General features: G+C 37.4%; 1 protein-coding gene across 1 annotated transcript; it reads right to left on the bottom strand.

The window, feature by feature from the left end:
• Positions 1-21242: 21242 nt before the first annotated feature.
• Paip1 (Poly(A) binding protein interacting protein 1) lies at positions 21243-212702 on the bottom strand. The gene is made up of 10 exons (XM_090382432.1): positions 212358-212702; positions 180764-180945; positions 176074-176268; positions 141620-141735; positions 141421-141529; positions 126502-126624; positions 79520-79641; positions 56722-56833; positions 29149-29252; positions 21243-21634 (listed from the first exon to the last, which is right to left on the bottom strand). Exons 1-10 carry the CDS (start codon positions 212560-212562, stop codon positions 21547-21549), a joined length of 1356 nt encoding a protein of 451 aa, XP_090238558.1. The 5' UTR covers positions 212563-212702; the 3' UTR covers positions 21243-21546.
• Positions 212703-247018: the final 34316 nt, after the last annotated feature.

Here is a 247018-nt window from a genome sequence, read left to right as displayed (position 1 = left end):
ACGTACATTTGCACAGGCATTGTGTGCAGTAGACGATTAGAAAAATTTTACACTAGGAAATCTTACAATATTTACTAATCTTAAACATTAATAAATGTCTGGGCAGATATTACTAAATGTTGATTAAGTAGTGCACGGAAGAAAATATGCCCACGATGAACCAAATGAGGAGCCGAGATGCTTCATCACCAGAGAGATGGCAATGGCATTTTGTGAAATTGCATATGGCAAGGTTTGAGAAGATGGATTCTGACAGCAAATGATTCTTAAAAGTTAAGAGGGGTGAATGATATGCTTGCTTGCTACAAATCTACGATGAAAAGAAAAAAGCCACCGTCCAGTTATCCATTAACGTTCTTTCGTAAAGTTGAGTGGCCGACCCCTTCTAAATCTCCTCAACCTCCGCAGCAGCATACTTATCAGCTGAAGACATCAATTCTGGCAATGATGCTTGAGAGGTAAAACTTACTGACGGTTATGCCTGTCTCCTCTCTTTTTTTGTAATTTTGTAATTTTTCCTATGCATGAGATAAAAAATTGAATAAATACAATGAATAATTCTATTTACATGTTCGTCGAACATTTCTTTTTTGATTAGATCAATTTAAAGAGCACAATTGCAAGTGCTGCACAAGCATGGGGGAAATTCTGACTTATGTAGCATTCCGTGGAATGCAACCCTTATGTAAGTTGGGGAGTTCCTGCATATCCACTTTGTTTAACAGAAACATAGTGACACTAAGTTTCTGTTATACTGATGATAGGTATAACAGAACTGATGACTAAATCAATACTTCAAACCCACCAAATTTATTTACTATCCTCCTAGCATTAGTAAACTAGTTAATTGTTCTACACAGTTATTTGCTTATACACTAATTCTAGGAATGATAGTAGATAAATAATTGTGATTTTAGTAACACTTATAAAACCCATGTAATTGCTAGTCCCATGTGAAACCCTAGTAGGCCTTGTAATGCCCTTCCCTCATGTGCTTTTTTCAGGCTACTGTATGTCTTAATAGAGATCAATTCCGCTTCTGGTTATGGATATCACTAAACTATTAGTCTGTATATCTCCTATTCTTCCAAACTAAGTTTTCTTTAAATAACCTCTCTCAATAGTACTAGCAAATATCTTTTCACCTTTTCTATTAAAGTGTATCCCATCTCTGTAAAGTCTTTTAATAAGCACTAAATATGCTGAAAAAACATTCTCCTCCACAAGCAGTACGAAATTTCTCCAGGAGTGAAACTGATTAAGTGACATGGCTCTCATATACACTCTCTCTTATCACATCTCAGCAAAATTGGAGACACAAAGTTCAGCCATAACTTGCCTTTCTTTGATCATCTTGTACTTTTTAAGTAAAGCTTCATGTATAACATGAAGCTTTACCTAGATTTTCCAAGAATAACTATGATCCTGGTATGCAGCCTCGCATTAGTAGAGGCATATGATACAAGAAAGCAAGCTTATGCAGCATCAGCCAAAAAAAAAAAAAAAAAACCACACTTCCACTTCACCCCTCCATTGGTTCGAAATACCTGTCCAGCTAAGCCTTAAATTTATTTAGGCTGTTCCACCAACCAACTGCCCGCTGGCTAAAGGCAAATTTCCACACATCTATCTTACATCTGTCTTTTCTCAATTTGAATTTATGCCATCTCAGGTGATTATTCTGAGCAAGAGGCAGAATCCCATCAGCATTGAGCATGCTCAAACCATTCAAGGCTTTATACATCTCTATCAGATCACCTTGCCAATGCCTAGTCTCCAGACACCGTAATTTGCAAAACTTAAGCCTTTCTTCTTTGTAAGAGCAACCCTTTGTTCCATTCACTAATTTTGTTGCCCTACTCTGTACTCGTTCCAGCAGCTCTATATCCTTCTTGAAATGAGGCCTCCAGACCTGTATACAGTACTCAAGGTGTGGCCTGACCATTGCCTTATACAAGGGAATAATCACCTCAACCCTGCTAGAAAAATTCCTGTATATCATTCATAAGATACCATTAGCTACTCTTGCAGCCCATCTGCACTGCTCAGAGAACTTCATATCTGCTTGCACAATTACCCCCAGGTGCTTTTCATTCTGTACCACTGTCAGTGTAGTACCACAGAGTTGATACGTTGCTGTTTCCCATATGTAGTACTTTACATTTGTCAATGTGAAACTTCATTTGCCACCTCTCAGCCCATCTGCTCAACCTTTCCAGATCCTGTTGCAGCAGCATAGCATCAGTAGCATCCTTAACAACCCTGCCAACCTTTGTATCGTCTGCAAACTTGGACAATAAGCTTTATATACCATCATCAATATTATTTATAAATACAGAAAACAACAATGGACCCAACACTGAACCCTGAGGGACTCCACTAATAACATTAGTCCACAATGAGCAGTGTCCATTAATTACCACTCTCTGTCTTCTGCCACTCAACCATGCCTTTGTCCATAGCAACGATTTGCCACCAATGCCACACTGCTCCAATTTGTGCAGCAGTCTTCCATGTGCAACAGTATCAAAAGCCTTTCTAAGATCCAAATATATAATATCAAAGTTATTCCCTGCATCCAGTTCTTTTGTGACTGCATCAAGTATCCAATCAAATTGTCAGGCAAAACCTTCCCTTAACAAAACCATGCTGTGTCTGAGCTATAACTGAATTCTTGTCAAGATGACCCTGCAGTGCTTCTTTAACCAGTGCTTCCATTAATTTTCCTGGAACAGAAGTTAAACTCACATGTCTATAATTACTTGTGTCAGCCTTTGATCCTCCTTTGTGAATTGGGGTCACATTTGCACATCTCCAGTCTGTGGGTACCTCCCTTGAGTCCAAGGAAGCTCTCATAATTATGGTTAGTGGATTGCTTATTTCCTTTGCTGCCTCCTTTAATATAACTGGATAGATCCTATCCACCCCAGGTGCCTTTCTTGTATTTATCTTCAACAATTTCTCTTCCACTTTACTCTCAATTATTACAAGATCATCTAGCTCACTGCCAGTGTTTACTTCATCTGTGGCATTCCCCTTCCTGAATAACTGCTCATGTGTGAATGTAGATGCAAAATATTGATTTAGTTTGTTAGCTACCTGAGCAGGATCATGAACAGTTGAACCATCAATATCAAGTGGACCAATCTGATTCATCCCCTTCCTTCTAGAGTTTACATAAGTAAAGAACTCCTTGCTGTTTTTCTTTGCATCCCTTGCCAAAGGTTTCTCGTAATCTGCCTTCGCCTGCCTAACCTCCTTTGTAACTTGGTTACAGATCAACTTATATCTATCATAGGCTTCTGTGTCACATGTTAATTTATATGTATCGCATGCATTTTTCTTCTCTGCCATATGTCTCATTAGTTCATCTGACATCCATTTTGGCCTGAACCTTGAACAATATTTCTTAGTTGGTATGTAAAGCCTAGTAGTTTCCAAGATAAGTTCTTTGAATGCTTCCCATTTTGAGTTTGCTGTTGGTAACATCATCAGTTGGTCCCACTGTATAGAATTTAAATACTGTCACAGACCATCGTAGTCGCCTTTACGAAAGCAATAACCCTTCCCTTTAACCCTGTTGGTAGTTACCTCCTTGAGTAAATCCCACTTCAGCACACTGTGATTACTGCCACCTAGTGGTTCCTGTATCTGCAGATTCTTAATACATGAAGAATCGCTACTGATAATCAAATCAAGAGTATTGCTCCCTCTAGTTGCCTCCCAAACATGCTGATTTAGAAAACAATCATCCATTAAATCCACAAAAGCCTTGCTAGTGTGTGAGTGACCAACCCACAAATTCCAGTCAATATCTTGGAAATTAAAATCCCCCATTATAAGACAGTCTGATTTACTGGCCCACTATTTCCCTGTACAGTTTCTTATTATACTCATCAGAGTCATTAAGGCCTATAGCACACTCCTACTCTCAATTTTGATCTCCCAATGCTTATGTCACACCAAACTGACTTGACACTGCACTGTCCAGCAATGTCGTTTGGCTTCACTTCCTTGGATTTTATGTGTTTCTTAACTAATAGCATAACCCCTCCTCCCTTCCTATCCTTTCTGTAGACATTGTACTCCCCAAATTCGAGTTCTGCATTACTTATATCTGTGTGACACCACGTCTCTGATATCCCAACAATACCCGCCTTTGATGCTTTGAGCAATACCTCAAATTCATCAAATTTATTTACCAAACTCCTAGCATTGGTGTACACGCAAGTATACATGCACATGTTCTTTTTCTTAGTTTCCCTAACACAACCCATGTGTTTATACTTGTACCCCAATGACTCCCAGCAGTCTCTGAATTATCCTGCATCTTATTTTCCAAGCTGCTGCTCATTCCAATAGAAGCAGTGCAAGAATCACTTTCAGCTCTGCTAGTGGCTACTGTTAATCTATTAGTCCTACTGTTAATCTAATAACATTACGTGTAATTAACAATTACATACTTATCGCCAATTGTATCTATGTGCAAAGTAGAGGTGTGGCAATGGAAGCAAGCAGGTCGTGCTCCATTCCCATTTTCTACTTGCACCACTATGAAAACAAAATAAGACAGCATAATATTCTTCAGATAATATGATTAATACCAATCTTGAATTGATGTTTTTGTTATCGATTTCGAAAATTTGGTATTGGAAATATATCCCCCAGACCTGACCATCGAATGCACCAAACCGAATGGCCACTGCCAAGCCATATACTTCGATAGCAAAATCATTATTAAAGAAAATAAGGTTTGCACTCTGACAAAAGAGACCACTTCAACTTCCAAGTCACTAAACTTACAAACTGGGAGACAAATTTAGCAAAACAGATACATGGCAACATAATTAGAATTCAAACCAACAAAATAATGAGCAACTGTAACAACCAGGGAAATATGCTTGGCACATTAATAAAACTAAAAACCAATTTAATCAAGAATAAAATGCCATTTATGTTTATCAATTCCATATAAATGCAGCTATTCAAGCCAATTTAATCCTACATCACATTGACGTTAATCCTAATAGGGTCACAGAGCAACATTTTAGTCTCATTAGACCCCTGGTTTATTGTGCTCAGACAAGGCTTGTTGAGTGACTGCACTGTAACCCCAAATTCAAACTGTAAAACGAAAACAACAACAACAATAATAATAGTTCTCAGGCTGGATTAAATTGCCTACCAATTCTACTACTTCAGACACATAATAGCCTACACAGACTTGACTATTACCTAGCATATTTTGCTGGATAATTATAATTGACAGCAAACCTATATCGCATATACACATTACATTTCACCCAGCCACCAGTTTATAGTCAAAATAAATTCCAATGCCCTGTAAGTTAGCTGTAGGAAGATTATACCAGCCCTTGTCCAGTAGATAACATCAATAATATAGTATTAAAATTTAGTTTAATATATTAAATGTACAGTAAGCCCACGATTTAATGGACTAATTGGGGGAAGGGGTGTCCGCTATTGCTAAAAGTCCATTAAATCGAATGTATTTAAAAACATATACAGGTAGCCCTCGATTTACGTCTGGGTTAGGTTCCTGGGGGGACAGGCACAAATGGAACCCTTTATATAATGGAGTCAAACAGAAATCACAGGTTAGGTTCAGGGCACCAAAAATTTTACCTACCACTTTGCATCAATTGCTTTATTTTATTAGAATTCTTCAGAGTTGTAGTAATTGTCGATGGAGGCATATTCGTAGCCCTCCAATATCATCATTCTTCCCTTTCTTGGTGATTTCTTTCTACTTCTCTCTCTCTCTCTCTCTCTCTCTCTCTCTCTCTCTCTCTCTCTCTCTCTCTCTCTCAGGGTAATAGGGAAATTTTTTTTTTTTTGGCTGGTGCAACATAAGCTCCAGGCTTCCTTGCACCATATGGCTAATAATAATAATAATCATAAAATCTTGTTTTAAAATATTAAAAAATATTTTTAAAACATACAAAGGGTTATTTACTGAATATCAAAAATAAATATTTAAATATAAAATAGTATTTCACTACAGTGCATAAAAAATTCATTACTTTGGAAACTTGTTTTCTATCAGCACTAAAATTCCAAAGGAGCTGCTGTATCATGTCGTCTGGAATGAGAATTCAAAACAGGTTGATCCAAGTGATTTCTGTTTGTTTTTCTATCCTCCGAATATTGCACTAGGATTCAATTAACTACTTTTACCAGACATGGTGTCTTTATTCTAATAAATTAAAAACTTTATAACACAACTGGAAAAAACTGCACAAAACTATTATTTAATTTATTAACAGCCCAATTAATAAAGTATTAACATAAACAGAGAAAAAAACAAGGAAAGAGCTAGTGGAGGGGTAGCAATATTAATAGATTGGAAATGGAAAACCAAAATACAGAGCTACACATTTATAAATAATAGAATAATAACAGTAAGATTTAAATTAGACATGTTATTTATGTATAATTGGAATTTATGCTCCAGAAGATGGAAAAGAGGAAGAAACAGATAAATTTTATTTAGAGCTACAAAAAGAACTAGATAAGAATGTAAAAAAGGACAGGTGGTAGATGACTTTCATCAACCGGTGAAATACCACCACTTTGCTTATTGGAGGCTTGAAGTGGTGAAACCCATGTTTAGTCTCTAGAGCAAAGTTTCCGGCATCCCCCCCCCATACTTCTCCTTCAACCCATGCACGGTAACTACTAGGTTGGAAACTACTAGGTACTAAGTACTATAGGTTTTGATATCTTTCGTGTTTGGGGTTTTCATAAAAAAAAAAAAAAAAAAAAAATTATTATAATTTTGGGAGATTATAATGCTCGGGTAGGGAATAAGCCAATAAAAAATATTATGGGATGTTATTGTTATTTGGTGTTTTAGGAGCATTAGCAACAAAGGCCATATTGCTCCAGGTCATTCCCTGACCTTTCCGCATCCTCCGTATTTGGTGGTGATGGGCTCGAACTTATGGGATGTTATATGGAGAAAACAAAGTAAATGGACATAAATTAAGAGATTTTGCAACATTTAATAATTTAAAGATAACAATTACTTTTTTTAGAAAACGTGATATACATAAATATACAGCAAGAAGTACACAATCAATAATAGACTATGTAATAGTAAATCAGAAATTAGCAAAACAATGTTGAGATACTAATTCAGATCATTTTTTAGTGGTTTCAAAAATAGAGTTATGGGCTAAATGGAAGAAGAGAAAAGCTATTAAACAGGGGAAGGAGGAGTTGGGTTATAAAGTATATCTACTGCAAGAAGAAAGTATACAAAATTTATATGAAAAAAAAAAAAAAAAAAAAGGATTAAGGACTAAAAGAATGTATAAGTAAAACATCGGAGAGAGAAAACAAATAGAAGAAGAATGGAATAATATATAAAATATAATTCAAAAGACAGTGAAAGAGACACTAGGCCAATTCAGGAAAAACCATAAGAAGAGGGGGGGGGGGTAATTAAACAAAACAGGCCAAGTGAGAATGAAGAAATATATAAACCAAGAATGCAATAAAACTAAAGATATAATAAGGAAGGCTAAAGCAGAGTCATGGGATAGATTTATAAGTACAATACAACATGAGGTTCATGGAAGATAAAATTTGGCATATAAAATGATGAAACACTTGAATAGCACAGAGAAAGACACTTCAAGAATAAATATAATAAAGGAAGAACAATGGAAAAAAACATTATGAAGAATTGTAGAAAGACTCAACATATCAAATAGAAGAGATACAGTTAGACCCAGTTAGTGACAGACCCGATAATGAAGGAAGAATTGGAAAAGGCATTGAAAGCTACAAAAAATAGGAAAGCAAAAAATTGGATGGTATAAATGCAGAACTGATCAAGTAGGAAGTTTTTTAAAAGACAGGATACTAAATTTATTTAATAAATGTTGGGAACAATATGAAATACCAGAAGAATGGAACATAGCAAAAATTATTTCGATATTTAAAAAAGGAAATAGAAATGACACAAACAATTATAGAGGGATTAGCATACTAAATACAGTATATAAAATGTATAGGAAAATATTAAATAATAGAATTAAAATTCTCTGATGAAATATTAATAGAACAGGCAGGATTCAGAAAAGGAAGATCATGTACAGATAATATATTTATATTAAAACAAATAACAGAAAAATGAAGAGTTTAATTTAGAAATGCATTTATAGATTATGAAAAAGCATTTGATCAAGTAAACAGACAAAACCCTATGGGACATATTGAGTAATAAAGGATACCCAAAGAATCTTACAAAAATAATACAGAGTTTATATCAAGGAACAAAAATAGTAATAGATACAGGTAATAAATTAACAGAAGAAATAATAATAAATCAAGGAGTTAGAGAGGGATGTAGCTTGTCACAAACATTGTTTAAAATATATATCGAGGATATGATATGTAAATGGAAAGAAATACAGGTATATATTTAAAATAGTGAAGATAATTTACGAAGAGCAGTATTTAAATTAAACCAAATACCAGAAAAATATAAAGTTAAAATATCAACAATGAAAACTAGAACAATGGCTTTTAAAGGGGAAAAATACTTTTTTGTTCTCACTGTTTACTCCATTAGTTATAGACAATAAAATATTAGAATAAGTAAAATATTTTAAATATCTAGGATGTGATATAACATATGATGTCGAAGAAGATATGAACCAGAAATTGGCAAAATTTCAAAATATATGTGGAACAATAAAAAAAAAAAAACTCTGGCTTAAGTTATATATTTTTTTTATTTTTTGGTTTTTAGGAGCATTGGCAACTAAGGCCATATTGCTCCGGGAATATGCGGTGGTCATTAATTCACCTTTCCGCATCCTCCGTATTTGGTGGTGATGGGCTCGAACCCCGGTCTAATCAAGAAGCATGTGCTACGCACTGCTGCTCCTTCCCACCTGGTTACGGAGGCGCCGGGTTCTGGCTTAAGGAAAGAAACAATTGAAATTTTACAAAGTAACAGCAATACCAACACTTCTTTATGGCTCTGAAACAATTATATCACATCCTGGATACCAAAACAAAGAGACATTAATAGAATACAAGCTGCAGAAATGAAATTTTTAAGATATGTTAAAGGATGTACAAAATTAGATAAAATACCAAACGTAAATATTAGAAAGGAATTAAAGATTTACTCAATTAATGAAAAGATTATAGACTACAGACTATCTTTCTCATCTCTGATACAAATGTGCTAATTGCCTCAGATTGTCCTAAATCACATGAGCAGTGCACAACACATAGTACAGTATGATGTCGATAAATTTTGTCTGATGATTTGATGGAAAGAACATGTAGAAAGAATGGAAGATAATAGATTCCCTAAATTAGCTTACACATATATAGCAAAAGGAACAAGAGAAAGACCGAAGAAAAGATGGGCAGACCTCTTCGAGATCGGAACAGGCAGATTGCCTAATCGGTGAAGGAAGATAAGATAAATAAAAAAATGTTAATAAATTTCCTAAACGTGTAAACAACAATCAACTGAATGCTTCACTGCATGGACCTTTACTATCCGCATCCACGAATGATTACTTGGAGGGTGGGAATCTTTCTCATCTGATACAAACGTGCTAATTGCCGATTGCCTCAGATTGTCCTAAATCACATGAGCAGTGCACAACACATAGCACAGTATGATGTCGATAAATTTTGTCTGATGATTTCAAACTTTCAATTTATAAAAAAATTGCAGATAAAAAAAAAAAAATTGCAAAAATAAATAAAAATGGCATTGTGATTAGTGATCGGTACTGTTGCGAATTGGCACAAAACGAGGGCTACCTGCATTAATAACGAGCTTACAATGTACAGGATGTATTAAAATGTTATTATAATGTAACATTGAGTAATTTGTACACACCATCTGTTAAAAATATAAAAATAAATTTATCAAAAACTATACACCAATGGTATGTTTCCACCACTTTTTTAAATTTTTTTTCTTAAAACTCACACAAAGTTGTGATTCAATGTGAACATTAGTTTTTTCATTTAAATCCATTTTAGAGGGGAAAAAACACTTTAAAATTCTAACTCCCTTGAAAAAAAAACATTAAAAACAGATACTGAATATTAATATTAACTTAATTGAAAGAATCACAATTTTCAGTCATAAACAACTGTCATATGGAGGAAGAGGCCCTTGCTGGCAGAGGGTTCTGGTGAAACATGTCCTGTTGATAAAGTGGTCTTGAAGAAATTATCAAGCTTTAGTTGCCTTACACCTTGGTGCTGCTTCCTGATTACTGTAGATCGAAATTCTCTAAAATGTTCATAACAAGGGTCTGATGATGTGCTTTCGATATCATCCATATTCCTGCTGCCAGCTAACAAAGCCCACCCCCAGAGTGGGATGGGCAGCTTGACCTTCTTATCGGATTCGACACTACATGGACATGAAAACTATCACTGACCAAGACATACTGCCGACACGCCATTTGGCGATCTGAACTGGGTACTCTAACCCGGTTCCCTTTAAAACCCCATCCCAAGGCAGACGAGGGAAGAGACAGGTCCCTGTCTCCCCCCATACTTCGCCTGGTGGAGCTTGTCTCCACTGACCTCGTTGGGGATGCCTATTCTATCGTCCCTGTTCTTCCCCCCAGTCTCTCTCTCCTCTCTCATTAAACCAACCAAGCACACTCTTTAACAATGCCGCCAAATTCTAATCAACGTCTAAATTCTACTGGTTTCATGTAAATCTCTAAGACAACTAATACTTATCTTTTACCTAGCCTCACATGTCTAAATTTAATAACATCAAAATTTTGCCCAACTTATTAGGCCTTTTAACACCTCTCTAGCATTCAACTCCAACCAGCAATTTCCTAACAGCAATCCCATTAAGCATTAATGTCAAATGCATAATTTTTTTTTTTAGGTCCTAGCCACTGAAATCCCAGGAAACTAGGTGGCTGGACCTGCCAGAGCAACTTATGATACTGGACACACCTGGCTAGCCTCCACGTGGCGAGGTATGGGCAATGTTGGGCCCACAAGGGGCCTGGCAGCCAATAAGCTGGACAAATAATAAGCACAACACATCACCCTGTACAGACACGGCCCACACACGTGGAGATGGGAGAAATCCCAGGTGCTATCTGATACGAGCATACCTTACCTTATCATTCATATGTTGTCGTATAACAGACAATTTAGGATGAGGTGCAATGCTTTTTTCGTCTTTGTCATCATCATCGTCATCTTATTCTCCTGCAATCTCTCCCTCAGAAAAAATTTGATAGCCCAGATCACCATCATTTTCCAGTCACCGTTCCACATCATTCTCAGTTGCATTTTTGTTGCCTGCCCCCAGAAGAATGTCCCGAAAATTAGACACCTCAACCCCCTTAAAGTCCATTTCAGGTTCTACGTCGTACAACTTCTTCCAAGCATTGGCCAAGGTAGTAATCTTCATATCTTTCCACACAGCTGCTAAGTTTAAGATAGCAGATCTGATGTATGCATGTAAATTTTGCAGTGTCCTGGTCCCTCTTGTATCTTCTTCTGCATCTTCTATTTCTTCCAAAACAACCATCACCTCTTGGAAAAGCAGATGTGCTGTCTGATGTGTGACACTATCAGATTATTAGTAAATTAATAAGAGGAGTTTACCTCAATATAGTACGTGGAACACTTCCGTATGATACCCTCCAGAAATTAGAACGGAAAAAACGAAAAAATCGACAACTTACCGGTACATTAAAGTAAAATATAAATAATTAAAGTAAAATATAAATAATTAAATAATCAATTTAACACAATTCAAAATCAATTAAAATTCAAATTAACGCAATTAAAAGAATTAACGAAAATATCTTTTCGTTAATTCTTTTAATTGCGTTACTCAAAAGTGAAGTCACTCAAAAGTATCTTTATAGTATAGATATAAAAAAAAAAAAAAATGTTTACAGAAAAGAGTTAATTAAACAAATAATAACTGCTTGGATAAGTTACATTTAAAATATTTTAAACCAATTTAGACTAAAGAATTAAACTACAGAAACTATTTTTTTTGCACCAAGGAAAAAGTTGACATTTTATCTACATAGCTACCTGTAACACTTCCTGGGTATCCCAGTGAGTACAGCAGGTCCCTGTTATAACGCGGTTCGCTTTATGCTGTTCTTATATTATAACCTGTATCTGACTATAACGCTGTCACAGATCCGCTCGGCCATAGTAAGAAATAGGAATAAACTAGAATCGATACAAAGAACAATACTACTCACTATTACCAGAGCATGTCGCACAGTAAGCACACCTGCACTACAGTTGCTGGCTTGAACTCTCCCATGAAGTAGCCAAAAGAGGCTTATATTATAGATTTAAAAAGGGCATACCCACAGAATTTCTGGGGATAGCCCTTGACACAGCCAACACCTTCAATGATGAAAGAAAAAGAATAGCTGCAAAGCTCCACGAGCTATGGCAAACAAAGTGGGAGCAGGAAACCAGAGGTCTGGTTACCAAACGGTTTCTGCCGTGGGTGTCAATAGTTAACCCAAAGCCACCTAAGTGGTATGCCCCTGGACTTTTTACAGCATTTATATTGACAGGTCACGGCCCCCTAAAGGTGAAACTAACCTCCTTAGGCCTGACCGATGACCCAAACTGCACCTGTGGCTAAAGTGAAGACTGGGCACACATTCTATATGAATGTATAATATATGACATCCCCAGAACAGAGCTAATAGCACAGACTAGTCCCCTTCCCAGGGTAGAAGAACATCTGTTCATCATAGAAGAGCAAAACTATAAAGCTTTTACATCTTTCACACAGAAAGTATTCGAAATGCGCAGAGCAATGCAAAGAATGGCAATTCAGCCCCCCCCAGCAATTAAACAATAATCAATAGTAAAATTGCCCAAGTTTCCCACCACGCCCAGACGATGACTTAAAAACTGTCAGGATAGCAGTATTCTGCACCCTGACAGAAACCTGACATGACAAACATTCCCAGAACTACCCTGCCATGTATAGGAACCTGGGCCCCATGCCAAATAAGTAACCACGTAGGGGAGGGAGATGTACAGGCAGCCAGGGGAGCAGATTAGCTGAAAAATATCAGTAGGCTAGTAGCAAAGGGATGCAGTGTAGAATGAATGAATGAATGAGAATGAATAGGCTGGGAACTGAGTGAACTAGGAATTATGGTAAAAGGGAATAAATGGCAGTTTTAGTGAAAGAAAGAGTGACCTAGCATGACAGAAAGAGAGAGTCAATGGGAATGAGTGGAAGAGCAAATGTAATTGGCCGAAAGAATACAAAGTTAAAAATAACTTGCATTACTTTATATATATACTGTACCAACAAACATTTACTAACCACATCAACACTATCACTGCATTCTCTCCTGGCCTGCAAAAAAAAAAAAAAAAACTTGCGGCTAGGCCTGCACCACAACTGAAGAATAACAGTAAGTTGAGGTGCCCAGAGAGTGCAGTGCAGAAAGTAAGAGTCGAATAAATGAGATGAGAGCTAGAAGAATGAATAAAAGTGTAAGCGTGTGAGAAAAAGAACACAAACCATAAGTACACACTAACCCTAATTTTAATTAGTATTTAAATTTACACCACACATCATTGCATCCCCTCCTGGTGTGTGAGAAAAAGATGAGTTGAGTGAAAAAAAAAAAAAAAAAAAAAATATATATATATATATATATAAAACTTGGAAAAAAATTATAAAATAAGAAAAAAGTATTTAAAAAAAGAAATAAAAAAAAATAAAATAAAAAATAATAATAAAAAAAAAAAAGAATGCAAATAGAGTGAGAATGCAGATTATGAATGAAGTAAATGTGTTTCTCTCCCACCCCCTCGCCTGGTGGGTTCCCCACTGCCAGCTAACATATCCCACCCCCGGAGTGGGATGGGCAGCTTAACCTTCATACCGGATTCGACACTCCTTGGACATGACACCGACATTCTGCAGCTTTGCTGCCAACGCGCAATTGGCGATCTGAACTGGGTACTCTAACCTGGTTCCATTTAAAACCCCATCCCCTGGCAGGGGAGTGAGGAGACGGATCTCTGTCTCCCTGCCTACCCCCATACTTTGCCTGGTGGGGCTCGTCTCCACTGACCTCTTTAGGGATGCCTACCTATCATCCCTATTCTTCTATCTGTTTTCCCCCCAGTCTTCAGTCTCCCTCCCTCTCTCACTAAATCGACCGAGTACAACCTTAAGAATGCTGCTAAATTCTAATCAACGTCTAAATTCTACCGGTTTCCTGTAAATCTCTAAGACAACTAACACTATTAGCTTTTATCTATCGTATAGCCTCACATATCTAAATTTAATAACATCAAAATTTTGCCCGACCTATTTGGCCTTTAACACATCTCTTTAGCGTTCAAACCCAACCAGCGATTTCCTAACAGCAATCCCATTAAGTATTAGTGTCAAAGGCAAATTTTTTTTTTTTTTTTAAATAGGTCCTAGCCACTGAAATCCCAGGAAACTAGGTGGCAGGACCTGCCAGAGCAATTTGTTGTGATACTGGATACACCCGGCTAGCCTCCACGTGGCAGGGTATAAGCAACGTCGGGTCCCACTAGGGGCCTGGCGGCCAATAAGCCGAATAAACAATGGGCACAACATATCACACTGCACAGACACGGCCCACACACTTTCAAGTCTCTGGCTTGACAGTGTACTGTCCTCGATACAGCGAAACACACGCGGAAATGGGAGAAATCCCAGGTGCCGTCTGACACGAACATACCTTATACCTTGTCACAGATCACTATAACACTCTTTGACAGATTGCATTTTGGCATATTTAACGAAATCGTTTCATTTGATGGAGTCGATAGCAAAACAGCATTAAAACGTTTCCCACGCCCACTTGAGAAATTTTTCCACGCTCAGTGAAATTTTCTCGCATGCTAATTTAATGCAGTACAGTGACTTGTTACGTAGTTCCGCGATTAACATTTTAAAAAATTATCAAGTATATTGCTTGTAATATTTGCATTATATGCATTTATCCAAAGACTAATCATCACTCAGTACAGTATTAGACATCGTGCGTAACGGACAGTTTACTCAAACATTGTATCATAATTAATGCAACCAATGCAGGAAAAAAGTTAACATTTTATCTACATAGCTACCTGCAACACCTCCTGGGTATCCCAGTGAGTACAGCAGGCCCCCGTTATAACACGGTTCGCTTTACGCTGATTCGCTATAACGCTGTTCTTATATTATAACCTGTATCTGACTAAAACACTGTTACAGATCACTATAACACTCTTTTACAGATTGCATTTTTGGCATATTTAACAAAATCGTTTCATTTGATGGAGTCGATAGCTTGAAAATGAATAGCAAAACGTTTCCCACGCCCACTTGAGAAATTTTCCCACACTCAGTGAAATTTTCCCGCACGCTAATTTAATGCAGTACAGTGACTTGTTACGTAGTTCTGTGATCAACATTTTAAAAAATTATCAAGTATATTGCTTGTAATATTTGCGTTATATGCATTTATCCAAAGACTAATCATCACTCAGTACAGTATTAGACATCATGCGTAACGGGCAGTTTACTCAAACATTGTATCATAATTAATGCAACCAATGCAGTTACATTTTCGAAAAGTTAATAATGGCTGATAAGAATGAAAAAGCAACAACGTCTGGATGCAGTACAAAGACTATAAATGTAAGAAAAAGACTGAATTTGAAAATTAAATTAGACGTTTTGAAGCAAATCGATTCCGGTCAACGACAAACGGATGTGTGCCATAATTTAGGACTTGCAAGTTTAACTGTAAGAACAATTATAAAAAAATAAAGAATTAATTTTAGCAGCAGGAAAGATGGCTGTTCCACTGCAAGCAACTAGGGCTAGGCCAACTATTAGGATTGAAATGGAAAGACTTCATAACTAATTTTATTGAAGATAATATCCAATGCAGAATTCAGTTTAGTTAATATTATAAAAAGAGAGAGATTAGCCAATATGATGATCTGAAGAAAACTCACCTAAGAAAAAAAAAAAAGTGGAACCATTTAAAACTGGTAAGGGCTGGTTGAATAGATTTAAAATCTAGGGAGAAGCCTAGATTTTAAATCTAGTGCAGATCAAGGAACGGAAATCTTCAAAAAAGAACTTAAAATGATTGAAGAGGGGTATTGTGTGTTATACTTCTCAACAAGTTTATAACATAGATGAAGCAGGACTTTTGTGGAAACGAATGTCTAAAAGAAGTTTCATATTGAAAGAAGAAAAAAAAAACATGCTAGGTTTCAAAGCGGCGAAGGATCGGGTGATTTTATTGTTGGGTGGTAACGCTGCGGGGGATTTAAAATTAATACCCCTTTTAGTTTATTTAGAAGAGGGCCAACCCAAAATCGACACATTTTTCATGATTAAATTCATTGATTAAATTAAATCAATTAAAATCACTTTAGATCAATTAAATTCATGATTTTAATTGGAATTTTAAGTTTAATTTTGTTACGTAAGTAGTTACCACAATTATATACGTATGTAATGCAGAATATTTTATATGTACAAATATTTGAATATTAAATATTTTGACCCAACATCTGTGCATCTTTTCATTACTGTTTATTATTGATTAGGAAATATCCTATGGCACCGACCGCAACTTACAAATACATATGTTACCTTATAGGAATGTGGTGCTCGCTTAGCACGGATTCACTTAGCGCTCTGTTTTTCCGGAACGAATTATCAATGTTAAGCGGGGGTCACCCGTATATAGAATGTTCAGAACCTATATGAAGAGGTTTGAATTTTAGATTCTGTTGAAAACTAGAAAAATTCTTTAAGGCCTCTTCAACAAGGAATGTAGCTGGCTGAGATCAAACAGAGGGAGAATTTTCCAACCATTATTGATTCTTGGCTTTTCAGCCAGCGCAAAATGCAAATGGGTTCAAATGCACAATTATGCAGCAATGATTCAAACAATATAGATTACATGTATCCAATATACTACAAACAGAGTATCCTGATGGACCAAGGAACTGACAACCAATTAATGAACTTCTAGGTCCTGCAACTACACTATTTGGAAAATATTTTTCTTTTCTGGACAGCCAGAATGTTAGGATGTATGTAAATAATTACAAAATTCAGGAATAATGAAGACAGCCATTGTTTTCTCCCAGAAGAACTTGAAAGGCAACAACTCATTCAAATATTTAACTTTAGTTAAATAGTTTCTGTAATCTAATAACTGATTATGCAAGCAATTATAATTAATTTAATAAACTTTTTATTTCAAATGCAGTGAACAGTTTTTGAAACTATCAAGTATAAATGAACTGGTGAAAATCAATGGCGTAATGATCAATTTTTAAAAATTACTTGACTAATACCCATATACATGTTCCTCAACCATGCTTGCTTTTATTTTGCACACAAATTAAGTCATTAGTGATCACAGGGAGCAACACATCATTATCATACTAAATGAAAATTAGAAACTGTTCAGAAAGTGTGGTGTAAGTCAGTTCTAGGTTATGTTTACATCATGAGAATGGTAGTACTGACTATTTGAGGAAATTACATAACTTTTAAAAGTTTAGTAAATCACTTACTTTTTCAAATTACTCCTAGGGAATATTTTTAGATTACTTTGAGATTGGCAATTTTCATGTTATTTCAAAAGTGTAGTTTTGCTATTTTGAGCATCTATGAACAAAAAAATAGTAAAACAGAATGTGGCATCAGATTTTCACAAAAAAAATGTTTATTATCTGTAGAATGCAGTCCACAGTTTTTTTCCCCTTTCAGCATCCTTAGAAAAGAGCATTGTTGGGGAGGGAGGAGTAAAATTTGCAAATCAGCTGGTTAAAAATCAGTCAGTGACAAGACTATAAATTCTGTGCAGTGGAAGACTTGTTGTATGGTAGTTTCATCACTGTTAAAGTTGCATTGAATCTTGAATCTGGTATGGGGAAAAAAGTTGTCCTTTTGAAATTCCGTAGGAAGAGACCCTTTTTTAAGATTTTATGGATTTTCAAATTTGGAATTTAAAAGAAAATTTGTCACCTTTTACAAACAAGACAACCAGTCATGAAATTGAAGAAAAGAATATGATGGAGCTCCTGCCATTTTATTTCTCCTGTGTGCCACACCAACAAAGAGAGCAGAAGATGAGGGGGGCCTTCATACTTACATGAAGAATAAGTTTAAAAGGCACTAACAAAATTTAGCTATGCCATGTTTTCATTTCTACTTTATTTAAAAAATATTTTTCATTATTAACGTTTCAGTATTTTCTAATTTGTTTGCTAATCTTCTTATGTAATGCAAAAATTAAGATGAAGTGTCCTTTTCTTCATTAATTTTTTATTATAAACTTTAAATGATAGTGGCATATGTCATTTTTTCCCAATTTTTTAATATTATTTATCTTTCATGATATTCTAACTCTTTTGTCATAATGAATCACTAAGAGACTTCATGCTTAATTTTATATGACGCGATTGTTCTAAAAAACATTAAAATACCCACTGAATAATGCCAAAACGAATGAATGAAAAATGCCAAATGAGTATAAATTTGACTTAAACCACTGATTCTATCTGGCCCCTGTGTGAAATTATGCTCTTTGGCACCTATATCTGTTATTTTATTCTTTTAGATCCAATAATTTTTTTAAAATGAAGTATCTATTGTGGCTACAGCTTGTAAAATTGGTGTATATGAATATTGAGACTACAAAAGTGCTTCAAAAATAACTATTGTTACAATTATATTTATTTTTTTTACAGATTTTGTAGTTTTACTGACCAAGGGAAAAAGTAATAATTAAAAAAAAAAAAAAGAAGGAATATTGATAAATGCATTATAAATGCTTCTAATTTTGGGACTAAGCAGAACCTTATGTAACCGTTAATATTAACAAAAATGTGCAGTATTCCTAAGGGTTAAATAAATTCCTGAAAAATCATTTGGCATCTTTCTCCCATATGTATTTGACTGTTAAATTGATGTGAAAATCAGCCAACATAACCATTTCTGTTATATAATTTATTTTAACAACTGTTGCTATTGTGAATGTATGGTGAGTTAGTTTTAAAGTACTGATAGTATTACTTGAGAGATTCATAAATGGCCATACTATGAGCTTCTGAGCACCTATGAGATCCCTCCATCAACACTAAAATAACAAAATTCAGTGGCAACAGGCCATCAAACTATCAAATTAAGATTTGATTTGCAGATCGGTAATTTGGACATCTAAATGTTTGAATCAAGAAACAGAATCCAAATTGTGAAATTTTAGAAAAGACAACATATGCTGAAACTATCAAACTTGATGGAGTTTATTAATGCTGACAGTTACTAATATTTCATATTAAATGGTCAGTATAAGAGGTCAGAACAATTGAAAAAGGGATGGGGAAACACATTTTTATAGACACTGAAGAAAAACAGAGTTTACATTAATGTTTGAACAGCTACAATAAATATCTCCCACCGTAAAAAATTCCTTCATTTCTTCCTGTAAAAGACCATTACTGCCATATGATAATAGCATCAAAGGTATATTTTAACTTAAGAGACTGTGCCTTATATGTTTGTATATGTGTGTGTATATACACATATGTACATGCACATAAACACACACGTGTATATATACACACACATATGTACACGCACATACACATGTGTGTGTGTGTATATATATATATATATATACATACACACATGTACACGCACGCACACACACACACGTGTGTATATATATATACACACACACGTACATGCACACATACAAACATATGCATGTGCACACACTTTAGTTACACCATTCATACAAAATGCAAAGTGAATATGACAAAAATGGTTTGGAATAAATGGCAATGCACATTAATGGTTTACATTTTTTGCATATGCAAAAACTGCAAAATCATTTCTGTTTGACATATGAGACAGGAGATGACTGCTTTATAAAAATATCTGTTACGTATAAAGACAAATAAGTGAATACCAATATTGTTTAATTAACTGCTTCAGTTTAAGAAGTAACTAGCTTTATAAACGTAATAATGAAACTATACTTTGATTAGGCAAAAATGCATATACATAAAAATATTTTATGTATAAAGATAAAAGTGAATACTGATGCTGTTTAATTAAGTACGTCAGGTTACAAATATTAAACTTTATAAATCTATTCAAACTACACTTGGACACCTATTCTACACCTACTATAAAAGTCTATATAATCAATGCCTTCTTTTTAATTATTATCTTTTAAGCTATGTATGGTTTCTCCATTTCAAAAATTTTTATGAGCTTCATTAATGATGTTTCTGCGATCTAATAAAAATTTTTATAGTTGATATCTGGAAAATTTTAATTCATATTTTTCATAAAAATATTAGCTAATTTTCAACCAAAATGGTGGATACCAGAGAATTTTATAATTATACATATAATGTATAAGCTTTGGTAATTATTTAAATCAGCAATTAAGAACTCCAGAATTCTGGGATGTATAAAGTTTATTCAATATAAAAAACCTGCAAAACTAGAAATGAACTGGAGTCACCAAATAAATATTAAGAAACCTTATAAAAGTAACTTCTAGATACTAATCAGGAGAAATATAAACTTTTTAAATGTGTATGTTATTTGAAATTCATTTATATGGTGAACTTTTTACAGCCTGCTGTCAGTTGTGGCCTGGAATACTGTTTTTTTTTTAATGTAAAGTCAAATATCATCTATAATTTGGTTGTCTAATTTCATTAGTTTTCTTTGAATGCTATAACGGCAACAACTATTTCTGATTAATGATCAAAATGCATTTCATTTATAGAGAATATACCATTCCAAGTGACAACCAATAGTCTGCAATGATGTTACAAGTGGAGAGGAAAGAATAAAATAAAAAATAAAATAGCAAAATGCATTTTACAATGTAAAATCTAGTGCCACAACTTGTAAATAAAGACATACCCTACTTGTGCATTATTTCCTTCACACCATGGCAGCAAATAATACTTACATAAAATAAAAATAAAGACATTAATATGGTACAAGCAAAAAACTATTTGATAGTATACAGTCAAATATGATACCTGAACAATATGATTTTTTACATGTGGTTGCCAATCACAGGCAACTTCCAGATACAGAGAAAAAAAAAAAAAAAAAAAAAAATTTAAAAATAAAAAAAAAATCACTTCATTCTATCCATAATATAGAAATTACTTTTTAAGAATATAAAGAACATTAATTACTGCTGTGCTTAAAATACTATAACCCAAGTATAAACCACCATCTTCACTGGTACTCTTTGTTTTTATCAGTGTCAAAAAATACATATCTATACAGTAGAGTATTTTATTAAGGTTTATATCTAACACGACCAACTTATGAATCTGTCACTGGATTACTAACCAAAATAAAGTAGCTATTTTTTTTTTTTTTTTTTTTGTTTCAAGAATATGCATGAACAAAAAATATACACCAAGCTTCACCTAGCAGCATAGTGAATCACACGGATCTTAACGCCTCATTTCACTATCTTGCAAATAAAGCTCATAATATTCTTCCATTTCATCATCCATTTCATCTGGATAGAGGTCATCACCACTGAAAAATAATATATGTGATATATAAAACAAACTGAGAATTTAGTACTAAGTGCAAAAAGATATTCACATTATGTCACTCACGTTTTTCACCAAAATTCATCAAAATCTCAGAGATAACATTGTTTCATACTAGCATTTCATTTATTAAACTAACACCATCAAATATTAGCAACCAAAAGGATTGATGCTATAGTATATAAGGATTTGCCATTTCTGTATTCAATCTATATACAGCAGAACTTCAATTGTCCATCGGCCTATTTACTGTCAGTCTCTGTTAACCGTCATTTAACTCCACTACACCGTAATGCATTGTGATATTGGCACCATGTGTCACTCAGTCTTTGTTTACAACTCACTATATATGGTTGCACTTTAACCTCTTGTTTCATATTTTAATAATTTTTATTATTAAACCCATTTAAGTGACAGAGAAACGTAAGCGAGTAGTGTTGTGATTGTCACAAAAAATTGGAATAATCAATTGTCTAAGTAAATGTTCTACAAGTATAGCATCAGTTTATGGAATAGGAAGAATAACAGTAAATGATATAAAGCGTGATGCAGACAAAATTGAAAACCAAGTGTCGAAAATGGAAACCACTGATAATAATGTTAAGTCTTAAAACAATGAAGCTTGCTAAAAATGAACAATTGGATATTGCAATGTTTCAATGGTTTGTTCAAAAATATAGCCAAGGAATTCCATTGTCAGAACCTATAATAATCGAAAGAAGCCACTGAAATCAATAAAAAACTAAGCTAAGATCCTTCATTCAAGGCTTCATTCAGATAGTTGGACAAATTTAAATTTCGTTGTGGTATTTGACAGTTGTCGATCCAGAAGCTAAATGCATATTTCTGTTTATCGTGAAAAACTACAGAAGGAAATAGTTGATTGAAGTTTGGTTAGTAACCAAATATACAACTGCGATGAGAATGGCCTTAATTGGAAGGCACTACCTCAAAAGACATTGGTCTCAATGACTGAACATATGGCATTGGGATATAAGATGCAAAAAGATCGCATTACTATAATGGTATATGCTAATGCCAGCAGTAGTCATAAACTGCCTTTGGTTGTTATAGGACAGGGGTGGCGAACTATGGCATGCATGCCTGAAGGGGTACGCTTACAAATTTTTTGGGCACGCAGAATTCAGTGCATCCCAAAAAAATTGGGAACAGTTTTCTTTAAGATTTGTCAAGTTCAGAGAATTGGAAGAAACTGAAAAATCATTGAGTTTGCTGACAGTGTAAAACTAGCCGAATTGAACCTGAAAATGTTCAAGTGGATTGAACTGGATGATTTTGGAATGCAACTGATTGATTTTCAGAGCAGGTCAATTTGGAGGCAAAAATTTATCGACCTGAGAACTGATTCAGAAAATATTGAAAGGGAATATTGATTAGCGATGGGATTAGCAAAGGAAACTGCAGAAAATGAGGTATTAGTTTGAAATTCCATCCCTAAAACTTTTCTATTTAAAAAAAAAAAAAAAAAAAAACGGGTAACAGCATTACTAACAATTATCAACATATTCATGAGAGTCGTTCTCAGTGATCAAGTCTAGTCATACGAGTAGTCTTATGGATGAAACTAGTGCTGCATGCATAGCTCTAAAAGTTAAAGTATAAGCCTGATGAAAAGTATCTATCGTCAATGGTGCAGCAACAGAAGTCTCACTGATGTTTTATACAGTCGGTCCTCGTATAACACGTGTTTACATTACACGAATTCGATCATACACGATTTATAAATAGGGGAACGTTATCTTATATAACACGAACCGAATTCGCTTATGCACGATTCGCCTATGTGTTTACAAGAAATGGCAGTCGAACGCGGAATCACCCCAACCAAACGCAACATGACAGGAATGAAGAAGATTCTGAAAATGTATTTATGTGTTTTATATCAGTGAAGGGGAAACACATTTCACCATAATAACGCAAAAACCAACACAATTCCAGCTATTGATATAATCGCAAATGCAATTAGATGGAGTTTACTACCAGTTTATAACAGATTCCACTAGCAGAAACGAAATTGGAAATTGTTTTTATTGTTTTATGGTAGTAACCCCCAGAAATGTGCTTTAGTAAAATGTGGGGTGTTAATAGTGTATCTCGGCCTTTACGGTGTTGTTTATTCAGTTGCTATACGCGCGCAGCTTTGTTTATGTGTATTAAGCGTGCCTCCTCGTTTTGTAATTGCGCTTTATTCCCTAAAAATTAGTAAAATACTTAAAAAGGTGTGAAAAGGAAGCATCCTGGTGAAGACACTGCAGATTCAGAGAGAAAAAGAAAAGCAATATCGATAAACAGAGGCGGACTGAGTCAAAAATTCTTACCCGGGAAAATTTATAGTGGCCTCATACTACGGTTTATGGCCAAAATCACACCGGCCTCCGGCCCACCGGGGTTTCCCCGGTAAGACTCATGGCCAGTCCGCCTCTGTCGATAGAGAAAAAAATATGAAATTGAGAAACGCTTTGAGCGAAATGAAAGACCATGTTATATTGCACGTGCTACAGACCTAAATGAGGCAACGCCGAGAATTACAAAGAATGCGGAGAAAATAAAAACAATTTTTATAGCGGGAACAACTCAAAGCGTAATTAAAATCCATTAGATTAAGACACAAGAATTGGAAGAGATGGAATGGCTGTCATCTGTTTGGATAGAAAATCAAACAAAAAACAAGTTTGCTTACGATAGAAGCAAAAGCATTAGCAATATTTTATTACGACTATTTTATTTAATATAATAAATTTTTTACAAATAAAATATCTATTTTATTCGTAAAAAATACTTTTTTAGTATTAAAAAATACTAAAAATACTTTATAATAAATAATAAAAAATTATTTTTTATTATTTATTATATTATAACAAAAAATATATATTATATTTTTTATTACGTATTTTAATCGTTATAAAATACTTAAGTATTTTATAATGATTAAAATTACCCGATTATTTATTGTGTTTGGTAATGTTTTGGTTCCAAATGTGTGTTCAATCTTGGGTGGTTGGCACCTAACCCCATTTTTCCCATAGGGCCTGTTGTTTATATTGCACGATTTTGCATTGCACGAGGGTTTCTAGGAACACAACTATCGTGCTATACGAGGACAGACTGTATTTATAATATAAGAGAGGTTTATCATTTTATATTAAATTTATTTTGTAAGCTAAAAGTTACATATTTGTTATGAAGAGTTTTTATTTTCATACCTTTATTAAAATATCTTTGAAATAATGTCTTTTATTTCATTCCTTTTTTGGTTATACTTTTGTCAAGTAAAACGTGTATGAGAAAACAATAACAATACAGTAGAACGTTGATTATCCGAACTAAATGGGACTAAGGTTGGTTTGGTTAATCAAACATACATGAGAATACCCAGTTTATATGAAACAGTGTAATTGGGCCTACAATTAAATTACTGTACACAAGGTATTTGGAAATATGAAGTATTATAAAAAATAATTGATTTAGGAAATGGTTTATAAATAATAACCAAAACGTTTTGAAGAAATAATGTATATTATATTTATTTAAAACTTACATAATTGTTTTACATGGTTTCATCTATAAACCACTTTTTTTTTTTTTTTTACATAAACAGAAATAAACAAGCACAAGTAATTGCACACAAATAAGAGTATAATGAATCTTGGGAAGGTTATTTTTTAAAATATGTAATCTTGAATATTTCTTTGAACCATGCAAGATTGTCTTTTTTTTGTGTCAAGGTCTCTCATCCTCTTTAATAGCAGTATCTCTGTAGAACTGCATTCAGACGGTTACTCACACCGTGCCATTGCAGTTTCTGGCACAGCGAAGGCCTCTGCATGAGTGGGCTTTCAAATGCATTAAGCGGCAGAAGTACTATTCCAGCATAACAACCAGTGCACTAAAAGTAGATACAGTAATTTTTTTTAGGGGGAGATGGTGGTTCGGATAATCGAAGTTCTACTGTGCTTAGCAAGATTCTGAGCAGCACACGAGGGTAGTTTTTTTAATAGATTTGGCCAATTTTGGCACGCACCCTTAAAAAGATTCACCACCCCTGTTATAGGAAAACTAAAAAAGCATAGATCATTTAAAAATATTAATTTAAATGCTTTGCCAGTTAAATACACTGAATTATTACTGAGTGATCACTGAATTATGACCACCCCTATGACAACTGAATGCGACCAGTTGACCACATGAGGTACGAGAGTGCGGAGTTAGTCGACCTAGGTAGCATAGATAAGGTGTCAGTGGTTCAGTAGGTAGTAAAATTGAGAAGCGTGATGGGTAAAAGGAAGGATTTATCAGACTTTGATAAAGGACAGATTGTGGGAGCTCAATGAGCTGGTGCCTCAATTTCCCAAATGGCTGAACTGGTGGGATGTTCGAGAGAAGCTGTTGTTAAAGTGTACCAGGACTGGTGTCAAAATAGTCAAACAACGACCCAACGGCAAAACTTCAACGGTCAGCGAAGGGTTGATGTTAGAGGTGAGTGCTGGGTGTGACGACTTGTACAGGCAAACAGGTGCAGCACTGTTGAAGAGTTGACTACACAATACAACATGGGCCAACCCGGAACAATATCTGGCATGACCATGCGTCGCACGTATCAGCTATACCAATAGGCGATCCCTATGGCATCCTCTCCTAACCAAGGTTCATCGGCGTAAAAGACTTGCTAGTGCAAAGAGCATGCGTTGGATGTTAGAAGACTAGAAGAAGGTGTGATGGTTGGACGAGTCACATTATTTACTCCACACAGTAGATGGTCATTACAGATTTGGCATCAACAACATGAGGCATTTGATCCATCATGCATGGTATCAAAAGTGCAGGCCAGTGGAGGCGGCTGTATGGTTTGGGGCATGTTTCACTGCCAGGAACTTGGACCCCTGGTGCATGTGGAACAACGTATCACTGGTCTTCGCTATCATAAACTGATTGCTGACTGTACACACCCCACTAATGTTACACTTTTTCCCGAATGGTGATGGTATCTTCCAAGTTGACAATACGCCGAGCCATCTGGCACTTGATGTGCAGGAATGGTTTGAGGAACACAGTTCTGACTTCCAGCATATCGAGACTGCCCTCCGAACTCCACTGATATCAATATTTTATATGGAAATACACTTTCCATAAGTGTATTTCCCTCTCAATTATGGAGAGGGAAATACACTTATGGAAAGGCATATCAGGCATCTGGATACACCAATCACTTCCATATCTGCATTGCTAGCCTCATTGCGCACAGCTTGGTTGGCCATACCTCCCGAATGCTTCTGACATCTTGTTGAATCAATGCCACGTCGGATAGCTGCTGTACTGAGGGCAAAAGGAGGACCTACGAAGTATTAGGTAGGTGGTTATAATTCAGTGATCACTCAGTGTATTTCTCACAAAACAATGTGCAGATAAGCCAAGATATATTCCATGACTAGTTTCATAAAATATTTGTACCAAGTGTAAGATCACATTTGGCATCAAAAGGTTTACCGCAATGCTATTGATGGACAATGTGCATACTCATCTCATAAACATATGTGATTTAAAAAGTGATGATGGCAAAATACCATGCCATTTTCTGCCAGCAAACACAACATGTCTCATTCAACCGATGGACCATCGTTACTGCAAAATGTTCATTCAAAAACTTGTTTCGGCAGAAAATAAATTAGATGCACTAGAGTTTGGAAAAATTGCACTATAAAAGACAAATTTTCTATGATGCCTGGAATGATGTTTCAGTTCAAACAATACAAAGAAGCTGGAATAAGTTGTGGCCAGAAATATATTCAAGTGATACAGAAACCATTCCATAAATTGCCTTTGATTGTTATAGAAAAACCAAAAAAGCCTAGATCATTTAAAAATATTAATTTAAATGCTTTTCCAAAATGGACATCGGATGCGAAATTTTAGATGACGATGAAATTGTGCAAAGAGTGATGACAATTTTGGATGATTCTGAAACTGAAGAAGAAAAGGCTGCTGCTGATGGAACAACAAACAAAATTAGCCACTGTGAAGTTGAAACTGTTGTCAAAGTGCACTGAGTGGTTCGAGGTACAAGAAGAAGATGCTACCACAAGTATTACTTTTGCGTAAAATTCATAACATTGCCTCCCAAAAGGCTCGAGGGGTAATGAAACAAAAGAAATATGAAATTGACTGACTTTTTTTAGAAAAGAAATTTAATTATGTAATATTGTTTTCTTTTAAATTTCTTTAATGACATTACTAGATCAATATAGGTCAAAATATTAAAAATATGTATGTATGTAGATATCTGTACTATGATTTTATGATGACCCAGTAAAAAATAAATAATTAAAGTTTAATTAAATTTCATTAGGTTATGTATTATGTAATAAAATAATACAAGTTAGATGACTCAGTCTATTGTATGTACAATGTTTTTAATGTACATATTCTATTATCTGCCTATTCAATTATCCGTCACGGTCTTGGTCCAGTACCCTGACAGATAATTGAAGTTCTATTGTATAAATTTATAAAAATAGAACTGTGAATTATACAGGATGCACTGTACACACCATTACTAGCATTCATAAGTGGCTGCAGAATGTAGTTTCATTTCACTAATTCAGCCCTAAATGAACAGTACAAAACATCCTACTATCTCTTGACTGTATTTAATACATTGACAGTAATGCTTTTTCAAAATGCATAGCTACTGTAAACATTTTTAAAAATGCACTTTGTTGCAAATTAAGTCCTATTTTATCTGATAACTAAATTTATATTACATAATGCACTTAGTGATCACTGAATTACAAACACTCCATCCGTAATGCACCATGCCACAGCTTCCCACTAGAGTAGTAGTAATTTGAATCTAGTCATGCAGGTCAAAGTGATAAAATATCAGTTACGGAAGTAGTAAAGGTATCACAGAGTTTCAAAAAGGCATGATTAGTGGGGGTTTCCACACTGGAAACAGTATGCCTTGTCAGTTGGTCACTTTTTTTTTTAGTGTGATTTTTTTAAACACTAAAAAAAAAAGTAGTTTGAAATTTGACCACAGAAGCTAAATGATTTGGGCAATCTCTATTGAATATCGTCAAAATAATCCTAAGTGCTGATGCCATATATGATTTCATATGATTGCCAACAGGAAATAGGAAAATATACAAAATAGGAATATTATTTAATTCGTTCTACAAAACATATATATCTTAGAACTAACCAATTTTCTACAACACAGCACTCTGCATTAGTACTGTGTTGGATCCCCCCCCCACCTGATAACTATAATCATTACTACTTTCCCAATGTGACAGCTATCACTAGTATGATGTTAGACGGTAAAATAAATTATATAGAAACATTTTAATAACAATAATTTTCAAATACAGATTTTATGCTAAATAAGCATAAATTTAAATTATAATAATTTTTCATGATTTACCTTATTCTAAAAAATATAGAGCTACTTAAAAATCTTTATGGGAATAAAATACTCACTCATAATCATCACCATCTGCTATATCTGAATAATGGCTTTGCATAAACATGGCTTCTTCTGCAGTTAACGGTCTACCATCAGGACCATACAAAACAGCTTCATTCTATATTTAAAATAGGAAAGAAAGTTACTGTAAATATATATTTCATTTTAAATCACATTTTTTTTTACCAAAATAATTTAACTTTTGGTTACATTTATTCTATGAAACAAAGTTAAAGATCTCCACAGTAAAGATTGTAGAGTTATATTTAATGTGAATATAAACTCTGCAACCTTTAAAACTGTGTTGTGTGTAGGACAAAAATACCCCAGTATTGGGAGGTAAAGATAGCCACAAACTTTGTGTTTAAATGGAAGTTTTTTTCCATACACCATTCAGCTGTGCAATAAAGTATTGCATACAGTAACACATTCACAGATCAGCACATGTTCAATAATAGAGACTCTCCCATTTGGTGAGAGACAAGTAGCCTTGGAAGCAGCTATCGTAACTGTGCTTTGGACTTGAAACAAATAGAATGTACAGTATTTTGATAATGTAATTTTTTTTTAAAAATGATATTGACAATGTAGCTTGATCCATTGATAATGTGAGCAAAAACTCAAGCTTTCATGGCCAGCTTTTTGCAGCTGCTAGCAGAGAGCTGTGTTTTCAAAGATAGAAGTTGAATGCAGAGGTGAACAAAATTTAAGTTAAGCAGGCTCTTTAGCAGTTTCACAGCTTCTTAATCATGTGGAAAGAATACAAAGTGAGAACTTATCGCATATAGTAAGCTTGTGAGTAGAGGCTAACTAACAGGAAAACAGTTAACCTGTTTACTTGACAGTAAATAGGTTAACAATTTTCAGAGGTTGAGGGAATTTTTTTTTGCTTAAGATAAAGAAAGAAGCAGTTACCAAAGTGATCAAAACACCAACAAATGACCATTCGTGAAGTTGACAAGGAAAATCTCTTTCATTTGGTGCAGGCTATTCTGACTGAGGATTTGAGCATGAGGTGAGTGAGTGAGTGAGCACCAAGTTTGTTCCATGCATTCTCATTCAAGATAAAAGATGGCAATGAGTCCTCATTTCAACTGAGCTGTCTGAGCAAGCTGTGCCAGATACTGCATTTTTAGCAAAAATTATAACAGGTGATGAGTCTTGGGTGTAATTGAGAGAGAGACCAAGGTTCAACGCTTCCAGTAAAAAACAATAACATTACCAAGGTGAAAAAAGACAAGCTGTTCAAGATATATGATGGTTGTCAGTTTATCAGAACTCATTCTGCAAGGTGTAGCTGTTTAGAATGTTTGAGGATGCAATCTGCCATAGCTGAACCAAAAAATAGGGAAATGGTTGATTCTTTCACCACATCAATGCACTGTGTCACATATCACTCGCTGTCTGGCAATTTTTGAGCAACATAAAACGTTCCCATTTGACATAAACGATGTGCTGCACCCAACTTATTGTGTGATTTAGCACTATGCAACTTTTGGTTATTCCCAAAACTAAAACAGGAAAACAATGAGTCGATTCAAGAAATCCAATCAAACATGACAACCTAATCATACAAAAAAAAAAAAAAAAAAAGACTTCCAAAATATTTTGATCAGCAGCAAGCACAGTGGAATAAGTGTGTAGCTGCAAGAGATTCTAAGAATAGAGACTGGAGGGATATTAATAATGTAAACATTTATCATCGAATAAAATTAATTTTTTTGCAATATTGACTACGGTGAATTTAGGAAATCCTTATGCACCGTAATTTGAAGACTTAATTTTAAAATAGCAAAAAGCTTAATTTACAGTACTCAACCTCATATGATCTGTTTTGGTGTAATGAAAATTAAAGCATGGTTGTAATTATGATTAGAATTTAAAAGAATCAAGATATTTGCTCAAAAAAAAAAGGGGAAATGCATATCCTGTTTCTTGCTTGACACTGATAAGGTAAGTATTTGATGAAAAAAGCTAATAGTTGTAAACTGGTGACTTTCGGACTTTTCGGATTCAGTTAGCATTGCGTGGTAGAGAACGTGAAATATTTAAAGGAAGTTTATTTCCCGTGATGCAGTTCAGTACATGCAGAAATTTCACGTGTGATACGTTACAAATAGGGGGCAAATTGATGGGGAGTTTAGTGTTTAACACATTTAATGAAGTGTAATGCCAAAACCATTCGATAATGAGAGCTTCATGTTGAAAGATTTTGTAATTGGAATTCAATTTAATGACTGTAATTGCCGAAACAATTAAATTTTTTTTTTTTTTTTTTTAGGAGCATTAGCAACTAAGGCCATATTGCTCCAGGATATGCGGTGGTCATTCCTTAACCTTTCCGCATCCTCCGTATTTGGTGGCGACGGGCTTGAACCCCGGTCTAATCAAGAAGCGTGTGCTACGCACTGCTGCTCCTTCCCACCTGGCTACGGAGGCGCCGAAACAATTAATGGATCGTTGATTATAGGAATGGGCATGTGTGAGTTCCATATGTGTTTGGTTGGTTTTGAAACTGTTGAAGTGATAATATGCATGTGTATTAGATGTCTTGGAAGTGCAGAATTTTGCTGTAGTACTTCCTATGTAACACGCTGTACAGTCGGATTGGCATCTTATCAAATATATGATGCTATTCAAGTCGTGCGTTGAATACTTGTCTCTTTATATGTGTTGAACTTAGAACCCATGTTGTAATGAAAACATCAGCATTATATCTGTATTCATAAAAACTTAACGAAGTCGTTTAGTGTATTGATTATGAAAAGGAAGGACAACGTGAATTCCTAGTTTCTTATCACAGTTTAAATTATTTGGGTTGTTAATTCTATAATGAGCTTTGGAGATGGTTTCTCTAATTAATTGTGGTGGATATTTCTTGGCTATTAATCTGTCTGTGAGATATTGTAACTCAATGGATAAATATTCATGTGTGGAACTGAATTTAATGGCATTATAAATTTGATTATAGAGAACTGCTCTTTTGATGTTCAATGGATGGTGTGAATAAAAATGTAAATATTTACCTGTATGTGTACTTTTCCTATAGATTTTAGTGGCTAACCTTGTTCCTGTTTTGTATTTGTAAGGTTAAGAAAGTTGATTTTATTCTCTGTTTCCATTTTGAGGGTGTACTTAAGCCTCTCATGTATACTATTGAATGTATTAAGAAGTGTATCAATGGTTGTCTATCAGTAATATGTCATCAGCGTATCTCATGTATAACTTGATGTTTGAGGGAAACGGTTGGAGTACTTTTTGCTCAACTGAGGCTAGATAGGTCTCTGACAAAGGGGCCAAGATTCCCAGGCCCATGGGGACGCCATATATCTGTTCATAAATCTTGTTTTGAAAATGAAAATGTTTTGCATTTAATAGAATCAATGTAAGTTCTATGATACTATTTACAATCAAGTTTGTATTAAGCTTGATTAAAGTGTCATCAGTTATGAGTAACTGTCTCAAGGCTTGTTTGTTTGTTTGTTATTTGGTTTTTAGGAGCATTAGCAACTAAGGCCATATTGCTCCAGGAATATGCGGTGGTCATTCCCTTGACCTTTCCGCATCCTCCGTATTTGGTGGTGACGGGCTCGAACCCCGGTCTAATAAAGAAGCGTGTGCTACGCACTGCTGCTCCTTCCCACCTGGCTACGGAGGCGCCTCAAGGCTTGTAAGGTAGACTCAATGTGTACATTTGTGTATAAGGAGACAACATAAAATGATGCTAAAATATCATTATCTGAAATGGAGACAGAAGTTATGCATTCGTGGGACTGTTTAGCATTATATACTCTAAACTGAGAAAACCTCATGAGAGGTGATATAATTTTAACGAGGAATGTAGAGAGATTGGCAAAGGCAGAATTTTTAAAAGAAACGATTGGTCTTAACGACACAAACAAGGGTAACCTTGTTTGTGGAGTTTAGCGATTCCAAATATATGAGGTAGAATATTGCTATGAATACCTATTTGTTGAAGAGTGTGTAGGCTGATTTGTTTGTCAGCTTTAAGTCACCATAATATTTTTTTTTTTTTTTTTTGGTAGTTGTTGGCACATTGGCTTCTGTGGCCATAGTGCACCTCCCAAGGTTTTTGCAGTACTTTGATCCAAGCCCGAGGCAGGATTTGAACCCGCGACCTTTGGGTTGCCAGGCAGGCACTTTACCCACCTGGCTAGCCCGGTCGGCAACCTTAACATACCATCTAATTTCTTTTTAAGTCTCTTAATGCTGTAAGGGGGCTTAGAGGAGAACAGGCATTCTGCGTGTTATCAGTCACAGTCTAAAACACTGATGGATCCAATATCTTTCTATTTTAGAAGATTCAGGAGAAGTCCGGTTGGCCTGCCTCACTAAAATCTACTCGTGCACACCTTCTTGATGGCAAGCCTGTTATGTCACTTAGGTGGCAACAAACGTGGTTCTCTTCAAGATGCCTGATCAGCGTGAAGAGGAAAAGACCAAACACTCCAGCACATGACAGCAAGATCAAACAAATGGCCCTCAGTCCCCAGCGGCTTTCACTCCTCTTATGAGAGGGGGTTGTTGTTGTTATTTGGTTTTTCGGAGCATTAGCAACTAAGGCCATATTGCTCCGGGATATGCGGTGGTCATTCCCTGACCTTTCCGCATCCTCCATATTTGGTGGTGACGGGCTCGAACCCCGGACTAATCAAGAAGCATGTGCTATGCACTGCTGCTCCTTCCCACCTGGCTACGGAGGCGCCTATGAGAGGGGGAGTAAAAGCGAGAGGATCAGAGTGGAAGCAGAGGGTGCTAAGAATCTCTGGGTACGACTAGGCTGCCATGCATGGAAAGTGAACTTGGCCTGTTACAATGTAAGATCGCTCATCGATGAAGACAGGATATTAGAGCTGGAAAAGGAATTAGAAAATGTGAATTGGAATATCATCGGTTTGGCTGAAACAAGAAGAAGAAATGAATCACTTATAAGTTTATCAAATGGAAATCTGCTGTACACCAATGGAAACAGTGAAAGGAGAAAAGGTGGAGTTGGCTTTCTGGTCCATAAAAATATAAAAAACATTTTGGAATTCAAAAGTACATCACCAAGGGTGTCAAAACTACTACTCATGATTTCTAAGAGGTACAAGCTAAAGGTTATAATGATTTATGCACCAACATCAGCAGCCATGATGAAGAGGTTGAAGAAATGTACACCGAAATTGAGTCTTCTAGACAAGCAGAAAACCCATACACTATCATTATGGGGGACTCCAATGCTAAGGTTGGAAATAGACAGAACAGCACAAAAAGGGGAACTATAGGAAATTTTGGAATTGGTGAAAGAAATGAAAGATGTAAAAAACTTGTGGAATTTGCAGAATCTCGAGGAATGTCAGTAATGAACACTTTTTTTCAAGAAAAGGGTGAATAGAAAGTGGACATGGAAGAGTCCAAATGGATCAACAACTAATGAAATCGACTTCATCCTCACTAACAGAAGATATATTGTGAATGATGTTACCAGCTTGAACAAAGTAAATGTTGTAAGTGATCACAGAATGGTAAGATGTAGACCTGATATAGATGTAAGAAAAGAAAGGAAAAAACTGACTTGAGTAAATAATACGAAGGTCTTTGAGATAAAAGAAGAGGAGAAAAAACCGCACGTACTGGAAATTAAGAACAAGTCTGAGCTTCTGCAGACCTTCCAGAATCAAGATATCGATGAGGAATACAACTTTCTGAAAGTGATAAAGCCCAAGAAACCTATAGGTAAAAAGAAATCCAAAGAAGAAAAAATTACTCAAGAAATGTCATGATGAACCGAAGACAACAAATTTTTTTGAGCAAGATAAACACTGACAAGGAGAAAATTGAGTATGCTGAGTTATGCAAAGTCATTAGAAAGACTCAGGGAGGACGTAAGAAGATTTAACACAAGGAAAGTAGACAAGCATTAAGGGAAAACAACGGATTTAAATCAGTAGCCATGAACAGTAATACAGAAAGACAAATGACAATGAACCTGAAGAATAGCGATGGTGTACTTACAAATAGCAGAGAAGGCATAATTCAAATCACAGAAGACTACTATAGAGAATTATACAAGGCGCAAGGGAATGATGCCAGCAGTGGGGAAGATGGAATGCAAATTAGAAACACATACGACATACTTGATATCCTTCCTGATGAGGTAGAACAAGCGTTGAAGAAAATGAAGAATCAGAAAGCGCTGGGGGAAGATTAAGTTATTGTAGAGTTGTTAAAATTGGGAGGAAGAGACATGACACAAAAACTGACAAGACTCTTCACAAAATGCATTAGGAAAGGTGTGACACCTAAGTAGTAGAATAATGCAATCATAGTTTTGCTGCATAAGAAAGGAGATAAATCATAAATTGGAAATTATAGACCAATTAGCGTATTGGTCTACAAGTAGTTCACAAGGGTCATTACTAAAAGATTAGAAAGAATACTTGATAATCAACCAAAAGAGTCAAGATAACGTTGTCGTTATCCTGACGATAAATAAGCTCATAACACCAACCATTAATTGAAATAGCTCTTTACTGTTACCAGAATTTACAAATTAAAATAACATCCCAATTGAATTAGAGGAAAATCTTAATCAGTTATGCACAGTTAGTAAGGATTTTGAACTAAAGATGAATATGGCTAAAACAAAAGTAATGATGAACAAGTATGCCACAGAAAGGGATATAATGTTTGAAGGAGCAGTAATTGAAAAGGTGCAGTCATATCTGAGACAAGTCATTAGCTGTAATAATGATAAATGGCTGGAAATCAAGAGAACAATAAATTTTGGGTGGATAGCATTCAGGAAATATAGTCACATACTGAAGAGCAATATCCCAGTTTGTCTGAAATGTAAAATAATGAACCAATTTATACTACCCACCATGACTTATGGAAGCGAAACTTGGGCACTCACCAAAAGAAGCTGAAGAGAAGCTGAACACAGCGAAGAATGGGACGAATTATATTGGTAATCAGACTGTTAGATAATAAGAGAAACACACGGATTAGGCAGCAAATTCAAGTAAAGGACGTTCTTATCAAAACTAAAGAACTAAAATGGTCTTGGGCAGGACACACAGCTTGAAGACATGATGACAGATGGACTAAGAAAATAACAGAATGGTACCCAAGAGGAGTTAGAGGAAATCCTGGAAGACAACGATGGAGATGGACAGATGAAGTTCACGAATTTGTGGGTAGTAAAATGATGGGCCATTGCACAAAACAGAAGGAACTGGAAAGTTACTGGAGAGGCCTTCATCCTGCAGTGGATTGAAAATGGCTGATGACGAATACTGTAAATGTCGTCTATCCTATAAGTGGTGGTGTCTGAAAGAATGTGTAACATTTTGTCCAAATATTTTTACTCAAAGAGGTAACTACCATCAGAGGTAAAGGGAAGGCTTTTTGCTTTCGTAGAGCAACTACGATGGTCTGAGACAGTATTTAAATTCTATACAGTGGGACCAACTGATGATATTATCTACAGCAAATTCAAAATGGGAAGAATTCAAAGAACTTATCTTGGAAGCTTCTAGGCTTTACATACCAACAAAGAAATAGTGTTCAAAGTTTAGGCCTAAATGGATGTCAGATCAATTAATGAGACATATGGCAGAGATGAAAAATGCATGCAATACATATAAATGAATGGGTGACATGGAAGCCAATGATAGATATAAGCTGGTCTGTAACCAAGTCACAAAGGAGATTAGGCAGGCAAAGGCAGATTATGAGAAATCCTTGAAAAAGGATGCAAAGAAAAACAGAAAAGAGTTCTTTACCTATGTAAACTCTAGAAGGAAAGGGATGAATCAGATTGGTCTACTGGATATTGATGGCTCAACAGTTGAGGGTTCTGCTCAGGTGGCTAACAAACTAAATGAGTATTCTGCATCTACATTCATACATGAGGAGTTATTCAGGAAGGAGAATGCCAGAGGTGAAGTAAACTCTGGCAGTGAGCTAGATGATTTTGTAATAACTGAGAGGAAAGTGGCAGAGAAATTGTTGAGGATAAACATTAAAAAGGCACCCAGGGTAGATAGGATCTATCCAGATATATATTAAAGGAGGCAGCAAAGGAAGTAAACAAACCCTTAGCCATAATTATGAGAGCTTCTTTGGACTCAGGGAGGTACCCATAGACTGGAGATGTGCAAATGTGACCCCAATTCACAAAGGTGGATCAAAGGTGGACACAAGTAATTACAGACCTGTGAGTTTAACTTCTGTTCCAGGAAAATTAATGGAGGCACTGGTTAAAGAAGCGCTGCAGGATCATCTAGACAAGACTTCAGTTATAGCTCGGACACAGAATGGTTTTGTTAAGGGGAAGTCTTCCCTGACCAATTTGATTGGATACTACGATGCTTTTTTTTTTTTTTTTTTATGTAAACCCCAAACACGAGAAGTATTAGAACCTATACTTAGTACCGTGCTTGGGTTGGAGGTTGAGAAGACGAAAGAAAATTTGTGCACGTGTTCGGACCATTTTGAAAGAGAGAGCGAGAATTATAGAAGCCAATTCAGAAGAACAGCGCCCATGGAAGTATCTGTAGAAGAGGCATGCAGAAGAAACATACATCTATGAGAGAGCGAGTGGAGAAACACTGTTAGAGATGAATCATTAATTAACCTAACTGCCCTCTTCTGAATGGAATCAAGAAGCCTGAGAGAGGTTTTGGGGGCACCACCCCAGATGTGGGAACAATATTCCAAGGCAGGGTGGATTTGCGATTTATATAGAGTGAGCAGGTGTTTGGAAGAAAAGTAACGCCAAGAGTGAAAGAGAAAACCAAGTTTTTTAGATGCGGAGGAAGCAATATTTGTAATGTGCTTGTGCCAAGAGAGATTAGAAGTCAGAGTAATCCCCAAAAGAGATATATCATTTTTCCTAGAAACCGGAGTGTCACTAAAGAAAAGCAGAGGAGCAGAAGAATCCTTTTTGCGAGATATAAGACAAGACTGAGTTTTAGAAGGGTTGAAATCAACTAAGTTGTCTTTGCCCCACTGGAGAATTACCTGAAGATTGGCATTTAAGGAATTGGTAGCAGATTTTCGAGAAATTGAAGCTGATTGAGCAGGACAAGGTTTCTCAAAATGGAAAGTGGAATGCAATGTGCTATCATCGGCAAAACTATGGATAGGATTTCCAGTCAATGGAAGAAGGTCATTAATATACAAGAGGAAAAGAGTGGGGGAAAGAACTGAACCTTGGGAGACACCGGCATTAGTGGAGAAGTTAGAAGACAGAGAGCCATCTACCATCAACCTCAGTGAGCGATCAGAGAGAAAACTGGATAACCAATTACTAAAAACAGTTGGTAAACCATAAGATGGAAGCTTGTTTAGAAGACCTTTATGCCAAACACGATCGAAAGCCTTTGAGATGTCAAGAGCAACTACTTGTGTTTCCCCGAACCTTTCCATTGAATTAATCCATAAATGGGTAACATAAGCAAGAATATCACCAGTGGATCGAATCCATACTGGCGATCGTTGATCAGACGGAAGGTTTCTAGGTAGTTTAAGAGTTGGCGGTTAATTGATTTCTCCATTACTTTAGAAAGAGTAGAAGTAATTGCAATGGGACAATAATTGGATGGTAGGGATTTGTCACCCTTTTAAGGAACTGGCTGGATATGAGCAAATTTCCAAGCAGAAGGAAAAACACCTTTGGAATCCATACTGGCGTTCGTTGATCAGACGGCTGGCTGGATATGAGCAAATTTCCAAGCAGAAGGAAAAACACCTTTGGAATCCATACTGGCGATCGTTGATCAGACGGAAGGTTTCTAGGTAGTTTAAGAGTTGGCGGTTAATTGATTTCTCCATTACTTTAGAAAGAGTAGAAGTAATTGCAATGGGACAATAATTGGATGGTAGGGATTTGTCACCCTTTTAAGGAACTGGCTGGATATGAGCAAATTTCCAAGCAGAAGGAAAAACACCTTTGGAATAAGAAAGTGAAAAAAGGCGACAAAGAATAGGAGTAAGTTCAGGAGCACAGGTTTTGAGAATAAGTGGAGAAATACCATCGCGACCTGGAGCTTTCTTAGCATCAAGATTCGTCAAAATCCTTCTGACCCTTTTCACGGCAGACCACAGGAGGCATTGAATGGAGCGTGTTGGGAATGGTGGGAGGTGTTTTACCAAGATCATTAATACATGAGTTGGAAGAAAAATGGGATGCTAGTAGGTCAGCTTTATCCTTGGCTGAAGTGGCAACAGAACCATCTGGTTTGGACAGAGGTGGGAGCAGAGATGGGCAAAAGTTGCGGCCAATAGCTTTGGCAAGAGACCAGAATGCTCGGCTACCATTAGGGCAAGAAGCAAGTTTTATACTTTTAGCCTGTTCAAACTCTAGTTTGGACTGATTAATAACTGCTTTACAATTGTTGCGAGTTTTGGTGTAGGCAGAAAATGAAACTGGAGAATTAGAAACAAGCCAATTACGATATGCAGTATTCTTCTCTTGAACAGCCTTAGCACATTTATTGGAAAACCAAGGTTTAGATAAAGGACGAGATTTTAAAGTGGAGTGTGGGATAAAGGTTGAGCAGATGAGCTGAGAGGTGGCAAATGAAATTTAACATTGACAAATGTAAAGTACTACATATGAGAAACAGCAACCTCAGAGCAACATATCAACTCTGTGGTACTACACTGACAGTGGTAGAGAATGAAAAGGACCTGGGGGTAATTGTGCAGGCAGATATGAAGTTCTCTGAGTAGTGCAGACGGGCTGCAAGAGTAGCTAATGGTGTCTTGTCAATGATATATACAGGAATTTTTCTAGCAGGGATAAGGAAGTGATTATTCCCTTGTATAAGGCAATGGTCAAGCCACACCTTGAGTACTGTATACAGGTCTGGAGGCCTCATTTCAAGAAGGATGTAGAGCTGCTGGAACGAGTACAGAGAAGGGCAACAAGATTTGTGAATGGAACAAAGGGTTGCTCTTACGAAGAAAGGCTTACGTTTTGCAAATTACAATGTCTGGAGACTAGGCACCGGCGAGGTGATCTGATAGAGGTGTATAAAGCCTTGAATGGTTTGAGTATGCTCAATGCCGATGGGATTCTTCCTCTTGCTCAGAATAATCACCTGAGAGGGCATAAATTCAAATTGAGGAAAGACAGATGTGCAGAAATTTGCCTTTAGTCAGCGGGTAGTTGGTTGGTGGAACAGACTACCATTCCTTGTTGTTGAAGTTTATAGCCTAAATAAATTTAAGGCTCAGCTGGACAGGTATTTCAAATGAAAGGAAGGGTGAAATGGGACTGTTTTTTTTTTTTTTTTTTTTGGCTGAAGCTGCATAAGCTTGCTTTCTTGCATTATATGCCTCTACTAATGCTATGTAGTTTTATCCATGATTGCAACAGTGTCTCCTTTGTCTGCTTTCTGTACTATGATGTTAGGGTTGTCCATTAGCTTGTGAATATTAACTAATTGTTGGCTAATGTTGGGTTTACGATTTAATTGGGAATTGAAAATAATATTGGTTTCATGCATAATATGGTATCTATCACGATGATTGTCTAACTTGGTTTGTAATTCTATTATTGCATCTTTGATGGGATAATTATTATTACCAATGGCAAAGTTAAAGCCATATTCTAAACTACAGAGTGATTCACTACCAGTGCGACAAACTTGCAGGAGGTGTAGGGGGTACAAAGACGAATCGGAATCATAAACTTGACTATGATTGCAGGATCTGAAATGCCTTCGTCATGTGGTAGAGGACGTTGAACGGGAGTTCGCGTGAATAGCGATCCTGCTGGAAGTCAGCATTTGCGAACTGGTTCACTAGGCAGTAGGATGGACGAGTATTCAAATGTTGAACTGGCCGACATGCACCTCGTGTATGGAGCTGCAGACTGTAATGGGCGCGCCGTTCTGCGCTTGTACCAGGAACGTTTCCTGCACAGGCATGCACTCATTATACGATTTTCGCACTTGTGCACAGAAGGTTACGTGAGACTGCTTGTTTCATGAGAGGTACCACGAATCGAAAGTGAACGACGAAGACGCCAGACAATGAGGAGAATGTCCTACGTCTTGCAGAAGGCAATCCGAGTATGAGTACTCGAGCGATAGGCCAACGATTGGGTATTTCCCAATCCACTGTATGGAGGATACTGTCAAAAAACCAAATGAGTTCATACCATCTGCAACGCGTCCAATCATTGGAGCCTGCGGATTATCCACTCCGGAGGACTTTTGCTGCTTGGTTTCTTCAACAGAAACGGTTCGCAAATACTGACTTCCAGCAGGATCGCTGTTCACGCGAACTCCCGTTCAAAGTCCTCTACCACATGATGAAGGCATTTCGGACCCTGCAATGCTATGTGATTCCGATTCGTCTTTGTGCCCCCTACACCTCCTGCAAGTTTGTCGCACTGGTAGTGAATCACCCTGGAGATAGTTCTGTTGGTGAAAACGACTGAAGAAATATTTACTACAGAAGTTGTACGAGTGTTTTGTAGCTTTTTTGTAAGTATATCCCATTTTTGTGAATGTTTTTGTGTTAAATGATTATGCATTGCTTGAATAAGTATGTTGTTTAGGTCAATGAAATTAGACCAAACTGTAGATAGTAACTCCCTTTTAAGTTCAAACTTAAGGTGAAAAAAGACGGTATTTTTCGGCAAATATTTTTTGTAGTTCTGCTTTGACTATTGCCATGGATGTTCGGTGAATAATCTGTGGATACTTTTTGCAAGTGTTCTTGGTGCAAATTCAGGTGAACTTCGGGACTATATCTTGTGTGAGGCATTTCTTCAAAAATAAAATTTGCTTGTTCTTCGTGTCTGAAAGCATCCGGAAAATAAACAAAACTGAAAAGAGATAGGACGCACGGAAGAGGTGTAATATCGTGGTTAAAATATTTTTATAAACTTGACTATGGTGAATTTAGGAAATTCTGTACTGAACTGTATCACAGGAAGTAAATTTCCTTTAAATACTTCGTGTTCTCTACCACACAATGCTTACTGAAGACGAAAAGTTCGAAACTCACACATTTACGACTATTAGTTTTTTTTTCATCAACTACTTACCTTATCAGTGTTAACACACAGGTCTTATATATGACAACCAAGAAACGCAATGTGCACTTCCCTTTTTTTGAGCAAGCATCTTGAATCTTTTAAATTGTAATCATAATTATAACCACACAACAGCCATGTTCCATTCATATTATTTAAAGTTTCTAATTCACACAACCATGCTTTAATTTTCATCACACCAAAACAGATCATATGAGGTGAGTACTGTAAATTAAGCTTTTTGCTATTTTAAAATTAAGCTTTTTGCAATATATACTGAACATTTTGATCAAACCTTGTATGATATCACACAGATGGTCCAGGACAAGAAGTGTCAATTACTTTAAGTGGTCAGCTTCTGATGTGCTAAGGAGTTTACTCTTCTCAGTCTTGGATTTATCCTTTTAGTATAAGAATAGCCATTGACTGATGTCAATTTCTTCCTCAGAAAAAAGTTCCAAGACTGATTTCATCAAGTACCTCCTTAGCTTTGACATCCATTTGTTTCTGTTTATACTCCAGAATGACCACACAGTCAGAGGAGTTCACAAGATACAGAGAATAGGAGAAACAGTGCCGCATTTAGCAGTCATGGGCTTGAACCCTTGCCACTCAAAGCATGTGTACTTATGTGTGTGTGACCACTCAGCTATGGCAGCCTTTCTCATACTACTGTTGGTATCTGGGTTTTCAGTGGTTTCTCTTTACCACTGGATTTTGGTATTTGTGGAGCATTAAGAGGTATTGATACTGGAGCAACAGCTGACTGATATTTCTGTGCAAGTTTTTGAGAATTCAGTAAATTATGAACAATGAGAATGAATGATTTCTGTGGTGGAATAGTCATATTGTGTCCCAATGAAACAATTCTCTGCAACCTTTTGAGAGCATATGTTGTCTAATTACTATATATATATATATATATATTTTTTTTTTTTTTTTCCCTAATAATTTCATTGATTTACATTTAGTTTTAAAACAAATCCCTGGGTTTCTCTAGTACATCAACTATCCAAGCTGTTAATTTTAATCTAATCTAACAAAATATTTGAAACATCCAAAATTAGTTTTAGCATAAAATTGCCAACATTATTATAAAAACTAAATGAAGAAAATTTAGAAGACAAAAGAGGCTACCTATCACATTAAAAACGGTGAAGAATAAACAAGGGTCATTATTAGCAGAAATAGACATAGTAGCTGGCTTAATTTTATAATTTTTGGCATTTTTATCTGTGGCTTCTCTGTGCCCTCTGTTTTACAGCATAATTTTAAAAATTTCCAATATGCACAGTTTTGCTATGTTTGGTGTCTATTTTTGCTATTGCCACTTCTTTCTTTTCTGCCTTCCATTTTGTTCATATTTCTGCTACAATCTTGCTATACTGTTTACCAGCTTCTTTGGATTCTTGCTAAATTTTATGCTGCCTAGCTATAATACTTTTTAGACATTATAATTAGTCTCCTCAGTGGCTTTTAAATTTTATTCATTTAAGTTTTATAATATTTTTGTCAGCTTTATTATCTTTTATATACATATAAACTTTGAAATGTGGCACATTTTTACAAAAAAAAAAAAAAAAGCCACCCTACCCTTTTACAATTTGGAAATATTAGGAAACCAATGAGGCACATATATCAACAACTGCATTTGTCTTTAAGAATCCATACAAAAACGTGACACCTTTCTTCATAAGATGCTTGCAAGTGTCTTGACATTTAATCTGTTTTTTTTTTTTTTTTTTTTTTTTGCAATGTGGAGGATTTAAAATCCATAGATAATGCAATGGTCTTAATTCCCACAGCAGAACCAACTTGCCTTTGCAACAAGTTGCTCTGGTATTAAAATATCAAACAGATAATCTCTACATAAGGTTAAGTGGCCATTTTTTTTTTAAAAGAAAAGACTACTATGAAAGACTGTTTCAGGACTAACTGGTCTTTCATTAGACAGAAGTGGGTCTCTAGTGACAACACGGCCAAAACAGTTGTAAAGAAGTTGTTCAACGTGAGCTGCCATGCAGTATATGAAATCAGTTTTAGAAGTTGCAATGTAGTTAAAGCTATCTATTGTGCGCCTCCGTAGCCAGGTGGGAAGGAGCAGCAGTGCATAGCACACGCTTCTTGATTAGACCGGGGTTCGAGCCCATCACCATCAAATACGGAGGATGCGGAAAGGTCAGGGAATGACCACCGCATATTCCCGGAGCAATATGGCCTTAGTTGCTAATGCTCCTAAAAAAAAAATAAATAACAAAAAAAAATAAGCTCTCTATTGAAGGTGGTACAATGCCAGATCAACTTGTTACAAAAGCAAGTTTGTTCTGATGTGAGAATTAAGATCATTGCATTATCCATGCAGTTTAAATCCTGCTGTCCACAAAACATGAAAGGACAAGTAAGTTATTATAAATGCTTACAGATGTAAATAAGTTCAGTTCTTTTTTGCTTAATATTTATTGAAATGTGTTCCTTAAAAACTTGTTGATCACTGGGTATATCTCTCTAAAAGAGCCTTTCTCAACCCATGAGGGGTTGAGAAAAACTGTAATTCTAAATTTCATTTTTATATGATTTACTGTACTGTTCTGCTTTAATGTTATTTCTACCTTTTTCACTATTATGCCACACCTTATTCTACATCGTGTTCATGTGTTAGTGATATTTGCCTCTGCTGCTTTGTGCAAGTCAGCTTTGGCTAAGTTTGCCATATTTTAAGATTATTACTATATTTAATACCACGTGAAATTATAGTTTATTAAGCTATTCGCCTAAACTACTGTATATTAAGGTAACATTTCGGGTATCTTACCGATACCCATCATCAGGGTTGATGATGGACATTGGTAAGATACCTGAAACATTACCTTAATGTATAGTAGTTTAGGCTAATAATTTAATAAACTATATTATTAATTTCTCGTGGTATAAGAGTGGTATTAAATAGAGCAATAATTTAGCATTAGCATTAGTAGAGGCATTTGATGCAAGAAAACAAGCTTATGCAGCATCAGCCAAAAAAATAAAAAATAAATAAAAAAAAAAATAAATAAAAAATAACCACTTCACCCCTCTGTTCGTTTGAAATACCTGTCCAGCTGAGCCTTAAACTTATTTACGCTATCAACTTCCACGACAAGGGATGGAAGTCTATTCCACCAACCAACCAACCACCCGCTGGTTAAAGGCAAATTTCCTCACATCGATCCTACATCTGTCTTTTCTCAATTTGAATTTATGCTCTCTCAGGTGATTATTCTGAGCAAAAGGAAGAATCCCATCAGCATTGAGCATGCTCAAACTATTCAAGGCTTTATACACCTCTATCAGATCACCTCGCCGGTGCCTAGTCTCCAGACACTGTAATTTGCAAAACTTAAGCCTTTTTTCGTAAGAGCACCCCTTTGTTCCATTCACTAATCTTGTTGCCCTTCTCTGTACTCGTTCCAGCATCTCTACATCCTTCTTGAAATGATTGTTTGTTTCGGGATTTATTGGGCGCATCGGCAACTATGACCATAGTGCGCCATACATATGATAATTATGCATGCTATTTCTTCTCAATTACAGAAAATGGAAAAAGAAACCAGAAAATAATTTTTTTTTTTTCCCCCTAACTAAAGGAGGTGATATACTTTAATCATCTTCAGAAAGTTATATATGCTTGAGACATTTGTTTCATTGTTTAAAAGTGAGGTAATTGTAGGATCTTTTGTTGTGGCTGAAGTGCAAAGAATCTGGCGTTCTCTTGTATATTTCGTGCATTCAACCAGAATGTGTTTCACTGAGAGCAGTGTATTACAGTGATGACATTGAGGGGGTATTTCTCCTCTTAAAAGATAACCATGAGTGATATTTGTGTGCCCTATTCGCAGTCGAGCCAATATTACCTCTTGATGTCGGATTGAATTAAAGCTGGAAGGCCATCGCTCAAGGTTTGGCTTGATACTTCGAAGTTTATTATTAGGTTGATTTTCCCATGATAACTGCCATTGGCACATGCATTTTTCCTGGATTATTGGTCGATAGTCTTGATGAGGCACTTTCCACTTTTTATCGGGCGGTAGGTGAGCTGATTTGGCAGCATTGTCCGCTAGTTCGTTTCCAGGAATTCCCATATGTCCTGGGACCCAGCAGAAATGTATGTTTTTTCCAAGTTCTGATAAGCTATGTAAAGAGCTGACTATTCTTTTCACGACTGGGTGGGTGATGTTCATGGCGTTTTTTAGTGCTTGAAGTGCACTTAAAGAATCTGTGAAAATTATACTTTTGCTAATATCAGAGGACTCGATATGATTCAGTGCAACCTGAATTGCTATTAGTTCAGCGGAAAATATACCGAACTCAGGTGATAACTGATAAGCTAATGTGATGTTTGGAAAAACTGCGGCGATTCCAACGTGGACATCATTCTTTGATCCATCAGTATGTACTATGGAAAAGCTGGGAAACTGGTCCACTACTGCATGGTATAGTTGCGAGAAGTTTTCTCTATGCAAAGTAGATTTATTCCATTCATGCAGATGTAAGTCACATGAGGGTGGAATGATATTCCAAGGAGCAAGAGAGGATGGGAGGCTATGTGCCACATTGTCTAAGGTTAGATTTAGTTCTTCTAAGAGGTGTTTTATTCTCATATCCAAAGGACGATTAGCATTAGGCGGTTTTGGTATAACCTACTGTGCTGTGCTGTGATGTGAAAAGTATAGGCCAGTTCGGGTGTTCTGGCATAGATCTAATTTTATAGGCATAACGTAGTATCAGTTGTTGTCGCCTGATTGAGAGAGGTGGTTCGTGTGCTTCAGCATATAAGCTATGTGTTGGAGACGTGCGATATGCCCCTAAAGCAACGCGTATTCCACTATGATGGATAGGGTCAAGCCAGCGAAGGGCACTAGATCTTGCTGAACTATAGACTGGTGCTCCGTAGTCAAGTTTCGATCTTATTAATGCTCTATATAACCGTAATAAAGTAAGGCGATCAGCTCCCCAATTGGTTGCAGAGAGAACCCGGATGATATTTAGTTTTTGTTGACATGATGTTCTTAGTTTTTTGATGTGCGCAACGAAAGTGAGTTTATGGTCTAAAGTGATTCCTAAGAACCGTATGCTGGGATGAACTGTTATTTGTTGGTGATTCAGTTGTAGCTCCGGATTGGGATGGAGTTTGCTTTGGCAGCAAAAATGGATGCAAAATGTTTTTTCTGGACAACGTTGAAATCCATTAGTCTGAGCCCATGAACAGATCTTATTTATTGCCACTTGCAACTGTCTCTCAATAGTATTCATATTTTTAGCATGACACCAAATACTAAGATCGTCTACAAACAGTGCTTTATCAACAGTGTCTGGAATTTGTCCGGCAATGGAGTTTATTGCAATTATAAAAAGTGAAGCACTGAGTACAGAACCTTGAGGAACTCCTTCTTCTTGGGAAAATACTTGGGACAGTGAGGTTTTGAATCGAACCTGGAATGTACGCTTGCATAGGAAATTCTGTATGAAAATCGGGAGGTGACCCCGAAGTCCATGACGATGTAATTCACGGAGTATTCCATACTTCCACGTGGAATCATAGGCCTTACTGATATCAAAGCAGACTAAAACATGGTGTTCCGATCTGAGGAATGCATTACGGATGGAATTCTCTAGTCTGACTAGTATATCTAGTGTAGATCTGTTTTGTCGGACACTGTATTGTGCAGAATGTAGCAGATTGAGATTTTCAAGGTACCAGATCAGTCGGCGGTTCACCATCTTTTCAAGAATTTTGCAAATGCAACTGGTCAAGGCGATTGGTCTATAATGAGTGGGATTTGTAGGGTCTTTACCTGGTTTAGGGAAGGCAAGGACCGTAGCGTGATGCCATTGATTAGGAAATTTATCTTCCAGGAAGAGTCTGTTGAATAGATGAAGAAGTAACTGTAATGATTCGGTACTTAGTTCCTGAATCATGGAATAGTGAATGTTATCTGGTCCTACAGCACTGCGTCTAGATGTTGACAAAGCTCTATGTAATTCGTGAATGGTAAAAGGTAAATTGTATTGTTCATCTCCTTTTGAAGAGAAGTTTAACTTTTGTTTTTCGAAACTTGTTTTTAATCTTCTGAAGGTCGGTGTATAACTTTCTATTGCTGATGTTTTTGCAAAGGTTTCACCTAGTATATTGGCAATTCCAGCAGGATCATTTACATTCTGCCCTCTCCATTCCATGATGTGTAGGGGTATCGGTTTATATTTGCCACTCATTTTTCTGATTGCTTTCCAAATTTTATGTGTAGGCATTGCTTGATTAATAGTCGAAGTGAAGCGGATCCAAGCAGCCTTTTTATTGCAGCGTCTAACATATCTCGCTCTTGCTCTAGCACACTTATATTGAATGAGATTGGTTGTAGTTGGACTCCGGCGAAAAGAATTCCAAGCTTTGCTTTGCATTTTTTTAGCCACAAGGCATTCATCACTCCAGCAGGTTTTTGGATGAATCGGCAATTTTGATGAGGATTTTGGTACGGTTTGTTCTGCTGCATGTAATATCATTTTGGTGACATAGTCAACTGCTTCGTCAGTTGTGGAATTTTGGATTATTTCGGGATCAAGCTTGGTTAATTTTTTATGGGACTGCCAATCTGCTTTATCAGTAAGCCAATGCGGAATTTTAGTAGGATGATGAGGGGGCTTATTAAGTAATTCAATTATTATGGGGAAATGATCGCTATGTAGCGGATCGTTGTTTACCGTCCACTTTAGAATAGGATATAAGGTTGCAGAATAGATAGACAAATCTATTGCAGTGCTTGTTCCTGAAGGAAGGTGAACGTATGTAGGTGAACCGTCATTTAGAAGAAGGAGGTTGTTATTGTCTAGACACTGTTCAATTAGTTTTCCTCTTTGGTCGATGTTGTTGTTACCCCAAAGAGTGTGATGACCATTTAAGTCTCCCAGAATGAGGAAAGGTGTTGGGAGTTGAGCTATAAGATTGTTGAGATCATTTTGCTGGAAGGTATAGCTTGGTGGAATGTATAAGGAGCAGATTGTCATATGGATGTCAGCAGCTATACGGACTGCTATTGCCTCGAGGCGAGAGTTCAGTGAGACCTGTTTGGTAGAAATATGTGGGTTTGTTAAAATAGCTACGCCACCATGTGAGATATTCTGATTAGTTCTGTCTTTTCTAATAATGTTATAATGAGACAGTTTTGGTGTGTTTTGGGGTTTTAAATAAGTTTCTTGAAGGCAGATACATATTGGTGAGTATTTACAGGAAAGATCGTATAGGTCATCGATATTGGCGCGGAATCCACGACAGTTCCATTGTATTATTCTGTTCATTGTTTATCTCTTATTAGACTTTCTGAGCATTTTCGGGTTGTTGAGGTTTTCTGTTTTTCACTTTTGTTTTTATCTTTTTTTTGGGAAGGAAGGAAGGCCTTTCGGTGTCCATATCTTCTTCAACAAAGATTTGAAGAACAGGGTCATCTGCTGATTTTTCTTTAGTGTCCATTTGTTGTTGGTGACTAGAAGTTATGATACGTTTTTCTTTAAATCCTTCATCCGGAGTGTGTATGTTTTCTTGTGGTATGGTTGTTGTTGTTTTGATTTTTTATTGGCGCATTAGCTTCCAAGGCTATAATGCGCCAAGACCAGTTGTGGTATGGTAATTGGTGTATTGATTGCTTGGGTTTGAGTTGCACTGTACAAAGATTTTACGTAATTTGAGAAAGACTGTTTTGGAGGTACTGTTATTTCAGTTTGCGATCCGGTTGATTAGAATTTTTTGGTGGCTCGGGCATACGTAGGTCTGTCTGCATGAATTGGTGGTGAGATGATTCTTTTTGCTTCTTGGTAAGAAACATTATGCTCAGTTTTATATTTCTGGATAAGTTTCTCACTTTTCCAGCGCTCGCATATTCTGGCATAAGCGGGATGATCTTTTTTGCAATTTGGACATACTGATTGAGGAGCATTACAGTTTTCGCAATCGTGTTCGATTGAACCACACTTTGCGCAAGTAGGGGTTCCCCGGCAAGCTGTTTGGGAATGTCCATACTTCTGGCATCGGAAACACCGTAGCGGGTTTGGGACATATGGTCTGACATTACATACCAGATATCCGGCCTTAATGGATGATGGACGATTCGGTGTGTTAAAGGTCAAGATCAGATTGCGGGTAGGGATCAGATTACCATCTTTTCTCGTGGAGATTCTCTTCACATGAATAACTCCTTGTTCTTTCAGTTCTTCTAGCATTTCTTCTTCAGTTACATCTAGTAAGTCCCAGTTTGAGATCACTCCTTTAGAGGTGTTTAGTGATCTGTGGGGTGTTACAGTTACTGGGAGACCTGCAAAGAAATTTGTTTTCAGAAGTCGCTCAGAATGTTTGGTATTAGATGTCTCAATGAGAATATCTCCTGATCTGAGTCTTTTTACGGATTTCGGAGATCCTGCTTTACTTTCCAATTCCTTTTGAATTCTAAAGGGAGAGAGTTTGCCAACTGCATTCTCACCAGTTGAATGGATGATTAGATAGGTTGGAATTGGATATGTCTCTGGCTCAGTTTTTTGGCACTTTGCCGTTCCTGCTGTGGAACTGTCTTTCTTTTTTGATATCTGGGTTGCGTCTGGCAGCCAAGATAAGTCTGAGTTTGATTTACTCATGATATGCTCTTTTTGGCCCCGGGAGATTGTCTTTTTCTCCCAGGTTACCAGCCCCGCCACGTGGAGACAAGAGCGGTGCAGCCTAGTGACCCAAGCGAAGAAAAGGGTTAGTAATAACTAAAAATAAAAAGAGGGATTAAAGAAAGGTGGCTTTCCTTTCTAGGTTATAGTATTTGAATATATCTATTTAATTATAACATTCAGGAGTTATCGGACTTTCGAAACTCAGGAGAAACGTATTTACAATTAAGCGTACTAGATAATCACTCTGGAAAGGTGCTGTGGTCACTAATATCGCTTGGCACTCGGGGCCTTCTTGAAATGAGGCCTCCAGACCTGTATACAGTACTCTAGGTGTGGTCTGACCATTGTCTTATACAATGGAATAATCACCTCCTTATCCCTGCTAGAAAAATCCTATATATCATCGACAATACACCATGAGCTACTCTTGCATCCCATCTGCACTGCTCAGAAAACTTCATATCTGCCTGCACAACCACCCCCAGGTCCTTTTCATTCTCTACCACTGTCAGTGTAGTACCACAGAGTTGATACGTTTGTTTGTTTTTTTTTTTTTTTTTTTTTTTTAGGAGCATTAGCAACTAAGGCAATATTTCTCCGGGAATATGCGGTGGTCATTCCCTTGACCTTTCCGCATCCTCCGTATTTGGTGGTGACGGGCTTGAACCCCGGTCTAATCAAGAAGCGTGTGCTACGCACTGCTGCTCCTTCCCACCTGGCTACGGAGGCACCAGTTGATACGTGTTTTAATGGAAAACCACCACATAACATCCTTTCCTAACCATATTTTATTCCTCTATAGTCTCCTAGCTACTATAATTTTATTTATTCCATTTTATTCATAAAATACATTTATTGTATACATAAATTTTTTTTTTAATTAGCAGTGGTAGTACAAAACAATTGCAAAAACAGTAGTGCAGGACTGAATGGAAAGCAATACTTAATGTATGTAGGTTCATTTTTTTATAAAAAATTTAATTATTTAAAAAATGCATATTTATTGTTATTTTCAAAAAAACAAAAAAAAAAAAAAAAAAAAAACGACCTTTTAAACAAAATAGACGTGAATCTATTAGTCCCACCCACTTTCTTGCTGAAAAAACCATTATACATGCATGTGCACAGATATTTCTCCTTATGTGTACAAATACTTCTAAAAAAAATTTTAAAATGTGTATATATTAAATGCTTTTATTCACTTCCATTTTAAAATTTGAAGCACACTAAATCAAAATGCCTCGTGCTTCCCACAGAGAAGCATCCACCATAACTGAATATTGCATTTCATGTTGCTGTGAACATAGTGTTTCATTTTTCCTCGTCTTTATTTTATGCAAAAGCAATAGCAAACCTTTCAACAAGGTGTGGGAAAGGTAGATATTTATGTAAGCTGTGGGAATGGAAAAGCAATAACCTTGGACTGTAGACAAACATATAATTCAAAACTTTGTAGATATGTTGGTGCCTATCATGCCCGTGCCATTCTTAAAGAAAATATTACAAAAATGGTGGCATGGTACCTGACAGATGCCTTTTTTTAATTACTCTGTGAAAAAAAAAAAAAAAAAAAAATCAGAAACTACTGTAGTAAAAGCTTGACTGTATTTAGGAAGCTAGAAAATGTTTTAGATTTTTAATCATTAATTAAAGGGTAACGTGGGAGTGTTATTTTTTAGGCACTCCTATCAGGACCCATGCCACCATTGTAGGGATGCACAAAGCAGCAATGAATCATTTGTGTTTTATACTTTTTTTTTTTATCTATATAATATCGGTGTAGAAACAACATAGTTTACCAACAACATAGGCCAACAAAGCTGTTGGCCTATCATAAATTTAAACTACGTATTATAGTGTAAAGGCATTGTTTTAATTGTATCTCATATTGTGGATGCCTTCACAATGAGATACCAGGTATTGCACTACCTTGAATAAGTAACACTTCTCTAATATGAGAGATGCCAAATGGTGTACAGATAATGTATTTAAAGATGAAATGCACAAAGCATAATCATATATGGGTTTTAAATAATTAATTATATAATATCAGTGTAGAAACACCATAGTTTACCCATAAATTTAAACTACGTGCGTTGTATAAAAGGTATATTACCAATATTATAAAGGCATTACCGATATTATATAGTTAATTATTTAAAACCCACATATAATTATGCCTTGTGCATTTCATCTTTAAATACATTATCTGTACACCATTTGGCATCTCTCATATTGTGGAATCACTTCACAACTGTGATGGCATGTTGCATTACCAGAGTACCTGCCCACCCACCGATGATAGGTCTACAGCTTTGAAGCGGTGCCATCTGGGTGGTGGTATCCGATGAGAATAAATAATACAGTAGTCTTCTCTATTAGAGAAGCATTACTTATTCAAGGTAGTGCAATACCTGGTATCTTGTTGTGAAGGTAGCCACAATACGAGACAGAATTAAAATGCCTTTTACACTACATATGTAGTTTAAATTTATGGGTAAACTGTGGTGTTTCTACACCAATATTGTATAGTTAATTATTTAAAACCCATATTTATGCCTTGTGCATTTCATCTTTAAATACTTTTTTTATATATACATGGGTTACGTCCATGATGCTGTATTACACTGCGGAATTTCAGAGGTAGATTTTTTTTTCACCTTTATAATAACAGATTGTAGCCTTCAGCCTGTATGGCAAAGGGATATTAAAGAAAAAGGAAAGGAAGTGAAAAGACTGGCAGCATTTGAAATGGGTATGGAAAAAAGATGAATAAAATGTGTGAAGAAAAGTAACACTGAAGTTCTGGAGAGAGATGGATAGAAATGAAACACCATAAATGTTATTAGAAGAACGAAAGAGCTGGAATGGATACATTCTGGGCAAAGGTCTGCTGCAAAATAACAACCAGAAGGAAAAGTACGTATGTGGAAAGAGAACAGCAGGAAGAACACTTGGTTATGTTGTTATTGTTATTTTGGTTTTTAGGAGCATTAGCAACTAAGGCCATATTGCTCCGGGGATATGCGGTGGTCATTCCCTGACCTTTCCGCATCCTCCGTATTTGGTGGTGACGGGCTCGAACCCCGGTCTAATCAAGAAGCGTTGTGCTACGCACTGCTGCTCCTTCCCACCTGGCTACGGAGGCGCCAGAACACTTGGATTGCTAGACCAGATGGGAAAAGGCAGCTAGGTGAGAGTGAAGATAACAGGCTCAAAATAGAGGGCCTGGAGTCTCAAAACTGAATAGAAACAGAAAGTCTGAAGAAGCCTTCTGCTAGGGATCTGCACACACCAAATCTAGTAATCATGAAACACCCTGACACTGCTTTCAGTAATGCCTAGTTTGTTAGTATAAATAATAAAATTATTTTTTTGTTTACATTACAGGGCATCCACAGGATAGGATTAAAGGAGTTTAATATGACTGAGAGAATATTATAAGGTCACTGTATTTAGTAGTCAAGTGGGCTAGAACAGGCAACTCAAATGAATGTATTACTGTACTTGACATTTGATAACTTGGCTACAACAGCTGCCTATATATGCCATAATTAATGGGAACATTTTTAAGTCATTAGCATTAGTAGAGGCATATGATGCAAGAAAGCAAGCTTATTCAGCATCAGCCAAAAAAAAAAAAAAAAAAAAAAACCCCACTCCCATTTCACCCCTCCGTTCGTTCGAAATACCTGTCCAGTTGAGCTTTAAATTTGTTTAGGCTATCAACTTCAACAACAAGTGATGGAAGTCGGTTCCACCAACCAACCACCCGCTGGCCAAAGGCAAATTTCCGCACATCTATCCGACATCCGTCCTTCCTCAATTTGAATTTATGCCCTCTGAGGTGATTATTCTGAGCAAGATGAAGAATCCTATTGGCATTGAGCATGCTCAAACCATTCAAAGCCTTATACACCTCTATCAGATCACCTCGCCGGTGCCTAGTCTCCAGACTCTGTAATTTGCAAAACTTAAGCCTTTCTTCGTAAGAGCAACCCTTTGTTCCATTCACTAATCTTGTTGCCCTTCTCTGTACCCGTTCCAGCAGCTCTACATCCTTCTTGAAATGAGGCCTCCAGACCTGTATACAGTACTCAAGATGTGGCCTAACAATTGCCTTATACAAGGGAATAATCACCTCCTTATCCCTGCTAGAAAAATTCCTGTATATCATTGACAAGACACCATGAGCTACTCTTGCAGCTCGTCTGCACTGCTCAGAGAACTTCATATCTGCCTGCACAATTACCCCCAGGTCCTTTTCATTCTCCACCACTGTCAGTGTAGTACCACAGAGTTGATACGTTGCTCTGGGGTTACTGTTTCCCATATGTAGTACTTTACATTTGTCAATGTTAAACTTCATTTGCCACCTCTCAGCCCATCTGTTCAACCTTTCCAGATCCTGTTGCAGCAGCATAGCGTCAGTAGTGTCCTTAACAACCCTGCCAACCTTTTGTATCATCTGCAAACTTGGACATTAAACTTGATATCCCATCATCAATATCATTCATAAACACCGAAAACAATCAAATTGGTCAGGCAAGACCTGCCCTTAACAAAACCATGCTGCGTCTGAGCTATAACTGAATTCTTGTCTAGATGATCCTGCAGTGCTTCTTTAACCAGTGCCTCCATTAACTTACCTGGAACAGAAGTTAAACTAACAGGTCTATAATTACTTGTGTCAGCCTTTGATCCTCCTTTGTGAATTGGGGTTACATTTGCACATCTCCAGTCTATGGGTACCTCCCCTGAGTCCAAAGAAGCTCTCATAATTATGGCTAGGGGTTTGCTTGCCTCCTTTGCTGCCTCCTTTAATATAACTGGATAGATCCCCTCCACCCCAGGTGCCTTTTTTATGTTTATCCTCAACAATTTCTCCTCCACTTTCCTCTCAGTTATTACAAAATCATCCAGCTCACTGCCAATGTTTACTTTACCTACATCATTCTCCTTCCTGAATAACTCCTCATGCGTGAATGTAGATGCAAAATACTCGTTTAGATTGTTAGCCACCTGAGCAGGATCCTCAACTGTTGAACCATCAATATCCAGTGGACCAATCTGATTCATCCCTTTCCTTCTCGAGTTTAAATATGTAAAGAACTCTTTTCTGTTTTTCTTTGCATCCTTTGCCAAGGATTTTTCGTAGTCTGCCTCTGCCTGCCTAATCTCCTTTGTGACTTGGTTACAGACCAACTTATATCTATCATAGGCTTCCATGTCACCCATTAATTTGTATGTATCCCATGCATTTTTCTTCTCTGCCACATGTCTCATTAGTTCATCTGACAACCATTTAGGCCTAAACCTTGAACAATATTTCTTAGTTGGTATGTAAAGCCTGGTAGCCTCCAAGATTAGTTCCTTGAATGCTTCCCATTTTGAGTTTGCTGTTGGTAACATCATCAGTTGGTCCCACTGTATAGAATTTAAATACTGTCTCAGACCATCATAGTTGCCTTTACGAAAACAAAAACCCTTCCCTTTACCTCTGATGGTAGTTACCTCCTTGAGCAAATCCCACTTCAACACACTGTGATCACTGCCACCTAGTGGTTCATTTATCTGCAGATTCTTCTGCAGATAAATGCAGATTCATTCCCTGCCATCCACAACAGCACCTTCATATTGTATAATGACATGCAGAAGGTGGCAAAATAACAGAAATCACTGACTCTGGCTATTTCTGCTTTTCTATCATCAACACTACTACAGAGAGATATTGCTCAGATTGCACTATCTTTAAGTTTAGGTAGCACATATGCCAATTCATAAGATAAACTGACCTTTTTATGTAGCTGTATTCAGTAATGTTAGAATGGTCAAAAGCATAACTTACCAAAGAAACCTCAGCCATTACTGGATCACTAATAACAACAGGAGATGATGGTGCTCTACCCCAGTTACTGGCTCTCAATTCTGCAACATTCATGATCATATTCTTAATATCTCTGGAAAAACAATAATAACTCGATCACATACATTCAGAAGCAATAATTTTTTTGAAAATGCTAAGATAATAAGCACTTTTCTTGCAACACTGAATTCATGGATACTGTAAAAAGAGTTAAGTTCAAAAATTCCAAAAGTGGGTTGTGTTCTTTTGTAGATTCTCAATGTCAATAACGAGTGGAACTGGAAATGAATGATTTAACTCCTTTCATATAAGATACTATAGATATTAGGAAGTTACAAAAACACACACAACACAATTTTGAAAATTTTGAACTTAACCTATTTTTTAAAATAAAAAATAAATTTTCTGTTTATACTCCAGGACGACCAAACGGTCAGAGGAGTTCACAAGGTAGAGAATTTTTATAAGAGCATTCAAGAACTTCATTTAATTAAAAAAAAAAAAAAAAAAAAAAAAAAAATAGAGGTTTCATTTTTATAAAAAAATCTGTCAGCATACCAAATGTCAGAAAACACGCTAAAAACAAGTCAATTTTGCTAATCGATATCTAAATTGGAAACATCGGCACAAGCATCTGCCTAAACAAAAGCACAATTTTCACAGTATAAACTATAATAACAGCAAATCCTTGCATTATAAATTGTAACATTTACTATGACTATTTAGCTTAAAATTTAAATAATAACAAATAAATATTCCATTTACAGATAATACTAGAAAATTCAGCTTTCATTGCAAAGTTCACTTTTAGCATGTGTACTGTATTACCTTTCTCTTCCTTTGGTTATAAGTAGACTTTGGATTATATACAAGTGCATAGGCAAATGCATTTGTGTCCATTGTAGTAATCAGTGCATATAACAAATATTACAAGTAATAGTGCATATTCCTTAACTTGATCATTTTTTTTCAAATGTTGAGCTCAGTAGTACATAAGTCACTGTATTGTAATTAAATTAGCATGATATAATATTTCATTTGGCGTTGGATAATTTCTCAAATCGGTGTGGGAAACATTTTTGTAAAAAATGACAAAAATCTGTTACAAAATTTCGTATGGAATCATGGAAAATATTTTTTTACTATGGATGACATCATTGCGTTCTGTGTTGTATACGAAAAGAACGTTCCATGCAAGAAAAAAATTGAGATCACCCAACGTATGAAAACAGCATCGCAAATTATGGCCAAACAAAGGAAAAATTTCCTGAGCAGTCACTTTTAACCAAGCCATGCAGTTCAAAAGAAGAGAAAGTGAGTTTTCAAAGAATTTGTGCCTTATCCTCTTAAGCAGCAATATCCCTTTTAATAAGTTAAACAATCGAGCCTAGCAATTTTTGAAAAAAGTATTGTATGAATCAAAATATTCCAGATAAGTCTACCTCAATTTATGACGAAATTATTTCAAGATATGAGAGAAAACAACATTTGGAAATCCGTCGATAAAATGACAGACATTTGTAGTAGCTATATTGCACATTTTATAAGTGGGAAATTAGATACAGAACCCTCACAAGATGAATTACTCTACAATACTAAATTTTGTAATGATTCTTTGCAGTCATTATGGCCAGATAGATCCATAGCAAAAGACTGCATTTTTGTTAGTGATGCTGATTTGCACATGGAAAAAGTCGCTTTTGTGTTACAAGTTTTCTATCTAAATCTGATCCATGTTACTTGCTTAGTCCACAGCTTACACAAGTTGGCAGAGGCAGTTCAGGAGAATTTTAGTGAAATTAACAAACTTGTTTCTATTATAAAAAAGATTTTGTAAAAAGTGCCTTCAGGAGTAGTAACATACAGAAATATATTACCTACTCTTCCTCTTCTATCCTGTAAGAACAGGATGGGAGACAATGGGTACAAGCAGCAGCATCATTTTATCCTAAAAATTTAGATTCTATAAAAGAATTTGTCGATTCTTTGGATAGTATGCATTCAGCAGCTATTGATAGTACTAAGGCAACGCTTTCTGATTCTTTGGCTAGACAAGGTTTATTGTTCATCCAGACCGAACTTGAAATGTGGGGACTTCTTTAAGTGGAGAGATGGAGAGATGGAAAAAGTTTAATTGCAAATTTCAACCGTCTTGAAAGCACAGGACAAGAAATAAGAAAAAATACAGTAATGTTTTAGAACAGGGTATGATGTGCAGTGACTATGTCAGTCTAGTGATTTTGTGCTCTTACATTTACTTTAATTTCAAGTATAATTATGCAATGAATGGTATTTCAGAGACTGCTGGGAGCCATTGCGGTACAAGTAAACACATGGGTTGTGTTAGGGTAGCTAAGAATAGAAACAGGTGCAGGTATAATTGCGTGTACACCAATGCTAGGAGTTTAGTAAATAAATTTGATGAATTTGAGGTATTGCTCAAAACATCGAAGGCAGATATAGTTGGGATATCAGAGACGTGGTGTCACACAGATATAAGGGATGCAGAACTGCAATTTGGGGAGTACAACGTCTACAGAAAGGATAGACAGGATAGGAAGGGAGGAGGGGTTATGTTATTAGTTAAGAAACACATAAAAACCAAGGAAGTGAAGCCAGTCGACATCGCTGGACAGTGCAGTGTGGAGTCAGTTTGGTGTGACATAAACATTGGGAGATCAAAATTGAGAGTAGGAGTGTGCTATAGGCCTAATGACTCTGATGAGTATAATAAGGAACTGTACAGGGAAATAGAGTGGGCCAGTAAATCAGAGTGTCTTATAATGGGAGATTTTAATTTCCCAGATATTGACTGGAATTTGGGGGCTGGTTACTCACACACTAGCAGGACTTTTGTGGATTTATTGGATGATTGTTTTCTACATCAGCATGTTCGGGAGGCAACTAGAGGGAGTAATACTCTTGATTTGATTATCAGCAGTGATCACAGTGTGCTGAAGTGGGATTTACTCAAAGAGGTAACTACCATTAGGGGTAAAGGGAAGGGTTATTGCTTCCGTAAAGGCGACTACGATGGACTGAGACAGTATTTAAATTCTATACAGTGGGACCAACTGATGATGTTACCAACAGCAAATTCAAAATGGGAAGCATTCAAAGAACTTATCTTGGAAGCTACTAGGCTTTACATACCAACTAAGAAATATTGTTCAAGGTTTAGGCCAAAATGGATGTCAGATGAACTAATGAGGCATATGGCAGAGAAGAAAAATGCATGGGATACATACAAATTAACACATGACACAGAAGCCTATGATAGATACAAGTTGATATGCAACCAAGTTACAAAGGAGGTTAGGCAGGCGAAGGCAGAGTACGAGAAATCCTTGGCAAGGGATGCAAAGAGTTCTTTACTTATGTAAACTCTAGAAGGAAGGGGATGAATCAGATTGGTCCACTTGATATTGATGGGTCAAGTGTTGATGATCCTGCTCAGGTAGCTAACAAACTAAATGAATATTTTGCATCGAAATTCACACATGAGGAGTTATTCAGCGAGGGGAATGCCAGAGGTGTATTCAACTCTAGCAGTAAGCTACAGAATCTTGAAATAACTGGGAGTAAAGTGGAGGAGTTACTGTTGAAGATAAATACAAAAAAGGCACCCGGGGTGGATGGGATCTATCCAGTTATATTAAAGGAGGCAGCAAAGGAAGTAAGCAAACTCTTAGCCATAATTATGAGAGCTTCCTTGGACTCAGGGGAGGTACCCATAGACTGGAAATGTGCAAATGTGACTCCAATTCACAAAGGAGGATCAAAGGCTGACACAAGTAATTATAGACCTGTGAGCTTAACTTCTGTTCCAGGAAAATTAATGGAGGCACTGGTTAAAGAAGCACTGCAGGATCATTTAGACAAGACTTCAGTTATAGCTCAGACACAGCATGGTTTTGTTAAGGGGAAGTCTTGCCTGACCAACTTGATTGGATACTATGATGCAGTCACAAAAGAACTGGATGAGGGAATAACTTTGATATTATATACTTGGATCTTAGAAAGGCTTTTGATACTGTTGCACATGGAAGACTGCTACACAAATTGGAGCAGTGTGACATTGGAGGCAAATTGCTGCTATGGATAAAGGGGTGGTTGAGGGGGAGAAGACAGAGAGTGGTAATCAATGGACACTGCTCATCGTGGACTGATGTTATTAGTGGAGTCCCTCAGGGCTCAGTGTTGGGTCCATTATTGTTTTCTGTATTTATAAATGATATTGATGATGGTATATCGGGCTTAATGTCCAAGTTTGCAGACGATACAAAGGTTGGCAGGGTTGTCAAGGACACTACTGACACTATGCTGCTGCAACAGGATCTGAAAGGTTGAGCAGATGGGCTGAGAGGTGGCAAATGAAGTTTAACATTGATAAATGTAAAGTACTACACATGGGAAACAGCAACCCCAGAGCAACGTATCAACTCTGTGGTACTACACTGACAGTGGTAGAGAATGAAAGGGACTTGGGGGTGGTTGTGCAGGCAGATATGAAGTTCTCTGAGCAGTGCAGACGGGCTGCAAGAGTAGCTCATGGAGTATTGTCAATGATATACAGGAATTTTTCCAGCAGGGATAAGGAGGTGATTATTCCATTGTATAAGGCGATGGTCAGGCCACACCTAGAGTACTGTATACAGGTCTGGAGGCCTCATTTCAAGAAGGATGTAGAGCTGCTGGAACGAGTACAGAGAAGGGCAACAAGATTAGTGAATGGAACAAAGGGGTGCTCTTACGAAGAAAGGCTTAAGTTTTACAAATTACAGTGTCTGGAGACTAGGCACCAGCGAGGTGATCTGATAGAGGTGTATAAAGCCTTGAATGGTTTAAGCATGCTCAATGCTGATGGGATTCTTCCTCTAGCTCAGAAAAATCACCTGAGAGGGCATAAATTCAGATTGAGGAAAGACAGATGTAGGATAGACGTGCGGAAATTTGCCTTTAGCCAGCGGGTGGTTGGTTGGTGGAACAGACTTCCATCCCTTGTGGTGGAGGTTGATAGCCTAAATAAGTTTAAGGCTCAGCTGGACAGGTATTTTGAACGAACAGAGGGATGAAGTGGAAGTGGGTTTTTTTTTGTTTTTTTTTTTTTTGGCTGATGCTGCATAAGCTTGCTTTCTTGCATCAAATGCCTCTACTAATGCTAATGCTAATGAAGTGTAGAGTATTTAGGATATCCTGAAAGCTGAAGACGTCATCTATACAAAAGCGACAACCATCGGATCTGAATTACTGAGATAAATTTACTTTTTTTGGTAATTTTTGATAGACTGAATCATATGCTTTAGCAGTATTGATCAAAAGCATATGGAACAAATCCCTTATAGTGAATGCCATCCTACAACGTCTAAGCAGTGCTCACAATAATTAGGTTAAGCCCTGCCTCAAGCAACAAGGCACCATCCCTCAGTCTTTTGTTACTCAGGGAAGTGCAAGCAATTAATAGTGTCTTTAGCATGTCTTTGTTTGAATTTAACAAGGACAAGCTGAATGGGTTTTCCCATGTATACAAGAATAAAGAAATCTATTTGTAACACACTTTAATTTACCCCACTTGTTTCAGCTTACATATATTTTTCTAAAATGTTGAAGTCAGCCTGCAAACTAAGCAATATGCCTACACTGGACTCATCTTGAAGAGTGTCTTCTTTAGCTGGTGAAATCTCAGTGAGAACTTTCACGCCCCCCCTCCCAATAAAACTGGGCCAGCATGTCTGATATGGAGAATAAGAGAGGTAATCTGATTGTGATAATTTCGGGGGTTTTGGATCATGACAACAGACAGTCAACCGATGATGAACAGTGTAGAGGGGTGCACCCCTCCCAAGCAAAGACCTAAAAAAGCATCTGTCCAATACACTTCCACTGTTAGTGAGAAAGAAGAGGCGGCCCTTGACACTACCAGCCACATTGCTACCGATATCGAACTGCACGATGATGGTCCCCCACTCTGCCAAACTGCAGAGGAAGCTTAAGAAACTGACAAATATTGACACCATCCCATTTGTCCGTGCACAAATTGCTTATGCAGGTTCCTCAACCACCCCTGCATACCCTCCGTCATGGCCCCCAATGTGACTCTGAAAAGAAAGGCTAAAAACAGGAAGCTACTCAAAAAAGCTACAAACTCTACCTCATCACCAAAGAATCACAAATACGATGCCACAAGACCCGAGTCTGTGATTGAACCTTCTTTGTAAGACAAACCTTACCTGGATATAATTCTGTGCCTGCGCTGCAAAGCAGAGCTCACTCTTGCAAGTGAAGAAGGCAGCCTGGCTAAAGATTACGTCTTAAAACTTTCTAAGGCCTGGAGCATCACTATGGAAAAGATGGTATATGCTCTCTTGTTGGAGAATGAACAGCTGATGGCACAGAACACCATATTCCACAAATTTGCCTGTCCAAGACAGGAAATGATTTAGATATGCAGACATTGACATCTAAGATGTCCTCCCTGGTAAAAGAGAAGCCACCAACAGTATCTCATATGCGGCTGCTTTGAAGCAACCAATGCCTCCCACTATACAAAGCCAAAAACACAATCATTAAGGTGGGTCAGAATTGTTGCCCTAACAGCAGTGAGATCAAATCTCAGGTTATGTCTTCCCTAAAGCTGCATCATCAGAATAAAATGCCCAAACCATCTGGGACAAGGGAATAGTCGTTGAAGGGGCCTCTAAGGATGACGCAGATATTATTAAGAACTGTGATGGTATACAAATTGGAAGTAACAGCTGAAGTCCCAAAACAATGTGGTCCAGGTTTGCCAATTTTTGATGTTGATAGTTCCATCTCCAAGCAGTACTTTGTTAAAGAGTTACATGCAAGAATCTTTCAGATTACTTCAAACAAGAAGACACTAAAGAGCAAGTCGGGGTATTCTTCTCAACGAAATCCAGGGCTTCCAACACCCTTTAACTGGATAATTGAGGTTATCCCCCATCATCAAACGAATTCTCTTTGACCAAGACAGGATCTTCATTGGCTGAGGATCGCATAGATTCAGAGACTTTGTGCCAGTCACAAAGTGCTACAACTGCCTTGGGCTATGGGCACACCTTTTTTTACTGCATCTGAAATAAGTCCATCTACAGACACTGTGGTGTGGAAGGGCATATGTTTAAAAATTGCCAGGATAGGGCCCCACAGAGTGGAAACTGCAGGATTGCCAAGAAGTCCTTGGACCACTCAGTCAGGGATGGTGTTGGCTCCATTATCATTGAGAAGCTGACAGAATAAGACAAGCCACGAATTATTAGAAACTACAGTTTTAGACGATTATCTCATCATCATCAGCCACTTTCAATCCACTGCAGGATGAAGGCCTCTCCAGCAACTTTCCAGTTCCTTCTGTTTTGAGCACTGGCCATCCATTTACTATCCAAAAACTCATGAATTTCATTTATCCATTTCCGTCTTTGTCTTCCAGGTTTTCTTCTAGCTCCTCTTGGGTACCATTCTGTTATTTTCTTAGTCCATCTGTCATCATATCTTCGAGCTATGTGTACTGCCCAAGACCATTTTAGTTCTTTAGTTTTGATAAGAATGTCCTTTACTTGAGTTTGCTGCCTAATCCATGTGTTTCTCTTCTTATCTAACAGTCTGATTCCCAATATAATTCGTTCCATTCTTTGCTGTGTAGTTCTCAGCTTCTCTTCCATTCTTTTGGTGAGTGACCAAGTTTCACTTCCACAAGTGGGGAGTATACATTGGTGGGGAGTATACATTGGTTCATTATTTTACGTTTCAGACAAACTGGGATATTGCTCTTCAGTATGTGACTATATTTCCTGAATGCTATCCATCCAAAATTTATTCTTCTCTTGACTTCCAGCCATTTATCATTATTACAGCTAATAACTTGTCCCACTGCTCCTTCAATCATTATTTCCCTTTCTGTGGCATACTTGTTCATCATTACTTTTGTTTTAGCCATATTCATCTTTAGTCCAAAATCCTTACTAACTGTGCATAACTGATTTAAGATTTTTCTGTAATTCTTTGGGATCTTGGCTGATGACCAAAATGTCATCTGCAAATCGTAAATGGTTTAGGTACTCTCCGCTCACATTGACTCCTTTCTGCGACCAGTCTAATCTTCTGAAAGCTTCCTCAAGGGCAGCAGTAAACAGCTTTGGAGATATTGTGTCTCCTTGTCGAACTCCTTTCTCGATTTTAAATTTCTTACTTTCTTTGTCTAGTCTAATACAGGAGGTAGCACTCTCGTATATTTTCTTCAAAATCATAATATATGGGGTATCTATGCCTTGTCTTTCCAGTGCCCGAAACATTGCCTTATGCTGTATGGAGTCAAATGCCTTTTCATAATCCACAAATGCCAGGCATAATGGTGTGTTGTATTCATTTGCTTTCTTCATTAGCTGTTATATTATGTGAAGGTGATCCACAGTTGAGAATCCTGTCCTAAAGCCAGCTTGCTCTTTCGGTTGATTCTCATCAAGTATTCTTTCTAATCTGTTAGTAATGATCCTTGTGAACAACTTGTAGATATGGGATAACAAGCTAATTGGTCTATAATTTCCAATTTCTGATTTATCTCCTTTCTTATGCAGCAAAACTATGATTGCATTATTCCACTGCTTAGGCATCACACCTTTTCTAATGCATTTTGTGAAGAGCCTTGCCAGTTTTTGTGTTATGTCTCTTCCTCCCAATTTTAACAACTCTACAGTAACTACATCTTCCCCCGGGGCTTTCTGATTCTTCATTTTCTTCAATGCATGTTCTACCTCATTAGGAAGAATATCGGGTATGTCATATGTGATTTAAATCCTTTGTTTTCCCTTAATGCTTGTTCTACTTTTCTTGTGTTAAATCTTATGTCCTCTTTGAGTCTCTTTTCTAATGGCTTTGCATAACTCTGTATACTCAATTTTCTCCCTGTCAGTGTTTTTCTTGCTCTTCATTTGTCGTCTTCGGTTCACCATGACAAGTGTTTCTTGACTAATTTTTTCTTCTTTGGATTTCTCTTTCCCTATAGGTTTTTTGGGCTTTATCACTTTCAGAAAGTTGTAATATTCCTCGTCAATATCTTGGTCCTGAGCAGTCTGTAGAAGCTCAAACTTGTTCTTAAGTTCCAGAACATACTGCTTTTTCTCCTCCTCTGTTATCTCAAAGACCTTTGTATTATTTACTCGAGTCAGTTTTTTCCTTTCCTTTCCTACATCTATATCAAGTGTACGCCTTACCATTCTGTGATCACTTCCAACATTTACCTTATTCAGCACGGTAACATCATTCACAATATATATCTTCTGTTAGTGAGGATGAAGTCGATTTCATTAGTTGTTAATCCATTTGGACTCTTCCATGTCCACTTTCTGTTCACCCTTTTCTTGAAAAAAGTGTTCATTACTGACAGTCCTTGAGATTCTGCAAATTCCACAAGTCTTTCACCTCTTTTATTTCTTTCACCAATTGCAAAATTTCCTGTAGTTCCTCTTTCTGCGCTGTTTTGCCTTTTTCCAACCTTAGCATCAAATTCCCTAATAATAATAGTGTAATGGGTTTTCTGCTCATCTAGAAGACTCTCAATTTCGGTGTACATTTCTTCAACCTCTTCATCATGGTGGCTCGATGTTGGTGCATAAATCATTATAATCTTTAGCTTGTACATGTTAGAAATCTTGAGTATTAGTGTTGACACCCTTGGTGATGTACTTTTGAATTCCAAAATGTTGTTTTTAAAATCTTTATGGACCAGAAAGCCAACTCCACCTTCGCTCCTTTCACTGTTTCCATTGGTGTACAGCAGATTTCCACTTGATAAACTTATAAGTGATTCATTTCTTCTTCTTGTTTCAGCCAAACTGATGATATTCCAATTCACATTTTCTAATTCCTTTTCCAGCTCTAATATCCTGATTATCTCATATAATGTTTAAAATTCACAAAGAATCTAATGACATCTTGTTTTATATCATAGGCACTGTCTAAGCAAGTGGTTAGTGACCTTTTGATGTTCAAAGTATCACTGGCTATATTTGCACACCCATTTAAGAAGCTTGTTGAGTTCCAATTTGGAATCACTGGTCCAAGCAGCACTACAATAAAATGATGATGCCGTAGAGCAGATATCTTTTAAGGGCACATAACCTTTTTATCAGACAACGTTAAATTCAGCTGATCTATTCCTTGTGATCCCTTTATTGAATCTCACTTTTGTAGTGTTTTAAGAACATCCAACACAGAGACAGAGGTCAATGAAATGTAAAAAGAAGACTTGTAACACAGGGCTAACATGAAATCGTAATCTTCTGTTTCTTTTGCTAAGAGCAAAGGACAATTTCTTCCTTAAATCTGACATACAGTTGAAGTTCTTTATAGCAACCCTCTTTTCAATGTCTCAGCACACTATATTAACCTACATGGTAGGTCCTAGATGTGTTCATATAACATAATACGAGATTATCCAAGCACAAGTATTGAATTTCCAGCTTCAAGAAATCTATAAGTTTCTAAAGACTATTGAATATGACTTAACTGTCATATTAAACAGTACTCCATAAGTAGTTTTATGGTCCTAGTCACACTCGTTATTTTATTTTTAATTTAGCTAGAGATTTTTTAGGTTACTACTTGATATACGTAGAACCATTGTTTCGTTTGAATCTCGCTGCCATTGTTATAGTACAGAATGAGTGGTAGGGGAATTCAAATTTTTAATTGTGGTAAATAGGTAGCTCTAAAGTTTGAATCAATTAGGTTGGCATTAGTCGGATAAGTTAATTATAATATATAACAAAATTAACTCCAAATCAGTTAGTTGTTGGGCATATATCTTTGTGTTTAACTACGGATGTAACTAATTTAACAATGTGATCGTTACGGTATAGTGTAATGTACATTCTGAACTCATCAGTGTAAGGTATAACAAAACTAGATAGTGTAATATGTATCAATGCATTTAGGAATCTAGTTAATTAATTAATTAATTAAAATTTATTACTCTTATTAATTTTCATTGTTAATCAATTGTATTCAAATGGAAATCATGACCCAGAGTAGAGCAGCAAAGCAACTGGAACAAAGTAGTAGGAGTGCTGTGGCTCGAGGGAAAACCAAAGCAGGCGATTCTCCAATGCATCACAGCCTAAAAAAATGTACAACTTGTGAAATGCATGCAGACCTTTCTGGAGAAGGACATGATCTAGCCAAGGAGGATATGTGTGTGTGTGTGTGTGTGTGCGCGCTACATGCAGAGAGTGTCAAGAAATTAAGCGCCAACTCAGAATTCTGATGGGCATCTATGAGAGTTTGAAGAGTCAGGTAGATGCCTTCAAAGGAATTAAAATGGGGGCCCATCAAGCTCTCAGCTGCCCAACTCAACACCAGAGCTCACTCTTGTGCATCAGGCAACACAGTGGAAATCTTCAAGGCAGAGTGTGCTGATCAGACAGGAGCTAGTTATTGTCAGTGACTATTGTCAGGGAGACAAGAAATACATTGTGTAAAAAGGATAGGTGGAATACTACCAGGGGCAAAAGATGATGTCATAGAGCAGATATCGTTTAAGGGCACAAAAGGTGATATTGTTGTATACGTTGGCACTAACATTAAGAGTAGGAGACTGCAGATTTACTTAACAAGTAAAGGGAAAAGTTGAAAATAAGTTGCAAATTAGGGCTAATTTGAAAGTGTCTGCAATTTTACCCAGACATGATAGGCGGGAGTATATGAAGAGAACTGTGTCAATCAATTCGGCACTGAAAAGACTGTGTAAGGCTCATGGAGTAGAATTTTTTTCAGTGGGCTCTGTGCTTGTTAACAGGAGAGACTGCCTCTACAGGGATGGAATACACTTAAACAGAAAGGGTGCAAGAATATTTGCCAATGCTACTGAGGCAGTGTTAGGAGGGTTGGAAAACTGCTAGCTTAGTGGGATTCACAGACTAAAAGATTAAGAGTAGCCTAAGGCTACTCTTAATCTTTTAAGTGAAGTAAAGTGATTTTAAGTAAAGTGAAGTGATTCTTGCACTGCTTCTATCAGAATGAGCAGCGTCCTGTAAAGCAAGGTGCTGGGCAATTCTAGAACTGCTGGGAGTCATAGTGGAACAATTAAATACATGGACTGTGTTAGGGTAACTAAGAATAAAAACAGCTGCTTGTATATTTGCATGTCCAACAATGCTATGAGTACAGTAAATAAATTTGCTGACCAGGCTAGCCAGGTGGGTAAAGTGCCTGCCTGGCAACTCAAAGGTTGCAGGTTTGAATCCTGCCTTGGGCTTGGATCAGAGTAAAATGCAAAAACTTTGGGAGGTGCATTATGGCCACAGAAGCCAATGCACCAACAACTAATAAAAAAAAAAAAAAAAAAAGAATTTGAATGTGAAGTGCTGGTCAAGACAATTGGAATTTGGAGAGTACAATACACACAAAAAAGATTGAAGAGGACAGAGAGGAAGGAAGGGTTATGCTCAGTGGTGAGCTGTGAATAGTTTAACAATGGGCTTTCAGTTTTTCCAACTTTCTACTGAGTAAATCTGATCGGTCATGAAAGTGACATCATTTGCGGCTCCCACCAGAGGCGCTTCCCGCACTCACTACTACACTGGTGTGCAAAACTTCAGGACCAGTCAGGTTTTCACCTGTAGATTCTTATAGGAGTGGCCTGGATATGAGAAAAGCATACCAAAGGAACCTTGTGAGGTACAGAAATGAAGGAAACAACATAGTACAGAGGGACTTTATTCAAAAATGGCAACATAGCACTGGCTGCCATGATACAGATGTATCACTGCCAAAGATGGAGCAAAGGAAAGAGGTGGTCCTCAGTAGGAAATATGGCCACCCCTAATGTCGATGCAGGCTTTGCACCGCCTGCCCATACTTAGAACAATGTTGTTAAGTTCTTGCGGTAACATCGTCCATTCCTCTGTCAGCACCATCTTCAGCTGGTGAACATTTTCTGGTGGGTGTGCATGTGCCGCTAGGCATCTCCCCAGAGTGTCCCATACGTGTTCGATGGGATTTAGATCGGCAGAACAGGCAGGCCAATCCATACAAACAATGTCCTCACTTTCCAAAAGCATATCAACAGCTGCAGTGCGATGGGGTGTGGCTTTATCATCCATAAACACAAACTTGGGAGCCAATGGCACGTTGGAAAAGACGCACATGGGGAAGGATTACCTCAGTAAAGTAGCGTGCACCAGTTACAGCACCGCCTTCCAGTATCTGCAGTTGTGTACGTCCATCCAAGATAATGCCTCCCCAGACGAGAACACCCCGACCGCCATATCGATCCCTTTCAGTGATGTTTGCGGGGTGATACCGTATGACATCCTCTCGCCACATTAGCTGACGTCCAGAATTGCTGCTGAGACTGAATCTACCCTCATCGGTAAAGAGTACCTTACCCCATTGCGCTGCTGTCCAGTCCTTGTGTTCGATGCATCACTGTAAATGGTGTCTCGAATGGGCAGGTGTTAATGGGCACAGAGTACTGGCCTTCAGACAAACAGTACACCTTTGTGGAGTCGCCTGGCCACAGTAAACCGCAATATCCTGCATCCTGTGCAGCTGATTTGCAATGGATCCTGCTGTCTGGTGTTGGTCCCTCTTGGCCTGTAGGAGTATACAGTGGTCATCACTGGGTGTTGTTTTTCATTGACAACCACCACTGGTCCTTCGAACAGCTGTACCTGTCGTTCTGAAGGCCAACCATGCATGTGAGACGATGTTATGGGCAATACCGAACTCTGCAGCCACACTCCTCGCACTCCGAGCTTCCCAATTATTCGACCCTGGGTAAAGTCAATCAGATGTCTACTGGCTATTTCGTTGTCTGTAGCACTGTATGAAACCAATCAATGTCTGTAACAATCGTGCTTACCATTAGATAATCTGCACACAACTGCTGAACTGCTGCTTTTATCTGTTTATGTGAGCCCTCTCATCACAATACAAATTTTTGGATGTGCACCAGCTTTCTACTGAATGGTCACATTATGCAAATCGCCACAGGCTGTTTCATTTGATTTTGTGGTTGTAACCTTCAGAAATAGTATTGGTTCTTAAGTTTTGCACACCAGTGTAGTAGTGTGATTAGAACGCGTGACGCATTTTCCGTGACTGGTATGATATCTCGAGTCAGGGGTGGACAGAATCAGCTTATTACACTCTTAACCATGCGTATAAGCAAATGTGTAAAACATTCCTAGGTCTATCTAAAAAAAAAAAAATTAAAACCTGGTCTTCATGCCTTAGTGCCTTCACGTGAATTTAATGAACAGTAGGAAAATGAGTTATTATTTATAGCAAGTTCATCAGGAAAACCGTTTTGCACTGTTTGTGAAAGTACTCTTTCACATAAAAAAACAGACATGATCTTAATAGACACTATAAATCATAGCATCAGACTAACATAGAAGGAAAAATGAAGCTTGTTCTTGGGTCTGAGCTACGAAAAGAATATGTGACTAAGAAAAAGGAAGAAATCAAAAGAAGACAAAATATATTTGCTAAAGTAAGTTGTGAAGACTTGGCAATGATAGAAACATCCTATGAAATTGCTTTAAGTATTGGCGAAAAACAATAAACCTTTTTCTGATGGAGAAGAAATTGTTGAGCCTTGTCTCCAAATATTTGCATGCCATCTTGGTAATAAAGGTATTGAAAGGAAAGCAGACGAAATTGCTATATCAAAGCAGACAGTTACGAGACATATCGAGGAACTCTCTCAGGATGTATCTCAGCAACTGGAAGATCTTGTTCATTCTTGTACTTTCTTTTCTCTAGCTCTGGATGAATCAATGGACATATGTGGTGTAGCCCAGTTAAGCATTTTTATAAGAGGAACATATAATTTTAATGTCTTTGAAGAACTTGCCAGTCTGGAGTCATTGCATGGTAAAACAAGAGGATCAGACATATTTGAAAAGTAAAATCATGCCTAGAAAATCTAAAATTAGATTATAGTAAACTCATCAGTGTGTGTACTGACGGGGTGCCGTCAATGATAGGTAAAGCCAATGGCACAACTTTGCTTGAAAATTTTTTAAATTGTCCTGTACTAAAATATCACTGCGTTATACACCAAGTGGCACTGTGTGGAAAAATTTTAAATATGCAGCACGTTATGTTACGGGTTGCGATATTTGTGAATAAAATTAGAGCAAGAGCATTAAACAGACGAGAATTCAGAGAATATTGTGAGTTGTTAGATTTGGAATATGGTGAACTTGTCCTTCATTGTGAGGTGCGCTGGCTTTTTGGAGGACAGGTTCTCAGTAGATTTTGGAAATTGAAAAATGCTGTTTATAATTTTTTAGAACAGGAAAATGAACTACCTGATGAAAGAACCTTATTATTAGATAACAACTGGCTATTTGATTTGGCATTTTTAGTTGATGTTACTAGTCATCTTAGTGATCTAAATTCGAAACTACAAGGCATAAATAAATTATTTCCTAGCTTAGTAAATACCATCAATTCATTTAAAATGAAATTAAAACTGTTCATCTCTCAGTTAGAAAATCAGGATTTAAGTCAATTTCCACACTTGAAAGAGCAGAATGGATGAATGATTGGATACTATGATGCAGTAACAAAAGAACTGGATGCAGGGAATAACTTTGATATTATATATTTGGATCTTAGAAAGGCTTTTGATACATGGAAGACTGCTGCACAAATTGGAGCAGTGTGGCATTGGAGGCAAATAGCTGCTATGGATAAAGGGATGGTTGATGGGGAGAAGACAGAGAATGGTAATAATTAGACACTGCTCATCGTGGACTAATGTTATTAGTGGAGTCCCTCAGGGTTCAGTGTTGGATCCATTATTGTTTTCTGTATTTATAAATGATATTGATGATGGTATATCAAGCTTAATGTCCAAGTTTGCAGACGATACAAAGGTTGCCAGGGTTGTTAAGGACACTACTGACGCTGTGCTGCTGCAACAGGATCTGGAAAGGTTGAGCAGATGGGCTGAGAGGTGGCAAATCAAGTTTAACATTGACAAATGTAAAGTACTACATATGGGAAACAGCAACCCCAGAGCAACGTATCAACTCTGTGGTACTACACTGACAGTGGTAGAGAATGAAAAGGACCTGGGGGTAATTGTGCAGGCAGATATGAAGTTCTCTGAGCAGTGCAGACGGGCTGCAAGAGTAGCTCATGGTGTCTTGTCAATGATATATAAGAATTTTTCTAGCAGGGATAAGGAGGTGATTATTCCCTTGTATAAGGCAATGGTCAGGCCACACCTTGAGTGCTGTATACAGGTCTGGAGGCCTCATTTCAAGAAGGATGTAGAACTGCTGGAACGAGAGAGAAGAACAACAAGATTAGTGAATGGAACAAAGGGTTGCTCTTACTAAGAAAGGCTTAAGTTTTGCAAATTGCAGTGTCTAGAGACTAGGCACCGGCTAGGTGATCTAATAGAGGTGTATAATGCCTTGAATGGTTTGAACATGCTCAATGCCGATGGGATGCTTCCTCTTGCTCAGAATAATCACCTGAGAGGACATAAATTCAGATTGAGGAAAGACAGATGTAGGATAGATGTGCAGAAATTTGCCTTTAGCCAGCAGGTAGTAGTTGGTGGAACACACTTCCATCCCTTGTTGTGGAAGTTGATAGGCTAAACAAATTTAAGGCTCAGCTGGACAGGCATTTCGAACGAACGGAGGGGTGAAATGGAAGTGGTTTTTTTTTTTTTTTTTGGCTGACGCTGCATAAGCTTGCTTTCTTGCATCATATGCCCCTACTAATGCTAATGTAACTACAATCGAGGCTAAAGGGAAGGGCTTTTGCTTTCGTAAAGGTGACTATAGAGGTCTCAGACAGTTTTTAAATTCTGTACAATGGGAGATCAACTGATGATGTTACCAACAGTGAATTCTATGTGAGAAGTCTTCAGGGACTTAATTTTGGAGGCTACTAGGCTTTTCATTCCAACTAAGCAATACTGTTCAAGGTTTAGGCCTAAATGGATGTCAGATGAATTAATGAGGCTAGTGGCAGAGAAGAAGAATGTATGGGATGCATATAAAGTATCAGGCGGTACAGAAGCCTGTGGCAGGTATAACCTAGTCTGTAACCAAGTCACAAAGGAGGTTAGGCAGGCAAAGGCAGATGAGAAATCTTTGGCAAAGGATGCAAAGAAAAACAGAAAGGAGTTCTTTACTTATGTAAACTCTAGAAGGAAAGGGATGAATCAGATTGGACCACTTAATGTAGATGCGTTGACTATTGATGATCATGCTAAGATAGCTGATAAACTGAATGAGTATTTTGCATCTACATTCACACATGAGGAGTTATTCAATGAGGGGAGTGCCAGAAGTTTATCAAACACTAACAGGGAGCTAAGTGATTTTGTAATAACTGAGAGCAAAGTGGAGGAGAAATTGTTGAAGTTAAACATAAGGAAGGCACCTGGGGTGGACGGGAGCTATCCAGTTATATTAAAGGCAGCAAAGGAAGTAAGCAAACCCTTAGCCATAATTATGAGAGATTCCTTGGACTAAGGGGAGGTCCCCATGGACTGGAGGTGTGCAAATGTATCATCAATTCACAAAGGAGGTTCAAAAGGTGACACAAATAACTACAGACCTGTTAGTTTAACTTGTGTTCCAGGGAAAATAATGGAATCACTGGTTAAGAAGCATTGCAGGATCATCTAGACAAGACTGCACTAATAGTTAAGACACAGCTTGGGTTTTTCAAAGGGAGGTTTTGTATGACCAATTTGATTGTTTACTATGATGTGGTCACAAAGGAACTGAACGCCAAAAATTATTTTGATATGATATACTTGGATTTCAGGAAAGCTTTTGACACTGTTGCACGTGGAAGACTGCTGTACAAATTGGAGAGGTATGGCATCAAGGGTAAGCTGCTACAATGGATAAAGGAATGGCTGAGTGGGAGACAACAGAGAGTGGTAATCAATGGACACTGCTCTTCATGGACAAATGTTATTAGTGGAGTTCCCAAGTGTTCGGCATTGGGCCCATTGTTGTTTTGTATATTTATCAATGATATTGATGAAGGCATATCAGGTTTATTGTCCAAGTTTGCAGATGATACAAAGGTTGGCAGGGTTGTTAATGACAGTAATGACAGTATGCTGCTACAACTGGATCTAGATAAGTTGGAAAAATGCGCTGAGAAGTGGCAACTGGAGTTTAACATTGAGAAATTCAAAGTACTGTATATGGATAGCAATAACCGAAGAGAAACGTACCAACTGGGTGGTACTACATTCAGGGAAGTGGAAAGTGAAAAAGACCTGGGGGTAATTGTGCAGCCAAATATGAAGTTTGCTGAGCAGTGCAGAGGGGCTGCCAGGACAGGTCATTGAGTCTTGTAAATGATATATAGGAATTTTGCTAGCAGGGACAGGGAGGTGATAATCCCATTATATAAGGCATTGGTCAGGCCACACAGAGTACTGTGTACATGTCTGGAGGCCTTATTTTAGGAAGGGTGTAGAGTTGCTAGAATGAGTACAAAAAAGGGCAACAAGATTGGTGAGGGGAACAAGGGGGTGCTCTTAGCAAGAAAGGCTTAAGTTTTGCAAATTGCAGCACCTTGAGGGTAGGCACCTGCGAGGTGATCTGATTGAGATGTATAAGGTCTTGAATGGGTTGAGCAAGCTGAATGTTGATGGGATTCTTCGTCTTGCTCAGACTAAGAACCTGAGGGGGCACAGTTTCAAACTGAGGAAAGATAGTTGTAGAATAGATGTGCGGAAATTTGCCTTTAGCCAGCGGGTAGTTGATTGGTGGACCAGGCTTCCATCTTTTGTTGTGGAAGCTAATAGCCTAAATAAATTTAAGGCTGAGCTGAACAGGTATTTGGAATGAATGAAGGGATGAAATGGGAGGGTTTTTTTTTTTTTTTTGGTTGATGCTGCATAACTTGCATTGTACGCTTCTACTAATCCTAACTCAGACTAACAGACAATTAAATCTGTAACATGTTAATGAATGAAAATGAAGATAACGAGGATGATGATACCGTTGAAAAAAAAATAATAAAATATTGGTATCGAAAGAATAAGCCTTCCAGAAGAAATGATTCGTGGAATGGAACGGAGGAGTTCTGCTACAGAGTATCACATGTCTCTTTATAAAATTCAAGAAATGCTTATAAAAGAAAGACCAAAATATCTAAAACAAATTAGTTTAAAGGATATATTTCAGAAACTGGCTTCCAAGGTAAACTCTATAGGCACATGCACAGCATCTACTCCTGAATCCCAGCCTTCAACTTCTGGTGTGTCTATCACACCTACTACATCTTCTCCAAACTGTCAAGATATTTCTGAAGATATTTCTTCTGATGATGCCATGTAATTGATATGAATCAACTCAGCTCATTAAATATTTATATTTCATTTTCTTGCATTTATTCTTGGAGGGATTTTTTGTCCCTGTGTTTTTTGTCCATTTTAGGCCTGGCTACCCGAATTCCGGAAAAAACCCTATCTACCAACCCTCGGGTTACTGGATAGCTGGATAAATGGTCCCACACCTGTACAGGAATTTTGCCTACAGTGATAAGGTCACTGTCCCATTGTATACAGCAATGGTTAGGTTACATCTTGAGTTCTCTGGAAGCCTCATTTTAAGAAGGATGTGGATCTGCTAGAATGAGTGCAGAAGAGAGTAACAAGATTAGTAAGAGGAACAAATGAGTACTCTTACCAGGAAAGGCTTCAGTTCTACAAACTGTAGTGTCTGGAAAGTAGGAACATGATCGAATCCCTCCATAATTGATGCCACTAACTCTGACCAATTATAACTTTATAAACATAAATAAATAAAATAAATAAGTAAAATCGACGGTAAAATGTAGTATAATTTAAAATGCCATAAATCATATGAATTCATATCAAATCATATAAACTTTTAAAAATACTATACATTTAACGCTTTTAATGTATAGTATTTTTAAAATTTTAAACCCGTACTACCGTAAAACTGAAGCTTTTGGCAGCATCTGCTGCCCTCAACAATTCATTATAAAGCACTAAGCCTTCCCAGCAGACCCAGGATGTGCTATGGTACCTGCACATATCCTGTTTCCCGTATATCAGCACCAGAAGTGGCACGGGGCTTTATTGGCTTTTCTATTAGCGCAATCTATTATAAACGGGTAGTAAACTCAATCTTATTGCATTTGCGATAATACCAATAACTGGAATTCTGTAGGTTTTTACGTTATGGTATTATGGTGAAATGAGTTCCCCTTCACTGAAATCTTTAACCATATAAAAAACATAAATAAATTTTCAGAATCTCCTCTTCATTCCTATTTACTTATTACAATGGTGAAGGGAAAGGGACCAATGGAAAGTGAAAGTGCTGGCAGTGCTAGGAAATGAAACAAAACTGATTTAGAAATGAAGATGATTAATTAAGAATTACAAAGCAGGACAAAGAATGTCATCTATTGTACAGAATTAGGTCTCACTGCTTCAACAGTGAATACTATTTTAATATTTTTACTATTTTTTTTATACGTGCAATATTTTAAATATTGCACGTATAAAAGAACAGTTAAAGAATCAATGCATTTAAGATCAACAGTGTTCACAAAACAGTGTTCAGGTGCTATATCGAAGATGGAAAATCAGATTCAAAAGCAAGTGCCCCTGAGTTCAATGGCCATTCAAGAAAAAGCAAGAAGTATTTATGAAGAGATTAAGGATAAGTTTGATGAACCTAAAGCCAAGTTCATGGCAAGCAATGGGTGATTTAATAGGTTCAAGCATTGCGCTGGTTTCCAAAACATTAAAGTATGCAGTGAAATCACCAGTGCCAATTCTGCAGCTGCAGAGAAATTTTGTGATGTGTTGGAAAAAACCCCTTCTAAACCTTCACAGCCCTCAACTTCCACAGCGGCATGCTTATCAGCTGGAGAGTTAATTCTGGCAATGATGCTCGAAAGGTAAAACTTGCTGAAGTTATGCCTGCCTCCTCTCTCTTTTTTTAATTTTATAATTTTGAAATTTTTGTAATTTTGTGCACTTTTGTAATTTTTCTTGTGCATAAGATAAAAAAAAAATTGAATAACTAATTCTATTTATGTTTGTCGAACATTTCTTTTTTGCTTCAATCAAATTTGCGAGTGCTGCATAAGCATTTAGAGAAATTCTGACTTACATAGCATTCCGTGGAACACAACCCCTTATGTAAGTCAATTCCAGAAATTCAATCAAACATGACGGCTGCCTAAAAGAAATGCACAAAGAAAGACAAGAGAACTTTAAAACTATTTTGATCAATGGCTGGCATGGTCGAACAAGTGTGACTACAGAATATCATATAAAAATATATTAAAAATGTAAAATTTATCATTGAATATAATTTTTTTTGCAACATAGAACAAAATATTTTGAATGAGACTATATGACACTGGCATTGTCTCATTTCAGGTAATCAATTTTATTTCCCTAGCAGTCTAGTTTTAAAGATGATGCAAGCTTGTTTGTTGTTTGTTATTTGGATTTTAGGAGCATTAGCAACTAAGGCCATATTGTTCCGGGGATATGCGGTGGTCATTCCCCGAACCTTTCCGCATCCTCTGCATTTGGTGGGCAAGGACTCGAACCCCGGTCTAATCAAGAAGCATGTGCTACGCATTGCTGCTCCTGCCCACCTGGCTACAGAGGCGCCGGTGATGCAAGCAGTTAAAGCAGTAATGTAAGTTGCAGAATAAGTAAGAGGCACTTTGAGAAAAACTATTCAAATAAATGTTTTTTTTTAAAAATTAAACATATCATTAAAGAGAATTAATTAAGACAGTCAAACATTTTTATATAAAATAATATATAAAACTGTCACCTTAAACTGATGCCAGTTTAAGATGAAAAAGACCTGGGGGTAATGTGCAGTCAAATATGAAGTTTGCTGACAAGTGCAGACGGGCTGCTAGGGCAGGTCATGGAGTCTTGTCAATGATATATAGGAATTTTGCTAGCAGAGACAGGGAGGTGATTATTCCATTATACAAGGCAATGGTCAGGCCACACCTAGAGTACTATGTACAGGTCTGGAGGCCTCATTTTAGGAAGGATGTAGAGTTGCTAGAATGAGTACAAAGAAGGGCAACAAGATTGGTGAGGAGAACAAAGGGGTGCTCTTACCAAGAAAGGCTTAAGTTCTGCAAATTGCAGTGCCTGGAGAGTAGGCACCTGCGAGGTGATCTTTATTGAGGTGTATAAGGCCTTGAATGGCTTGAGCAAGCTGAACGCTGATGGGATTCTTCCTCTTGCACAGATTAAGAACCTGAGGGGGGGGTATAGATTCAAATTGAGGAAAGATAGTTGTAGAATAGATGTGCGGAAATTTGCCTTTAGCTAGCAGGTGGTTGATTGGTGGAACAGACTTCCATCTTTTATTGTGGAAGTTGATAGCCTAAGTAAATTTAAGGCTAAGCTGGACAGGCATTTGGAACGAATGGAGGGGTGAAATGTAAGGGTTTTTTTTTTTTTTTGGCTGATGCTCCATAAGCTTGCTTTCTTGCATCGTAAGCCTCTACTAATGCTAATTCCTTCAGACTTCAGGATGTGCAGATCACTTCAGATATATATATATATTTTAATATGAAAAAATTTGTTTGATTGAATTGTTAATGATTTAACATTACAGGTAAATTTTAATGTAGCTAAAAAAAATTCAAATTATTAAATTCAATATAAAAAGGAAAAAAAAAATAATAAAAAAATAAATGTAATGGTGTCAACATAAATAAAAAGGCACGTATAAAATACCTGGAATATTCATTATTGCAAGCCAGTTCTTTGATGGAACTGATAATTGAATCAAGGTGTGGTGCACTTCCTTCATTAGAAATCTTCATTCTTTCAAAATCTTCCAAATATGCTCCAACTAGCTAAATTTGAAATATTAAGTTTTAGTTTTTTTTTTTTTTTTTCAAACTATACAAAATGGATAAAAAGTTTGAGGGCTGAATACCTAATTAAACAAAAATAATTACAGGTAATTAAAAATTACAAACTGAATGTTACAAAATAATGACCTTGGCTATTCAAACATATTTTTTATATCAACGATATAATTGCAAAAAAAAAAAAAAGAAAAAAGAAAAAGAAAGAAAAAAGAAAAAAAAATTGACTGAATTGGCCATAACTATTTCGTGGAAAACTGACATCCCTTTAATAAGCTTTTTAGTTGGTGGAGGGGAAACACACAGTACAAGGTGAAGTGAATAAGAAAGATGCTGTATGAGAATTACATACAGGGTATTTGGGAACGTATTCAGAAATTAGTCACACGATAAGCAAGAGTCATGAAGTAACTTACAATTTTTCCATACCTATAGATTCCTTCTAATTGCATCATAAAAGATGCTTAACAATTTCTTAATAAATAACATTACCAAGAGTATGACTTTCTAATATAAATTCATAATAAATTATGCCTTTATAGTCATAAAACAATTCTTGCTTAACTTTATCTACTGACTAGTCAAACTGAATATTTTACTTTTGGGAGATTTCCATTCAGAGCTGATGTTGTGAGTCATTCTTTTTAGTCCCAGGGGCTCACATCTGGTGAGTATGGGCTTGGCACACCCAGGGTCCTGAGATGGATATCATCATTCTTCTCTTTCTTGGCGATTCCCTTCTACTTTTGACTCTCTCTGTCTGTCTGTCTGTCTCAAGGTAACTTGGGAATTTTTTTTTTTTGGCTGGTGCAGCAAAAAAAGGCTTCCTTGCTTCCTTCCTTCCTCAGGCTTCCTTGCACCATATAGGGGCACCTCCGTAGCCAGGTGGGAAGGAGCAGCAGTGCGTAGCACATGCTTCTTGATTAGACCGGGGTTCGAGCCCGTCATCACCAAATACGGAGTATGCGGAAAGGTCAAGGAATGACCACCGCATATCCCGGAGCAATATGGCCTTAGTTGCTAATGCTCCTAAAAACCAAATAACAACAACAACAGCACCATATAGCTAATAATAATAACACCACATTCCATCTCCTACTAGTATTGCATTGATACCAACCTCTGAATTTTGGAAAGCAGGAGGGGGCAGGTTTTTCATTTTATTTATTTATTTTTTATCTATATAATATTGGTGTAGATACACCATAGTTTACCCATAAATTTGAATTATGTATGTAGTGTAAAAGGCATCGTTTTAATTGTATCTCATATTGTGGGTGCCTTCACAACGAGATAGCTGGTATTCCACTGCTTCAAATAAATAACGCTTCCCTAGTAGAGAAGCCTACTGTTATTTATTTTCAGAGGATACCACCACCCAGGTGATTGTTTTGAAGCTAGTGGGCTTCATCATCAGTGGGCAGGCAGGTATCCTGGTAATGCAACATGCCATCACAGTTGCAAAGTTATTTCCTCAATATCAGAGATGCCAAATGGTGTTGGTGATAATGTATTAGAAGACGAAATGCACAAGGCAATTTTTTTTTTTTTATACAGCCTTTGGACTTTAAATTAAAAAGTTCACTGGCAATCTATGCATTTAGTGATCAGACACAGTCATAGGATTGTTTAGCGGTGCATATGTTTTGAAACATCAGTGCCCCTACATTGTTCTGTTGGTGAATTTTTCTGAATAATCTTGTCAGACACTACCTATTAAGTATTAGTATTAGCCATATGGTGCAGGGAAACTACAGGCTTTTAATAATACATCAAAAAATAAAAAAATTAATTAATAAACAATAAAAATAACAAAAAATAAAATACCCACGTGTAGTTAACTCATCATGCATGTCACTTTTCAGCAGACTTTTGAATTAATCAAATCTGTCAGCCTCGACTACCCATGGAGATAACTTATTTGAGTAATTAACAACTCGCTGGCTAAAACTTCCAGCAATCCAGTTTAAATCTCTCTCTCCTCGTAATTTGAATTTATGGCCTTTAGTTCTGGAGTCATTTATAACAATGAAAATTTCACCTTCATTCATTTTACTATCCTATCTCTCAGGGCCTTACCAACCTCATTCTGGTACCTCAAACATGCTTAATTGCCAAGCTCACATATTCAAAATCTTTCTTCATATAAGTGCCCATCTATAAATTGCACCAAGTTTGTCAGCCATTTTTGGGATCCTTTCAAGAAGTCCCAATGTCTTTTTTAGCTGCATTTCCATATTTGGACAGAGTGCAGTCCTATAAAAGCCTTATACAGTCAGCCTATGACTTATTTCTATATGCTAATGTTTGATAAATCATCAGTATAACACCATGGGCCTTCCTTGTTGCCTACCTACTGCTCGAATAACTTCATGTCTGACCACATCATAACTTTCAAATCCCATTCTACTTCGATTTTTTTAAAAATTTAATCCCATAAACCACAAGTTGTTTTGGTGTTGCTATTCCCCAAGTGTAAGATCTTACATTTTGCTGTATTAAAACACACTTCCAACTTTTCTGACCATCCCTCCCGAGGGAATACTGCTTGATGCTGTCATTAATTACTTACAGTCTTCACATCAGCAAATTTTAAGACTATACCTCCATCTCTTTGTCAATATCATTTTATGATAATCAGAAATAATAAATGTTGCAGAACTGACTATCAGGGAACTCCACTTCTAATATTAGACCTATCTGAAGAGTAACCATTAATCAAAAACTCTGCTTTCTGCACTACAGTCAACCCTACACTCCATCTCAGAATCACACCCATGATCCCAAAACATTTCAGCTTATACAGTACAGAAACCTCTAATGAGGGACTGAATCAAATGCATTGCTAAAATCTAGATAACATTGAAATTTCCTACATCCAGCTCATCAGTAACTGTTATCAAAATAATTAATCAGATTAGTTAAACAAGATTTTCCAATGTGTATCCTTCAGAATTCCATTTCTATCTAAATGTCACTATACTCTTTATCACTGCCTTCATGATTTTATCTATCACTAAAATCAGACTAACCAGTCTGTAGTTACCCACTTCACTCTTAGAACCATTTTTACGTAGTGGTAATATGCTGGAATTTCTCCAATCCAAAGAAATCTCTCTCGAGTCCTAATACAGTAAACCCCCGCTATTCGCAGGGGTTACGTTCTTGAGAAATGCCGCGAATACCGAAAACTGAGTTATGGCTCCCATAGTAATAAAGGGGTTCCGTTCTAAAGTATGAAATATATAAGAAAAACTAGTCTAAAATTTTGTCTATGTATGTATTATATGTATCTTCATAATATGACTATGTACATAGACAGTACATAGTGAAATGCAAGCATATGGCATCGAAATGAAAATAAGAAACAATTTAATATTAAATGTAATATTTATTAGAAATTTCAAACAAATCTTTCAAACCAGCGCCTTTGCTAGCTAAAAAACTTATCCCGCCAGTGCTATCACCAGTTTCGCTAAAGTGTTGATAAAGGAGTTTTGCCTTTTCACGAATGATGAGTGAACTTAACGGAATTTTATTTTGAGTTCGGTCTTCTATCTACAGATTTAAAGCCTTTTCCGTTTTTTCTAATTTAACATCACGAGTTACAGAGCAAATTTTTGAAGCAATTAGCGCGTTTTCACGGACACCACGGCGGATTTTTTCTTCCGATTTCTAGATTGATCATACCGTTGACTCATTGATTTTATAATGTTTTGCCACTGAGGAGACACTTTGACCATTAGAAATTTTGTCTAATAACTCAATTTTATTCGTGAAAAGATCACCTTCTGTGATCTTTTCACATTACCTTGTTATTCATAGCCATATTTTTCTAGGGGTTAGAAAGAACTTGTTAGAAAGAATAAAGTCACTTTCTTCCGTTAACACACTCGAAAAAGTCTGTTTTACACTGCAAAACAGTAAATTTATCACTTTTGTAAGCATATCAATTTATAAATTGATAAATTTATAAGCATATAAATTAAAAGCAAATGAAACCTTCCATGACAAGCGCATAACACATACTGAACAAGGAGTAGCGAGAAACATCCACGCCGGAATTTTGTCACCCCTCTCCCCCCACCCACTGAGCGCTGTTTTGACAGAGAAAGATAATTTTAGCCACGCCCATGTTTTTTTTATGGCGGAAAGTGTTCACGGCGCTTTAAAATGCGCATTTTTTTAGGTTTCATTTTATATTAAATCAGCGACCGCGAATACGCGAAAACAGATACCGCGAATAGCGGGGGTTTACTGTACTCTTATAATTGACCTTAATAATTCAACTCTTTTGCCACCACTCTCAAAATTATTGGGTATATCCCACAACAAGAACCCTACTTGAATTTAGGTTCGAAAGTTTTCTAATGAACAATCTGCTGTAATTTCAACATCAACTAATTTCATACTGATCAGCTTCACTATGACGGGTTTCTTTTGTAAAGATTGATGCAAAGTACCTGTTCAATTCATCAGCAATGACAGGTGGGTCATGTAAGACTTTTCCACACCCATTATGCAAAGGTCATATCTGATCCACTTTCTTCTTTTTTGTACAGACGTACATTTTTTCATGTACAGTCAGTCCTCGTATAGCACGATAGTTGTGTTCCTAGAAACCCTCGTGCAATGCAAAATCGTGCAATATAAATAACAGGTCCTATGGGAAAAAGGGTTAGGTGCCGACCACCCAAGATTGGACACACATTTGTAACCAAAACATTACCAAACACAATAAATAATCGTAATAAAATACGTAAGTATTTTATTACGATTATTTATTATTATACGTAATAAAATATGTAATACGTAAGCATTTTAATTACTTAAGTATTTTAAGTAATACGTAAGTATTTTATTACGACTATTACGTAATAAAATATTGCTAATGCTTTTGCTTCTATCATAAGCAAACTTGTCTTTTGTTTGATTTTCTATCCAAACAGATGACAGATGTTCCATCTCTTCCAATTCTTTGTGTCTTAATCTAATGGATTTTAATTACACTTTGAGTTGTTCCTACTATGAAAGTTGTTTTTATTTTCTCTGCATTCTTTGTAATTCTCGGCATTGCCTCATTTAGGTCTGTAGCATGTGCACTTGTATCACATGGTCTTTCATTTCGCTCAAAGTGTTTCATAATTTCATATTTTTTCTCTATCGACAGAGGTGGACTGGCCACAAGCCTTACCGGGGAAACTCCGGTGAGCCGGAGGCCGGTGTGATTTTTGCCATAAACCATAGTATGAGGCCACTATAAATTTTCCTGGGTAAGAATTTTTGATCCAGTCCGCCTCTGTTTATCAATATTGCTTTTGTTTTTCTGTGAATCTGCAGTGTCTTCACCAGAACGCTTCCTTTTCACACCTTTTAAGTATTTTACTCATTTTTAGGGAATAAAGCACAATTACAAAACGAGGAGGCACGCCTAATACACATAAACAAAGCTGCGTGCGTGTAGCAACTGAATAAACAGCACCGTAAAGGCAGAGATACACTATTAACACCTCACATTTTACTAAAGCACATTTCTAGGGGTTACTACCATAAAACAATAAAAACAATTTCCAGTTGCCTTTCTGCTAATGGAATCTGTTATAAACTGGTAGTAAACTTGATCTAATTGCATTTGCAATTATACCAATAGCTGGAATTGTGTTGCTTTTTATGTAATATGGTGAAATGTGTTTTCCCCTTCACTGATATAAAAAACAAATACATTTTCAGAATCTCCTCTTCATTCCTATCGTGTTGCGTTCAGTTGGGGGGTGATTCCGCGTTCGACTGCCATTTCTTGTAAACACAAAGGCGAATCGTGCATAAGCGAATGCGGTTGGTGTTATATAAGATATTGTTCCCCTATTTATAAATCGTGTATGATCGAATTCGTGTAGTGTAAACACGTGTTATATGAGGACTGACTGTACGTGTGTTCTCTCTTAGCCAGTGATTTCTCATACTCAGCCTTTGTCATTATTTATTTATTTATTTTCTTTCCTGTAGTATAAGCTCTGTAATATTACCTGGATAGTGGAAAATGTCAGGTCTAGAATATTCTTTCCCCCAGTACCTTCACTAATATGCTGATATAAATAACAATCATTTAGTTGATTTAAAAAGTTTTCCTCCATAATGAGTTTCCTTCCCACTTGCTCAATCAATTAAGGATAAACTGAAATCACCCAGAAGACATTCACACTTGCTTGCTTATTCCATCTGCATATCGAGGTTTTCCCCATAATCTTCACAATTTTCTGATTAGCAACTAAGGCCATATTGCTCCGGGGATATCTGGTGGTCATTCCCTGATCTTTCTGCAACCTCCATATTCGGTGGTCATGGGCTCGAACCCCGGTCTAATCAAGAAGTGTGTACCACACACCGCTGCTCCTGCACACCTGGCTACTGAGGCGCCTTAGTAATGTATCTCTACCCTCATTTTACTTTTACATTCAATTACTTTACACCATACAGATTCTAAGGTATACATTAGTTCTGAACTTGGGACAGCTTCAGATAAAAGCATAATCCCACCCCTTTTGTGGTGAGGTGGGGTTGCAAGAATATTTGCAGATGCTATCTTGTCTTTCCTCCCTAAGCCATTATATGTAACATAATGAAACTTCCCCTATTTTGAGTGACACCACATTTCTGTTAATCCAATTATGGCGGTGTTTGTTGTCCTAATTAGAAGTTCAAAATTCACTCATTTTATTGACAACACTACTAACATTAATTAGATACAGTCAAGACTAAAGGTAAGAGTATAGTTTACTATCCTGACACACTCCTTGTAATTACCTAAGCTTGTTTCCCTAGCTTTAGCTTTCCATTCATTTAACACATTGCTACTTTCGGCACATCTTGCCATTTTTTTTTTTTTTTTTATGGCCACAAACAAGGACTCCTGGGAAATGTTCAAACATTACTTGACCTATATCATAAGATAAATATGTCTATATTATCTCTCTCCCGAACCTAATTAGCAGTTTCACTCAAGTCGAAGGCCAATTTCAACTCAAATTGAAATTGGCCTTCGACTTGAGTGAGATTACAAGGCCTGCTGATGGCACTAATGGGACAAGCAAATTATATGGGCTTGTTAGATTAACTAGGAGCAAAAAGAAGTGCGCATACACTTGTTTGTATACTAATGCAAGGAGTACTGTAAATAAATTTGAGGAGTACTGTAAATAAATCTGGTTAAGTCATTCAATGGGGATATTCTAGGGATAGTGGAAATGTTCCATTCAGATATAGGAGATGAGCACAATGTCTAGTTTTGTTTTGTTTTTATTGGCGCATTAGCTACTAAGGCTATAATGCGCCAAGACCATGTCATTTATAAAAAAGTTTAAACTTTCAGTGACCTAATTAGTTAGGTCACTATGTCCAAAGGTATAACAAATATATAAAAGAAAAATGTAAATTTTATATACGAGCAAAAATATTTATTGATTTTAAAAAGCTAAAAACAGCAGACACATTGTCATTGTCGGATAAAATCTGACTGAGTGTATACGGCTCAGTCAGATGATTAAAAGCGGTAAAACGGATATTGCTAAAATCTCGACAATCAATTAAAATGTGTCTCATGGATAAAACTGTGCCACAGGACTCACACATAGGAGGGTCATCAGCCCTCAGCAAAAATGAATGTGTCAAATGACTATATCCTATGCGGGTCCGGGCAAGAACAACTTCCTCCTTACGATTCCTGCGCAGACTAGACTGCCACGGTTCAATTACAGGCTTTATACGATATAGTTTATTCCCAGTCTGTCTATTCCACAAATCCTGCCATTGGGAGTGTATCTTCTGCTGTATTATTTGCCTGTAGTCTGTATAGGGGACTGACAGGCAGTGATTATTATTGGGAATTGCTGATTTGGCTGCGGCGTCAGCCAAATCGTTTCCCCTAATCCCAATGTGGCTGGGAATCCAGCAGAAGCGGGTATCATATTCACGTTCTCGGAGGAAGTGAATCTTCTGCTGAATGCTAGACAGAACCGGATGAGGATTATACCTCACAGATATTAAAGCCTGTAACACACTGAGAGAGTCAATATATAAAATGAACCATTGGTATTGGCATTCACTGATGTGGTCCAAGGCTAACTCTATAGCGTGCAGCTCTGCAGTAAATATGCTGCATTCAGAGGGAATCTGCTCCGATGTAGTGGTGTCTGTAAAGACAGCAGCAGATCCCACGTATGATTCCGACTTCGAACCATCTGTGTAGACTGGCACGAAGTCGGAATATTCAGTTCGGTGTGCTGAATGAAGCTGCAGGTAGACAGATGATGGAGTGTCCGACTTTCCCCAATTTCTAAGGGACAAGTCGCATGCCGGGACATGAGCATGTCAGGGTGGAAAGGGTTGCTTTGGTGTTTGGGCAACCTTGTCTACCTTAATATTAAGTTCTTTGAGTAGCTCTTGGAGACGAATACCAAAAGGACGACTGGCAGTCTTACGGGTATTGTATAAATTTTCCCATCATGGCTCAAAAACGAATGGCCACGTAGGATGGTCTGGCAGGGATTTCAGTTTTAAAGCGTACTTTAAAGACAACTGCTTACATCGAAGCGATAACGGTGGTTCGTTTGCTTCGACGTATAAGCTCTGGACAGGAGATGTGCGATATGCTCCAGTAGCAATACGTAGGGCCTGATGATGGACGGGGTCCAGCCATCGCAGGACACTGTCTCTGGCTGAGGAATATACCTGGGACCCATAATCTAATTTGGATCGCACAAGTGCACGATAAAGCCGAAGAAGGATACATCGGTCTGCTCCCCAAGATATAGAGGAGAGCGAGCGGAGAATATTAAGCCCACGAGTGCACTTTGTGCGGAGTTGACGAATATGATCCAAAAAGGTCAGTTTTTTATCGAATATGAGTCCCAAGAATTTTGTATTCGCTGCTACTGGAATAGCATTTTGTCTGAGCCTTAATTCAGGTTCAGGATGAAGATTACGCTTGCGACAAAAGTGTACGCAAACGGCCTTCTCCGGCGAGAACCTGAAGCCATTAGCAAGTGCCCAGGAATTCAGACTATCAATGGCTTTCTGCAGTTGTCTTTCAATAACCCTCATGTTGCACGACTGACAAAAAATGCTAAAGTCATCAACATAGAGGGCACTGTTTACAGTTGGAGGAAGTTGTTCTGTGATGGAATTTATTTTGATGGCGAAAAGCGTGACACTTAATACTGATCCTTGTGGTACTCCCTCCTCTTGGCTAAAGGAGCAAGAGAGTGAGGATCCCACACGAACTTGGAATGATCGATTGGCTAAAAAGCTTTGAATAAAAAAGGGCAGATGCCCTCTAAGGCCTAGGCTATGTAAATCTTTTAAAATGCCAAATCTCAAAGTTGTGTCATACGCTTTTTCCAAGTCAAAGAACACCGACACCAAGTGTTCAGGTTTTAGGAAAGCATCCCGGATGGATGCTTCCAATCTAATAAGATGGTCCAAAGTGGACCAGTTCCTTCGGAAGCCGCACTGGATGTTGGAGAGAAGGTCATTTGATTCGAGATACCAAATTAAACGAGAATTAACCATTCTCTCCAGGATTTTGCACAGACAGCTAGTCAGAGCAATAGGACGATAATTGGTGGTCACTTCTGGATCCTTTCCTGGCTTAGGAAAGGCAAGAACGATTGCCTTTCGCCAGGAGTCCGGAAACTGCCCTTCAGTAAAGATTCTGTTATACAGAAGGAGCAGACAATCCATAGATTTTGGTGAAAGATGTTTAATCATTTCATAATGGATGCCATCTGGTCCAACGGCACTTGCTTTGAAAAGAGCGAGGGCTCTTTTGTGTTCCTGAATAGTGAAATCCCCGTTGTAGGGATAAATGCTCTTAGATTTAAAGTTAAGTGCCTGTTTTTCGATTTTATATTTCAGGACCAGGAACTCTGGGGAATACGAAGATGTTGCAGAGATGTTAGAGAATGTTTCCCCAAGAGCATTGGCTATTGCAGTTGGATCTGCAATAGCGCATCCATTATAATCTAGGATTGAAGAAGGGTGGGATGTATATTTCCCCTTAATTTTCGGATTTTATCCCAGACTACCTTAGAGTTGGTAGACTGGTTAACAGATGATGTAAAACGGATCCACAATTCCTTTTGACTCTGACGACAGATGTAGCGTGCTTTGGCTCGTGCACATTTGAAGGCTGTAAGGTTGTTCATGGTAGGATATCGGCGAAATATCCCCCACGCTTTGTTTTGAGCCTTTTTTGCTGCTGTGCATTGTGAATTCCACCAAGGTTTGGGAAATGGTGGAAACCGGGCAGATGTTTTTGGAACAGCATTCGCAGCTGCTTGGACAGTATTTTCTGTGATGTACTTAACTGCATCATTGATAGGCTCTTGAGTCAGTCAAGAGCCTATCAATGATGATAAGATCAAAATTTGCCTGATGTTGGAAGGCAGTCCAGTCAGCCTGATTAATCTTCCACTGTGGTAACCAGAAGGGAAGACATGGCCTCCCGCTGTGTAACGAGGTTATCACAGGGAAGTGATCGCTTCCGTATGGATTATCCTCCACTTCCCAAGTGAGTGAAGGGAGTAGAGAAGGGGAGCAGATAGAGAGATCAATGGCAGAAAAAGTACGGGTAGGCATGTGGAAGAAGGTGTTTGTTCCAGTATTTAGAAGGGAAAGGTCATTGTCATTTAGCATATGCTCAATGACTCGTCCCCTTCCGTCGATGTTAGCACTACCCACAGGGTGTTATGTCCATTCATATCCCTGAGAAGTAAGAAAGGGGGAGGCAACTGTGTTAGAAGATCATCAAGGTCTTCCTGGGAGATGTCAGTCCCAGGTGGCAAATAGATAGAGCAGACGGTTAATAAAAATCTCACCGTAAGGCGAATTGCAACAGCTTCTATGCTAGTTGTAATTAGTAAGGGCTGCACTGGGGTCTGGTTACCCACAAGGATAGCCACTCCCCCATGTACAGAGCCATCCGCAATTCTATCCTTATGAAAAATTGTGGTGTTATGCATCATGGGATCGTCATTTGCCTTTAGATATGTCTCCTGCAAGCAAAAGCATACTGGCTCATGCTTTTGTAGGAGGGCCTTGATGTCATCAATATTTCGCCGGAATCCATGACAATTCCATTGTAGGAATTTAGCCATTATTTTGGCTTGGTGGGTCCATCAGGCGGCTTCCGAGGTGCTGAGGGCTTACCTTTTTCAGTTCTGGCCTTCTCCTTCCTGGGGAAGTATGGACACTGTCCAGTGTCCATTTCCTCCTCAGCAAAGAGCTACAAAACTGAGTCTTCTTGTACCTCCTTCTGCTCGATATCCATGTTTTCTTGGGTACTAGGTGGTATTTCACCTTTCTTATTCTTTTCTTTTGTATTTGCTTTTGTTATTTGTGGAGCATTAGGAGGTACCAATATAGGAGTGGCAGCTGATTGGTCCTTCTGTGCAGGTTTTTGGGAGCCTAAAAGGTAACGTGCAATGGGAGTAAATGATTCTTTTGGAGGGACGGACATGTCCGTCTGAGTCCCAATCGAACACCTCCCTGCTACCTTCTGGGCATAGGTAGGTTTGTTGATGTTGAGAGGTTTAACCGCTTTCCTTGCCTCTTGGTACGATATGTTTAGCTCTGCCTTCAGCCGTTGAATTTCTTTTTCTTCTTTCCACCTCTGGCATGCTCGTGAGTAGGCTGGATGTTCTCCCTCACAATTAATGCAGGTAGGTTTTGCGGCTGAACATGCTGTTGTTTCGTGGTCCTTTGCACCACATCGAGTGCATGCAAGGTCTCCATGGCAGGCCATTTGAGAATGTCCATATTTCTGGCATTTAAAACACCGTAAAGGATTTGGAACATATGGACGTACTGGACAGTTGATGTAGCCAGCTTTAATCTCATCAGGAGGTTTGGGCGAGTTAAAAGTCAGGATAATGCTCCTGGTTTTAACAAGTTTCCCATCCCTACGTGCACTAATTCTTTTAACGGCAATAACTCCCTGTGGTTTCAATTCTAAGCAGATTTCCTCCTCGGTTACGTCGAGAAGGTCCCATTCCGAAATGACACCTCTCGATGAATTGAGTGTTCTATGTGGTGTCACTGTTATGGGTACTCCTCCGATTGATGTTGCACAGAGTAGCTGCTCAGACTGCCTGTCAGTTTTGGTTTCAATTAAGAGGTCTCCAGAACGGAGCCTCTTAACTGATTTGGGTGACCCTGCTAACCCATCTAACCCTTTCTGTATGAAGAAGGGCGACATTTTGCCAATCGGTTTTTCAGTGGTGGAATGAATAATCAAAAATTTTGGAACAGGCCCTGATGATATTTCTGTTCGCTGCCTCTTTGTAGCAATACTGCTATCAATATCGTTTTCTATAGTTTCAGATAGGGACCGGGTTGGGGCCCCTGAAGGAATATGTTTATCAGGATTCATGAAGTTTTTTAAATTGTTCAGTGCCCGGGCTCCCCACCCACCACGGAGCCCAAAGGGACACCCACTACCCGGCATGCAATAAATGCGCTCGGGAGTGGGACGCCAGGGCTACCCAGACACTATACCCGCACCGCTGCCAGCCTGAATCCTGTCCCTCGGACCGTGAGGGTAGGGGCATGGCATTGACACGGTCGCACAATGTCTACAGAAAGGACAGAGGATATGAGGTGGGAATGGGGGGGGGATGTTAGGCACTTGGTTAGGAAGCACCTAGAATCTAAGGCAACACACACACAGTTTATGCACGTGGCCAGTGCAACGTTGAGTCAGTTTGGTGTGGCATAAGAACTGATGCACGTCCAAATCACATTCTGGCACGTTTCAGTTTGCCATTTAACTTTGTATAAGCTCTTGTCATCATGTTTTCAACCAGCTTGGGATGCGTCCATAGGTTCAACTGGCTGAAGATGAACGCTATCCATTTCATGCCTTTCAACTCCAGGAGGTTAGATTTTTTCACTCAGGTTACTGACCTTGCCACATGGAGGCAAGAGCAGTGCTACAGAATGATTATTAGTCACTCTGTGGCATTAGTGTGCGAGTTTAGTGGATTAGTAGCAGGGTCGTGCCAAGCCATTTTAGTAGTTGAGGCAAGAATAAAAAATTATGCCCTCCCGTAAAATATTTTTAAAAAAAATTAATTTAAAAAAATATAACATTTAAAATATATTTCTGGTACATGTTTTAATAAAAAAAAATTAAAACTGAAGTTATAAAAAAGACAACAGTAGGACGACAACCATGACGGTGCCCCAGATAGCACTAGCATGCAGAGCTCGGTATCTGCCGTGGCAAAGATTTTTGTCTTGCAAAAACAAGATAAATGGATTGGAATAATCAAAAATGGCAATTATTTAATCTTTCTTTTGGCACCCCTTTCAGCTTTTAACCTGAGGCAAGAGCCTTATTCACCTCACCCTTGGCACAGCTCTGATTAGTAGGCTCACTAAGGGTCAAACAGAAAGGTATCTTTTTAACCTTACGTAACTTTACCTTTCTTATATGTGCACTAGATATTCCAGAAAACTGCTAAATAGTAGGATTTTCAGTAAATTAGGGATGTGTCGATCAATCACAGAAAAATCATTTGGCAATCAGGGTTAAATACTAGAGTGGATAAAATACTGGTTAAATGACAGGAAACAAAGGATGATTACAAATAGCTAATATGCTGAGTAGGCTAGGGTCCTGGGTAGAATTATACAGGTTCTGCATTAGAGACATATGATGCAAGAAAGCAAGCTTATACAGCATCGGCCAAAAAAAAAAAACTTCCAATTTCACTGATCCATTCATTCCAAATGTTTGTCTAGTTTTGCCTTGAATTTATTTAAGCTATCAACTTCCACAACAACAGCTGGAAGTTTGTACCAGCAATCAACTACCTGATGACTAAAGGCAAATTTCCGCACATCTATTCTATAACTGCCTTTCATCAGTTTGAATCTATGCCCTCTCAGGTGTGTAATCTGAGCAAGAGGAAGAATCCCCTCAGCATTAAGCCTGCTCAATCCATTCAAAGCCTCATACACCTCAGTCAGATCACCTCGCAGGTGCCTAGTCTCCAGAAGCTGCAATTTGCAGAACTTAAGCCTTTCTTCATAAGAGCACCCCTTTGTTCCCTTCACCAGTCTTGTTGCCCTTCTCTGTACTCATTCTAGCAACTCTACACCCTTCCAATGAGACATCCAGACCTGCACGCAGTATTTCAGGTGTGGCCTGACCATTGCCTTACGCAAGGGGATAATCGCCTTCTCATTCCTGCTTGCAAAATTCCTGTATATCATTTGCAAGACCGCATGACCTACTCTAACAGACTACCTGCACTGTTCAAAAAACTTGATATCAACTATACAATTATCTCCAGGTCTCTTCATTCTTCACTACCCTGAGTGTAACACTACCCAGCTGGTATTCTCTGGGGTTACTGCTACTCATATGCAGTGTTGCCATTTTAGCGGTTTTCCCGCTAGATTTAGCGGAATTGCTTCAGGTTTAGCGGATAAAAATATGAAATAGCGGATAGCGGATTTTTTAGCGGGAAGAGTATAAATGTTTAGCATTTTATGTATTTTGGCAATGTAACATTTATATTAAGAAATATTCATTTAAGAAATATTAAATTAATTGTTCGATTAATTATTTAATTAACAATAAAAATAATTCATAATTGAAATAGTAGGGATATCATATTTCATAGTTTTTTTTTTTATAAAGCGAAGAATCGGTTTTATATTATTCTGGATTTCCCTGAGGAGAACCCCAACAATTTTACGTAGTTACGCTCGCGGTCAAACGACCTGATCATTGGGTCATAGTTTTAAATTGTTGAATCAAATCTAAAAATGTGGAAAAAATTCTAATGACGCCTTTTTTTGAAACAGCGAAGGAATGGCATTGGATAATTTTTCTTCGTCGTATTTGTTTGGCTTCCAAGAAATGCGATCCGAATTACCGACATCTCTTTCAACGTTTCTAATAACCACAGAGCAATAAGAGTAATAAGTAATAATTATTTCTAATAACCACAGTGTAATAATATCTTAGTATAGTCAGTCCTCGTATAGCACGATAGTTGTATTCCTAGAAACCCTCGTGCAATGCAAAATCGTGCGTTTAGTAAATCCACCAGCCGACAAAATCAATTCAAATATTTATACAGTGCCATAAACGATGGTGCAGATCCGAAAAAGATAGTTCATTCGTGTCAAACAAGGTGGTTATCCATTGAAGAATTTTAGAACAGTATATTGAATTAAAAGCCCATTTTGAAATAACTCGTTTGACTGACAAATGTTATACTGCAGAACTTCTTTATTCAATGTTCAAAGATGAAAGTAATTTAGCATATCTTTTATTTTAAAACCTATCTTATCTGAAGTACAAAGAGTAAACAAATCTTTTGAATCAAATACTGCCGATCCTACATTATTACTACATGATTTAAACATGCTATTGTCGATGATTGCCAATAAAATGTTTTTACCAAATAATGAAAGAAAAATAAATGAATTAATAATGAATAAACTTATCACAACAACAACAGATGAAATGGCAATAAGAGAGAGATGCCGTAATTTCTTGATTGATTTGTATCAACAATTAAAACAACGCCTTCCGGACAACATAAAAGAATTAGAAAAAATGTCATTAATCTCAGTTAACAATATATTAAAGAAACAAAAAGAACCACTGATAAATTTATTACAAAATTTAAAATTGTCTGAAGTAGAAATTGAAAAAATTGAGCAATAGTATATAAACATTACTCTCGTTAAATGGGAAAACATCAACAATACAATGAAGTTTTGGTCAGAAGTTTCGAAATATCGAGATGCAAGCGGTAAAAATCCATTTAAAGAAATTAGCGAATTTGCATTGGGTATTTTAATTTTGCCATTATCCAATGCAGATGTGGAAAGAATATTCAGCAACATAAATCTAGTAAATAACAAAACACGCAACAGAATGAGTGTTGGCACGGTTAATGCAATCTTATCAGTACGATACGGGCTCAAAAGAGTTGAAAAGTGTTGTAAAAATTATGTTTTACCTGAAGAAGTGCTTCGCAAAATAGGCACACAAGAAACATATGATGAGGAGGTATTGAATTTCGAAATTAATTTAGATTTTTAGATATTGATTTTATATTAAAAACAGAAAATAAATAACTATTTATATATACTATTTGTTTGTTTGTTTTTATTCACTACAAAGTATAAACAAATGAAAATTTTAAAAATTTGGCGGGTCAAGTACTAAAAATAGCGGATTTTGAGTATGTGGCTAGCGGGAAATATTATTAAGAGTTGGCAACACTGCTCATATGCAGTACTTTGCATTTGTCAATGTTAAACGCCAGTTGCCACTTCTCAGCCCATCTTCCCAACTTTTCCAGATCCTGTTAGAGAAGCATACTGTCATTACTGTTGCCAACAACCCTGTCAACCTTTGTATCATTTGCAAACTTTGACTTTAAGCTTAATATATCTCTTGATTTTTTAAGGAGTCCTTATGTGCTGTAATGTAATAACTAGATCATATGTATAGCTTAGCTTAATTTTCAGCACTCACCTCATAGTAATCCGCTTAGCTGGTGGAGAGTTTTACCACATACATGGTGGTTATAGGATTCTAATAACTTACAGGGATTATGGATTTAAAACTAAGTTATGGGCTATAAAATTTTTTCTAAGAAAGGAAAGTGCACCTTCCATTCTGTGGTTGCCTAATTAAATTAAATTAAATGAAGAAAAAAATTTTCCTTCATTTTTTTTCATTTAATTTAATTAGGCAACCATAGAATGGAAGGTGCACTTTCCTTTCTTAGAAAAAATTTTATAGCCCATAACTTAGTTTTAAATCCATAATCCCTGTAAGTTATTAGAATCCTATAACCACCATGTATTTGCTAAAATTCTCCACCAGCTAAGCGGATTACTATGAGGTGAGTGCTGAAAATTAAGCTAAGCTATACATATGATCTGGCTTGATATACCTTTATCAATATCATTGATAAATGTATAAAACAACAATGGGCCCAGCACCGAAACCCAAGGGGCACCACTAATAAAATCACTCCATGTAGGACACTATCCACTGATTACCACTCTCTGCCTTCTCCCACTCAACCATCCTTTTATTTATTGTATCAACTTGCCCTTAATGCCATACTGCTCCAATTTATACAGTAGTGTGTCATGTGCAACAGTATCAAAAGCTTTCCTGAAATCCAAGTATATGATATCAAAATTATTTTTTACATCCAGTTCCTTTGTGACCACATCGTAGTATATGATCAAATTGGTCAGACAAGACTTCCCCTTTACAAACCCATGCTGTGTCTGAACTATTACTGCTGTCTTGTCTAGGTGATCCTGTATCACCTCCTTAACCAGTGACTGCATTATTTTCCCTGAAACAGAAGTCAAACTAACAGGTTGTAATTACTCATGTCACTCTTTGATCCCCTTTGTGAATTGGAGATACATTGGCACATCTCAAGTCCATGGGGACTTCCCCTGAGTTCAAGGATGCTCTCATAATTATGGTTAAGGGTTTGCTTACTTACTTTGCCACCTCCTTTAATATAACTGGATAGATCTCATTTATCCCAAGTGCCTTTCTTATGTTTAACTTGAACAATCTCTTCCACTTTGCTCTCAGTTATTATAAAATCATTTAACTCCCTGTTAGAGTTTGATAAACATCTGGCCCTCTCCTCCTCCTTGAATAACTCCTGATGAGCGAATGTAGATGCAAAATACTCATTTATTTTGGCAGCTATCTGAGAATGATCATCTACAGTCAAACCATTGATATCAAGTGGACTAATATGATTCATCCCCTTCCTTTTAGAGTTTATATAAGGAAAGAACTTTTTGCTGTTTTGTTTGCATCCTTTGCCAAAGATTTCTCGTAATCTGCCTTCACTTGCCTAACCTTCTTTGTGACTTGATTACAGACTAGCTTGTATCTACCATAGGCTTCTGTGTCGCCTGACAACTTATGTGCATCCCATGCATTTTTCTTCTCTGCCACGAGTCTCATTAGTTCATCTGACATCCGCTTGGACCTAAACCTAGAACAGTATTTCTTAGTTGGAACAAAAAGCCTAGTAGCTTCCAAAATTACTTCCTCAAATGCTTTCCTTTTATTAATGTTAATTTATTAATGACATTGACGAAAGCATAACAAATCTGATGTCAATGTTTGTTGATATGAAAGTTAGAATGGTGGTAAATGATTGTAAACTAAAGTATGTTGCTTTAACAAGATCTAGATAAATTATGCCATGGATAGTTATGTATAATACTGGTATTGTTCTACATTAGGGAAATAATAATCCCAGATTATTCTGTTACTTGGAAGCAACAAACTTAAGGCAGTTGATAATCAAGACTTAGGAATAAATTTTGCAATTCAACATCAAGTGCTCTCAGTATTAAGCCAGGTTGATGGAAGAGCACTTGGTGTTTTGCCCATGAGGTACAAGAAAATGGCTAGTAGGGTCAAAGAGGTAATTATTCCATTATTCTGTTCCTCAAGATGTGCCCTAACCAAGGCACATCAAGGCACAACCCATAAATTTATATATGCTTTCTATGTACATAGAAAAAAATTTACATAGAAAGCATATGTAAATTTATGGGTTGAATACAGGAATCTAAATAGTAAACTTTACTATATAGAAGGATCATTAACAAAATATCTCATTTTTAATAATCCAATATGTACACAACAATAAACAGTTTAAATGCATGTGACGAACTGGAATGTGTTCCAGTGTGCTCTCAACCCATAAATTTACATAGAAAGCATATTTTATGGGTTGAATACAGGAATCTAAATAGTAAATTTTACTATATAGAAGGATCATTAACAAAATATCTTGTTTTTAATAATCCACTATGTACACGACAATAAACAGTTTCAATGTATGTGATGAACTGGAATGGTGTTCCAGTGTGCTTTTGTTGAGCAGATAACTGGATGAAACCAGGTGACTTTTCTTAGTACAGCTTGCAAAGTCAGCCTCCATGACTGATCAAATCTAACAACACTTCAGTTTATGCAAATTCACTCTCAATTTTAACTTCACTGAGCACATTCTCTTTAAAGAGAATGTTCAATCTCTTTAAATATTTAGAAGACAGAATACTTTAATGCTAGATAGTGGTGACCGACCTGCTCATGGCAGGGACAGGAACTCACCTGGATTAAGATCTACAGGTATGTAGTATCCAGGTAGATTCTTCTCAATTGGGGCCAAGTGCCAAATTGAAATTCAAAATTTTTGTTGTTATTTTCATTGTTTGTGCTAACTTATCGATTGTATACAACTTCGACCCAGTCAATATTACAACATTAAAGCTAATAGCCACTGATAGGCTATGGCCTAGGGAGTGTCCTTTAGCATCAATGGAATTGTAAATAGAATTCTTTTTAAATCTATTGTGCTCTGCTGAAATGTGTGGCTCATCATTATAATATTCCAGAAGAATGGCAATAACAAAATCATCACTATAATTCACAATTAGAACAAAGTAGCCTATATGAAAGTGTTCTTACGTGTGTCACCAGATCCAGATTCTTTCATCACACTAACACAGGGTATACTGTAATTCATCACTCCAGAGAAGGCATTTCAACTCTTTGAATTACCAGTTTCTGTGAACACAGCACCATCATAAACATTGCTAGGCTCTGGCTTTTGTGATCATGTGTTGTGTGCACTTTATCTTATCCACAAAATTCATCCTTATGCAATGACCTGCATAGGTAATCTTACCAAGTCTCTCCTGTATGCTCCTGAACCTCTTATGTGATTTTTCCTGCAGCTGTAAAGGCAATTTTGTTAACATATTTGACCATTCCGAGGCTGCTTTTGATCAAAAAATGATTTATGTGAGTTTCAGATACTACAAAATCTATCTAAAACTTACATCCTACAGTGTGACACTCGGCTACTCGTCACGTTCAAACTGACTGAACTCAATTCTATGTGGCATTTTAATTCCAAATGAGATGCTTTACTATAAAGACAAGCATGAGTTATCACAAAACAAATTCAGCCAATTAAATCTACAATTAGGGATTAAACTTAGCAAGGTACAATTCTGCTACCTGACTACCAATATATCTTAATATTAAAAAAAATAAATAAATAAATAATAATAATAAAAAACTTCAGCAGTGCAAACACAAATCCAATCACACCCACTAAAGTATGCATGCCACTTTCAAAATAATTAGATGGAATTAAATAAAGACAGGGAACCCACAAGCACAACATCTTCAATGGATATTAGCACTTAACTCCAAAACAGATTGATCATAGGTAAATGTCACCTGATGTCCTTATGTGATCCAAACACAGAAAAAAAGTAACAAACAAACTCAGAATTGTTAAGTATACCTTGGCCACCACTCTCTACAGGTTAAATAATCAAATGTAACAGAAGAAATTGAAATTTGAATACTGACCTAACCAATTGAAAGGCATGAATCACACAGATATGCATATCCATGTCAAAAATAAAATCATAAAAAAAAGAAAAAAGAAAAGAGTTATCATAAATCAATTAGACGTAAAAAATTAATGCAATCCAAACAAGGGGAAAAGTTAAAATGAAAAAAATTAGAGACAAAATAAAATGCCACGAACAATGTCATATCCATATCTTTACTATAAAAAGTAAAACAAACATGGTTATCTCCATGACTACTCTAAAAAGGGCACACAAATCACCACAAAATTTATGGCGATTATGATTATACAGTGACTTCTAAATTTATGCATAATGTAAGGTTTAATCACCAAAAAATGTGATAATAGGCCTATGAGAGTAACTCTCACACCTAGGCATGGACAACCTGTCATAACATGTAAGAGCAAGAAGGTTTTGATGTGGTAAATGCACACAGGTTTCAGTGTATGACCCTCCATATTAGCACCAAACAGAAGTGTTAGCTAATCTTTCGCCACCTTAAAGCCGGATGCAGACTGCAGACTTTTCAGCAATGGAAATGTAAGTGCGATCAGGCATTTTTTTCCAATATAAACCTGTTTTGTCGATGCTGAATATCTGTTTGGGTATATACTCTCCCTCCTCTATGATCACCTTCGGTTTCACAGGGAATGCATCTGCAGCATTTTTATTGGCTGATGCAGCTTCTCCACATGTTTTCACATTATGAAACCACACCATTGATGAAAATTTGCAAACCATCTTGAACTTGGCGAAAAGGGCTTAACTTCCCCAATCTCACATTCTTTTAAATCATAAAGGCTACGAGCTTTCTCTTGCACTTGTGCTAGGCTAATGTTAGTGTTTTTTTTTTTTTTTTTTTATTTTGGACACTCATCCACGTAGCAAGCATTTTTTCCATGCATTCCAACAAACTTAACTGAGCATACGACGACTTCTGTGCAATTAAGAGCACACCATTCTTAACACTTTCTTTAATTTTATCAGCACTATCTTGAATGGTACATAATGTACTCTCACTCAGACTTAGAGCATGTTTAATATGTGCCATGCTTTCCCTCATTTGTAGCACCTAACCACTTAGTTTCATCTGAAGGGAAATCTTTCAGGGCTTACCATCACTTCCTCGTACTTCTACTGGTTAATAAGGATAATTAATAATAAAATACCATAAGGATAATTAATAATAAAAACAAAATAGGTAAAAATAAGCACAAAAGAAAAAAAAAATGACTTCCAAAAGACGACCAATCAGCAATCTACAGCAAAACAAAAGGGCGAGCTACTGCACTGGCCTCTTGTGATGCTTGTGGTAAATATGGTTGCCACGTGTTATTTTAAATTCACGTAATTTAAATACCTGTAAAGTAAGAAGTCACTGTACTTGGCAAGGCAGGATTCTGCTACCTGGGTACCAAAGGTATCGTAATATTCAAGATAATATCATAAAAAAAAGCAGATACTCATCCTCTGCAATGCAAATGCAATACCCAACCACTCAAGGAGACATGGATAAAGGGATGGTTGACTGGGAGAAGACAATGTTTATTAATGGACACTGCTCTTTGTGGACTAACGTTATTAGTAGAGTCCCTCAGAGTCCAGTGCTGGGTCCATTGCAGGGCCGCAACTAGGGACAGGAGGACCGGATGGCCACAGGGAATTCTGATGATATTTTAATTACACAAAAAAAATTCAATATTGGCTTATTTATTTTATAATAAGATGTTAAAAGAAATTAATTTTTGCCTGTTTTTATTATTTAAACCTAGTTTTAATGCAACAAAACTACAATAAGATTTAAAGTGATTCAGATTTAAAATTGTTTGCTTTTCTATGAATGTGACATTATATCACCTAGAATGAGATAGAAAATACATGCGCGCTAACGCAGTACGTTACAAGTTGCAAACTGTACTAGAGCACAGTACTATCTGTTGTCGAGTTGAATAAGCCTTGGCAGCCGGACCAAACAATTTTGCAGAGGGTTAAGGAAAGAGGCACCTGACTGAGCAGTACATATGACATACGTATGTACCTTGAAGATGAAGCAAGCACCACTACATTGCAAAACAGTAATCCCTTTTAACTCTTAATTCATGCTTTCTAATTGCCTAAAGGCCAGAGGTGCAAATGATGCATACCCAGCTGGTCTCTCATAATCCATTCGTTATATGGGAATTTTTTTGTTTTATGGAAACCATTTCAAATGTGATGACCAAGGAGAATTCAAAAAAATTCACAATAAAGAAGTTTGTTAAACTGAAGTCCGATTGTATTTACGAGCAATTATGCATTACTGCTATTATGGAGGAAGCTAGTATTTTTAGATGAAACCTGGGTGGGCAGTAATTTAACTTTTTTGGAAGTGTTGGGGGATTGATGAATTATCTGTAGTGATGAATTGTGGTCAAAAGAATTATGCATGCTCTCTTTACTTCCTAACTCCTATTCCTGAGAACAGAAGTGCTTAGGTAGCCATGCCCTCAAGTATATACCAGTCATGAACAGATAGTAGTGTGGTTTACTGCATAAATATTTCTCATACAAATCAAATCAACATTTAAGTGTTTACCTGTAATGAAAGTCACAAGTTAATAATACTGAAGGAGTTTACTTATGCCTGGGTAATGCACACACACACAATTTTTACTACCAAGGTGGTTTTAATTAGCAATAGTGCCAATCCAGTTATGAAGCATAACCCCACACTTTGAGAGATGCCTGATGGTGTGCGTGGTTTAGACTAAACTGGATTGGCACTATTGCAACAACAGGGTACCTGCTAACCCACCGATGAGAAATAATTAAAACCACCTTGGTAGTAAAAATGATGTGTGGGCATTACCCATGCATAAGTAAACTCCTTTACACTCTTAGGCATTTTAGCCAAGAAATATCTTTTAGTTTATATTATTATTTAATTTAAAATTTTTTTGTTATTATCAGAAAATAAGGAATAATAGATTGTGGGCTATAATAAATAATAATGAATAAACAAAAAGAACTGTCTGGTGCGAAAAAAAAAAAGAAAAAAAAAAAATTCAAGAACGCTCGTGAAGAAAACGTTAAAAAAAACAACATTTGCTTTCTATGGCTAAATTTTTATCACAAGTGAATACCATTGGTGTGAGAATTGATTGATGGGTAAAAACTAAATCAAGGTAAGAGGAGTTCCAGGTGGGAAAGTTACAGATTTGAGTTAGGGCATTACTAAGCCAAATGCTGCAGAATTGCTTAGCCAGTGAATTTGGCGAATGATTGGGGTCAGAAGCAGTTGGGACATTAAAATGAGGATGGCAGAAGAAATTGACTGCGATGAATGTCACAATTGTCCCACTGGATTATTATTAATCCAGCAGGACGAATGTGACAAATAAGGATAACAACCACTTTGGGTCTCGCATCGTGGGCAGCTGAACAAGGGTACTGTGCATTTAACAAGTCATAATGGAAAGGAAAATATATCTAATGATGTAGTGACGAAAGAAAATAGTGTATCAGATCTGGACACACAAGAATGCACCACAGAAGTTACAACCCAAAATAGAAAAATCAAAACTCTATCCCATTCCATTAATGCTTATCGCCATTTACAAATGAACCTTAAAAAAAGGATGGCATTTTCTTCTTTTACTATAAATTATTTAGTGATGCATATATCTCTTGAAAACTACTGGGTTCTGTTTTTGTGTCATTTACAAGGTGGCGTAAGCTCTCGTAAGACCTCTCAAAATCATAAAATTTGCATGCAACAGTGGAAGGAATTAAAGCTCTGGTTAAAATCCAAAAAAATTATGGATGTTGTAAATAAAAATTTGATAGAGAAAGGAAAAAAATACTGGAGAATGATTTTGGAACAAGTGAGATAATTAAATTTTTAGCTTCACAAAATTTGGCATTGAGAAGGCAATGAAAAATTATTTGAACCAAATAATGGAATTTTTTTGGGACCAAGAGCTATTGTCTAAATTTGATCCAATACTTAATTAGCATTAGCAAAGGCACATGATGCAAGAAAGAAAGCTTATTTAGCATCAGCCAAAAAAAAAAAAAAAAAAATCTAATTTCACCCATCCACTTGCTTCAAATGTTTGTCTAGTTCTGCGTTGAATCTATTTAAACTATCAACTTCTACAACAGATGGAAGTTTGTTCCAGCAATCAATCAACTGCTGGCTAAAGACAAACTTCCATACATCTATCCTATAACTGTTTTTACTCAATTTGAATTTATGCCCTCTCAAGCGATTAATTCTGAGCAAGAGGAGGAATCCCATCAGCATTGAGCATGCTCAAACCAATCAAGGCTTTATACACCTCAATCAGATCACCTCGCAGGTGCCTAGTCTCCAGACACTGTAATTTGCAAAACTTAAGCCTTTCTTCATAAGAGCAACCCTTTGTTCTATTCACTAATCTTGTTGCCCTTCTCTGTACTCGTTCCAACAGCTCTATCCTTCTTAAAAAGAGGCCTCCAGACCTGTATACAGTACTCAAGGTGCGGCCTGACCATTGCCTGACAAGGGGATAATAACCTCCTTATCCCTCCTAGAAAAATTCCTGTACATCATTGACAAGACACCATGAGCTACTCTTGCAGACCATCTGTACTGCTCAGAAAACTTCATATCTGCCTGCACAATTACCCCCAAGTCCTTTTCACTCTTTACCACTGTCAGTGTAGTACCACACAGTTGATATGTTACTCTGGGGTTACTGCTTCCCATATGCAGTACTTTACATTTGTCAATGTTAAACTTCAATTGCCACCTCTCAGCCCATCTGCTCAACTTTTCTAGATCCTGTTGCAGCAGTGGACTGTCGTTAGTGTCATTAACAACCCTCATATCATAATGAACATGTTCATCGAGTAGAAAGTAAAGAATGTACCTATGCACATTATTTGAGTAGTCGAGCACAAAATAAATTAATTGAAATGATAGGTGGAATGGTATTAAAAGAAATTTGTAGAAGAGTTTGCAATGCAAAATATTATTCAATTATTTTAGATTGTACCTTGGACGTAAGACACATGGAACAAATGATGGCCATAATTAGATTTGTTTCTATGTTTAGCTCCACTATAAAAATTTGTGAACATTTCTTGGGATACTTAGCCATTCGTGATACTTCAGGGATAGGACTAGCAGAATCGCAGAATCTATATTAAAAAAAACGAACATCGACCTAAGTAACTGCTGTGGGCAAGAGTATGATAACGGTAGTAACATGAAAGGTAAACGTAATGGAGTATAAGCAAGAATTTTACAAGAAAATAGAAGAGTTTTTTTATGTTCCATGTGTCATGTATAATTTAAATTTAGTTGTATCTGATGCAGCACATTCTTCAACAACAGCAGAATTATTTTTTGGAACATTAGAAACATCATATGCAATTTGTGCTGCTTTGCCAAGTAGGTGAGATATTTTAAAAAAGCACATAAAAATTACTGTGAAATCTTTAACAGAAACAAGATGGGAAGGAAAGATAAAAGCTGTTGAAGCAGAACGTTATCAATTACAGGATATTACAACTTCATTAAATGAAATCAAGGAACAGGCCAAAGGAAAAGATGCAAAATTGCAGTCTGAAATACAAGGTTTGTTAAAAGAAATTACTTCTTTTAAATTTATTAAAAGTGTAGTTGTTTGGTATGAAATATTGAGTATTATAAATAAGTAGTAAAATTGAATACTGCAATTATAATGATAGAAGGTGCTCTTAGTCAACTAAACAAATTTACAACAACAGGATTTAAATTGTAAATGGATAAAGCTATAGCTTCATCAGATGAATGCTCTATTGATCCAACCAAAAGGACTGAAACGGAATTTTTTAATATAATGATCGATGTAGCTATTGTTAGCTTACAAGAAAGATTTGATCAGATGAATGAAATATTCTCGGCGTTTCATCTTATTCTAAAACCAGAAAACTTCATGAATTTATTTGAAACTGCAATAGAAACGAAATGTCAACATCTTGAAGGAATTCGCACTGGCAAAGATAGGAGCAGCGACATCAATGCCAAAGAGTTAAGTCAAGGAATCCAATCTTTGCAGCATGTTTTAAAAGGAAAAAATTTTGGTTGCTTAGAATTATTGACATTTATTCAAGAAAAAAACAGTTGAATTGTGTCCTGACATCACCATTTCTCATCAGATATTATTCACATTGCCAATTACAGTTGCATCTGGAGAGGAGTTTTTCAAGACTCAAAATGATTACATCATATTCACAAGCAACAACTGGCCAAGAAAGAATTAATGGATTGGCCATTATGTCAATTGAACAAGATGTACTAAAAGATATAAAAACATCAGATGTCATGGACAAATATGTCAAGTAAATATCATAAGGTAATGATGTGAAAACTTTTAAGTTTATGTAAATAATGTACTAGTCATTAAAGTTTAAATAAATAATTATGATTTGAATAATTTTTGGGTGTTTCCTTTATTTTTGCGAGGGACTACAGATGAATATTTCACCAGGGGCCATCAGAAGTCCAGGTACAGCACTGGCCCACTGTTATTTTCAATATTTATTAATGATGTTAATCAAGGTATATCAGGCTTAGTGTCTAAGTTTGCAGATGATACAAAGGTTGGCAGGGTGGTTAATGACAGTTTAACATTGACAAATGCAAGGCATTGCATATGGGCAGCATTAATTCCAAATTTGGGATAGCAGAGACATGGTGTCACTTAGACATCAATGATTCTGAATTTGAATATAGAGAGTACAATGTATATACAACGGATAGACGGAACGGGAGGGGTATGAGGGAAGATTATTCTCTTAGTTAAGAAGTATATTAAATTTGAGGTGAGGCAGTGCATTCAGTCGACATCGGTGACCAATGCAATGTTGAGTCAGTTTGGTATGATATAAGCACTGGGAAAACAAAAATGAGAGGAGGAGTGTGCTTTGATTCCTGGGATTGAGGCTACAGCCCGTGGCTGCATATTTCCAAAGCTCTTAATTGGTTAGTTTTTGAAATAATTTTGAGGTTTTTTTATTTTTATTTTAATATACTAAACTGTGGCAGAACCTCTGCACCTATGGCAGTGATCACTGGCTGCACAATATTAGCCATATGGGGTCTGGCATTGTCTTGATGGAGAAACCACTTCACACAGGAAAGTGCTTGATGTTTCTCACAAATGGCACGGCGAAGTTTGACTCTGAGAACCTCAGAGTATGCTTCTTTATTCATAGTTGTTCCACAAGGTAAAAATGTGCAATAAGAATGCCTTTTATGTCAAAAAAAAGCACAAGAACCATTTGTTTATCAGCCAAGCTTGAAATTTCTTAGGTCTTGGTGAATCAGAACGCTTTCATTCACTCGACTGTTGTTTTGTCTCTGGTAGTGAAAAATCCAGGTTTCATCACGTCACTATTTAATTTAAGAAGTTTTGACCCTGTGTTTCAAAACGATCAAGCATTTTTTTGCACTTTGCTGTTTTTGTTCTGGAGTCAAATTGCATGGAATCCAGCAGGCATAGATTTGCGACATTTTCAGGTGATCTTTCACAATATTGTGAGCACTACTTAATTCAGGAGTTGAGGAGGAATGCTGACCAGGTCTTGGGCCATTTGCAACAGACTTAGAGCCTTCACCAAATCGCTTGTGCCATTTAAATAGGGCAGTCCTACCAAGACAATCAATACCATATGCTTCATTCATCTCTAACTGTTTCCAATGCATTAAAGCCCCATCTAACAAATCACATATTGCTGTTCAATCTGTATGTCCAACATGTACTTGCTTCAAAATGATTGCCAGTGAAACATGGCTTAAAAAAAAAAAATAAAATAAAAAACAACCTCTTCATGCAACACTAGCTTAACAAGTACTGCCATGTGTACATAGTCTGCTCAGTAGCAATCAGGGAGAGTGCCTCTAGCAGCAGTTTCGAAAGTTTGCACAGTAAACAAAACCTTGCACCAGTCTGCAAATTAAATGATCACCCCCTCATGTCCGTCTTTAAATTTATTTTAATCTAATTTGTACTTCATTTTTCACATTCTGACAACCAAAAACTACTAAATCTATTCTGTTACTGCAAAAGCTTCTATGACTCACTCTATCTGAAGTTGCGCAAGTCTTAACTCTAATAAAAATATGTTGATGAAGTTATCCGAACTAGAAGTTATTTTGGGAGCTGCTAAAGTGGAACTTTATTTCTTGATTTAAAATTAGTAGAGTAGTAATTATTTGTACTCTGTGATTAATTTGGTGTATCTGACCCTTGCAATTGCTTAAAAAACCACAGTAAATTTTTGCCACCATTGTTTCAATGTTGATATAGGTGATATTTGGAAGTTTCTATGTAGTTTTGTAGCAGTGTAACAATATTAGAAGAGGCTTGTAAACTATAATTTATAGCAATACATATGTGTTTTAATAACTTAACTTTATCACTTAGTACACAATGTACGATATTACTATTAAGAGAGCTTTTGTATCGGTGTTTGGTGAATATAGTATCGCATAACTAGTGTAGACATAATAGTCGAATCTTAAGTTTTTAATTGTGGCAAACAAGTAGCTCACAGATATTTTAAAAGCTCAAATCATGTAAGTTAGCATAATTAAATAATTTTATTATCTGTTATAATTAACTTATAACTTTACAAATGTGACAGTATAATGAAATACATATAACATAGACTTAAATAGTGAGGTACATATAAAGTGGACTTCGTGATGCAATATATATAACAAACTTGAAGTGAAATATGTATTGCTATTCTATAACTGGTGAATATAGTAGTGTTATTTATGCATTTTGGTATATTAATTTAGTGTAGTACTCTTGATTATAATGATTTTAAATGGAAATCAAGCTCCAGACTAGAGCAGCAAAGCAACGTGCACAAAGTAGCAGGATTGCTGTGGCTCAGGGGGGAACTTAAGGGGGCAATTCTCCTACAAATCACATCCTAACTAAATGTGTAACTTGTGCAATGTTTGGACTTTCAGGAACAGGACATGATACAGCCATGGGTGGGGGGGGAGGAGGGGTATCTGTGTGTTTGGTGCAGAGAATGTAAAGAAATTAGGCCCCGCTCAGCAGTCAGAAAGGCACTTATGAGACTCTGAAGAGCAGAGGTGGATGCCCTCAAAAGAATTAAAATGTGAGTGTACATTATGCACTTGTCTGACCAACTCAATGCCAGAGCTCACACTTGAGCACATTAAGCGAAAGAATGGCAACCCCCAAGGCAGAATGCATGGGTCCCACAGGGGTTAGCTATTGTTGGCAACCCTATTGTCAGGGAAAAGAAAAATATACTGTGCAAAAAGGATAGGTGGAATAGGACAAGGGTATGTCTGCCAGGAGCAGAGGTTGATGGAACTGTAGGACAGATCATCTTTGAAGGGTACAAAAGGTGATACTGTTGTATACGTTGGCACTAATGACATTAAGAGGAAGTCTATGTACTTATTTAACAAGTAAAGGTGCAAGCTAGGGTTAAATTTAAAAGTGTGTGCAATTTTGCTCAGTCACAATAGGAGGGAGTATATGATGAGAGCCCTGTCAATCAATTTTGCCCTGGAGAGAATGTGTAAGGTTCTATTGGAACATGCAACAGCTTTCCTGGCAGAAAGCAAGGTTCTGGGGATTTCAAGGCCTGCTGTGAGTCATCATGGAACAAGTAAATACAAGGGCTGTGTTAGAATAACTAAAAGTTAGACCAAGTGCATGTAAACTTGCATGAACACCAGTGCTAGGAGCAAAGTTGATGAATTTGAAGTGCTGGTCAAGTCACCAAATACAGACATTGTTGGGATATTGGCAATGTGGTATCACTCAGATAAAATGGATGCAGAATTTGAATTTGGGGAGTAAAATGTCTACAGAAATAACAGACTGGATAGGAGGGGGAGGGCTACTGCTCTTAGTTAAGCAGCACATAAAATCTAATGCAATCTAATACAATCTAGTGCATCCAGTTTAAATGGGTGGGCAGTGCAATCTTGGGTCAGCTTGGTGACATAAGCACTGGAAAGGGAAAAAAATGAGTATGAGTGTGTTATAGGCCTAATGTCTCTGATGAATACAACAAACTACACAGAGAAACAGATTGGGCCGTAAATCAGAATGTTTTATAATGGGGAGTTTAACTCTCCAGATATTGACCAGAATTTGTGGGTTGGTCATTCACACGCTAGCAAGACTTTCATAGATCTATTGGATGACTGGTTTCTACAGCAGCATGTTAGAGATGCAACAAGAGAGCGGTACCCTTGACTATCAGCAATGATCCTTCATGCATTAAGAATTTGCCAATAAAAGAACAACTAAGTGGCAGTGATCACAGTGTATTGAACTGGGACTTACAGATGTAACCACCATGATGTAAACGGAAGGGTTTTTACTTTTGTAAAGCAGACTACAGTGGTCTGAGAGAGTTTCTAAATTCTATTCAGTAGGACCAACTAATGATGTTACCAAAACAAATTCTAAATTGGAGGCATTCAGGAAAATAATTATAGCATCTACTAGGCTTATCATACCAACTAAGAAATACCATTCAAGGCTTAGACCTAAATGGATGACAGATGAACTAAGGAGACACAACAGAGAAGAAACATGCATGAAATTCATACAAATCATCAGGTGATAAAGAAGCTGATGGTAGATATAATCCAGTTTGCAATCAAGTCACAAAGGAGGTTAGGCAAGTGGAGGCAGATTATAAATCATTGTCGGAGAATGCAAAGGAAAACAACAAAGACTTTGGGCAAAGGTAAAGAAAGCCCACATGAGAAGCACGCAAAGGTTTGATAAATTTACCGGTAAAAGTACTTTGCTGTAACGGCATTTGTATCACTGCTTGCTCAGTAAACATACAGTGGGTGTTATCGGTCAGGAGTAGAAATTGAATCCCATGGGAGATTAAAACCCTCCAAAAGTAGAGGTGGTAACCTAACCTTTTTTCTTTAGAATCACTGGTGGACTAGTGGTTTATTAAGAAACAAAAATGCAAAGGTAAAGGAAGCCCACACGAGAAGCACGGCAAACTTCAAAAAAGTTTACCGGTGAAACTACGTTACAAACATTTTTTACAACGCCAAAACTTCCAATATGATTCTGTTCGTGATTCAATTAGTGATTCTAAAGAAAAAAGGTCAGGTTACCCCCCCCTCCACTTCGGGAGGGGGTTTCAAGCTCCTGTGGGATTCAACTTCTATTCCAGACCGATAACACCCACCGTCTGTTTACTGAGCATGCAGCAATACAAATGACGTTACAGCAAAGTACTTTTACCGGTAATTTCCATCAAACTTTTGCATGCTTCTCATGTGGGCTTTCTTTACCTTAGCCAGACTTTCTTATTTATTTTAAACACTAGAAGGGGTTGAATCATTTTGGGCCACTTGAAATCAATGGTTCAACTGTTGATAATCTTGATCAGGATGCTGACAAATGAATGAGCATTTTGCATCCACATTCCCACATGAGGAATTGTTTAGGGAAGGGGATGCTGAAAATTTATCAAGCTCTAATAGGGAGCTAAATAATTTTGTAAAAACTGAGAGGAAAGTGGAAGAAAAATTGAAGTTAACATAAGGAAGGCACCTGGGGTGAATAGGATCTATCCAATCATATTAAGGGAGGCAGCAAAGGAAGTAAGCAAACCCTTAAGCATAATTATGAGAGCATCTTTTGATTTAGAGGAAGTCTGCGCAAATATATCCCCAATTCACAAAGGTGATCAAAGGGTGACAGGAGTAATTATAGACCTGTTAGTTTAACTTTTGTTCCAGGAAAATAAGTTACTGGTAAAAGAAACAATGCAGGATCATCTAGACAAGGCTGCAATTATATTTCAAACAAAGCATGGGTTTGTTAAGATCACCTCACAGGTGATCTTAACAAAAAGGAAATCTTTTTTTGACCAATTTAACTGGATACTATGATGCAGTTACAAAGGAACTGCATCGTCATTCGAAAAGCAAAACAATTTTGATATCACATACTTGGATTTCAGGAAAGCCTTTGATACTGTTGCACATAAATGACTTCTGTGCACACTGAAGCAGTGTGGAATTAAGTGCAAGTTGCTACTATGTATAAAGGAATGGTTGAGTGGGAGGAGACAAAGTGGTTATCTACGGGCACTACTCTTTGTGGACTAACGTTATTAATGGAGTTCCTCAGGGTCCATTGTTGTTTTCAATATTTATCACTGATACTGATGAAGGTATAGCAGGTTCAATGTCTAAGTTTTCTGATGATGCAAAGGTTGGCAGGGTGGTTAATGATAGTAATAACAGTATGCTACTGCAACAGGATCTAGAAAATTGGGCAGATGGCGACTGAAGTTCAATATTGACAAATGCTTTGTTAGTTTGTTTGTTATTTGGTTTTTAGGAGCATTAGCAACTAAGGCCCTATTGCTTCAGGGATATTCGGTGGTCATTCCCTGATCTTTCCGCACCCTCCGTATTTGGTGGTCACGGGCTCAAACCCCGGTCTAATCAAGAAGCGTGTGCTACGCACTGCTGCTCCTGCTCACCTGGCTACAGAGGTGAACTGACAAATGCAAAGTACTGCGTACGGGTAGCAGTAAATCGAGAGTAACATACCAACTATGCAGTAGTACACTCAGAGTAGTGAAGAATGAAAAAGACTGGGGTTAATTGCGCAGTCAGATAGTAAGTTCTCTGATCAGTGGAGATAGGCTGCCAGGGCAGCTCATGGGATTTTGTTATGATATACAGGAATTTTGCTAGCAGGAATAAGGAGGTGATTACCCCACTGTATAATACAATGGTCAGGCCACATCTTGAGTACTGCATGCACGTCTGGAAGCCTCATTTTAGGAAGAATGTAAAGCTGCCAGAAGGAGTATAGAGAAGGGCAATGAGATTGGTGAGGGGAACAAGGGGTGCTCTTACCATGAAGAGCTTCAGATCAGCAAATTGCAGTATCTGGAGACATATCCCTGTGAGGTGATCTGATTGAGGTGTTTAGGGCTTTGAATGTGTTGGGCAAGCCCAGTGCTGATGGGATTCTTTCTCTTGCTCAGACTACACACACACACACACACACACACACACACACACACACACACACACACACACACACACACACACACACACACACACACACACACACACACACACACACACGGGGAAATACTCAAATTGAGAAAGGAAGATTTGCAGAATAGATGTGCAGAAGTTTGCCTTTAGCTAGAGGGTGGTTGCTTTCTGGAACAATCTTCCATCTGTTGTGTAAGTTGATAGTTTAAATAAATTCAAGGAAAGACTAAACAATCTATTGGAAGAATGAAAAGGCAAAATGGGAGGGTTTTTTTTGGCTGATGCTGTATACACTTGCTTTCTTGCATCATTTGCCACTGCTAATACTAAATTCTCGAAGATAATACATTCTTTTCTCATCCTATGCTGTTTGTATTTGAAGTAACCATAACTTTTTCACATTAAATTTTGACTGTTATAAGTCAATAATTTTTTCACAACCATGCAAATTGTTAATAAAGAACACTAAGAACAACAAATGAATGGCAAGTCATTACATGGCAAAGAATACATTAAATGAAAATAAGAAGCACTCTAGCCACATATTGAAATGAAGAATTTTTATTTGTGGGTATACAATTGTGGGTCAAAACATCAAAGGCTGAGATTGTTGGGTATCAGAGACGTGGTGTCACACAGATTTAAGAAATGCAGAAATGGAATTTGGGGAGTACAGTGTGTACAGGAAGGATAGACAGGATAGGAAGGGAGGAGGGGTTATACTATTAGTTAAGAAACATAAAATCTAAGGAAGTGCATCCAACTGATATTGGTGGACAGTGCAGTGTTGAGTCAGTTTGGTGTGACATAAGCACTGGGAAACTAAAATCGAGAGTAGGAGTGGGTTATAGGCCTACTGACTCTGATGAGTATAATAAACAATTGCACAGAAAAAGAGTGGGCCAGTAAATCAGAGTCTTATAATGGGGAATTTTAATTTCCCAGATATTGACTGGAATTTGTGGGTTGGTCTTTCACACACACTAGCAAGGCTTTTGTGGATTTATTGGGTGATTGTTTTGTACAGCACCATGTTCGGTAGGCAACTAGAGGGAGTAATACTCTTGATCTGATTATCAGTAGTGATTCTTCACGCATTAAGAATCTGCAGATAAAGGAACTACTAGGTGGCAGTGATCACAGTGGCTGAAGTGGGATTTACTCAAAGAGGTAACTACCATCAGGGGGAAAGGGAAGGGTTTTTGCTTTCATAAAGGAGACTACGGAGGTTAGAGATAGCATTTAAATTTTATACAGTGGGGCCCAACTGATGATGTTACCAACAGCAAACTCAAAATGGGAAGCATTCAAAGAATTAACCTTGGAAGCTACTAGGGTTTTCATACCAAGTAAGAAATATTGTTCAAGGTTTAGGCCTAAATGGATGTCAGTTGAACTCATGAGACATATGGCAGAGAAAAAAAATGCATGAGATACATATAAATTAATGGGTGACACAGAAGCCTATGATAGATATAAGCTGGTCTGTAACCAAGTCACAAAGGAGGTTAGGCAGGCAAAGGCAGATTACGAGAAATCTTTGGCAAAAGGATGCAAAGAGTTCTTTACTTATGTAAACTCTTAAAAGAAGGGGATGAATAAAATTGGTCCACTGGATATCAATTGTTCAACTGTTGATGTTCCTGCTCAGGTAGCTAACAAACTAAATGAATATTTTACATCTACATTCACACATGAGGAGTTATTCAGGGAGGGGAATGCCAGAGGTGTATTCAACTCTGGCAGTGAGCTAGATGATTTTGTAATAACTAAAAGCAAAATGGAGGAGATATTGTTGAAGATAAACATAAGAAAGGCACCTAGGGTGGATGGGATCTATTCAGTTATATTAAAGGAGGCAGCAAAGGAAGTAAGCAAACCCTTAGCCATAATTATGAGAGCTTCTTTGGACTCATGGGAGGTACCCATGGACTGGAGATGTGCAAATGTGACATCAATTCACAAAGGAGGATCAAAGGGCGACACAAGTAATTATAGACCTGTGAGTTTAACTTCTGTTCCAGGAAAATTAATGGAAGCACTGGTTAAAGAAGCACTGCAGGATCATCTTGACAAGAATTCATTATAGCTCTGACACACAGCATGGTTTTAAGGGGAAGTCTTGTCTGACCAATTTGATTAGATACTATGATGTGGTCACAAAGGAAGTGGATGCAGGGAATAACTTGGATATCATATATTTGGATCTTAGAAAGGCTTTTGATACTGTTGCACGTGGAAGACTGCTGCACAAATTGGAGCAGTGTGGCACTGGTAGCTAATTGCTGCTATAAAGGGATGGTTGAGTGGGAGAAGACAGAGTGGTAATCAATGGACACTGCTCTTCGTGGAATAATGTTATTAGCGGAGTCTCTCAGGGTTCAGTATTGGTCCATTGTTGTTTTCTGTATTTATTAATAATACTGATGATGGTATACCAGGCTTAATGTCCAAGTTTGCAGATGATACGAAGGGTGGCACGGTTGCTAATGACACCAATGACAGTACGCTGCTGCAACAGGATCTAGAAAAGTTGAGCAGATGGGCTGAGAGGTGGCAAATGAAGTTTAACATTGACAAATGTAAACTACTGCATATGGGAAGCAGTAACCCCAGGGTAACGTATCAACTGTGTGGTACTACACTGACAGTGGTAGAGAATGAAAAGGACCTGGTGGTAATTGTGCAGGCAGATATGAAGTTTTCTGAGCAGTGCAGACGGTCTGCAAGAGTAGCTCATGGTGTCTTGTCAATGATATACAGGAATTTTTCTAGCAGGGATAAAGAGGTGATTATCCCCTTGTGTAAGGCAATGGTCAGACCACACCTTGAGCACTGTATACAGGTCTGGAGGCTTCATTTTAGGAAGGATGTAGAGTTGTTGGAACAAGTACAGAGAAGGACAACAAGATTAGTGAATGGAACAAAGGATTGCTCTTATGAAGAAAGGCTTAAGTTTTGCAAATTACAGTGTCTGGAGACTAGGCACCTGCGAGATGATCTGATTGAGGTGTATAAAGCCTTGAATGGTTTGAGCATGCTCAATGCTGATGGGATTCTTCCTCTTGCTCAGAATAATCGCCTGAGAGGGAATAAATTCAAATTGAGGAAAGACAGTTTGTTTGTATTGAAGTCTAGTGGTGCATGGACTACCCAGGTCATAATGTGCCAGTTCATATGGTGTGATGTGTTTCAGAGGTGTTTACTTTGTTTTTCAATTTTTCCTTTTAACCTGATTCTTACGCCATTGTGTTAGATTCACTTCTTTAGAGAAGGTAGTATAAATTAATAGCTTTAATGAAGTTGAAAATATCTGTGAAGCCATCTCTATATTTCAAGAGGTCTGTTAGGGAAATGGTGTCATGTAAATATCTTTGAAGGCTTGTTTGCATTCATTTGCATATGTAGGACAGTCTATTAATGTGTGTTGAACTGATTGGACAATGTCACAAGTCTGGCATCGTGGTGGTTCCTCTGCTCGCAACAAAAATGATTGCGTAATATGGGAATGCCCGATTCTTAGCCTGGCCAGTGCTGTTTCTTCTTTTCTTGACCTTCGAGAGCTAGAAATCCAGTTTTCAATATTCGGCTTTATTTGGTATAATTTGTTTGCAGTTTGCTGATTACAAGTTTTTTGCCATTGCAAGCAAGTACGCCATATCGCAGGCTTGTAATCGGAATATGGCACTGATATATCTTCTTCGCTCTGTAGTATGGCTTCTTTTGCTAACTTGTCTGCTGCTTCATTTCCAGAAATCCTTGAGATCCAGCAGAAAAGTGTATCCTGCTCATTTCTGGTACAGTCAGTATTTGCCATATGTGCCAAAGGATTGGGTGTTTGGGTGTACCTATGTTTTGCATGGCTTGTAAGGAACTCAAGAAATCTGTATATATTACACTTCTCATGTAATACTTATCTTGTACATGAGTTAAGGCTATTTTTATTGTGTATAATTCTGCTGGTATACGCTGCACTCTTTCGGTAGCTGTTGCGTTAAAGTAATATCTGGGAATACAGCTACTGCTCCGACTAAAGTGTGTTTCTGAACCATCTGTGTGTATATTGGAATATAGTCAGGAAATTGAATTCTGTGCGCTGCACGTAACTGTTGGAAGATTGTTGCAGGTATTGCTTTTTTATTCCATTTCTGAAAGGAGAAGTCGCATATTGGGATATGCGAATCCCATGGTGGAGGAGTGTGAACTGCCATTTGTGCTACTCTGTCTACATTAAAGTTATGTACTGCTAAAAAGTCTTGCATTCTAATTAACAGGGGTCGATTTTGGTATATGTTTCTGCAACGTGGATCAAAGAGTGTCTCCCAAGAGTGTCTCACATTTCTGAAAGGAGAAGTCGCATATTGGGATATGCGAATCCCATGGTGGAGGAGTGTGAACTGCCATTTGTGCTACTCTGTCTACATTAAAGTTATGTACTGCTAAAAAGTCTTGCATTCTAATTAACAGGGGTCGATTTTGGTATATGTTTCTGCAACGTGGATCAAAGAGTGTCTCCCATGTAGACTGTCCATGCACAGATTTTATTTTAAATGTATAATTCAATGCAAGTTGTTGTTGCCTAAGGGTTAAAGGTGGTTCGTTGGATTCGATATAGAGACTATATAGGGGAGAGGTATGATAGGTGCCAGTAACTATATGCAGTGCGTTGTGATGAACTGGATCCAGCCATTTCAGAGCTGTTTTCCATGCTGAATCGTACACTGGGGCTCCATAATCCAACTTTGATCTAATTAGTGCTTTGTATAGGTTTAGGAAGGAATATCTGTCTGCTCCCCATGCTGTTGACGAAAGGATTTTAAGTATGTTCAGGTGTTTTGTACAGCTTTTATGTAGCTCCCGGATATGCTCCACTAATGAGAGTTTCTTATCTAAGATTGGTCCAAGAAATTTTGCCTTCGGCTGCTTGCCTTCTAATTTCAGTTCAGGATCAGGATGGAGATTTCTTTTGCAACAAAAATGTACACATTGTTTTTTGTGTTGACAGTCTGAAACTGTTATCTAGTGCCCACTTACTTATATTATTGATTGCGCATTGCAATTGCCTCTCAATAGTTCTCATGTTCTGTGCCTGACTAGAGATACTAAAATCATCAACATAAAGTGCATGTGAAACCGAAGGAGAGAGTTGATTTGTGATCGAATTAATCTTTATGGCAAACAAAGTGGCACTCAAGACTGAGCCCTGTGGAACGCCTTCTTCTTCTTCTTCTTCTTCTTCTTCTTGGTAGATTTTGGAGAAAGAAGTTTGTACTTTGACTTGGAAGGTTCTATTCATAAGGAAGTTCTGGATAAACATAGAGAGATTGCCTCTGAGTCCATCATGGTGCACATCTCACAGGATCCCATATCTCCAAGAGGTATCGTAAGCTTTTTCAGTGTCAAAAAATACTGTAACCATATGTTGTGATCTGATAAATGCATTTCTGATGTTGGCTTCTATCCTGACTAAGTGGTCTAGAGTAGACCTATGATGTTTAAAACCACATTGTGTGTTTGTGTAGATGTTATTTTCCTCTAAATACCTTATCAATCTCTTATTTATCATTTTTTATAGTAATTTTCTTAAACTGGTGAGGGCTATTGGTTGATAGTTGCATGGATTTGTCAGGTCTTTGTCGGGTTTAGGGAAAGCTAGTACTATTGCATGGCGCCATGTGTTTGGAAGTACATTTTTTTTGAATATTCTGTTATACAGTCTCAATAAATTTTCTAATTCAGTCTTGTTAAGGTGCTTGATCATCATGTTGTAATGTATGTCGTCTGGGCCTACTGCACTTGGCCTGGCTGTGGAAAAAACTTCGTGCAGTTTTGTTTATTGTGAATGGTTGATTGTACGGTTCATTATCTTTTGATTTAAATTTGATCTTATGCTTTTCTGCTTTTTCTTTTTGGATCAGAAATTCCGGATGGTATGAATCTTTTGCTGATACTTTTACGAAGGTCTCACCTAATGTGTTTGCAATAACGGTAGATTCAGTTAAATTAATTCCACTGCAGACCAGTATTGGTGATGGCCTATTTCAATATTTACCCGTCATTTTTCTTATTTTATTCCAGATTATGTGTGCATTTGCTGTTTTGTTTATTATAGATGTGAATTTGATCCATGTTGCTCTTCGACTCTGCGTCCTAGTAAATCGCGCTATGGCTCGCATTCTTTTGTATTGAATCAGATTTTCTGTGGTGGGGGTACCTGCGAAAATGGTTCCATGCCCTATTCTGTTGTTTTCTTGTTTTAGTGCAATCACTGTTCCACCATGTTTTCAGACGGTTTGGGAAACGTGATGAAGTCTTCGGGATTGTTAGCTTGCCTGTGTTTTGTATGGTTTCTGTGGTATGTGCTAGTGCAACAACTACTGTTTCCTGCTCAATGATATTGGTATTGAAAACTGCTTTCCTCCTGAATGCTTCCCAATTAGCTTTTTCTATTTTCCAGCGAGGAGTCCTGCTGGTATGATATGGATATTCACTGACCAGTGTGAAAATTACTAGATAATGATCACTCCCAAGAGGATCCTCAAAAACTTCCCAATTAAATGCTGTGTAAAGTGTAGGAGTTACGTATGGTAAGATCTATAGCTGTGGTGGTTTGAGTTGAAAAGTGGAAGTAAGTGTGGTTACCCCTGTTAAGAAGTAGGAGGTTATGATTATCTAGCAGTTGTTCAATGATGCGTACTCTTCTGTTGTAGTCGGAGCATCCCCACAAAGGGTTATGTCCATTCATATTTCCTATCATACAGATTGGGGGTGGTAGTTGTTGTAGTAATGCATCTAGGTCTTCATAAGAGACATCCTCTCTTGGTGGAATGGATAATGAACATATGGTTAATACGGACCTTGCTATTGTATGAATTGCTACCACCTCTAATGGGCTATTTATATGCACCTGTTGTGGAGGAAAGACAGTTATAGGATAGATGTGCAGAAGTTTGCCTTTAGCCAGAGTGTGGTTGATTGGTGGAACAAACTTCCATCTGTCATTGTAGAAGTTGATAGCTTAAATAGATTTAAGGCAGAACTATACAAACGTTTGGAGCAAGTGAATGGGTGAAATTAGATTTTTTTTTTTTTTTTTTTTTTTTGGCCGATGCTAAATAAGCTTGCTTTTTTTGCATCATGTGCCTTTACTAATGCTAACTGAACTCATATAGAACATGCTGAGCTGACTAATGTCAGCTTGTAAGCACATATCACTTAATTCAGTTGATTCATAATTTAAAAAATAACACAAAAGACCAAATAAAAAGAAAACTAACCATACTGGAAGACCAGAAAAAACATTCAATTACTGGAAAACTACCAACTAAATCAGAATTGCAGGTATGTTTCTAGTGTCCGTATTGCCAAATTTATCATTTACAATCATTTTTAAAGTTTTGTTGTTTCTCCAGCAGCTAATTAACAATTGGTCCAACCAGCTGCTTAAATGGATCAGAATGACCTATACTACATATCCCTCTCACTGTTACCTGCATAAAAATGTTGAAATCAAGGTTAAAAAGAAGCTTAAAATGAACATTTAAAATGGGTGTTTTGTAGGTTGTAATTTTGGACTGAAATTAACTATTTGGAAGTAGACAGGTGAATACTTTGCTTTGAATGAAGAGATATTTAATTTCTCAAAGCTTACAAAGCAAAATAACCACTTTGCCTAGAAAACATAACCAGGCAAAAAAAACTATAAAACTGGAAAATAAAAAACAAAACACAGATAGTTCCAAATGTTGAGTTAAAATGGATCACTCACACACACACCCCATGTGATTTTGCTACTGAAACCAGAACCAAAGCTATCATCTTAGATTGATTTTTGAAGTTTCCATCGCCAAGGCTGACTTTTTGTAGAAAACACTGTCAAATGCATATACAAGAAACTACCAAGCTACATGTTACAGCAAGTGCATTGTCTATACAACTGTACTGTGGCATCAAATGCATGATCAAAGTCAGTCAGACCAGTTAGTCATTTGTGTGATCAAGATTCCAAAAGAATCTGCAGTTTCAACAGAGCATAGTGCACTCTCCTTCCAGTTCCCAAAACAAATGTTATAATTTAACAACTTTCAGCCAGACACATTTAAACCAAGGAGAATAACACAAGTAACCTAGCCATGGTTATGGTTATAATTAAAGTGCATCACTTTACTTGGCTGTAAATATGGCAGCAAGATGAAATTTGGAATGAACACTATCCAGTCATGAAGAAATGGAAAGATCAAAAAAAAAAAAAAAAAAAGTTCTAAAAACTGTCTTAGGAAGGGGATTAAAATACTAGCAATGTGTGCAAGCAAATGTAAATCATCTAACCTTACCATGTGACCATTGATGATGCTTCTGATCACATTTAAACGTAAGGATGGCAAATGCAGTCAACAGACCTTGAATTAGTACTCAAAAAGAAGGTTCATGCCTTGTCGATAAACAGCAACTCTCTCGCAGCACTTAGAGAATAACCACTTTTCATAGGATTAAGAGGATCACTTTCCCCAAATCAGTCGTGCAAAATGATAAATGAGAAAAAATAGGTAAATTATCTGTATCTTCTCATGACAAAAGAAGTTTGCTGGTAATCTGTTGTTGAAGAAATCACTGGCTGTGCCAATGGTGCAACACGAAATCAACATTCACTCATTAGTGCTAGGGTACTATCACAACTGCTTAATATTCCAAAGTCAACCATCGATAAAGTTCTACAATTCATAATTCAGTGGTACCCATACAAGATCCTTGTCGTGAACAGTAGCTAACATGAACTGATTCACATCAATTTAATAGCTTTGCTCTATGGTTCTGGGAAAGAATGGAGGTCAATAACATGCGGATCAATGATACTTATTTCCAGTTAAGTGACTGTGAATACCAATAATTATTGGGTATGGGTTCATCATCTCCAGGTGTTGTCAGGGAAGAGCCTCTCCATTGTCAATGAATTACTGTTTACATTATTTTACAGAATTTCATATAACTGGACAATTTTTCTTCTAGGAAGTCCAAGGTCCTGTGCTATGACATGAGTGTTACTACGATCTTTTCCATCATTTACACCAAGCTCCAACACAATGTTTTAAGATTTCCTTCACAAATAAGTTATTTTATTTTATTATTATTTATTTATTTTTTTTTTTTTTGTGTAAGCTTTTAGTTTTTAGGCAATGTGTAAGTCTTTCCATAAACTAACCATCGTGAAAAAAACGGCCTCCGTAGCCAAGTGGTCAGGAGCGGGAGTACAGTAGTACACGCTCCTTGAGTAGACCGGGGTTCAAGCCCCTGACTGCTGAATACGGTCGATCTGCCAACCCGCACTGGACCAGCGTGGCAGATTATGGTCCATTTCCCTCAGCATGAATTGTTGAGGAGGCTTCCATCCTGCAGTGGGTTGATAATGGCTGCACTTTACTTTACTTTTTTACCATCGTGAAAATTAAATTTTAAGCAGCACAAGTTTGTTACTTAACTCAACGAATAATACCACCACTCCACGAGAAAACAAAATGTTAATATATAGCAGGTCATAAATTTGATACACTGATATATTCCTAAAGATGCAAAAAATGGCAAATCTACATGTGCTGAAGCCTATGGGAAAGGGGGGGTAGATTCATAGCTTACAAGATATTTTTCTATAAAATGTTTCAGTATTATATAAATATACTTTATACATACTGATCACTGATTGTGCCAGTGGTACACAGGGAAGAAATCAAGGGTTTATCTGACTGTATAGTTTGAATAAATTAACTTAACACACCTACATTCTCCACTAGCAATGAAAGCTGAACAGTGGAACTGACTTTCCAAATCCATTTCAGACACTATCCTCCAAATTTTGACCAAAACCCCAAAATAATCCTGCACATAGGAATAAATACAACAGAAATAAATACATGAATCAAAAAAGTCATTTGATAATGTATGTTAAGTATCCTTTTGAGAAAGAAAGAAAAAGAAAATGACAGTAGATAACATTTACTAAGGTTTGTTAATTTAGTCGCCCGCCCACCGCCAGTCACATTCATTAACAGAATTCTTTACGGTCTGCAGTATTAAAATATAAAATCAATCATCACAACAGCAAATACGATTTATATGTCAAATTGACTGACTAATAGGTAGGCTTACTAGTCAATAAAATCATAGGAAAGTCATGACTGGTAAGCACTTAAGACCAATTAAAGCATAGTTACTGATGACTTTTCCCCATAGGTGTATACAATTGAAAATTGCCAAGTAGGATTATATTAGTGAATGGGTGAGTTTCCCATCCTGACCTATTGTGGGAAAAGTATGATTAAAGGAAAAACTGTTGGTAGTTAAAGCAACTGCCTTTGATTTGCAAAATAAGGTTTCAACAACTTACCAAAAATAAATCAGTGCATGACAGAGACATGAACAGCAAGTTCTTATAGCTGTAGTTACATAATATAACAATATGTAGTTATATAAAATGCTTACAAGTAACTTAATTTCATCAACACAAAGGGAGAAAAAAAATTTAGCATACCCCAGTTCTACAGCGGGAACTAGTTAAATGCAGTTCAAAGTTGACATTTAATAAAATCTTTCTTTAGTTTAAAAAAAATCTGATTCATGTAGCTACCAAAAGAATCTAACTACATACCCCATCATTTAAGTCTTCTATTTTTTGCAATAAAATTTGTACTTAATCACATATTTGCCATATAAGTTGATTCCTCTTTTCTTTATAGGCATCTTTGCATATCTCACAGTAGAGTATTACAGTAAACTCTTCATTAAAAATCATAGGGAGACCAGAGTCACAGCTGCTGCCTTGAAAATGTTTAGGGTTTTTTTTTTTTCCTTCTAGGAGGGGGGGGGGAAGGGAGGAGTCACTGGAAGGATGCAGAAAATGAGGTCACACACTGTTGTGCTAAAGCAACATTGCTGTATTACCAAGCCTTACAAATACATAAAATGAACAATAAAATAAAACAGTTAAAATTTGTTTGATTCATTTTTGTTTATTCAACATCTTGATGTGCTGGACTGAACAAACTGCAGTCCCCTTTTCTGAAAATCCAGTGGATAACACCAACAGAGTCCCAAAAATGGCGATTCAAATGGAATCACTTTTGAATCAGCAAGTATTCAAACCAATGTAACAAATGAATCACCATTTAAAACAATGTAACAAATGAATAATCACATGGATATGTTACTACACATACTAACTAACAACTATTAGCTACATGGAGAACCTAGTTGGAACTTGTGCCACCTAGCAATGAGGTTATGAACTACACTCATGAGCCAAAACATTATGACCATCCCTTTTCCCATGAATAGATACGTCCCACAGCACCTAGAAGTGACATCACCAACCAGCACTGCATGTATAATGATGGCAAAAGTAGTGTCTGTTAGTAAGCACATTCAATGGGGAAAGGATCTGCCAGAGTTTAAATGGGGAATGATTTGCAGCACTAGGAGGAGGAGACCAACATCTCAACAACCACGGGCATTGTCAGCTGTTCAAGGGGCTGTTGAGCGAAAGTGGTGGAATGGTCTGAAGAGGGACACAAAATTAGGGAAACGTGCTGGGACAGACAGACCACCACTGGTTGACAATCGAGGTGAATGGCAGTTGGCATGTGCTGTCCAGGACAGACAGCTCACAATTGCTCAATTAATGGCACTACAACCAGGGTGCACAGAGTAATATTTCTGAGCACACCAACCAGTGGACACTCTTGCAAATAGACCTATGGAGTAAGCGACCTGTTCATGTTCCCATGTTGATCAACTGTCACTAACACCTCTACCTGCAGTAGGCATGGAAGCACCATTCCCGGACATTAGATTACTGTAAAAGAGTTGCCTGGTCTGAAAAATCAAGGTGGCAGCTTCATCAATGCCAACAAACAGGTGCACATTTGATAGCAAGTGTGCAACGAGACTGCAGGGTTGAATGAAAACAGGCCAGTTTGGGGAATGTTTTCATGGATGGCACTGAGTTCCTTCATTGGACACACCCCCAACTGCCAAATCCTATGCATTGTTTTTAACCAAGTTTTGCCTACAAGACAACAGTGTATCAGGATAGCACTGGACTATTTCAACAAGACAATGCCCTGTGTCACAAGGTCTGCATTGTGCAGGAATGGTTCAAGGATCACATCCAAGCATTTCATGTGCTTCCCTAACTACCAAATTCCAGTCTACACCAGTGCTTCACTCCACTGCTGAAGTCTGGGAGGCCCTTCTATCCAGCTGGAACATGAAAGGTGTCCAGTATACCTGTGGACACCTTTCATGTTCTCATGGAGACTACGCCACACTGAATGCAGGCGGTTATTGTGGCAAAATGTAGCCCAACACGTTATTAGATAGGTGGTCATAATGTCTGGTTCATTAGTGCAAGAAGCATTACTTCTTCAGTCTACACTCAAAAGATATGAATCTCTGCATAAATACATTTTATTCATGGGTAAGTTCTGTAGTTCCTTGGAATATCTACAAAAAGCTTAAAATATAACTAACATTTCATACCTGACTTCAGTGAGATATCATCAATATTTGTTATCATGAATATGGTTATGCAATAATCTCACCATCCTTAAAAGATTTTGGTCAAATTTTCATTTTTACTAGCCTCATTAGATAATGTTTTTATAGCTATATATTCATAACTATTCCCCTTTGCGTCTTATTTACCGTTCCTCTTACTAAAATCTGTTTTCTAGCACTGTTCATATAATTTCTAGCACTGTTCATATAATTTTTCATTAAAACTAAATTATAGCAGTGATTATATTAGTCAACTCTCATATTTAGTAACAAAAGAGTGTTTATAATGTTTGTTTTACAAAAGTAAAGCATATTCTATTCACAAATGTTGTCCATTTTTATGTATTTTCATTTTGTGAAAATGTGTTTAGTTTTGTTTGGGTAGAGCAATCTCTAGCTGACCATCTTATTGATAAATAAATTACATTCTTTCACTACAAAACATGAGAAAAGAAGAGCATTTTAGAGTTTTGTAAAATGCTTCAAATGTCTTTAATTAAAATATTCTTTCTTTTCATTCATATGAATAATAGCTACCTAAATTAGTTAATAACAGTGGAATTTTAAAATTACACTGTTCATATTAACACATATGGTATTCATATGCATAGTATTCAAATTAGAATGTCATTTACTTTCAACCATTGTAATGGATAAGATGTTTACTAAAGAACAAAATATGTAGATTATTTGATTTAAAAAATAAAAATAAAATAAAATAAAAATAGCAATTTAGTTTGTGGTGAAAATCTTACCTTTAATACTTGACAGATACATTTCAAATTTTCTGAAGAATGATATGTCAAGAGAGTATCCATCATCTGTGGCAATGCATCTGCAATAATATTTAGCCGTTGTTTGTGGTCTCCATTAACAACCTATAGAATTGAAAAACTAAGAATGCAAAAACAAAAAAAAAAAAAAAAAAAAAAAAAATCACATCCAAGAAGCACATTTTTATCTACTGACAAATTTTGCTCTCTAGAAATATATGCTAGAGGATTTATAAATTAGAAACTATACTCAGTTATTTAAAAGATAGTAACAAAAAAAAAAAAAAAAAAACACATATGTACCCAAAAGCTAAACTAATAAAATAATAACAAAAAAATGCCCTCTTTTATAGAAGTGAAACTGATTCTAAGATATTTACTAAATTTTTGCCACCTCACTATACACTTAACTTTTTGACAAAATTTCAAGGTTATCCCAAACCTTGTCTTGTGGTCTAATTAGAGCCGGAACTATAAACTAATATACTTACTGAAAAACAATACACAGGTTAGTACTATTAAATACAGAAATACTACACAGTATGATAAACAACTATTAAAAAGGTAAAAATTTTGATTAACAACTATGGAAAATATAAAAATTTTATATTTTTTATAATTATTTAGTGACATGTACAGCTAGGAGCATTTAAAGAAATGTAAAAGCGAAAGTCTAGTTTTTCCAAAGCAGAGGAAAGAATATTCTCAATGCTAATGGCAAGAAAGAATCAGGATTAATGGCAATATGTTGCAAGGAAGTGAGTGCCTGAATTTCTGACACCTATAACATTGTATTGGGTTCAGAATATACAGACGAATGCGGCAGTTCAAATACCCGGCTTTCACTGTTGAAGGTAGAAACTAAATGGGACCTAATGTTTGAGTGATAGATAGCTAATGGCCTCATTCATTAAGGAATGCAAGATCAGGAAAGTTGGATGTTCCATTCAAAAAGTATCTATCTTCAGTCTCTTTCGGTTGGTGCAAACCCACTGAATTTGCTGTCTGAATCGGGGGAAAGTTGTCGTGGTCCATGTTTTGCTCCTTTTAGCCCTGGGTGTTTGCTTTACCACCCAGGTTTCCAGCCTTGTCACGAAGAAACAGGAGCAGTATCACAAAATGACCAGGCAGCTGAGTTAGTTTGTTAGTACGATTAGAAAAAGAAACTGAAAGGTGGACTTCCTTTCCGGGCCCCTATCTACTTCTTACAGGCAAAAGCTTCTAGTAGTGCGAAACAGCAACTCTGATATATAATTCAATAAAAAGGTAAACTGAAGCCATTTTCAACCCACTGCAGGATGGAAGCCTCCTCAACAATTCACATTAAGGGAAATAGACCATAATCTGCTACGCTGGTCCAGTATGGGTTGGCAGATCGACCGTATTTAGCAGTCAGGGGCTTGAACCCCGGTCTACTCAAGGAGCGTGTGCTACTGCACTCCCGCTCCTGACCACTGGGCTACGGAAACCCTTAATTCAATAAATTGTCAGTTAAACCAAAAAAAATAGAAAATATTTCGTGAAAAGTTCTTTAGAGAAAATGCTTTTAGAAATGCACTGGAATTGCTTCGCCATGGAACACTTGTCACCCGGGTCCAATATTTGGGATAAAAGGGACCAATGCCAAAGGAAATTCATGAGGATATGGTTACAAGGCAAGGTAATGGCATTGGTTTTTTGATGTCAAGGTAATGGCATTGGTTTTTTGGGATGCTGATGGAGTGTTGTCAGTGGATTACCTTCAGAAAGGCAAGACAGTCTCGTGGGCATATTATGCAGAGGATACTCCTTATTCCATGGTGAAGAAGTGGGCAGCAGTATTTAAAAGTGGGAGCAAGAGAGAACCTGGAAGATGATCACGTTATGGAAGGACTATAAGGTCCATCACTCCAGAAGTTGTTGACAATGTATGTGGTCTAGTGAAGAGTGAAGGATATTTTTGGCTAGAGCCTTAGACTGCAGAGTTTTACTGACATATGGGTTAGTGCAAATGCATCATTTTTATACATAATAAGCTACGCATACAATGATCATCTATCAAAGTATCGTTTTAATTGGCATTTTAATTATATCTTATATTATGAATACCTTCACAATGAGTTGCCATGGTATTGCACTACCTCGAAAGTAACACTTCTCCAATGGAGAAGACTATTGTTACTTATTCTCGGTGGATACCACCACTCAGATAACACCGTTTCAAGGCTTACTGGCCTCTCTTTGGTGGGTGGGCAGGCACCCTGGTGTTACAATAGTGACAACCCAGTGATGAAGCATAACTCAACAATATGAGAGATGCCTGTAGTGTGCACTGATTTAGACTAGGATATTTATATTTTCGGCTAGAGCCTTAGACTGCTGGGGTTTACTGACATATGAGTTAGTGCAATTGCATCATTTTTATACTTAATAAACTGCACATACGTATAAACTATGCATAAGGGTCTAGCCAAAAATACCCTTTAGTCTAAATCAGTGCACACCATGGACATCTCTCATATTGTGGAGTTATATTTCATAACTGGGCTATAACTTTTAGAACAGCAGGGTAGCTTGCCAACTCACCAAAGAGGCCAATAAGCTTTGAAGCAGTGCTGTCTGGGTAGTGGTATCTGTGGAGAATAAGTAACAATAGTCTTCTCCATTAGGGAAGCGTCACTTATTCGAGGTAGTGCGATATCATGGCAACTCGTTGTGAAGGTATTCACAATATGAGATATAATTAAAACGATGCCATTTCATCTACCTTGGTAAATGATCATTGTATGTGTAGCTTATTATGTATAAAAATGATGCAATTGCATTAACTCATACAGTGAAGAGTGATTGAAGGGCGACAGTTCAGTACACTGCCAGTGTCTTACGCATCTCACCTGAACGTATGTACCACATAACAACTGATGTTCCCAGTATGAAAAATGTGTCAGCACTATGAGTTCCAAAGTTGTTGACAGAACATCACAAATGCACAAGAGTTGTCAAGTGACTATTTGCATCATTTACAAGTAGACCCAGCAAATTTCCTTGCAAGGTGATCACGAATGAGATGTAGGTCCATCACATTCAGCCAGAGAGAAAGGAGCAGTCCAAATAGTGAAAACACACAGCTCTATGTCCCCTCCAGAGAAAGCCAAGTTGACTCCTTCTGATGGCAAGGTAATGGCATTGGTTTTTTGGGATGCTGATGGAGTGTTGTCAGTGGATTACCTTCAGAAAGGCAAGACAGTCTCATGGGCATATTATGCAGACCTTATGAGGCATGTGTGTGTGTGTGTGTGTGTGTGTGTGTGTGTGTGTGTGTGTGTGTGTGTGTGTGTGTGTGTGTGTGTGTGTGTGAAAACATCGGACACAAATGCCGAGGAAAACTCAGCAAAAGAGCCTTGTTCCACCATGATAATGCACCTATTCACTAGTCTGTTATTGCTGTTGTTATTTGGTTTTTTTTAGGAGCATTAGCAACTAAGGCCATATTGCTCTGGGATATGCGGTGGTCATTCCCTGACCTTTCCGCATCCTCGTATTTGGTGGTGACGGGCTCGAACCCCGGTCTAATCAAGAAGCGTGTGCTACGAAGTGTTGCTGCTGCTCCTTCCCACCTGGCTACGGAGGCGCCTGTCTGTTATCACCATGGCTGCACTGTATGAAACCTGTGAACCATCTGCTCACATTCAGCACATCTAGCACCAAACTTGCACCTTTTTTCTAATTTAAAAAATACCTGGCTGACATCCAACAGTGATGTCACTGCTGCAGTGGATGCATTCCTGGAGGCTCAAGAGAAAATTTCTTCACAGCTGGAATCAATGCACTTCAGCATCAATGGCAAAAGTGTATTGACTCCAAAGTGGACTATGTTGAAAAGTAGCATGTTACTAGACTCCTCTCAACAAGGAAAGTGATAGATGGGAAAGATGTGTGAGAAGAGAGCTGTTGGGAGCAGGAGAATTGGAATGATGGATTGGATGGGAAGAGGAAATTATGCAGGAATTAACAAGGAAAGCACAAGATAGAGAAAAATAGTGTCAATGGAGTCCTGAACCTGCCTGTGGGCAAGAGCACTTGAAGAAGAGAAGAAGAATATCTATTTATTTTTTTTAGATTTCTTTATTGTATTATTTAGAATTTTTCCAAACATGTGCATGCTTTTTTGTTTTTTTTTTTTGTACATACTATACTATTATATATGAACATCACTGAATAAATCATGCACTAAAATAATATAAATTTATTAAAATTTTCTACGGATGCACTAGCAGATTACAATCTGGACAAAACTGGAAATACCACATGCTATCAATCAGGGAATGAAGTTAGAAGTCAAAAAATATTTGGAATTCCTGTTTCTATAATCTCAAATTCTTTCAAAAGGAGCAGACAGGGAATAAGTACAAGCTAAAACCAAATGTGAAATGGGCATGGATTGCAAATCACAGTGAAGAATCTGATGGTTTATTATTTGAGTGGGTAATGAAGTCAAGAGCCTCAAATATTCAAGACTGATTTTGCAGCAGAATGGAAAAGCCTGAGCAATAGAGGTGGGCATAGATAATTTCCACATCTCTAATGAATGTTCACAAAAACTGAAATCCAAATAGAATATAATTACCCCAAAAATGTCTACAGAGGGAGTACCTGTTAGCAATGCTGAAATGGAAGGATAGAAAACAAAATAAGAAGCTCCAGTCAGAAGCTGTAATCTGAAGAATATCTTCGGTGCTGATGAAGCAGTCTTTCTACAATTTAATAGTTTCTGAACATATTAGTTGCGATGAAGGGAAGTTCTGCCATGGTGGAAAGCATAGTAAGGAATGATTTACTTCTTACTTAGTACAAATGGAAATAGCTCAGAAAGATCATAACCACTTGTGATCAGAAAGTTTAGAACACTTCATTGTTTTAAAAAGATGAAGAATTTGCCTTGCCTCTACAAAAACAATTCAAATGCTGTTTGTCTGTTTCTTTGGGCTTAATGGTGCATGGGCAACTGGGCCACAATGTGCCTAATTGTGGTGAAAAGTAACACTGCTTAAGACAGATCCATATTTTTGCTACATCCAGTGTATCTGCTAACAGGTCAGGTTAATGTGAGAGGCTTATTTATGGTCGAAGTCATAATAACTAGGGCAGAGTAAGCAGGACGATTGCCTGAGGCACAAAATTGATAGCACTGTTCCATATTTTGTATTAATGTTTCTTAATACATATAGTATTAAAAGTGTGGTGTGTATATAAGGAATTAGCAAATATAATAACAGTGTTTTGTTTGCATATCAATAATTATTACCAGTAATTTTTTTTTTTTGGATTATCCTATGGATCAAAATAATTTTCTTTTGCAGACAATTATACTTACAATGTCTAAACCTAAGAGTCCTTCTGGAGCTGAATTTAGAAGAGGGGGAGAGAGAAAAAAAGCAAGTGAAGAAGAAAATAAAAAAAACAGCAAAACAGTGGACTAAATGGTTATCGAGTAATACAAATCAAGATGCAAGTACTAATCTTTCAGATTCTCCAAGTACAAATCTAGATGATCTATCAGCATGAAAATTTAAAAAAAAAAAAAAAAAAAAAATACTATTTACACTTTAATGGTTCCTAATTTAAATTTTAATGATCCAACATCCTGGCCAAATATTAATGATAAAATGCATGCTCATCAAATGTGGTCCATATCAAGGATTTTTGTAGCTCTGGGTCTGAAGATGGGTGGAGTTTTTCAATAGACTGGTTCTCAAAAAAAGCTCCCAAATGGGCGGTATGCAGACTGAAATTGGTTAATATCTCGTAAAAATCACAATTTTCTTTTTTTTTTTGCTTTCTCTGCATATTATTTGGGAAACAACTATCCAACATAACCAACTGTAAGAAAGACAAAGGGTTTACAGATTGGAAGCACTTATATAGATTAAAAGAGCATGAAATTTTATCTGAACACACACACACACACACACACACACACACACACACACACACACACACACACACACACACACACACACACACACACAAATCATTTAGAATGGAAACTATTTGAGAAGAAATTAAAAGTTGGTGGAAATATAGATGATGCATTAGAAAAGCAAAACAATTAGAATTGCTACACAGAACCGGAGAGAAAATTAAGTTAAAATTTGGTGCATTGCTAGAACAATTTTTTGAGTCCCTGAAAAAAAAAAAAAAAAAAAAAGTTGCTTGCCCTCGAGAATAATGTAACTGGGAACTCATCAGGGACTCAAGACTAGTAACCTACCAAGTGATGCACTCCCAATTCAGGCCCCAAAACAGAATAACCAAGTGCAAACTACTCTCTGGTTCAAAAGAACTTAGTTTTATTAGAAGACTCCATTGTCAGGGAAACGGTAAATATTTTTTGAAATAAGAATTGGTGGACTGGAACCAGGGTATGTCTGCCAGGAGCAACTATTAATGATGTTGCCAACAGACTATCAGATTTTAAGGGGAATAAAGAGAACATTATTATTCATGTGGGGACTAATGACATAAGCATACATGATCTGACGATTGTTAGAGAAATATAGGAAGATGCCAAAGAAATGCTGCAAGTTAGGTCACAATGTTTATATGTCTGCAATTCTGCCTAGGCACAACAGGAGGGATTATATACTGAAATCCTTGTGGATTAGAAGATTTGAAGAACTCTGCAAGACTTTTGGGGGGAAATTTCTATCAGCTTGGTCTGCACTTGTAGGTAGAAGGAATCTGTTTTGTAGAGGCGGGATACATTTAAACAAAGGTGATGCAGGAGTTTTTGCCAGTATTATTGAGGATACCTTAAAGGTTCAGGGAAACTGCTAGTTTGGGGGGGGTGAATAAGGATCCCTTCCAAACTAGCAGTTTCCCTAGATACACATTTATCTGATAATATTGGTCAAAGCAACACTTGCACATGCCTCAAGAGTTCTTGTTTGTTACCCCAACAGAAAACACTAGAGTAAGATGTTCTGAGGGCAGAAATGTTTCAAATGAGCGGGCAGCTAATGCCAGGGAAGCCAGCTCAAATAACTTTTAAGGGGTGTGTCAGGATAGTTAACTATATGAGAACATTAAGTCTTAATTGTTTATACAGCAATGTCAGAAGTGTCGTCAATAAAATGAGTGAACTGCTGGTTAGGACAAGTAATAACGCTGACATAATAGGTCTTACGGAAACATGGTGCTATCCAGAGAATGGGGATGATAAGTTTCAGTAGGGTATGTATAATGTATTTAGGAAGAATAAGGAAGATAGAAAGGGTGGTAGGGTCACACTGCTTATCAAAAGCAGCCTGAGCACAATGAAAGCTTTCCTGGATTCAGACATTTTGCATGCTAGTATCTGTATGGGTGTGAGATAGTTGGAAGAAAAGGTATAATGAGAGTTGGAGTAATCTACAGGCCAGGTGATTGTGAAGATTATGATGAGATATAAATGCAAATGGAATGAGCAAATAAGCATGAATGTTTTATTATGGGTGATTTTAATTTGCTTCTAATTGATTGGAGAAAATGGGAAGGAAACTCTTCACGGGGGACTAAATTTTTAAATCAAGTAGATGACATAATAGGGCTGACAGTACATGAACCAGTAGCAGGAAGTGATCAAGGACTTCTACGGTGGACGATGAAGAGAGAGGTAGCGATAGTTAAAGGCAAAGGATTGGGTTTTTTTGTTTGTTTTTTGGTTTTTAGGAGCATTAGCAACTAAGGCCATATTGCTCTGGGGATGTGCGGTGATCATTCCCTGACCTTTTCACATCCTCCATATTTGGTGGTCATGGGCTCAAACCCCGGTCTAATCAAGAAGCGCGTGCTACGCACTGCTGCTGCTCCTGCCCGCCTGGCTACGGAGGCGAAAAGGCAAAGGAATGGGTTATAATTTCAGGAAAAGAAATTCGACAGATTGAGTTGCTACATGGGTTCTAACTAGGTAGATATCTCACAGAGAGCGAATATAATTGAATTATGGTATACCTTTAAAACATTAATCACAGAAGCCTTGAATGCTTATATACCATTAAAAAACATACTCCACAAGGAGGATTCCAAGTTGGATGAATAATGAAGTTGCCAGATTACTTGAGCAGAAAAAGACGGCATGGAAAAGTTACAGAGCAATAAAAAGTACTAAAGCCTATAACAGTTACAAATCGAACTGTAATAGTGCCACAGAAAAGGTTAGGCTGGCAAAAGCAGATCATGAGAAATTGCTGACAAAGAGGGGTGGATAAGGAATTCTTCACATATATAAATGCAAAGAAGAGAAGGACAAACCAGATTGGACCGTTATGTAATGGACGTGGGATAGTATTAAATATCCCAGCTGAACTCAGTTATTTTGCATCAATATCTACAGAAGAAAAACCCTTTACGTCAATCAGAAATTATGGGAGTGAAGTTGGAAAAAAAAAAAAAAAAAAAAAAAAATGTAATTAATGATGTTGAAATTTCACATGTTTATTTAATGAAAAAAAAACTTTCGAGCCTAGATAATCTTTTTTGCACAAAATAATAACACTGCACTCAACAGAGGAGAAACTGGAAAAAAAAATTGTTCACTCGCAAGCTGGAATTCTAAATTTAATAGAGTAAATAAAGGATTAAAACATTCGGAAACACATAAAAAAGGTTCCATAAAATATCTTTCTCCTTCCTATAATTCAAAATGATTTCAGTGATTAATTAGGTAATAAGGCCCAATCAGAAATAAGTAGAATTAAAAAAAAAAATTCTAAAATTTTTCATTATTTTTTGATTGCAAGCCCGGTAAGTCACATAAAAAACAAATTTTCCAAGTCATGCGATGTTTATATATTAGACGAAAAAGTTGTAATCAAGGAGTTTTGTAGATTTCATAATAACTTGTGAAAAAACTGGACTCAGTTTGACAAATAAAATTTTCAATAAAATTGAGAACAATAGATTAAATACCAAAAATGATTGCAGTCAGGCATATGAAAATGGTTTGGATATGGTAGGTATATATAAAGGTGTTCAAAGCCATAAATAAAAGATATAATTTATGCATTGTTTATGCTATGTTTGGTGCACACTTTAAATTTATCTTGCTGTAAAGCTGCCGAAGCGTCTGCTGGTATGAAAAATTTTTTTGGTACAATACTAAGTTATTTCATATTTTTTTAAAGTTCAACGTCCAGGTGGGAAAATTTAACAAATTGTGTGAAAGCAACATTAAAACAACATTCAGGCACTCTTTTCATTAAGATCTAAAGCCATAAAAGCTTTGTATGACAAACATTCAAATATATAAAACATGCTTTGGAAAATATTTCTGAAAAATCCTTGGATCACAAAATAATTTCTACAGCCAAGAATTTAATAAAAATATAGATTACATATTTATTTGTTATTTATGTGTTTTGCATAATATTCTTCAGCATGCAGAGATAGTTAATTTAGCACTACAGAAGAAAGAAATGACCATGTCAATCTGTAAACTTATTGGAGGTTTGAAAAACAGCATACAGGAAATTAGACATTATAAAATTAATAGAATATTAGATACATAAGCACCTGAAATAGCAAATAAATTAGATATTGTAGCAGAATAATTGCCAAATAAAAGAACAGAGTGTGTCAAAAGGCTAGATTTGGATGAACTAATTTTAATTTAATGACAACACAAAATTTTTAGACAGGAAATTAAAGCAGTGTTTAATGCCCTACTAGACCATTTACATTGGAGATATAGTGCTTTCTTTCTTTCTTAAATGGTTCAACTATTCTTGAAATAGAAGTATCTGAATTAGAGAAACATGCAACTGATTTGTTATTAAAATATGAAAATGACCTCAATGCCTACAAATTTTGTAATGAAATAGGTAGCTTTAAATTTGTGTCCATCAATTTCAAACAACATTTACATAGCTACATCTCTATTCATTGGTCAAGTAGTATTCTAATTTATCAAATGCATTGACAATAACAGTAATTATGGCTAGTAATGAGAGCAGTTTTAGCAAGCTAAAGATTATAAAAAGTTATCTATTGAGAATAAAATGTCATTGTTGCCAAGTCTACAGTCTTTAAGATTATTAAATAATGTATTGTAGTTCTTAATCCCAAATTGTATTACCTGTCAAAAGGGTTTTATAATGCTATATACATGTGCGGCTGTAGGAAACAATAGGCCGAATAGGAAATCCAGTCTTGTGTAATTTTACTTGACCGAAAAGTGCAGGAATATTGTATGTTCTGGCCTTCAATTCCTTTAACTGGGCCATAGTAATGTAGTCGTTTTTTCGATACGTGGTTAACGTTTTATTGTATTGATTGACCAAATTGGTAAACAGTGCCAGGTCTACTTCAAGATAAGTGGAGGTATCTGAAACAACTGAATCTAACTTATTAATATAATCAGGTTTATCTAATATTATCACTGTATCTCCTTTATCTGCCATCTGTATAATAATGTCCTTATTTCTCCGAAGTTCTCGTAAAGCTGAACTGTCATGTGTATTCAATTTAGGAAGTCGCATTTCTTTTATGTTATTTACTACTTGGTTAACTTGTTGAACACATTTGACACCTTTTCAACCCTGTATCACATACTATGGGAGGTATTTAGATGATGTTCTAGTTATTACTGATAGTAGTACTATCCAAGACATTTTACATTCGTTTAATAATATTCATTCTAGACTCAAATTTACACTGGAAAGGGAGGATACGGATACAAAGTCATTAAACTTTCTAATTTCACGCTTACTTGGGACTCGAATAAAATCCAATTTAGCATCTATCGAAAACCTACAAACACCGGTATGCTTCTACATTATAATAGCTATCACCCGTTCACCTACAAAAGATCGATTATCTTTAAATCAATTCCTAAATGCCTATAAATATTCAACGACGGAATCTGTTTTGGGTTCAGAAATACAAATATTAACTAGAAGGTTCTTAAACAGGGATTATCCCCTTGCCGCAATAAACCGAATTAGGGTATAGGCTAAGGATAGTATACAAAATACTACACCAACAACAATAGTAATATCAAAAAATACTTTATTTCTGTCCCATATGTTGAACAGTGGCACAAACAGCTTAATAGATTTCTTTAAAGATACTGAATTATTTAAAATTGTGGCCAGACCAATACAGAAATTACACACTATACTGAACAATCGCTCGGTTCTTTCTGCGTTCGCAACACAAATTAATGATCTGGTATACAACATTTCTTGCGGTGATTGCAACTTGTCTTACCAAGGTTTGACGCGATTTTCTCTGAATATTCGTGTAAATCAACATGAAGCCTCAGTTCGTGTTTCTCGTTCAGCAGCATCAGAATTAGCCTTTCATGCCATTAATGAAAAACATACTTTTTTATTTAAAAAGGCCAAAATACTTAATGTTCAACGTCATTATACGAGACTATTAATTGCATAAACAGTAGAAATTAAATTACACGAGAATTCTGTTAATGTTCGGCAGCCATATTTGATCTCCGATGCGTGGAACTTTACACGCATGCGCAAAGACAAATAATCACTATTTAAGTTTCAGATTCAACCCTATTCGGTAATTTTCATTCCTGTGATCACAACATACGCTCGAAAATCGTTGTCAGCTTCAGGAAGGAAATTAGTTTTGAATATTTTCGTTAGATTCTTTTTAATTTTTAATTGTGTTAAACTGATTTGAATTTTGTTAAATTGGTTTATAATTATTTATTTTTTACTCTAACGTAAGTTTTCGATTTTTTCATTTTAATTTCTGGAGAGTATCATACGGAAGTGTTCTATGTACTATATTGAGGTAAACTCCTCTTATTATTTTACAAATATTAATATCAATGTAAAACGTATTGAGTATTACAGCTCTGACTCATACTATTTTTATAACAAGGACTAATAGATTAACAGTAGCCACTGGCAGAGGTGAAAGTGATACTTGCACTGCTTCTATTGGAATGAGCAGCAGCCTGGAAAACAAGATGCAGGATATTTCAGAGACTGCTGGGAGTCATTGCGGTACAAGTAAACACATGGGTTGTGTTAGGGTAATTAAGAATAGGAACAGGTGCATGTATATAATGCTAGAAGTTTGGTAAATAAATTTGATGAATTTGAGGTATTGCTCAAAGCATCAAAGGAAGATATTGTTGGGATATCAGAGACGTTGTGTCACACAGATATAAGGAATGCAGAACTGGAATTTGGGGAGTACAATGTGTACAGAAAGGATAGACAGGATAGGAAGGAAGGAGGGATTATGCTATTAGTTAAGAAACACAAAATCCAAGGAAGTGAAGCCAGTCGACATCACTGGACAGTGCAGTGTCAAGTCAGTTTGGTGTGACATAAACATTGAGAGATCAAAATTGAGAGTAGGAGTGCGCTATAGGCCTAATGACTCTGAATAGTATAATAAGAAACTGTACAGGGAAATAGAGTGGGCCAGTAAATCAGAGAGTCTTATAATGGGGGGATTTTAATTTCTCAGATACTGACTGGCATTTGTGGGTTGGTCACTCACACACTAGCAAGGCTTTTGTGGATTTATTGGATGATTGTTTTCTACAATCAGAAAGTTCGGGAGGCAACTAGAGGGAGTAATACTCTTGATTTGATTATCATTAGTGATTCTTCATGCATTAAGAATCTGCAGATAAAGGACCACTAGATGGCAGTGAACACAGTGTGCTGAAGTGGGATTTATTCCAAGAGGTAACTACCATCAGGGGTAAAGGGAAGGGTTTTTGCTTTCGTAAAGGTGACTACGATGGACTGAGACAGTATATAAATTCTATACAGTGGGACCAACTGATGATGTTACCAACAGCAAATTCAAAATGGGAAGCATTCAAAGAACTTATCTTGGAAGCTACTAGGCTTTACATACCAACTAAGAAATATTGTTCAAGGTTTAGGCCTAAATAGATGTCGGATGAACTAAGGAGACATATGGCAGAGAGGCCTATGATAGATATAAGTTGATCTGTAACCAAGTTACAAAGGAGGTTAGGCAGGCGAAGGCAGATTATGAGAAATCTTTGGCAAAGGATGCAAAGAAAAACAGCAGAGTTCTTTACTTATGTAAACTCTAGAAGGAAGGGATGAATCAGATTGGTCCACTTGATATCAATGGCTAAACTGTTGATGATCCTGCTCAGGTAGCTAACAAACTAAATGAATATTTTGCATCGACATTCACACATGAGAAGATATTCAGTGAGGGGAATGCCAGAGGTGTTTTCAACTCTGGCAGTAAGCTAGATAATCTCGTAATAACTGAGAATAAAGTGGAGGAGAAATTGTTGAAGATAAACACATGAAAGGCACCTGGGGTTGATGGGATCTATCCAGTTATGTTAAAGGAGGCAGCAAAGGAAGTAAGCAAAACCTTAGCCATAATTACGAGAGCTTCCTTGGACTCAGGGGAGGTACCCATAGACTGGAGATGTGCAAATGTGACCCCAATTCACAAAAGAGGGTCAAAGGCTGCCACAAGTAATTATAGACCAGGAAAATTAATGGAGGCACTGGTTAAAGAAGCACTACAGGATCATCTAGACAAGACTTCAATTATAGCTCAAACACAGCATGGGTTTGTTAAGGGAAAGTCTTGCCTGACCAATTTGATTGGATACTATGATGCAGTCACAAAAGAACTGGATGTAAGGAATAACTTTGATATTATATATTTGGATCTTAGAAAGGCTTTTGATACTGTTGCACAAATTGGAGCGGTGTGGCATTGGAAGCAAATTGGGTGGTTCAGGGGGAGAAGACAGAGAGTGGTAATCAATGGACACTGCTCATCGTGGACTAAATGTTATTAGTGGAGTCTCTCAGGGTTCAGTGTTGGGTCCATTATTGTTTTCTGTATTTATAAATGATATTGATGATGGTATATCAAGCTTAATGTCCAAGTTTGCAGACAATACAAAGGTTGGCAGGGTTGTTAAGGACACTACTGATGCTATGCTGCTGCAACAGGATCTGGAAAGGTTGAGCAGATGGGCTGAGAGGTGGCAAATGAAGTTTAACATTGACAAATGTAAAGTACTACATATGGGAGGAAACAGCAACCCCAGAGCAACGTATCAACTCTGTGGTACTACACTGACAGTGGTAGAGAATGAAAAGGACCTGGGGGTAATTGTGCAGGCAGACATGAAGTTCTCTGAGCAGTGCAGATGGGCTGCAAGAGTAGTTCATGGTGTCTTGTCAATGATATACAGGAATTTTTCTAGCAGATAGGGAGGTGATTATTCCCTTGTATAAGGCAATGGTCAGGCCACACCTTGAGTACTGTATACAGGTCTGGAGGCCTCATTTCAAGAAGATGCAGAGCTGCTGGAACGAGTACAGAGAAGGGCAACAAGATTAGTGAATGGAACAAAGGGTTGCTCTTACGAAGAAAGGCTTAAATTTTTACAAATTACAGTGTCTGGAGACTAGGCACCGGCGAGGTGATCTGATAGAGGTGTATAAAGCTTTGAATGGTTTGAGCATGCTGATGGGATTCTTCGTCTTGCTCAGAATAATCACCTGAGAGGGCATAAATTTAAATTGAGGAAAGACAGATGTAGGATAGATGTTCGGAAGTTTGCCTTTAGCCAGCGGGTAGTTGGTTGGTGGAACGGACTTCCATCCCTTGTTGTGGAAGTTGATAGGCTAAATAAATTTAAGGCTCAGCTGGACAGGTATTTCTAATGAACGGAGGGGTAAAATGGAAGTGGGGTTTTTTTTTTTTTTTTTTTTGGCTGATGCTGCATAAGCTTGCTTTCTTGCATCATATGCCTCTACTAATGCTAATGCTAATAATCATATATGATTTTCAAATTACCTGCAAACATTTTTTAAAGCACATTACAAGCAGAGCAATATATTTGCTTTAAAATTTGGTTTAATATAGTTATGAAATAAATCTAACCTCCATCTGAGAGAACAACTCAGCTAAAAACATAGCAAAGCCTCGCAAATATGCTCCATTGTCTGCAGCATTCGCCAAATCTTCTCGACGGCTGTGTTCTTGTTGACATCTGAAAGATAATTTTATTACCACATCATGTTTTCAGCACTGTGAAATCACAAAATAAATTTGACTATATATAAATGACCCTTTAGCATACCTCTTAAGTAACAACTGCCTGAAACTTCCACCGATCTCTATGGAGATACGTAAATGCTGAGATAAGTGATTGCACAATCTGGCTCCACTGTACCTCAAGTTACGCTCACGTATTGACTGAAGAAAAAAAATAAAAAAGTCTAAAATTTCAAGGCATGTTTGTATATACATACACATTTTATGACAGCAGTTCAGAACAAAACAAGGAATAGTAATTTGTTGCATGTACTATGTAACTTATGGTAATGTTTCTCAAACATCTAAATACAAAAACAGAAGAATAATTCTGAAAAAAACCTCAGTTTTTTTTTTGGTGTTTAGATATTCAAAAGTAAAATGATCTAAGCTAGAAGGATAATATGAAAATATATCTGGATACCAAACATACAATAAAACATTGCTATTACAAAAAATGCAAAGACAAGTAAAATAAAAAAGGGAAAGTGTTACATTTCATCAAATGCTTTCACCATATAAAAGAATACTTATTTCATAATTTACTATTTTTCATGTTTAAAAATATGGGTTACTTATGCAAAAAGAAGTTTACCTGATGTCCTAAACAGAACTGCTACCAGCCCTCTTTTGAATGCATCGTGTTTTAAAGTCTTAATTCAGGTGTTGTGCCATGACTCGTGACTTTACAGGCAATCTGAGGCTTTGGTTATCATTAATACCAACATGTATGTTAATCACCTTTTGTGCCCTCAAAAGCTGATAATTATTCTATAATAATACTAATATTTGCACCTGCAGACATGCTCTAGTCCTATTCCACCTATCCTTATTCGGTTTTTTTTTTAAGGAGCATTAGCAACTAAGGCCATATTGCTCCGGGGCTATGCGGTGGTCATTACCTGACCTTTCCACATCCTCCGTATTTGGTAGTCACAGGCTCTAACCCCGGTCTAATCAAGAAGCGTGTGCTACACACTGCTGCTTCTGCCCACCTGGAGCATACTGTAGTGATGCATGAGAGTAAGCTCTAATGTTAAGGCAGATTGCCGCATACACTTTGATAAATCACTAATTCCTTTGCCTTTTTTTATTTCTTTTTTTTTTTAAAATGCACTCAAATCGGTCAGACAATTTCTGTTTCATTTCCTCTCTCCCGTCTCTACACCTAGTGCATACAAAGGCATCTCCTGTGGCATTATGTCCAGCTGCAGTCAGGTCAGCATACACACTACACATAGTTCATGCAATAATGCACACTGATCCGTAGGAGAACTGCCTCTGGCAGCCCTCTTCTCCCTACACATCCAAGCCATCCTTCTTGTTCTGAGTAGAATGTTTTTTTGCTCTAATCTGACATACTTTAAATTAGTCCTATAGAAAAATACCCAAATAGCACATTCCTACCACTGTGATACACCGGGGCAACAATAACCACAATAAACACTACACTATTCAGCTACTTCGGCAATATATATATAAAACATAAAATTTATGAAATACAACAATATTAATTACACTAACTACACCAACAGAATCACATTGAAGTAAATATTCAAGAATTATACTTTTATTCTGTTCCTCTTTAGAAATTCCCACTACTTTTTAAGAGCTCTGCCATATTTGTGGTGGCAATGTGATGGCCACAATCGAATGGAAAATGGACTTAATACCATTATTACCAAATATAAAAATATGTGCTCACCATGGCAATAAAAAACTCTATGTTGTCTTCTGAAAACTGTGTTCATTGAGAAAGGACCCTTTCCAAATTTTCTCCTCTCTGTAAATTAGTTTTGCACAATTTTTCTTTTTTTTTTTTTTCCTCTCTCTAATTGGTCTGTCATTAATGTTTCTAAAATTTCTGTTTTTAGAAGCTCTGCTGCAATCTCAACAAATTCTTTCACCTTGAAGTGTTATTTTAGGTTGTTATGTTTTATTTTTATTTATTTTATTATTTTTTTGAAAATGCCAAATATGAAAGGTATTAGAACCTACAGTACTTAGTACAGTGATTGTGGTATGTTCAGACAGGTCTAGGGGAGGAGAGAGAGAGAGAGAGAGAGAGAGAGAGAGAGAGAGAGAGAGAGAGAGAGAGAGAGAGAGAGAGAGAAAATTATAGAATCCAATTTGGAAGAACAATGCACATGGAGGTATCCACAGAAAAGGCATCACAAAATGCTCATGACTTTTCTCACTGCTTCTAAATTCTGCTTTAAACAGATTGATCAGAGGTTGCCATTGTTCTACCAATGTGGTTAACATTTACCTAAAGACACTCATGAATGGTTTGAGTGAAATTTTGGAGCATGTACAAACTCATGAAATTTTGGAGCATGTACAAACATGCTCCAAAATCTTTTCTACTAAATTGGCATACATCAATTGAAATTGCTGAAATCCATCTTTCCTCTGGAATTTTTTCTTCTAGATAGTAGTGAATGTTCATAAAATATTCACCACTTGCAGAGGAAGGCATGCAGCTATTCTTTCATTATACAAATTTATAAAATGGCAAGGACAGCCTATTGCTACCAAGTGCTCAATCTCCAATTTTAATGCTCCTGTTTTTACCAGTTTTTAGGCCGATCATAATAGGGGCATTATTAACATTAACAATACTAAGCACAAAACAGTCTTTTAAAGGAATCCCATGTGTTTTCAGGTTGTTCAGGAGAAGGTGCCTAATGTTATAATCTATAGTAATCTTCCAACGTTGGCACTGAGATTTCAATTTTATATTTTTTTTAAATTAATTACAAAAGTCATCACAGTTGGATACAGCTTAGAATCACTTTGGTTACCTTTTCCACATTTTATAATACATGGAAAATCTTTGTATATGTCTTCTGAAATTTTACATCTCATTTCTTTGGCACCTTAATTACCATGTGGATGTTATTAATTATCTTCACACCACAAAGTATAATTAAATGTTGCAGTCAAGTTACAAAGAACAAAGGCCATTTCCCACTTTCCAACTGTGGAGAATTTTTTTCATAAAAAATAACAATAAAACGAGCTATGACAGTGAAATGTAGAAAGTGTCAAGAAGACAGATTCTCCATCCTAAATCTGGAAAGCTGACAACTATGTATGTGGGATACCCCTACGAAATGTTTATCAAAGTTGACTGTTGTGAATCTGCATTTTCCACTGATCCCAATGGTCATACAGCTGATTTTGATTTCAGATGTGAAACGAGAATTCTGGCAACGGATAGCTTTTAATTATTAATTTACATGCTCACAATCAGTGACAGCAAGAGCATTTTAGGACTGTAGAATCAAACATAACATCATAACATCAAATAAGATTATAATTTGATACCACTAACATATTTTAGAGGGAATCGTTTATTGACAGGCTCTTCCAGGTTAAAGAGCAAATCCCTAGCTACGGCAAGTTTATCCATGGGTGCACAAACTGACAATTGTCAAGCAAAGTTAGATATCATGAATGAGCATCTACACTGTAATAAGTACATTAGAAAAGTGTGAACTATGATTAATCAAAAGAGCAGTCATCCACAAACAACAAAACCCATGAACTGTGAGGTTCCTAAAGTGACAATTTTGCGGTACAAGTAAACACATGGGTTGTGTTAGGGTAGCTAAGAATAGAAACAGGTGCAGGTATAATTGCGTGTACACCAATGCTAGGAGTTTAGTAAATAAATTTGATGAATTTGAGGTATTGCTCAAAACATCGAAGGCAGATATTGTTGGGATATCAGAGACGTGGTGTCACACAGATATAAGGGATGCAGAACTGCAATTTGGGGAGTACAACGTCTACAGAAAGGATAGACAGGATAGGAAGGGAGGAGGGATTATGCTATTAGTTAAGAAACACATAAAAACCAAGGAAGTGAAGCCAGTCGACATCGCTGGACAGTGCAGTGTGGAGTCAGTTTGGTGTGACATAAACATTGGGAGATCAAAATTGAGAGTAGGAGTGTGCTATAGGCCAAATGACTCTGATGAGTATAATAAGGAACTGTACAGGGAAATAGAGTGGGCCAGTAAATCAGAGTGTCTTATAATGGGAGATTTTAATTTCCCAGATATTGACTGGAATTTGGGGGCTGGTTACTCACACACTAGCAAGACTTTTGTGGATTTATTGGATGATTGTTTTCTACATCAGCATGTTCGGGAGGCAACTAGAGGGAGTAATACTCTTGATTTGATTATCAGCAGTGATTCTTCATGCATTAAGAATCTGCAGATAAATGAACCACTAGGTGGCAGTGATCACAGTGTGCTGAAGTGGGATTTACTCAAAGAGGTAACTACCATTAGGGGTAAAGGGAAGGGTTATTGCTTCCGTAAAGGCGACTACGATGGACTGAGACAGTATTTAAATTCTATACAGTGGGACCAACTGATGATGTTACCAACAGCAAATTCAAAATGGGAAGCATTCAAAGAACTTATCTTGGAAGCTACTAGGCTTTACATACCAACTAAGAAATATTGTTCAAGGTTTAGGCCAAAATGGATGTCAGATGAACTAATGAGGCATATGGCAGAGAAGAAAAATGCATGGGATACATACAAATTAACACATGACACAGAAGCCTATGATAGATACAAGTTGATATGCAACCAAGTTACAAAGGAGGTTAGGCAGGCGAAGGCAGAGTACGAGAAATCCTTGGCAAGGGATGCAAAGAAAAACAGCAGAGAGTTCTTTACTTATGTAAACTCTAGAAGGAAGGGGATGAATCAGATTGGTCCACTTGATATTGATGGGTCAAGTGTTGATGATCCTGCTCAGGTAGCTAACAAACTAAATGAATATTTTGCATCGACATTCACACATGAGGAATTATTCAGCGAGGGGAATGCCAGAGGTGTATTCAACTCTAGCAGTAAGCTACAGAATCTTGAAATAACTGGGAGTAAAGTGGAGGAGAAACTGTTGAAGATAAACACAAGAAAGGCACCCGGGGTGGATGAGATCTATCCAGTTATATTAAAGGAGGCAGCAAAGGAAGTAAGCAAACCCTTAGCCATAATTATGAGAGCTTCCTTGGACTCGGGGAGGTACCCATAGACTGGAAATGTGCAAATGTGACCCCAATTCACAAAGGAGGATCAAAGGCTGACACAAGTAATTATAGACCTGTGAGCTTAACTTCTGTTCCAGGAAAATTAATGGAGGCACTGGTTAAAGAAGCACTGCAGGATCATTTAGACAAGACTTCAGTTATAGCTCAGACACAGCATGGTTTTGTTAAGGGGAGGTCTTGCCTAACCAACTTGATTGGATACTATGATGCAGTCACAAAAGAACTGGATGCAGGGAATAACTTTGATATTATATACTTGGATCTTAGAAAGGCTTTTGATACTGTTGCACATGGAAGACTGCTACACAAATTGGAGCAGTGTGACATTGGAGGCAAATTGCTGCTATGGATAAAGGGGTGGCTGAGAGGGAGAAGACAGAGAGTGGTAATCAATGGACACTGCTCATCGTGGACTGATGTTATTAGTGGAGTCCCTCAGGGCTCAGTGTTGGGTCCATTATTGTTTTCTGTATTTATAAATGATATTGATGATGGTATATCGGGCTTAATGTCCAAGTTTGCAGACGATACAAAGGTTGACAGGTTTGTCAAGGACACTACTGCCACTATGCTGCTGCAACAGGATCTGGAAAGGTTGAGCAGATGGGCTGAGAGGTGGCAAATGAAGTTTAACATTGACAAATGTAAAGTACTACACATGGGAAACAGCAACCCCAGAGCAACGTATCAACTCTGTGGTACTACACTGACAGTGGTAGAGAATGAAAGGGACTTGGGGGTGGTTGTGCAGGCAGATATGAAGTTCTCTGAGCAGTGCAGACGGGCTGCAAGAGTAGCTCATGGAGTATTGTCAATGATATACAGGAATTTTTCCAGCAGGGATAAGGAGGTGATTATTCCATTGTATAAGGCGATGGTCAGGCCACACCTAGAGTACTGTATACAGGTCTGGAGGCCTCATTTCAAGATGGATGTAGAGCTGCTGGAACGAGTACAGAGAAGGGCAACAAGATTAGTGAATGGAACAAAGGAGTGCTCTTACGAAGAAAGGCTTAAGTTTTGAAAATTACAGTGTCTGGAGACTAGGCACCAGCGAGGTGATCTGATAGAGGTGTATAAAGCCTTGAATGGTTTAAGCATGCTCAATGCTGATGGGATTCTTCCTCTAGCTCAGAAAAATCACCTGAGAGGGCATAAATTCAAATTGAGGAAAGACAGATGTAGGATAGACGTGCGGAAATTTGCCTTTAGCCAGCGGGTGGTTGGTTGGTGGAACAGACTTCCATCCCTTGTGGAGGTTGATAGCCTAAATAAGTTTAAGACTCAGCTGCACAGGTATTTTGAACAAACAGAGAGGTGAAGTGGAAGTGGGTTTTTTTTTTTTTTTTTTTTTGGCTGATGCTGCATAAGCTTGCTTTCTTGCATCAAATGCCTCTACTAATGCTAATGCTAATTCGGGACAGGGTTGGATGATTAGTGTGTGACACCGCTGATAAAGCCTGCAGTGCACTCATTGAATCGGCATATATAATACACCGTTGGTATCGGTGTTTTCTTATGTGATCTAGAGCTAACTCTATCGCATGCAGCTCTGCAGTGTAAATGCTGCAGTTAACGGGTATCTGCTCTGATATGGTTTTATCTGGAAAAACAGCAGCAGATGCCACATACGATTCTGACTTCGAGCCGTCTGTGTAAACTGGCAAGAAGTCAGAATGTTCTGCACGGTGTTGTGAATAGAGCTGAAGGTAGACCGAAGCTGGAGTATTAGACTTCGTCGCAAGTTTGAGCGAGAAGTCACATGCTGGTGTTTGTGCATACCAGGGTGGAAGGGGCTCCTTTGGTGATTGAGCAACCTTGTGTACCGACATGTTAAGCTTATTGAGTAGCTCTTGAACACGAATGCCGAATGGCAGTACGTCTTGTGTTATAAAGATTTTCCCATCGTGGCTCGAAAACGGATGTCCACGTGGGATGGTGTGGTAAGGACTTCAGCTTGAAGGCATATTGCAGAGACAACTGCATTCGCCGAAGTGACAAAGATGGTTCATTTGCTTCGGCATACAGACTTTGGACAGGCAAAGTTCTAAAAGCACCAGTAGCAATACGGATGGCTTGATGATGGACGGGGTCAAGCCAACGAACAGCGCTATTTCTGGCAGATGAACACACCTGAGACCCATAATCCAATTTTGAGCGTATTAGCGCAGGGTATAAGCAGAGTAGAGTGCATTGGTCTGCACCCCAAGAGGTAGAAGAAAGAGAGCGGAGAATGTTAAGCCCTCTCGTGCACTTTGTGCGTAGGTGACGAATATGTTGGACAAATGTAAGCTTTTTGCCAAAAATGAGTCCCAGGAATTTCGTCTCTGATAAGACTGGATAAGATTGGTGATAAGACTGGTGCTTTGTCCAAGTCGTAATTCAGGCTCAGGGTGGAGGTTACGTTTGCGGCAAAAATGGACGCAAACGGTCTTCTCCGGTGAGAACCTGAAACCATTGGCCGTGGCCCAGGAGTTAAGATGGTCAATAGCTTGTTGCAGTTGTCTCTCAATAACCCTCATATTGCATGATTGAGAAAATATACTGAAGTCATCGACGTAGAGTGCGCTGTTTATAGTTGGAGGAAGTTGTTCGCAAATAGAGTTTATTTTAATGGCAAAAAGTGTGACACTTAAGACAGATCCTTGTGGTACCCCCTCCTCTTGGCAAAAGGGCCGCGAAAGGGAGGATCCTACACGAACTTGGAAATAACGGTAGGATAAAAATTTTTTAATAAAAACGGGAAGGTGACCTCTTAGACCGAGATTGTAAAGGTCTTTTAAAATACCAAATCTCCAAGTTGTGTCGTACGCTTTTTCCATGTCAAAGAAGATGGACACCAAATGTTCTCTTTTTAGGAAAGCATCTCGAATAGATGTTTCCAGTCTAACTAAGTGGTCCAATGTGGACCTGTTTCTTCGGAAGCCGCACTGAAAGCGGGAGAGAAGGTCATTCGATTCTAAATACCATAAGAGACGAGCATTGACCATTCTCTCCAATATTTTGCACAGACAGCTGGTCAGAGCAATAGGACGATAGTTTTTTGGATATTTAGGATCCTTTCCTGGCTTAGCAAAAGCAAGAATAGTTGCCTTGCGCCAGGTATCCGGAAAATGCTCTTCGAGGAAGATTCTGTTGTACAGGAAGAGCAGACGGTCCATGGATTCTGGTGAAAGATGTTTGATCATTTCATAATGGATGTTGTCTGGTCCAACAGCGGTAGCCTTTGTACGGGCGAGTGCTGTTTTCAGCTCATGGATATTAAATGGCCCATTGTATGGGTGGGAACCCTTCGATGTGAATTTAAGGGCCTGTTTTTCAGCGTTGCACTTTAAGACCAGAAACTCTGGGGAGTAAGATGATGTTGCAGAGATGTTAGAAAATGTTTCCCCAAGAGCATTGGCTATTGCAGTGAAGTCTGCAATAGTACATCCATTATATTCAAGGACCGATGAGGGGTGTGCTGTGTATTTTCCCTTCATTTTCCGGATTTTTTCCCAGACCACCTTAGTGCTGGTCGTCTGGGTAATGGATGATGTGAAATGGATCCACGATTCCTTTTGACTCTGACGGCGGATGTAGCGTGCTTTGGCTCGTGCATATTTAAATGCTAATAGGTTGACCGTGGTAGGATATTGTCGAAATATCCCCCAGGCTTTGTTTTGAGCCTTTTTAGCTGCTGTGCATTCTGGATTCCACCATGGTTTTGGAAAGGGAGGAAACCGCATGGATGTCTTTGGAATCGCAGTTGCAGCTGCATGGACAATATTTTCTGTTATGTACGTAACTGCATCATTGATAGGCTCCTGACTGACTGCAGAGTTGCCAAACTTTGCCAGGTGTTGAAAGGCACTCCAGTCAGCCTGATCAAACTTCCACCGCGGTAACCTGACAGGAAGACAAGGTCTCCCAGTAATTAATGTGGTTATCACGGGGAAGTGATCACTTCCATACAGGTTCATTTCTACCTCCCAAGTAAGCGAAGGGAGAAGAGAAGGCGAGCTGATAGAAAGATCAATGGCAGAAAACGTACGGGTAGGCATGTGGAAAAAGGTGTTTGTTCCCACATTAAGAAGGCAGAGGTCATTGTCAATGAGCATGCACTCTGACTCTTCCCCTTCTATTAATGCTAGCACTACCCCACAGGGTGTTATATCCATTAAAGTCCCCAAGAAGTAAGAAAGGGGGAGGCAACTGCATTACGAGATCATCAAGGTCTTTCTGGCAGATGTCAGTACCAGGTGGCAAATATATAGAGCAAACGGTTAGTAAAAACCCCACAGTTATTCGAGTTGCTACTGCCTCTATGCTGGTAGTAAGTCGTAGATGCTGAAAAGGGGTATGGTTACCCACAAGGATTGCGACTCCGCCATGAGTGGTGCCATCCCCAATTCTATCCTTGCGATTGATAGAAACGTTATGCATCCTGGGGTCATCATTTGCCCTTAGGTAAGTCTCCTGTATACAAAAGCAAGATGGGTTGTGCTTTTGCAGGAGTGTCTTGATGTCTTCTGCATTTTGGCGGAATCCACGACAATTCCACTGTAGGAATTTAGCCATTATTTTGGCTTGGTGGGTCCGTCAGGCGGCTTCCAAGGTGCTGAGGGCTTATCCTTTTCAGTTTTGGCTTTATCCTTCCTGGGGAAGTACGGACGCTGACCAGTGTCCATTTCCTCCTCAGCAAAGAGCTCCAAAACTGAATCTTCGTGTACCGCCTTCTGTTCGACCTCCATGTTTTCTTGGGTAGTAGGAGGTACTTCACCTTTCTTATTTTTTTCTTTGGCGATTGCCTTTGTTACTTGTGGAGCATTAGGAGGTACAGATATCGGAGTGGCAGCTGATTGGTCCTTCTGTGCAGGTTTTTGGGAGCTTAAAAGATAACGTGCGATAGGCGTAAATGATTCTTTTGGAGGGATGGACATGTCCGTCTGTGTTCCGATGGAACACCTCCCTGCTACCTTCTGGGCGTAGGTAGGTGAGCGGTTTCACCGCTTTCCTTGCCTCCTGGTATGATATGTTTAGCTCTGCCTTCAGCCGTTGTATTTCTTTTTCTTCTTTCCACCTCTGGCATGCTCGTGAGTAGGCCGGGTGTTCTCCCTCACAGTTAATACAGGTGGGTTTTACGGATGAACATGCTGTTGTTTCGTGGTCCTTTGCACTGCATCGGGCGCATGCAAGGACTCCACGGCAGGCCATTTGAGAATGTCCGTACTTCTGGCATTTAAAACACCGTAAAAGGTTCGGAACGTACGGACGCACTGAACAGTTGATGTATCCAGCTTTAATCTCATCAGGAGGTTTGGGAGAGTTAAAAGTCAGGATAATACTCCTGGTTTTAACAAGTTTCCCATCCCTACGCGCATTAATTCTCTTGACGGCAGTAACTCCCTGTTGTTTCAATTCTGAGCAGATTTCCTCCTCGGTTACGTCGAGAAGGTCCCACTCCGAAATGACACCTCTCGATGAATTGAGTGTTCTGTGTGGTGTCACTGTTATGGGTATTCCTCCGATAGATGTTGCACGGAGTAGCTGCTCAGACTGCCTGTCAGTTTTGGTTTCAATTAAGAGGTCTCCAGAGCGGAGCCTCTTAACTGATTTGGGTGACCCTGCTAACCCATCTAACCCTTTCTGTATAAAAAAGGGTGACATTTTGCCAATCGGTTTTTCATTGCTAGAATGTATAATGAGAAATCTTGGGACAGGCCCTGATGATGATGTTTCAGTTCGCTGCCTCTTTGTCGCAATAATATTATCTGCCTCTCCGTCTATGTTTTCAGCTAGGGACCGGGTTGGGGCCCCTGAAGAAGTAAGTTTATCAGGATTCATGGGAGTTGTTAAATGGTTCAGTGCCCGGGCTCCCCACCCACCACGGAGCCCAAAGGGACGCCCACTACCCGGCATGCAATAAATGCGCTCGGGAGTGGGACGCCAGGGCTACCCACTATACCCGCACCGCCGCCAGCCTGAATCCTGTCCCTCGGACCATGAGGGTAGGGGCGTGGCATTGACATGGTTGACCCTCGCAGGCGAGCCTACTAGCCGATTGATCCTAGCCGGGCCTTCCAGGACCACCCGTCTTGTTGAAGCAGGGGGCCAAAGTGGTGTATTGAAGCTGGGCCCCTCAACCACCAGGATCCCCCTTTCCGAATTTCCACGGGTCGCAGCGCACGGCAAACACGCCGGATTCCATTGATGTAAGCCCGGAACCTGGGCTGTGGGCGTTGGATCCCAGTGATGCTAGTCTGTAAGTCCAGCAGCATCACTGGGAGGTCCCCTCACCACGTACAGGTGCCCACGTCGAGGGGTCCGTGGCGGGAGTTCGCGTCGAACGTGGTCTACCCGCACTACTCCTGTTACCTCTAAATGATCCATAATCGCATAAATTTTGATGCACATGCACAAACAAACAGTGGTCCAGTACATGTCTGTCTGGGAAGCGTTCTCCATAAATTCGTTGAGTGGCTCGTCCATTGCCCTCTGCTAATCTACACACTAGGTGCATGTCTGCCAGCTCACAGTTCGTATATCGATGCATGCTCTTCATGCGGCGACTACTGCTTGAATGAGTAAACCAGAAATTTTCCTTCTCACAAACTGATGAACAGCGGTGTCTACCGACTTACGGTGACGTTTCTGGTTATGGGTTCCTATGCGATTCACATTCCTTTAGATGTTACCTACCTCCCCTAAACGTTTGTACCAATATTTTTGAGACACCCTGTATATTGTACTTTATACGTAGTCTTATAGTTATAGTTACGCTGGTTATTTTTATTTTTAATTTAGATGAAGTGTTTTTGTAGATTACTACTTAATATACGTAAAACCATTATTTCGTTCGAATCTTGCAGCCATTGTTTTTTGTATAGAGTAGTAAGGAATTCATATTTTTAATTGTGGTAACTAGTTCTAACATATAATTATATAGTGTAATACGCATCACTGCATTTAGGATTCTATTAGATAGCGTAGTATTGACAATTAATTAATTAAATTTATTGATCTTATTAATTTAAAATATCATGCTCCAGACTAGAGCAGCAAAGCAATGGGCACAAAGTGGCAGGAGTGGTGTAACTCGGGGGAGAACTGAGGGGGGGCGATTCTCCAACGCATCACAGCCTTAAAAAATGTGCAACTTGTGAAATGTTCACCAAACTCTCTGCAACAGAACATGATCTAGCCAAGGAGGATGTCTTTGTGTGTGCCAGGTGCAGAGAGTGTCTAGAAATTAGGTATCAACTCAGCGTTCTACTGGGCATCTATGAGAGCTTGAGTTGTAGGGTAGATGCCCTCGAAGAAATTAATATGAGGGGGCCCGTCAAGCTCTCAGCTGCCCAACTCAACGCCAGAGCTCACTCCTGGGCATCAGGCAACACAGCAGCAATCTCCAAGGCAGAATGTGCTGGTCCAAAAGGAACTAGTTATTGTTGGTGATTCTATTGTCAAGGAGACAGGGAATATATTGTGTAAAAAGGATAGATGGAACAGGACCAGGGTATGTCTGCCAGGAGCAAAAGTTGATGACATTGTAAAGCATATATCATCTTTTAAGGGCACAAAAGGTGATACTGTTGTACATGTTGGCACCAATGACATTAAGAGTAGGAGATCTGCAGATTTACTTAACAAATACAGGTCAATGTTGCAAAAAAGTCTTGAGTTAGGGTTAAATTTGAGTGTCTGCAATTCTGTCCAGACATGATAGGCGGGAGTACATGATGAGAGTCTTGTCAATCAATTTGGCTCTGGAGGGAATGTGCAAGGCTCGTGGAGTAGAATTTTTTTCAGTGTGGTCTGTGCTTGTTAACATGGAGAGACTGCTTCTACAGGGATGGGATACACTTAAATAGAAAGGGTGCAAGAATATTTGCTGATGCTATCGAGGCAGTGTTAGGTGGGTCAGAAAACGGCTAGCTTGGAGGGATTCACAGACTAAAAGGGTTAAAAGTAGCCGCAGGCAGAGGTGAAGGTGATTCTTGCACAACTTCTATAAGAATAAGTAGACCTGGAGCGAGGGGTGCTGGGGGTTTCAGGGACTGATGGCAGTCATCGTGAAACAGGGGGTTACATGGGATGTGTCAGGGTAACTAGGAATAGGTGTATGTATGCTTGCACGTATAGTATAGTAAATAAATTTGATGAATTTGAAGGTCAAGACATCAAAGGCGGATATTGTTGGGATATCAGAGACGTGGTGTAACACTGATATTAGGAATGCAGAATTGGAATTTGGGGAGTACAATGTGTACAGAAAGAATAGACGGGAGAGGAAGGGAGGAGTTGTCATGCTGTTAATTAAGAAAAACATAAAATCAAAAGAAATGCATCCAGTTGATATAGATGAACAGTGCACTGTTGAGTCAGTTTGACATAAGCACTGCGAAAGCAAAAATAAGAGTAGGAGTGTGTTATAGGCCTAATGACTCAAATGAGTACAATGAACAATTGTACAGAGAAATAGAGAGGGCTAGTAAATCAGAATGTCTTATAAATGAGGGATTTTAACTTCCCAGATATTGACTGGAACTTGTGGGTTGGTCACTTACACACTAGTAAGGCTTTTGTGGATTTATTGGATGATTGTTTTCTGTAGCAGCATGTTCGGGAGGCACCGAGAGAGGATAATACTCTTGATCTGGTTATCAGCAGTGATCATTCGTGTATTAAGAATTTGCAGATAAAGGAACCACTAGGTGGCAGTGATCACAGTGTACTGACGTGGGATTTACTTAAAGATATAATTACCATCAGGGGTAAAAGAAAGGGTTTTTGCTTCCGTAAAGGTGAGTACAGTGGTCTCAGACAGTTTTTAAATTCTGTACAGTGGGATCAACTGACGATGTTACCAACAGTAAATTCAAAGTGGGAAGCATTCAAGGAATTAATCATGGAAGCTACTAAAAGTTTCATACCTATTAAGAAATATCGTTCAAGGTTTAGCATTAGCATTAGTAGAGGCATTTGATGCAAGAAAGCAAGCTTATGCAGCATCAGCCAAAAAAAAAAATAAATAAAGTAAAATAAATAAATAAAAAATAACCACTTCCACTTCACCCCTCTGTTCGTTCGAAATACCTGTCCAGCTGAGCCTTAAACTTATTTAGGCTATCAACTTCCATGACAAGGGATGGAAGTCTGTTCCACCTACCAACCACCCCTGGCTAAGGTCAAATTTCCGCACATCTATCCTACATCTGTCTTTCCTCAATTTGAACTTATGCCCTCTCAGGTGATTATTCTGAGCAAGAGGAAGAATCCCATCAGCATTGAGCATGCTCAAACCATTCAAGGCTTTGTACACCTCTATCAGATCACCTCGCTGGTGCCTAGTCTCCAGACACTGTAATAAGCAAAACTTAAGCCTTTCTTCGTAAGAGCACCCCTTTGTTCCATTCACTAATCTTGTTGCCCTTCTCTGTACTTGTTCCAGCAGCTCTACATCCTTCTTGAAATGAAGCCTCCAGGCCTGTATACAGTACTCTAGGTGTGGCCTGACCATTGCCTTATACAAGGGAATAATCACCTCCTTATCCCTGCTAGAAAAATTCCTATATATCATTGACAATACACCATGAGCTACACTTGCAGCCCGTCTGCACTGCTCAGAGAACTTCATATCTGCCTGCACAACCACCACCAGGTCCCTTTCATTCTCTACCACTGTCAGTGTATGGCCACAGAGTTGATACGTTGCTCTGGGGTTGCTGTTTCCCATATGTAGTACTTTACATTTGTCAATGTTAAACTATACTTCCCACCTATCAGCCCATCTGCTCAACCTTTCAAGATCCTGTTGCAGCAGCATAGTGTCAGTAGTGTCCTTGACAACCCTGCCAACCTTCGTATCGTCTGCAAACTTCGACATTAAGCTTGATATACCATCATCAATATCATTTATGAATACAGAAAACAATAATGGACCAACACTGAGCCCTGAGGGACTCCACTAATAATATTAGTCCACGACGAGCAGTGTCCATTGATTACCACTCTCTGTCTTCTCCCCCTCAGCCACCCCTTTATCCACAGCAGCAATTTGCCTCCAGTGTCACACTGCTCCAATTTGTGCAGCAGTCTTCCATGTGCAACAGTATCAAAAGAATTTCTAAGATCCAAGTATATAATATCAAAGTTATTCCCTGCATCCAGTTCCTATGTGACTGCATCATAGTATCCAATCAAATTGGTCAGGCAAGACTTCCCATTAACAAAACCATGCTGTGTCCGAGCTATAACTGAAGTCTTGTCTAAATGATCCTGCAGTGCTTCTTTAACCAGTGCCTCCATTAATTTTCCTGGAACAGAAGTTAAACTCACAGGTCTATAATTACTTGTGTCAGCCTTTGATCCTCCCTTGTGAATCGGGGTCACATTTGCACATCTCCAGTCTGTGGGTACCTCCCCTGAGTCCAAGGAAGCTCTCATAATTATGCCTAACTACTTCCTCTGCTGCCTCCTTTAATATAACTGGATAGATCCCATCCACCCCGGGTGCCTTTCTTGTGTTTATCTTCAACAATTTCTCCTCCACTTTACTCTAAGTTATTACAAGATTCTCTAGCTTACTGCTAGAGTTGAATACACCTCTGGCTTTCACCTCGCTAAATAACTCCTCATGTGTGAATGTTGATGCAAAATATTCATTTAGTTTGTTAGCTACCTGAGCAGGATCATCAACAGTTGAACCATCGATATCAAGCGGACCAATCTGATTCATCCCCCCTCCTTCTAGAGTTTACATAAGTAAAGAACTCTTTGCTGTGTTTCTTTGCATCCCTTGCCAAAGATTTCTCGTAATCTGCCTTCGCCTGCCTAACCTCCATTTGTAACTTGGTTACAGATCAACTTGTATCTATCATAGGCTTCTGTGTCATGTGTTAATTTGTATGTATCTCATGCATGTTTCTTCTCTGCCATATGCCTCATCAGTTCATCTGACATCCATTTAGGCCTAAACCTTGAACAATATTTCTTAGTTGGTATTTAAAGCCTAGTAGCTTCCAAGATACGTTCTTTGAATGCTTCCCATTTTGCATTTGCTGTTGGTAACATCATCAGTTGGTCCCACTGTATAGAATTTAAATACTGTCTCAGTCCATCGCAGTCGCCTTTACGAAAGCAATAACCCTTCCCTTTACCCCTAATGGTAGTTACCTCTTTGAGTAAATCCCACTTCAGCACACTGTGATCACTGCCACCTAGTGGTTCATTTATCTGCAGATTCTTAATGCATGAAGAATCACTGCTGATAATCAAATCAAGAGTATTCCTCCCTCTAGTTGCCTCCTGAACATGCTGATGTAGAAAACAATCATCCAATAAATCCACAAAAGCCTTGCTAGTGTGTGAGTGACCAGCCCCCAAATTCCAGTCAATATCTGGGAAATTAAAATCTCCCATTATAAGACTCTCTGATTTACTGGCCCACTCTATTTCCCTGTACAGTTTCTTATTGTACTCATCAGGGTCATCAGGCCTATAGCACACTCCTACTCTCAATTTTGATCTCCCAATGCTTAGGTCACACCAAACTGACTCGACACTGCACTGTCCAGCGATGTCCACTGGCTTCACTTCCTGTTATTTTATGTATTTCTTAACTAATAGCATAACCCCTCCTCCCTTCCTATCCAGTCTATCCTTTCTGTAGACATTGTACTCCCCAAATTCCAGTTCTGCATTCCTTATATCTGTGTGACACCACGTCTCTGATATCCCAACAATATGTGCCTTTGATGTTTTGAGCAATACCTCAAATTCATCAAATTTAATTACTAAACTCCTAACATTGGTGTACACGCAAGTATATTTTGACATCATACACTTAGATTTCAGAAAAGCTTTTGATATTGTTACACATAAAATACTGCTATACAAACTGGACGACTGTGGCATAAAGGGAAAGTTACTGCTATGGATAAAGTGATGGGTGAATGGGAGAAACAGAGTATAAAGAAGTAATGCAGGACCATCCAGAGAGGAATACAGTTATACTGCAGTCACAGCATGGACTCTTAAGGTGTCATCTTGTCTGACCAATCTGAATTGAAAACAAAGGAAGTGAATGCAAAAAAAATAAAATACTGCTATACAAAACTGGAGGACTGTGGCATAAAGGGCAAGTTACTACTATGGATAAAGTGATGGTTGAATGGGAGAAACAGAATAGTTATCAATGGTCATCGCTCTTCTTGTACTAATGTTGTTGGACTCTCCTAGGATTCAGTGCTGTGTCCAATGTTGTTTTCCATATTTATTAAAGATACTGATGAAGGTGTATCAGATATCTAAGTTTGCAGGGCAGGTAATGACAGTAATCAGGGTAAGCTACTGCAACAAAATTTTAAAAAATTAGGCAGATAGGCTGAGAAATGGCAGTTGAAGTTTAGCACTGACAAATGCAAAGAACTGCATACAGGCAGCAGTAATCTCAGGATTATTACTACCCCTATACATATTACCCTGTGTAGTTGCATTGTGCAGTCAGATATGAAGTTCTCTGAGTAATGTAAATAGGCTTCCAGGGCACCTCATAGCATTTTATCAATGATATACAGAAATTTTGCAGCAGGGATAAGGAGGTGATTATTTGCATAAGGCAATGAATAGGAATCATCTTTGGTACTGGAATCATACAGGCCTGGAAGCCTCATTTCAGAAGGAATGTGGATTTGTTGGAATGGGTGAGAGAAGAGCAATGTGATTAGTGTGGATAGCAAAAAGGTGCTCTCACCAATTAAGGCTTCAGTTCTACAGACTTCAGCATCAAGAGACTAGACACCTGCAAAGAGATGTTTCAGGGTTCCAATGGATTGAGTAAGCTCAATGCTGATGGCATCATTCCTCTTGCTCCAATTACACACAAGGGGACATAAATTCAAATTGAGTAAGGATGGCTGCAAGACAGATGTGGAAATTTGCCTTCATCTAGGAGGTAGTTGATTGCAGGAACAAGCTTTCATCTGTGTTGTATAACTGGGTAGTTTGAATAAATTCAAAAATGAACTAGAAAAACTAGAATCAGAGGGGACACACAAGGTGATTTTTTGACTGATTCTGTACAAGCTTGTTTCTTGGATAAAAAAAAAAAAAAAAAAAAAAAGATGTCCTTGAATGCAATCTCAGGATATTCTCCTAAGATGAGGAAGTGGAACATTTAATTTAAGCCTTCATCTAGAAAGTTTGCACCCTACTTATGAATTCTTAGTTATAAAACTTTATTCTGCAAAATTCATTGTTGACAAGCACATTCCTTTCAGTAGACCTCTCTCCATTTGGCAGTTGTCCAATGTATTTTTTTCACAACTACCATTAAATGCAAACAGCAACACTGAGTACATATCAACATCTACACTTCATTTCAGACTTGAAAATGCATAAACAGAAACTAGGTATATAACTAGCAGTCATTTTTTACCTTGTTGATTTTTATTTTCGTGGTTTCAGCTGAGAACTAGGACACTGAATGGTCACATCCTTATTATTGCCTCAATGAGTAAGTTTGCCCTTTATTTCAATTTTAAGATTTTTTTTTTTATTTTTTTATTACAGATTTCTCTTCACTATCATACCTGATGCACATAAAAACAGTTTCCAAAGCAAATTCGGGATCTTTGAGCTAAGCTGTAATTTTATTAGTATTTGTCAAAACTTGAGGGTTATTTTGTAAATAAATATAAACAAACAGATCAATAAATTTTCCATATTCCGAAAATGCTCTGGATCATCAATTAAGGCCATATTGCTCCGGGGATATGCGGTGGTCATTCCCTGACCTTTCCGCATGCTAGATATTTGGTTGTCACGGGCTCGAACCCCAGTCTAATCAATAAGCGTGTGCTACGCACTGCCGCTCCTGCCCATCTGGCTATGGAGGCACCTGGTCTACAGGCTGTCCATCCAAAATTATACATGAATCAAGCATAATATGATTAACAAGCACTGCTTCAAGAGTTACAAGCAATCTTGAACAGAAAACATTTTCCCATTAGCTGGGGGAGAGAAATGTAGAATTGTTTTTTATTTTAATACAGTATTCACATGATTATACATATTATTTTACAATATACAAATACATTGATTGGCTTTGTATTAGTACCGTCAATGTAGGAATGGATTGATCTATGATGCTAATGAAAGCTCAAAGTTGGGAATGACTAATATAAAAGATTGGAGTTTGCACACGTGGTGAACTGTAACCCTATGTCGTGCATAGCCTTTGGTTTGCACCCACCAAAGATTATTAGCATTAGCAAAGGCACATGATGCAAGAAACCAAGCTTATATAGCATCAGCCAAAAAAAAAAAAAAAAAAAAAAATTTGCACATCTCCAGTCAATGGGTACCTCCGCTGTGTCCAGGGAAGCTCTCATAATTATGGCTAAGGGTTTGTTTACTTCCTTTGCCACCTCCTTTAATATAACTGGATAGATTCCATCCACCCCAGGTGCTTTTTTTGTGTTTATCTTCAACAATTTCTCCTCCACTTTACTCTCAGTTATTACAAGATTATCTAGCTTACTGCCAGAATTGAATACACCTTTGGCATTTCCCTCCGTGAATAACTCCTCATGTGTGAATGTCGATGCAAAATATTCATTTAGTTTGTTAGTTACCTGAGCAGGATCATCAACAGTTGAACTTGATATCAAGTGAACCAATCTGATTCATCCCCTTCCTTCTAGAGTTTACATAAGTAAAGAACTCTTTGCTGTTTTTCTTTGCATCCTTTGCCAAAGATTTTTTGCAATCTGCTTTCGCCTGCCTAACCTCCTTTGTAACTTGGTTACAGACCAGCTTATATCTATCATAGGCTTCTGTGTCACATGTTAAATTATATGTATCCCATGCATTTTTCTTCTCTTTCACATGTGTAATTAGTTCTGACATCCATTTAGGCCTAAATCTTGAACAATATTTCTTTATTGGTATGAATAGCCTAGTAGCTTCCAAGATTAATTCTTTGAATGCTTCCCATTTTGAATTTGCTGTTGGTAACATCATCAGTTGGTCCTACCGTATAGAATTTAAATACTGTTCCACCTTTACGAAAGCAAAAACCCTTCCCTTTACCCTTGATGGTAGTTACCTCTTTGAGTAAATCCCACTTCAGCACACTGTGATCACTGCCACCTAGTGGTTCCTTAATCTGCTGATTATTGATGCATGAAGAATCACTACTAATAATCAGATCAAGAGTATTACTCCCTCTAGTTGCCTCCCGAACATGCTGATGTAGAAAACAATCAACCAAGAAATCCACAAAAGCCTTGCTAGTGTGTAAGTGACCAACCCACAAATTCCAGTCAATATCCAGGAAATTAAAATCCCTCATTACAGCAGGCCCCCGTTATAACGCGGTTTGCTTTACGCTAATTCGCTATAAAGCTGTTCTTATATTATAACCCGTATCTGACTATAACGCTGTCACAGATCACTATAACGCTCTTTTACAGATTACATTTTTGACAAATTTAACAAAATCGTTTCATTTGATGGAGTCGATAGCTTGAAAATGAATAGCAAAACAGCATTAAAACGTTTCCCACGCCGACTTGAGGAATTTTCCCACGCTCAGTGAAATTTTATCGCACGCTAATTTAATTGCAGTACAGTGACTTGTTACGTAGTTCCGAGATCAACATTTTAAAAAATGATCGAATATATTGCTTGTAATATTTGGGTTATATGCATTTATCCGAAGTCTAGTCATCACTCAGTGCAGTATTAGACATCGTGCGTAACGGAAAGTTTACTTGAACATTGTATCATAATTAATTCAACCAACGCAGTTATATTTTCGAAGAGCTAATAATGACCGACAGGAATGAAAAAGCAACGTCTGGGCGCAGTACGAAGACTATAAATGTAAGAAAAAGACTGAATTTGAAAATTAAATTAGACGTTTTGAAGCGAATCGATTCCGGTCAACAACAAGCGGATGTGTGCCATAATTTAGGACTTGCAAGTTTAACTGTAAGAACAATTATAAAAAATTAATTTTATCAGCAGCAAAGATAGCTGTTCCACTGCAAGAAACTAGAACGGCTATTAGGATTGAAATGGAAAGACTAATTTTATTGAAGATAATATTCCAATGCAGAAGTCAGTTAAGTTAAATATTTAAAAGAGAGAGAGAGAGAGAGAGAGAGAGAGAGAGAGAGAGAGAGAGAGAGAGAGAGATTAGCCAATAGCCAATATGATGATCTGAAGAAAACTCTCCTAAAAAAAAAAAAAAAAATGTGGAACCATTTAAAACTGGTAAGGGCTGGTAGAATATATTTAAAACCCAGGGAGAACCGCTAGTGCAGATCAAGGAGCCGAAACTTTCAAAAAAGAACTTGTTAAAATTATTGAAGAGGGGTATTATGTGTTATATTTCTCAACAAGTTGAAGCGGGACTTTTGTGGAAACGAATGCCTAAAAGAAGTTTCATATTGAAAGAACAAAAAATATGCCAAATTTCAAAGCGGCGAAGGATCAGTTGACTTTATTGTTGGGTGGTAACGCTGCGGGCCATATAAAATTAATACCCCTTTTAGTTTATTTGGAAGAGGGCCAAAGTTCAACTCAAAATCCACACATTTTCCATGATTAAATTGATCCATTAAATTAAATCAATTAAATTCATTATTTTAATTGGAATTTTAAGTTTACTTTTGATACGCAAGTAGTTACCACATAATTATACGTATGTAATGCAGAATATTTTATATGTGCAAATATTTGAATATTAAATATTTTGATCGACATTTGTGCATCTTTTCATTACCGTTTATTGTTGATTAGGAAATATCCTATGGCACCGACCGCAGCTCACAAATACATATGTTACCTTATGGGAAAGTGGCGCTCACTTAGCGCGGATTCACTTAGCGCTCTGTTTTTCCGGAACGAATGATCAGCGTTAAGCGGGGGTCACCTGTATAAGACTCTCTGATTTAATGGCCCACTCTATTTCCCTGTACAGTTTCTTATTATACTCATCAGAGTCATTAGGCCTATAGCACACTCCTACCCTGAATTTTCCTTTCCCAGTGCTTATGTCACACCAAACAGACTCAACATTGCATTGTCCACCCACATCAATTGGATGCACTTCCTTAGATTTTATGTGTTTCTTAACTAACAGGAAAACCCCTCCTCCCTTCCTGTCCTGTCTATCCTTTCCGTACACATTGTACTCCCAAATTCCAGTTCGGCACTGCTTATGTCTCTGATATCCCAACAATATCTGCTTTTGATGTCTTGACTAGCACTTCAAGCTCATCGAATTTATTAACTATACTCCCAGCATTGGTGTACATGCAAGTGTACATGCACCTGTTTCTACTCTTAGTTACCCTAACACAGCCCATATATTTATTGTTCCACTATGACTCCAAGCAGTCCTGGAAATTCCCATTGCCTTGCTTTCCGGGTTGCTGCTCAATTGCATTTCAACAGAAGTAGTGCAAGAATCACTTTTACCTCTGTGAGCGGATACTGTTAATCTATTAGTCTGTTTCCCCCCCAAGCTAGCAGTTTTCCGACCCACCTAACTCTGCCTTGATAGCATCAGCAAATATTCTTGCACCCTTTCTATTTAAGTGTATCCCATCCCTGTAGAAGCAATCTCTCCTGTTAACAAGCACAGACCAGGCTGAGAAAAATTCTACCCCTTGAGCCTTGCACAATCTCTTCAGTGCCGAATTGATCAACAAGGCTCTCATCATATACTCCCTCCTATAGTGTCTGGGCAGAATTACAGACAATTTCAAATTCAATCCTAACTCATGGCTTGTTTTCAGCATTGTCTTGTACTTGTTAAGTAACTCTGCCAGTCTCCTACTCTTAATATCATTAGTGCCAATGTGTACAACAATATCACCCTTTGTGCCCTTAAAGGATGATAAAGCCCTACAATGCCATCAACCTTTGCCCCTAGCAGACATACCCTGGTCCTGTTCCATCTATCCTTTTTGCATAATATGATCCCTGTTTCCCTGACAATAGAGTCACCTATAACAACTAATTCCTTTGGGACCAGCGCATTCTGCCTTGGGGGGTTGCCGCTGTGTTGCATGACCTTCAAGTGCAAGCTCTGGCATTGATGTGGGCAGCTAAGAGCTTGATGGGCCCCTCAATTTAAATCCTTCGAGGGCATCCACCCTGTCCTTCAAGCTCTCATATAAGCCCATAACAATGCAGAGTTGGTGCCTTGATTTCCTTGCACTCCTTACATCGTGCACACACAAAGACATTCCCCTTGGCAATATCATGTCCCATTCCTGATTGCTCCACAAATGTCAAACAAGCAGTGCATTTCAATAGATTGTGATTCAGAGGACAACCACCACCCCTCAGTTCTCCCCTGAGCCACATCACTTCCACTAGTTTGAGCCTTTTGCTTTGCTGCTCTGAATCATGATTTCTATTCACGTTCAATAAAATTTGAATACAAAATATAACCCTAAACCTCTATCCCAATACAGTTATAACACTATATATATTTATTTCGGTATCGAATATTATCTCCGAGTTACGCTATATGACTTTCTTACACCCTGTCAACTTATATGTATTAATTTATGATGTTATGTTTGTAATAACTAGGTCGCTATATTTATTTAGTTAAAAAAATGCAATGCAATTGACAATGAAATTTAATAAGATTAATAAATTTTACTGATTAATTGATACTACTATACTCGCTATCTAGTTTTCCATTAAACCTTACGTCAGCACACGTATCTTATAACAATGGCGGCAAGTTACGAACGGTTAATCCACGGACACAAGATATTATTTACTTTCCAAATCGCACTATCTAAATTCAAAATAAACCACAGAGCTTGACTAGGTCTATAAGCTACTTATGTCTGTTATTTGGTTTTTAGGAGCATTAGAAACTAAGGCCATATTGCTCCGGGATATGCGGTGGTCATTCCCTGACTTTTCCGCATCCTCCGTATTTGGTGGTGACGGGCTCGAACCCCGGTCTAATCAAGAAGTGTGTGTGCTACGCACTGCTGCTCCTTCCCACCTGGTTACGGAGGCGCCATATAAGCTACTTATAGAAAATAATTTAATCTAACAATTAAGTCAATAAAGTGGCTAAGTATAATTAAAAACTTTTCGTTCGTGAGTGTTTCAAAACCTGTCCACACATTAATTTGATACCCTTACCGATACTAAGTAATAACCTACAAAATCTCTATCTAAATTCAATTTAAACTAAAGTATTGTTACTAGGAATATAAAGCAACTCTAAAAAATAAATTAATGCCAATTTAAGTCAATAAAAAAGCAAAAACTTCTCTATTTGCTGGAGCCGTAAAAACTTCGCCTGTTCACATGTACTCTCGTACCCACTCTCTCCCCCCCCTCAAATTTTGTGTAGCATTTATGCAAATGCTACACAAAAATGCAAATACTAAAACAATATACTGATGCCTCATAGATTAGTTGCTTTGGCAATTAACTCCCACCAACCATTCATCACTGTTTTTGTCTGAAAAATACCATGTATACAAACCATCAGACCCAATCAACAGAATGTTATCACTGGTCTTCACAGTTGTGTGTAGTTCTTTACAAAACACTCTCTGGATTGGCTCCAGCCCCCAAGTTCTTCCATCCGTGTAAACAGCATAACAACATAGCTGTTATAGTGAGTTGGCTTTACATTACCAGTACTCCCCCACATTGTGTAGGAATGGACTGATCTGTGATGCTGGTGAAAGCTCAAAGTCAGGAGCAACTAATAAGATTGTAGTAACTTACAACAAAACAGTAATGGAATGCAATCTCTTTGTAATTATTACATGCACAGAATAAAGTGTTTTCATAAAATAACAGTAATAAAAAAAATACATAATAATTGTCTTTACTGAAATAAAATTTCAAAAAATTGCATTTGAACTGTTCTTTACATTTTTGACAATGTTCACATCTGTAAACTTGTAAATAATGAGTAAATCATTGTTCATCTAATGGCACTAACTACCAAGTTCCACGAGTTTTCATTTGGCAGTGCACCTTCTACTTCAAGGATCACTATCCGATTCAGTGTTTGGAAAAAAATCCAGTTTTTTACCAAAATTTTAATTGCTGATTCTTTAACAGACCACTATACTGCAAAAACTGTATTGATTACCTCTTTTATATTAACTTTCTCTTTTTAAAACATTAAGACTTATTTCTTTTTAAAATTGGAATTAAGTGCATTTTAACTGTATGTATGATGTCTATATCTAAGCACTATAAAACTGGAGTATATTTTTAGCGGTAGAAATCCAACTCACGTTTTCAAATCTCAAAGTCAAACTGTGTGCAGAACAATTATCAAAATCAGTTTTCTCATTTCATCATAAGATAATTTTTTTTAAAACCATTTCTTAAATATTATATTTCTTGCAACACCCATACTGAATGATTTGCATGATAATCATAGGAGAGAAAGAAAATATAACTAACAGCTTCAGCTTTTCAGTTGCTGAAGCAATGCAGTTAACTGCTGCTTAAACTTCTTCCCTCTCTTTTAACAAGTGTGTTGCTAGTAGCAATCGAAAAATATGCTTGTTTCATTGACAATAAAAATGTCAAATAGCTTCTATTTTTCCTTTTCTTATTTCTCTTGCACATCACTCATTTGACATGATTCCATATCAACTTTATCAAAGGGTGACATGGGTAATTATAGACCTGTTAGTTTAACTTCTATTCTGGGAAAACAATGGAATCACTGGTTTGTTAAGGGGAAGTCTTGTCTGACCAATTTGATTGGATGCTATGATGTGGCCACAAAGGAACTGGAAGCAAAAAATAATTTTGATACTGTTGTACATGGAAGATGGCTGTACAAATTAGAGCAGTATGGCACTAAGGACAAGTTGCTGCTATGGATAAAGAGATGGCTGAGTGGGAGGAGACAAGAGAGTAGTAATATGCGAACACTACCCTTTGTGGACTAATGTTATTAGTGGAGTTCCCCAGGATTCGGTGTTGGGCCCATTGTCGTTTTCTATATTTATCAATGATATTGATGAAGGTAAAAAAAAAAAAAAGGTAAACTGCAGCCCTTATCAACCCATTGCAGGATGGAAGCCTCCTCAACAATTCATGCTGAGGGAAATGAACCATAATCTGCCACGCTGGTCCAGTGCGAGTTGGCAGATCGAACGTATTTAGCAGTCAGGGGCTTGAATCCCGGTCTACTCAAAGAGCGTGTGCTACTGCACTCCCGCTCCTGACCTTTTGGCTACGAAGCTATATCAAGCTTAATGTCCAAGTTTATAGACAATACGAAGGTTGGCAGGGTTGTTAATGACATTATGCTACTGCAACAGGATCTAGAAAAGTTGGGCAGATGGGCTGAGAGGTGGCAACTGAAGTTTAACATTGACAAATGCAAAGTACTGCATATGAGTAGCACCAACTCCAGAGTAAGTACCAATTGTACAGAATGGTACCTAAGAGGAGCTAGAAGAAAACGACGGAGATGGACAGATGAAATCCACGAGTTCATGGGTAGTAAATGGATGGCCATTGCACAAAACAGAAGGAACTGGAAAGTTGCTGGAGAGGCCTTCATCCTGCAGTGGATTGAAAATGGCTGATGGTGATGATGTGCAGTACTACACTCAGGATAGTGGAGAATGAAAAGACTTGGGAGTAATTGTGCAGTCATATATGAAATTTTCTGATAGACAGGCTGCAAGAGCAGCTCATGGGCTCTTGTCAATGATATACAGGGATATTGCTAGCAGGGATAAGGAGGTGATTATCCCCTTGTTTCAAGGCAATGGTCAGGCCACATTTTGAGTACTGCATACAGGTTTGGAGGCCTAATTTTAATAAGGATGTAGAGCTGCTGGAATGAGTATAGAGAAGGGCAACGAGATTGTCGAAGGGAAACAAAGGATTGCTCTTATCAAGAAAGGCTTAAGTTGTGCAAATTGCAGCATCTGGAGATTAGACACCTGTGCGGTAATCTGACTGAGGTGTACAAGGCCTTGAATGGTTTGAGCAAGCTCAATGCTGATAGGATTCTTCCTCCTGCTCAGATTACTCACCTGAGGGGGAATAAATTCAAATTGAGGAAAGACAGCTGCACAACAGATGTGGGCGAAATTTGCCTTTAGCCAGCAGGTGCTTGGTTGCAGGATCCGATTTCAATTGTGTTTTGGAAGTTTGGTACTTACTTACAAAAAATAATCTCTCACTCTCTGAAAGATTGAAGTGAGAGTAAAACAGCCGAACTTCAGGATCTGTTGTTGGTTGACAGCTTAAATTCAAGGTAGAACTAGACAAACTTTTGGAGTGAATAGATGGGTGAAATGGGGGGGTTTCTTTCTTTCTTTTTTTTTTTTCTGGCTGATGCTGCAAAAGTTTGCTTTCTTGCATCTTGGGGGGGGGGGGGAATTCACAGACTAACAGATTAACAGTAGCCGCTTGTCTATAATACCCTATAAACCAGGTATCAGTTACACAAGAAGCTTAACATTTTCATACTTTTAAGTGTGCTGAATGTGTTATAGGAAGGATGCATAGTTGTTCCATTAAGAAGGAAACTCCTTTGAAAGCTTTGCTTTGATGAGTCAAGAAATAGCTTCCATTCTGTTGATTGGCAAAAAATTCCAAAAAAATTTCATAACTGCAGGAATGTTGTTGCAATTCATCATCAAGCCTTCTTTGGAAAAATGGAGAACCAATTCTTTTTCACAATGTTTATACCACGAAAAGACTGTTCCTGGAAATAGCAGATCCTTGGATTTCAGTCTTGACCCTAAAAGCTATGCCAGAGCCTTAGAATCTATTTAAATCTCTCATGAGATCATAGAATTCACTTTGTGTAAACAGCTGTGGTCCAGAGTTGTGAATTTCTTTCTTTTAATAGCCCCTGGATAATATTTGTCGATTTTTGCTTATTAGAATAGGTGTTTATTAGAATCAAAATTCAATTTGCAAATGTGATCACTGTAACCGGCACTTACTTTATGTGTTTATTATACACCTATTCAGGATCTGATGGCATATGTTCAAGCAAAACTAATGATCTCAGAGCTGAAGTAATGTTCTTGGAGTGCACAATGCTCTGCTTTTTCTTTGCATTTAAATCTCTCATGAGATCATAGAATTCACTGTGTAAACAGCTTAACAGTAGAAATGCATATTTGTATTTACGAAACAAAATGTAGCAGCCATTAACATGATCCCAATGCAAATGACATGGCTTTCTTTCCACAAGCTGTCTTTAGCCCTTAAATGTAAAATTTTGGGTTAGTTTCGATTTGTAAGATCTAGTGGTAGGTTGTGGTGTTTTAAAGTTCCATTTTGGTCTTGTGAAAACTCACGAAATGGAGTGAAAACAGCGTGAATGCATTAATTCGCCAAATAGTTTTTGCTGTTTGTGGACAATTTACAGTAAAGTCGCAACATCACTCAATCACAGACAAGGTGAAACAAGCTTATTATTTTTATTTTGGTGTTAATATGGGTGATCAGAATAAAAGGTGGACACCGCATATGTGCTGTAAAATGTGCGATGTAAATCTGACTGAATGGATGAAGGAGAACAATTCTAAAATTCCTTTTGCTGTTCCGATGATCTGGCAAGAACCAACAAGTCACTTCAAAGACTGTTATTTCTGCCTCACAAATACTAAGGGGTTTCAAGGAAAAATAGAGTTAAAAAGTTAAATAAAATACCCCAACCTTCTGTCCGCAATAAGACCAGTGCCACACATACTGGAACTCCCTATTCCTCCACCTAGTTGTGAAATCACTATTCCGGAAGAAGAGCAAGAGTCACTAGAGCCCATACCTGCCCCTTCAATGTCTGCCAATTCTAGTTACAATCCTGAAAATGACAAAACCACACACTTAATTGAGCAAAGTGAACTTAATGATTTGGTTAGGGATTTAAATCTTTCAGAGCAACAGGCTGAGCTATTAGGATCTAGGTTGCAACAGTGGAATTTTCTGGCAACAACCACAAGGATTTTTTTGTTTAGAAATTGAAATTAAAAGTGTGAGGGTTATTATCAAATGGAAGGTTCTCTTTGTGTTTGCAAAGATGTAAATGGCTTGATGGATGAACAGGGGTTTGAATACAATTCTGAAGAATGGTGATTATTCATCGCTTCTACTAAACTCAGTTTAAAAGCAGTTTTGCTACACAATGATAATATCAAACCGTTGGTCCCAGTGGCTCATTCAGTGGCTATGAAAGAAAACTACGATAGTATGTCATCGCTATTAAATGCCTTAAACTATAAGAAATATTGTTGGAAAATCTGTGGTGATTTAAAAGTAATCGCTTTGTTGCTTGGACTACAAGGTGGTTTTACTAAGTATTATTGTTTCTTCTGTTTATGGGATAGTCGAGCAGAAGAACATCATTATATTGTGAAGGAATGGCCCATTAGAGATGTTCCCAGGAAACAACATCAAATGTAAGTCTTTACTGAAACCAGAAATGGTGCTTCTCCTGCCTTTGCACATTAAGTTGGGTCTCGTGAAACATTTTGTAAAAGATCTGGACATAAATAGTGAAGGTTTCGAGTACTTAAGAAGCCAGTTTCCAAAAATTAGTGATGTAAAGTTGAAGGAGGGTATATTCGTAAGCCCACAAATTAGATGGCTTTTAAAGGATGAAATCTTTGAAACTAAACTTAATGCCACTGAATTAGCTGTGTGGAAATCCTTCAGAGCTGCTGTTAGCCAGTTTTTAGGGAATAAAAAAAGTAGAGGACTATAAAGAGTTGATAGAAGAATTGTTGCATAACTATCAAAAGTTAGGATGCCTAATATCGCTCAAGATACACTTCCTACATTCATGCCTAGACTTCTTTCCAGACAACTTGGGATCTGTCAGTGACGAGTAGGGGGGGGGACGATTTCACCAAGATAGACATACAGTCAGTCCTTGTATAGCACAATAGTTGTGTTCCTAGAAACCCTCGTGCAATGCAAAATCGTGCAATATAAACAAAAGGCCCTATGGGAAAAATAAGGTTAGATGCCAACCACCCAAGATTGAACACACACACATTTCTAACCAAAACATTACCAAACACAATAAATAATCGTAATAAAATACGTATTTTATTACGACTATTATGTAATGAAATATTGCTGATGCTTTTGCTTCTATTGTAAGCAAACTTGTTTTTTGTTTGATTTTCTATCCAAACAGATGACAGCTGTTCCATCTCTTCCAATTCTTTGTGTCTTAATTTAATGGATTTTAATTACACTTTGAGTTGGTCCTGCTATAAAAGTTGTTTTTATTTTCTCTGCATTCTTTGTAATTCTCGGCGTTGTCTCATTTAGGCCTGTAGCACTTGCAATATCACATGGTCTTTCATTTCGCTCAAAGCGTTTCACAATTTCATATTTTTTCTCTATCGACAGAGGCGGACTGGCCATAAGTTTTACCACGGTGGGTCGGAGGCCAGAAGATGATGGAGGCCGGTGTGATTTTGGCCATAAACGCTAGTATGAGGCTGCTACAAATTTTCCCGGGTAAGAATTTTTGACCCAGTCCGCCTCTGTTTATCGATATTGCTTTTCTTTTTCTCTCTGAATCTGTAGTGTCTTCACCAGGATGCTTTCTTTTAACACCTTTTAAGTATTTTACTCATTTTTAGGGAATAAAGCACAATTACAAAATGAGGAGGCACGCTTGATACACATAAACAAAGCTGTGCGCATGTAGCAACTGAATAAACAACATCGTAAAGGCAAAGACAACTCTACCTCACTAGCTCACGTTTTACTAATGGATGAAATCTTAATGGAAAAAAAACTTGACATGCTATGAGAAGGGCAACAAGCACATTTCTGGGGTTTACTACCATAAAACAATAAAAACAATTTCCAGTTGCGTTCCTGCTAGTGGAATCTGTTATAAACTGGTAGTAAACTCTATCTAATTGCATTTGCGATAATACCGATAGCTGGAATTTTACGTTATAATGGTGAAATGCGTTTCCCCTTCACTGATATATAAAACGTAAATACATTTTCAGAATCTTCTCTTCATTCCTATCGTGTTGTGTTCAGTTGGGGTGATTCCGGTCCGACTGCCATTTCTTGTAAACACAAAGGCAAATCGTGCGTGGGCGAATTCGGTTCGTGTTATATACGATATCGTTCCCCTATTTATAAATAGTGTATGATCGAATTCGTGTACTGTAAACATGTGTTATACGAGGACTGACTGTACACTATGGAGCAGAGGTATCATAGACAATGGAATCCAGCAATGATGGGTGACTAAGTAGTACGATTTCCTATTTTTGCCACCACTAATTTTTCTGTATCTTGTTGCAGCATTATACTTTTATTACATCATTAAAGGCTCTGCCGACCTTTGTATCATTTGAAAACTCAAGCTTTTAAATCTGATTACATTCATCAATGTCATTAATAATATAGAAAACAATGAGGTTAATTGCTTACTTAAATCCAAATAGGTGTTTATAAAGAGTACCTCAGAGTATCGTATCACACTGACATCGTATCTACACTGACAGTGGTATCGTATCTACACTGTGATACTGTGATATCGTATCAACACTGACAGTGGTAGAGAGTGAAAAGGACCTGGGGGTAATTGTGCAGTCGAATATTAAGTTTGCTGAACAGTGCAGACAGGCTGCAAGAGTAGCACAGTGTCTTGTCAATGATATACAGGAATTTTTCTAGCAGGGATAAGGAGGTGATTATCCCCTTGTAAAAGGCAATGGTCAGGCCACACCTTGAGTACTGTATACAGGTCTGGAGGCCTCATTTTAAGAAGGATGTAGAGTTGCTGGAACGATTACAGAGAAGGGCAACAAGATTAGTGAATGGAACAAAGGGTTGCTCTTACAAAGAAAGGCTTAAGTTTTCTGAATTACAGTGTCTGGTGACTAGGCACTGATTGAGGTATATAGATGATCTGATTGAGATATATAAAGCCTTGAATGGTTTGAGCATGCTCAATGTTGATGGGATTCTTCCTCTTGCTCAGAATAATCGCCCGAGAGGGCATAAATTCAAATTGAGGAAAGACAGTTGTAGGATAGACATGCAGAAGTTTGCCTTTAGCCAGCAGATGGTTGATTGCTGGAACGAACTTCCATCTGTCGTTGTAGAAGTTGATAGCTTAAAGAGATTCAAGGCAGAACTAGACAAACATTTGGAGCAAGTGGATGGGTGAAATGAGGAGGTGAGTGTTTTTTTTTTTTTTTTGGCTGATGCTATATAAGCTTGCTTTCTTGCATCACATGCCCTTGCTAATGCTAAAGTTTAAATATGTTATTTTTTTATTCATTTGAAATATTTATTGGATGTCATTTCTAGTTCAAGCAATTAAAAAAATTCACAATTTTTGGAAAAAGGAGCACGAAGCCATAACATGAAAACGTGACATGCTATGAACTTTCTATTGTCATTTTCTTTTTCAGCACAGCGATTTAGTCAAAATCAGTTGATTTCATTCATGTTATACAAAAAAAGTTTAAAAAGTGTTATTTTTTGCATCCAGTTCCTTTGTTACTGCATCATAGTATCCAATCAAACTGGCCACACAAGATTTCTCCTTAATAAACCCATACTGTGACTGACTGGAATGTGTATCTAAGAAAACAATTCTTACTGTTTGTGGGGAAAAAAAAAAAAAAAAAAAAAAAGCACACAATAGGTTAAAAGGTTTGGATTTTTAGAATTAGCACTAAAAGCACACCCAAGGAACACCATGAATTTTAGAAATATCAAAATATATGCAGACCCTGTAATGTAAACTTTGGATATCGTAATTGGAATTTAGTTTAAGACACTAGATGAATAATAAATAAAAAAACCTGCACCTGAACAGATTAAAATAGATGGATCTAATACATGAATACTGTTCCTCATTCTGTTTAACAAGAAAAGGACTACAGGTGTTGCATCAGTGATCCCTTAGTTCTGTGTGATATAATTTGCATTTTAGGAACCGACAAATTTTTTAATCACCTCTGAATTTTTCAGCCCTGGTTTAATTGTTGTAACAGTTAATATGGCACCCACTCGATACTAGTAAAAATATTAAGTACCACAAAACATTTCTGTTAGGGTTAGAATTCATTATTGATATACAGGCAACCCCTGTATAACACGGTACTTCTACAACACGGTTTCACTCTATCACGATTGATAAATTGCGGCAATCTTTGCACCACACAGTACTTCTATCACAAGGTTTCACTCTAACACTGTATTTTTGAGCTTTTGTGCTGGGAAAACCCTGCTACATATTATGTTAGGGTAATTTTGAACATTTTCATTCCTTTTTGTGAATCCCTGCTGTTGACTCGCTAGTTGTTATCGCCTTCGTGATATTTTTCAAAAGCACATTTCTGGAGGTAACTACCATAAAACAAAAACAATTTGCAGTTTCCGGTTTATTGGTCTGTTAGTGTAATCAATTATAAACGTGTAGTAAACTTGATCTTCTTGCATTTGCTATAGTACTGATAGCTGGAATTCTGTGGGTTTTCACGTTATTATGGTGAAACACATTTCCCCTTCCATGAAATATTCAATCATATAAAAAAACATAAATTTTCAGAAACTCATTACTCCGTATCATGTTTGTTGCAAACCATGATACGGAGAACATGGCACGCAAACCATGCGTGCCATGTTCTTTGTTATTAATTGCTCATCATTTTTACTGTTTTAAATTTTACAACTAAAAAAAAAAAAAAAATCAGTGAACAGAAATATCAATTAGTATGTACATATTAATTAAGCTATTAATTAGGTAAGCGTAAATTTATTTTTATTTTGCTAACTGGAAAATATTCTGATTTTCACGTATCATCGGGGGTCCACTGTATTTTGTTGGGAGATCCCTGGGTTAAGTTCTGTTCTGTTGAACTTGTGCTTGTTTGAGACCATAAAAAATAATTGTGACTTCGAAGAGTGCAGTTCGTGACTTTTAAAGAGAGCAGAAGGTACATGAAATCTAGATGCTGCAGAAGAGATTGTGCTCAGCAGTGATGAAGAGGAAGAAAATTAAATGTTCATACATTATCTGACATAGAAGTATCACAGTTTGTAAGGTAAGAAGTTTTTTCAGTTATTAATATTTAAGTTACTACTATTATAAAAATAATAGTTAAAATATTAAGTTATTACTATTATAAAAATTAAGTTTCCAATAATTACAAAAAAAAAAAATTTTTTTTAATGGCATATTTTTGTTAGCTTTTGGAATGTAACCCCCTTTTTGTACTGGTTCTTAGTCCTGTATAAGACAGTTTTGCATTACACGAGATTTTGTAGGAACCAAACTACAGTGTTATACGAGGGTTACCTGTATTTTAAAAAAGCTATTTCTACATTAATAATTTAGTAGCACATTTAAAATTCATAAATTACTGCCTTCAAAATAAAAACCTTACCTCATCAAATATAATATTAACAACAGCACGCAGTGTTTCACCTTCCTGAACCCAATCATTTAAAATATCAGTGAGATGCTGTACTCTGCGCTCAAATTTTCCTGGACTGAGAGTAATATCAAACAAGAATTGCCTCAGCTCTTGAATAGGATAACTATCCGTTAGCCTGTCTTGGTCTCTGGGTGAGTCTGGTGCCTATAAAATTAAAAAAGCAGTTTTGAATAAAAAGAGCAAAACTTATATTAATACAATATAATTGAATTACAACGAGTGCAATTTTATTCTTCAAAAGAACGTATTATTTCTGATATTTTAAATTCAATTTTGTATGAAATTTCTCCTAATGAGAAATAACTTAAGTAACTAGAAATAATCAAAATTAATCCGAATATTAATAAATTGTGACTTATCAACATTTTGGGAATGTTTAAATAAGCTACAAATTGAACTTAGATTTACATTACAGATGACTTCTAATTGTCTGGGGTGGAATAACTACAATGCCCTGGTTAATTCCACTTTATCTCATGTGAATTCTACTCGACTACCTGAAACAAGAAAATGCTTCTTTTACTGACAAGATGATGTTTTGAAAACTAAATAGTACCATTCACAGGAAGGCCAACCAAGTGGGGAAAGAAAACTTCATTGGTTTCCATTTTCAGAAAATATGTCCAAATTAAATTTAATGACAAATCTTCCCACACTTTACCATACTTCTATAAATACAAATCAATTTATATTTTTGTCACCTTCTTTCACTTTGCAAATTATCCAGAGTTTCTATTATCCAGTAAAATTCACTTACCAATACTGCACCAAAAATAATCACAAATCTATTGCACCACAAAATTTAAACCTGGATTAATTAAAAAGTTTCTGGACTACACAGGCACAAAATATGAAGAGAGATCATTTAATTCACAGAGTGGTGCAAGATTTTGTTTACCACGCAAACTTTCCATAACTGCTGCTACAGGTGCTCTTTCATTCCTCCCTGATCACTAATGAACAGATACTGTGTGCATGCCAGTACTTGAGCTAGTGTTGCAAGAAGAGTTTTTTAGTTGTGTGCACTGACAATCATTTTGAAGCAAGTATATTGTCAGACATACAGCTTGAAGAGCGATATGCGATTCATTATTGTGTCAGAGAGAGCTTAAATGCATTGGAAACAGTTAAAGAGATGAATGAAGCGTATGGTATAGGTAGGACGGCCATATATAAATGACACAAGTGATTCCATGAAGGCTCTGAGTCTGTTGCAGATGACCCAAGACCTAGTCAGCCTTCCTCCTCAGCAAATTGCAAAACTCCAGGAAATCTCGGATGAAGACAGGCAAATTACACTTCATGAATTAGCTGTTAGAATGTCCATTTCATATGGTAGTGCTCACAATATTGTGAAAGAGCACCTGAAAATTTCATGAATCTGTACCAGCTGGATTCCACACAATCTGACTCCAGAACAAAAACAGCATAGTAGACTTGTGTAAAGAAATGCTTGATCGTTTTGAAACACAGGAGCAAAACTTCTTAAATCGAATAGTGACTTGCGATAAAGCAGATTTTTCACAATGATCCAGAGACAAAACAACAGTCTAGTGAGTGGAAGCATTCTGATTCACCAAGACCTAAGAAATTGAGCTTCTCGTTCAGCTACAAACAAATCGTTCGTGTTTTTTTTCATAAAATGCATTCTTGATGCACATTTTGTGCACCGTAGAACAATTACAAATAAGGAAGCATACTCTGAGGTTCTCAGAGTCAAACTTCGCCATGCCATTTGTGAGAAACGTCAAGCACTTTCTGGTGTGAAGTGGTTTTTCCATCAAGACAATGCTAGGCCACATATGGCTAATATTGTGCAGCCAGTGATCACTGCCATAGGTGCCAAGGTTCTGCCACATCTCCCTGTATTCACTGGACTTGGCCCAGTGTGATTTATTAGTGTTTCTATATTTGAAGAAAGCTATGAAAGACAAGGGTTTCGCATCCAACAACGATGCTCTTCACAGTATTTCAAAAACAGCTTGCAAACATTTAATGTGTGGGTACGATGGTGACAAAAGTATGTAAAGTTCAAGGGATGGTATTTCGAGAAGGAAAAATCCACAGCAGATTCCGATGATAACAATTAAGATAAGATCCTGCACCAGTCTGCAAATTAAATGCTCACTCCTGATATTGTTAGTTCATTCCAATTACTGTATTAATAATTTTAATTATTGTATTAATAATTTTGAACTACAACATGCCTGTAGAATAAAAAGGAGAGACATTCTCACCAGTTCTTTTGTTGCAGAGAACAGTTGAAGAGATGTTGGATTTAAATTGCGGAGAACGTTTGAAGGGATGATATTCTTTTGTTGTAGAGACCAGATAAAGTGATGTTCAGAATAAATGGGATGACAATATTAATGTAACATAACTATACATATATACAGGGCTTTGTTCCTTAGTCCAGTATATGGTAGGTACAAAATTGGCTATATAATTACTAGGCACTGCTAAATTAAGCATCTAAATTAAAATGAACAGCTAATAAGTATTACTGGCTAAAGAGAACAGAATGTATATGCATCATATTTTTTTTTTGTTCATTTCTTTTGAATATTGATCCATTCAAATCCTCAGGTGAGTATGACCAATGTTCACATGAATGACTAAAGGCATGTTATTTGCTTATTTAGTATTTTTTAGTTTTATTATTTAGGTATATTCTTCTTTTAATAATGTGCATAGACTAAGCACAGTATCTAACTAAATAGGTTGACAGTCAATTTATGTTAGTACACAATTGCTGGACTTCATTTTATATTAATTAGGTTCCATTAGAACAGAAAACATATGTACAGTAATACCCCGAAGTTAAACAATAGGTGGGTCCGACGAAAATCGCTTAAGTCAAATTCACGTAAGTCGGGGTACAACTTTGCATATAAATACGTATAAATTTTGTTTAATTGGAACCAAGGACTAACAAAAACACTAGTTTAAAAGAAAAATATTTAATAAAATTGCAGTTATTTATACATATTAATACAAACTATGTATTAAAAAAATAAATGAGTTACGTAAAAAAGTTATTTCGATGTTGATGGCTTAATAAAATCTAACAAATTCGTCTGACGACACAGTGCCTTCTTTTTTTTCACGCAGAATTTCTTCGTAGCAAGCTAATAATTTTTTATTCCTTGCTTTGTAGCTATAACACGTTCTTCGTTGGGGTTTGTTTTCTAAAATTTTTAAGCCCTTTTCAATTGAGCTGAGACCTGTCAAGCTTGCAATTGTCATGTGCTTTTCTGGTGGAACTGGGTCTGAAGTGTCGGATAATTCAGTGACGTTTTGCTCACGCATCTCTATGATGCTTATTCATTGTCAGCTCCTCGCTACGTGAATCCAACAGCTCGTTGACATCATCACCATTGACTTCCAAATCTAATTGCCTGGCAAGATTAACAACTTCTTCTATCATATGAGCGACATGATCAGTTTCTGGCATTTTCTTCTCGTTTTTGAAAAAAAAAAAAGGACAAAGTTTCTTCCAGACACCATTCAATGTTTTTTTGTGAATTTCATCCCAAGATTCTTCAATGATTCTTACGGCATCTAAAACATTGAATTGTTTCCAAAAGTCTTTAACAGATATCGCACTATTTTGTCTCATAGAGACAAAATAGACGTGCAAACGAACGCCTTCATTCATTCAGACGTGCAAACGAACGCCTCGTGTAGTAGGCCTTGAATGTTTTGATGACTCCCTGGTCCATAGGTTGAAGCAAGCTGGTTGTGTTTGGAGGCAAAAACACAACTTTCACACGTCGGTTGAAATTAATTAGGGTGGCAGGAGGGTGACCGGGTGCATTGTTAATAAGAAGGATCAATTTAAATGGAATCTGTTTAGACTTGCAATAACGTTCGACTTCGGGTATGAAGTGGTGACCAAACCATTCCTCAAAAGCGGAAGCTGTCACCCAAGCTTTATGATTTGACTTCCAAATCACTGGTAAGCTAATTTTAGATATATTTTTTAAAACTCTTGGGTTTTCGGAGCGATATATTAAGAGAGGTTTTAACTTGCAGTCACCAGCTGCATTCCCGCCGACCATCATTGTCAATCTGTCTTTGGAAACCTTAAAGCCTGGAAAGTTTTTTTATTCGTGAAAATGATGTAATTTTCGACAAAAGTTGATCACGAATTCGAACGCACACATATAAACATGACAGTTGGAATGCAAATTCTTGTATATGTGTGCAGCTCATGCGACAGCAAAGTTTAATTTTGTTCATCTTTTGCTCTCACTCTCCGCCATCACACCGTATATCGATAGCATATGAAAAACGACCTTGAAGATAGTGGGCGGCAGTGTTGCCAAACGAAAAAATCAAGAACCGCATAACTCCGAGTTCGCGTAAGTCGGGGTAGCATAAGTTGGGGTATTACTGTATACAGTTTTAATATTTTATAAGGTGACTAAGGCCACATTACAATGTGTCTATAGTCAATGAAAAACAGAAGAATCTAGCAAAAAAAATAAATAAAAATAAAATAAAATAACCATTACCAAAGATTAACTAGCAAGATTAACCATCTCAACTGAATTTGAACTCTGGCCTTTTCCACACAGGTTTGAAGAACATTCATTCATACGCACTGTTTTAGAATATTTATATTTCTTTTACTTACCCTTGTTGGTGCTACCCTTGGTGGTTGGTAGTTGCGTGGAAAAAATTCCTTTGCATACGGAGAAAGAGTAGAAATTTTCTGTTTTCCTGGTTGAGATGGAGTGGTAATAGTAGTATTGCAGTTACTTTTCACTGGGTCCGGATGAGGCTGGTCACCTGATGGTAATGGCGCTATTCCTGGTTCTACAATGAATGAAGTTTAATCATATAATGAAAAATTTAGATAATAATAAAAGTGATGGTGCTATTATTTCAAATATGCAACTAGGAAAAAATATATGCACCACAACTGCTAGAATATATTTAATTTTTAAATATATTCTAGCAGTTGTGGTGCATATAGTTTTATTTTTAAGAAAAAACAAGCTACCAACAAAATTCACATTTTTATAATATATTAATTTTAAATTTGTATTTGTCATAATCAAGATTTGTAATATTAATAATATTAAATTTATGAGAGTTTTTGCACAGAAAATTCCACAAGCTCTGTCTGTGAGATTCTGTCACAGGCCATTCTACTCTTAACTATGCCATGGTCTCAGTGATTTATAACCAGACTGCACCGCAAAACAATTCACACTGATTCACAATGCAGTGGTGACTGTATAAGACCTGTAGCAGTTGCACCTTGGTCAATTGGCTTTGATTGCAAAATTGACAGGTCCAAACATTGAGTTACGTAATCCAAGTTGACTTCATGAGCATGGCTTTGCTCAAGTTTTTTCCAGCATAATCCAATTCTCAAATTAAGACTTTGCCATCCAAGTTTTTCTAAACAGACTTATAGGGAATGAACTGATCTGGATGCAATCTGGTTACCATCATTATCATAGGGCACACATGTGTGCATATGAGGATATACTGTAATTGCACCCCTATTAATTGCACAGTATCCTATTGCCGAATGTCCACAAAATAGCATCTATATGAAACTAAAAGTCTGTTAAAAACAAATGATATATTCTAAAACACCACACACACACAATCTGATTATCATGAAAACAACAAATTTCGCTATATACACTAAAACCCAGATAAGAAATTCCCGCATATGAAGTTTTCCCCTGTACTAGGTTTGGTTTCTTAAATCCCAATTTCGATTCTATATGTTGTAATGTATTATTTTCCCACGTAAGAAGTTTCCCAGGTAAAAAGTTTTCCAACATAAAAAGTTTGTGATTATTAAATATCATTATAATAATACACAGTGTATTATTATAATGACATTTTCCCACTTAATACGTTTTTTAAATACAGAAATTATTTATTTTTAATATTAAAAAATATTAAACAATATAAACATTTGGTAATTGAACAAGTTAGCTTGTTTGTTTGTTATTTTGTTTTTAGGAGCATTAGCAACTAAGGCCATATTGCTCCGGAGATATGCGGTGGTCAGTCCCTGACCTTCACAACGAGTTGCCCCGATATTGCACTACCTCCAATAAGTAATGCTTCACCAAACCAATGGAGAAGATTAACGTTACTTATTCTCAGCAGATACCACCACTCCTCAATTGTGGTCTCTGCCAAGAATAAGTAACATTAATCTTCTTCATTGGTGAAGCGTTGCTTATTGGAGGTAGTGCAATGTCAGGGCAACTCGTTGTGAAGGCATTCGCAATTTGAGATATAACAGAAACAATGTCATTTCACCTACTTCGGTGGTTTACTACGAACTAAAATGATGCTTGGCACTAACTTTTTGATTAGTGAATTTTCCATAATCTGAGGCTTTCAGTGCTAAAACATTTTTAGTATAAACATTGACATAATGGAAGTGACATATTGCAATTGTTTTCATTGATATCCATAATTGGATACCTCGACCACGTTAAGAGTTAAGTGGATTGTTGCTCTGTCTTATTGTAATTGTGACCTTTTAAAATAGGTTGAAACTCCAAAAGAGCTCATTCTTCCAACTTAGTAATGAGTTTAATGAACAGAATGTTAAGCAATTAAAAATCCTCAGTTTAAAAATGTTTCCCATAGGCAGAGTAAAATATTTATAAATTCTGAAATAGTACTTAAAATTCATCTTTAACTTATGTATGTGTATCTTTTCATTTTTATTTGTTTAGTTAATATTTCATACCCTTAGGTCATTTTCCTTTCTAAGGAGTTTTCCGGCATAAGAAGTTCCAAACTTCCAGTCGCTTGGAAAACTTCTTATCCGGGTTCTACTATATTATATTTATAGCAAAATTAGAAAATAATAATAAATTACTCTTGACGAGGAAAAAAACTGAATATTATATAGTCTATCCAGAAGAGGAATCACTTTTTTTGCAACTCTTCCATGTTTATTATCAACCCTGGTGAGAGACTGACACCATTCTGCTGAGGAGGTGCTAAGTTGAGGAGACGCAGATTTTGATCGGCTAATTGGCTTGAAGGAAGCATCCAATTTCAATTGTTTTGGAAGTTTGGTACTTACTTACAAAAAATAATCTCTCACTCTCTGAAAGCTTGAAGTGAGAGTAAAACAGCCAAACTTCAGGATCAGATGATGAGTCAATAAAAGTGATCAAGTCATCGAGATGAGATCTTAATTCAGACAGCTTGATTTTGCAAACTGGTAGCCCTTCCTTCCTTCCTCGTTATCATTGCTTTCTTCATATGTTTTATCGCAAGCCATAACTTCTTCACCTATACTGTGATCACTTGATATACAGGATCAATCTAGTCATCCTCCAGCCACTGTAAGATAGCACCTCTTACTTTTTTTTTTGCCAGCATTGCTAATCATATTGTGAAAGTTACAAACTTAATCTTTGAATTGTAAATAGGTATCCACATTATTTAAGTTTTTTTTCAGCTATTTTAAAGTGTTTGGCCTTTAACTGCTTTCAAAACTACTATAAAGTTGAAAATTGCTGATTTTTGGGAATTCCTCAGATTTTGTAATTTTTATACGTAATTCTAATTTTTGTTTTACACTCAAGTTTCTCTTTTTTCATTTTTTGTTCATAGTGTATTAATTTGTCCATTAAATCGAGGATTTATTGTACTTAAAATGTGGTATTGAACAGCAGCACAACAAATCATTTTCTTGCTGCAGAGATAACACTAGCACATTATTTAATTTTCATCATTTCATTATAGTAGAATTTTGTGACTCGTATTGGGGGGGGGGGGGAAAGCTATCAGACCTGCCAGAGTGTGCTCAATTTAATGGAAATAATGTGGAAAAAAAATTTCTTCCATTATTAGCGTGTTATATCAGTATAGGGAAATATATTAAAAATATACTCTTAGATTAGGCATATTTTCTTTACATTTTTCTTGTCTATAATAAAACAGAACTAAAATAACAATTTTTAAATTGAACGGAATATAAATTAAATTTGTTTTATATTTTATAGTTGTACTAACAGATAGACACTACCTTATATAAAGGTTATTTACACAGTTACAGGAAAAATAATGTGTGCCAAAACCTTTAGCCTTTATAACAGTCACTGGTCTCCAAGAAATATCCTCCAGTTTTTTTGTAAATTTCCTGCAATATTTTCTGCCAATCAGCCTTCAAAGTGGCAACCAGTTCGGGCTCTATTTTCTTAAGTAGTCTCTCCTAATTTGCACCCAATGATCAAATTCATCTCAGAGGTTCTATATAGTCTCCATGTCGACTGAGGTCACGGCTCTAGGTTGGCCAGTCCAAATTTGATACTCATGTCCTTAAACCAGTCTGTCACAATACAAGCAGTATGACACAGGGCACCATACTGCTGATACAGGCATGGGCCATCTCTGACATACTTTTTTTGAAATCCCCAAACACGAGAGGTATTAGAAACTATAATACCTAATACTGTGCTTGGGTTGAGAAGACGAAAGAAGATATTTGTTGACTTTAGACTTGAACTTCTGTAGACTAATTTTCAGGAAATACGTATGAAGGAAGGTTGTTCCAGAAAACGGCAGTTGAATGAATAAACGAGGAAGATGAAAAGTTGGTTCTGTGAGTTTGAAGTTGGACAGTAATTAGATGTTGGCTGGTAGCGGCACGTGTTTGGACTGTTTTGAAAGAAAGAGTGGGAATTATAGAAGCCAATTCAGAAGAACAGTGCCCATGGAAGTATCTGTAGAAAAGGCATGCAGCAGAAACAGTATGTCTATGAGACAGAGTGGAGAGACTCTTTTAAGGATGAGTCATTAATTAACCTAACTGCCCTCTTCTGAATGGAACCTAGAAGCCTGAAAGAGGTTTTGGGGACACCGCCCCAAATATGGGAACAATATTCCATGATAGGGCGGATTTGCGATTTGTGCAGAGAGTGAACAGCTATTTGGAAGAAAAGTAACACCGAGAGCGAAAGAGAAAACCAAGTTTTTTAGATGCAGCAATATTTGTAATGTGCTTGTGCCAAGAGAGATTAGAAGTCAGGGTAATCCCCGAAAGAAAGATAATTTTGCCTAAAAAACAGAGTATCACAAAAGATAAGCATAGGAGCAGAAGAATCCTTTTTGCAAGATATAAGACAAGACTGAGTTTTAGAAGGATTAAAATCAACTAAGTAGTCTTTGCCCCACTGGCGAATTACCTGGAAATCGGCTTTAAGGAATTAGTAGTGGATATTTGAGAATTAGAGGAAAATCTTAATCAGTTATGCACAGTTAGTAAAGATTTTGGACTAAAGATGAATATGGCTAAAACAAAAGTAATGACGAACAAGTATGCCACAGAAAGGGAAATAATGATTGAAGGAGCAGTAACTGAAAAGGTGGAGTCATATACTTATCTGAGACAAGTTATTAGCTGTAATAATGATAAATGGCTGGAAGTCAAGAGAAGAATAAATTTTGGATGGATAGCATTCAGGAAATATAGTCACATACTGAAGAGCAATATCCCAGTTTGTCTGAAACGTAAAATAATGAACCAATGTATACGCCCCACCATGACTTATGGAAGTGAAACTTGGACACTCACCAAAAGAATGGAAGAGAAGCTGAGAACTACACAGCGAAGAATGGAACGAATTATATTGGGAATCAGACTGTTAGATAAGAAGAAAAACATATGGATTAGGCAGAAAACTCAAGTAAAGGACATTCTTATCAAAACTAAAGAACTAAAATGGTCTTAGGCAGGACACATAGCTCGAAGACATGATGACAGATGGACTAAGAAAATAACAGAATGGTATCCAAGAGGAGCTAGAAGACAACCTGGAAGACAAAGGCGGAGATGGATAGATGAAATTCATGAGTTTGTGGGTAGTAAATGGATGGCCAGTGCTCAAAACAGAAGGAACTGGAAAGTTGCTGGAGAGGCCTTCATCCTGCAGTGGATTGAAAATGGCTGATGATGATGATGATTTGAGACGTTAAAGCTGATTGAGCAGGGCAAGGTTTTTCAAAATGGAAGTGGAATGCAACGTGCTATCATTGGCAAACTATGGATAGGATTTCCAGTAAATGGAAGGTCATTAATATACATGAGGAAAAGAGTGGGGAAAAGAACTGAACCTCGGGGGGTACACTAGCATTAGTGGAGAAATTAGAAGACAGAGAGCCATCTACCATCATCCTCAGTGAGCTATCAGAGAGAAAACTGGATAACAAATTACAAAAAACAGTCGGCAAACCATAAGATTAGCATTAGTAGAGGCATATGATGCAAGAAAGCAAGCTTATGCAGCATCAGCCAAAAAAAAAACAAAACGCTCCCATTTCACCCGTCCATTCGTTCCAAATGCCTGTCCAGCTCAGCCTTAAATTTATTTAGGCTATTAGCTTCCACAACTAAATATGGAAGCCTGTTCCACCAATCGACTACCCGCTGGCTAAAGTCAAATTTCCGCACATCTATTCAACAACTATCTTTCCTCAATTTGAAACTGTGTCCTCTCAGGTTCTTAGTCTGAGCAAGAGGAAGAATCCCAACAGCATATAATTTGCTCAACCCATTCAAGACCTATCTCAATCAAATCACCTCACAGGTGTCTATTTTCCAGGCGCTGCAATTTGCAGAACTTAAGCCTTTCTTGGTAATAGCACTCCTTTCTCTCCTCACCAATCTTGTTGCCCTTTTTTGTACTCATTCTAGCAACTCTTACATCCTTCCTAAAATGAAGCATCCAGACCTGTACACAGTACTCTAGGTGTGGCCTGACCATTGCCTTGAATAACGGGATAATCACCTCCCTGTCCCTGGAAGTTTGTTTAGAAGACCTTTGTGCCAAACACGATTGAAAGCCATTGAGATCTCAAGAGCAACTGCTTGTGTTTCACCAAAAACTTTTCCACTGAATTTGCCCATAAATGGGTAAAATAAGCCAGGTTATCACCAGTGGATCAACACTGACGGAATACATACTGGCGATCATTGATCAGACAGAAGGTTTCTAGGTAGTTTAAGAGTTGGCGGGTAATTGATTTCTCCATTACTTTAGAAAGAGTAGAAGTAATTGCAATGGGACAATAATTGGATGGGAGAGATTTGTCACCCTTTTTAGGAACTGGCTGGATATGAGCAAATTTCCAAGCAGAAGGAAAAGCAACTTTGGAATAAGAAGGGGAAAAAAGGCAGCAAAGAACAGGAGTAGTTCAAGAACACAGGTTTTGAGAACAAGTTGAGAAATACCATCAGGACCTGGAGTTTCTTAGCATCAAGATTCGTCAAAATCCTTCTAACCTCCTTTTGACAGAAGTCAGGGTAATCCCCGAAAGAGAGATAATTTTGCCTAAAAAACAGAATGGTGGGAGCAGAGATGGGCAAAATTTGCGGCCAATAGCTTTGGCAAGAGACCAGAATGCTCGGTTACCATTAGGGCAAGAAGCATTTTCTACTCTTAGTTTGTTCGAAATCTAGTTTAGACTGATTAATAACTACTTTACAATTGTTTCGAGATTTGGTGTAGGCAGAAAAAGAAACTGAAGAATTGGAAACAAGCCATTTACAATATGCAACGTTCTTCTGTTGAACAGCCTTAGCACATTTATTGGAAAACCGAGGTTTAGATAAAGGACAAGATTTTAAAGGGGAGTGTGGAATAAAGGATTCTATTCCTACAAGAATAATTTCAGTGATATGATCTGAGCAAATGCCGACATCAGAAGTTTTGATGTCAGAAAATGAAAAAGACCTGGGAGTAATTGTGCAGGCAGATAAGAAGTTATCTGAGCAATGCGGACAGGCTGCCAGGGCAGGTCATGGGGTTTTGTCAATGATATATAGGAATTTTGCTAGCAGGGAAAAGGAGGTGATTATCCCTCTGTATAAGGCAATGGTCAGGCCACGCCTTGAGTACAGGTCTGGAGACCTCATTTTAGGAAGGATGTAGATTTACTTGAGCATGTACAGAGAAGGGCAACAAGATTGGTGAGGGGAATGAAAGGATCCTCTTACCAAGAGAGGCTTAAGTTCTGCAAATTGCAGTGGCTGGAGACTAGGCACCTGCGCGGTGATCTGATTGAGGTATATAAGGCCTTGAATGGGTTGAGCATGCTGAATTCTGATGGGATCCTTCCACTAGTTCAGATTACGAACCTAAGGGGGCATAAATTCAAATTAAGAAAAGACAGATGTAGAATAGATGTGCGGAAATTTGCCTTTAGCCAGCAGGTGGTTAATTGCTGGAACAAACTTCCATCTGTCGTTGTGGAAGTTGATAGGTTGAATAAGGAGGAACTGGACAGGAATTTGGAGGGAATGGTGTGATTTTTTTTTTTTTTGGCTGATGCTGCATAAACTTATACACATGCTTTCTTGCATCACATGCCACTACTACTACTACTACTATGTACTGTATTAAACCAAGGTAATCCGACCAAGGAAAAGAAATCTCGCAAGTCATCCCATTTTGAATTCTTGTAATGCCAAACAACACGAGGTTAGGAACAGCCATGAGATAAAGGCTCCATCGGAGAAGAGACAATCACCAAGTTGTGATCTGAGGTGCCTAAAAGACCACTCACTTCAACCATGTACTTAGAAGGATTGTTTGTGAGAAAAAGATCAAGCATGTTGGCTGTATGGTTAGGATTGCCCGGTATTCTGGTAAGTAAATGAACAATCTGTGCGAGGTCATTAGTAACTACAAAAGAATCAGCATCTTGACCTAGTTGGTCTGTGTGACTAGAAAACAGAAGCCAGCTGGAGTTGTGAACATTAAAATCATCAAAGAAAATTACCTCAATTTTCTTTGATGATTTAAAGTTGGACTGGAGAAAGTGAAGTTGCAAAGAGAGGAAGTCAAAGAGCTCCAAGTGATTAGTGGAGTTGGGAGAACAGATGAGGCAACAGATGAATTTGACACAATGAGGTAGTGAGATTTTAAGACAGAAAAGATCAAAAAGAGGAGATTCCAAATTACCAAGTCTCTGACAGGGAATATTGGAACAGACATATGCACAAGTACCACCTTTGAGGCAAAAGGAATTATACAAATTAATAATTTGGGCAGCTGAGATGAGCAATAGTTGAATCAGCCGATAGCTGAGATTCTGTCAGAAAAAGTACATGGGGGTTTGGCAGACTGGAAGTGGAAATGGACATCACTGAGATTAGAATTGAGACCACGTATATTTGTGAAATGAACTAGGAAGTGTTTGGGAGGTTTAGATCTTTTTGCAGATAAGCTTACTAGCTTACTCAGAGGTTCTATATAGTCCCCAGGTCAGACTGAGGTCAGGGCTCTGGGCTGGCCAGTCCAACTTTGATGCTCATGTCCTTAAATCCGTATGTCACAATGCAAGCAGTATGACACAGGGCACCGTCCTGCTGATACAGGCATGGGCCATCTCTGACATGCTGTCACAACATATGTAACACATTGTTTATGACATAGAGATGGACCTCAGCTTTCATGGTTTTGTCCAAAACAACCAATGGTCCCAGGCAAAAACCATGTAAAACAGCCAAGACCATCATGCTGCCTCCGCCAAACTTCACTGTTGGGACAAAAGTCTAGCATGTAGCTTTCTCCAAGCATCCACCACACCAAAATAAACCGATAAACCAGGTAACGTGAATTGCCACTTCAGAACACAGTTACCCCTTGGTATACAGTTCAAGAAGCAGCAGGCCTTACAACAAACTAGATGGAATCAGTCAAGGTGATTAGTGGCTTGTGGACACTACCATGGCAATCCACATCGTGCAGTGTCCTGTGAACTGTACTGGCTATTCTTTGTAGGGTTCTTCTATCATGTTCTGTCAGCCTCAGAGCTTTTTTGATGCTCATTTTTTAATGGCTTCTGTATGAGGTAATGAGTGATGTGATCTGGAAATGCTTCCATTTCCAGATCACATCACTCATTACTTTGTGTAGACAGCTGTGGTCCAGCAGTGTAGATTTCTTCATTGCAGCAGTTCATATCATCCTCTTGATCACATAGGTCAGATTCAGGATCTGATGGCATACATTTAAGAACCGATGGAGGTGTTACTGATAGTTGAGATCCATGGGATACTGGCCTTACAACTAACGTAATGCTATTGAGATACACAATGCTCTGCTTGTTCTTTGCATTATAACTTACTACATTTACAAAACAAGATGTAACAGTTATTAATATAATCTCAAGGTAGTAATAATCCCAATATAATCCCTCTACAATGAAGAGATGGTAAATGTCATCACCACATTTCCACAACTGCAAGCCTTCACACATGTACGGCACGCTTTATGGGGAAAGGGACTTTTACCTTGATCACCTAATTTAATTCCAAAATATGTGGCTTATACATTTTTCCCAAATGATGTTATATTTTGTTTTTGTTTCACTATGAAACAAACTGCAAATGTAAAAAAACATCTAGACTTGACACAATCACGAGTTTCCACTGTCAAAGACAGAATATGAAAATTACATTAGAAGAATATACCAGTTACTATGACTGCAACAGTAAAACAACATGGAATCTGCTATTCTCCAGTACAATGAATGCTGATGTGCTTTGTATAATTTTGTAAAATTTTCAAATCTTTTTCTTAACTTTCCTTTTCCCCACTTTTCTTTCCTACTCCCCATTTCTTTTCATGCTTTTCCACTGAATTTTTTTTTTTTTGTTCTTCCTTTATTGTGCATGATTATGTTATAATGTTCTGGTGTGATGGTTTCTGTTATTCAACAATATGCTAATTACACTGATGTGTTGTACAGTTTAGTAATGTAATTATTTAGCATATCATTCACTTTATTGTATTTTATAATTCTTGATTTTTAGAGTTAAATATTTTATTTTATATTTCTGTTAATCACTAGATGTCAGGAATCTTATTAAAACAAAGTGTTTGCACTTTGTTTTAATAAGATTCCTGACATTCAAAGTATCCTTTGTAATATATGCATATATGTATGCCATGACAAATTTATTCACAATCTGATCACCAATGCCAAAAGCTAGTTGTCAGCTGGGGGAAGAGGAAATGCAAAAATAGAAAAGGGAATAAAAAAAATAAAAAAAGTCTTCTGAAACAGGTACTACACAGTAAGCTCAAGTCAATAATGAAGTGAAAAAATGTTTACCTTGCTCGTTAGTGTTAAATTTACATAATGCTAACTTTCCAAAGCCACTGATATAAAACATATGCTGATACCAGGTGGACTTTTTATAATATTAAACTCAGTGAAAATTAAAAGCTTTTAAATTTCTTCACATGATTAACTTTTGTCTATATCAGTGGTGTCCAACCTTTTCCCATATGGGGGTTGTATTCAAAGTTAGATTTGTTTCGCAGGCCACACAGTGATTTGAGAAATTGTGTCTCACATTTTCTATATCTTGTTACTCGTAAAAGGAAATTTCTATTTTCATGTTACCATTTTTTATTTTCAAGCTATATATATAAAAAAATGCAAATACCCAGCACTTTTACATGCAACAAATCTATGTCAGTGATTTATTTTTTAGATTTTATTAAAATTATAAAAATATGACTTACTTTTGTTTTGTTTTTTTTAAAATACTTTACTTTTGTAAAGTACTTTAAAAAAAAAAAAAAAACTACTTTTGCTTTTAAATGCTCATTTTAGAAAAGTTACAACCTGAAAAGGATCACTGCTTTTCAATATTATGGTGAATAAATAAATATAGTAATAAACCTAAAATTGAAATATTCGAAAATTTTATTAAGTACAATACACAATAACATTTTACTGCTTAACATTTAATGAGGTAATTGAGGCTGGATATTTTAAAATAATTATTTAAAATCTGGTTGCAAATTTGTGACGCCAATCTCAATACATAATGAAGATTATGTCCTGATGGTATTTCTCGATGGAGCTCCAGGTTCTGATGGTATTTCTACACTTGTTCTCAAAACCTGCGCTCCTGAACTTACTCCTGTTCTATGCCACCTTTATTCACTTTCTTATTCCAAAGGTGTTTTTCCTTTTGCTTGGAAATTTGCTCACATCCAGCCAGTTCCTAAAAAGAGTAACAAATTCCTCCCATCCAATTACTTCTGCTCTTTCTAAAGTAATGGAGAAATCGCTTAACCGCCAACTCTTACACTACCTAGAAATCTTCCGTCTGATCAATGATCGTCAGTATGGATTCAGTCAGTGTTGCTCCGCAGGTGACATATGTTACCAATTTATGGACAAATTCAATGGAAAAGTTTGGTGAAACACAACCAGTTGCTCTTGATATCTCAAAGGCCTTAGATCACGTTTAGCATAAAGATCTTCTAAACAAGTTTCCATCTTATTATTTGCCAACTGTTCTTTGTAATTGGTTATCCAGTTTTCTCTCTGAACGCTCACGGAGGGTGATGGATCTCTGTCTTCTAACTTCACTACTAATGCTGGTGTCCCCCAAGGTTCAGTTCTTTCCCTCCATTCTTTTCCTCTTGTATATTAATGACCTTCTTTCATTGATCGGAAATCCTATCTATAGTTTTGCAGATGATAGCACATTGCATTCCACTTTCCAGTTTGAGAAACCTTGCCCTGCTCAATCAGCTTCAACTTCTCGAATATCCGCAATCAATTCCTCAAATGCCGATCTCCATGTAATTCTCCAACGGGGCAAAGACAACTCAGTTGATTTCAATTCTTCTAAAACTCAGTCCTGTCTTATATCTCATAAAACGGATTCTTCTGCTCCTTTGCTTATCTTTGGTGACACTCCAATTTCTAAGCAAGATTGGGGTTTAACCTGGCTTCTAATCCCTCTTGGCACAAGCACATTAAAAATATTGCTTCCTCTGTTATCTAAAAAACTTGGTTTTCTCTTTTGCTCTCGGCGTTACTTTTCTTCCAAACAGCTGTTCACTCTGTACAAATCGCAAATCCGTCCCACCATGGAATATTGTTCCCACATCTGGGGCGGTGCCCCCAAAACCTCTTTCAGGTTTCTAGATTCCATTCAGAAGTGGGCAGTTAGGTTAATGACTCCTCTCTAACAGAGTCTCTCCACTCGCTGTCTCATAGACATACTGTTTCTGCTGTATGCCTTTTCTACAGATATTTCCATGGGCGCTGTTCTTCTGAATTGGCTTCTATAATTCCCGCTCTCTCTTTCAAAACAGTCTGAACATGTACTGCCTCCAGCCAACATCCATTTACTGTCCAACTTCAAACTCACAGAACAAACTTTTCACCTTCCTCGTTTATTCATTCAACTGCCATTTTCTGGAACAACCTTCCTTTATATGTATTTCCTGAAAATTACAGTGTACAGAATTTCAAGTCTAATGTCAACAAATATCTTCTTTCGTCTTCTCAACCTCCAACCCATGCACTGTACTATAGGTTCTAATACCTCTCGTGTTTGGGGTTTTTATAAAAAAAAAAAAAAAAATGCTCATCTGTTATTCTGCTTCTTTTTAAATATTTATTTGATTTTACGAATGAAAAAAATCTGCTTGCAAACATACGTTGATCCGAATAAAGTAGCACTTTCATGGCATTTTCTTTTATTAACGGAAAATCTTCAGATGGGAAAGCCTTGCAGAATTCAAATAGTTTATTTTTGCAGTCTATATACTTATTTTTGAATCATATTTTGGCTTGAAGATCAATAATTTCAAGTTACAATCTGGGATTGTAGTTTTCAACCATAGAAGTAAATGGGTTCTCAAACAAAAGTTTGTTTTTTCATGGGATTTTATATCAGAAAATTGACTTTCAAACTTGTCAAAAAGTAATTGTAATAACGAAAGGCAATGATTCTTTGGAAATATGTTTCTCCTTTAGCTCAGTACAACATTCAAACTGGACTAAACTGTCTTGCTCAACTGGGATTTAAATAATAACAACTTATTCTGAAATGATTTGATGTCACCAAACAAATCAGACCAATTTTCCTTTCCCTTGTAGTTTTAAATTAAGAGCATTTAAATGACTATAAATGTGTGTATGAATTGCAAGATCAAAACAGCCACTCCATATTTGATAATTGTTTTACTGGTTTCCCTTTTTCTGTGTTGAAACATTCGGTGATGTTTCAACAGCCACATTAAGGCCATGTAATCTTGTAAAATTTACAGTTGAAATAACCACATTCATAACATGTTGGAGATCCAATTGGAGTTTCAGCTCCGATATCTATAATTTTCTTGGTTATTCTACCCATAAGCCCAATGTTTTTACCAATCATATTTTCTGTACCACCAGTTGTGACTCCTACCAGGTTTTTAATATTTAATCCTAACTTTTCAATAGATTGGCAAAGATTTTTGCCCGTAATTGTTCCGCACATACTCTGTAGATCAGCTAAATCTTCAACTGGTACAAAATTATCATTAATTCCATGTATGAAGATAAGGAGTTGGGCTGTGTCATTTACATCAGTATTGTCATCCAGTGCCACACTAAAATATTTCTTTTGTTTTGTTTTCAAAAAGTTGTTCGAACAAATTCTTTCCAATATCTTCTACTCTTCGCATAATTGTTTGTCAAGACAAACTAATGTCTTGTCATTGTTCGTTTCTCCGGACAAATTTCTTCCACACTTAACAATTCACCATCATTGAACGGTTTACTTTCAAAAGCGATCAAATGTGCAACTTGATAACTGGTACGTACAGAAGATAAATTTCTTGACTTATACTTATTCGGTATGTTTTGTTGTTTTCTTAATTCGTTTTGTAACTCTGAACACCTTTCTTTTCACAGCACTCCTTTATGTTGATAATATTTGTGATTGGAATCAGTGTTATATTCTTTAAAAACTCACAGTCTCCTGACAAAAACACGACAAAAGGATCAAAAACACAACACTCCAAATCAATTTTTCCCTTTTGGAACATTTTAAAGAATGATTAAAAAAAAAATCATTCTTTAAAATGATTGTTTAATCATTCTAATTAAAAAATAATTCAATACAAATTAATAATTCAATGCAATGACCAAGTTATATCAAAATACATAACTGTATTTAGTGTACATATGACTGCACATGTACATGTTTGATACAGTCGAGCTGGATGCTTGCATGCCTGTATACGCAGTGGAGATCGATGCTGTTTTAGTTCACTTTCCGTGCGGGCATTATATAAATTATTCGCGGGCTGGATCAGGCCCGCGAATAATTTATATAATGCCAAACCGGCCCACAGGTTGGATACCACCAGTCTTATATGATAAATTAATTATAAATAATCTATTAAGGATTACCAGTGTATTGAAGCAACAAAAACAGAAAAAGAAGAGAAAACATTAAATTGCCAAATCAATTTACTCCCTGAATTACAAATGCCTGGCTTGTATTCATGCATGTGAACGAAGCTCCATAAGATAAACAGTAAAATGTTTTCACAAATTAACCACCTTTAAATACCTATTTTTTTCTATGATAAATTAAAAAGGGATAAAGTTTGCTGTAATAATGTTGAATAAGAAACTAATTGTGAAATACTATCTATGTAATTTTCACAAAAGCCAGGTATGATTTGCAATGAATTTACAATTTATTCATGAAGTTACTCCCAGAACTGTTTGGGAATATTTCAACCTTTTGCCCATCGCCCATCCAAATGACTAATTGAGAGGCAAGTCATATCACAGTGATTGGCTCACCAACATCTGGTTAGGGAATGTAACTACTGGAACAAGCATTTTACTGAGAGAGCTTCGGAGAACTGCTAAGACTTTGGAGAACTTGTTAAGTAAATGAGAAATTGTTAGTTACACGTAGCCAACAATTTCTTATTTACTTGCTTACATTTACAATGGTAGCTGTGAAACTTAAAATATAATAACATAAAGAAGTTAATCTAATATACAAATTTATTAGAAACCTCTACTTTCTTTAAACACATTATTTATGCTGTTATTTCACGGAAATTTTTATGCCATTGAATGGCCAACATTTTGACAGTGCCATATGCTGCTGCCCTTGTGCAAAGAAGTTTTCACTGGCAACCACAATACCCACCTTGTCAAAACTCTTACTTGATGGTGGTGGCTGCAAAGGCCAACCACACTAGAAACCTTATGTATCACAGTATGAATAGAATGTCCATATCATTACTGGTGTCAAACAAATCTAAGGTATGGCAATGCTTTTTGTCCTCTGTGAGCAGTTAACACATAAGAATCCTGAATGTGATATAACAAATAATCAGAATGTCCCATTGCAAAGTTCAGAAGTAACAATATAACTTTGTTACTTCTGGACTTCATTCATTTCATAACGCTACAGTGGCTGCAATCTTCTGTCTCAGACATTGTGGTAACAACCAAGGTGGTATTGGTGTATTATGAGGCATACAGAAAAATGTGCAATTACTATGTTTATAGCATTGCTGCTATTGTCTGCCACACTGTCTATACTTTGACAACATAGCCTCATTCATTAGCAAACATTCTCATTTTTAAGCACAAGTTTACCAGAACAGCAAATTCATGCACACCAATAAAATAGCTATAAACTATCTCCTTTATTGCTTAAAATAAGACAATACCTTAAATTAGATGTAATAAAAAAAGAGCAACAACTCTGACACGTCACAGTAGCAGAGTTTCATTGGAAGCCACAAAATATCTCTTTGATTCATTTACATTAGTTACACATTTGGACAGGCAAACGTTACATGCATTTCGCTGACACTTATTTAATTTAGTCAACTTCAGAAATAGCATTTAGAATTGCGCCACAGGTCAGGCTCAATATTAAAAAATTTAATCAAATTTAGGTGCGTGCGCATATATAAATGCATAAGCGCTTATTGTTTTCACCGTGACCGCCTGTCTGTCTGTAACAAGTTGACTCTATTGAGGGACTGGGAAGAGCACGTCCTTGATAATGCTGAAGACTACATTGCCTTCACGCGCTTTGCTCAAGATAATCTACAAAAATAAAAAAACTGATCAATGTTGGCTACTGGGTACTTGGCTTTTCCCTGCAGGTTAAGGCATGTAAAGGCATAGAGGTAAGTTATGGCATAGTTGTGCAGTCTGGTAGGAATATAACACTCTTAATTGCCATACTGGTGCAAAGTCATCAATACCTGCCAGTAATTTGCAGGTCACATCAGTAATGTTAACCAATGGAATAATTCAATGGATTGAATTATATACTGAAGTTGTGATATCAGCTAGGTACTAGAATCAGCTTTTGGTTGATTGGTTTTGAAGTTTGTAGTACATTTAAGCAGCCAATTATTCAAAACCTAAAATTTGTAAGATTATAATAATAATAATCTTACAAATTATTATTATTAGCCATATGGTGCAAGGAAGCCTGAGGCTTATGCTGCACCAGATGTGAGCCCCTGGGATATGATATATTTACTTGCAGTAGCCCATATTAAAAATGCAAAAAGTAAGAATGGAGATTACATACCTCTTAATGTATTTCATTAATGTAAGATCTTCAACAAATATAAGATTTAATTTCATATCAAGGTATGATACACACAAGCTCTCTTCTTCACATATTCACAGTGTTCTGTGAGATGATTTAGCCTCCAATATATAAAATTTTATTCTAGAGACAGGCATTAACTGAACATAATTAGAAGAACTCTTTATTGCATACAAAAGGCACATGCTGTACACAATACCCTTCACGGTTACAAGCCAGGGGTTATTAATACACAGATTGAAGAGGGTAGAAGACAATATATGCTGGACACTATATCCTTACATCAAAGTTCTGGGGGCCACTTGAAATTTACAACAGATTGATGGTAAATGTGAGATTTATAAAATTTAATATTAAAACAATGTTTCATCACATATGGTATAGGATTATGGCTACCCAAATTCAGTAAATTTCAGTACCCTATGCTGAATTTGGGTAGCCATAATCCCATACCATCCAGGGAGTATCAAACTCAAGGTAGTAGGGCATAAAAAGATCTAGGGGCTAATGGTATAGTCTAACACAAAATTTACTGAATAGTATAAACAATCTGCTAGAACAACCAATGGAGTTTCCATCGATGATATATGGAAACTTTTGCCAGTAGGGATGAAAAGGTGATTATCTCATTGTATAAGGAAATGGTTAGGCCACATCTGGAATAATGAATACAGGTTTAGAAACCTCATTTTAGGAAGACACACTGATCTGTTGGATATGGCACATAAAATAGAAACAAGATTAGTTGGGGGCATAAAAGGATATACTTACTAAGAAAGACTGAGGTTCTGTAGAAACTAGATACCTGCATGGTGGCCCAACTGAAGTTTATAAAGCTTTACAATAGTTAAGTAAACTAACTGCTGATGACATCTTTACCTTTTCTCAAATGTATACAGAAATATGAGATTACTTTTGCATTTAGCAAGAGTAAACAGCTATTGGAATAAACTTCCATTTAATGTTGTGTAGGTGGGTAGTTTGTATAAATAAAATCTGTTTAAATAAAAAAAACAAAAAAATATTTTATTGTCAAATCCCATGGACCACCTTTATATGTTACTAGTCTGGAAACAGATTTTTAATAACTTAACATATACTACACACATGTTAATATTAGTAAATTAATAAGAGGAGTTTACCTCAATATAGTACGTAGAACACTCCCGTATGATACCCTCCAGAAATTAAAACGGAAAAAACAAAAAAATTGACAACTTACCGGTACATTAAAGTAAAATATAAATAATTAAATAATCAATTTAACACAATTCAAAATCAATTTAAAACAATTAAAATTCAAATTAACGCAATTAAAAGAATCTAACGAAAATTGTTTTGAATATTTTCGTTAGATTCTTTTAATTGCGTTAATTTGAATTTTAATTGTTTTAAATTGATTTTGAATTGTGTTAAATTGATTATTTAATTATTTATATTTTACTTTAATGTACCGGTAAGTTGTCAATTTTTTTGTTTTTTCCGTTTTAATTTCTGGAGGGTATCATACGGGAGTGTTCTATGTACTATATTGAGGTAAACTCCTCTTATTAATTTACTAATATTATTATCAACGTAGAACATAGAGTATTACAGCTCTGATTCATACTATCTAATACATATGTTAAGTATAAGTACATAATTGTATTTAAAAGGTTTATTACATGTAATAGCACTACATGTGCAGTTTGATATTTTTGTGTTCCATATAGCCTTTACCTCAAATATAAAAGTGGTCGGTATCTGAAAAGGTTGAGAAATATTGCTGTAGGCATGACCACAATAAGGCATGGGTACCACATGTTACTTATACCACTTGTTTGAATAGATTACATAACTGGTTGAACACAAGGAAAAAGTTGATGATATATTGGCCATACCCATGATATGAAGGGAGCCAAAAGACCAAAACGGTGATTGTTTTATAATTATTTTGTAATATGGATGTAACTGGATTCTCAGCAAAGAATAAGCACAAGATTTGTTTATCTGAACCTGGATTCAGTAACAAGAGCAATCTTTCACAACAGTATACCAATACCTCTACAGAATGGACTAAATTCTTCAGAAGATGAAATTAAATGTGATAAAAGTACGATATTAAGAGAGAGACCTGAGACCTTCAGCCAGTCCTTATTCAATGCTATAAAAGAGTGAGCTCATATTTGAAATCACTGCACAAAACAGGTATAGATAAGTGTCTTAAGAGACATCTGAGCCAGAGTCGTTTACCCAAGATGAGTTAAATGAACTTAGTAGAGATCTAACCCTCTCCACAGATAAAGTCAAACTTCTTGCCTCAAGACTAAAGCAGAAACACTCGGTTAAGAATGTCAGTGTCTCACTGCTGAAAAGACCCCAGGATTGTTCTGCTACTGCCATGATATCAATGGAGTTTTTAGGGAATTTTCACAAGTACACTTTACATTTGAATGGCATCAGATATGAAGTTTTCTGAGTAGTGCAGACAGGCTGCCAGAGAAGGTCATGGGGTTTTGTCGATGATATACAGAAATTTTGCTAGCAGGGAAAAGGAGATGATTATCCATTTGTATAAGGCAATTGCCAGACCATGCTTTGAGTACTGTGTACAGGTCTGGAGGCCTCATTTTAGGATTTGCCAATGTAGATTTGCTTGAGCGTGTAACAGAGAAGGGCAACAAAATTGGTAAGGGGTCCTCTTACCAAGAAAGGCTTAAGTTCTGCAAATTGCAGCAGCTGGAGACTAGGCACCTGAGAGGTTTGATTTGATTGGCACATTAGCAACTAAGGCTATAATGCGCCAAGACCACCCTGAGAGGTAATCTGATTGAGGTGTATAAAGCCTTGAATGGGTTGAGCACGCTGAATTCTGATGGGATTCTTCTGCTTGCTCAGATTACGCTGAATTCTGATGGGATTCTTCTGCTTGCTCAGATTACAAACCTAAGGGGGCATAAATTCAAATTGAGGAAAGACAGTTGTAGATAGATGTTCAGAAATTTGTCTTTAGCCAACGGGTGGTTAATTGCTGGAACAAACTTCCATCTGTCATTGTGGAAGTTGATAGCTTAAATAAATTCAAGGAGGAACTGGAAACTTTTAGAGGGAATGGTTGTGTGAATTTTTTTTTTGGCTGATGCTACATAAGCTCATAATGCTTGCTTTCTTGCATCACATGCCTCTATTACTATTATCATAATTATCTCTTTATTGATTCCTCACAATAAAAAATATTTAGTAACATTGAAAGCTGCTCTCTTGCATAACAGGAACTTAAAGCTATTGTCCACTCCATTTCATCTGAAGGAGTAATGCTATAACATAAAGACACTACTCAAAGCAATTTAATACAGCATTAATCAATGGAAGAACTGAAATTCATAGGTATTTTAATGAGAATGCAAGGAGGGTTCAAAAAATACTGTTATCTATCCCTATGAGACATTATTATTGATATTTATTACTTAAAGTGGTCTTAGCCAACCAATGGCAATCCCGCTGTCAGTTACACATAATTTAGCAGTATTCTTAAATACTCCCTCTCCTGTTTGCCAAAGTACAGGGAGGGGAAAAACCTGCCATTACCAAAAAAGATTGATATGAAGAAATTGAAAGATAATCAAATTACATAAAAAATAAATTATACATATAATTAAATTTCAGACAAATTCCAAACTTCATTGGAAAGATCTGCATCTGTTCACAGTCTGTTGGAAAGCCAGCAGTGCTAGAAGCTGCTGAGAAGGGAAATACCAGCAGCACGAGCTGCCAAGAGCAGAAATTCCAGCACAAGGAGCTGCCGAGAGCAGAAATGCCATACATGCCATGCAGAAATGCGAAAACAGAATGCAATAAAATCATGCTATATCCACTGCAACTGAAGTTGCAGTGGATATAGCAGACTCAAGCCTCCACGATTTCACAGAATTCTAGGTAATTCGGCATACACCATACCGCATTACAAATCCAAGGCTTCCAGATGCAGAAGAGTTGTCTCACAGCCTTCTGCCATAAGACTGAGATTACTAATCCGAGATACCAATTCAATTCGTAGATCGCAGTATTACACAGTATTCATAGACCGCAGTACTTCATCTGCCGTGGCACTAAAGCGTGCCACGGTAGATGAAGTAAGCCAATGCACAATACAATAAATGCAGATCAATAGGCAATTTTCCAGTCACAACCTGCAAAGCTGGGGTCGACACAGTTCTGCATGCCATGCACATCCTAAGGAGCATTACTCTTTGAATGGAACTGAGCTTTCTAGAAAATATTTTTCCACTTACACGTTCAAACCAAATTGGTGCACCATACGTTACCATGGGGATAAATACACATTCAACAGTGCCTTATCTTTTATTCCCCAGTCAACTCTAGTGATTCGAGTAATCATCCCAATCTCACCTTTTCTGACAGTTAAGTAACATGTGAGTTGAAAGTCAAAGATCCGTCAAACATAATGCCTAGATATTTTAATTGCCTTGCCGCTTTTAGGCTCGACCCATTCATTCTAACAACTGGGGGTCTTCTACTCGAAAATTGATCCTTAAAGACATTGTCCTTGTTTTGGTTCCTGATACAGTCAGTTTATGTAACCTACACCAGTTATTAAGTTCAAACAAAACTTGCTGTGACCTGGTTTCTAGTTGCATCCGTGTATTTCCTTCAATAAGCAACACAAGGTGATCGGCATATGCCACCATCTCTGTATGCTCGAAGTCCCTACGCAACCAGTCCTGCAAAACGAGGTTCCACATTCGTGGTCCAAAAACCGATCCTTGTGGGCATCCCCTGGTCATCTCTTGTACAATAGAATCAACCGACGACTTAAGTCACTGTACAGTGCATGAGACAGCATTACATATGTTTCATTAGTGGAGCCAATGAACATTTTCCTTCCATCTCTCCATATTACATTTGGCCTAATGAAGCGTTTCGTGAAAGCAATGTGTAAGCTGAATTTGTGAAGATTTCATTACCTAAGTAAGAAATTTCCAAAGAATACTGTATATAAAAGTGAAAGAGGGACACCTTGAAAAATGACTCAATGTTTTAGAACTAAAAGCATGGCAGGCTTTCAAATGGCATTCTGGAAACTTTTTTGGGTAACCACAGACTCCCACATACAAAGATGGAGTTCAGAAGCTGCTTGATGCATTTAAAGAAATGGTATATCGTATGACAAAATGATTCCATCAAGACATTAAGATACAATTTTTTAATTTTCAATTAATCAACAGAATACTGCTACCAAGGTTTCTGGAAAAAATGTACGTTGGCAAACTACTGCTAGATGCTGTATGACATTCAGGACAAAGTACACCAAAGGAAATCATCTGCAGAACACTTTTAGAGATGGAACTTTGTTCCAGCAATCAACTGCCCTCTGGCTGAAGGCACACCTCCGTACAACTATCCAGTAACCATCCTTCTCAATATGAGTTTATGCCCACTCATGTACAGCCTGAGCAAGAGGAAGAATGCCACGAGCATTGACCTTTCTCAATCCATTCAAAGCTTTAAACACCTCAATCACATCACCTCATATGTGCCTAGTCTCAAGATGATACAATTTTCAGAACTCAAGCCTTTCACGGTAACAGTACCCTTTTGTTCCCTTCAACAATCTGGTTGCCCTTCTTTGCATTCGTTCCAGCAGGTCTACACCCTTCCTAAAATGAGGCCTCCAGATCTGTATGCAGTACTCAAAATGCAGCCAAACCATTGCCTAGTACAATGGGATATTCACCACCTTATCCCTGCTAGCAAAATTCTTGTATATCATTGTCAAAACCCCATGGGCTGTCCTGGCAGCATGTCTGCACTGCTCAGAGAATTTCATATCTCGCTGGCCAGATCTTTTTCATTTTCCACTACCCTAACTGTAGTAATAGCACACAGTTGATAAATTATTCTCAAATTACTGCTATTCATATGCAGTACCTTGCATTTGTCAATGTTAAAACTCCAACTGCCATTTCTCAGCCCATTTTTTTTTTCTAGATCTTTCTGCAATAGCATACCGTCATTACTGTCGTTAACCACCCTGCCAACCTTTGTAACATCTTCAAACTTTGACATTAAGCCTGATATACCTTCATCAATATCATTAATAAATACTGAAAACAACAATGAGTGCAGCACTGAACCCCAGGAGACTCCATTAATAACATTAGTCAAGAAGAGCAGTGTCTATTAATAACCACTGTCTTTTTCCACTCAACCATCCCTCTATCCAGAGTAGTCATTTGCTCTTAATGCTACACTGCTCCAGTTTATACAGCAGTCTTATGTGCAACAGTTTCAAAATCTTTCCTGAAATCAAAGTATACAATATCAAAATCACTTTCTGAATAGTTTCTTGTTACTGAATCATAATATCCAATCAAATTGGTCAGACAAGATCACCCCTTAACATATCCATGCTGTGACTGCAGTTTAACTGCATTCCTGTCTAGATGGTCCTGCATTACTTCTTTAACCAGGAAACTCATTTTCTCTGGAACAAAATTTAAGCTAACAGGTTTGTAATTACTCATATTATCCTATGATTCCAACCCCCAACTTTGTGAATTGGGGATATATTTCCACATCCCCATTCCATAGGGACCTTCCTTAAATCCAAAGATGTTCTCATAATTATGGCTAAGAGTTTGCTTACCTCCTTTGCTGCCTCCCTTATTATAATTGGATAGATTCCATCCATCGCAGGTACCTTTTTTTATTTTAAGTTTTAGCAATTTCTCCTCGACTTTCCTCTCAGTTATCACAAAACCTTTAGCATGATATTAAATTTTGACGAACTTTTGGCATCCTCTCCCTAAAGTATTCATTTGTGAATGTAGGAGCAAAATGACTATTCGGTTTGTCAGCAACCTGAGCAGGATCATCAACAGTTAATAGATCTTCATCAAACAGACTAATGTGATTAAATCCCTTCCTTCTACTGTTGATATAAGTAAAGATGTCTTTGCTGCTCTTCTTGGCATTGATTGCAGAGAATTCTCATAATCTGCCTTAGCTTGCCTAACCTTCTTCATTTGTTTGTTATTTGGTTTTTAGAAGCATTAGCAACTAAGGCCATATTGCTCCGGGGATATGCGGTGGTCATTCCCTGACCTTTCCGCATCCTCCGTATTTGGTGGGCATGGGCTCGAGCCCCGGTCTAATAAAGAAGCGCGTGCTACGCACTGCTGCTCCTGCCCACCTGGCTACGGAGGCCAGAACCTTCTTTGATTGCAGACTATTTACCTTAGGCTATCTACCCTAGGCTTCTACTTCACTTTATTTATATGCATCCATACATTTTTCTTCTCTGCCAAGTCTCATCAGACATCCATTTAGGTCTAAGCCTAGAATGGTATTTTTTTAGTTGGTATGAAAGGCATTATATTCATTATAATGACTTAAAAGATGAACAAATTCTCCATAATGACCCAAAAATTTCCACTACTTTGTCTTGTTTTTTTTTACTTCTGTTATTACAATATTTACATTTCAAAATGAAAGAACACTAATTTATTAAGCATGTATGAAATGCTTTGAAAAGACAAATCATTAAACAAATTCCAGAGCCAAAATGAAATTATATAGAAATTTATTTCATTATACAATATGTAGAGGCTGTTTATCAAAATGGCTCCTACAAAATGGGTAGCTTTGTAGGAACTCTAAAACCTATAAAATATTAATTTACAATTAATAGTTTATAAGCTTTTTACTTTTTAATTAAGATTTTTACAAGGAAAAGAGCAACAAGGTTATTAAGGAGCACAAAAGGGGGCTCTTAATGAGAAAGACTTCAGTTTTGTAAAACTGAAGCATCTGAATACAAAGCATCTGCAAACAAACATGACTGAAGTAGTTAAGGCTTTATATGTCATCAATATTTTGGATGCCATTAGCACATGAGTTTACTCAGTCATTCTAAATGGGCTGAGTGGACTAAATACTAATGACATCCTTACTCTTTCTTGAATGACACAAGCAAGGAGGTAAACTTAAATTGAAAAAGAATGGTTGCAAGATAAATATGTGGAAATTTGCTTTCAGTTAATTAGTAATTAATGGTTAGGAATAAACTTCCATCTAGTGTTGTAGAAGTTGGGTGTTAAAATAAATTCAAAGGATTGGGCTAATTATTAGAGCATGCTTCCTTGCATCGTTTTGCCACAACTAATGGCGATACCAATTTAAAAAAACCTGACAAAACAGACATTTGGATGTGCGTTGAGAATAACTAAATATTCTCTGTCTGTTACATGTGCCTACATGTGCACATGTAACAGACAGAGAATATTTGTGGCAGAAGCAGTCAGTGAAGGTATGACATTTGCCAAAATAATCCTTATATGTTTATGCACATTCAGGACCAGAATAGAAGGTTTTGGGTTCCATTTAAACCATGTATGTCATGACTATTAGTTCATGACCCAAATTTGCTGTTGCCCCGGCAGTGATTGCTGACCGACTCAGTCCCTTACTGTACACATTTGAAAGGTTTTGCAGGACATGACTCTTTGTCATCTTCCCGTAGTCGGCAGCTGTTAAAATAAGATCATTTGTCTTGCCTCACATTTCATTACTTTTTCTCAATTAAACCTTTCAGCTCTCTTGTAATTGTCGCTGTTTCTTTTGTGATACTTCTCCACAACAATGAATTTATTAGTGCAAGTTACTTGAAAATACGTACTGCAACCCTACTTCTTGCCTGCATGTCTACTGATAAAAATACAGTAGTTTTATTAGTATTTTTATTTTTTACCCAATTTCAAGTGTCATTTTTGGCTTTAGAATATATATTGTAATGTTGGTGATTAACAAACACAGTGTTGCTGTTGTTCAAGTAGAGGCTTCTTGGTACAAGGGCTATGGCCAAAATGCACCTGTTACTTTGAAATCAATGTAGCTTCTGTAATGTAATGCATTATACTGCATTACATTACATTACAGAAAGGCATTATATTGCATTATAGCATTATAATGCCTTTCATCATTGACCATAAGATTTGATTACCTTTAACTTTGCATCTGTACCAACCACATAATGATTATGTCAATTGGTGTTTAAATAAGCATTGCCTTATTTAAATAAATTCTCATTAGAACTTTATAGTTTCATTATCTTTTATTTCTTATGCCTCTTCTCTTCTTTTTCTTAATAATCAAAGAATGAACTTTTTTTTTTTTTTTTTCAATCTTAGCATTAGCATTAGTAGAGGCATATGATGCAAGAAAACAAGCTTATGCAGCATCAGCCAAAAAAAAAAAAAAAATCCACTCCACCCCTCCGTTCGTTCGAAATACCTGTCCAGCTGAGCCTTAAATTTATTCAGACTATCAACTTCCACAACAAGGGATGGAAGTCTGTTCCACCAACCAACTACCAGCTGGCTAAAGGCAAATTTCTGCACATCTGTCTTTCCTCAATTTGAATTTATGCCCTCTCAGGTGATTATTCTGAGCAAGAGGAAGAATCCCATCAGCATTGAGCATGCTCAAACCATTCAAGGCTTCATACACCTCTATCAGATCACCTCGCCGGTGCCTAGTCTCCAGACACTGTAATTTGCAAAACTTAAGCCTTTCTTCGTAAGAGCAACCCTTTGTTCCATTCACTAATCTTGTTGCCCTTCTCTGTACTCGTACCAGCAGCTCTACATCCTTCTTGAAATGAAGCCTCCACACCTATATGCAGTACTCTAGGTGTGGCCTGACCATTGCCTTATACAAGGGAATAATCACCACCTTATTCCTGCTAGAAAAATTCCTGTATATCATTGATAAGACACCATGGGCTACTCTTGCAGCCCGTCTGCACTGCTCAGAGAACTTCATATATGCCTGCACAATTACCCCAGGTCCTTTTCATTCTCTACCACTGTCAGTGTAGTACCGCAGAGTTGATACGTTGCTCTGGGGTTGCTGTTTCCCATATATAGTACTTTACATTTGCCAATGTTAAACTTCATTTGCCACCTCTCAGCCGATCTGCTCAACCTTTCCAGATCCTGTTGCAGCAGCATAGCGTCAGTAGTGTCCTTAACAACCCAGCCAACCTTTATATCATCTGAAAACTTGGACATTAAGCTTGATATAACATCATCAATATTATTTATAAATACAGAAAACAATAATGGACCCAAACAGTGAACCCCGAGGGACTCCACGATGAGCAGTGTCCATTGATTACCACTCTGTCTTCTCCCCCTCAACCACCCCTTTATCCATAGCAGCAATTTGCCTCAAATGCCACACTGCTCCAATTTGTGCAGCAGTCTTCCATGTATCAAAATCTTTTCTAAGATCCAAATATATAATATCAAAGTTATTCCCTGCATCCAGTTCTTTTGTTACTGCATCATAGTATCCAATCAAATTGGTCAGGCAAGACTTCCCCTTAACAAAACCATGCTGTGTCCGAGCTATAACTGAAGTATTGTCCAGATAATCCTGCAGTGCTTCTTTAACCAGTGCCTCAATTAATTTTCCTGGAACAGAAGTTAAACTCACAGGTCTATAATTACTTGTGTCAGCCTTTGATCCTCCTTTATGAATTGGGGTCACATTTGCACATCTCCAGTCTATGGGTATCTCCCCTGAGTCCAAGGAAGCTCTCATAATTATGGCTAAGGGTTTTCTTACTTCCTTTGCTGCCTCCTTTAATATAAGTGGATAGATCCCACCCCCCAGGTGCCTTTCTTGTGTTTATCTTCAACAATTTCTCCTCCACTTTACACTCAGTTATTACAAGATTATCTAGCTTACTGCCAGAGTTGAATAACCTCTGGCATTCTCCTTGCTGAATAACTCCTCATGTGTGAATGTCGATGCAAAATATTTATTTAGTTTGTTAGCTACCTGAGCAGGATCATCTTCCATCTCATCAACCTCCTTGTGTACCTGTATGCATCAGACTCCTGATTATCTTTTTTTTTTTTTTTTTTTTTTATGAAAACCCCAAACATGAAAGGTATCAAAACCTATAGTACTTAGTACCGTGCATGGGTTGGGGGAGAAGTATGGGGGGAGGGGGATGCCAGAAACTTTGCTCTAAAGACTAAACATGGGTTTCACCACTTCAAGCCTCCAATAAGCAAAGTGGTGGTATTTCACCGGTTGATACAAGTCATCTACCACGATTAACTGGGGTCTCTATGGCTGCAGTTAATCCCATTCTCATGCAGTCTCTACTTGACTGTGTAACAACAAAGATGACACCCTTGCTGATAAGATGCTTCAAAACTGATATAGTACCATTTATGGGAGGGTCAACCAAATCAGTTTTTTTTTTAACTTTTCAAAATATGTCAACATTCAGTTTTATGTAATATCTTTCCATGCTGTAGCATTTTTATAAATTATGAATAAGTATGTATATAAATTAGAAATAATAAATAAAGAGAAAAGACTAATACTCAAGATTTCTAAGAGGTACAAGCTAAAGATTATAATGATTTATGCACCAACATCGAGCCATGATGATGAAGAGGTTGAAGAAATGTACACTGAAATTGAGAGTCTTCTAGGTGAGCAGAAAACCCACTACACTATTATTATGGGGGACTTCAATGCTAAGGTTGGAAAAAGGCAAAACAGCACAGAAAGAGGAACTATAGGAAATTTTGGAATTGGTGAAAGAAATAAAAGAGGTGAAAGACTTGTGGAATTTGCAGAATCTCAAGGAATGTCAGTAATGAACACTTTTTGTCAAGAAAAGGGTGAACAGAAAGTGGACATGGAAGAGTCCAAATGGATTAACAACTAATGAAATCGACTTCATCCTCACTAAGAGAAGATATATTGTGAATGATGTTACCGTCCTGAATAAGGTAAATGTTGGAAGTGATCACAGAATGGTAAGATGTACACTTGATATAGATGTAGGAAAGGAAAGGAAAAAACTGACTCGAGTAAATAATACAAAGGTCTTTGAAATAACAGAGGAGGAGAAAAAGCAGTATGTACTGGAACTTAAGAACAAGTTTGAGCTTCTGCAGACTGCTCAGGACCAAGATATCAACGAGGAATATTACAACTTTCTGAAAGTGATAAAGCCCAAGAAACCTATAGGGAAACAGAAATCCAAAGAAGAAAAAATTAGTCAAGAAACACTTGTCATGATGAACCAAAGACGACAAATGAAGAGCAAGAAAAACACTGACAGGGAGAAAATTGAGTATACTGAGTTATGCAAAGCCATTAGAAAGAGACTCAGAGAGGACATAAGATTTAACACAAGAAAAGTAGAACAAGCATTAAGGGAAAACAAAGGATTCAAATCAGCAGCCATGAGCAGTAATACAGAAAGACAAATGATACTGAAACTGAAGAATAGCGATGGTGTACTTATAAACAGCAGAGATGGCATAATTCAAATAGCAGAAGACTACTATAGAGAATTATACAAGGAGCGAGGGAATGATACCAGCAGTGGGGAACATGGATTGCAAAGTAGCAACACATACGACATACCCGATATTCTTCCTGATGAGGTAGAACATGCATTGAAGAAAATGAAGAATCGGAAAGCCCTGGGGGAAGATGAAGTTACTGTAGAGTTGTTAAAATTGGGAGGAAGAGACATAACACAAAAACTGGCAAGGCTCTTCACAAAGTGCATTAGAAAAGGTGTGATGCCTAAGCAGTGGAATAATGCAATCATAGTTTTGCTGCATAAGAAAGGAGATAAATCAGAAATTGGAAATTATAGACCAATTAGCTTGTTATCCCATATCTACAAGTTGTTCACAAGGATCATTACTAACAGATTAGAAAGAATACTTGATGAGAATCAACCGAAAGAGCAAGCTGGCTTTAGGACAGGATTCTCAACTGTGGATCACCTTCACGTAATATCACAGCTAATGGAGAAAGCAAATGAATATAAAACACCATTATGCCTGGCATTTGTGGATTATGAAAAGGCATTTGACTCCATACAGCATAAGGCAATGTTTCGGGCACTGGAAAGACAAGGCATAGATACTCCATATATTATGATTTTTAAGAAAATATATGAGAGTGCTACATCCTTTATTAGACTAGACAAAGACAGTAGCAAATTTAAAATCGAGAAAGGAGTTCGACAAGGAGATAAATATCTCCGAAGCTGTTTACTGCTGCCCTTGAGGAAGCTTTCAGAAGATTAGACTGGTCGCAGAAAGGAGTCAATGTGAATGGAGAGTACCTAAACCATTTACAATTTGCAGATGACATTGTGGTCATAAGCCACGATCCCAAAGAATTAGAGGAAAATCTTAATCAGTTATGCACAGTTAGTAAGGATTTTGGACTAAAGATGAATATGGCTAAAACAAAAGTAATGATGAACAAGTATGCCACGGAAAGGGAAATAATGATTGAAGGAGCAGTAACTGAAAAGGTGGAGTCATATACTTATCTGGGACAAGTTATTAGCTGTAATAATGATAAATGGCTGGAAGTCAAGAGAAGAATAAATTTTGGATGGATAGCATTCAGGAAATATAGTCACATACTGAAGAGCAATATCCCAGTTTGTCTGAAACGTAAAATAATGAATCAATGTATACTCCCCACTATGACTTATGGAAGTGAAACTTAGCTTCTCTTCCATTCTTTTGGTGAGTGCCCAAGAACTACACAGCGAAGAATGGAACGAATTATACTGGGAATCAGACTGTTAGATAAGAAGAGAAACACATGGATTAGGCAGCAAACTCAAGTAAAGGACATTCTTATCAAAACTAAAGAACTAAAATGGTCTTGGGCAGGACACAGCTCGAAGACATGGTGACAGATGGACTAAGAAAATAACAGAATGGTACCCAAGAGGAGCTAGAAGAAAACCTGGAAGACAAAGGCGGAGATGGATAGATGAAATTCATGAGTTTTTGAGTAGTAAATGGATGGCCAGTGCTCAAAACAGAAGGAACTGGAAAGTTGCTGGAGAGGCCTTCATCCTGCAGTGGATTGAAAATGGCTGATGATGATGATGTATATAAATTTACATTTTCATTACATTTACAAGTTTTTCTTTCATTTTTCAGATTACCCAGGGTTTTGATTATCAAGAAAATTAATTTTCCCACCCTACCTGGATAATTGCATATCAAATTATATGTGATGTTTACTAGAGTGTACTAGGCTTATTGGAAGCTATCTATCCTTTCTTTGCACTAGTATCCAAGCCTTGGGGATGTAAGCAGATTTCAAGTTAGCTCATTTTGATAATTGACTGCTTGTTTTCTCAGATAACATGTTCACCATAAATTTATAGGGCTTCAATTTCTGTTTTCTTTTTTTCACAGATATTAAGTAATATATAAAATAAATAATAACTTAACAGAAATAATTTTAAAATTGCATATTCATGACTATACGCATAGAATATCAAAATACTGCCACTATTTTCACGCATTTAATTTGATTTGATGAATGGAATAGAGTATGTAGTTCTTTATTTAACAATAATAACTGAAAAACATTGCTACTGGTTCTAGAACCTGCTCTGGAACATACGCTGAAAAACCTGGAAAACTTATCCACAGACAATCCTCGCACTATCTATTGCCACATTTACGTTTCTTTCGTTTAAGACGGCACAAGACACATATTACGTGTTGTAACAAAACCGTAAAATTGTGAGCCAGTCCAAGCATGTACTTCCCTGCACTCATAACTTCGACCTGAAAACCTGCTGCAACATCATCGATATATCACCGATCTGTAAACGTCGCCATACGACAATTAATAAGGATGAAAGTACATACACGAATATACACTCAAACCTGCATACATTTTTAAACTTACACTAACCCATGAACAGCACCATAGACATTTAAATTATGCAAACCTTTATTCTCTTGATTGTACCAAACTTGCGAGTACGAAACAGATGGCTCAGTCCCCTTACTATTTCCACCTCCTTCGGAGGGTACCGATTCGGCTGTTTGGTGTGGTAGACACTGCTGAGGCGGACACAATGGTGGACGCAAAGGTCTTCGTGGTGGCACACCTCGTCCAACTCCTCTCATCGCATTTGTATTCGTTGGTTCCATTACTCTTTACAGTTAGATTTAATCTGTTATATGCCAGTATTAAATAAGATAAATTAACCCACAAATGAAAACAACAACAATGCAACACATCAAAGTACTGCCACCACTGCCACAGCTTTTAATAATCTTAGCAGCGCTACCTAATGAATTCACAGGAAAACTGGTTATAAGGCCAACATATCGCTTATGGAGCTTTCAACTTCCTAAAATTAAGAAAGAAACTATTAATTTTTCAAAAATAAAAGTTTTGCAAAATTGAAAATTATTTCATCTGTTGTTGTGAATATAATCAATTTAATTTTTAAGGGAGCTAAAGGAATTTCAAACTGCCCTACAATTCAATATATAATACACAATGCACAAATCTTTCACCAGATACGTAGCTTAAACAGTAACATGTAAGCCCTCACAGATAATACTGTGGATATAATTCTCCCAAAGCTGGTGGAAAATTCCGGTTTCGAATCCCATCGATGACACAAAGAACTTTTATTGCTTTTTTTCACACCGCTGAGTTAGTTGGTCACACATAAGAGTTGCATAATTTTTTTCCTTCAGAAACGTGAGCTTTTTGTCCAGGAAACAGGCAAATGGATTACAGAACACACAATTTACAGTAACAGTGCCCAGTCGCCTCATACCCTTAGTTTCTTTGGCGCTAAACACAAACACGCGCTAATGCACACAGACATATCCCAGTAATCTCACTAATCACACGAATTTAATTATTGCTAAGAACACTGAAAATTAAATTTGTCTGCGCGGTAGCACAGTAGTAGCGTCACCGACCTCCCCACACCGCGTGGAAAAGGCCCAGATTCGAATCCTGTCGATGACACGAGTAACTTTAATGGGCTTTTTTCACTGTGTGAATGAGTTAGTCGGTTTCAGGCGTAGATTATTATTATTATTACTATTATTATTAGTAGTCATATAATGCAAGGAAGCCTGAAGCTTATGCTGCACCAGCTAAAATAAATTTCCGAGTTATCCTGAGAGAGAGAGAGAGAGAGAGAGAGAGAGAGAGAGAGAGAGGGAGAAGTAGAAGAGAATCACCAAGAAAGAGAAGAATGATGATATCCAGCTCAGGACCCTGGGTGTGCCAAGCTCGACAGATGTGAGCCCCTGGGGATAAATAGCAAGGTTTTACCCAAGAAACTGAGGTATTTCGTCTAGCAATCAGTGGGTCAATCCGTTGTTCTAAGTGAGCCGAGAGGTAAAGGTCGAGAACTACAGTAATTCTAGTAGATAGAGCTTAAGCCCCTTCGTTGTCTTTGTTCATTACTAGCATTGCTGTTATTAGTGAGGCAATGTCTTGTGCTATTTCATCTCATAAAACTGCTTTGAATTTTTTAATAATGCCTGGATTCCTGGATGTCGTAGAAATTATAAAGGTGGTACGAAAGTACACATCTTTGGATTTCCATTCAAAGATACTGTTTTAACTAACAAATGGTTGAAAGCTATACCACGGAAAGACTTTATGCCATCTGAACATTCAAAGGTAAGTTTGCTAAAATACGTTTGTGGTACGTTAATAGCAGTTATCTTAAATAGGAGTATTTTCAGAATAATGAAATGATAATACACCGATGAGCCAAAACATTATGACCAGCTAGTCGCAGTGCAAATCGAAGCAACTACAAAAATTTACAATATTCTGCAGGAACTCTTCGCAATGTTCCGGCCTGTTTCCATGTTCATACAATGATGACTCCACTTTCTATGCGCTTTACCGTGTAAAAAAAGTTAACATTATCGCCTATGGGAGTGTCCACTCTGTATCTCCTACTCTGTGCCACAAGACACATTTAGAAATCTTGTAGCGTCCATTCCTCGCCGGGTACGAGCTGTTTTGGCTGCACGTGGAGGACCAACATCATATTAGGTAGATGGTCATAATGTTTTGGCTCATCGGTATATATAAGAATATGAAACAATATATTCTTATCAGAATATAGAAGTAAATTTTGTCAGTTTTTCGGCTTTTGTGGTTTCATTTATATATAAAATATTCCTTTCATGTATTGGACACTGAAGAAAAGTTCGTGTGAGCATGCTTGTTAAAAATAAAAAAAAATCTCAATATTTGTACGATACGTAATATTAATTTTATTTATTGAAACTTTTGGTGTAGATAAATACACGAAATGTAATTATATGCAACATTTAATAAACTATAGGCTTGTGTACACGGCCTATCGTTAGTTGTGAAAGCTAGTTGTAACAATCGTCTAAGACTATGAGATGCTAATAACAAGTAAGGTGAAATTCGGAAGAGAGCATAACATTTTATTTATATATTTCATATTGTTACAGGTATGTGAGATTCATTTCGAGCCATCCCAGATAGTTAGACGGGCATATAAATTTGATGGGGAATTTACAAGAGACAGTCCCGAAAAGAAGATTAGAATAAAGAAACTTTGAGAAGACCTGGAAAATAATATTAAGTAAATATGATTATGAAAAAGCTTGAGAATTTCATGCGTTCCCACAACTAGCAGAGTGCTTGAACTTGCCAACATACAGTACCTGAATGCTGGCAAGCTATTTCAAAAAATAACTGTATTGTGTTTTTATATTTAATATTTCAGCCAGCACCTTCCATTGCCTATTAGTGAAGATTTGATATTGTCGGTATTTTTATAGAGTGCTGAAGTTCATAATTTAGGAAAGTCAAATCAGTGGAATTTCCTGTGAGTGTTTTCCATATCTCCACATGTCTACAAATTTCTACAGCATTTTGCATTCCACCTTCCTCATCCAAGTACTATTCGTAGACTGCTCTTCTCTAAACCCAAAAATTCCAGATGATCAGCAAGAGAATCATTTCCTGATGTATGCTAAAACAGAAATAGGCTTTTTTAAATTCTTCAGAACGCAAAATTAGTTTAATAATCGATGAAATTCATCTGAAACCTTATATTGATTACAAAGGTGGAAACATACTGGGAAATTCTTTCGTAATTTGACAATAAGCTTTGAATCATAAATACTTATGATTCAAAGCTTATTGTCAAATTACAAAGATGCCATTTATAATTTATCCGTGAAAAAAATTACTGCTGAAAAATTACATTCAGTTTGAAAATAAATATTATGGGTTTGGAAAAAATTGGTTATAATATTCTGGCAATTGTAAGTGCTAATAATTCAGTTAATAGAAAAAATATTTCATTATTTACAAATCCTCCACAGCTGAGTATTGTTTATCCTTGCCAAATTTCTTTGAAACCATTGAATTTTCTTTGAATGATGTTTACAAAAATGGTCATTTTGGAGAAATAATTTTAAATTTGCTAATTAATACCATTATCAATATTTTGCTCAACAATTATTGTAAAAGAAAAATGATCTACTAAAAGCAACATATAAACGTAAACTTCAAACATTGAAAAAGAGTTAAATTTAAAGTAAAAATAATTTCTGTTCAACTATAGTAATCAAATTATTAGACTTAATGAATAAATGTATGCATTACTTGGATTATAAATTACATGTAAAACATTCAAAATGTAATAATTAACTATAAAATGTGTCTTCATTTGTTCAGAATGTTATTAAAAAAAATTATCACACTTAAGTAGCAAAATTGATTTTTTTTTTTTTTTCGCATTTACCTTGCAGCCTACATTTGCTTTCGATTATGCACAGGAAATAAAAGTAGATTAACATTCAACTCAGTAGCGTAGCTACCCTTTTTCGGGCCCGGAGGCAAAGAACATGTTAGGGCCCCTACTTAATTAATGAAAATTGCAAAAAGAGGAGACACCTAAAGACGCCGTACCCCTAAAGGGCCTTGCGGCGATTGCCTTGCCTGGCTACATGGCAGCTACGCCACTGATTCAACTCTTGCTTTCGATTTTCTCAATTCTGTGCAGCGATCTAGCTTTCTGTACTTCTTATGACCCACTTATGATGACTCAATGATAGGGTATTATTGTTATAGTGGCGACGTTAGAACCTGGGTCTTTTCCACCCGGTGTGGGAGGACTGTCACGATACCACTATGCTGCAAGCGCAGACTGAAAGTTAAGGAAGTAATACATTTTTTAAAATGCTTCATAACCACCAATTGAAATTATAATAAAATTTTTGTGTAGACATGAGTGAAAAACACAATACACGCAAAAATAAAATAAATAAATAAAAATTTTAAAAATCATATTGAATACAGTTAACGTGTCATGAAAGAATAATCATACAAATTTCATAATGAACCTCACGGGCTCACATCTGGTGAGTATGGGCTTGGCACTCCCAAGATCCTGAGCTGGATATCATCATTCTTCTCTTTCTTGGTGATTCTCTTCTACTTCTCTCTCTCTCTCTCTCTGAGGGTAATTCAGATTTTTTTTTTTTTTTTTTTTATGGCTGGTGCAGCATAAGCCTCAGGCTTCCTTGCACCATATGGCTAATAATAATAATAAGGGTTAAAAGGAAATGTTATCTTCCTCATTGCCAGTGGCATATCATCATCATCAGCATAGGCCCTGGTGTAAAGTAAGCTAATTTTAATGCAACGTTTTGAAAATTTTCCAAAAAATCTTCTAGAGAAAAACCAACATATACCTATTTATTAACGAAACTGCAATTGGTTGAGAAATACTTTCAATTTAACATGATTTTCTTTGTTAACTAGTTGAATTTAGATTCTGCCTTAATTCACAATAGAACTCTTCTTTCGCATGCAGCAAAACTTATTAGAATGAATTTCAATCGGGCCAAAAACGACCACTATAGTCCTTTATCGCCATCCAACCAGATTTCACACTATAATTCTTTCTTTTTACTAAATATTAATCTTCTGCGGTTTACTTATTACACTAAATGATAACATGTTTTTTTTTTATGTTCTTTTTCTATGCTTTTCTTGAAACTACAATTTTTTATTATTATTATTACATTGTTTATTTTATTAATCACTTTCTATGTGAACTCTTATAGATGTTCCATGGCTGTCTTTGTAATGATATGACTTACTGCTTTGTACATCTGAATCTTACCAAACAAACGGATATGTTATTATTATTTCTCCCTGTCGGGTACTGCTGCCAAGTACACAGGGTGGTTGTAATGTCTGTTGATCGAGGAAATCTCTGACTATCCTACTGGTGTTCAGAATTGCGAGTTTCTGAAGTTAATTGTAGGTGTTCTCTGGGAGACCTATTTCTGCTAGGCTGCTATGTAGAGTCATTGGCACCATACCGATGGTTGACACGATGATCGGGATGGTCGATACTTCTTGCATATGCCACATCTCCTTGGCCTCATGTCTCAGGTTCGTGTACTTCCTAATTTTTTCATCAGGGGCTTTCTGGACATTGCGAGTGTTGGGCACCGCTATGTCAATCAGGTAGGTAGCCTTTTCCATCTTGTCAACAAGGGTTATGTCCGGTCTGTTGTGGGGGTGGTTATATCCGTTATTATGGCGCGGTCCCAGTACAGCTTGTGGGTTCGAGTCTCTAGTACTGCCTGGGGTTCGTACTTGTAGTATGGTACACTTTCTTTGGTCAACTGGTATTTGCTCGCTAGCTTCTGATGTGTTATCCTGGCTACGTAGTCGTGTCTACGAGCGTACTCAGTCTGGGCGATCACCTTGCATCCCCTGTGATGTGTTGGATCGTTTCTGAGGCCAAGTGGCATCGTCGACACATGTCATCTGAAATTCTGGGCTCCTTTGCGATGTATTTTCTATAGTTTCTGGTGTTGATTACCTGGTCTTGGATGGCCAGGATGAATCCATCAGTCTCGGGGGAAGAGCGTCCCGCTTGTGAGCCATGCATTGGAAGCAATGTTATCGATGTGATCTTGATGGAGGTCATTGTAGTGTCTGCCATGGAGGGTCTTCTTTGCCCATCTTTCTAACTTCGTTCCTTGTGCTGTCTGGGCGGCAGGGGGTTCCTCGCTTAGGTTGAGTGGGTCTATCACTTATCTATCTTCCTTATGGCCAGTGTTCTCGAAGTAATCCTTCAGGTTAACTATCGCCGTTTTCTGTTGCTCTATCAGACCCTTCCTCCCTCTTTCCGAGCTATTTTTAGTCTCTCCAATGCTGACTTCGGATGGTGTTGGCGGATTTTGGTCATTGTCCTTGTCTTTTGCATGAATTCTTCTAGCTCGGTGTTCGTACAATCTATGACCTCGAAGGTGTATGTTAGTACCGGAGCTGCATAGGTGTTTATGGCTTTAATTGTGTTTCCTCCGTTCAGTTTTGCTTTCAGCAGGCTTCTGAGTCTCTGATGATATTTTTTGGTCAGGCACTTCTTGATTTCCTTGTGCTCTAACTGCTGAGCTGGCATCATCCCTAGGCATTTGTAGGTCTCTCCTTCTGTCATAGCTTCGATCGCTTTACTAGTCAGCAGCTGGTAGTTTCGGCCGACTAATTTTCCCTGGTGCAGCGCGTGGGTCTTGCATTTTCCTAGACCAATTTCCATCCTGCTATCTTTGCTGAATTCTTCAGTGATTTGGAGTAGTTGCTTCTCGGTTGCCGCGTGGAGTGTGATGTCATCCATATACTTCAGTTGGGTGAGGGTGTACAGGTTCTTTCTTTCTTTTTTGAGGTTATATTCATACTTGCTGCCGTTAAGCATAGTGGACAGCGGATTAAGTGCTAGATAGAACCTCAGAGCATCTCTCTGAAAGATTCCTCTTCTGATCGGGATTGGTCTGGTTGCGATGTTCTCGAATGGAGTACCACCTTAATGGTGGTACTCCATTTCACCATCGTTGCTCCTAGAAAGTTTGTCTCTATCGGATTGACCTTGTAAATCTTCAGGCTCTCTATTAGCCAGCTATGCGGTACGGGGTCGATGACCTTTCAGTAATCGATGCAGGCTTGTATAGGTTGCGGTGCTTCTTGTAGGCTTGCTCCATAACTGCAGCATCTATGGTTAATTTTTCGTTGCATCCTTTCTGCTGTTCGGTCATTATGTTCTGACTCTATAAGTGGTCTGATATTAGCATTAGCATTAGTAGAGGCATTTGATGCAAGAAAGCAAGCTTACGCAGCATCAGCCAAAAAATAAAAAATAAAGTAAAATAAATAAATAAAAAATAACCACTTCCACTTCACCCTTCTGTTCGTTCGAAATACTTGTCCAGCTGAGCCTTAAACTTATTTAGGCTATCAACTTGCACGACAAGGGATGGAAGTCTGTTCTACCTACCAACCACCCGCTGGCTAAAGGCAAATTTCCGCACATCTATCCTACATCTGTCTTTCCTTAATTTGAATTTATGCCCTCTCAGGTGATTATTCTGAGCAAGAGGAAGAATCCCATCAGCATTGAGCATGCTCAAACCATTCAAGGCTTTGTACACCTCTATCAGATCACCTCGCTGGTGCCTAGTCTCCAGACACTGTAATTTGCAAAACTTAAGCCTTTCTTCGTAAGAGCACCCCTTTGTTCCATTCACTAATCTTGTTGCCCTTCTCTGTACTCGTTCTAGCAGCTCTACATCCTTCTTGAAATGAGGCCTCCAGACCAGTATACAGTACTCTAGGTGTGGCCTGACCATTGCCTTATACAAGGGAATAATCACCTCCTTATCCCTGCTCAACCTTTCCAGATCCTGTTGCAGCAGCATAGTGTCAGTGGTGTCCTTGACAACCCTGCCTACCTTCGTATCGTCTGCAAACTTGGACATTAAGCTTCATATACCATCATCAATATCATTTATAAATGCAGAAAACAATAAACGACCAATACTGAACCCTGAGGGACTCCACTAATAACATTAGTCCACGATGAGCAGTGTCCATTAATTACCACTCTCTGTCTTCTCCCCATCAACCACCCCTTTATCCATAGCAGCAATTTGCCTCCAATGCCACACTGCTCCAATTTGTGCAGCAGTCTTCCATGTGCAACAGTATCAAAAGCCTTTCTAAGATCCAAGTATATAATATCAAAGTTATTCCCTGCATCCAGTTCTTTTGTAACTGCATCATAGTATCCAATCAACTTGGTCAGGCAAGACTTTCCCTTAACAAAACCATGCTGTGTCCGAGCTATAACTGAAGTCTTGTCTAGATGATCCTGCAGTGCTTCTTTAACGAGTGCCTCCTTTAATTTTCCAGGAACAGAAGTTAAACTCACAGGTCTATAATTACTTGTGTCAGCTTTTGATCCTCCCTTGTGAATTGGGGTCATATTTGCACATCTCCAGTCCATGGGTATCTCCCCTGAGTCCAAGGAAGCTCTCACAATTATGGCTAAGGGTTTGCTTACTTCCTTTGCTGCCTCCTTTAATATAACTGGATAGATCCCATCCACCCCGGGTGCCTTTCTTGTGTTTATCTTCAACAATTTCTCCTCCAATTTACTCTCATTTATTACAAGATTCTTTAGCTTACTGCTAGAGTTGAGTACACCTCTGGCATTCCCCTCGCTAAATAACTCCTCATGTGTGAATGTTGATGCAAAATATTCACTTAGTTTGTTAGCTATCTGAGCAGGATCATCAACAGTTGACCCATAAATATCAAGTGGACCAATCTGATTCATTCCCTTCCTTCTAGAGTTTACATATGTAAAGAACTCTTTGCTGTTTTTCTTCGCATCCCTTGCCAAAGATCTCTCGTAATCTGCCTTCGCCTGCCTTCTTCTTGATTATGCAGCTAGGCAGGATCTTGTACATTGTTGAGGCAGGTAATTGGCCTGTATTTCGCCGGATTTCTTGTATCTTCATCTTTAGGCTTGAGATCTCTGACTCCTTCAGTAAGAAACTTCGGGATTGTGTCCAGGTGCCTTACCATTCAAGTGAACTGCTCTGCTTGGTGCCTTTGTGTGTGTGTGTGTGTGTGTGTGTGTGTGTGTGTGTGTGTGTGTGTGTGTGTGTGTGTGTGTGTGTGTGTGCGCGCGCAAGTGAGCTTCTTGTACCAGTAGTTGTGGATGTTATCAATTCCTGGGCTCGCCAGTTGTGGGTGTTCCTAATCGACTGTTTTATTTCTTCTTCTTCTTGAATCTCCCACTCTCTCATCTCTTATACCACCTTGGTTTTCTTCCGTTCTACTTCTATCCAGGAGGCTCGGCCGTTATGTCTTACTTCACTGCTCCAGATATTTCCCCAGAACTCCTCGATCGTCTTCATCTCGGGTGGTCCGTTTCCTGCTTTCTCATCTTCTCACAGTTTCCTGTAGAAGGCTCTTTGGTCCTCATCGAAGATTCGGTTGTTTATTTTCCTCTGGGAGCTCTCTTTGTATCGGCGTATTCTCTTGCTGAGTGCGAGGAGATTCTGCTTCAGTGCGTCCAAGTATTCTCCTATTCTCTGATTTCTGGTCTCATGTTTGCTGTGGACACTGTCTCTTGAGGATGCTCTTCACCTTTCCAATCAATTTCTTACTTCTATTACGCTGTTGGTACTGGGTCAACTGACCTATCTTGACTCTTAATTCTTCTTTCTTCTGCTGAAGTCTTCTTTCCCAAGTTGGCGTTTCCTTCTGTTTTCGTTTCTTCTAATGTTGGTCTCTCGTTTCTTTTCCATTAATCCTAGTGGCTGCTATGGCAGCACAGTATACGGCTGTGTGGATAGCCTCCAGCGTTGCACTATTGTTGTCAAGTCATGTGGTATGATTTGTCGATTGAGGTGTTCTGCTACTCTCCACAGGATTTTATTTGGCCTCTGTTTAGGTATCACATGGGTTCTTGTGGGGTTCATTCCTTCGAATGCTATTAGGGTTTTCTTCCACTCGTCTTCTATTCTGGATATCATGACTTTGTCTCTTTCCACTTCAGCTACTCTGGGTTGTATTTCTTCTTGCTCTTCCTCCTCTGATTCCACATTTACCATATTCTTTGTTCCTTGTAGTTGATCGGTCACATCCTGCTTGATTTTTTTCCAATTGGCAGGATCTATTAGGTTCTTCACGACGGTGGTCCTTTTTTGGTCCGCTAATGGCTGTTTGGTGACCTGAATATCCGGGAATCCTTCTAACCACTTGGTATGAGATCGCGACCTGTACATTGTCGTATCGGTCTCTAGGCTGGTTATTTCATAGTATGCTCCCATGATGTACATTTTTATTTCAATGCTCCACTTCATGTGTTGGCATCTTCTTCCTTCCTGGATGGTCACTAGTGAGTTGCACAAGAAGCACTTCCAGTTGGTGGGGGCTGGATGGTCTTGCCCTTCTCGTGTGGTAGCCATATGGGGGACAGCACCACTTGGTCCACTGTCTTGCTCAGGAGACTGTCTCCAACTTTTCGAACCGCCCGCTCTGCCTAACGCCTGAATGTGAGTAACTTTATCCTGCGCTACACTCGATGCAGTATGATTAATATTTCTCAGCGACATCATGTATGGAGGTGGACTTGCTTAGCTTCGGCTTGTCTAGTGGTTTTTTTAGTTCTCGCGAGTGACATCAAATGGCGCCACTATCTACTGCAGCCATCACTCCTACCTTGGGGAAGGTAAGTCCAATGGAACAACTTTCGCAATGTTTTTTTTTCTTTTTAATTATTATTATATCGGTCTTCTAGCGTAAGAGAGCCGCTTTCGCTTCCACCAAGGTGGGATTCGAGCCCGAGTCCACCAGATGGTCCAGTGGTCTTAAATTATTATCTGTTACTTCTTATGGATTTTCTACATCCCATGGCGGGTACTGGTACCAGGTGCTTGGGGTAGTTGTTATGTCCGTTTACTGTTATTGGCTAGGGAATTTTCTGACTGTTCTACAGTTGTTCAGGTTGGCAGATTTCTGGAGTTCTATGTAAGCATTCTCTGAGAGGACTATTATTGCTAGGTTCTCATGGAAGCTCTTGGGTACCATGCCGGTAGTTAACATGGTGATTGGAATGATCATTACGTGTTCCATTTGCCACATTTCTTTGACTTCCTATGTTAGGTCTGTGTACTTTCTACTCTCTTCATTGTAGTTGGCACCTACATCGATCAGGTAGGTAGCCATTTCCTTCTTGTCGATGAGGATAATATCTGGTGAGTTGTGTAGGATCATCTTATCTGTTATTATAACGTGGTCTCTGTATGGTTTATGAGTAGCGGTTTCTAGTATGGCTTTGGTCTCGTACATATAATACAGTCACTTTCTTTAATCAACAGGTATTTTTGCAAAGCCTCAACTTTGCAGGAGGAGGAACTTGCTATGTATGCCTGATGACTGTGTTGGTTTATGTAAAGTTCCTCTGTTTATGTTACCATGCAGATTATAAATGAGGGATCCCTCGTGGGGAGCACAGTCGGTAGGATCTCCATCCTACCCACAACAGGTGGAAAAGACCTAAGTTCGAATCCTGTCGATGACGGGAGGAATTTTTATGGATCTTTTTCACAAAGTGGCTGAATTAGTCGGTCTCAGGCAAGGGTAGCACGGTTTTTTCTCTCGGCAACTCGAGTTTTTCGTTCAGCAAACATAAAATCAACCTCAGAACACACACAATTTACAGACAATATACATGGAGTAACATGGCCTTAATCATCTATGCTCCTAAAACCCAATAAAAACATAAATGAAGGGAACAGTATATATATTCTGTACAGTCAAAACATTATTACCACTTCCCTAATAGTGACATGTGGACATGTCTTTTTGTAAAGGGCAGCTCATAGAACGTCAGTTCAACTCTTCTTCGTATCTCTGTGAAGAACAGTATCATCTCAAAAGGGCCATTCCCCAATAATGAGTATGTCCTCATCTTGCCACCAGTATCATTGCAACATGGCTTCGGCATCAGTAGCACAGTTGGTAGGCTCACTGCTCTCCCCACACTGAGTGGAACAGACCTGACTTGATGATGTGAGGAATTTTTATGGGTCTTTTTCACAATGTGACTGAGTTATTTGGTCTCAGGCAAGGGTAACACTGTTTTTTACTCCCAAAAACTCGAGTTTTTCGTCCAGCTAAAATAAAATCCACAGAATACATGCAATTTACGGACAAGATATACGGAATTGTTATTGTCGTTATTGGGTTTCAGGGAAAGCAGTGACTAAGGCCATATTGCTCTGTATATATTGTTGGTAAATTGCTCATGTTCTGTGGTTGATTTTATTTTGCCGAATGAAAAACCCGAGTTTCCGGGGGGGGGGGACCATGCTGTCCTCATCTGAGACCGACTAATTCAGCCACGTTGTGAAAGAGGTACATAAAAATTCCATCAATGACTTGAACACAAATCTTTCCATCTGGTGTGGGGAGGACGGTGACTACTGTGCAACACACGAAGGCTATATACGAAGCAATATGGCCTTAGTTGCTGATGCTTCTAAAACCCTATTATAACAATAGCATGGAATCTGCGAGACCCCTGAAGGCTGCAGGAAGCTTGTTTTATCAGGATTTCTTTCTGTTGATTTGCGACAGTTCACGGTGGAGGATCTAAATGCTGAATCTGTAATCCCGGAGGTATGCCATGGAATTCATATCCAGCGAAATGGACTGCCCAGTTAGCATCTGCAAGTAATATTTATGTTCAGTAGACCAGTCTCGAAAAATTTGTGAAATGTGGCAGTGCGCATTTTCCTGCTGGAACATTTCTTGTATCATCCGGGAAGACAGTCAGCATAGCAGAGTCAGTCACAATAGATTAAAAAAAACTGTCATATTACGTAACATGTGTAACACGGTCATAAATTGTGTGTGTCCTCTGGTCAATTTGTTTATATTTTGTCCAGAAAAGGACGAAAATTCAGAGTTTACAGCGGGGGAACCTTACTGTCTATGCCTGAGACCGACTAACTCAGTTGCAGAGTGAAAAAAAAAACCCATAAAAATTCCTTGCGGCATTGGGGAGGATGGTTATTATAACCACTGGGATATGAGCACGGACAGTCGCAATCAATAAGTAGTTTTATACATTGAGTTCGGTCTAGGGATATAAGGGCTCCAAGAGATTCCCAAGAAAACATCCACCATACCAAAATATTGCCACCATCTGCCTGTTTCTTTTGTAACAGAACATTGGGATGACTTCGGGTGCATCAGCAATCTATGGTTGATTTTCCTGTTTGCTGGTCAAAAAGCCTGAGTTTCTGGGAGGGAAAAAACCAGGCTGTTTGGCTGACACCGACAAACTTGGCCACATTATGAAAAAGAAAACTATGCTAATATCTTCTTTTCTTTTTTTTCAATTCCTTTAACATCATGTTAAAGGAATTCATCAATGCGGAAATAACATTTTCGTTGAAGATGCACTGCACAGAGAAGTAAGATATGTTACTACTCTGTGATGCACTGGACAGAAGGGCAAAATCAAATGCAAGTCTGTACATTGGAAACAATGCTGGAAACAGCAACTGATTAGAAAGCAACTTGTTTGGCATATTTAACTTCGTTATAAAACGTATATAGAAAATTTAAATAAAATGAGATTTGGTGAAGAACAACTAATAGGTATGAATGTTATTGTCTGGAATTTTTTTTAATGTAAAATACGTTTTGATATAGTAATCAATAAAAAAGTAGTAATATCTTACTAGTTTGGTGGGCACAGAGTACTACTCTGTGTCTGTGGGCAACATAAAGACAAACAGCTCACTGGTTGCCAGTTTGTCCGGAAGCATACTGGACAAAGTGACAGACCGATTTTGTATATAATATTATTATTATTATTAGCCATATGATGCAAGGAAGCCTGAGACTTATACTGCCCCAGCCAAAAAAAATTCCCGAGTTACCCAGAGAGAGAGAGAGAGAGAGAGAGAGAGAGAGAGAGAAGTAGAATGGAATCACCAAGGAAGAGAAGAATGATGATATCCAGCTCAGGACCCTGGGTGTACCAAGCCCATACTCAAAAGATGTGAGCTCCTGGGGTTAAAAACTGGGCCACTGGGATATAACATACTATATAAAATATATAATATTATCCTATATAAAAGATGACAATTTTTGAACCTGGATTAGGATTGTGTTCCTAGAGTTAACTGATTGATAATTTGGCTTGAACCAAAAATAAACATTTTCAAGGACCCTATTAGCAATGCTAATAGAGCTCTCTGTTTATGGTACCCCTGTCTGGCCAAAGACTGGTTTTTGCGTAAATCCCTCCCGAAGTCACATAAAAATCTATCTTTTTTCACTAAATAAAAATGAAAGTCGATTAAAAACATGATCCCTCTTAGAACTGTTTGGAACCTTGAGTCATCAGACAAAGTGACTCTCTTCAATTCATCTAATGTTCAGAAACAGTGCTCTCATTCCACTGCAGGTGGAGGTCTTGATGATTGTCGGTCAGAATGGGCACATGAACAGGATGTCTACTCTGTAGGCCTGTCTCAAGAGTGTCCACTAGATGATGTGCTTGGAAATGTTTCTCTGTGTGCCCTGGGTGTAGTCTGTTGTTGATTGAGGGATTGTGAGCTTGTCCCAGACAGACAACAGCATGTGTTTAGCACATTCCCCCCCCCCCCCCCCAGGGACTCACATCTGATGAGTATGGGCTTGGCACACCCAGGGTCCTGAGTCATCATCATTCATCATCTTTCTTGGTGATTCCTTTCTACTTCTCTCTCTCCGGGTAACTCAATTTTTTTTTTGTTGGTGCAGCATAAGCCTCAGGCTTCCTTGCACCATATGGCTAATAATAATAATAATAAATAATAACATGATGTTGTCTCACACAGCATGTGCTAAACTGCTATTCACCTTGAGTTAACCAGTGGTGGTCTCATCCCAGCATGTTGGGTGGTTGTGTGTCACTCTTCAGACCATTCCTGCCACACCTTTACTATGGTGCCTCTTGAACAGCTGGCAATGCCTGCAGTTGCTGAGACGTTTGCCCCCACCTTCCTATCACTGCAAATCGTTCCCTGTTCAAACTCTGTCAGGCCCTTTCCTTTCCCATTGCATGGGCTTCATATTGATGAACTGACTGGCACTACCCCTGCTATCACTATATGTGTTATGCTGATCAGTGATGTTACTCCTAGATGGTCAAGGACAGGGGTTATCAGAACATTATAACCACCCTGTCTCCATGAGTGGAGATAGGGATGGTCATAATGTTTTGGCTCATAAGTAAATCTTTCAATATATTGTTGACCAGCTGTGTTTTATGTAGTTCAACTTCACTGTCCATCAGAATAGAGATAAACCACTGGTGGAAAGATCTCATTTCTATTATGTGCAGTTGGGGTCCCATTTCTGATTATGTGGAGCACCTCCACATAATCAGAAATGGGATATGAACATAGAATAATGCCACACAAACTAATAACACTGAATTCACTCTATGTACACAGGTTGTTTTGGGTTTCTCTTTCATGCTGTTCTAGGATCCAGTGAGAATCTGGTTGCAGGCTGTACCTATAATCATCTGTGAAGAGCACATAGCACCATTTCTCATCAGTCTAATTACAAAATTTGAATGTTTGCATTCTTCTGGCCCTATGACATTAGGCATTCAGTGGAACACACCATAGGTCTTTTGGCTTATGTAGCCAAGTGGTCAGTTGAAAGAGTGCAGCAGCACATGTTTGAATGGATTGTGGTTCAAGCTTGTGTGACTACTATATGTAGACAATCGTATCCATTGCTAAAATGATTATTTTTATCTTCTGATCTAGCAGGTATGCCAGAGTTCATGACCATTAGAATTCTTCTTTTTTTATTTTTCAGATTACACAAAGTGTCATCAGAAGGACTGTGGAATTAACAAAACTGTCATATGCTGAATTTGCATGTTCTTGGCTTGTATTTGTTGGAGGACTTCAAAATTTACATCTGCACATTTAGGTATGCATGCAAACACAAAGGATATCAATATGGTTGATTGTTCAATAGAGTGGGCAGTATTACCTAATTATTTTAGCCAGTGTAATAGATGTGCCTTTTAAAGAGCCATTTTTGAATCCATCACTATTAGTTCAAAGAGAAATATTACTATTTATTAAAAGATAAGCACCCTTGCAAGTTTAAAGCTTAGCAATAAACTGCCCAAGGTATCCAGAATTCCAGTTCCTCAGGGTTCAGTGTTGGGTCCATTGTTGTTTTCTGTATTTATAAATGATATTGATGATGGTGTATCAGGCTTAATGTCCAAGTTTGCAGAAGATACAAAGGTTGGCAGGGTTGTTAAGGACACTACTGACGCTATGCTGCTGCAACAGGATCTGGAAAGGTTGAGTAGATGGGTTGAGAGGTTGCAAATGAAGTTTAACATTGACAAATGTAAAGTACTACATATGGGAAACAGTAACCCCAGATCAACGTATCAACTCTGTGGTACTACGCTGACAGTGGTAGAGAATGAAAAGGATCCGGGGGTAATTGTGCAGGCAGATATGAAGTTCTCTGAGCAGTGCAGACGAGCTGCAAGAGTAGCTCATGGTGTCTTGTCAATGATATACAGGAATTTTTCTAGCAGGGACAGGGATGTGATTATTCCCTTGTATAAGGCATTGGTCAGGCCACACCTTGAGTACTGTATACAGGTCTGGAGGCCTCATTTCAAGAAGGATGTAGAGCTGCTGGAACGAGTACAGAGAAGGGCAACAAGATTAGTGAATGGAACAAAGGGTTGCTCTTACGAAGAAAGGCTTAAGTTTTGCAAATTACAGAGCCTGGAGACTAGGCATCGGCGAGGTGATCTGATAGAGGTGTATAAGGCTTTGAATGGCTTGAGCATGCTCAATGCCGATGGGATTCTTCCTCTTGCTCAGAATAATCACCTGAGAGGGCATAAATTCAAATTGAGGAAGGAAGGATGTCGGATAGATGTGCGGAAATTTGCCTTTAGCCAGCGGGCAGTTGGTTTGTGGAATAGACTCCCATCGCTTGTTGTTGAAGTTGATAGCCTAAACAAATTTAAGGCTCAGCTGGACAGGTATTTCGAACGAACGGAGGGGTGAAATGGGAGTAGTGGTTGGTTTTTTTTTTTTTTTTTTTGGCTGATACTGAATAAGCTTGCTTTCTTGCATCATATGCCTCTACTAATGCTAATGCTAAACTCAACCATTCTTCGTAATGCTAGAGTCCTGAACAGCAGCAGTCCCAGCCTGTTAGAATGTCTTCGAAACTTGTGCCCCAGGAACTGGAAGAAACTCATCCAACTTAGTCAATTGTTTGTCAGGTGTTTGATAAAAATAAAAATTCCCCTTCCAAAAATATCATACTTAGTAGTGTCTAAATCAGTTGGGACTGTAGGGCATTGCAAGATTTTTGGGGATCCTATTACTACTACAAAATTTTGTGTATTTCAACTTTTTGGGCTCTGGTGATCCCTAGACATTCATGCACAGATATACTTAATATCTGTCCGTAAATGTGCCATTGTTACTGTGTATGGCATTTGGAGAGATGGTAAGTCACAAAAAAGTGAAACTTTATAAAATACTAAATGAACAGTTGTGTTTTTGCTGGATATCATCATTCTTCTCTTCCTTGGTGATTCCCTTCTACTTTTCTCTCTCTCTCTCTCTTAGGGTAAGTTAGAAATTTTTTTTTTTTTTTTTTTTTTGGCTGGTGCAGCAAAAGTCTTAGGCTTCCTTGCGCCATATGGCTAATGTTGATAATATTACACAGCGGCATAAACCATGGGCGATAATGGCTCCCAAAGTGCACTGCCATGTGATAATGCTTGTAATGGCTCCCAAAGTGCACTGTCATGTGACAATGCTTGTAAACGCTTACAATTTGGAAATTATTAGGTTTTGGTATAAAGGATTAGAGTCATGTGCATCTGTCAAGGGAGCAGTAGGCAATAAGGTGATGGTGATTGTTTTCAGGGATAGTCATTTTGTTCTTCTTGCACAGTTTAAAAGCTTTGAGATACAGTGAACTACATCATATTGCACACTTCTTAAAGAACTTGAAGTACTCAATTCGAATATAGTGGCTATTGAGATGTGAAGTGTTGCTGCTGCATGGCAACATGATGCCTTATACAATGTGTTCAACCAAGGTTGCCAATTCTCTGGTTCTACAGCCAAAAACCACTGACTTTAAATGATAATCCTTTGGGTTTCATTCATAAAGAAAGGAAAACTAATGATGTGGGGGACAAAAAAACTGTAGGTGGACTAAAAGATTTTAGTTTTTTCCCTCCAGAGGGTGAGGGTCTGTGCCCATGGAAGGGGGAATAACTGAATCTCTGTGTCTAACTAAACTGCTAGATGATAACTGTATGTGACCAAAGAGACCATTAACGATTTGTAAAATGGGAATTTCTTGATCCTCATGCCTACATTGTGACTTGCTCCAGCAATTTTCACATGATTAGCCACTTAAACAACAGTTTAGTATCAGAGATTTTTCTGAAGGACTGCAGTTCTTCAAAGGGCCTGGCTGAAACCATAATATTACCTTTTTAAGTAATTAAAGTTATTTTAAAAAATCTACAAACTTAAAATAATAAAAATGTTTTTATTTTATCAATTTTTTATCTTGTTGATTTATTATACGTTAGAATTAATTGTTGTCTTTAGCATATACATGTGGACGTACATGCTTCCACATGTATATGCGAACAGTTCATGTTTTCTGTTAATTATATGCTGGAACTTTGACAGCAGGGACAAAGATGTGATTATCCCATTATAATATGCAGGGGTGGACAACCTCTGGCCTGCGGGCCAACTCTGGCTCATGAACATGCGTAATCCAACCCACGGTCATTTTCAAAATATATATGGTAAATGGTCCACTGTTTATTATATACAATATATTTTTGAATTAATGGAATTTCTGATGTAAATTTAGGAAATACTCTCCACATTGCTGCGACAAATATCGATCCAGATATCGATTCACTGATAAAAATAAAATATCCAATCTCTCATTAAATATTGTAAAAATAAAATATTGCAGTTTTTGTTACTGGAATTGTATTTGTATTTTGTTACTACAATTGTGGTTTTGTAATTTTATCTTGAATTTGTATATTGTTTTTCTTATTAATAAAATTAATTATATATATGTATAAATATTACAATAAATAACATAAAACTGTTTATGACAATTTTTTCATTATACACCATTTTTATTAGAATTATTAAAATGGTGGAAAACAAAAAAAAATTTGGCCCATGTGAACCTCACAGACATTTTATTTGGCCCACCATTTAAGGTTGCCCACCTCTGGTATAAAGCAATGATTAGATCACATCTAGGATAGTGAATACAGATTTGGAAACCTTATTTTTGGAAAGATATAAATCTGTTGGAGAATGTGCAGAGAAGAGCAACAAGTTTAGTTGGGGGAACAAAAAAGGATATGCTTATCAAGAAAGACCTCAAGTTCTGTAAATTGCATCATATATAAAGTTGCTTCCTTGCAATATTTTCCAAGGAATCATCTTTACAGTGGACTGCTGAAACAGCCACTGACAAAATTATTCTTGGATATGATGATCTCCTGGAATCATAGCTTGAACCCACTGCAAAGAATATGATTACAGTGGTTCATGGGAACCTTGCTATGTGGTTTCTTGTTATTGATGTGTTTGCCTCTTACCTGTTATGGGATTTTCTGCTGCTAGTTGCTTTATCGTCTGCAATGTAATGAAGAATTTGTTCCCCCTTGTTTGTGTGCATGATTGTCTCTGGCAGTTGACAGCTGAAAACTTGAACCTCCTGGTCTTTAAGATGCTCTAAAACACACTGAAAGGGCTTATTGTTAAGGTGATGCCAATTTGGAAATTTTTTTTGGTTCAGATACTTTACTACCACATGATTACTTTTTGCAAGTTTGTACATTAGGTACATTTTTGCCTATTCTTCAGAGAACTGTTATGATTGGTTCTGAAATGTCATTAAAAATGATGAATATCCTAGATACACTGTTCACACTGTGGCTAGTCAATTGGTGAGGGGGCAGGTGCATGGATGCAATTCATCTAGTAAAACTTGGAGAGAAGAGGTTCGAAGTCAAGGAGAAAATTCTCCTTGCTGTTCTTTTCCCAAACATTTATTTTCACAAACCCAGGCCTCCTGAAGTCTAGGCCCTGTGGTTTACATATTCTTTCTTTTTTTGGTCCACACTTGCCATCTGGTAACTTTGTACTTCGTTTTTGGCTAAAACTAGAGCTTCCAAAAGTAGGAAGACAGAAAGCAAAGAAAAGAAAAATGTGTTTTCTGTTTGAAGGGCCCACTCAAGACCAGTGAATTATGAAAGGTCAATGAAGTGCAGGGGAATGTGTTCATGAACTTTTTTGTTCATGTATGCATTTCCCTGAGCTTCATTGGCCATATACTAGGTAACTGGATTGTGACTGTTTTACATATCAATGTAAAACAGTCATCACATAATGTGCATTGAGTAGAAAAAATTATGACATATTTTTGTGTAATGCTAATTTTTTCTCATTCATTTCAGAGAAGAGGTTCGAAGTCAAGGAGAAAATTCTCCTTGCTGTTCTTTTCCCAAACATTTATTTTCGCATACCCAGACCCCCTGAAGCCTAGGCCCAGTGGTTTACATATTCTTTCTTTTTTTGGTCCACAGTTGCCATCTGGTAACTCTGTTTCCTGAAGCAAGCCTACTTCGTTTTTGGCTAAAACCAGAGCTTCTCTTTCATTGCTGATAAAGAATTGCAAATAACTATTGCAAATATGAGATCTGATTAAAAGTTCTAAAAACTTTTATTTTTATAAAAAAAAAATAGTAGAATACATTTATTTTTTATATGCAGTCCCCTTCAATGCAATTTCCTTCTGGGAAATTGCTTTGAGGTGGATTTCTGAAGTCATCACTGAAAATCTTTAACTGAGCTAGTCGTGTTCTGTCATTGCATTCTGTTGGATGGCTGGAATGCCATGAAATCTGCATCCTTTCAGCTTCATCATGAGTTTGGAAAAGAGAAAAAAATCATATGGGGAAAGGTTGGGTAAATCCATCAGACAGTACTACAAGAATGGTTTTTTTTGGGCTACAATTTCTTGAATGGAGAATGCAGTGTGTGGATGTTTTTTCCTAACTTTTCCTCTCAATCAAATCAAAATGTTTTTATAAAAGATACAGTTACTGTTTGAATGCTCTAAACAAATTTTGGGAGGTGATTATCCCAAGATGCAGCATTAGGCCACATTTTGAATAGTACATACAGGTACAGAAAGCTTGTTTTAGGAGAGATGCAACGCTGTTGGAAATGGATGCAGAGAAGAACAATAGTCAGGGGAAAAAAAGTATTTTCTTAATAAAGCTGAGGTTCTGTAAATTGCAGCATCTGTGAAGTAACCTAATTGAAGTGTATAAAGCTTTAAAATGTTTGAGTAAACTAAACATTGATAGCATTTTCACTCTTATTCAGATAAACACACAGAGAAATATAGTGTAGTGTATAGTGTTTATTGTCATGTGGCTGAGGGGATCACCTCAATTCTGCACATTACAAACTCTGTGAAGGCCAGAGATAGGGTGAGTTATTATGTAGTCTGCACATGAGCGACCCTGAAAAAAAAAAAAAAAATAGAAGAAAAGAAAGTTTTTTTTTTTAGGTGAGTACAGATGAAGTTGAATGTTAGGGAGACTAAGACGTGGAGTGCAGAAGTTAAAAGGATAGAGGGGTATCACCCCCATGGAAGGAGCCCATCCTCCGGGGGAGGGGCTGTTAAGAACAGAAAAAGATTTGGGGTGGCAGGGTCTACCAGGTGAAATGTTTGGATGGGAGATGGGTTTTGGAAGAGGAGTAAAGTCATAGGGTCAGAGTGCCCTAAGGGAGAGAGGAAGATCACATTGTGGGCACAGAGTGCAATGGGATAAGTCATCACACACTGGCCAGGCCAGCTGCAGCCAGTGATAGCAGATCCCACACTATGCCTCTATAGAGGGAAGGGCTTGACATCAGCAAGGTAGGAAGAGGGTTTCCTAAGTAGGTTGCTTCCACTGTGGTCTAATTTGGTGGGGGTCTGTCAGAACAACACACACTCTACACATATGCTGATCACTCACTCATCTATCATACTTACATAATAACACTTTTTTTTTTTTTATGCTTAACATATATTAGCATTAGCATTAGTAGAGGCATATGATGCAAGAAAGCAAGCTTATACAGCATCAGCCAAAAAAAAAAAAAAAAAAAAAAAAACCCCTTCCTATTTCACCCATTTATTCACTCCAAAACTTTGTCTAGTTCTTCCTTGAATTTATTTAAGCTATCAGCCTCTACAACAGATGAAAGTTTGTTCCAGCAACCAACCAACCACCCACTGGCTAAAGGCAAATTTCTGCACATATATTTTACAACTGTTTTTCCTCAATTTGTATTAATGTCCCCTCAGGTGCATAATCTGAGCAAGAGCAAGAATCCTATCAGCATTGACCCCCTAGGGGCTCACATCTGGTGAGTATGGGCTTGGCACACCCAGGGCCTTGAGCTGGATATCATCATTCTTCTCTTTCTTGGTGATTCCCTTCTATTTCTGACCCCCCCCCTCTCTCTCTCTCAGGGGTAACTCAGAATTTTTTTTTTTTTTTGGCTGGTGCAGCAAAAGCCTCAGGCTTCCTTGCACCATATGGCTAATTATAATAATAATAATTGCTCAAACCACTCAAGGCCTTATACATCTCAATCAGATCACCTTGCAGATGCCTAGTCTCCAGATGCTGCAATTTAGCATTAGCATTAGCAGAGGCATATAAAGCAAAAAATCAAGCCAAAAAAAAAAAACGTTTCCCATTTCACCCATCCATTTACTCCAAAAGTTTGTCCAGCTCTTCCTTGAATTTATTTAAGCTATCAACTTACATAACAACCTATAGATGTTTGTTCCAGCAATCAACCACCTGCTGGCTAAAGGCAAATTTCTGCACATGTATTCTACAACTGTTTTTCCTCAACCTGAATTTATGTCCCCTGAGGTGCACAATCTGAGCAAGAAGAAGAATCCTATCAGCATTGAGCTTGCTCAAACTATCCAAGGCCTTATACACCTCAATCAGATCACGTTGCAGGTGTCTAGTCTCCAGATGTTGCAATTTGCAGAACTTAAGTCGTTCTTGGTAAAAGCAATCCTTTGTTCCCCTCACCAATCTCGTTGCCCTTCTCTGTACTTGTTCCAGTAGCTCTGCATCCTTCCTAAAACGAGGCCTCCAGACCTGTATGCAGTACTCAAGGTGTGGCCTGATCATTGCCTTATACAAGGGAAATAATCACCTCCTCATCCCTACTAGAAAAATTCCTACATATCATTGATAAGACCTTATGAGCTGCTCTGGCAGCCTGTCTGCACAGCTCAGAAACTTCATATCTGACTGCACAATTACCCCCCAGGTCCTTTACATTCTCCACTACCCTGAATTGTTGAAGATAAACACAAGAAAGGCACCTGGGGTGGATGGGTCTATCCAGTTATATTAAAGGCAGCAGCAAAGGAAGTAAGCAAACCCTTAGCCATAATTATGAGAGCTTCCTTGGACTCAGGGAGGTACCCATTGACTGGAGATGTGCAAATGTGACCCCAATTCACAAAGGAGGATCAAAGGCTGACACAATTAATTTTATAGACCTGTGAGTTTAACTTCTGTTCCAGGAAAATTAATTGAGGCACTGGTTAAAGAAGCACTGCAGGATCATCTAGACAAGACTTCAGTTATAGCTCAGACACAGCATGGTTTTGTTAAGGGGAAGCCTTGCCTGACCAATTTGATTGGATACTATGATGTAGTCACAAAAGAACTGGATGCAGGGAATAACTTTGATATTATATTCTTTTATCTTAGAAAGGCTTTTGATACTGTTGCACATGGAAGACTGCTGCACAAATTGGGGCAGTGTGGCATTGGAGGCAAATTGCTGCTATGGATAAAGGGGTGGTTGAGGGGGAGAAGACAGAGAGTGGTAATCAATGGACACTGCTCATCATGGACTAATGTTATTAGTGGAGTCCCTCAGGGTTCAGTGTTGGGTCCATTATTGTTTTCTGTATTTATAAATAATATTGATGATGGTATATCAAGCTTAATGTCCAAGTTTGCAGAAGATACAAAGGTTGGCAGGGTTGTTAAGGACACTACTGATGCTATGCTGCTGCAACAGGATCTGGAAAGGTTGAGTAGATGGGTTGAGAGGTTGCAAATGAAGTTTAACATTGGCAAATGTAAAATACTACATATGGGAAACAGCAACCCCAGAGCAATGTATCAACTCTGTGGTACTACACTGACAGTGGTAGAGAATGAAAAGGACCTGGGGGTAATTGTGCAGGCAGATATGAAGTTCTCTGAGCAGTGCAGACTGGCTGCAAGAGTATCATGGTGTCTTATCAATGATATACAGGAATTTTTCTAGCAGGAATAAGGAGGTGATTATTCCCTTGTATAAGGTGATGGTCAGGTCACACCTTGAGTACTGTATACAGGTCTGGAGGCCTCATTTCAAGAAGGATGTAGAGCTGCTGGAATGAGTACAGAGAAGGGCAACAAGATTAGTGAATGGAACAAATGGTTGCTCTTATGAAGAAAGGCTTAAATTTTGCAAATTACAGTGTCTGGAGACTAGGTACCAGCGAGGTGATCTTATAGAGGTGTATAAAGCATTGAATGGTTTGAGGAAGAGGGATTCTTCCTCTTGCTCAGAATAATCACCTGAGAGGGCATAAATTCAAATTGAGGAAAGACAGATGTAGGATAGATGTGCGGAAATTTGCCTTTAGCCAGCGGGTAGTTGGTTGGTGGAATTTACTTCCATCCCTTGTTGTGGAAGTTGATAGCCTAAATAAATTTAAGGCTCAGCTGGACAGGTATTTTGAACGAACGGAGGGGTGAAGTGGAAATTTTTTTTTTTTTTTTTTTTTGTTTTTTTTGGCTGATGCTGCATAAGCTTGTTTTCTTGCATCATATGCCTCTACTAATGCTAATGCATAGCCAACGTTCTGTTATGGATTTTTTTTTTTTTTTGTGGTTCTTGCCCTTTAGCAGTTAAAAATTGTATATCTGCACATTGATCTGTTTTTTGATGCACTGTTTAACTGAAATGCTGTATGGAAAAACACACAGTTAAAACTGTAACAATGAGTAAATGAAATAAAAGGCATTACTATGAACTAAAATAACATATTGATGTGTATGCTACTTTAGTAAACTGCACCGGTCTGTTTCCCCTCCATTGCTAACTGTTACAGATCAAATGTGTTTTAACTGAACATACCTTATGCATATACTGTATAGACTATAAACTATAAAGTATTTAAGGGCAAAGGCCTCATGCTACGAGGTAGAATGACTAATATGTAGGTTAGTGCAAATGCATCTTTTTAACGTAGCTATCTACCAAAGTAGTTAAATTAATTAATTAAATTGGCATCGTTTTGGTTATATCTCATATTGTGACTGCCGTCACAACGAGTTGCCATGGTATTGTACTACCTCGAATACATAACACTTCACCAGTGGAGAAGACTATTGTTATTTGTTCTCAGCAGATACCGCCACCCAGACGGCACCATTTTAAAGCTTGTTGGCTTCTTTTCGGTGGGTGGGCAGGTATCCTGGTGTTGCAATAGTGACAACCCTGTTATGAAATATAACTTCACAATATGAGAGATGCCTGATGCCTAATATGTAGGTTAGTGCAAATGCATCATTTTAACTTAGCCATCTACCAAAGTATTAATAATTAATTAATTAATTTAACTACTTTGTTAGACAGCTATGTTAAAATGACGCATTTGCACTAACCTACATATCAGTCATTCTACCTCGTAGTATGAGGCCTTTGCCCTTAAATACTTTATAGTCTATATCACTATACACCATCAGGCATCTCTCATATTGTGAAGTTATACTTCAAAACTGGGTTGTCACTATTGCAACACCGGGGTACCTGCCCACTGAAGAGAAGCCAACAAGCTTTGAAACAGTGCCGTCTGGGTAGTGGTATCCGCTGAGAATAAATAACAATAGTCTTCTCCACTGGTGAAGTGTTATTTATTCAAGGTAGTACAATACCATGGCAACTCGTTGTGAAGGCAGTCACAATATGAGATATAACCAAAACAATGCCAATTTAATTAATCAATTTAACTACTTTGGTAGATAGCTATGTTAAAACAATGCATTTGGACTAACCTGCATATACTGTATTTAAGATCCTACATAAAAACAAAAGTAATAAGAAATTATCAATTTAATAAAAAATTAAAAAAAAGTAATTCAGACCTTTAAGTAGGTATGCCAATTTGAACATGCCAGAATGCAATGCAACATCATGTAAGTTGTTTCTGTTCACATACATATACTGTACATAATGATTACATTTGTTTGCAGAGGTTTCAATGTTTCCAAAATTCATGGTGTTTCCAGGTGTACTTTTAGTGCTAATTCTAAAAATCTAAATCATTTTTACCTATTCTGTATAGAAAAGGAAAAATTACAAAACACAGGAAAAATTACAAAAACGTGCATTTGCAAAAATTTCAGAATTATAAAATTACAAAAAAAGAGAGGGAGTGGGCATAACATTGACAAGTTTTACCTTTCAAGCATCGTTGCTGGAATCAACATCTCCAGCTGATAAGTACGGTGCTGCAAAAGTTGAGGATTGTGGAGATTTAGAAGGGGTTGGCCACTCAACCTTACGAAAGAATATATTGGATTACGATGGCGTGTTTTTTTTTTTTTTTTTTTTGATTTGTAGGAAGCAAGCATATCATTCACCCCTATGTTAACTTTTAAGAATTTTCCGTTTTCAGGCTCCATCTTCTCAAACCTTGCTATTGCCAATACAATTTCACAAAATGCCATTGCCATCTCTCTGGTGATGAAGCATCATGGTTCATCATTTGGTTCACTTCAGCATTTTCTTCTTTCACTATCACTGCTTGCAAGTCAATAAGTTCTTTGTTAGATAATTCCTTCTCTTCTTCCTCTATTAACTCCTCCATGTCTTTGGCATCAACCTTCAACTGAAGTAGCTCTGCAAGCTTTATAATCTTATCTGTAACCTCTTCATACGAATTGTCTTTTTCAAATCCTTCAAAGCCTTTTCCGTGCCATGGGCATATTTTCTTCCATATGCCATTTAAACAACTTTTAGTAATTGCCACCCAGGCAGTATTAATGTTTAAGATGGCGTGATAAATATTGTAAGATTTCCAAAAGTCTCTAAATGTCAAATTTTCTCACTGTCTACTGCAGACAATGCCTGAGGAAATTTTGCGTGTAAATAGCATGCTTTGAAATTGGAAATAACACCCTGATCCATAGGTTGGATGAATGAAGTAGTGTAGTGTTTGGTGGTAGAAATATAACTCTCATGTTCAAATTGAAATCATCCAGGTGCGTAGGATGTCTAGGAGCATTATCTAATAGAAGCAAAACCTTGAAAGGAATGCTGTTGTATTTACAATATTTTTCAACCTCGGGAACCAAGCAGCATTTAAACCAATTCTCAAAAAGAGATACTGTTATCAATCTTCTCTGATTTGATTGGAAATGCACAGGTAGGGTAGCTTTATTAAATACACGAATGGTATTTAATTCCAGAATGGTACCATGCAGTGGTTTCAATCTGTAATCTTTCACTGCATTAGCCCCAAGCAAGAGCGTTGCCCTATCTTTTGAAGCGTTGAAACCTGGCATCATCTTTTCCTCTTTGGCAATGTATGTGCGATCCGGCATTTTTTTCCAATACAGAGCAGTCTCGTTAATGTTAAAAATTTGCTGCGTTGAATAGCTGCCTTTATCAATAATTTTTTCCAATGCATCACAAAATTTTTCTGCAGGTGCCGAATCAGCACTGGCGACTTCACCACATACTTTAATGTTGTGGAAACCAGTGCGATGCATGAACCTATTAAACCACCCATTGCTTGCCACAAACTTGGCTTGGGGTTCACCGTACTTATCCTTAACATCTTCATAAATACTTCTTGCTTTTACTTGAATGGCCATTAGACTCAGGAGCATTCTCTTCTGAATCTGATTTTCCATCCATATTATTAATAGCTTTTCCATCTCCAATATAGCACCTGAACACTGTTTTGTGATCATTTGATTCTTCTTCTTTTTTTTTTTTATATATGCACTGCTCTTTAAAATAGTATTCACCATTGAAGCAGTGAGACCTAATTCCATGCAATAGATGACAAACTTTGTCCTGCTTCATACTTCTTAATAATTTTCATCTTCATTTCTAACTCAATTTTTTTTGTTTTGTTTCTTAGCACTGCCACCACTTGCACTTTCCTTTGGTCACTTTCCCTTCATCATTATAATAAGTAAATAGGAATGAAGAGAAGATTCCAAAAATTTATTTATATTTTTTATATAATTGAAGATTTCAGCGAAGGGGAAACACATTTCATCATAATACTGTAACATAAAAACTCTGCACGATTCCAGTTATCGGCATTATTGAAAATGCAATAAGATCAAGTTTACTACCCATTTATAATAGACTGCACCAACAGAAAAGCCCAATAAACCAGAAACTGGAAATTGTTTTTATTGTTTTATGGTAGTGACCTCCAGAAATGTGCTTTAGAAAAATATCACAAAGGAGTTCAAAATTGATTCTTATAACCAAACATATGATAACGATAAAAGTGTAATGTATTCTATAAAGTGGCTGATTCTGCTAACCAGTGATCATGGTAACCTGTACCTACTTATTTCACTTTACAATGGGCTTACAATTGTCTCTGACTGGACCACATAGTCCTTCCTCTCAACCAATATCAGCATTTGTAAACGTGTTGGCCGCATGTTTTTTTTTTTTTTTTGCATCCTTTAGTCGGAGTGATTTTTTGTGTTGTGCTTATGTGACATAAATTTATATAAAACTAATACAATTTCCATTATAATAATGACCTTTTAGTGATATAAACAGCTTAGTTATATAGCAAAAATTTCAGCCTCCAAGGTCTCAGAACAAATTACCAAAAGAACAATGTATTACTGGGCTCACATTACAATATTTTCACAATATCTCCATTTATTTCCTATGGGATGCAAAATATTTCCATGATTTTTTAAGTTTGTACCGGCTGGCAAAAACTTACGTAAAGTTCAAATTTACATAAGCCGAGTATTACGTAAGGCGGAGAGTAGCTCTACTGTTATTCCTCTGCACATTCCTCTACAGTCTACAGAAGTTTCAGTGTAATGTCAACAAATATCTTCTTTCGTCTTCTCAACCTCCAACCCAAGCATGGTACTAGGTACTATAGGTTCTAATACCTCTCGTGTTTGGGGTTTTCATAAAAAAAAAAATAAAATATAAAGGTAGGTTTAATGAAACGGTCCAAACTCTGAATAAAGAAGGAAATTCTTTTAAGTATATTTGCACTAAATTCAAATTACTTGCATCCAAAAAAATCAAAGCAGGAATATTTGTTGGACATCAAATATGCAAGCTGCTGCTGCTGCCAGGCTCTTCAAATACTCTGTATTTGAAGAAATCAAGAACAAAACTATAAGAGATACTTGAACTAGCTTTAAAAAATGTACTACAGGCATACCTCACTTTAAGGCACTTTGCTTTACAGCGTTTGTAAAGTGCTAATACGGTGCTTTTCAATTATATTCACATTTATTATTTTCAGAATTTGCCTTGCTCTTAAGGGGGTTTTCGGCGGTGATGTGCGCATCAGCTGGCTTCGAGCTGAATCGAGCAAGTTGACCGGTGCCATTTTGTTACCCACCATTGGCTTGGCAATGGCGTTTGCACAGGGCACCTGCTCCCGGTGAGTATGGGCTTGGGACACCCAGAGTCCTGAGCTGGATATCATCATTCTTCTCTTTCTTGGTGATTCCCTTCTACTTCTGACTCTTGTTTTCTCTCTCTCTCTCTCTGTGTTTTTCTGGGTAACTCAGAAATTTTTTTTTGGCCGGTGCAGCATAAGCCTCAGGCTTCCTTGCACTATATGGCTAATAATAATAATAATTTCTGGCATTTACAGAGTCCTGTATACTTCACAAGAGTACAGGTGGCACAGTTGTGGGAGACCACGGGTGGCACCTTACCCTAAACACTATGCCACTATTTTGTTATCTGCACTCAGTTTGTTTACAGCATTTGTGCACTTGTGTCTCAATGTCATATTCTGACAATTTAAAATTTTTCAAACTTGTTACTTTTGTTATTGTTATTATAATTATTATTAATTACAGTACAATGGCCTCTAAGTGTAGTGTTAGTGAAAAGAAGAGTCGCAAGTCTCTTGCTTTAAATCAAAAGCTAGAAATGATTAAGCTTGGTGAGAAAAGCATGTTGAATGCTGAGATAGGCCGTAAGCTAGGTTTGGCATGCCAAACAGTTATCACAGTAATGAACTCAAAGGAGAAGCTCTTAAAAGAAATTAAAATGTGATTATACCTTTGTTTAAGGCAATGATCAGGCCACATCTTGAGTACTGTGTACTCAAGGTCTGGAGGCTTCATTTTAGGAAGGATGGAGAGTTACTATAATGAGTACAGAGAAGGGCAACAAGATTGGTGAGAGGAACAAAGGGGTTCTCTTACCAAGAGAGGCTTAAATTCTGCAAGTTGCAACATCTGGAGACTAGGCACCTGCGAGGTGATCTGATTGAGGTGTACAAGGCTTTTAATGGTTTGAGCAGGCTCAATGCTGATGGAATACTTCTGCTTGCTCAGATTAAGAACCTGAGAAGGCATAGATTCAAATTGAGGCAAGACAGTTGTAGAATAGATGTGCAGAAGTTTGCCTATAGCCAGCAGGTAGTTGATTGCTAGAACAGACCTCCATCTGTTGTTGTGGAAGTTGATAGCTTAAATAAATTTAAGGCTGAACTAGACAAACATTTGAAGTGATTGGATGGGTGAAATGGGAAGTTTTTTTTTTTGGCTGATGCTCTATAAGCTTGCTTTCTTGCATCATATGCCTCAACTAATGCTAAAAGTGCTACTCCAGTGAACACGAAAATGATAAGAAAGTGAGACAGCCTTATTGCCAATATGAAGAAAGTTTTAGTGGTCTGGATAGAAGATTCCTTTAAGCCAAAGCCTAATCCAGAGCAAGGCCCTAACTTTCTTGAATTCTATGAAGGCTGAGAGAGAGGTGAGGCAGCTGCAGAAGAGAGGTTTGAAGCTTAGCAGAGGTTGGTTCATAAGGTTTAAGGAAGGAAGCCATCTCCACAATATTAAAGTGCAAGGTGAAGCAGCTGGTGCTGATATAAAAGCTGCAGAAAGCTATCTAGATGAGCTAGCTAAGGTAATTGATGAAGGTGGCTACACTAAGCAGCAGATTTTTAATGTCGATGAAATGGAAGAAGATGCCATCTAGGACATTCATAGCTAGAGAGGAGAAGTCAATGACTGGCTTCAAAGCTGCAAAGGATAGGCTCTCTTGTTAGGGGCTAATGCTGCTGGTGACTGCAAATTGAAGCCAATGCTCAATGCTCATCTACCTCTGAAAATCCTAGGGCCCTCAAGACTTATGCTAAAGTAAACCTGCCTGTGTATTATAAATCGAACAACAAAGTCTGGATGACATCTGTTTACTACGTGGTTTACTGAATATTTTAAGCCACTGTTGAGGCCTACTGTTTAGAAAAAAAATTCCTTTTAAGATATTACTGATTAGTGACAATGCACTTGGTCACCCAAGAGCTCTGATGGAGATGTATAAGGAGATTAATGTTGTTTTCCTGCCTGCACAACATCTATTCTGTAGCCCATGGATTAAGGAGTAATTGCTGCTTTCAAGTCCTATTATTTAAGATGGATATTTGTTAAGGCTATAGCTGCATTAGATAGTGATACCTATGATGGGCCTAAACAAAATAAATTGAAAGCCTTCTGGAAAGGATTTACCATTCTAGATGCCATTAAGAACATTCGTGATTCATGGAAAGAGGTCAAAATATCAACATTAAAAGGAGTTTGGAAGAAGTTGATTCCCACCCACATGGATGACTGAAGGGTTTGAGACTTCAGTGGAGGAAATGACTGCAAATGTGGTGGAAATGGCAAAAGAACTGGAAGTGGAGCCTGAAGAATTGGCTGAATTGCTGGCATCTCATGATCAGCCTTTAATACATGAGGACTTGCTTTTGGTAGATGAGCAAAGAAGGTTACTTCTTCAGATGGAATCTACTCCTGACGAAGATCCAGTGAGCATTGCTGAAATGACAACAATGGATTTAGAACACTATGTTGTCTTTCTTGATACAGTAGTGGCAGGCTTTGAGAGAATTGATGCCAATTTTTAAAGTAATTCTACAGTGGGTGAAATATTATCAAACAGTATAGATACTACAGAGAAATCCTTTGCAAAAGGAAGCATCAGTCAATGAGGCAAATTTCATTATTGTCTTATCTTAAAAAAGTGCCAAGGCCACCCCAACCTTCAACAGCAAGTAGCCCTACTATTCAACAGCCATCAACACCAATGCAAGACTCTCCAACTGAAAAGAGAATAAGATTCTTTGAAGGCTCAGATGATGAAGCTTCACTATCTCCTTCAGCTGTTCTTCCATAATTACTTCTTCTAAAATGTTCATTCGTCAGTCACCATAAGCAAAGGAAGAAAATATTTTAAGGTTAGCAATGCATTACTGTAGCATTTTTTTTATTTATTATTTTTACTTTTGCTAATTTTTTTTAGGCTTTTATATTCTACCACAGGGACTCACATCTGGTGAGTATGGGCTTGGCACACCCAGGGTCCTGAGTTGGATATCATTATTCTTCTCTTTCTTGGTGATTCCTTTCTACTTGTCTCTCTCTCTCTCTCTCTCTCTCTCTCTCTGTCGGGGTAACTCAGGAATTTTTTTTTTTTTTTGGCTGGTGCAGCATAAGCTTCAGACTTCCTTGCACTATATGGCTAATAATAATAATAATAATAATAATAATAGGAAAGTATAATGAAGAAAGTATACCGTACTACAAGTACAAACCCCAGGCAGTACTAGAGACCCAACCCACAAGCTGTACTGTGACTACGCCATAATAATGGATAGGACAATGCTGCAAAACAGACCAGATATAACCCTTGTGTTTGGATTTTATTGGCACATTAGCAACTAAGGCTATAATGCGAACCCTTGTGTACAAGAAGGAAAAGGTTACCTATCTGATTGACATAGTGGTACCCAACACTGGCAACCTGCAGAAAACCCATGGGGACAAAATCAGAAAGTACACAAACCTAAGACAGGAGATTAAAGAGATGTGGCATATGTAACAAGTAATGACCATCCCGATCACCGTCTCAACCACAGGTATGGTGCCAAAGACCTTACATAACAGCCTAGCAGCATTAGGTCTCCCAGCGAATACCTCCAAGGAACTCCAGAAAGTCGCAATCCTGAACACCTGCAGGATAGTCAGAGAGTTCCTCGACCAACAGTAACACCAGACATAACAACCACCCTGTGTACTTGGTAGCAATACCTGTCATGAGGTGGAATCCCCAATCAGGGAGAAATAATATAAGAGCAATAATAATAATAATAATATGCATTGGCAAGTGAAAAAAACAGGCTGTGATTTGCTTTATGTCAGTAGTCTGGAACCTAACCTGTCATATTAACAAGGTATGCCTGTATAACGTTTGTGGGCAACAATAAACACCCAGATTATGAGTGACATGCTGGAGAAGTCCAGAAAACTAGGTTGCAACATAAATGTTAAGATACATTCCTTGCACTCTCATGTCAATGATATCCCAGAAAATTTAGGTAGTTTAAGTGAAAATCAGGGGAAAGATTCCATCAGGTTATGAAAGAAATGAAAAAAAAATGTACTGGAGGGAGGGACGGAATGTCAGTATGATGATCAACTACTGCTGGATGATAAAAAAAGAAACAGCCACTGAAACTAGCTGCCTGAGGAATTCAAAAAGGCACAAGTTTAATCCAGTCTAGAGTATAAGAAATTCAGTTTGCAGCCATCTATTCTTCACAGGAGGATATAGTCTTTAATATTTCTATTTTTATGCATTTGTATTTTTATATAAAATAACCCATTTGTAAAATCCATAAAAGTATAAAATAAACCAGAGGCACCTCCACCAATATTTTAATTTTTTTTTACTTGTAAAAAATTCTGATGTGATAGAGCAAATTTCAAGTAATTTTCAAAATTTCCATTTAAAAATGTAGTTCAGGTTGATTACTTCAGTGGTAAAACATCAATTTTTTTTAGAATATAAACCAGTATTATCAATCAGCAGTAAGCACAATTGTATGATATAATTATGAGAGGCACACATTCAAACTCAATATGTGCTGAACTACTGCTATTCTTGGCCTGTTTTGGGAAAGTATATAGAAATTGTACAGGGTCATCAAGAAAAGATGCATTGGTTTTGAGTGCATATACTTTTTGATGTATCACATCGGCAAGTTTGGTGCTATTAAGCTTGTAAGACACAAGAATTTATTATCAAGCAAAGACATATTCAACAGATATTCATATACAGATGTCAATTGAAGATAATAATAATTGTTTCTTCAGAGATGCCTTCCACAGCGGCTGTGATTTCACCTTTCAATTCTTCAGTGGTATGCAGATTATTCCTGTAGATGTTGTCCTTTAGGATTCCTCTCACAGGAAATAATTACAGAGATTTGGATCTTGCAAGGACAGCAGTT

The sequence above is a fragment of the Mastigoproctus giganteus genome, chromosome 10 (assembly GCF_048544385.1).
Source record: "Mastigoproctus giganteus isolate SK-2022 chromosome 10, ASM4854438v1, whole genome shotgun sequence".
Lineage (NCBI taxonomy): Eukaryota > Metazoa > Arthropoda > Arachnida > Uropygi > Thelyphonidae > Mastigoproctus > Mastigoproctus giganteus.
The sequence above is the reverse complement of the archived record's forward strand: the minus strand, read 5'-3'. Positions and strand labels throughout refer to the sequence as shown.

Bases quoted from the DNA above. Each gene is read 5' to 3' on its own strand.
- Paip1 (XM_090382432.1), bottom strand. From the start codon at position 212,562: ATGGAACCAACGAATACAAATGCGATGAGAGGAGTTGGACGAGGTGTG. The intron at 180,946-212,357 runs GTTTGCATAATT...CATTCATTGTAG, and splicing joins GTACAATCAAGAGAATAAAG to AACCAGGAATAGCGCCATTA. The intron at 29,253-56,721 runs GTAAGTTATGCT...TTTTAAATATAG, and splicing joins TAATGGCTGAGGTTTCTTTG to AATGAAGCTGTTTTGTATGG.